General features: G+C 61.9%; 1 protein-coding gene across 6 annotated transcripts; it reads right to left on the bottom strand.

Moving 5' to 3' along the window:
• Positions 1 to 14,307: 14,307 nt before the first annotated feature.
• On the bottom strand, positions 14,308 to 195,668 carry ZMIZ1 (zinc finger MIZ-type containing 1). Of its 6 annotated transcripts, XM_056113421.1 has the most exons (24): positions 119,994 to 120,018; positions 110,585 to 110,661; positions 85,614 to 85,720; positions 81,046 to 81,159; positions 75,512 to 75,617; positions 36,995 to 37,139; positions 31,528 to 31,642; positions 30,821 to 31,038; positions 30,496 to 30,694; positions 29,555 to 29,845; positions 28,101 to 28,283; positions 27,459 to 27,536; positions 27,135 to 27,309; positions 26,908 to 27,049; positions 26,334 to 26,544; positions 25,659 to 25,764; positions 25,053 to 25,213; positions 24,376 to 24,443; positions 24,223 to 24,291; positions 23,623 to 23,867; positions 22,686 to 22,852; positions 21,061 to 21,309; positions 20,381 to 20,491; positions 14,308 to 14,319 (listed from the first exon to the last, which is right to left on the bottom strand). In XM_056113421.1, exons 3-23 carry the CDS (start codon positions 85,671 to 85,673, stop codon positions 20,384 to 20,386), a joined length of 3,210 nt encoding a protein of 1,069 aa, XP_055969396.1. In that variant the 5' UTR covers positions 85,674 to 85,720; positions 110,585 to 110,661; positions 119,994 to 120,018; the 3' UTR covers positions 14,308 to 14,319; positions 20,381 to 20,383. The 6 variants fall into 6 exon arrangements, with proteins under 6 accessions (XP_055969396.1, XP_055969400.1, XP_055969395.1 ...); XM_056113425.1 differs by lacking the exon at positions 21,061 to 21,309; XM_056113420.1 differs by lacking the exons at positions 14,308 to 14,319; positions 119,994 to 120,018 and adding an exon at positions 195,659 to 195,668 and having other exon boundaries at positions 17,674 to 20,491; positions 110,585 to 110,603.
• Between the last annotated feature and the right edge of the window lie 61,056 nt (positions 195,669 to 256,724).

Here is a 256,724-nt window from a genome sequence, read left to right as displayed (position 1 = left end):
CCTGGCTCTGCACTCAGGAGTTACTCCTGGCGGTGCTCAGGGGACCATATGGGATGCTGGGAATCGAACCCAGGTCGGCCGTGTGCAAGGCAAACGCCCTACCCACTGTGTTGTTGCTCCAGCCACCTAGTGTCACTTTTAAGGGCTGAAGGGAAGGGACCTGAGGAGACTCCTGGAGTTCTTGAATTGTGATCTTGATCTCAGTAAAGTTCGTTCAACTCAGTGATGTATGCAGTCATGGTGTGCTCATGGTATATCCAAACAAAACCTTTAAAACAGAGAGCCAGGGCTGGCATAGTAGCACAGCGGGTAGGATGTTTGCCTTGCATGCAGACGACCCGGGTTCGATTCCCAGCATCCCATATGGTCCCCTGAGCACCGCCAGGAGTAACTCCTGAGTGCAGAGTCAGGACTAACCCCTGAGTATCACCGGGTGTGACCCAAAAAGCAAAAACAAAAACAAACAAACAAAAAAAACAGAGAGTCAATGGCTGGGGCGATGGTGAGGGTTGGAGGGCACATGCCTTCCTGGACCAGGCCTGGGTTTGAACTCACTTCACAGGCCCTGAGCACTGTGGACCGTGCCTGGTGCCCCAGCACCACTGGGCCAGTCAGAACCATCAGACCTACAGGGCCAAGCTGGGTACGGCTGGGAGTGGCGGCCAGCTCCCCTGGTCCCACTTCAGAGGCCCCAGGTCCCCCAAGATTCCTTTATTTTGGAGGAATTCAGTGCACCAGCCCGGAAGTGGGCCCTGGGAGAGCTAACAGAGTGTCAGTGCGGCAGGGACACGCAGTGAGGGCCGAGGCAGTGGCAGGAGCATGTGCAGGGATGTTCGTGGGCGGACACGGGGTGACGTCACTGGACAGTCCTGCCGGCCCAGCTCAGGCGCATGCAGGTGCTGGTTCCTGGGTCTCCCAGGCCAAGAGGAGGCATCTCCGCCTCTGAGGCTCTTGTCCCCAGGAGGGAGAGGCCGTGTGGGCCCGGGACAGCCACTGTCCCCACAGAAGAGCTCAGGTGTGGTTAAGGAGCGCGTGAGGTGGGCCCTGCTCGGCCAAGAGGGCGCGGCCCCAACCTGGGCTGCCTTGACTCACGCTGGCCACCGCACAGCACAGAGGCACGTGTGGGAAGATGTACAGCTGGTCACCTGCACTTCCTGACCATGAGTCACATAGGTGCCACCTGGCCTGCAGGCCTTCGTCAGGGCAGGACACTCACACTCCAACCAGAGGTCACCCTGGTCTCCTCCCTCCCTGCGGCTCCCACCTCCTCAGCTGGCCCTCTGTGTTCTTCCTTCCCGCCAGCCCACAGGCCCGTGGTGGGCCTGGCCTCAGGCCTAGCCTGCAGGAGCCCCCCCAGGACTCAGCTCTTAGCCCCACTTTCCCTGTATCTCCACGAGGACCCGGGTCCCCAGGCCAATGGCTTGACCCAAGTCTAAGTTTGTACTCAATTCATTATTTTTTATTCAATCCATTGTTACAAAGTCATTCCTGGTTGTTCCAACACCTGTCCCTTCACCAGTGCATATTTCCTACCACCAATGTTCCCAGTTTTCCTTCCACCAACACCCCCAGCCTGCCTCTATGGCAACTTCCCCCTCACTCCCTGGACACGAGTCTGATTTATGTCCAGCTCAGTGTACGCCCGGGGAGTCGGAGGAGTTTAGGCAGTGCAGTGTGTGCAGCCAAGCCGAGCTGGGATGCTCCCTCCTGGGGGAGGCCTTCGTTCCCGCCCCATCACCCACCCCAAGTCCGGGGTTCTGACTCTGCCCACCCCAAATGGGATCTTCCCAAGTTCACTGTGACCACACAGGGCAAACTTTTTTTTAACCAGTGAAATACCATGAGGTACAGTTACAGACTTACAAATTTTTGTGCTTGGGTTTCTGGACAAACTTGCAGGCTAACGAATATAGCCTGCCCACAGGGCAGAGTCTGGCAAACTCCCCGTGGCGCACCAAATATGCCAAATACCAGTAACAATGATGGGTGTCATTCTCCTAAAAAGCCTTGAATATAATCTCAGGGCTAGGATGAAAGAGACGTTACTGGGGCCTGCTCAAGGCAATCGACGACGATTAACAGGGTTTCAGTTATACAATGATCAAGTACCCATCCCTCCACCAGTGCCCATTTTCCACCACCGCGGGTCCCAGTATCCCTACCCCCCCCCCCCCCCCGTCCCCTCTATCCCACCCTGCCTCTGTGGCAGGGCATTCCCCTTTGTTCTCTCTCTCTCTCCTTTTGAGGGCAAACTTCTTTATGTCTCACTCCTCCCCAAAGACTGTTTCCCACGCTCCTTGAGGCTTCAGGCTAAGCTCTCACTCCATGAACTGAACCAGCACGACTCTTTGTTCTCCCAGGGTGGACAAGCCAGACTGTTGTCCATTTTGTGCTCTTATAAGAAATGCCTGTGGCTGCATGTGCGGCCTCCCAACACCTCCAAAATCCTCAATACTGACATCCCAATAGGGGTAGCAAATTAGAGGGAAAGTAACAAAGAAGCCAACTAAACTCAGCAAACAAAAAAATAACTCAGAAGGCTCAACTAGCAACACAGAAGGCTCAACTAACTCTCAGACTTAACAAGCCTGTGGTGAGATACAACAATTTTCACATAAATATTGATTTTTTAAAACTTGTTAATTTTAATTTTAGAACTTTGTTATCTAATCAGTTTCAACTCTAGAATTATATCAACAGTTGTGACTTATGTCTACATTTAAAAAATGACCTTAGAAAAGAATGCCAGGAGTTTCTGTGTGGACACATAGTTTCATTTCTCTTGAAGAAGTAGCTCTAAGTTGAATTTCAGAGGTGTCTAACAGATACATGTGTAACTTCAGAAGAAACTTCTAATATTTTTTTAAAAAATTTTTACAAACTCCTACAATAAGGGACACTTCTGGGGCTCCACATCCATGACAGACTTGACATTGTCAGTCTTTAAGCTTATTTTTTTTTTACTTGTTTATTGCTTTTTAATGTTTTGCAGTGCTGGGGCTCATTCTTGAATCACCGTGAGATAGTTACAAGCTTTGGTGTTTGGGTTACAGTCACACAATGATCAAATACCCATCCCTCCACCAGTGCACATTCCCCTCCACCAATATCCCTGGTATATCCCCCTTCCCACCCTTCCCCTGCCTCCATGACAGACATGATTCCCCATACTCTCTCTCTACTTTTGGGCATTATGGTTTGCAATACAGACACCTGGAAGTCATCATGTTTGGTCCTTTATCTACTTTCTGCACACATCTCCCATCCCAACCGATTCCTCCAGTCATCATTTTCTTAGTGATCCCTTCTCTATTCCAGCAGCCTTCTTCCCTTTGCCCATGAAGCAGGCTTCCAGCTATGGGGCAATCTACCTGTCCCATGTATCTACTATCCTTAGGTGTCATCCTCATGTTATGTTGTTTTATACTCCACAAATGAGTGCAGTCCTTCTATGTCTGTCCCTCTCTTTCTGACTCGTTTCACTTAGCATGATATTCTCCATGTCTATCCATTCAGGGGCTCATTCTTTCAAGGTAAGTGCTCTCCCAATGAGATTACCCACCCACTCCCCATCTGTTCGTAAGTTTTTCTAGAGGTGGTTTGTTTTATTCTCCCTTCCCTTTGTGGTATTGCTGTGATGGCAGGGCTCACACTCTTGTGTTCCTTGACTCGCAAGAGGGTGCCCTGGACCAGACTTGGGGTCTCACGCTTTCAAGGCAGGAACTCTACCACTGAGTTACACTCCCAGGGCCCAGGGCTCTTCATTTTAACCATTACATGAACCTTCGAAAAAGGACACCGAGGGGCCGGAGTGATTGTAGGATGCTTGCCTTGTGTGCAGCTGACACAGTTTCCATCGCTGTCATCCCATTTGGTCCCCAACTCCACCTGGAGTGATATCTGAGCACAGCTGGGTGTGGTCTGAAACCAAAACCAGAAGAAAACAAAACAAAAGAAACATCTAAAACCCAAGTGTCAACCAAGTGTCAAATGGACATACAGATGTGGTGAATACAAGCCATGGGATATTTTTGGGAAATAGAAGGGAATAAGGTCTGATATAATGGAGTTCAGACACATAAAGCAAAAGTCTCTCACAGTGGCGAATAGTGCATGAATCCATCCACTCAAAGCGTGGAGGGCCAGCAAGTTCTACAGACAGAGAGATGGCGGGGCAGTGCTGACCCCAGGCTCAGGGATGGGTGGTTGAGGGGAACCAGCAAAGGGAGAGATTCCTTCTGGAGTAGGAAAGGTTCTGAAGTTGCTGTGGTGATTCCTAACTCCGGATGGATGCAAAGCCACTGAATCGCATGTTTTAAGCGGGTGAGTTGTGTTGTCTGTGTGTTGTCTCTCACGTTGGTTTAAGCCCCCACGTTTAATCAGGCTGCTGCTTGCCGCGTCCTCCAGGTAAACACCCAGATTCTTTGCTGCTGAGTCCTCAGCAGATTCCTCTCCTCCAGGTGCTGTGGGAACTGCATGTTTTCCACACGGCTCCAACACCATCTGACTTCTGTGGGATTTTTCCTGACTGTCGCTCCTTCTCCTTCTGACTCACTCTGTGGTTAGCTCACCTGACAGCATTCTCATTCCCTCACCTGTCCATGCACCCCCACCAGCCATCTGTTCACCCACTATCTACCCATCTATTCGGCATATACCCGTCCATCCACCGTCCATTTACCCATATTCCCTCTGTCCACTTACTCATCTGTTCATACACCCACCAACTATCTATTTTCCATCCATCTACCCACCCACGGGCTGGAGCGATAGCACAGCGGGTAGGGCGTTCGCCTTACAAGCGGCCACCATGGCCGACCCGAGTTCGATTCCTCCGCCCCTCTCAGAGAGCCCGGCAAGCTACCGAGAGTATTCGATATGCCAGACACAGTAACAACAAAGTCTCCAATGGAGACGTTACTGGGCCCGCTTGAGCAAATCGACGATCAACGGGAGGGCCTTTACCTTTTACCTTTACCCACCCACCATCCATCCATCTAGTCACCATCCACTTATCCATCCATCAATTACCTATTAACTTACCCATCCATTCATCTACCATTCATCCATCCATCTATCCATCTGTCCGTCCATCCGTCCGTCCATCCATCCATCCATCCATTCATCCATGCATCTGTCTATCTATCCATCCATCCACCCCATCCCACCCCCTGCCTCTGTGGCAGGCACATTCCCTCTTACTCTCTCTCTAGTTTGGGACACTATGGTTAGCAATATTGAGTATTGTATAGTACTGAGAGGCCATCCTGTTTGCTCCTTAGTCTTCTTTCAGCTCTCATCTCCCATCCCAAACGATCCCTCCAACCATCATTGACTTAGTGATCCCTTCTCCATCCCAATTGCCTTCTCCCCCAGCTCATGAGGTTGGCTTCCAAACGTGGAGCAGTCTTCTGGGCCCTTGTCTCTGCTGTCTGTAGGAGGTACACACATCTTTCATCACTCTGGTTTTCGCAAGCCAATGGGGAGGCCGCCTCCCCACAGGGTGTGGGGCCGAGAACGATGCCCCTGAAGGCACAGCCCTGCCTCTCGGTCCCGAGCAGCCCACTCTCCCCGCTCCCACCTCACAGAGGGCACGACCTGTGATGGGGAGCAGGAGGCAGGGAGGCCGGGATGGGGGGGGGGAGGGACACGCTCCCTGACGTGGCCCTGGTATCTCCAGGGCTTTCGCCGAGGGTGTCATGCAAGTCCCAGGTGACCTGTCCTGCTCTGGAGGGGAGGCCTGGTGCCGCCCTTCCAGGAAGTGACCCAAGCCCAGAAATGGGAGCAGTGCACATGACGTGGTGGGCAGCAATTGTCCTCTGAGTTCCGTCCCGGCCCTGAGTCTGGCTCAGCCCTGAGAGCAAGCCCTGTCTGGGCTTCCTGTCCCGGGAGGACCCTGTGGCCCTCCTCCCCGCACACATGACCCTTGGGCATCCATCTGATGTGTTCCCTGAGTGCATGACCCCCAGGTGTCCCACATGCTCCTCCGAGGTCCCCAGTCGCGTGGCTGCTGTTCTCTGCTCTGTTGGCGGTGGGTCCCCTGAACCTGCCTCCTTGGGCCTTAGCCGCCTTCGCCTACCGGTGTGGGAGCCCCTGAGAGCAGCAGGGGGCTCACACCCCTGCCTGCTGCTGGAGCAAGCCTCCCCATGTGGGAGGCTGGTGCTTCTGGGCCATGTCCGTCTCCCCTGGCCACCATGCCCGTGTCCCCGTCCAGAGCTTTCCCAGGCCTGAAACAGGGACTTGGGGGGTAAGCTGGTTTCCTCATCACACAGTGAGGTATGGGGTGCCAGGAGCCGGCTGCCCCCACAGGACCTGGAGGGGACCAGCCCTCGGCCTGGGAAGGGGCTGGCGGGTGGGCAGGGGCATCTTGCAGCCTCGTGGGTTCGGCAGGTAGAAGACTCAGAGGATGGGATCTGGAGCAATAGCACAGCGGGTAGGGCGTTTGCCTTGCATGTGGCCGACCCAGGTTCGATTCCCAACATCCCATATGGTCCCCTGAGCACCGCCAGGAGTGACGCCTGAGCATCGCCAGGTGTGACCCAAAAAGGAAAAAAAAAAGACTTATGATATTTTAGGGTTTGTAAGCAAGAAAAAAAAAAAAAACCCTGAGGTTACGAGTGACCCCTTATGTAATAACCCACCCTGTGAAATGGCTGAGGTGGCCTCATGTGTGAGGGTGGAGAGACCCCGGCTCTGGCACATGGGGCCCTCGTGTGGCCCGAGCACTGCTGGATGCTCAGGCCCCTGGCGGGGGGGGGGGGGGGGGCTACAAAAAGGTGATATATATAAAATCACTTAAAATATGACATCTGGGGCCAGGAGAGCCTCAGGCGGCAGAACTTATGCCCAGCGTGGACAAGGCCCAGGGCCTGGCCCTAGCAGTCCCGGTGGCCCCCGAAACATGACTGAGTGTGGTGGCATTTAGGCGAACACATAAAATCCACCCCAGTGGACAGTCCCCGAGGTGCAGGCTGGGCTTGCTCCCAATCCCTGCAGAACCAATGATCTATTCATTTCATTTAGGGGCTGCTCAGGGGTTACTCCTGGCTCATGCACTCAGGAATTACTCCTGGCGGTGCTCAGGGGACCATATGGGATGCTGGGGATCGAACCCGGGTCGGCCGTGTAAGGCCAGCGTCCTCCCTGCTGTGCTGTTGCTCCAGGCCTATTTGCAGACCCTTGCTTTCTTCCTCAGCAGTTGCAGGACTCTAAGGGCAGTTTGCTTGTGGCCTCATCTTCATCAGATGCACTGCAGCAGGGCCAGGCACAGAGAAAAGATGTTTGGAAATTCACTGCTTCTTTCCTGTAGCTGGGCCTAATCTGGACCCTATTTCCTGCATCAGTCAGTCAGGAACAATGCTCCAGTCTCTCAGAGCACCCAGCCTGCCTCTTGACTCAGCCACATCCGGCCCACAAATGCCTCTTCCTTCCTTTGCGCTAATCAGAGTCCATTCTGGGCAGGAGAGAGTGTCCAACGGGTAAGGTACTTACTTCCCTTGCACAGTCAACCAACGTTTCATCCCTGGTGCCCCATAAGGTCCCCCAAACTCTGCCAGGAGTGATCCCTGAGCACAGAACCAGGAGTCAGCCTTGACCCCCAAACAAACAAAATCTGAGTTGGCACCCTCAGCGCCCTGGCCGGTACAGACACAAACCCCGGGCATTTCAAGTCTCCCTGCCAGGAGGGAGCTTTCTAAACCTGTGGCCTGGGGGCAGGAATGCTCCAAATTCCTGATTGTTGCAATGACCCCAGGCTCCCAGACCACCGAGTGCAGTGGGGTGGGGGTTGGGTGTCTCCAGGTCCCCATGAAGAGGAAACAGCCCTCCTCTATTTTTTTTTTAAATTTTTATTAGTGAAACAACATGAGGTACAGTTGTAGACTTACAAATTTTTGTGCTTGGGTTTCAGTTATACAATGATCAAGTACCCATCCCTCCACCAGTGCCCATTTTCCACCACCACGGATCCCAGTATCCCTCTTCTCCCCTAACCCCCCTGCCTCTGTGGCAGGGCATTCCCTTCTGTTCTCTATCTCCTTTTGGGTGCTGTGGTTTGCAAAAGAGGCATTGAGTGGCAATCATGTTGGTCTATAGTCCACTTTCAGCATGCTTCTCCCATTCTGGGAGGATCCTCCCAACATCCTTTACTTGGTGCTCCCTTCTCTATCTGAGCTGCCTTTTCCCCTAGCACATGTGGCTGGCCTCCAAGTCAAGGAGCAAAATTCCTGGTACTAATCTCGGCCACTCCTGGGTGTTAGTCTCCTATTTTGTTACTTTATGTTCCCCAGATGAATGCAATCTTTCTATGTCTATCCCTCTCTTTCTGACTCATTTCGCTTAGCATGATACTTTCCATGTAGCACCACTTGTATGTAATGACGTCATCCTTTCTAACTAACAGACCCTTTCTTGGGGCAGCATGGTGCAGCCGGGGTGGGGTGGGCGCCACTGGCCCACATCCGGGCTCTTCCCCTCAGACCGGCGACCATGCTCAGATTAGCCTGTCATGAAGTCAGGGCCACATCTCGAGGTCACCCCTCGAGGCCTGAGCTGGGCCTGACATAGGCCAGTGCAGAAGAGGGAGGGGCATGGTGGCCCGGCTGCCTGGGGGTCTGCAGCTCACCGCCTCTTTCTCTCTGTCCCTCTCTTCCACTCCCTCTAGATGCCCACCTCCCAGAGGCGGAGCACAGCAGCCAGCCCCTGGCGAACTTGACCCCCCACAGCTTCCGGCAGCTTTCATTTCCCAACCCCTGAAAACTTATACCACATACCACGTCTCCCTGCAAACACACATGCATGCACACACATGCAGGCACACACACATATTGTACACACACATATGCACACACATGCATGCACACACGGATGCACACACGCACACACATGCAGGCACGCATGTATCATACACACATGCACACACATGCATGCCCCCACGGAAGCATACACACATCGTACACACACATGCATGCCCACACGTATGCCCACACGCATACACACGCACACACACAAACACACACGCATGCACACACATGCAGGCACACACGTATTGTATCACACATGCATGCACACACATGCACACGTGTGCACACATGCACACACATGCAGGCACACACACATCATACACACATGCACACACATGCATGCCCACACGTATGCACACACACATACACACGCACACAAGCATACACACGCATGCACACACATGCAGGCATACATATCGTACACACATGCACGCACACATATATGCACATGCAGGCACACACATGCATGCACACACATGCAGGCACACATACGTATTGCACACACATGCACGCACATGCAGGTACACACACGTATCGTATATACACATGCATGCACACACATGCATGCACACACATATGCACACACATGCAGGCACACACATATCGTACACACATGCACACACATGCATGCACACATGCATACGTACGCACGCACAGGCATGGACATACACATGCACGCATACGCACACACTTGCACATGTGCACACACGCACGTATGTATACGCACGCACACACATTCCAGGCACACACACGCACACACATGCATGCCCACATATATGCACACACACGCACGCACACAAGCACGCATGCACATACACATGCACGCGCACGCATGCACACGCGCACGCACACACACGACTCCCTGTAAGCTCTCAACCTTCAATCTCCGCAAGCTCCCACCCACTGTCTCTCTCCCCTAGCTCCCTGCTGGTTTGCTCCCTCGTGCTCACGGCTCTCAGCTCCCTGGCCTGGGGAGGGGGCTTCTCTACCCAGCACCAGAACGGGAAATCCTGGGGAAGGATTTTGAAGGGTGCAGCTGGGCTCGAGGCCCTCTCCAAACCAGACACGAAGGCAGGGCGGGAGGCCTCACGGAACCAGCGGGGGGAAACCTGCCGTGCTGTTTCCACTCCTGCTTCTCCTCCTCGCCACACCTCTTTGCAATCTCAGTGGGTGGGTGGGGTGGGGGTGTCTCCTGCCCCAACCCTGGACAGGCCTGGCAGAAGCCATGTGGCGTCCCTCCTGAGCCTCGGAGGCCATGACCCGCCCGTCTTCCTTTTCTGCTCCCCTGCCTGAGCAAGCCCAGGCCGGCTTGGCGGAGAGGCCTTGTCTGCCCCAGGGCCTAGCCGGGCCCACTGCTGACTGCACAGCTGGCGTGGGCGGAGGTCACAGCACCGCTCACTGCACCCCACGGGCACAGCAGGCTTGCTCCCAGGGGCAGTGCTCGGCTCCGCAGCGAGGGCCTGGGGGGGGGGGGCACAGAGGCGGTAGCGCCGGGTCAAGCCCAGGTCAAGTGTTTCCCTGCAGGTCGCCCCCATCCAGCCCCGCCCCTGCCCGGTGCCCTCCCCACCCGCCAGCAGCGGGCGGGAACTCCCCGGAGCCAGAGGGGACGCTCACGGGTCCCGCCCGAGCTCGGGCTGCTCTGCAGCAGCAGCAGAGCCGGAGTTCAGAGCGCGGAGCCGCCGCGCTGGGGCCTGCAGCCGGGGAAGCCCGCAGGCGGGGAGAGACCGAAGGCGGGGAGAGACCGAAGGCGGGGAGAGACCGAAGGCGGGGAGGGCCCCCAGGCCCCGGCGCTGGTGCGGCTGCGGCGGGAGAGACGGCCGCTAGGGGGCGCGCGAAGCCGCTCCAGGCCGCCCAGGCCCGCTTTGTCTGCTCGGGCGCCTTTGCTGCGGAGGCGAGAGCAGAGGCCTCCGGAGTGGCCGCGAGGGACCCGCGGGCACACCGGGGAGGGGGGGGAGGGGGAGGGGGGGGAGGGGAGGGGAGAGGGAGAGGGAGCGGGGGAAGGAGCGAGCAGGCCACAGTGCCTCCTGGTGCCTGGAGGCGGTCATCCAAAATTGAAACCAAACAAAAACCAAACAAAAATAAAAGCTAGAAAGCTTTCTTTGGCTTTTGTGACTCTTTGAAAAAAATTTTCTTCTTCTTCTTTTTTTATTTTTTCTTTTGCTTTTGTTTTGGTGGATCACACCTGGAGATGCTCAGGGCTTACTCCTGGCTCTGCACTCAGAAATTACTCCTGGCGGTGCTCGGGGGACCATATGGGATGCCGGGGATTGAATCCAGGTCAGTTACATGCAAGGCATATGTCCCCCGCTGTACTATCCTTCCAACCCCAAAGCTAGAAAGCTTCTGATCTAGTTGCAGGAGCCAGAACTCCTCTTCTTCTTCCTCCTCCTCCTCCTCCTCCTCTTCCTCTTCCTTCTTCCCCTCCCTTCCTCCTCCTCCTCCTCCTCCTCCTCCTGCTCCTCCTCCTCCTCTTCCTCTGGCAGTGCTCAGGGCTTACTCCTGGCTCTGCACTCAGGGATCGCTTCTGCCAGAGATTGGGGAACCCTAGGTGGTATCCCAGATAGAACCTGGGTCATCAGCCACATGCACGGCAAGTGCCTTCTCCTGTACTGTTCCTTCGGCCCAGATAGAATTCTGGAGTAAGGGAGGACCCCTTCCAGCTCACTCTTTGGGTCAACTGCCCATCCTGGTCTAACTGGCCATGGCAGGGGGGAATTGGCGTTTGAGTCCAACAGGCTGCAGAAGACAGGAACGACGTCCAGGGAAGGAGGGAAGAGCCGGAGCAGGCACTGGGGGACAGGAAGAGCTGACAGAAGTAGGGAACCAGGAACAGGGTGTCTCTGGGGGGCCTGAAGGGAGAGTGGGTCGGAACTGAGGCGAGGGGCCGGTCCTGCGTGCCTGAGGGGACCCCAGGGGTCAGCGATGAGCTGGGCAGGCTGGCTGCATTGGCCCTCAGGAACCGCCCCATCCCGTGCCGCCTCTGACACTAGCAGGCTTTTGGGTCAGAACCAGGACCCGAGACGGTCCACATCTATACTTTGGGCCACGTGGCATCTGTTCAGAATTTTATCTTAACAACACTGGAAAACCTGAATTTCCAGGTTCTCTTGGGGAATTGTAAGATCTGGCAAGGGGTCTCACAGGTCCCTGGTCACACGGGTAAGAAACGCACCCGTGTGCCACAGCTGTCTCCCACCCCGCCCCCCTCGGGAGTTGCCGCACTCACTATTGTGTTCTCTCGGGAGTGGATTTCCAGCCTCGCCAGCTGTGGCAAAGTTAGCTCCGGTTCTGTGCTTAAGGATCACTCTGGGGGGCTGGAGCGATAGCACAGCGGGTAGGGCGTTTTCCTTGCACGCGGCCAACCCGGGTTCGATTCCCAGCATCCCATATGGTCCCCCGAGCACCGCCAGGAGTAATTCCAGAAGGCATGAGCCAGGAGTAACCCCTGTGCATTGCCGGGTGTGACCCAAAAAGCCAAAAATAAAAAAGAAAAAGGATCACTCTGGCAGGGTCACCCTAGGGGTGCCGGAGATGGACAAGACAAGGCCACTTAACCTATGGACAGTCCTCAGGCCTGCTATTATTTTCTTAGAGCCAAGAAAACACTTTGTCTCCACGTCCATCTCAGGTGAGGTTGACCCCTTGCACAGTCACCTTTGACCCCCGCGACATGTCACAGGCAAGTGGGATGAATCGGCTGACCCAGAGTGGGGAGAGTATTCGGAGGGCCTGCTGGACCTCTGTCAGTCACCAGCACCTGGAAATGTGGAGGAGGTGTGGCCACAGGCTCCTTGCTGAAGTGCTCTCTTGGCTCTGCCACACACACCAGCACGCCCAGGTGCCGGCACTGCTGCTAGGGCAGAGGAGAGCCAGGGCGACAGGCCAGAGGGGATGGTGGCCCTGTACTGTGATGGGACAGATATCGGTGCCATGCTTCCTGCAAGACTGCCTTCTCTGGGGCTGGAGCAATAGCACAGTGGGCAGGGTGTTTGCCTTGCACGCGGCTGACCCGGGTTCGATTCCCAGCATCCCATATGATCCCCTGAGCACCGCCAGCGGTGATTCCTGAGTGCAGAGCCAGGAGTAGCCTCTGTGCATTGCCAAAAAGCAAAAAAAAAAAAAAAAGAAAAAAAAAGAAAAGAAAGAAAAAAGAAAAGACTGCCCCCTCCACGGAAAAAAAAAGCAAAAAAAAAAAAAACAAAAAAAAGAAAAGAAAAAGAAAAGCAAAGCAAAAAGAAAAGAAAAGAAAAGACTGCCCCTTCCAGCGTGGAGGTCCTGGGGGCAGTGGGGACCATAGCGGCACATCAGCACCGCACACTATCGTAACCAAGTTTCTAAGCGCTAATAAAAGATTCAATGACAAACACACGCAACAGTTTCCCAGACTCACCGGGATTATTTGATAAGAGATCAGAGATTCCTAGCTTTTACATTTTTCTTCAATTTCCTTTTTCGCATTTTGGGGGAGGGGGGCAAATACACCCCGCTGTGCTCAGGGTGGACTCCTGGCTCTGTGCTCACTCCTGGCAGGTTCAGGGGACCATCTGGGGTGTCAGGAATAGGATCCAGGTTGGCCTTGCGCCGGGCCAGCACCTCATCCACTGGACTATTGTCCCACCCCGTTTCTTTTTTTTAAGTTGAGGTAGCAGTTGTTTATAAGGAAATAAATAACTATGTTTTAGGGGCACTAAGATGCCCACCCGGGGCTGGAGTGATAGCACAGCAGGTGGGACGTTTGCCTTGCACACAGCCGACCCGGGTTCGATCCCCAGCATCCCATATGGTCCCCTGAGCACCGCCAGGAGTGATTCCTGAGTGCAGAGCCAGGAGGAACCTCTGTGCATTGCCGGGCGTAACCCAAAAAGCAATAAATAAATAAATAAATAAATAAATAAATAAGTGCCTTAAAAATAAAAGATGCCCACCCGTCATCTGTCACCCATGTGTCAGTGCTCGTCACTACACTCCATCAGACACTGCCCCCTGCCAGGTGCACCCCGTGGCATTTGCTCTGAACCAAGTCTAAGGACTTTTGGTGCCACTCTGCGTGCGTCCGCCCGGAGAGGGCAGCGGCTGGCTCTGGTCTCCCTCGGCTGCTCTGCGTGTAGCACACTGCGTGCTGCTGGCTCCCGCTCACCGGGGTCCATCCCATTGCGTGGCACCCGTCTCCCTCACTCATCTGTTGGGACGCTCGGGTTCCGTCCAGCTCACACCGCAGTGCTCGGAGCGCCGCATTGAGCCTTCCTTCATCTGTGTGACAGTCGCCTATCATACCGCACAGTGACACTTAGCCGAGACCCCCTTCCTGAGTCTTCGGAGTTCGGCTTCGTCCCGCCTCTGACATCGCGCTGGCCGCACAGATTGCGTGTTCCGGCCGCCTTGGGGAAGGGCCGAGCTGGGGCACCGACCAACGGCCCAGTGATGAGGCCCCGGGCCCGTCCCTCAGGCTGCCCTGGGCACCTGCAGCTTTCGCTGCCTTCGCTCCGCTCTCCAAGGACTGGGGCCAGGGGGCCCGAGGAGGGTGCTGGGGGCAGGGGGAGAGGCGAGAAGGGAGCCGGGACGGGGCAAGGCTGTGACTTGGCAATTCAACCCTCGCTTTGTTTGCTGAAGACAAGCACTCTCTCGACTGCTGCAAAAAATGCCCCTGAGCCGCTTAGGAGTGAGTGTGTGTGTGTGTGTGTGTGTGTGTGTGTGTCTGTGCGTGTGTGTCTGTGTGTCTCTGTCTGTGTGTGTCTGCGTTTCTGTGTATCTGTGTGTGCCTGTGTCTCTGTGTGTGTATTTCTGCGTGTCTCTCTATGTGTCTCTGGGTGTCTCTGTATTTCTCTGTATGTGTCTGTGTCTCTGTCTCTGTGTGTCTCTGTATCTGTGTGTCTGTGTGTCTCTTTGTGTGTGGGTCTGTGTTTGTGTGTGTCTGTGTGTGTCTCTCTGTGTCTCTGTGTTGTGTCTGTGTGTCTGTATCTCTCTGTGTGCTTGTGTGTGTCTGTGTCTCTCTCTGCCTGTGTGTATGTCTGTGTATCTGTGTTTCTGTGTGTCTGTATCTCTGTGTGTGTGTCTGTGTGGCTCTGTGTGTGTCTGTATGTGTCTCTGTGTTGTGTCTGTGTGTGTTCATGCATGTGACTTCGCAGGCAAGGCGGTCCTGTGTTGGGGAGTCGTGAGCTGCTGGTCTTGCAGAGGCTGTGTGGTGCCTCACTGCTGCAGTAATCCCTGGAGTGGCAGAGAAGGTACAACCAGGGGAGTGGACGAGGCCTCCGGAGGGGTTGTCGCGGGCCCCGAGAGCAGTGTCAGGGGGCAAAGGGCGAGGGCCGAATCGCTTCCAAAGCAGCGGCGAAGTCAGAGCACCCTGGGCCATGGTTGTGCTCGGGTGCCGGGAAACCCCCCACGGCCCGAGCGTAGAGCCAGGAGGAAGTCCGAGTATGTCCCGAGTATGGTGAGATATGACCCCCACATGAATAATTAAACACAGAATAAAATGAAAACTTAATATTGTTAGTATATTTGAGTAAAACCGGAGCTTGATGGCCTTTCACTGAAAGGCGTCCTGGAGGCTATGGTCAGGCTGCCGAGAAACGGGGTATCTGGGGTCTGTCACGAAAGAAACTTCAGGTCTTTTCTATTGGCTTTAGCATCAGGTCTTTCGGAGAGCTGGTCTTGTTTTGAAGAGTCAGTTTTTCTTTGTCTTTGAAAGCTTTGTTACTTTTTGGTTAAGAGGGCAATCATTTTGGGGCTCCAGTGATAGCACAGCCGGTAGGGCGTTTGCCTTGCACGTGGCCGACCTCGGTTCGATTCCCAGCATCCCATATGGTTCCCTGAGCACCGCCAGGGATAATTCCTGAGTGCAGAGTCAGGAGTGACCCCTGTACATCACCGGGTGTGAAAAAAAAAAAAACAATAAAAAAACCCACAACAACGAAAGAAGAGGGTAATCATTTTGTAGCTGTTGTGTGTTTCAACTGTTTCATTTGAATTTTTGACATTTATTTTCTGGGGGCTGGAGTGTTATAGAGGGGTAGGCACTTGCCTTGTTGTGGGCTCATCTGGGTTCAATCCCTGGCACCCTGCGTGGTCTCTTGGGCCCTGCCGGGTCCCTGAGCGGAGCCCGGAGGAAGCCTTGCAGGAACCTCCAGGAAGCAGGATTCCGCGTTGTTGTACTTTGTACCCCCAAGCCCAGGGAAGCCTTCCCCTCCCCACCCCAACATTTTTGTTTGTTCGTGGGCCACATCCGGCCGTGTTCAGGGACTAAACCCTGCACTCAAGGGTCTCCCCTGCAGAAGCCCAGGGGACCATGTGGGTGCTGTGGACCGTACCACGCCCTCCCTGCTGCACTCTGGTCCATCCAATCTGCTGACCCATTAATCCACTCTGGCCCCCAGGGCCATTTTTTGTTTTGTTTTGGGGCCATGGTGGGCAGTGCTCAGGGCTTCCTCCTGGCTCTGCACTCTGGGATCACTCCTGGCAGACTTGGGGGGCCATGTGGGGTGCTGAGGATGGAGCCCGGGCCTGCTGTGTGCTCTCTCTGCCCCCCACACCCAGGACTGCCCTAGGCCAACTGTCATATGTGAGTGCCCGGGGCTCATGCAGAACACGGCAGACTAGTGCTCTGATGCCAAACTTCTCTCCACTCCCGGGTCATCCTAAAATGTGGCTTCTCCCCACAGCCCCGCCTCCACTGGCCACCCGGGAAACCACTCAGAACAGCGGCTCTTCCGGGCCCAGCTCCTCAGGGGTTGGTTGCTTTACTGCCATGCGACCAGACTTGCTCCAGGAGATTTAGTCCTGCACATACAAAAGTGTGTATGCACACATGTACACCCATGACACATATGCACAGCACACACACACACCTATGGAAACACATGCGAACACAGGTCCACACACATGCATGACATATACACACATGCACACCCACGGGCACACCCACGCTTGCCTGTGGACACACATGCATATCCATGAACACATGCATGCTCATGGACGCACACATACAAGCACATGCACAGCCATGGGCACAGCCACAGACACACACACGAGTACATGCACACACAGGCATGTGAACCCACACAAGGCACACATGCATGTAGGCACACATGTATGCAGGCACACATATACACACGTGGACACAACGCACGCACACATCGCATACAGGCACACATGTGCACACACATGCAGGCCGGCTCACACATGATCTTCAGTCTAACATATTCCCACAGATATGCTGCAAGGGGTTATTTTGGGGCGTCATCAGCTCCCCCTTCCCTCTGCGGACAGGCTGTCCCCAGAACCAGCAGAAGGCAGGTGTTGAGTGGCGGAGAGCCCCGCTGCGGGCTAGGGGTCAGGTTCATCTAGACTAGTGCGTGGGCTGCCCGGGGCTCTGGGACCCGGAGAGGCTCTAGTGACAGGACACGTGCCGACCCAGCACGAGGGGACAACAGGGCTCGGGATGCAGTGGCCCAGCTTCTGAGGTCAAAGAGGCCCCAGCCGCCTAATTCCAGAAAACCCACGCTTGGCCAGGAGGGCACTCGAGGGGCAGCCCAGCACTCGGCCCGGCCGTCCACATTTCACCACCAGGCGGCCTTGGTTCTAGAACCTTCTCCCGGGCAGGGGTTCGTCCACTCCAACCCTAGACCGCAGCTCTGCTTCCTTCTCTTTGCGAGGGGATCAGGCAGGGGTGGTCGATGAAAAAGAAAACCAAAGCAAACCACTCCGTTGCACCCACAGAAGAGCGGATTCGCCAAGCCTTCGTTTTTGTCCATTTATTTAGAAAAAAATTAACATGGGCAAATGAGATTCCTCAGTGTTACAACAGAGTATAGAAACGTCTAGCAGTAGTCAAATAATCTGATCTTTAAATACAAAATAACCACATGAACACCTAATATACAGGTTTCATCTGAATACATATTTATTAGATAAATATTAGCGGTGTCACATCATCTAACTACATACAGCTTTGCAAGACTAGAAATCACAATTAGTTTCTGACCAGTTTAAAGTATGAAATGATCGCAATTGTACATGGGTGTACAAAGACGGCGGCTTCGGCGGGGTCACTGCAGGCTGCACAGGGGTGTGGATGTGGGGGCGTGTGTGTGTGTCACCTGCGATCATGATATCAAAAATTATACAAAGTATGAATTTGGTTACAATTTTCTTCTGAAATCCCCGTTTTTTTTTTCATTATTTCCATAGCACCCTAAAAATACACAGGTGGCAGGACCAGTACACTGAAGCTAAGTAGTACATGTAGGTAAAAGAAAAACAAGAACAGAACAGAAAAAAAAAAGGAAAAAAAGAATTCCTTTCCACACGGGGTCAGAGTATATTACACGGAGGGGACGGATGTGGCGAGACCTCACAACGCTAGCAAACAGGGTCTAGGTTTCCCATGTTAAAAGATGAAGTTCCAAGCCTTTTTAGTTATTTTTGTCTGTTTTGTCTGGTAAAATAAAAACAATACACATTCCAGGGGCATGAATGCATCTGTTAACTTGTCTCTATTGCTCATTTACATATATACACGTCCCTTGGGGGTAACTGCTGGGGCCGCTGCTGGGGCCGACTTGTGGCTCATGGGGTGGGCCGGGGGCGTCGGGGGCTCCCGAGAGGGAGACAGTATTAGAAGTTTCTTCAAAACTAAAATGGCTACGGGACATGACGCGTGGGTAAAGCTTCAAACCAAGAGGTGGTGACTGCCCGGCTGGGCCTGCTGTCCACGGTGGCTGGCCTGGCCCGGCCTGGGGCGGCACGCTGAGCCCTCAGGTTGTGTTTTGTTTTTTTTGCTGAGGTGACTTATGGCTCCAAGTGTCGTCAGGCCGGGAGGCAGGTCCCAGAGTTCCGGGCTGCCCTGAGGAAGGGCCGTCTTCACTGGGTGCGTCCCGGCCGCACACGGTGGCCCAGGTGACCGGGAGGAGGCCCCCCCCAAGCCCTTGTCCTGGCTCCGAACTCCCCTGCCCCCAGCGCCGGCTGCAGACTTGGGAAGCTGGGCGGTGGTGGTGGTGACTGAGTGGGGAGCACCCCAGAGCCACGTGGACCCCAGGGCTTTCTCGGAAGGGACAGCCCAGCAGGAAGCAGGTGCCGAGGGCAGCGGGACGGACATCCCAGGTGGCTGACGGGCTGCCAGGGCCCTGGGGACACTGTGCTGCCCAGGGCGGGATGGCTCTGAGTCGCGGCAGCGTGGACGCCGGGCCATGCACTTCCTTCCTCGACGGGACGGACGGACAGGCGGCCCTGGCGACATTTTTGTTTTTGTTTGTTTGTTTTTTTAAAAAAGGACTCGGTCTTTTGTCGCTGAGTCAAGGTCATTTTTTTTTAAAAACACCAGCAAAGGCTAATAACCAGGTCATGAAAACGTTGAATATTATCAAAGACGATACTAAAATATTCACAAAGATATTTACAAAAGCAATTCTTAAAATAATCGATTTGCATACTGAACACCACGCTGTCAGAAAAAACTTCAACAACGGGACAGAGGGGGGGAAAAAGTGGGGAGTGGGGGGAAACGGCTGGCAGCTTTCCCAGGGAGGCCAGTGGGGGACGCGGGAGTGCTGGAGGCCGCCAACCCGGGAGCTGGCGTGAGACGGAGACCCACAGCCCGGGGCAGCGGCAGGGGAGACACCACCAACAGACAGACGGTGCCCCGACCCTACGTGGGGTTGGGGGCACGGGGCGTCTGAAGCAGGACGGATGCAGAAGCGCCCCGGAGACCCCAAGATGGGGGTGGGGGTCGAAGCAGGAAGACTGCTTCTGCAGGAGGGAGCAGGGGTGTGGGGTGGAGGGGCGGGGAGGGAGGTCACGGAAACCTCCCCGGGGGGTGGGGAAGTGGGAGGGAGGAGGCAGGCCGGGCAGGGGCTCGCAGGGACGGGCAGTGGTGGACGCTGGGCAGAGGCTAGACTAGCCGGTGCCTCCCCATGGCCCCCACCCGACCGGATCCGGGGCCGGGGCCTGTGGAGGCGGGCGGGAGAAACGGCTTCTCCCAGGCGAGCGCCACGCTCCGGCCCCAGCCTCCGCCTGGGCCGTGGGGCGTGAAGCAGAACCAGAAGCTGTTTCTCCAGCCCCTCCCTGCCCAGCTCAGAGCACGGTCACTGCAGTGGGTGCCCGGCTGAGTCCCGGGGCCGTGGGGCCGTCTGCCTGCACAGGGCCCCGTCCCTGGCACCCCCCACCCCTGTCCGCCGTCTGCCCGACGGGACACGTGGCGCCTTGGCATCAGAGTCCGGCGGTCGGGGCGCGCCGCAGACCACGGGAGCGTCTGCTCGTCCCGGAGGTTTGTGCTTCTCTGTGGTGGGGGGCTGGCACAGGGCGGGGGTCTCCTGTCCCATGGCACCGCCCCGCCCCGCCCGGCTGGGCTCACCTCGTCCGGGGCACGCTGCGTTCCAGGCTCAGTCATTCGAAGGAGGCTCTGGGCACACGGTCAGGGCCACCGCGCAGACACCAGGGGCCCCCGGGCTGGGGATCGGCACTCGAGGGTGGCTGTCACAGTGCCCCCTCCCGCCCTCCGCGCGGGGAGACCCCACGGCAGGTGTGAGGGGCGGCTCTGGGGCGGGGCCAGTGTGGGCTGTGCTGGGCAGGGGCGGGCGGCCCGAGGGGCCTCAGTTGTTCTCGAAGAGAGAGAGGAGGTCGTCATTGCTATTGCTGGGCAGGTCGGGGGGGTCCAGGTACGAGAGGAGCTCGTCGGGGTTGGTGAGTTCTGGAAGGAGCTGCAAGGGAAGCACGGAAGCCCGGTGAGGCACTGGGTGCCCGCGCCCCCCCCCCCCCCAATCCAGCAGGGTATCAACCTGCCGGGTCCTCCCCCGCTGCGGGGGTGGGGTCCCTGGGGTCCTGCCCTCGGGAGTCTCACACGGCGCCCCCAGACCCCTGCGGCTGGGCCGAGAGGCCCTCAGTTGCCACGCTGACCGTGCTGGACGGGGGGACCTCTCATCGGAATGGACTCCAACCGCGGCCCCGTTTCTGCCTCAGTCCCCGCCCCCACCGTGTGCCCACCCAGGGGCCCTCGGAGTGCGTGACAGAGCGCGGATGACAGAGAGGCAGTTGGGTGGGACGACGACACAGGACAAGAAGCAGAGACAGACAGACACCAGCGAGACAGACGGGTCCTGGCACTGAGCCTGCCCTGCCTCGGGTGGGGTGTGCGGGGGGGGGGGGCAGGGTAGGTCTGCGTGGGGGCCGAGGCCTGGCCTAGGGAATAGGGCGGGAGCCCGGAGCCGGCCCCCCACCCCCGAGGGGCTGCGCCTGATGCCACCCAGGGTCCGGCGACCCCCCGACTTACATCCAGCGAAGGCTCCGGCATGTCGGACGCTCCCTGGGCTCCGGCCTGACCCTCTAAGGCTGAGGAGGGGTTAAAGGTCAGGTCGCCGTGAGGATGGTTGCCGGGAGCGGCCTGAGGCGGTTGCCGGGGCGGCTGGGAAGGTGCCGCGCTGTGGTGCAGTGGGGGCCCTGCCTGGCTGCCGGGGTGAGGGGCGTGCAGGCCTTGCTGCATGGAGGGGTGGGGCTGCTCAGAGCCGCCAGCGTGGGGCATCTGCGGAGGAGGAGAGCAGGAGAGCAAGGTGAGTGCCGAGGACAGCAGCGACACGCCTGGAGGAGGGAGAACCAAACGGAACCAGGGAGGGCGGGCGGGGGACCCCAAACGAGCGGCGGCAAGACCGGACGTTGGTTTGTTCTTCGGTCGAGGAAAAACAAGGGGGAGAAGAAAAAAAATCCCCTCCACGGGCTGCGGACCGGAGGCTGGGGGGAGGCAGGCCAGAGACACCCGCCCGGCCGGACACCCTCGTCCCAGTGAACACGAGGGCCAACGGGGAGCCCAGTCAGTGGGGCGGGGGCAGGGGCAGGGGCAGAGGGCCAGGCCAGGGCGCACACGCGACAGACAGCATGGAGGTGGCGTGCAGCTGGAGGGGACAGCCCAGCCGTGCCTCCCCAGGGTGCCGAGGAGGCGGCCACCGGGGCTGCAGGGACGCTGGGGTGAATCATGACCACGCAGACAGGAGCTGGTGACGCTGGGGGACTGCGGGTGGTGAGAGCCCCTCCCTCACTCCCGACACCCAGTGCCTGCAGCTGGCCAACCGGGGCCTCGGGCCTGGGCCCCACACAGCTCTGGCTCCCCGGCCCCACGAGGGGTGGACAACTTCCTAGAGGCCACTCCCCTGTCCTGTCCTCAGACCTGCTCCCAGGCATCCCTGCCGTGCCATGAGCTCAGCGCCCGGCGTCTCCCACCCGGCTGGGGCCCTGGGGGGCGGCCGATCCCTGAGGCTGGCTGGTGGGTGCCTCTTAGCGCCATGGCCAGCGCAGGCAGCCTGGACGCGCTGTCCCCGGCACCCCGCCAGAGCCTGAGGCCCAGGGGCAGGAGTGCCCGGCCACGGTGGGGACTGATGGGGGTTGATTTCTGGGCTCCGGGGGAGCACCCGGGGGGGGGGGTGTCAACTCAGGGCGGGTCAAGGAGCCCCAGTGGCCGGGGGGAGGATCAGGACACTCTCCCAGGGCTGGGGAGTCGAAGTAGTTCCCACCAACCAGGTCCCTGTCGGGCAGCCCAGGCCTTGGTGCTCCAGGGGGGAGGGATGGTCCTCCTCCAGATGGCCAGGCTAGGCCACAGTGGCTGCCCGCAAACCCAAGCAAAGGCATGGGCTCCCTGGGCTGTGTTTGTCTCTGCACCTGGCCTGACCCTTGGGTCAGGCTAGGGCCGCACCTGCCCAGCCGACTGGCCCGGGCGATGCTCACTGGCCAGGACTCAGGGCAGCAGGCAGGAGGGTGGCCCAAGACCGCAGGGGCCACTCAGCACCCAGCGAGCAGTGTGGAGTGGGCGGGAGCCAATACCCAAGAGGTGCCCCCCGCCCCCCTGCAGGAAGGGCAGGGCGCCCGTGCAGACCCCTCAGTCCCGAGGGAGAGGGAAGAGGCACTCACGGTTTCCTGCATGGAGTGGCTGAGGGGCTTCTCGAGAGCGGCCATGTTGCTCGGCATGTCTGGGGGGTGGGAGAGTTGCGGGGGGCCGTGCATGAAGTCGTTCATGGGCGCTGCGCCGGGGTTCCCGTGGGGGAAGTCGAAGCTGCCGTGGGTCTGGTAGTTGTTGCCTGGGGGGTGGGGGTGGGGGGAGGTCAGACAGTGGCGGTCACCCAAGGGGCTGGGTGATCTGCAGGCAGTGGGCAGGGGTCCCACAGCTGTAAAAAGGGGCTGGACAGGAGAGAGGGGCAGTGGGCCAGGGGGTGGGAGTGAGCTGGGGTCTCCCCAGCCTTGGGGGCCACCAGTATGCCCTGAAGCCACAGGGAGCCCCTCAGCTTCCAAAGGCTCGGGGCAGCCACGCCTGGCAGAGCCCACCCACACGCCCCGCCACGGCCTGTGGACGTCCACTCCGCAGGCTGGGGCCCTGGCAGCCCTGGCTGAAGCCTTTCTCCAGGGGCTGCTCTCCCAGGGGCTGGGGAGGGGAGGCCCTTGCAGAGACAAGGACAGGAGGGGACAAGCAGTGGGGAAGAAGGGAAGCAACGTGACCGCAGCGGCCCCAGGCTGGAGCTCCAGGCCCTGAACCGTTCCCGAGGCGGAAAAGAACTGCAGGGAAGTTAGGGAAGAGGAAGCAAGCGGCCGAGGAGGACATGGCTGCCCGGAGAGTGTCTGGATGCCCAGTGGGTCCTTGCCCGGGAGGAGGTGGCTGGGGCAGCCCCGTGCCCGCTGGCCCCCAAACCAGGCGTGGACGCTCAGACACCAACCCGGCCAGGCAGATGTGGTCTGCTCTGATGTGGACCCCACCGTGACACGAAGTGGCCTCGCCTGTCCCTTCCAGGCGCTGGGGACAGGGTTCACTGAAGCTGGCCCCCCCGCCCCCCACCAGGAGCCAGCAGTCACTTACCCTGGCCGCTGTAGTCGCCAGAGCTGCTGCCCGCGGGCGGGGGCGGGAGCGGGTAGGGGGCGGGCCCGGGACCCAGGGCCGCGATCATCTCCATGACGTTGGGCATGGTCATCTGGCTGGGGCTCATGGTCTTGAAGCGCTTGGAGGGGACGCCGTCAGGGTCGTCCTTGATGTGGAGGTCTGACTTGATGGGGACGGGACGCCAGCTGCACGTGGGGTCGATGGTGACCTCTTCAAACTCGGAGCTGGCAGTGAGGAGGACAGGCTGAGTCGGGGGAGGGGGGGGCGGGGCAGAGGGCAGGGTGCATGTCTGCAGCTGGGGGCCCCCGGGGCTCAGGCCCACTGTCCCCGCGCCACGCTCTGAACAGGACACAGGTGCGGTCAGGGGGACGTGTCTGAAAGCTGGCGATGCTCCCGCCAGGAACCGCAAGTGTCCAGGCTGGAGGGCAGCCGTCCAGGGCATGGCAGCTTCCCGCACTGGCCAGCTGTGGCTCTTTCTGGAAAGTTCTTTGGCCCCAGGCACAAGTGTTGCAGAGGCGAACAACGAGGATGTGGAGGGCGTGCCAGGGATGCCCCCCGCCCCCGCGAGTACCCACTTACTGCTGGATGGCGTTCAGGATGCCCCACATGTACTGGTCCACCTCCAGGCCCTCCAGCAGCGCCGTCTTACTGCGGACAGGAGCGGGCGGCTCAGTCCCCACCCTCCCCGTGCCCGCAGGACCCTGCCCTCAGCCAGATGTGAGGGACACTCACTTGCACACAGGACACCTCCAGGTCCCCCGCTCGCAGTTCAGCTGCAGGTAGGACTCCAGGTCAAAGCACTGTGGGAATCCAAGCATGAAAGTTTGTGAGTCTACAACTGTACCTCATGGTGCTTCACTAATAAAAAAAAAATAAAAGAAACAAAAAAAAACAAAGCACCGTGGGACAGTGACACCCTGAGTCTGGAGCCCAGAGCCCAGCAGAGGCCTGGCCCCACCCTGCCCGCTGCCCCTCGGGCGGGTGTGGGGAGCGGAGGGGGCTGGACGTGCCCCCCTCCAGAGCACCCCCATCCCGCCCCACCTCAGCTGACCCTGACCACCAGCTCAGGGCCAGGCCCAGGAGGGGCTGAGTGAGCTCTGACATAGCCCAGCCTCTCAGGCCCAGGCCAGTGGGGTCTGGAAGACGGCATGGCCTGGGCAGGGACAGGGCAGTGGGGGTCGCTGGTGGACAGTGTGGGGGGAGTCAGTTGGGGTTTCTGGTGGATACTAGGGTGGCAGTTGGGGTCCCTGAGTGACAGTGTGGGGGCAGTTGGGGTCACTGGGTGACGAGGGAGCAATCGGATCCCTGGATGACAGTGTGTGTGTGTGGGGGGTCAGTAAGGGTCCCTGGGTGACGGGGGGAGGGGCAGTCGGGGTCCTTGGTGGACGCGCGGTTTGGCGGGAACAGACCTGGACGTGCTTGCAGTCATGGCCACGTGCGGGGAGCTGGATGCGCCGGAAGGTGATGGGACACTTGAGGGACACCTTGATGGCCGTCTGCTCCACGCCGTCCTCCCCGTTGAGGGTTGTGTTCCCTGACGAGGCCGCCACGCTGCTGAAGTTCCGCTTGACTGTGGGCGTGGGTGGGTGAGCGGGGCGGGGCTCCCGCACAATTCCCCGACCTGGGTCCCTCCTGGGCCCAGCTGCAGCCTGATGCACCGCGCCCCCCCCATGGGCAAGAAAGGCCCCAGCACCCCCCCGGCACCCGATGGGGGACTAGAGGGATGAAATGAAAATCTAAGCTGGGGGAAAGGGTGTGTCTCCAGAGTCGTCACCTAAGTCCTTCTCAGGAGAGGCCCTGGAGAGATCAGGCATGGGGTCCCGGGGGCCCCAGCCCCCAGCTCAGGACCCGTTTCTAGCACTCCCCTTTCTCCCAGGGTCACTTCCTCCAGGAAGCCTGCCTGGCCTGCCTGTGCCACGGCACCCAGTCTGACTTCTCCCACCCCAAGGACCACGGGCAGCCGGCGGTATCTGGCACGGAGCCAGGGGTGGACCGTGATTTGGGCCCACACTCACTCTTGGTGATGCAGTGCTCAGCGGGCAGCAGGCGCTTCTTGAGGAGGCCCTGGAGCACGGAGCGCACGGACGGCCGGTGGACCAGCTGCAGCACGAAGAGGTGGGACTGCGGGGGTGGGGGGTGGGAGGTCAGAGGTCAGGGAGCTTGGAGGCCCAGGGTGCGTCCCTGGGTCACCTGCCGGGCACCTGGCCAAGATGACTGTCGTGAGACCCCGCCCGTGAAAGGCCCTGGGCACGGTGCCGCCAGACCCACCCACAGGCCCTGTTAGCCAGCCCCCCGGCAGGGCTCATCACCCCTGCGCCCCACAGGGGTGGGCAGGGCACGGCCACCCAGCCCTGGGTGGGGGAGGAGCAGGCCCGAGGTGGCTCACGCCCTGCTGACCCTGGACGGTCCCAGGGCATCTCTGCAGAGCCGAGCACGGCCCCCTGTGCGGTGCCTGACCCCGCCTCTGTGAGAGGGCGAGAACAGAGCCCCGTGGGGGGCTTCGAGCAGAGGGGCGCGGGCGCAGCGCAGGAGAACCACGGCCAGGCCACTGGCAGAGCAGGGGGGCCGCCCCGCTGGCCTAGGTCTTCCCAAGGCCCCCGTCGGGGTGGCAGGGGTAAGAGCTGGAAGCTGAAGAGTTGGGGGGGCCCTCCCCACATCCCCCCCGCCTGCGGGCGCGGCCCGGCACTCACGCAGCAGCACGCCGTGACGGTGATCTGGATGGTGTTGCGGCCCGGCTGGCACACGTGCTTCAAGTGCAGGGGCTTGTGGGAGGTCTTGTTGTCGCCGCGCTCGATGGTCAGGGGGGTGGCGTTGACGCTGACCTGCACCGACGCCGGCCAGTTGGTGTTCATCTGCCGGTCCTCGTGGTGGTAGCACTTGAACTGCAGCTCCAGGTCGGACCTGGGGAACGAACGGGCTCATCTGACTCTAACCCCCGAATGGTCACCCCGCTCTCTGCGGGCTCCGCTGGACAGACTCACCCAGCAGGCTATAAGCTGGGGCTGGGCGCGTCCCCACCCCAGGGGCCTGCCGGGGAGGCCCCCAAGGCCAAGGCTGCCACTGACTCGGCTGTGCCACCCCAGCTCCGCACCCATGGACACGAGGCAGGGCCACAGAAGCAGCAGGTCTCTGGGTGGGCCCCCCGGGAAAGTGGGGTCAGCGGGCCTCCACGGCCGGGTGCCCAGGCCTGTCGCTGCCCTCAGGAGAGCCCCGGGTGCAGCGCCAGCCAGCACTGCCCGTGTGCGTGGCTCCTCGGATGCTCACCTCCACATCAGCGTCTGGTGGACCGTGGGCCGCAGGTGGAAGACGTGGTTGCTGACGGCCAGGTTGTGCTCCAGGCGGAAGGGCTCGAGCACCACGCCGTCGCGCACCGGGAAGGTGAGCCGCAGCTCGTCGTTGTGGCCGGCTGCGGGCGGGAAGACATGGTGAGCCGTGGCTCCGGGGGAGGGGGGCGGAGGGGGGCAGCCGGCCACAGCTCCATGGGCACTCACCGGGCGGAGGCGGCAGGGCGTTCATATTTGGCTTGATGTCGGGGGGGAAGGGCGGCTTGACGTCTTGGCTGGGGGACAGGTATGCGGGAATGCTGCTACCAGGGGTCATGGGGGGCGTGGGGTTCCCTGGGACAGGCGAGTGCGGGTAATTTGCCACGGGGACAGGCCTGGGAGGCTGCAGGGAGACAGACCACATAGGTTACGGGGTGCAGGACACGCAGCCCCGGCACTCGGACCCCGCCCGCCTGCCCTCTCTCCGCACCAGCCCACACCCTGAGGACCGCAGAGGGGAGGCTGAGGCCGGGGGGGGCGGGGGGCGCGTACCCTGCTGACGGCCCCCTGGCTGTAGTTGCTGTAGCTGCTTCCCGAGAAGGTGTTATTCTGTCCGTTAAACTGCTCTGGCTGCAAAGACAGGTCAGCAGTGCCGTGAGTGGCCGCGAGGACAAAGTTCCGCAAGCCCACCCTGATGCTGGGGCAGGGGCTGGCATGGCCCAGTGGAGCTTGGGGTCCACGCAACCAGGAGACGTAGTCTCTGAAGGCGGCGCAGACCGAGCGAGCACCGCGGGAGGCCGGGGAGTGGACACAGGGGGCAGCCCCACGAGCATCTCCCAGTGACCACAAAGCCTGGAGACACCCATCCCTGATGGCCTGAGACCCAGAAACCACCCACACGACCACCAGGAAGGGAAGGGTCGGGCGGGGCCTGGTGGCCAGTGGAGAGCAAGGGCTGCACGCAGCCGCCGTCAGACGCCAGGCCCGGAGGACACGGGCTTCCCGCCACAGTGGGCTCGCAGCTCTGAGGGCAAGGGCGTACATGCCTGCCGCAGAGACAAAGTTCAGGGAGAGGGTCTGCCCCCAGGTAGGAGCAGGTTGGCTGGCCTGGCGTGAGCGCCCTAAGCCACAGAGCCTGAGCCCTGGGCACGGCTGGCACAGGGAAGACGAGGGGCAGGCACTGGTGGGACTCACCTTGTAATACTGCCCCATGTTGACTGTAGGGGGTGGGTACTGCCCGGTGCTCGGCTGGCTGGGCATCCTCTGCCCAGGATAGTTGGGGGAGGTGAGGGGCCTTGGGGCGTTGGGGGTGGGGTACTGGCCCGGCTGGGTGGGGAACTGGCTGTTTGGTCCGTATTGCTGGTTTCCGTAATTGGGCTGTGGCAGAGAGGACGGGGAGGGTGGTGGTTAGGGCCATGACGACGGTACTGCCCCGTGCCCCGTGGTCCCCTCCTACCCTGCGCGGCCTGAGTCCCAGAACCCGCCGCCCTCCCAGGACTCAGCCCCTCACGCCACTGGGAGGGGGCGGGACTTGAAAGGTCCTGTGCATCTCCACCAAGGAAGCACAGTGGCCGCCCCCTGGCAGGCGACCCGGGCCAGCACGTGTGCTGAGTGGGGGCCAAGGTCAGGTCGACCAGGGACGGAAATGAGCCCCCTCTGGAGACCACGAAGTCTCCAGGGACGGGCAGAGGCCGATGCACGGTGACCAGGCCACTCCTGCCCACTCTGGCACCTGGTCAACGGATCGGGGAACCTGCAGGGCCATCTGCTGCCCCACAGCCTGTGGCCTGGGGTCAGCGGGCACTCCCGCCCATCTTAAGTCTCTCTGGCACAGGTGCAGAGGTTTCTGAGCCTGGACAGTGTGTCTCAAGGACTCCTTGTCTCTGCTGAGGGCAGTGCAATCTGGACGGTTGCCACCCAGCCAGAGCACGCTTGGCTAGGGTGGCCTTTGGGGTGGCCCAGAGCACAGCAGGGTCACTGGTGCCAGCTCACTGGGACCCTTATCGCCTTCCCTGGAGGGTGGGCCTGAGTGTCCGCAGCCCGGCCAGTGGGGACACCAGGAGAGGTGTGTGGCCAGGCGCCCCGCGGGGGTCTCTGCTCCTGCCCTGGGCCTCATCTGAGCCACGCTCCTGGGGACCCCGACTTCCCCTGGGCTCATCAGGATCGGAGTCACCTGTGGTCGAGCCACGTGGGATGTCGGCAACACCCAGAGGTCTCACTCCCAACCCGTGAGCCCTCCGAGCGGGCAGTGGCAGGAGGCTGCGGGCAGCTCCCCAGGGTTCCACAGTCGAACCAGACACTGAGCCCGGATGGCACTTACTCCGCGAGTGCTCACGAGGTGCCCTGCGCCCCTTCCTTCAGGAAGCCCCCCGGCCTGGCCTCACACGCGCCAGAGGGCGGGAAGCTGCTGCACTTTTCTCACTCGACTCAGCCCTGTCCCGCCCGCCCTGAGCAAGTCCCGGCCCGCTTATCCCGTGCAGAGCTCGGGCCGTCGGCCGCTGGGGGGCGGACGATGTCCCCGAGGGCCCGAGCAGAGGCCTGGTCTGGGGAGGGCAGAGCCGGACTCGAGCTCGGAGGCTCCTCGGGCTCTGCTGCGGCCGCATGGTGCTGTCCACGGCCCCCACTGCCCGGCCCGCACGCGCACTCACCTCGCCCGGGTAGGGCCTCTTTATGCTCTGAATGGGGAGGGACTGGGGCCGGGGCCCCGGGTAGCTCTGCTGGGCCATCCGCTGCCCGTGGGTGCCAAAGGGGCTGATGCCTGGCGGCCGGGGCTGGTTCATGCCCATGGGAGGGCCGCTCATTCCCGAGGGCGTCATGCCTGCCGCCATGTTGGCGGGGTTCAGGCTGCCCCCCATGGACGTGGGGCCCCGTGGCCCGGGCTGGTTCATGAATTGGCTGTTATACGCCTGGGTGGGACCCATCTGGAAAGAGGAACAGACCTTCAACGGGAGGAGAAGAAAAACAAGAATAAAATGCCACATGCATTGAAAGTGCAGGGAGGGGAGGGGGAGAGGGGGGCTTGGGGCTGGGGTGGGGTGGGGGGCATGTTTCCCAGCGGCTGTGGCCTGGCTGTGGCCGGTGACCACTGGCTGCCTGGGCTTGCTGCTGCCCTCTGCAGGTCACACAGGAAAGGTGCAGACTGGGAGAGGGAGGGGTGATGGGGGGGCATTTTCGGGAAGGCAGGCAGGGAGTGGGGAGGGGGTGCAGGGCATGGGGTGGACGCGGGTGCGAGGGGTGGGGGGGCAAGGCTGGGCGCCTCTCCCAGAGCACTGGCCCTGCCCTCGGTGCTGGCCAGTGGAGGGACCTTCACTGCTATCCCAGGAACCTGCAGCGCCCGCCCCTATGCTCGTCTGCCCTCACCCCTGCCCCGTCGTCCTTCTGAAGGGTGGGTGGTTGGGCGGGGCCTGGGCTGAGTCCAGGCGGGCTCAGACTCTCGGGACAGATCCGGGCCGCATTCGGCTAGAGGGTCTCATGGAAACCCCTCCCGCCCCGGACTCCCAGCACTCGTGGGTGGGCTCTGTGTGTGTGTGTGTGTGTGTGTGTGTGTATGTGCGCGCGCGCGCGTGTAGTGTGTGTGTACGTGGCTTACCGGTCCATACTGGTTCATATCTTTATTCTGCGTCTCCTGCAAGGCCGCCACGGTCGCCGTGGCCGTGGCTGTGGCCGTAGCTGCCGCTGCCGCCACCGCTGCCGCCGCGGCTGCCGCTGCCGGCTGCGTGAAGTCCGCGGGCGGCCTGGTGTGCGGGGGGATGCCCATGCCCGCCGGGGCACTAGGGCCCCCGGGGTAGCTGTGAAGGAGAAGGTGCGAGTCAGGGCCGCCACTCACACCGCTCTGGGGTCCGGGGGCCGCTGCAGAGCCTCTGGGAGGCGGGAAGGATGGGTTGGGGGGCAGAGACAGAGGGGGGCCTGTTCACCTGGCTCCGAAGGCGCCGCTGCCGGGGTAGCTGGGCCGCCCGTACATGCCCTGCTGGAGGTAGGGCTGCGCCGGGCCCGCCTTGGCCGAGAACTGCTGCTGCTGCCCTGCAAACTGCGGCGAGCTGAGGCCGGGGTTGCTGGTGCTCATGCCGGACGCCATGGGGTTGCCGCCGGGGTTCATGGGGTTGTTGGCATTGGCCATGGGGTTCCCAAGGACCTGTGGGCACAGTGGGGAGAGAGGGGCAAGGGAAACGGGGTGGGCATGGGGAAGGGAACGAGGAAATGGACAGTCCAGTGTGTGTGTGTGTGTTTGTGTGTGGGGGGTGAGGGGGTCCCTGCCGCCCCAACCAGAGGAGGGAGGCCCTGTGAGGGGAGCAGGGCCCATGCCCAGCAGGCATGCACGACCACCGCGGCCTACTGCCTTGTGAGGGGACGGGGTGGCGGCCAGCTCCGTGGCCTCTGGTCTCCCACAGGGGCCCAGTTGGCGGGCACAGACTTGGGCATGGAAGGGGTCAGCCCTCAGGCCGGGGAGGGAGAGTTTTGAGTTCCAGCCACTGGGAGGCTGAGAAAGCCGGAAGTTCTCCTGGGCCTGGCAGTCCCCGTGGTTTGTCAGGTGACAGCTGGTCACTCTGCCAGGTCCCCACGGGGCTGCGTCTGCAGGGTGAGCTCCAGGCGGGCGGGCGGGGAGGGGGGGGGCGCCTCTTACCTGGCTCTGGGATGTGTTGGTCACTCCCCAGACCGTGGTGACCACGGAGAGGGAGCCGGGAGGCTGGTTGGTGTTCTGCTGCCAAGGGACAGAGTCGTAGGGGAAGGACCCATCACTGCAAGGGGGACGGAGGACAGGCTCAGGGCAGGCACCCGCAGCCCCACCCAGCCCCGTCAGGACGCCCTGGGCTGGCGTCTGCTGCCCCGGTCCAGTGCCGCCAGGCAGGATCTCCCACCACGGCACCTTTCCCTGGGGTCCCGGCCCTTCACCCTTCCCTGCCTCCCACCCAGCCCACCAGGCTCTCCTGCCTCCTGACCCTGGAAACCATGGCCTTCCCTGGGGACCCGCATGACACTCAGTGTCCTCCTTGCCAGGTGATGCCCCTCGAGTCCTGCCTCTCCCAGAGTCCCCATGTTCATGTCCTGAGGCCCCGTGAGGAGGTCGTGGCCTTCGGCCTCCCATGCTCAGGAGCGCGGGTAACGGCTCCCCGTGAGCGGGACATCCTCAGGTGCTCTGTGGCACCCCCCTGAGCCAGGTCTGCTGGGCATTCCAGCAGAGCGCCCCCAAAGGAGAGCCAGGAAGAGAGCGGAAGTGCAGCTGGGTGGGCGGCTGTCCCGCACGCAGCCGACCTGGGCTAGGTCCCCAGCATTCTTGGATCTCGGGAGCTCCTCGGAAGTGATTCCTGAGTATAGAGCCAGGGGCACCCCCTAAGCACCGCGGGCGTGGCCCCAAAACAAAATAAAAAAGCAAAAACAAACAAACAAAAAAGAGACTCCAGAATGGGGTCAGGGCCCGCCAGCAGGGCACAGCAGGTGGAGCCAGGGCCCACCCCACAGCGAGGGGCGTCTGTGAACCAGCCCCATCCCAGGAGCCCGCCCAGGGCCGAGACGCTGGGCCCTCGGAAGGTGACGGCAGGGGTGGACACTCTGCAGAGGGTGGGCAGCGGCACCACACCCTTCTTGCTGCCCCAAGGTCAGCGCCCAGGAAGGCCTGTCCTGACTCCCTGAGCTGGACAGAATGGCCCCACTCCCCCGCCAAGCCCATCTCCCCCTGCCCGGCCTTTCTCTGGTGCCCGGGGACAAGCCCTGACTCCGTGCAGGTGCAGGTCAGGGGGCAGCAAGAGGGACGGCCCGGCCACATCTGAGCTGGACCTCTGCCAGGTCTAGAGGTGTGCGGGGTGCAAGAGGGCACGGCACGTCTGGCCGCATCAGCGCTGTCCTTGGGGACCGGCCTGCGGTCAAGCGCAGGCTGGGCTGCCAGAGACACTTTCCCTGCCCGGCCCTGGGTGCAGGCCCGCCTTTGCTTTCTGGTTTGTTTTGGGGCTGCGCCAGGCGGTGCTCAGGGATGGTCCCTTGTGGGCCGAGTGGAGGGCACGCGCCTTATCCCAGTGCCATGGCTCCGGGCCCCAGGAACAGAGCAGGCTGGGCAGTGGCTGTCCAGAAGGGCGGGACCCCGGGCACCAGCGCAGCACATGCCAAGGCTGAGGCCGGCTTCTCCCGGCCCGGCCCCCTGAGGCTGAGGCCTTGGTAGGAAAGCCCCAGGCACCCATTGCTGAGGGTGGATCCCTGGAGGGCAGAAACAGCTCCTTTCTGGGGGTGCCCCTGGGCTCAGACACTGGGGGGTGTGCCACCCTGGGCCGGCCGGCCGGGGCACCCTGGGATGGGGCCTGCCGTGGTGTTCACGCTGGTCTGGGGACAGCGTGTGGCGGGCTCAGGCAGAGGAATGACCCGGAGTCCAAGCACGAGCCCTCTCACCCGCCCCGAAGCACAGGGGCTGCCCAGAGGGGCTCTGCTGGCCAGAGCATGGCCCGTCCTTGAAGAGACCACACTCAAGACACCTGCAGGCTCCGGACCCCGCACCCTGCCACCGTCCATCGGGTCAGTCTGAGAAGGCCACAGGGCAGCTGGCCTGAAGCCACGGCCCTCCACCTATCTACCACCCACACCCTGAGACGGTCACGCATCTCCCTGGCTCCTCCGGACTCGTCTGCAGGGACCCCCGTCCTCACTGCCCCAAACGAGTGCCCGCCTCTCTCCGCCTGCCTAACACCCTGAATTCTCCGGTTCCCCAGGCCTGGCAGGAGCCCATCACACACCCAGGGAGAGGCTGCTGTGCTGTGCACCCACGCAGACCCCATGCCCCTGGCGCCCCCACCAGGGCGAGGGCCTGAGGAAGCTCAGACTGCCTGGGTCCTTCTGTGAGGTGGCCCCACCCAGAACCTGGTGCAGAAAAGTGGGCGCCTGCCTGCGCCGTGGACACTGCAGAAGCACTGCCGGCCACGGTCACCATCAGGGGTGGGGTGGGCTTTTGCCCAGGATTCTACACGCATGGGGTGATAGGAAGGGGCTTTCTCCAGAGCCCACTGATGACCCCCAAACGGATTCAACTGGCACAACTGTAAGTGGAGGAGGCTGGGGGGGTGGTCCAGAGCCCTCCAGGTGGCCCGTCCACTGCAGGGGGCAGGAGCCAGCATGGCAGAGGCAGCCTAGGAGGCTGAAAGAAACCCCGGGGTCTGGGTCAGCTTCTGGGGCAACCTGGGGGATCCACCATGGGGCTGGCTGGGTCACAGCGGGCTGCAGAGCAAACCCACATGCATCCCCGAGACAAATGGTGCCCACCGGGCTGGAGCAATAGCACAGCGGGTAGGGTGCTACAAGGATGACCTAGGTTCACTTCCCAGCACCCCTGATGTTCCCCCAAGCACCGTCAGGAGTAATTCCTGAGCATGTGAGCCAGGAGTAACCCCTGTGCATTACTGGGTTTTTGTGACCCAAAAAGAAAAAAAAAAGTGCTCACAGAGTGGGCCGGAGGGAGGGCCTGGCCCCACAAAGCCCAGCTCAGACAAAACACTATGGAAGGGGCTGCCCAGAGCCAACCACAGGCGTGGGCCTGGACCAAGCTTTGTGGCCCAAATTCAGTAACATTTCTGAGGCGAATGTTCCAATGACCAGGGCCGGGAGATAGTCTGGTTGCCTGCACAAGGCCAACCACCCAGGCTTGATCCCTGGTCCTGTGAGCCCCGCAGGAGTGATCTCTGAGCACTGGAAATTAGAAGAGAGCCCCGAGCTGGCCCCCCAAACCAACACACAAAAAAATATATAAATAAGGGAGAAAAAAAAAATCTATTGAAAACTCAAACCACAGAGGAAGGCCTTGGGGCCGGGGGTCCGTGCTATGAGTCGCCCTGTAGGTCAGACCCTAGCTCGGCCCCTGATGGGACGTGGCACTTCCATCATCTCAGCGGTCACACTCGTGAAGACGGTCACTGCCCACCTAGGACAAAACGGAAGCTGAGCGCAGCACCAGTCCTCGTCTGAGACGGGGCACGGCAGCGCAGGACGGTTCTGCACGCCCCGCACCCTCTAAGGGCATCACTGCGCTCTTGCCGAATGTCCTCCACGCCTCACGCTTCCCCGAGCAGCCCCGTCTTTCATCTCTAGCCAGCAAACTCCTTCCCAAACGACAAAAGGCCAGGCTGGAGACGCCCCTTTGTGATTCTCCATCTCCTCTGCACTTCTCATATTTTCACAGCGCCGTCACAACGGATGGTGGCCGTGTCTGCATGCCAAACGGGAGAGGAGGGAGGTCCCCAAGTGGAGGGAGGAGTCCTGGCTCCGGGACACCCCTGCAGCAAGCCCACGAAGCCTGCGTGGGGGGGGGGGGCACTTGCCTCCCCCACACTCCACATCTCCGCACCTGGGAGGGACAACAAGTCCTCCAGCCTGCCTGCCCTGAGTGGGCTCGACTGGCCCCTGCAAGGCTCTGAGGTCCCCCGATGGAACATGCACCGGCCTGTCAGATCTGGTGGTGCGGGCGCTCTCTCTGGCCCAGCACGCTCCCTCGTCCGGGTCAGCCCCTCGCCCCCTCCTCCCGAGCACGCTAACTGCATGTTCCCCACAGGAGTGGACTGCAGGGCCCCTCACCCCCATTCGCTTTCCCAACACTGGCAGGAGCAGGAAGAAATTTTATTTTTGCTTTTTGGGTCACACCTGGTGATGCACAGGGGTGACTCCTGGCTCTGCACTCAGGAATTACCATATGGGATGCTGGGAATCGAACCCAGGTTGGAAAACGCCCTACCCGCTGTGCTATTGATCCAGCCCATTTTTTTTTTTTCTTTTAGGGGCAGGAATAAAGGGTCACGGCAGGCTGTGCTGGAGAGGAGCGAAGGGAGCTGGGCCTGAGTGCCCACCAGTCTGGGCAGCAGAGGGGGTGGTCCTGTCTGTTCCAGGCCAGATTGTGGGCACAGGAAGCCGACAGGCCACAAGGCTGCCCCAGCGGCCCAGAGAGAAGGCCACGAGACGGCCCGTGCCCGGCTGACCGTGGGTGCAGTGGGCCCAGCCAGGGGCGCCTCTCAGCGGGGAGGGAGGGCACCCACCCTTCTTCCCCAGCTCTAGCTGACTTTGACTGTAATCAGGTAAGAGGAAACAAGACCACTAGGCTTTCCTTCCTCTCTGGGCTGATGGCTACCAACAATGTGTGAATGGCCAACGGCCCTGCGCTGCTCCCCCCCAGCTCGGGCGTCTGCATGGGTCTGCCAGCGGAGGGTGGTCCCTACTGGCTGCCCCACCCCGTGGGAGGTCGTGGCCTCACTGGCTGCAGCAGGGGCCACAGGAGCGGGGTCACCAGGGTGGCGGGTCCCCTTGCCCTCTCCTGATGCCTGCGGTCAGGGCCAAGTCTTCGGACGGCCGGACACACCCGCACACCCCACCCTCCAATCTCGGTCCCGGGCAGCCGCCACTGACACTTCTTTTGTCTTGAGCAGCTCCGTGGGATGGGGCTGGAGTTCGATGACACCCAGGGTTCACCCACAGGCGCTGGCTAGGTGACGGCAGCGTGGGCGGCAGCACTTGGCTGTGCTCCCTTGGGGCCGTGTCCTGGCTTGTCGCTGCAGCCCACCTGCCCTTCTAGCTCTGCCACAGGGAGGTGGCACCCCGGTCACAGTCCTCCAGACCTCGAACCCCGCAGGACACAGGCACAACAGTTGCCGTGACGCCAAGGGTTCCTGACTGCCTGCGCCGGGCCACCTGCCGGGCAGCTCTGAGGCCCCTCCACTCCAGAACCTTCGTTCACTTGGGGACACGCTGCCAACGCCCGACTTCTGCCCGCGTCTCGACAGGGAGACGCAAGTCTGGCCCGGCCTGGGGTCGGGCCCAAGAATGAGCGCTGAGTTCAGACCCCAGCGGGACAGTGCCCAAGGGGGACGGAGAGCTGGACCAGCTGTGCTGTGCTGGGCCGTCCCAGTGACCACACACTCCACCCTGCCCTGCACTTGGGGCCCTCTGAGGGGACACCACCACCACCTGGTGAGGGGGCCCCCAAGCCCCAAACCGCTGACTCCGGTGGAGAGCAGGAGTCCTCCCTGGGGGATGGAGGGCGATGCCAAGGCCGCAGCCTCTGTGCGGCAGAGCCGGGCACCCCGCCTCCCCCGGCCGCCTTGGTGCGGTGCGGCCTGTGCGGGGCTCACCTGTGTGACAGGGTGGGTTTCATGGAGCTCATGGAGTTGAGGGGGGGCTGCATGGGGAGCTTCCCGGGGGGGTCGCTCTGGCGGCTCTTCTGGTGACGGAGTAGCAGGAGGCGGCCGAGCTCCTCACACCAGGAGGAGAGCAGCGCTGGAAGGAAGGACAGGAGTGAGTGACCAGCCCAAGGCACCTGCCGTCCCGCCTCTGCTCCGACCCCCACTCTGCGGGACCCAGGATGGGCACCGTGGTCTCTTCAGTGGAGCGAGCAAACAGTCGCAGAGGGGTTTGGTGCCGCCCCGGCCATGGAGTGATGGTCAGGGGCGGAGACGCCGGACGCAGCCACCCCCAGCCAAGGTCCAGTCCCGAACCAGCAGGGCCTGGGCAGTCCCTGCCTTCAGGCCCCTGAGCACACTGACTGGGCAGGAGGGGTGTCTCGGTCAGGCTCTGGGCCCTTCCTCACGCTGGCCACAGAGGGCGGGACCCAGGCGGTGCCCCCTCACCACTGTGGGTGAGAACCCACAGATCAGACAGCGGGCGAGGAGGCAAGAAGGCCAAGTCCGGGGGCCGGGAGAGGCCAGTGCTGAGGGCGCTTGTCTCCAGGCGCGACCCCTCTGTGACCCTGGCGTAGTCAGAAGGCACACGAGTCTGAGGACCGAGCCCCCAAAGGTGGCACGTCCTGTGGCCCTGCCCTCCTGGGACGCTGGCAGGAGGGAGGTGGGTGGGTAGTTCTGTCCTGTGTGTGGGCAGAAACCAACAGGGCGCCCCCAGTGGGCACCTGCCCACAAGAGGCTGAGGGAAGCCGCTGCCTCCGAGGGGCTGAAACAAACGCGTCTCCTTGTGGCTCCTTCCACTAGCAGGAGACCCTGGTCTGGAAGGGACCCCCTGGACCGGATGCGGACAGCTGGGCACTGCCCGCTGGGCACGCCCCAGGCTCGGGTGCCTACTAATCCCCAGGGGGGACGGTTCACTCACGCGGGCACCACGCCGCCTTTGCCACGGGGACCAAGCCTGCTGCAGGGACGGAGTGACACGTTTGCTCGCTGCCATAAGTAGGGAGGGGTTTGCATGGGGAAGCCAGGAATCAGGAGGGGTGCGTGGGGCTGGGAGGGGGCTGGCCGCAACTTGTGGTGTCTGTGTGCGTGCGCACGTGAGTGACGGGAGAACTGGGAGGCAGGGGAAGCTGGTACTCCTGAGGCCCAGACCTGGGGCAGGCCTAGAGCAATGTCACAGGGGGTGGGGTTTTGCCTTTGGCATGTCAAACCCAGGTTCGGTCCCCAGCACCTTATATGGTCCCCCAGAGTGATCCCTGAGTAACACCGGGTGTTCCCCAATGCCCCTCCTCGTGTCAAACCACGCCCTGTGGTAGGAGAGGCAGAAAGGGCTCCTGGGAGCATGGACGTGGGTCAGTGTTGCTGCCTCGCCTGAGGCCCTGCCCTCCAGCTGCCCAGGGCCTGGTACTGTCCCAGGACCCAGGCAACACAGAGACTCCACCCCTCCCCAGACGTGTCCAGACTCATGTAGGGGGGCTGGAGCAATAGCACAGCAGGGAGGGCGTTTGCCTTGGACGCGGTCACGCCGGGTTTGATTCCCAGCATCCCACATGGTCCCCCGAGCACCGCCAGGAGTCACCCCTGTGCATCGCCAGGTGTGACCCCCAAAAAGCAAAACAAAAAACAGATTCATCTAGGACCCCGAGTTGGTCTAGAGTGATCCCTGAGCACTACCTGGTGGAGCCAAAAAGACCGAGCAGCGAGAACATACAGACTGAAACCCCAAGTGTGGGGCTCCTGGCAGAGCCCTCCTACCCCAACACGGGCGAAGCCTCTCAGGGCCGTCCTCTGCCCCAGCGTCCCTGCTCTCAACCCCGACGGAGGAGCCCCCTGCAGGCTCTGCACGTGCCATGGCTCTGAGCTCCAACACTACTACCTGCTGGGCGCTCGGGCCCCTCCTGGCCCCTGGGATGCAGGGCTCCTGGAGTGCCCACCCTCAGTCCTGACCACTGTGCTCCCTGCCTCCCAGAGGCCGCCAGGGGAGATTCTACGGGCCGGGCCGGGGCCCTGCGCATGGGGACTGTCCCTGTGACTCGCATTCCTCTGGCAGGACACCCCGGGAGACAGCTCGGCCCCCGCCCACCCTGCTGCTTCCTGGAGGAGAAGACACACACACACACACACACACACACACGGCACCCACCTCTGGGCCTGAGGTGAAGCAGCGCAGGCAGACACTGTGTGTGTGTGCGCGCGTGTAAGAGAGTGCGAGAGAGAGGGACAGAGAGCGAGTGTGTGTGTGTGTGTGTGTATGAGCACATGCCTGCAACTTTGCGTCTGCGTGCATGTGAAGTGTCTATGTGTACATGCAGGCCAGAAGGTGGGTTCTACACGAGAACTTCCCCTCGATGGCAGGAACACACCTGAGAGGCCTCAGTGGCCATGACCTTGGGCACATGAAGCAGCGCCTTCCTGGGGCAGAGGCAGGATGGCAGGGAAAGAGCCTGCCTGGCCCAGGGCTGGCCCAGGCTGATCCCTGACAACCCATATGGGCCACGAGCACAACCAGGAGTAAATCCCCAAGCAGAGCCTAGAGAAAGCCCCGCATACCGCTGGGTGTGGCCCCAAACCCCCAAGTAAGCAGAAACCCCATAAACCAGAGAAAACTTTCTTGGGGAAACACCTGGCTTTCCTGAACAGCATCACGGGCCCGCCCCCTGCCACACTGTCCCGTGTCCCCAACGCTTTAGACTCCCAATGCTTTGGACCACCCACAGCAGCTTGGCCTCGTACGGGCGAAAAGTTAGAAGAGGCCCGTTGAGTGGCTGGTCCCTGTCCCTCTCTGCCCATTCTTGAGCACAGCCCGCCCCACGCTGTGGCTGGCAGAGGTGCCGCCTGCAGGAGCTGGGTGCACCCAGCAGCCCCTCCCCCCGCCCTCCTGGGCTCCCAGCCCCTCCCACACACTCTCCAGGATGTGAACTCCTGGGAAGTGAACTCCGGAGGACCCGAGCCAGAGCCAGTGGGGCTGATTCCCAAACCGGTTTGTCTGTCCCTGCAGGGGCAGAGCCTCGGGGCAGGACGCTGGAACCTGAACTGAGGCCAGGTGGGAAGCTGCCAGAGCTTCAGGAAACTGCAGCCCACCTCACCAACAGGGCTGCGGGGGCTCCTGGTAACTTGGGTTCAAGTGACAGTGCGGACCCTCCCCCCCCCCCCCCCCCCCGGGACGGAGAGACAGCGGAGAGGGTGCCTGCCTTGCACGCAGCTCACCCGGGCTCCATCCCTGGCACCCCATACGGTCCCTGGGCCCTGCGGGGGGGGGGGGGGGAACCCCCTGGGTACAGAGCCAGGAGCAAGTCCTGACCCCCACTGGTTAAGGTCCCCAAGCCCCACCCCAAAACAGAAAAGTGAAAGCAGACGCCCAGCAGGGCGTGGGCGGTCTCCGCAGGTGGGCAGCAGAGCCCACTCTTTCTTACTTTGGTTTCTGGGGCCACACCCGGCTGTGCTCAGGACTCGCTCCGAGTGCTCAGACGACTGTATGCAGTGCCAGGGGGGGAACTGGGGCCGGCTGTTCGAGGTGAGTGCCCGCCCCATCTCCCGGGCCTCGGGGCATTTCCATCTGGAGGAGGCTGTTTGCTCACCCCAGCAGCCTAGGAGGCTGGCCTGCCCTGAGCAGGCTGGCAGGGCCCCAACCCGGAGGGCAGCAAACACACCCTTTGCCCTGCCCTGCCACCAGCCTGGCCCCCGCAGCGAGGAGGAGGGTGAGCACAGGGACCCTGACAGGCTCGGCACTTACCCACGTCTCGGGCCTCGCCTGGTTGGGGGCGGGTGCAAAGGCAGCCAACAGCAGGAGCGCAGTACCCAGAGCAGCAACGGAACAGGGGCGGCCTGGGGCAGGTCAGGAACACCCTCCTCTGCTCCCGCAAGTCCAGAAGGGGAGGACGGGCCAGGAGGGAGACCCCGAGAGGACTCCGGCGGGTGGGGGAGGAGAGCGGGTCTCAGAGCCGCCCGCCTCCCGTGCCCTCTGTCCCCGCGCCCCTCCCGCGCTCTTGGCAGCGCCAGAGGCAGCCAGGGGTGGCCGGGCTGGCGAGAACAGGGCCCTCACCCAGGCCGCCGGCAGCTCCCAGCCCTGATGGGCCCGGAGGCCAGGGGCGGTGCTTGCCAGAACAGTGGGTCGTGTCTGCCCGTTTTGATGCCCCCAAGTGTGGCCCAGAAACAAATGTCGAGAAAGGCCACCTCTCCTGCCCGGCCCCAGCTTCCCCTGGCAGAGCAGCCTGGGTGGCCCCTAAGCAGTCAGGTTCCAGGTACAAGGTGCCCAGGCAGATTCCTTCCTCCCCGCGTGGGCGGTGAGGGCCAGGGGCACCAGGGTTGGGAGGAGGGGGCTGGCTCCCCTGGTCTGGCCCCCTCTTCAACCAGGAGGCTGGCAGCTCGGGCGGGCTCAGACGCTGCCCCCCACCCGCCGGGCACCCAGCTGAGAGATGAGCCACACGATCCAGCCCCACACGCACCCTCGCTGGCAAGGACCCTCCAACTTGCTCTTGCGAGGGGGCCTCGGCCATCCCTGCATCCCGCTGGGCCTTCCGAAACCGCAGGGTTCCCGGGGCTCCGGGCGGGGTGGGGCTACTATGCTACTCTTTCAGCGTGCCCTGTCCTTGTTGTTCTGCATGACAGACCCCCTCTGAGGGAAGCCCAGCAGAGTCAGAAGCTACAGAGAGGCGGGGGCAGCGGGGGTGGGGGGGTTCCCCTCCCAGCAGGCGCCCCTTCACGGCCGGCCAGCAACGATTCTCGGAGGGAATTTTTTTTTACAATCCATCTGCTTGCTGCAATGGGAATCAGCATGTTTCTGAGAATCAGCTGAGGACTGGTGTCTCCTGACGGTGCCTCACACCCGGGAGACAGCTGGGTGACGCTCGAACCCGGGAGGTGAGCTTCCGGGACGGAACGGGCCCACCGGGGACTCCAGGCCACGGGGGCTCAATTCTGCCTGTGCTCCAGGTTCACGAGCGCCGGGCTCGGCCCCAGAGGAGTTCCAGCCTCCTGGTGGGGGGGAGGGGGGGAGGAGGAAGACCCTGCCAAGTGTCAGGGATCTCCACCCGCGCCCAAGCCTGCCCGTGGCTGCTCCCAGTCTGCGAGTGGCAGACTCAGGGACACGCTCCGACAGTTCTGTCGACCAGCTCGGAACCCGGTGGCCAGGCAAGCAGCTGCAAGGCATCTCACGCCCCAGCTCAGCCGAGCTCTCAAGGCGCAGTGGGGCGAACCGGGTGGCAGAGGCGGAAGTGGCCTCTGCCAGACGCTGTTCTGGCAACCTGGGTCCTCCCTCCCCGCCAGGCCAAGCCTGCTGTTCCCTGGACACTGCCCACACGTGCTCAGGGCTAGCTGGGTCCTGGACAGCCGGACAGCCGCTGCGCTGCCAGCACTCAGGAAGAGGCCCAGCCAGGCCAGCTGCAGGGGGCAGCTCCAGGCAGGCAGAAGCTAGGGTGGGGGCACGTGCCTCGTAGGCGGCTCCCTGGTCCTCCCCCAGAACAGCATCTGGCCCCCTCATGGGGGGGGTCTGGGGCCCAGACTCACGACTGACCACCCAGCGTGGACACGGACGGGAGCAGAGCCAGGGCTTTCCTGCGACCGAAGCTGCCAGAGAAGCTGCCCGAGGCCAGGCACAAAGAGCGTCCCCTGGATACTGCCTCTGGAAGGCCAGCTGGCCAGTCTGAAATGCGACACCGTGCACTGTGCTGGCCGTCCTGCAAGGGCCCACCACCACCTAGGGTGGGATCTGGTGCTCAGAGAGGTTAGGCAGCCTACCCGGAGGCCACCAGCAGAATCTGGCAGGCGTCTACTTTCACGAGTGAGTGGCTTTGTGTACACCAGCAGTGCCCAGACCCGTCCTTCTTGCAAAGCCAAGGGCCAGCTCGGCCGGCTGGGCACATGTCTGCATGCCGGAGATCCTGTTCTGGGCCGCAGAGCACCACCGGGAGTGACCATGGGACACTGAACCAGGAGTGGGCCTCCCCGACCACCGGGCGAGGCTCAAGACACTGACCGCTGCGCTGCATGGCCACACAGCACGCTGTCCCTCTGATACTCTCCGAAAGGAGGCACGGGCCGAAAGGCCGCAGGAATCAGGGGACAAGCTAGTCGCAGACACCCATGCACCCAGTTCCCCTCCCCAAGGAAGCAGGCGGGGCGCTGCTGCCCCCCAAGCTGCTCTCTCCTCTCCCTGCCCCTGCCGCACAGCCTGACTCCTCATGCCCCCCCCCCCCCACACTGGAGGAAAAGGGGTCCCGGGGCCAGGAACAAAGCCTGACCCTCGGCAACAGCCCACAGAGGCAGGCGTCCGGGCGCAGACTGTCCGCTGGACAGAGGGCAGTGGGTCACACCTGGAGGATGGCCGCCCCTTCTCTCACCCCTCTTCGGCCCGGACTGCAAAGCACTGACTGGCCCAGGACAGCCTGAGCTGGCTTGCCTGGTCAAGGAGGCACCGAGAACCCTGCGGCCGTGGCCTGGAGAAACCCCAAAGACACAGGCAGCACGGGCAGACGGGTGGTCAGCGGTCAGCTTCTCACCACCCACTGCTGGGCTCCCGGACACCAGAGCACCCAGAGAGAAGCCATCAGCCATCAGCCATGGCAGAGCACTCAGGCACCCCATGCCTGGCCGTGGCTTCTCAGACAGGCGGAAGGGATGCTGTGAACATCCTCCTGCAACAGGGCTTCTTCCCCTGTCTCTCTGGTAAACCAGAGACGTAAGGGAGCCCCGAGGTCCCCTGTCCCTGTCCCACGCAGAGATAACCCAGCAAGGGCGAGGACATCCAACAAGAGACATGAGCGCACCAGGGGCCGGCCGGGCAGGCCCTGGAAGTCCACCTCCGCGGGGCAACGGCACTCACCGAAGCTCACACCATCCATCACGGCCCTGCCAGAGATCCCGGGCATTTGATTAGACCGATACGGGGCCGGGGCGAGGCATGGTTGGGCGCTTCCTCCCCTCGCCTACAAATCAGAGCGTCACACACGATCCGATGACCAACTGCACATTTATCTCGGGAGGGCCCATCCGTCACTCCTCAGCACCTGGCTCTGTGCCTCCTGTGGGCGGGGACTTAAGGGTGCCCCCCAGTCCACGCGGCACCCTCGCTCCAAAGCCCGGCCCTCGGTACCGGGGCGCAGAGCAGACATGCCCTGGAAGGCTCGCCTCGCCCTTGGTGGCACCCATGCAGCGGGGTGGTGTGCTCCGAAGCAGGAGCCACGGGCCACCGAGCCCTGCAGACGTGGTGAGCTGCTCCCAACCGTTTCCCATTTCTCTTCACGGAACCCCGTGCGGACAGCGCGGCACGTGGCAGACAGACTGCTGACTCTCAGGGCCAAGGTGAAGGGCAGAGGAAGCCGTCGGGCCAGGCCCAGCGAGCTGCGCTTGGGAGGCACGGGGCGGGACCCCCGCTTCTCAAGGACGGCCGTTTCCCCAGCACCAGGGTTGCACCCGGCACCGCACAGAGCCCCCAAAGCAGGACAGGAACAGAAACGACCGAGGGTCCAGAGGGGTGGACACTTGGAGCCAGGAAGCAGCAGAGGCAGACCCCGAGCCCAGGCTCTGGGTGTGGACCCCGTCGCCCCCCACAGACCCTGCCAGCCAGGAGATGCAGAGCGGGCCGGCGTGGTGGCTGCAGCGACCCCCCCACCAGCAGGCTCCAATGGCTGCTGGTCAGTGCCAGCGCCGAGACGGGTGCTGGGCACAAGGGCGCGGCCCACTGAGACTAGGTCCCCACCCCGCCGCTGGCTGCAACCCCGCAGACGACGTCCAGGGGGTCACAGAGGCCCCTGCCCCTGCAGGCAGAATAGGGGAAGCTGTGAAAACTTCTGGGTCTAAATACCAGACCTCCTTGAGGGACAAAGATAGCACAGTGGTTAGGGCGCTCGCTTGCCTGGCACACAGCCAACCTGGGCCTGACCCCCAGCACCCCACATGGTTCCCTGAGCCTACCTGGAGTGACGCCTGAGTGCAGAGCTAGACTAAGCCCTGAGCACCACCGGGTATGGCCCCGCAACAATTAAAACCCCTCAAACCTCTTCTAGATGGGGGTCCACAGCAGGTTTCGATGAGGCATCAGGACTGCCAGAGAGACCCCCGGAGACCCCAGAACACGCAGAGACATCAGGCTCCCTACAGCGTTGCGGGATGTCAGTCACTTGAGTTGGGGGGAGGGGGCATATGGCAGCCGACAGTTGAGGGCCTCCCCACAGGAGCCCAGGATGGTGAGCGGAATGTATGTGACCAGCCTCCCCGCAGAGACAGCCAGCCCCATCCTCGGCTGCGTGTCCACAGCGGCTCAGCACCGCGGGCCTGGGGCCACCCCTCTACAGCGCACACGACCGCAGCTCAGAGGCTGGGCCTCTGCACTGGCCACGGCCCCCCCTGGCCTGGCAGCAGCAGAGGAGGGGCAGGGTGAGCGGGTGTCCAGGGCTGCCCTCAGACACCCTCTCTGCTGTCCCGGGCCAAGGCAAGCCGGCTCCTGCCCTGAGTCTGAGTTTGTAACTGTTTCGAGAGGGGCAAGGAGGCAGGTGCCCCCCCGCCAGCACAAGCCCCCCAGGGCCTGGGGACCTGCCTCCAGCACCCCACGCCCCTCCCCCAAATGCCAAAATGTCAACACTCTTTTGTTGCCACTTAAACCAATTTGGGGGTAATTCTGCAGGCAATTGTCTTCCGCTTTACCAGCGAGGCGCAGTGATTGCAGGAGGCTGTGGTTTGGGCCCTAATTGTATGGTAATCGCTTCTGTTTATGATCGATGCGGAAATCACCATTGTTTTCCAGCAGGCTCATTTAATCAAAAAAGTGCAGGGGTGGGCACGGACTGAAATTAGGCAGAGCAACGGGGTGGGGGTGGGACCGGGACCGGGGACTCCAGGAGGAGGGAGGGGGAGACCCGAAGCCCTAGCAGGGAGACAGAGGGGCAGGCAAGACGTTGGGGGGGATGACAGGGGTCAGGCCGGCCATTAGGGGACACGTGAAATCGGAGATGCTGCGATCTCCAGGGCTCCCGCATGCAGACCTCGGGGCTCCTCCTTACAGACACGCCCGGAGGGGTGGGCGCACACTCACGGCCCACCCAATGGCCGAAACCTGAACCTCCCAGAGGCGGCCGGGCACAGGCTGGCTCGTGTTAGCACGGCGGGACGAGCCAACCCAGCTTGTGTAGAGCTGGGCCAGACTCTGAGGAGCCTCTCTGGCCGCCCCCAGCAGGAACGCTGCACGGACCCCACACAGGCCCCTGGGGACCTGGGACCATCGGGCTGTCACAGAAGGCCAGAGGAGACCATGGAGCAGCCCCCAGCCCAGCCTCCGTGCGGGCACAGGGCCACTGTGGCCTGTGGGGGGACTAAGTGGCCCCCTCGCGGCCCCCTAGGGCAGCCAGGCCCCCAGCCCTCCTTGATGACCTCCTTGGCCCGGGGTCGGGCCATGTGCTCGTGCCAAACGTGCCGAACACCCTGTGGCACACTAGGGTCTCTGCTGGGTGGCGGGCAGTGGCCGCACCCCTTGAAGGGACACAGCCCCCCCCCCCCCCAGTGGGCACCTGACCCCAGAACCTGCTGCCCCGGGGACCTGAGGAGACTGCAAGGCAAGGCTGCCCAGTGCGTCGGCTGCAGGGAGGGGCCCAGATGCCCGTGGACACCAGGCTGTGAGGGTGTGGGGGGCCTGGATCCCCCCCAGGCCGCACGGGGCCCTGAATCCAGTGCTGTCAGGATTCAGGGCCCAGCGTCCCAGCGACCCCCCGTGGGCGGGGTCTGCTCTGTGCCTGGGGAAGTTCCAAGTGTCTCTGCAGAGAGGGAGAGGGTGGCTGGGCCCAGACCCTGGGGAGTCATGGGCGTCCTTGAAGGCGGTGTGTGCAATCGTCCTACAATAGCGGGCAGGGTGGGGCCACCTCCTGTGCGCCCCCCCCCCCCCGCCGTGCCCTGCCCACTGGTGTTCGCCACATCTGGGGAGAAGGAAAAGGACCAGGCAGTCTGCACTGGAGGCCGATGTGACACCGGCTGGGGTGGGTGAGGGGCAGGTCTGGCCCAGGGAAGGGCAAGTTCCCACCACTACACAGGGGAGAAGGGGGGCTGGGGTCCTCGCCACCACACAGACATGGGGCGCAGGGTCCCTCATCACACAGAGGTAGGGCTAGGGTCCTCACACACAGATGTGGGGGTGCAGCTCCCCACCCCAGCCGCTGGCACTAATGCCCCCCCCCGTGCCTCATCGGGTGCCCATCTCTGAGGCAGGGTGGAGCCCCCCGACCCACCTGCTCCTCCCCTGCACGCAGCCTAGAGGTGTTTTGGAGGGAAGAAGACGTGCCACATACACCAGACAACCCACTCTCCGTGCGCGAGTCTGCGTGCCCGAGAGCCACGGATGCCACGTGATGCCTGCTCTGAGCGGGGAAGAGAGCAGGCCTCTGAGCTGTCCCCACCCCTGCCCCCCAGGCCAGGCCCCACAGCCACAGCCCTCCAGCTCTGGGTGGCATCTGGGGGCAGGAAGGGCCCAGGCACTCCCTCCGCGCCCCACCCAGGCCGGCCCTCCCCTTCGCTCAAAGACACTTTCGGGGCCAGAGCCACAGAGCCAGTGGAGCGGGCAGGGCACCTGCCTTCCTGGGCGGACACAGTTCGATCCCCAGCCCCCCATATGGCCCTGAGTCCCACCAGAAGTGACTACTGAGCACGCACACCTCAGGTGTGGCGCGCCCAAGATGCCCAAACAGAAGCCTGAATGTGCCAGTCGCAAGGGCGCCACACCGGGGGACAGGAGGACCAGGACGAGCACAGAGCCAGCTCGGCAGAGACAAGGCCCGGCACGGAGTCAGATGCCGTCCGGAGCACAGCGCCTTGGGCGGGGCGCCGGCCTCGCATGCAGAGACCCAGGGTCAATTCCTGGATCCCACAGGGTCCCCCCCCCAGCACCACTGGGTGTGGCTCCGAAAACCAAAGACCAAGACGGAAAGGCGGCCTAAAGGTATCTGACAACGGGAGCCAGGTGGGCGGGCTGGCAGGGCCGGGGCAGTGGCAAGGGGCAGGGGGCAGGAGGGGGCATGCGCAGGGGGTCTGGGCTCAGCATCAGGACGCAGGATGGCAGAGGGTGGTCCCGCTGCCCTGGAAAGAGCAGCACCGTTCGACTTACCTCACGGCTAACTCTGGCCCCCAAGGTCCCGCCTAGCACAACAGCGGCTGCGGGGAGACACCGTGAGCCTCCCACTGGGCAAAACTGAGGCTGGGAGAAGCCCCTGGGCCAGTCCTGAGCCTGGTGGTCCCTGCGTGGAGTCAGCTCTCCGAGTGCCTGGCTCCATCTCCCCGCAAGACCAGCGAGTGGGCTGTTCCGCCCAGGGCTCAAGCCCTCCGGCCCTCGAGGAACCCTCCTCTTGACCATTCGCCTCTCTGAGCCCTCTGGACAGCTGGACTCCAGGCCAGGGCCCGGCCCACGGCTGGAAAACATCCACACACAATCCGGGGACTTAGCCCCCGGAATCCAGGACAAGCCCCTCACAGGACTGGGCGGGTTCCTCCTCGGAGGGGGAATGAAAGTGGGCTTGACCTGGACTACCCAGGCCCCCGGCACTGCTGTGACAGGGCTGGCCGGCCCCAAGACAAGACGTCTTGCGGGTCTGACAGACAAGGAAGCCGAGGCCCCGAGCGGCATTGGGAGGAGAAAGAGCCAGGCACCCGGGCTCAGACTCAGGAGGAACAAAAAGCAGCCGCTGGGTGTGACTCGGGGCGGCAGATGGGAGCGGCCGCTCTTGAGTGGTCACTGTGTGGCCGCCCCTTCAGCCACCAGAGCCCTGCCCGCCCCCTCCAGTTACCAAGGAGGAAAGAGGCGGCGAGGAGGTCAGTGACTTATCCAGAGTCACCCAGCAATGACAGGTGGATTTCGTGATGACCGGACCCTGGCCCGGGGAAAGTGCCGGGTGGGGGCGTCCTGCCCTGAGAAGGGGAGGGCTTCGGGGAGCAGGGCGGGAGGGCGGGGCAGTCCCCAGCAGCTACAACTGTGGCCGCCAGGGAGGAACTGAAACTCTGACCGCCAGCTCAGCCCACTCTCATTCAAACAAGACGCCCCGGGCCTGCGTCCGCCCCTCTCCTCGGGGCCGCCTGGTTTCCTCCCGAGCCTGCCTCTGCCGGAGCCCACTTGGGCCTCAGCTGGTTCTTTAAGGACACGGAAAGAGTCCATCCGAGTGGCCGTGCCATCCCACAGCTCACCACAGAGTGGGCACGCGGCTGAGTGGGAGGCGGTGACTGGGAGGGGACTCCTGAGCGGGCCTGGAGGGCGTCCTCCCCTCCTCTCTGACACATTCTCCCCCCGCACCAGCTGCCGGGGCTGTGGCCGATGAGACACTCAGGCCGGGCCTGGCTGGACCCCCTCTGGACGGGGCACCCCCCTCCCTCCCCAGAGAGCGAGGCAGCATGGGGGAGGTCTGGAAGGGCTCCACCAAGTTCCCGGAGCCCCTCAGAAGGAAGAGCAGCTGCCCTGGCCCCCCACAGCGGGCAACCACAAACAGGAACCCTGCAGAAGACAGGGCTTTCCATTGCGTCAGCAGAGGCAGCGGCATTCCCGTAGCTGGGGGCTCGGTGCCCGCTGCCCCCCACCTCCCGGCAGGGCCCCATCACTTCAGAACCTTCCAAGACTGCTCCATGCCTCTGGGGAAATCCATGGGAGTCCCCACCCCCACAGCACCGAGAGACCTCGCGGGCTTCCCCCTCCCCCCGCCACTCAGAACCCAGTCCTTCCCGTGTCCAAAATCAAGCGTGGGTGGCTGCAGAGAGCACAGTACTAGGGCGCGCCTTGCACACGGCTGACCGGGTTTGACCCCCCGCACCATCTACAGTGCCCGAGCCCACCGGAGCACAGAGCGAGGAGTCAGTCCTGAGCACCGCTGCTTGTGGCCCCCAAACCAAAACCAAATCAAATGCTGGCCAGGGAGGGGGCTCTTTGGTAAGTGCTCAATCCCCGTGCTGGGTCAGAGACTGTGGCTGGGGCCCGAGAGACAGTTCAGGGATTAAGGCGCTGGCTGGGGTTCGATTTCCAGCATCCCCAAGGGCTCCCTGAATTCCGGGAGTGATGCCTGAGCACAGAGCCAGGAGTCGCCGTAGCACTGCCCGCTGTGACCCTTCACCTTCCAGACCCCAGTGTCATGGTCCCCTCTGCCGCCTACAGCCCTGCCCCTGCACACCAGCACCCAGCCCTCCTGACACTGCCTCAGCTTGCAAAGGGCGCCAGGCTTCGTTCTGTGACCCCCACGCGGCCTCTAGCAAGGCCAGCGGCCTTTCAGAGCCCCGGGCAGAGTGGTCCTAAGGCCAGCAGAGGCTCCCGGGGAGGTGGCCGAGCTGAAGCTGCCCTGGGAGCACCAGTTTCCACAAACAGCCCCAAACCGCCCGGAGCCAGGGTGTTCTCTGGCCACCAGCGCGGCCAAGCGCTGGTCTCGCCTCACAGGTGGTTGGGAGCAGAAGTGTCCAGAGGTTGTGGGTGCAGAGGCCCCTAGAGGCCATCCAAGCCAGGAACTGGGGTTCTGAGACAGAAGGGGGGGCTGGAGAGGGGGCCCGGCCACAGGGTGCACGGTGGGTCAGTCTCCTGGGGAAGGACACAGGGAACAGGCCCTGAGCACTGTCCCCAAATGCCTTTCTGTCCTCCCCCTCCCGGCTCCCTCAGGGGACTCTGGGGATCCCCTTCCGTTCCGTCTGCCCAGAGACACTCGAGTCCAAGAGGGCGGTGGGCACTGGGGCACAGGGCCACCAGCCGGGAGTCCACGTGCATGACAGCCACCTGGGCCGTGGGGTCCCCGGGGTGCCCCGACCCCGCTGGCCTGCCTGGGGAGTCTGGCTTGTTTTTCCCAGAGCAGGCTCTCCTGGAGGCGGCTGCGGCTTGGCGGGCCCCGGGAGAGCTCCCTCTGCAGCTGAGGCTCTGGGGAGGCGACGGCCAGTGGGGTGCTGGGTGCCCCTGGCCACAGGGCCGTAAAGGGAAGCAGGTCCCAGCAGGGTGGGGGCAAGGTGGCTATTCAGGACAGCCCCCCCCCGCCACGTCTTCTCCCAGGGGCCGCGGACCCCATCTCTGGGTGCTAACAAAACAAGCCTGGCGTCCAACCCTCCGCCTGGGGCTTCCCCAAGGACAGGCAGCTTCACCTGGGACCCCGCCGAGTCCCCACGCGGCAGGGCTCCAGGTAAACACCTCCCCGTCCAGAACTCAGTTCCTGGGGCCCCAGCTGGAGCGGAGCTGCACACTCCAGTCCGATGAACTGGTGCTGGGTGGCTGCCGGACAGCCGGGCCGTCCAGCACGTGGGGCTACCCTACGACAGAGCCGGGGGCCACAGTCCAGGCCTTGGTTCACACTGCCCCCTCACTGGGTGACCTTAGGACACAGCTGACCCTCAGCTTGGCCCGGTGCTTCCTGGAAGCACCTACGTCGTCTGGACAACCTTGTCCCCTCTTGGGCAACTGCCGGGTACCCAGTGCTCCAAGCCCGAGGGTCCCTGAGGAGAGGCCTCGTGGGCACTTCGCCCCTCTGGGCTGTCCTCACCTCACTACTGCCTGGTCCTTCAGCCGCTGGCCACGTGGGGCCAGGGGCATCTCACAGGGTGCAAAGGAGACACTCAACTTCTCCAGAGCACGTGAAGTTCACGATTGGCCGTGGCTCTAGTCCCAAGTCTGCTTCCTTGCCGCACGGGGCGGGGCCCAGAGAGTGCGGCCAGTGGGCTGCCCGGACCCGCGCCCGAGCGCCGGGCCAGACAGCATCAACGCCAACCAACCCGGAAGCGCTCTGGGTCCCTCCAGTCCCGGCCACTCCTCCGGGGAGAGCGAGTGGCCGCTGGGCACCTACCCACCTACCTACCACGCCAGACGCGGAGAGGCCGGCAGCGGTGGGGCCGGGGGCGGGGGCGGCTGCAGACCCCGCGCCTCCGCTTCCCAGATGCGGTCGGGGTGCAGGTCCCGGCCGGGGCCTCCGGGGCGCAGAGGCCGCTCTGGAACCAGGTCCCGGGCCCCGCAGACCCGCTTCCGGCTCAGCCCGGTCTCACCCGGGCGGCGGGGCTGGGCGGTTCTCGCTGAGGAAGTTCGGGGTAAAAATAGCGCGGGGGGGATCTGAATCCAGCCCGCGGGGGGAGTCGCCGCCCGCCTGACAGCCAGAAAGGGGAACCGCCGCCGCCGCCGCCGGGGCCGGGCCGGACCGGGCTCTCGCACCCTCCCGCCCCGCCCCGCCCCGCCCCTGCGGGGGCCGGGTCCTCCGCCCTGCAGCAGGGGGTGCACCCACCAGGACCCGCGCCCCGCAACTCCCGCACGGACACGCTCGGGCACCAAGTTGCTGCCCCGAGAGAGGCGGCCAGGCGTGGCCCGGAGGGTCTCGGCGGGCGGGCGGGCGGGCGGGGGGCGCGGGGCGGCCGGCCCCTCCGAGGCCCCGCGCCGACGGCGCCTCCCCACGTGCGGCCCGCGCGCCCGGGGCCCCGCGCGCGCCCCCGGCCGGGCCCCCGCGGCCGCGACCCCCGCGGCGCGCCCGCCCCGCGCCCCCCGCCCCCCGCGGCGCGCCCGCCCGCCCGCACTCACCTCGCGGCCGGCGCGGGGCCCGGCTCAGCCGGCGCGGAACAAAGGCGGCGCGCAGGCGGCGGGCGGCGCCCGCATCCCCGAGGCCCGCCGCCCGCCCGCCGCCGCCGCCGCACCGCGCGCATCAATTATTCACCGGCGTCTGCGCGCGCGCGGCCAATCCGCGCCCGCCCCGCCCGCCCGCCCGCCCGCCCGCGCGCGCGCGCGCCCCCCGCGCCCCCCGCGCCGCGCCGCGCCGCGCCGCGCCGCTCGGCCCCGCTCGGCCCCCGCCAGGCTCCGGCCCGGCAGCTGCGCCCGGTCCGGCCCGGCCCGGCCCGGCCTCCGCGCGCGCCCCGCCCCGCCCCGCGCGCAGCCCCTCGCCGGCCGCCCCGCCCACCTGCCCGGCGCCCTCGGGACCGTCCCCGAGTGACCCCCCCCAGTGCAGAGCCGGCGGTAAGCCCTCGGCACTGCCCAGTGTGGGCACCCCCGCACACGAAAGAAAATAGGGATCGGAGGGGCAGGAGTTTGAGCACTGGCCTGCAGGCCGCCCACTTGCGGTGGTCCCTCCCCACCCAGTGCAGAGCCCAGGAATATGCCCCCCTGAGTACCAACCGGGGCGTCCCCAAATGCAAACCAAAAAGCCAACCTCCCGTTAGGGCTGCACAGAGCTCCGGCCCCCAGCCCCACGTCAGTCCACCTGGCCCACCCGGGTCCTCGCCTCTGGTGCAGCTCCAGGCAGTTAGAGCCCCTCCAGAGTGAACCAGCCAGGAGCCCCGGAGAGGCATGACCCTCCACGACTACCACCTGCATCCTCCCTCCCTCCTCCGCAGGCTGGGCCTCGCCTGGCCCCTGGAAGTGGCGGAGACAAATCACTTATCTGGAAATTAATGTTCTTGCTCCTTGTTTGACATAAATCGTTAGCCGGCTCTAATCCCACCCACTGCCACTTGAAAGATCACTTTCCGGATGGCATTTGGAAATGCAGTTGTCACGGGCTTTCCCTCCGAGGAGCTGGTTAAGTGGATTAATTCATACTTCATAACTTGCTGCCTTTTGGACAAGAACTCGCTTCCTGCAAGAGAGATTAATTGACAGCCCCTTCCTGCGGCCGAGGGAAGGGCGTCTGCTCGCAGGAATTCTAGGGAATTCCTCAGTCTGGAGGCCGAAGGGTTTCTCCAGAGCGGACATCACTTCTTTGCTGCCTCACCGCTCAGTAGCCATCTCGGGGGCCGGCCCGCCAACCTGGAGTCCGGGGGTCTGGCCAGGAGGCCCCTCTTTCTTGCCCCGCTGGAGTCGGTCACCTCCCCGCCCGCCCAGGTCCCGGCCCCAGCACTGGGGAGCTCGCAGAGCGGCTCAGACGCGGGGCAGGCCCCTGCGACCCCCTTCCAGAAGAGGCGCGAGAGGGCGCTTCCCCCCCCCCCCCACTAACCCAGCTTCACAGAGCGTCAGGGTGCAAACCTGGATCCCACGAACTCAGACCGCACAGGGCCGGGACCCCCGGAACTCAGCTCCTCCCTGGCCCACGTGCGCCCGGCCGGCTCAGTGCCGGCACCGGATCCCGGCCCTGCTGAACCGCGGGGAACTTACAGGCTCATCCGAAACGCCAGGTCTGTGTCGGTGCCATGTGGGCAGCTCAGGGAGGGGGGCCCTGGGTTCAGGAAAACCTGCAGGTCTAGAGTTGGAACCGAGCCGAGATCTTAAACCCCAGGGCCCCCGGGAGCTGGAGGCACACCCCCTGCCCCTCCCCCACCCCGCTCGGCAGAGAAGCCCCAGGGTAGGGAGAGGCATCTTATTTCCACGCCCGATTTAAGCGCTGCGTCCCCACCACTCTTGCCTGGTCAACTTGAAAAAGAAGAAACCAACAACTACATACTCTTCCTGGGCAGATTTGGCAATGAGAAAAGCAAGCTGCCCGCACGCTTTCGTGGGCCCCTCCACACAGAGGGCCCGCCTGCCGCCAAGGCTTGGGTTTTCACATGCTAATTCAAGGCCGGCCAGGTCCAGTGCAAGCCCCTCTCGGCCCGCCGGGTGGGCCTCTCGGCTGCTACTACCACGCACCGGGCTGCGGAAATGCGCCCGGCGACTCCAGCCCCACCGTAAGCCGAACCGCCGCTACCTACTTGCTCCACATTCCAACTCCACTTCTCCAACTTCCAAAGATTTGCTCTGGCCCTGGGCGGGCTCAAAGCGGCCAGTTCCACCCCACCCCCACCCCCCACCGGCACTCGCCCCCGATAAGGATCTGCAGAGAAAGGGGCCCAGACAAAGGCGCCCGGTGGCTCAGACTCCCGGAACCCGGGGTGGGGGGGTGGGACAGTCCAGGAAAGACGGCGGCGACAGAGCCCAGCGCCCGGGCCGGTTCACGCGGGGGTGTGACTGGAGGGTGCTGGAGCCCTCCTGTCAAGGGCCCTGGCGAGGAGGCACGGCCCCGCCAATAAATCACGGCGCTGCAACGGAAGAAGCGGGAGCTAGCCATGTGGAACCCACCGCCGCGGCTGCAGCCACTGGGCAGGAGGGGACTCTGCAGTGCAGCTTCCTGCAGGGATGGGGGAGGGGAGGATGGGGCAGGGGGAAGTGAGGGGGGGGAGAGAGTGCGGGGAGGGGGAGAGGGAGGGAAAGGAGAGAGGAGAGAGGGAGAGGGAGGAGGGAGGGTTTAGAGAGAAGGAAGAGGAGAGAAAGAGAGGGGAGGAGAGGAGAAGGGGGGCAGGGAGAGGCGGGGCGGGGGGGGGGGGGAGAGAGAGAGAGCTAGCACATGTGAGTACAAAGCCAGGTAGGATGTAGGTTACTCCAGGTGGCAAGTGGCCTGCCTTGGGATTCCCAGGTGGTGGTCACCCGACTGGTGGAGTTAAGCTCCAGCCCAGCAGGGAAGCTCCTCTGGGCACTCTTCCCTGGCTGCCTGCAGCGGCGTGTGCTGAGCCAGCAGATCTGGGCGCCCCGGCACCCAGGCAGACTCCCTCCGGCAGACCGACCAGAGGCAGGACAATGGGAGGCCCGACAGCTGTCCTCAAGGGCGTGATGGGCTGAGCTCAAGGCTCTCTGGGCCACCCATCCATCATCTCCCCACGGGTCCTTCCCGGGGGGCCGTGTGAGGGCTCCGGAGGAAGACACCCAGGTTGCAGGAAGGGGTGAGCGCCGGGAAAGCCTGTGCAGTGTGCCCCCCCGCTGTCCCGGCGGCACCATCCTCCCTTTAGCCCTGTGTCCTCAACCGGGGCAGGCACCGGTCCTATTTGGCTCCCGCCCGGGGACAGAGGGACCCGTGGGCTGGGATCTGCCCTTCCTCCCCGATGGCAGGATCCCCGCCCCCCAGAGGCAGCAAGCAAGCTCGCCTCTACCTGTCAGGCCTCCAGGGTGGCCAGCCCCAGACCAGTGGCCAGTATGAGTTTGTTCCCATTTTGCGGAGGAGCAAACGGGCAGAGAGAGGTTCATGTCCCCTGCAGTGGCCCCGACTCCTAGAAGGGGCTCTGAGTCTGGACTGCAGGGCCTTGGACCCTACATGCCACGGGGCTGGCTGAAAGCTGCATCCCCCAAACTTGCCCCTGTCTCCCAGGCGCTGGGAGCTCATCTCCAGGTCCTCTCTGTGCTGGGATGAGCGACACCCTGGGCAGGGCAGGGACAGTGGCAGGCTGACCGGTCCCCTTTCCAGTCCCTCCTCGTGGCACCCCACCTTTCTGGGACTGGGTCCCCAGAGTCTGCACTTGGTGGGTCACTCCTAGTTCTGTTCAAGGCTCCCTGCTCGGTGCTGGGGAGCAGCTCCCAAATGCTGGGCATGTGGGTGGCCGCTGGGCTTTCTCTCTGGCTTTAAAACACTTTTGTGGGGCCGGAGTGATAGGGCGTTGGCCTTGCATGCGGCCGACCTGCGTTCAATCCCCAGCATTCCATATGGTCTCCCAAGTACCGCCAAGAGGAATTCCTGAGTGCAAAACCAGGAGGTAACCCCTGTGCATTCCTGGATGTGACCTAAAAAGAAAAAGAAAAAACCCAAAAAAACAATTTTTCTTTTTTTGGGAAGGGCTCCCAGGACTGGCCCAGGTAGGGGGCCCGGTAGTGGGAGGGAGCAGGGGTCTGGGAATCTGCTCAGCATCAGATCTGCCCTTCCAGTTACCTCCTGGGGCCAACAGCATTTCCCAAGGGGGGGGGGGGGGCGGTGTCATGGCGTGGATCGCAGGAGGCGACAGGGAGAGGGTATCATGGCTTGGACCACGCTTCTCCCCCAGAGACGCCGAAGTCCTCGCCCCAGGATCTCAAGGACTGAGAATACTTTATCTGGAAATAGGCATCTGCAAAGGATGCGGCTCAGATGAGGCCACCGGGGGCGGGGCAGGTGGGGGCCCCCTGACTGCAGGGGTCCTGAGAAGCCACAGACGCTGGAGAGCCCCTGGGAGGTCTGTGTCTGCTGGCTGCCGGGGCTCAGCCTCTGCCCAAGTGAGAGGAACAGTCCCACACAGGGTGTCATTACTACAGCAAGGACATGTCCCTCCCTCCGGGACCCCCGGCCCAGTGCTGGCTGGCAGTGACAGCTCAGAGGGCTGGAACCTGCCTTCTTGGTTGGTCCTCAGACTCCCCGTCCCCCAAGTTCCATCAGAAGCCACAGAATGCCGAGAAGTACAGCCTCCAAGCCCAAGCTGAAAACGTGAAAAGAAAGAAAAAAAGCACCCCGGTTCCTGGTATGCCGCAGGAGACCCGTGCTCTGCCCCAACCCTCCCCGCGGTCACCTCCTGCTCCCTCAGTTTTCTTGGTTCTGGCCTCACTGCGGCTCAGGGACGCAGAGGTCCAGCTGTGGTCCTGGGTTTGAGGGACCCCAGGAGGGTCTCCCTCAGGTCCCCACAGCCCAGGGCCCCTTCCCTAGGACCCTCGGCCTGACCTGACCAGGGGCAAGTGTCCACAGCTGGCTGTCCTGCACGCGACGGCGCCCTGACATGTCAGCAGGCAGGTGTGTATGTTCTGGTACGTTCTTTGCGCCAGGGCTGGAGTGATCGCACAGCGGGTAGGGCGTGTGTCTTGCACTTGGTTGACCCAGGCTTGATTCCTCTGTCCCTCTCGAGAGCCTGGCAAGCTACCGAGAGTATTCCGCCTGCAAGGCACAGCCTGGCAAGGTCCCTACGGGTTATTCGATATGCCAAAAACAGTAACAAGACTCACAATGGAGAGACGTTACTGGTGCCCGCTCGAGCAAATCAATGACCAACGGGAGGACAGTGCTGCAGTGTGTCAGGGCCAGCTGTTGGGATGCAGGCTCTGGGCTGTGGCATCCATATGCCTCGCTCCCCGCCTGCCCATCCCTTGGTGGCCACGTTCCTGGTCTGCAGCCGCGGTGGGTGGAGGAGGGTGGTGGGATGGGGGTCTGGGCTCCCCGGAGGCTGCTCGCTCCCAGGGGGATGGGGTTTGCCACACAGGCCACAGAAATCTCTTGCCATCAACTGCAGGTGTTGCCTTTGAAGGAGAGGACAGCGTGGAGGCTCGAATGTCTTGGACTGAGCTGTCCTGGGCTGTGTTGCTTCTCCCAGGACACACAGATGACGGGATTCTGGGCAGGCTCCACTCAGCGGAAACAGGCGCCCTGCAGTCGCCAAGATAATTTCCCTCCCGTGGGAACCGTCTGTCTGTCTGTCTGCCTGCCTGTTTGCCTGCCACATGCCTGTCTGTCTGCCTGTCTGTCTGCCCGCCTGCCCGCCTGTCTGCCTGCCTGTCTGCCTGTCTGGGTGTTTCCAGTCTAATTCCACTCCCAGACTAGAGTTCATGGACACTGCAGGACGTATTATCCCCTTTGCCAAGAAAGAGGGGATGCCCGAACAGGGGGAGGATGTATAGGCCCACTGCACAGTGGGGAGGGCACTTGCCTTGCACACAGCCAGCCCAGGTTCCATCCCCGGCATCCCATTCGGTCCCCCGAGCACCGCCGGGAGCAATTCCTGAGTGCAGAGCCAGGAGGAATCTCTGAGCATTGCTGGGTGTGACCAAGCAAACAAAGCCTCGCGAGGACACATATGCGCTGGTCTCCGGCTGGAGGGGTCAGGCAGGACTAGGCACCCACGTCCTAGCAACCATCAGACCCCGTGAACCCCCAAATTGGGAGCGCCTGTCCTGTCTAGTCCTTTGCCCCAAGAGACGCGCCTGAGAATTTGTGACAGGAACTTTCTTAGCCAACGTCTCTGTAGCTACCCCTCCGGCTCTTCAAGGCCCACCTCAGTGTGCTCAGGGCTGACTCCTGGCCTGCACTCAGCATCTTTCCCAGCAGTGCTCAGACGACACTGCTAGGGCCAAACGGGATCACCTGGACACCAGGCCCTGCCCCCTACTCAGCCCCTGGGACCATGGTGCCAGGGAGCGGTCCAGGTTTCAGATGAAAGAAGGGCTCAGAGAGGACCAGGCCCGCCCTTCCTGTCAGCAGAGGGCGAGTGGGGGGCCAGCCAGCCAGTGGCCCCCTGGCCAGGCCATGCAGGGTCCAACCTGCTCGCCCTAATGGCTTCTGCTCGATCGGCGGGCTCCTCCCTACACAGCGTGGGATCTGGAGCAGGCCGGGTGTTCGCGGAAAGCGGAGGCGTCCCACCGGCTTCTTCCACCCTCATCCCAGGAGGCGGGCGGGGCACTTTCCTCACTCACAGCGGCAGCCTCACGCCCCGGCAAGGCAAAGTAGGTGGGGCGCCAGAGAGGGCACAGTCGGGAGGCGCTTGCCTGCACACAGCTAGCCAGGGTTCGATCCCCGGCTTCCCATAGGGTCCCCTGAGCCCACCAAGAGTGATCCCTGAGTGCAGAACCAGGAGGAAGCCCTGAGCACCCCCCCAAGACAGGGTCTAGAGAGCGAGCGGAGGAAGTAGGGTGCTTGCCTTTTACGCGCGGACCCTGGGTCCACCCCTGGCATCCTGTAGCCCCTGGGCCCGGCTAAACAAGTGGTTTCTGCCGCAGGGCTGGCCAGGGCATGGGGATGAGGAACGGACAGACAGACAGACAGACAGACCCTGTTGGCGTGGAGGCAACACACGGGGGCAGAGGCTTTCGAGGCCCCTTCGACCGTGGGGAAAGCGTCTCAGCACCTCTGCTCTGTGAATCCTGCAGGCGACCCCCCGGGGCTCCCCGTCAGGGGCAAACCCACCCGCTCCTGCTGCGCCCAGGTCAGGACTGTCCCCACTGCCCACTCCCTCCCAACCCACAGCAGCCGCCTGCGGGGGAGGGGGCCTGAGTGCCCCCCACCCCAGGGGTCACAAGACGTGAGCAGACAAGCCACACAGGAATGTCTGGGGAAAAATCCAGAGTGGCCGCGAGCCGGCCGGGAGTGGGAGGTCGCTGATGCAATCAGGAGCTGCACAGGCCTGCCCAGGAGCTGGGCCCGGCCGGGACGCATGCCCTGGCCACACAGTGTCCAGGGCAGGCCACCCTCTGCCCCATCCAGAGAAGACACCTGATATGAATACCGGGTCTCTTGCCAGGGCTGAAGATGCTGAAGACCCAGGCCTGACCCCTGGCACCGGTAGCCACCAGCAGGAGCCCCTGAGCACAGAGCCAGGAGTCAGCCTTGGGCACTTCCAGGTGTAGCTCCCGAACCAACCCAAGGAAACCGACAAACCAAAGAAATCTGATTCTTGGGCAAAGGCGGGCGCCCAGCAGCTAGGGTGGCTTGCCCCAAAGAGCCCATGAAGACAGACAGCAGGGTCACAGCAGCTCGGGTCAGTGACTCAGCCTGCCCCCAAAGGAGCCCCCAAAGAAAACAAACTAGTTCCAAGCAGCAGCTGGCTGTGCGGCTCCTGGGAACCCCTGGGAACTGTAAGCTTTGTTGGCAGGAGCTGGCAAGGGGAGGGTGGGGCTCGGGTAGTTCCATCTCAGCAGTTCTGGGCGCTCTGTGTCCGGTACAAAGTAGATGCTCAATAAATGTTAGCTGACGGATGATTATCCACCAAGTCAATGTCCCAGTGGCAGTGGGGTTTCAGCTCTTCTTTCCTTTCTCGATCATTTTCTGTGAGTCTTAACCGTTTTGCAAAGAGGTTTCTTTGTGGTTAGAAAAAACAAAACAAAACAAAACAAAACAGAAAGCTCCTTATGTATTGCTTCTGTTTGTTTGGTTTTGGTTTTTAGGCCATGCCCGGTGGTGCTCAGAGCTTACTGCTGGCTCTGCACTCAGGAATCACTCCTGGTGGCGATCAGGGGACCATATGGGATGCCGGGGATGAAGCCCAGGTCAGCCGTATGCAAGGCCAACGCCCTCCCCGCTCTACTATCTCTCTCGCCCTCAAACTCTTATATTTTTGAATAAAATGAATCCAAAGTTAAAACTTCTCCCTACTGAAAAGGGGCTGAGCACCGTTTTCAGAACCAGTCACTGGGCACTCAGCCGTGAACAGTCAGACACCACCAACCAGCCGGGGTGGCAAGCAGGCCTAGACACAGAAGCTCGGAACTGTCCTGCTCCAAGTCGTCTGACCCCCCCATCAGTGCTCAGAACAGGCTCCGAGTGACTCCACCCCACACGCGGCTTGGCCCTGCTGCTCTGAGGCCGGCCGCCCCGGGAGCTGCGCTGGACGGAGGATAGGACGGCAGGGAGGACACTTGCCTTGCATGCAGACGATCCCGGCTTGGTCCCTGGCACCCCACACTGTCCTCCCGTTGTTCATCGATTTGCTCAAGCAGGCCCAGTAACGTCTCCATTGTGAGACTTCTTGTTACTGTGTTTGGCATATTGAATACTCTCCGTCGCTTGCCAGGCTCTCGGAGAGGGGCGGAGGAATCGAACCCGGCTCAGCTGGGCTGACTGCGCACAAGGCAAACGCCCTACCGCTGTGCTATCACTCCAGCCCACAGTGTCCCCTGAGTCCTGCCAGGAGTGATTGAAGTGCAGAGCCAGGAGAAACCCCTGAACACCGTCAGGTGTGATCCCCAAAACAAAAGAAAAAAAACCAATAATAATCACTCCAGAGAGTGCAGGAAGGTTCCCAGAGAGGCACAGAGCAAAGTGCCATCTTAGGCACTTTGCCGGGGGGTGGGGGGGGCTCCTGCTCCCCAGGGCCTGGATGCCCCCTCTCTCCTGGGGTGCATGCCTGGCTATAGCCCCAGCCAGGTGTTGGGACGGGTGTCAGTCTGTGATCAGAGGGGAGATGGCCTCTGGTTCAGGGTGGTGGGGACCCGCAGCCCAGACGTAGCCCAGCCCGGCGCCTGCTGCGTTTCAGGACACCAGGCAGGGCTCCCTGACTCGGTGTCCCTAGCTGAAGATCACAGCTTGGAGATGTCCCTGGGGGCCACAGCCGGGGCGCACACCTCCGGGGCCCTGACAGACTGCACAGGGCCTGACCTCCCCGGCGCTGAGAAACAAGCAGTGCCAACCACGCCCTGCGGCCTCCAAGGACTGGCCGGGCATGGTGTTCCCTCACCACTAGCTTGCTGGATCACGTGGGCAGGAAACGGAGGTTGAGCGCGACACCCCTTGCACAGGGACCCCCGAGTCAGAGCAAGGGGAGACTCGAATCCACACAGTGCCTCCCACAGCTGGGACTCGCACATGCTGTTCCCTCTCTCTGCAACACTTTTCCTTGCAGGCCCTGCTCCGTGAGGCCTGACAGCCCTCGGGAGGGATGTTCATTCCATCAAGCTGAGCGAGATCGAGCTGCAGTGGGCAAGGCCCCGCCTGCTGCCTCCCAGCATGGGCGCCCATGAGCGGGCCAGACCAACGATGGAACCCCCCGTTCTGTTTCGCTCTCCTCTACTGCCGGTACCAGGGATGAAGCCCAGAGCCTCACATGTGCAAAGCGCAGAGCTTGTTGCAGCAGCGTGCTACAGCCCTGCCCTGGCTTGACGGTTTTAAATCCGAGACGGGACGGGGCATGAAAGGCCCAAGAGTGCTCGCGGTGAGTGCTCCTGGAGGCTCAGGCTCAGCCCACTCTGCCTCTAGCTGGGAGGCCTCCGCTTCAGGTCACCTCCAGGGCACACAGGGCCCTTTGCACACCAGGTGCAGACCCAGATGTGGTAGCACGGAGGGCAGCGTGCCTGCCTGCCGCCTGGCCTCCTCCCGGGCTCTCTCCTCAGCTCCTGCTCCGTCGGGAGGAAGGGCAGAAGGGCTGGACATGGATTCCAGGTGGTGGGTCACCCTGGTGCCCTGGACACCAGCCCGCGCTGCAATCCATGGCCCAGCTCGTGGGCCTCCAGGAGCCTGCAGGCAGTGAATCCCGACTACTGAACCCTGAGCACGGATTCCAGAGCACCAGTTCCCGAGCACTGATTCCTGAGCACCGACTGCCATTTCTAGCCATGGCGCCTGGGCAAGAGCCCCTCTCCCCTCCCACCTGCACGGATACTTGCTGCCCCCTGGCCTCACAGGCACCACTGAGGGACGTGATCCTGACCATCTGGGACACATAGAAGTCTTTCACCATGAGCAGCGCCAGGAAAGGGTCTGAGCAGTGTACTTGGGGTGGGTCGGGCTGGCAGCACACTGGGGGGGGGGGGGGGGCAGGTCCCTGGGGCCTAGAGCCAGAGGCGGGGCAGAGCTGGGTCCCTGGGCCGGGCTGCAGCCTGTCCGCCTGTCTGTCCTTTCCGTCCATCGTCACTATGCTGCTGTGTGCCTGCTGGCAGGAAGCAGCCCGGGGAGGGGACAAAGGAGATGAAGGAGGGACGGGAGAGGTGACAGGGCCGGACAGAAGCTGGCTTAGAGTCACAGGCTGGCAGAGCCCTTGCCCCAGCACACCGAAGAGGCTGCCAGCAGCAGGGCCACGGACACACAGGACATGTCTCCGCCTCAGTTTCCCCACCTGCGTTAAGAGACAGGAGCTCTCCCACCTTTTGCTTTGGGCCACACCCAGTGTTGTTCAGTAATCACTTCTGGGGGTTTGGGGGCCCCTATGCAGTGCCAGGGACCCCGGGTCGGCAGCATGCAGGGCGAGCCCTTCCCTGGTCACTCTCGGGCCATTGTCAGTGGGATCCTTACGGCTCTGCACCCCCACCCCCGCCCCGCCACCACCTGGCTGAGGCACCCAAGTGACAATCTTCCAGTCCACTCATGGGAGCGAGTCGGGTGAGTATTTATTAAAGGGGCGAACTGAGTTTCTCCTTGGCACGGTTTCTGTTGTCACTGTAATTACGTGCCGTGTGACAGGCAGACGCCCAGCTCCCCCTAGGAGTTCCTGTTTCCTGCCGGAGACAATAGCAGCTCTTCAGCCCTGGCAGGTGAGGCTGGGCCCTCTGGAATTCCCTGCAGGAGTCACCCCACGGGCAGCCTGGGCCAGGAGGAAAGCTGGGAGGAAGATAATGGGGGCGTCTGTGAAGGCTCTGTTGAGGCCTGAGCGGGGCCCCGGGGTGGGCTCCTCTCGGCCGGGAAGGGCAAGGGCCATCTGCCCAGCCAACATGGTCCCCAGAGGGGGGAATTACCCCCGTAGAGATCCTGCTGCAAAACATAAACAAAGGTTGCCCAGGCGCCACCTTGCCAGGGTGACGCCATCCACATGGTCCCTTAAGACACCAGAGGGTTGCCATGGAAACAGAAGTGTGGCTGTTCCAGCAGAGGACATGGGTCCAGATTCACTGGGCGCCAAGCTCAGGGAAGGTGGGGGGGGGGGGGGGGGGAACAAGGCAGCACAGCCTGCAGTGCAAGATCAATAGAGCAGAACCTTTATGGTCCGAGGATCCTGTCCCCATGTCCTGACCAGAGGCGGCAGAGCTCGGGGGACGCGCCCGCTTGTATCCAAACACCAGCTCTGGCCCTGCCTGAGACTCCAGGCTCGTGGCGAGCGGGAAGACAAGCGGGGCTGGGGCCTGTGGCCTGGTCACTGCAGCCTCAGTGACCCGGACAGCTGACCTCTGCGCCCTGCGCGCCAGAGGGGACTCCCTCGGAGCCCCACTGTGGGGAGGGGGGCGTGGCGTGAGCAGGACTGCGGACGGGATCCAACTTCTCCCAATTCTCGGATTTCCCTACTCAGCCTCTCGTGGCGGGGCTGGCCCGGCTCGAGCCCGCCAGAGACTTTCTCTGGGCAATCATGAGCCGTGGTGGCGGGTCGCGAGGGCTCAGCTACTCAAGACGCCCTTTGGGCCCGCGCGCGAGGCATGAGGTCACGTGTCACGTGCGCTGAGCATGGTACCACCACAGAGTGCGTGACCTCCAGGAGCGTCAGGCCCCTGCCCAGCACAACATGAACCGCCTGCCAGCCTGGGAGTTCAGGAAGCGGCTCCTGGCACAGACGTTCTCTACTGGAAGGGAGCTGGGAGGACTCTGGGGGATGCACTTGGGAAGAAGAAATTCTGTGTGGTCGTTTTCTGGGTTGGGGTGGTGGCAGGGGGAGGGTCCCTGGGGTGGCGGGGAGGGATCCCAGAGCTTTACACTTGCAGGACGTGTGCTGCTGCTTGAGTCACGTTTCTGGCTGGGGGAATGCTCCCTGGTTCCCACGGCACCCTGCAGTCTCGGACACCGCTGCGGACAGTGGCCCGGAGCCCAGGAATATGGGGGTCTTCCGCCTGCCTTCCCAGATACGGTCGTACTCCCCACATCTCATCCTCCATCCTCCGTATCCATACAGGTTTCTTACATATATGCATGTACGATACAGGATTCTGGGCTGTAGCGATGGTGCTCAGACTAACTCCTGGCTTCTGCAACCGGGTGTCACTGCTGGTGGGTTTGGGGAACCCTCTAGGGTGCTGGGGATTGAAGCGGTCAGCTGGGGGTAGGGCAGCATCGACCCTGTCCTGTCTCCTCACCCCACCACTCAGATGTTGCTTGATTTTTAAAAAATTTTTAAGATAGCACAGCGGTAGGGCATATCTGCCTTGCAGGCAGCCGGCCCGGCCAAGCCGGGTTCAATTCCTCCGCCCCTCTCGGAGAGCCCGGCAAGCTACTGAGAGTATCTCGCCCGCATGGCAAAGCCTGGCAAGCTCCCCGTGACGTATTCAATATGCGAAACACAGTAACAAGTCTCATGATGGAGACGTTACTGGGCCCGCTCGAGCAAATCGATGAACAACGGGAGGACCGTGACCGTGAACCAAACGGTTTGGCCAAATTCCTCCTGGCACCGTTTCCTCATCTGCAAAATGGGGCCCGTAGACATCAGTTTGGGACCCTGGCAGGGGAGCCGTGGTCAGGGGTGTCCCATGAAGGCTGCCAAGGCGGCCCAGGGTCCAGTCACCGCTGAGGGGCCAGGGGACTGCTCCTAGTCAGGAGTGCAGCTCGGTTGCACAGTGCCTGCTTTGTGTGTGGGAGGCCCTGGTTTGATCTTACGCCACCAAGTAAACAGAAGAAAGCTCTGCCCTGGCCCTGTGAATCTGGAGAGGCGAGAGCGGGTACCCGCGCCCTCACCAACCCGCAGGCACTGGCAAGGCCCCGGTCTGCCCACTCACTCACGAAGCTGCCACCCGCCGGTCTGCTGCCAAGCCCTGATCCACTCCTCTCATTCCCGCGCGTCCCTGGGAGCCCCGGCTCCGGGCTGGGGGTGCAAAAGCTCATCCTAAAAGCAAGCTCTGGCTGCCTTAATCCTCTTCCCGGGTCTTTGCTTTGCGGAATTAATTGCTGCCGATGGCTTTATTAACGTCTCAGGCAGCCGCGCCATCCTTGGGGTGATGGGGAGGAGGAGGACACTTCCTCCGGGTAGTGGCGGGGTTTCTGGGGCAGGCGAGTAGCCCTGGAGCCCCCCCAAGGCAGGGTCAGCTCTGGGAATGACCTGGCCAGACAGGCTTCGCCTCTCTCCACAGCCGTTTCCCTTTCACGGCGGGAGTAAGGTCACCTTGGGGCCACTTATGGGGTTGGAGCGGAAGGTCGCGGGAGGGCTGTGTCTGCTGACAGAGGCTGTCATCTGTCCCCCACGGGCGGTTGCATGATCTCATCCAAGCTTCCAAGCCTTGGAGCGGGCCTGTGTGTCGCCAGAGAGGTGCCCGGGTTTGGCGGGAGATGCTATCAGGAGCCATTCCTGCCCTTAGAATTCTTGGTCCTTAGTCCCCGGCGCTGTGAAACCCCAAGCCCGACCTGCTGGGGAGGTGGGTGGGAGAGGCCACACCCGCAGGTGCTCAGGCTGACTCCTCCTGCCTGAATTCCCCAGCCCACCTGTCCATCCTGTGGAACATGTTTGCTGCTGGCCTGGCCTTCGCCTGGGCGCAGAGGAGACGAGCTGTCAGGGCGCTGGCCTGGGGGCGACCGGGAGCCTGGGGGACAGAGGTGGGGACGGCCCCAGGTCCTGTGCCCTGGGCAGGCTCCCCGCTCAGGTGCAGATGTGGGGATGTGAGGGGCCAGAGCACTAACACATCGGGTAGGGCATTTGCCTTGCACACGGCCGACCCGGGTTTGATTCCCAGCATCCCATATGGTCCCCTGAGCACCGCCAGGAGTAATTCCTGACTGCAGAGCCAGGAGTAACCCCTGTGCATCGCCGGGTGTGACCCAAAAAGTAGATGTGGGAATCAGTTCCCTTCCCCATCTGGGATGTTCTTTCAAGAGTTGGGCCAGAGAGACAGTGGCCCCGGGAGGGTGTTGGCCTTGCACATAGCTGACCCAGCGCCCATACAGTCTCTGAGCCGCACTGAGCACAGTCAGGAGCGATCCCTGGGCACTGCCAGGTATGGCAAGAAAACAAAACAGCAAAAAGCAGCAACAGCCTTGGGCTGGAGGCAGAGCAGGGGTGAGGCGCTGACCCCGGCTTGACCCCTGAACCCTGCCAGGAGTGACCTCTGAGCACTGGGTTAGGAGTAGCTCCGGAATATCTCCAAGTGTAGTTCAAACGGGGGTCTCCAGTGCTGATCCCGTGGGGTCAGCGCCACGTTCCTTCCGGACGGGCAGGCGCTGGCGACTCCAGACCAGAGGTGAGGGGTCCGAGAGCCACTCCCAGGCCCGGGTCTGCTCTGCTGCTCACCCAGACAATCCCTGACTGTGTCCAGGGGCTGGAAGAGGACACAGGGTCCAGCTTCCCTTTAACACACCCATCTTAAAGTCTGAGTGACACTGTGACCAACACTGTGATGTATTGCATGGAACAACGGCCGGGGGCTGACAAGGCTGTAAGGTCCATGCATGAAACTGCTGTGGCCGTGGGCTGCCCTCACTGGGGTCGTAATGTCCCCCAGCTCCAAACCACACCCCCAGCCAGCCCCGGGCACTGAGGGACACGCCTGCCCCAGCAGCCCAGTCTAGCCTGGGTCCCAGATGCCAGAGAAAGGCCTCCTGGGCCCTGTCTGACGGCGGTGAGTCATTCTGCTGCCCCGTGTTTCCCATATGTACCTCCAACTTCCTTCCTGATGCCCCCCAGCCCCTTGCTCCCTTGTGCCCCAACATCCTCCTGAGTAAGTGACTTGCTCTGGGCACCCCACGCAGAGTCCGTCCCCGGGACCCCAAACTCCAGCACAGCTTCGGATTTCGTTCCCTCACCTTCCGACCCCACCCTGCCCACCTACCCCTCTCTTCCCAGACCCCCCATCCCAAATCCTGCTCCCCGAGTGCAGGGCATGGCGGGGTCCTCCAATGGAGAGGGGTGAGTCCTATAGAGTGCCCCCCCAGCCTGCTAGGGCCGCTGTCCCCATGCTCCTGCCCCTTTCTTGCTGGGACCAGATGTGGAACATAGCAGGCCCCCAGTTGGGCCTCTGGCAGCCGCAGGCCTGGCCTCCCTCACCCCAGCTCTGCGGGGACACCAAGGACACCGGTGACGAGCTGATCCTGTGGGAGCGCAAGAGAGGGGCAACCTTCCCCCCCGCCCCCCCGCAGCCCGACAGCACAGAGCCCAGCCAACCCCCCCTCCCCCCCGGATGGAGCCATCACGACTGTGTTCCCGTTCGTACCTTCCCTCTGCTTCAGTTTCCTGTCCCAGGGAAAATGTAGGTTTTGCTTATGCACTTGGCAGAGGTCACTGTGCCCCTCTCCAGCCAAGACCACGCTGCCCGGGCACCAGCTGCATCAGTGCAGGGCACGGGGAGGCGATCGCCACTCTTGGCTTTCCTTTTTCCTCCGAGGCCACGCCCAGCAGTGCTGGGGGATCACTCACTCCTGGTGGGCGCAGGGGGCCCTTTTTGTGCCAGGGATCAAACCGGGTTGGCCACGTGCACGGCAAGTGCCCTTTGTGCCCGACTCCCGGGCCTAGAGGCTTTCATCCTCCTGCCATATCCCACACCTCTCTGTTCACAGGGGCACCCCCGGGACCGTCACAGATGCCCAGCAGTCCTGCCTAGGACCATGGGGACCCCCCAAGCCCTCTCCTTGCTCTTTCGAGTATCACCTGCTGACGGTCACTCAGAGGGGGGCAGCTCCCCGGGGTCCCATCTGACCACCTTGGAGGGTCCTGGAAGTGATGGGGGGCTGAGCTGCTGGTCCTTAGAGCCTGCTGTCTCCTCTAGAATGTTCTCCTGATAAGGTTCCAGGGCATACCCATGGGAGAGCAGTTCCGATCCAAGTTGAGCCTTTGAATGGGGGTTGAGTGACCTTCTGCATGTGTGTGTGTGTATATATGTGTGCATGTGTGTATGTGCACGTGTGCACACTTGTGTATATGTGCACAAGTGTATATGTGTGCACATGTGTATACGTGTGCATGTGTGTGTGCGTGTGTGCGGTGTGTGCCTAAATCAGAGCTGACCCAGGGCTGTTCCTAGGCCCCCTCCCCACAGGCAGGAAGTGAGTCCCTGGGTGGAGCAGGGCTGGGGGTGGGGCTGTTGTGTGTGTGTGTGTGTGTGTGTGTGTGTGTGCGCGTGCGTGCGCACGCGTGCGGGTCTGCCCTTGAGGGGAGCTGGCGTCTCGGCCTGGCATCTCAAGGGCGCGGGCCCGCCTGCCGTGCACGGCACAGCCCCTGCGCTCCGCACCCACCAATCCCGCCGCCCGCTGCGCAGCGCGAGCCATTTTTCACGCAGAGCTGCGCAGAGCTTTGTCCTGGAGCGAGCTCTGGAAGGGAGCCCCTGAATGAGGCCATTTGTCCTCCCTGGGACGAGGGGAAGGAGGGAGCCTGCTCAGAGTGGACAGAAGTGGGGCTGGGGGGGGGCATGGGGGAGTGTGAAACAGCCCAGAATCTTCAAAGCAGCCAGGAAATGTCACCACCACTACGGGGGCCAGATGCCCCTACCGAGCCAGGCAGGAGCCAGAAAAATTGCCTCCGGAGACAGTCGGGGATGGTTCAGGACCTGCCGTGCTTGAGGGGCCGTGGGGGGACGTGGCAGGAAGAATCACGGTCCCCTGCCTGTCTTGTCCCAGGTGCAGACAGCAAGCAACACTCACCTGAGCTCTGGGGCTGCGGACTAGAGACCCCAAAGCCAAGGTCTGGCCTCTCTGAGCTTCTACAGGCCAAGCCCACAGCCTGGGGGCCACTCCCAGCCTTGACCTGACCCCTCAGCCCAGCACAGTCCAGCTCCTTCAGCCACATCTGCAGGAGGCAGCCCTGCAGCAAATGTTGGTCCCAGGGGCATTTAGGAAGGGGGTCCTTGGGCTGGAGCACTAGCACAGCGGGTTGGGCATTTGCCTTGCACGCGGCTAACCTGGGTTCGATTCCCAGCATCCCATACGGTCCCTCAAGCACCGCCGGGAGTGATTCCTGAGTACAGAGCCACGAGTAACCCCTGAGCATCGGCTGGGTGTGACCTCCTCCTCCCCCCCAAAAAAAAACAAAAAAAAAAGGGGGTCCTACATGTCCCGGGCAGGGGTCTGACAAGAGCCGTCAATCACCTGATGGATGCAGCAAGGCACGCCCAGGCTGCCCCCACAAAAGCTTGACTTGTTCCGCCTGTCCCCCAGAAATGACCTCCTGTCCTTCCCCACCCCCACCCCCTGGGGCCTGGCCGGCCTCCACTCATTCCTTCCTGGCTCTAAGGGCCTCCCCGGGGCCCTGCGCCTGCTCCCCACACCTGCCTGGTGCCGGGCACCTCCGTCCACCTTGGCTCCGTCCACATGTCTCCCAGCACAGCCCAGAGGCCCCCTGGCCCCGAGAGAGGGGCTGCCCTGCACGCCCGGGCACTGGCCCTGCCTCCCTGCCTCAGGGCTGGACCCCCCTTTCTGGGTCCCCATCCTCCAACTCTTGGTTCTTTCCCCGACCTCTTCCCTAATGCTTGCACTCACTGTGTGCGGGGGGTCTGTGGCGATTTTAAGTAAGGGGCCACCACTGAGGCATCCAGAGGCCACGGCAATGGTCCAGAGCCTGGCGCCCCCGACGCTGGCCGGCAGACGGGTGTGCGGTGCCGAGGAGGCTGACATTTCAGCGTCGTCTGCCAAGTGTGAGGGCTGCTGGCAGGCGAGGGCGGGGTGGGGCCCGCGGGCTGGGGGGCTCGGGGAAGGCAGAGGCAGGCGACCTTCTGTGCAGGGAAGAGGAGGGAGGATGGCCCAAGGCCCTCCTGCCAGCAGCTCCCGGAGTGGCCGCCCCGCCCGCCTGCCCTGCGCACCCAGAAGAAGGCAGCTCAGAACAAAGAGCTGGGGGCTGGGCATCTGGGGGCCGTGACGCCTGACTTGGCGGTTTGCTGCAATGTCTGCTCTGCGCTCACGTACCCTCCCTCGCTCCCTCTCTCTCCCTCCCTCTCTCTCATACACACAGAGACACACACACACACACACACACACACACACACACACACACACACGCACACACACACGCCCCCGGCCGAGTTCCGACGCCACAGCCCACCAATGGCAGAGTGCAGGGCCAGGCCCAGCCCGCCCGGCTGCATGATCTCAGCCCAGCGTCTGGCCCCAGCCCCGGCCTCCTCCTGATGAGAAAGAGAGAGAGGAAGCCGAGCAGGAGAGGCGGGGCAGGCAGACACAACACAAGCGCCACACACAGTCTGCAGCCCTCACAGACAGCCCCGGAGAGTCGGGGGTGGGGGTGGCGGGAAGCATACACGGCCCCTCCCCACAGGCCCCCCTCACCCCACCACAGCCCCACACATGCATGCACCACATACCACCTTCAACACGTACACACACCGTCTCCGACACCCGGGAGACCCCACACACATCGACAGCTCCTAACGCACAAGACCCCTACAGAGACACAAAGGCAGACACTCTCGGCAACCCCACAGACATGCATACAGATGCCCCACACAGACATGCCGGTGTGCAGACAGCGCCCCCACAGGCGCAGCACCCACCCACCGACACGGCCAGCCCCCACACACCAACACCCCCCGCCCCGCCCCCCCCACCCCACGCGCGCAGGGAGAAATCCTGAGGTGTTCGAGGGAGGGCAGACAGGGACAGAATCAGAGGTGCGGAGAGACAGCAGGGGGAATGGAGAGGCACCCGGCACCCTGGGGTGGGGACCCAGCCGAGTCTCAGGGCATCAGGGAGGGAGCACGGAGAAGATTCTAGAACTGTAGGCGCCTGGCCCAGCCAATGTGCAGCTCCAGGGCCACTGTGCGTGTGCGCCCGAGGTCTCTGGGTCGAGAGGGTCACCCCAGGCACATGGTGCTGCGGCCTCAGGGTCAGGGAAACTGCGGACAGACGGATGGACACGGGAGCAACCCCACCAGGGCCCTCCCCGTGAGGGACGGGCAGGTGACCCCGCCTCACCTGAGCTCATAGCTCTGGAGGGGGGCTCATGGCTGACCAGGGCCGGCTGCAGGACTTGCCTCCGAGTTCTGCTTCCCACCTCTCAGCCCAGCCTGCCCGGCAGGCCCTCACTCTACCACCAGCAGCCGCAGCCTCCCCCATCAGACTGGGGCCCTTCCAAACTTCTTAGGGGAGGGGATGGGGCTCCGGAAGGCCTTCGTCAGCCACATGGTAGCGGCTGTCACTGCCGAGGAGGGCTTGACTCTGAGTCCCAGTGTTTGAGTAGGTGACAGCAAAGCCCCCGACTGTGGGGCCCTGGGGTCTGGATCTGCAGAATGGGGCGCCTGAGGCATCCCCTGAGCTGAACAGACCCAGGGGCCGGAGGGGAGAGGCCACCAGCAGACCGGGAGGAGGGGGCAGGACCAGGCGATGGCTGGCAAGGCACTGGCTGTGCACACAGCTGACCTGGGTCATTCCCTGGCGCCCCGTCTGGTCCCCGAGCAAGGTCAGGAGTGGTCCCTGAGCCAAGCCAAAGTCAGGATGAGCCCCAAGACCAAAGAGCAGAAGGGATGGTGGGGACAGGCGGTTACTTGGCCGCCAGCCTCGGCTGCCTGGGACGAGGGCAGGGCCAGAGGCCTTGAGCTGGAGTCATGGGTCAAGGCTCTGCTGGGTTCACGGCTGTGGACCTCGGTGAGCCCCAGCGCCCCAGCCCTGGAAGAGAGCTGGGAAGGCCCTGCAGGACGGAGGCCTGGCTCCACCCCAGACCACCCTGCACCCTGGCTCATTTCTCGTTAAAATTTGTACTTTAATTAATTAATTTGCTTTTTGGGTCACACCCGGCAATGCACAGGGGGTTACTCCTGGCTCTGCACTCCGGAATTATTCCTGGCAGTGCTTGGGGGGACCATATGGGATGCTGGGAATCGAACCCGGCATGGCCGCGTGTAAGGCAAACGTCCTCCCAGCTGTGCTATCACTCCAGCCTCGAAATCTGTGCTTTATTTTAAATGGGTTTTGGTTTGAGGCTACAGCTGCAATGCCCAGGGCTGCACAGAGTCCAGTGGGGACCGGTCCCTTCTCCGCCCTCCCTCTCAGCCCGCTGACCACACATCCTGGCCTGGTTTATGCCTCTTGCACGTCACTTGGATTCATTCAGATTCATTTTTCTTTTTGTGGTTGGCTTTAGGACCACACCTGGTGGTGTTCAGGGCTCACTCCTGGCCCTGCCTCACTGGTGGGGCTCGGGGGACCCTGTGGGATGCTGGGATTGAACCTTGGTCAGCCACATGCCAGGAGAACGTCCTACACCCTGGACCATCTCTCTGGCCCCTGCACCTTGGTTTCTCCACCCCCCGCCCAGGAATGAGTTTTACTGGTTCCCTGCACAACCTGCTTCTCTCTTTCTTCCTGGGTCATACCCGGCAAGGCTCAGGGAGGTGCACAGGGGACCATGTGGGTGTTGGGGATCGAACCTGGGCCGGCCGCTTGCAAGGCCAATGTCCTCCCTGCTGTGTTGTCGCGGCTTGACGAGAGAACAACCCGGCTCCTTCCTGCCCAGCCTTCAGGCTTCTCCCCACCCATCGCCCTGCGCCCCACTCAGGCTGTCCCGATCCGGGCATCAGGAGCCTTTCCTCAGCCCAGGAGGCCTCGGGCAACCCTGTGCCCCTCCCGGCTGAGTATCGCTGCGTTCCTGCATGTGCACTCTGTAGGGCTGCTCCGGTTTTCTCCCCGGACCCAGAGGGGGGAGCTGGAGCCTTAGCGCCTGCTTTCACAAATAAACGTATGGCTGGGACCGACCACGCTGTTACCTGGTGCTGCCTCTGGGTTAGAACTTCATTCTACCCAGCCCTTCCAGGATCAAGTTTGTTGATCCCTGCCCTAGAATATTTCCTGAGAAGCCTCAGAGGATGCCAATCTCGGGAGGGGCTTTGGAGATCAGCGACGGCAGAGGGGGGTACAACATTTCTTGGACCAACAGCAACTTTCACTTTGTCAAAACGGTATTGGCTTGAGGTGTTGTTGTTATTATTATTGTTATTATTATTTTTGCTTTTGTGGGTCACACCCGGCAATGCACAGGGGTTACTCCTGGCTCTTCACTCAGGAATTACACTTGGCGGTGCTTGGGGGACCATATGGGATGCTTGGAATCAAACCCGGGTTCGCCGCGTGCAAGGCAAACGCCCTACCTGCTGTGCTATCGCTCCAGCCCCAGGTTATTATTAAAACTGCATATTCTGTTTTGACGTATTCAATATGCCAAACACAGTAACAAGTCTCACGATGGAGATGTTACTGGGCCCGCTCGAGCAAATCAATGAACAACGGGAGGACAGTCCTACAGTGCATATTCCGTTAGGAGTAGAAGCCATGAGACCATTTTCTGGCAAGCGGTTCAATACCAGCGCGAGATTCCAACCCAGGCAGTGCCTCAGAGGCCTCTGAGACCTCATCCGCCCTATACAAGAGACCCCCGGCCCACGAGCAGACGCGCAAACCCGTGATCACGACATTTGAGCAGATTTCTGAGAACTCAGTGTGAAAAGTCACTGAAATACATTCATTCATTGAGGCTAGTTCTGGATCTACTCAAATTCACTGCTGGATGGATTCACAGAACACATCTGTATTACAATCACCCTGAAAATAGGCGCTAAGTATGTATGTCTGTGCTGAGGCTACACCTGGTGGTGCTCCCCGCGCAGTGCTCAGGTAGTCATGTGATGCAGAGACCAAACCCGGGGCTTCCACATGCAGAGCACGGGCTCTGGCCCCTGATTCTCTCTTTCCTCCTGAATTATTCTGACTCAATAAAACGTGCGAGCAATACACAGACACTGCAATTTTTCTCTTTTTTTTTGTTGAATTGTTCTGACCTGACACAGTAAGGGCAGTGTCGTCCACATGTCTAGAATGCTGCTGGCCCACGCAAAGGAGATTCTCATTCTTTCTGCCTTCCCGAGGGGTAAACTGAGGCTCAGAACTCTGACCGGTCAGAGTTCACACAGCACTAGCAGCTGGAGTGCGGCTCTGAGAACGGCAGAGGCTGCTGCTGGCAGAGATTTGTGCCTTATTTTAAACATGGGCTTAGGGTTTGGGGCCAGGTCAGCAGTGCTCAGGGCTGACTCCTAGTCCTGGAAGTGCTCGGGGCACCACATGGGGGGTTGTGGATGGAACCCAAGCTGGCCGCGTGCAAGGCAGGTGTCCACCTTGCTGCACTCTCGCTCCAGCTACTTTAAACACAGTTTTTGAATGAGAAAAGAAAAGAAGTATCAGGGTTAAAAGAGATGGCCGGCCACACAGCCAGCTCGGCCGGTCCGGCTGCATGACCTGGGAATGTCCCTTCAAATCTTGAACCACAGTTTCCTCACAGTGCTGGTGACCCTCATGCCAGCCTCTCAGTGCCCGCGTGGTGGTCTGTGGGTTCTACACTGCCCCCACAGTGAGGACACATGAGGTGGGCGCACGAGACGTGGGCTCCAGGTGGGGAAGAGACCCCACTCAGAGGCCCAAACCAGCCGGCACGCCAGGGGATGGAAGTGCCAAGGTTCTCATCTGGGTCCCGCTGCCACCCGCATGGCCGCACCTCACAGGCACCTACCGGCAGACTTGGGCGTGAACTTGTCCCGGTTGGCAGCGCACACGGCCAGCAGCCTGTAGCCGAGGTCCAGGTCGAAACCTTGCTGAGCTGCCACTCGGCTGACCACCTGCCGGAGGGGAGAGGCCAGGGTCAGCCAAGGCAGCCCCCCGGGCCCGAAGCTCCGGGGCTCCTTCTGGCCTCGTGGCTTGCGGGACCTCAGGCTTGGACACACTGCAGAGGGATGCTTGCGGCCAATTCTGGGGGGCTTGCGGCCTCTTCCGCTTTGGATGGCCCAGGTGGGCTCTCCACTACTCCCCAAGCCCCAGCCCCCCAGAATTCCCCAGCCACCCCAGCCCTCACAAAGCTCTATCGCTGTCTCTTTTGGTTGGTTTCTTCTGGGCCAGACCCAGGGGCGCTCAGGGCACCGTATGGGATGCCAGGGGTCTGACTCAGGTTAACCGCGTGCAAGGCAAATGCTGGCCTGCTGTGCTCTCGCTCCAACCCACTACCATCACCTTTGTTTGTTTGGTTTTTGGTTTGGGGGCCACACCCGGCGATGCTCAGGGCTTCCTCCCGGCTCTGCACGGAGGAATCACTCCTGGCGGTGCTCAGGGGAACCGTACTTGGTACTGGAGATCGAACCTGGGTCTGCAAGTGCTAGATAAATGCCCCACCTGCTGAACGAGGGCTCCGGCCCGCCCTCACCATCTGGCCCGAGGCTGACTGTCTCGGCCTGGGGTGGGGGTGGGGGGAAGGAGGACAGAGTGGGGACCAACAGCGCCCTGCCCAGTGGATGTGCACGGGGCGCTCAGCATTCAGTCCTGGGAGTCAGCGGCGTCCAGGGCTCCAGGGCCAGGCTCCTGAGCCCCACACCGTGTTGAGTGCCCGCTGACCCTGGTGTCCATTCACTTCCCGCGGCCGTCAGATGGGCCAAAGTGGGCGCTCGGTCCCCTGCGGCACGTGTGATGGGGGCCTCCCACCTGCTCCCAGTCTCCACCCCGGGTCCCGCTGTTGCCAGAGCTGCGCCCGCGCCCGCCGCCTTCCTCATTAGCCGCAGCCAAATTAGGTTTCCTGATTAGGAAGGAAGGACCTGGGAGACGGAGTCGTCGCGGGGAGCAGCTGGGGAGGCCACGGCTGACTGCAGAAGGCGCCTTCCCAGCTGTGGGCTCGCTCGGCAGCTCCTCAGAGGGGGCAGACTCGCGCCTCCAGCTCAGGGCTGCGGGACCCGAGGCCCGGCCGACACCGCTGCTACTTGGCAGTTCCCCGCTCCCTCTGGGCTCATGCAAAGACACTTGAAGCCCAGAGAGAGCCAGTCCACGGGCCTCTGGGAAGGGGACCCACCTCCCAGCCGGCTCTGCGGGAAGGAGCCTCTCAGGGTTGACCGCTGGCTCCGTTCCTGCTGCCAACAGCTGCCCTGCACTGTGCTCTGTTCTCGCCCGCTCCACTAGGGCCCCGTGCTGTGGTCTTAGTGCTCCATGTCCCCCCACAATGGTGTCTGCGAGTCCCTGAGCTCCCCAGGGCGGCCTCCCTGCCTCCCCAAGAGCCTTCTTGTCCCAGGGGATAGATAGTTCATCCCCAGGAGACATTTCCCCAGAGCTGGGGTAAGTCTGAGCTGGAAAAGCTGGTTTGGCTGAGATGTGGACAATGTGTCTCTTCAGGAGGGCCTTGGGGACAGGAGAGAAGCTGCAGACAGGAGTGTGTGGAATGGTGCAGGTGGGGCAGCTATGGGAGGAAAACGTGAACTCCGTGAAGGAAACGTGGACGTTGTGAGGAAAATACAGAGGCCGTGAGGGAAACGCGGACACTGAGAAGGAAACGTGGATGGTGTGTGATGGAGACGGGAATGCTGTGAGGGAAACGCGGGCGCTGTGAGGAAATGTGGACACCGTGAGAGGAAAACACGGATGCTGTGCGAGGGCAACATTCACGCTGGGAGGTTTAAAATGTTCACGCTGTGTGAAGGAAACATGGATGTTGCATGAGGGAAATATGTGTGGTGTGAGGAAAACAATGCTGTGTGAGGGAAAGGTGGACATGGTGTGAGGGAACCGTGGACGCTGTGTGTGGGGGACATGGATGCTCTGAGGAAAAGGTAGAAGATGTGTGTGGGAAATTTGGGAAACATGGATGCTGTGAGGGAAACATGGACACTGCGGGGGGGAACGTGGACACTGTGGGGGGAAACGTGGACACGGGGGGGAATGTGGACACTGAGGGGGGAAACGTGGACGCTGTGAGGGAAATGTGGAAACTGTGGGGGGGAAATGTGGATGCTGTGAGGGAAACATGGGCACTGTGGGGGGGAGGAAACGTGGATGCTGTGAGGGAAACATGAACACTGGGGGGGGGGAACATGGACGCTGTGAGGGAAATGTGGACACTGTGGGGGGGAAATGTGGATACTATGAGGGAAACGTGGACAATGGGGGGAGGAAACGTGAACACTGAGGGAAATGTGGATGTTGTGTGAGGGAAATGAGAATGCTGTTGGGGGAAATACAGGCGCTATGTGAAGAAAATATGGACACTGAGCAGTCTGGGAGGAGAAGACAGGCTCTCAGGGTGGCGGGCTGTGGGAAATGCTCCCTAAATAGGGAAGCACCTCATTTTCCCAGGAGCTCCTTGACAGGTGGTGCTGTACTGGCTTCACAGATCAGGAAACCCAAGATACAAACTGTCCAGAGAGTTAGCCTGGGTGCTTTCTAGCCAAGGCCTCTTCATCAGCCCACAAAGGGTTAAGGCTGTAATTCCCACCTTCCGGGCACCCTCGGGCCCTGGGTGAGGGCAAGGAGACAAAGGTCCCAGCTTTGGCCAATACAGGCTAATCCTGTTGCTCTGGTTTTGAAACACCAAAATCTAACTAGGAAAATTGAGCAAGAGGAGACTGGGGCAGACTGCTGAGAGCCTGCAGGAGGGCGGTTCTGGGGTGCGGGGAGGCCTCTGGGTGCAGGGGGAAGCTGTGGGGTACAGGGAGGGCAGCTGTGTGGTGCAGGGGGAGGTTCTGGGGTGCAGGGGGCAACTCTGGGGTGCAGGCGCTCCTGAGAGCAGAGCCCAGTGTCCATGGGTTCCGGCCGCCTCCTCTCAGGCCTACTGAAGGGCGCTTGGCACCTGTGAGGCAGAGTGGTGCTGGGCCCTGGGACCCTCGGGCCCCCAAGAGCCGTGGGAGGGTGTGACTGAGAGCAGAGGGAAGGGTCACCCCAGGCAGCTCTGGAAGGCCCTTCATGGAGGCTGTGCCCTGCCTCTGCCAGGGACAGGGAAGGGGCGTGTGTGGCGGGTCCCAGGGGTTCCCTGGCTCTCATCCCGCCCACCCCAAGGCAAGTAAGTCACTGGTCTTCTGGAGTCCTGGGAATGTGGGCATCACCCCTAGGACCCAGGTCTGTCTCCATGGCAACACCCTCCAGCGGAGCCCTCAATGCCCACTCCGCTGCCCACTCAGTGCAGGCCATACGGGATACACAACCCTAATCTGTGGTGACTGTCGCTGCGGTTCCCGCCCTTCCTCAGCTGCCCTGGAGCCGAGTGCAGGCAGGTCCGGTCCCAGGGCAGCTTCTACCAGGCCCACGGGCTCTCTGGAGTCAGGTAGGGGAGAGCCTGGCTCTGCGCAGAGCAGCTGTCTGTGAAATCCACCTCTCTGGGCCTCAGTTCCCTCAGAGGGAGAGAAAGAGAAGAGGGAGGGAGGGAGAGAGGGAGGGAGGGAGGGAGGGAGAGAGAGGAGAAAGAAGAGAGGGAAAGAGGGAGGGAGGAAAGGGGAGAGGAGAAAAGGAAGAGAGGGAGAGGGGGAATGAGTGGGGGGGAGAGGGAGTTCGCCTCCTGTGACTGCCCTGGGGTAGGGTGTGCGCGTGCCTAGGCTCGATGTCCGGCTCCTGGGCTGTGGCCAGCAGGTTTTGTTCTGGCGGAGAGCAGGATGGAGGCATGAGGCCAGCTAAGCCTCTGTACAGCCTGCAGCCCCTGACTCCGGATGCTGAGGGCTCTGTCCAGCACACTGGTCTGAAGGCCCCCAGCCCCCATACAGCGAGCGTCTTCCTGGCTTCCTCCTGGGGAAGCTCACCGTGATCCCTCCCTCCTGTCCACCCTGGGGCTCCCTTTCATAGCCCCCCGCCTCCCTCCTCACAGACATCCCAGCCCCAGCTCAGGCCTTTCCAGGCCCCTGGCCCCAGAGCACAAACTCTCCTTGCTCAGCCCATGGCGTGTCCATGCGTTCCTGCTGCCCCCTCACCTCTGCTGGCGACCCCAGCCCGCTGGGGTTCCCGAGCCCACGGAGCCCCTACCTGGCCACCGTCCTCAATGGCCCCTGGGACTGCGTAGCACTCGCGGGGCGGGTGGGGGGGTGGTGCAGAGTCCTCACGCCCTGCCCAGAGCAGGGACCAGAGTGTGTGAGGGTGCCCGGGGCCGTGCCACCGTCCACCTCGGCTCTGATCCCGAGGGCACTGGGGGCCGCTCTCGCTTGTCCCCAGCCTCAGGCTTAGACTGAACCAGGATCTTCACAAAGAGGATTAGAGGAGCTGGCAGGGGTGCGGGGTGGATGCATGGCACAGGCCCTCGGGAACCTGGGGGGGGCGGGTGTGACCTGTGGGGAAGGCTGGTGGGGGGGGCGGTCATCCCAGTGGGTCTGCCCGGGGGCCGGGCAGGCAGAGGGCTGCTGACTGGCTTGGGGTCCTACGAAGGGATTCACCAAGGCACTCAGTTCCTCCCTTATAAAATGAGAGAGGCCAGATAGGATAGCAGGTGGGGCATTTTCTTTGCACGCGGCAGACGTGGGTTCGATCCCCGGCATCCCATATAGTCCCCCGAGCACCACCAGGAGTAACCCCGGAGCACCCCTGAGGGTGGCCCAAGCCAAGCAAACACGAACAGAGAGGGGGTATGAGACGGGCTCCTGCGGCCCTCTTGGCTCTGTGCCTGCCAGCCGGGCTCCCAGCAAACTGCTCACGCGACGCTGGTGGCCAGCGTGCCCACAGACCCTCTGGATGTGGGTGGGTGCTCCCCCCAGGGTCAGCAGTCTGCAAGGTCCAGGGCTTGAAAAGCCTGAGTCACCCAGGGCCTGGCCTGGCCTGGCGTCCACTGTGCCTTGGCTGCAGGAGCTCGGTCAGCTCCTGAGGGCCATGGGTTTGCCCTGCTGCCCGCCCCACGGTTCCCCAAGGACGCTGGGCACTCGGCTCAAGACCTGCACGTCCATCCAGAGACTTGGACTCAGCCAGGCATCCTGCCTCAGCTTTCTGGGCCAGAGTAGGGGCCAGAGAGATAGCGCAGTGGGTAGGGCACTTGCTTTGCACACAGCTGACCTGGGTTCAATCCCCAGCATCCCACAGGGTCCCCTGAGCACCGCCAGGAGTAAGCCCCAAGCATCACCAGGTGTGGCCCCTGAACAGAAACCAACCAAACGGTCCGCCCAGCTGAGTGTGTGACGGTTGGGTCTGGGTGGAGGAGATGTTGCCCGTGGCCCTCGGCTTTGCTTCCTGACAGTGACACTGCCCATCACACTGGCCCTCCTGAAAGCGGGATCCACCCCCTCCCGAAGTGACCCTTGCCCGGGAGGGCGGGAGGCGCAGACTCACCGTCAAACAGCCCATCAGGCTCTGCTCGAAGGGTCGCTGGAAGGCTCGGGGGTCTCCGCACCAGTCCAGCAGCTCCGTGGCGGCATTGTGGAAGTTGGCGGGGTTCTGGAGGTGCTGTGGGCGGGGAGAGGCAGCGTGAGGCGCCACGGGGCCCAGGGGTGGGGCAAAGCCCAGGAGGGCTGGAGGACACAGCGGGCCAGCGACCCACTCAGCCCGATGACCAAGGCCTCCGCGTGAGCAGCCAGAGAACTGCCAGGGTGGACTCCGGTGCTGTGGGGCGCGGGGACCCTGAGAGCGGCCAGGACCAAACCAGGCTGGCTGAATGCAGGGCACACGCCTTCCCCGCTGTCCTCTGGCTCCGGCCCTGCCAGGGCTCTCTGGACCCACAGGCTCTGGGCTCTGCAGCCAAGGCAGCTTCCCCGGCCAGAGGCACGGGGCAGGGACAGATGGGACCCAGAGCAAGGGACCCCCAGCGGGCTGAGCCCAGGTGGCCACAGTGCGGCAAGTGCGGCCTTCAGAGGTGTCATGCGGCCCTGATGGAGGCGGGCGCACTCTGCCTGGCATGCATATGGGATGCCGGGGACGACCCGCCTGACACGTAGCAGCCTCACTGCCCCGAGCCCAGGCCCTTCCCATCTGTAAAATGGGGATGCAGCCCGCTTTGGGGGGGGGGGGGGGCACGGAGAGCAAACATTTCTGGTGCTCTGGCTTAGTTTTATTTTGTTGGGGGCCTCGCCTGGAGGTGGCCTTGGCTCACTGCCGACCTCACTCAGGGGTCCCTCCCGGCGGGCTTAGGGGGACATCCAGGGGCCGGGACCTGGGCCAGCCCCTGTGAGACAGCTGCGACCACAGCACAGCGACACAAAAGGAGGCTGGAGCGGGGAGGAGGGTGGGCACCGCCTCTGCCCGCTCTGCGGCGGAGGAGGACGAGGCCAGGGCAGAGAGGGCGGAGGCCACAGACCAGGCTGGGGCGTCTGGCATCTGCAGAGGCCGCTGGACCCCTCGCCTCTGCCCCTGCTCTGTTGGAAGCCCAGGAGACACCGGGCCCCCGGGGGGAGTCGTGTAAACCGGCTACCTCGCGGCCTGCGCGCGCTCTGGTTAACCGGGTCGTTCCATTTATTCACGTGCTTCACACCCGACTGCCAGGCCGCAGCCTCCTCCAAGCGCCGTCTCCTGGGCACCACGGGGGCCTCGGGCCTGGTTCAGGGTCCAGAACCAGGGGCTGGAGCGACAGCACAGCGGGGAGGGCGCTGGGCTTCATGCAGCCGGCCCAGGTTCGACCCCAGTACCCCACAGGGCCCCCGAGCCCACCAGGAGTGATCCCTGAGCAGAGCCAGGAGTCAGCTTGGAGCACCGCTCGGTGTGGCCCAGAACAGAAAAACACACAAAAAACCTGCTCATGTCCAGCCTCCCACACCCTGCGGCCACGCCTGGCTCTCAGGGTGGGCTCTGGCCGGTCACTGTGGGTGCTGCCCGTGGGTGGACAAAACAACAGGAATCATGCTGGACGGCTGCTGGCCATGTCCACTGTCACTGAGGGATGCTAAGACTGGGTAGGCGCACAGACAGACTTGGACAAACCCGCTGACCCCTGCTCCTGGGGCCTTCTCAGCGACATGGGCGTGGGACACAGTCAGGTGCTCCCTGCGCGTGGGCTTCTCCCGGGACCCCTGAGAGCAGCCTGAGCCCCCTCGCCCACCTGTGTGTGCCTGACACCAGCTGTTCATCGGTCTTTGGTGACCTGCCAAGGGGAGGAGGGATTTATTTTGGTTCGAGGGCTCATCCGGCAGTGCTCAGAGCTGACTCCTGACTCTGTGCTCGGGGCTGGCTCCTGGCAGGGCTTGGAGAGACCCTATGGGGTGTCGGTTCAGGGGCTCATCTGGCAGTGCTCAGGGCTGACTCCTGACTCTGCTCAGGGCTCGCTCCTGGCAGGGCTTGGAGGGACCCTATGGGGTGTTGGTTCGGGGGCTCATCTGTCAGTGCTCAGGGCTGACTACTGACTTGGAGGGACCCAATGGGGTATTGGCCACTCACAAGGTTAAATGTCTAAACCCTGAACTAGTTCTACGGCCAGAGAAGACAGACTCGAGAATGGATTTTCTCCGCACACTGACGACCAACTCTGCCATCTCGACAATCCCTCGAGAGATCCAAAGCACGGCAGGGGTTGTGGGCACCAGAGCAGGGACTGGCTCCCTGGACCCAGTGAGGGATGTGGTTCATCAGTCTGTGAGTCGAATGACCCATCCATCCATCCACCCCCAGCTCCGTTCATCCACCCACTGCTCACCCACTCACGACTGTGCTCCTCACTCCCCGCCACCTCCCCGTCCACCCACTCATACCAGCTGGACCCTCAGCCACCGCTCACCCACTTGCCCACCATCAACCACAGCTGCCCCAGCCAGCCCTGGCCACGCCCTCCAGCTGCCCACTCACCCGTCTGCTCAGCCTCCTACCACTTCCTTCCCTTGTTTATGAGCCCACCCAGAAGATGGTGGGCCCACTCTGCGCCATGGGCTCTTCTAGACTCTGCTGGGTCTGCAGCTGGGTTCAGCACGGTCTCTGCCCACAAGGAGACCGGTGGGAGATTTCCTTTATGGCCTTCGGGGGCATCAGGAGAAAGGGCAGGACGAGCGAGTGGGAGGGGCTGGGATGCACACACCGGGTGGACATTCAGGAGGGGGGTTACGGGCAGGAAATAGCAAGTGGAGCCAGGAGGGTCCCTGGGCAGGGGGCTCCTCCGGCCCCAAGGCTGAGAAGGGGGAATGAAATGGAGGGGAGGCCCGGGGGGAGGCTGGGCAGCGGGTATTGTGGAGACCCGGGCAGGCCGGTCGGAGCCCAGCAGACAGCAAGGCCCGGCACCACGTCCACTGCATCCCCGAGCACGCAGACCTGCGCCTTTCCCTTCGGATTAGGGCGCAGCACCCTGAGAGGCCACAGTCCCCGCCAGCTGCAGCCGCCCTCTGGGCAGGACATCTCCGCTGCCGGGCCCAGGGGGGGAGGGGCGTGAAGGAGCAGCAGCAGCTCCGAGGGGGCCGGCTCTCGTCCCAGGTGTGCGACACAGCTGCACACGTGTGAATGCGTGTGTGTGTGTGTGTGGGCGCACATGTGCAAAGTGCTCCCTCCATGCGTGTGAAGCTCTCGGCGTGCGCTGCCTGCACCTGTGTGTCAGCCTCACTGTATGTGCACAGGCCCCCTGGTGCACCCTGGGTAGACCGAGCTCCGCCCTGTCGTGGGGGCTGCTCTCTGGCCCCCAGGAAGGCCGAGAAACAGCAGGGACCCAGATTCCCAGCACGTCGGAGGCTGGTGCCAGGGCAGAAAGTCAGGCTGTGAGCCGCCGCACACCTGGGGCTGAGCAGGCTCGGGTTTGGGGCAGGATGTGCGTGCGCGTGCACGCATGACGACACATGTGTGAACACACATGTCTGCATGCATGCATGTGATTGTGCACGTGTACCTGTATGTGCACATGCGGGTGCAAATGCATGTTGCGTGAATGGACGTGCGTACGTGATATGTGCCTGTGGGTGCGTGTGTGAACGCATACATGTGTGATTGTACATGGTGTGAGGCTGCATGTGCCTGAGTGCCTGCATGTGATCGTGCATGTGTGTGTTTCGTGTGTGTGTGTGTGTGTGTGTGTGAGAGAGAGAGCGAGCGCATGCAGGGTGGGGGTGCCGACAGACATCCCTCCCGGGCGGGAGAATCTGGGTCACGGGCAGAGCGGGAGGAGGCGGCTCGTCTGGTTTCTATTCTATGACCGTGGCAGAGGCGTGACTGGCATTTGGGGGAGCGGCTCGGCTGAGTTCAATCTGTCGCGAGTCTCCTTCAATTTCCTCTGGCGGCCCTGAGCGGCCTCCCAGATCGCTCTGCTCGATGCTAACGAGAGGGCACGGCCGCGGACAGGCACCGGCGTCCAGGCTGCTGACCTGAGCTTGCGGCCAGGCTGGGGTCCCGCATTCCCTGCCCTCCGTCTCCAGTCGCTGGCAGGACCCCCCCCTTGCCTCCTACTCAGAGCACTCCAGGGGGCCGAGCCGTGGCCCTGTTCCCGGCGGGAAGCTGAAGCCACAGCGTGTCCCAGAAGAACGAGGCCCCAGACCCCCCCCTCCCCAGGAGGGCTGCCCGGTCTGGGCACTGTCCCTGAGCCGTGGCGGGGGTGTAGCCGCTCATCACTCAGCGGAGTGAGTGCGGGTGTCGGGGGCGGCTGTCTGACCCCTGACCCTGCCCTCTCGCCCTTGGGGGGTTGGAGGGGGTCTCTGGGACCATACGGGATGCTGGGGATGGAGCCTGGTTGTGCGAGGCCTTCGCCGCCGTGCACTGCCCCCGCCCGCTTTGGTTTCTGTGTCTGACAGCGCAAGCAGAGGAGGCCAAGGCCGGGCGGGGCAGCGAGCGGGGAGCGAAGGCTGTGCGGGCGCTTCTCACTGCAGACTGGAGGGCACTGCGGGGCCACAGCCACAGCGCCGAAGGCAGGAGAGGGATGGGGCAGAGGCCCAGTGGAATCCCGGCTGGGCTGGTCCTCCAGGGAGGGGGTCCTTCTCCCCCAGCCCGGAGCGGCATGCACGCACCTGCTTGATGCACTGCAGTCGGTCATTCGTCTGCTGGATGTGTCTGTCCATAGAATTCATCCTGGCCGTGGGGCTGGCTTCTACCCGAGAGCCATGAACGTGTCCAGCTGTGGAGAGAGGAGGGTGGGGGGGAGTCACTCACGGGGCCCTCCCGGCCGCAGCCTCCTCTGAGTGCCGCCTCTGCCGGGAGGGAGATGGAGATGCAGAAATCCCGCCAGCCCCAGCTCCCCCACCCCCATCTCTGGCTTGGGCCGCTCCCTCACTCCTCTGCCTGTCCCCGGACCCGGATCTGTGTGTCACAGGAGGCTGCAGGAGCTGGCCAACGATACTGTGATGCTTTGCACTTCCCGGGCTCCAAGGTGCCTCCACCCCCAAAAAGATCCAGATGCCTCGTGGGTGACGCTCTGCCCCACATCCACCTCCTCAAAGTCCGCCGGGACCCCCGCTTCCCTCTAGTCTCTTCTTTTTTTTTGCTTTTTGGGTCACACCCGGCAATGCACAGGGGTTACTCCTGGCTCATGCACTCAGGAATTACCCCTGGCGGTGCTCAGGGGACCCTATGGGATGCTGGGAGTCAAACCCGGGTCGGCTGCGTGCAAGGCAAACGCCCGACCCGCTGTGCTATTGCTCCAGCCCCTCCAGGCCCCTTCTCCCAACACACGCCGAATACCGCCGGCCTCACTGAGGCAGGAGAGCCTCCAGCGTCAACGGAAACCCAGAGGAAATGGCGACTTCTCTTCCTCCTGGATTCGCGGCCCCAGAGGGTGGTGCTCGGGGCAACCCTCTGCCTGGTGCTCAGGGGACCGTGCGGTGCCAGGGGGAGCACCTGGGCTTCCCACATGCAAAGCACGTGCCCAGCCTTGGGAACTATCTCTACCCACCCCAGCCTTCTCACTGCCGAGTGGCTGCCCCACACGTCCACTGCCCAGGGGTCACTTCCTCACGGACTTTTCCGTGTGTCTCCCCTTCCTGCCCAGGGGCTTCTCACACCTCTGCCAGAGGAATGGCAGGGATGATCCTGGGCTCTTCCCAGCTCTGATCATTGAGCACTGTTGCGTGAGTCCATTTTCCCACCCCTTGGGTTACTGGGCCACACTCAGTGGTGCTTAGGGTTTACTCCTGACTTTGTGCTCAAGGGTCATCCCTGGAAGTTCTTGGGCTCTGTCAGGGCCGCCGCTGTCCCTTCTGGGTCCTGGGGCCATCTTTCACACAAGTCGCTTCACTCCGGTGGGACCTTATCTGGGACACACTCTGCCCTGCAGCCTTCCCCCCCCCCCCCCCACCAGCCTGCCAGCAAAAAGGTAAACGTGGGAACGTGCAGGTGGTATTCCATAGTTATTTAGTTTTGGACTTGGTCGTCTGGGCCCAGTATATGCAAGGCAAGTGCCCGAACCTACGGGACCCTCCCCGGCTCCCATATTTATTCCCTCGCTGCCCCTCCCCCACGCCCACTCTCTAACTGCTACACATTTGGGGCCAGAGAGATGGCACAGCGGGTAGGGCGTTTGCCTTGCACATGGCCAACCCGGGTTTGATCCCCGACATCCCACGTGGTCCCCCAAGCACCACCAAGGGTAATTCCTGAGTGCAGAGCCAGGAGTGACCCCCGAGCATCACTGGGTGTGATCCAAAAGGCAAAAGAAAAAAACAAAATAAAACAAAAACCTACTACACGTTTATGTACCCGAGAGTTTACTCTCCTTCTCTGGAGGCCGAGGGAATGAATCAAGGGGCGTATACTTTGCATGGGGAAGTCTGGGTTCACTCTCCAGCATGGCATGGGCCCCGAGTAGCCCCTGAGCACTGCAGGGTGTGACCTCAAAACAAAACTAAACCAGAACCAAAAAATACCAACACCTAACTGCCCTCCCCACAATCAATTCACTGAAGCACTTGTCCAGGGGCTGGAGTGGTAGGCTGATGTTAGTTCGATCCTTGGCATCCCATATGGTCCCCCGAGCACTGCCAGGAGTGAGTCCTGAGTGCAGAGCTGGGAGTAACCCCTGAGCATCACTGGGTGTGGTCCCAAAAGCCAAAAAAAAAAAAAAGAAAAAAAGAAAAAGAGAAACACTTGTCATCAATTCATCCACCCTCCGTCCATCTGCCCATCCATCACTCGTCTGTCGGTCTGTCTGCCCGTCTTCCCAGCCTCTGTCCGCTGGTTCCCACTGAGAAGCCCTTGAAGCAGCCGTCCTGACCGGGTCTCGGTTAGACCTGGGGCAGAGGCCCGTGGGAATGTCCACCTCCCCGGGGTCCTGTGCTCCCAGGCCGCCTCATGTGGTGGATGGTAGGCAGTGGACGCTGATGCCCTCGCAGGAGCCAGCACCAGGCCGGAAACACGGGCACAGGGAGACCGCGTCACGGGCCCTTGGGAGGGCCCCCAGCAGTAGCCGCTGCGTGTTGTGGGGTGCGTGAGGAAGGCCACCAGTGAGGGGCACCAACTTCCCCCGCAAGCAGAATCTCAGCAGCCTTAAGGCACCGGAGTGTTGGGGGCCCAGAACGGGTGTGCCCGGCCACCATCTTTGCTGAGGCTACCCGGGGGCCCTGGGGTTCTGCCCGGACCCATGGGGTCCCAGCTCCACCTGGGCATGGGCAAACACTGGCTGCCAGGGTCCACAGTCAGCCAGGCGGCAATATCCAGCCCCAGGCACCACTAAACAGAATCTGTGCGGGAGGCAGACAGGAAGTACAAAGAAGCTGACAAAGGGCCTGCGGTGGGCCGATGCGGCAGCAGGGGTCGCTGTTGGTCAGCCTAAGTGCCTGGAGCGCTGGTCAGGGCTCAGCAGGGAGGCCTGTGAGCTGCCGGTCAGTCACTGCAGCCGGGGTTACCCACGGCACCGGGACGTGCTCCCTGATGAACTGGCCCCAGGAGCCAGACTCAGGGGCCGCTGGCAGAGGGGGCTTTGGTCTGTGTCTGCTTTGCTTGGGGCCAAGTGGACAGTGCTCAGGGCCACTCCCAGCTCTGCAGTGCCAGGACTCGCACCCGGTCCGACGCGCACGCTCAGACACAGACACACACACAGACATACACAGGCACACACAGACACACAGACACATACACACACAGACACAGAGACACACACATAGACACAGACACAGACACACAGGCACACACAGGCACACAGACACAGGCACAGACACATGCACAGACACAGACACACACAGGCACATAGACACACAGACACACACACACAGGCACACATAGCCAAACACACAGACACAGACACACACATACATACACACACATAGACACATAGATACAGACACACACAGGCACACACAGACACAAACACAGACACACAACACAGACACACACACAGACACAGACACACACATAGACACATAGACACAGACACACACATACACACAGGCACAAACACAGACACACAAAACACAGACACACACACAGACACATGCACAGACACAGACACACACAGGCACATAGACACACAGCCACACACAGCCACAGACACACACATAGACACAGACGCACACAGACACATAGACACAGACACACAAAGGCACACACATACACACACAGGCACACACACACACACACACAGTTCACAAGCTCTCCAAGCCCTGGCCAGAGGTGGTGGGAGGTTCCTCGTGCCCCTCCGAGTATCCCCGAGGGTGCAGAGGGCCTCGGCCAGGGCTCCCAGGGCCGGTGGCCGCAGCAGCGAGAGGGCAGGTCACAGCAGGGTCACCACGAGGGGACGGAGCAGCGTCCCTCAAAAGGCAGCTGAAAGGAGCCCCGAGGCTCATGAACGTGAGGGGGCCGCGGGGGCGACAGGCAGCTCGGGGGGGCCTGGACCTGCTCGTGCTCATCCTGCAGGGCGCAGAAGGACGACAGCACCTGCCCGGGGTCCACAGCCCGGCAGCCTGGAGCAAGCGCCACACCCCTTCCTGGCCCCCCTCCGGACCAGGAGGCCATAGGTCTGCAAGTCTGCGTCAAGGGCTGTGAGAGAGCCCAAAGACACGTCCCTCTGGTCGTCTCCAGTCTGTCCACCCACTCACTGCCCGCCTGCGCAGGCCCTGCACACCCCTCGCCAGCACCTGAAGCAGTGAGTGCTCGCGGCCAGCAGGGGTCGCTCTCCGCCACAGGAGCAGCGGCTGATCCCTTTAAGCCTTTACAAGTCTCGACAAATCCTCTGGGAAAGGCTTCTGCGCCCTCCCAGCCGTAGCGGTGTGGGGGCCCCATGGTCTCGGCCCTTCCCACGACCTGTCCACCCAGAACAGGGAGTGGCTTGAGCAGACCTGCCCCCGTTCCCTGCCCCCCCCCCCCCGGCCTAACAGGTGCTGGAGAGCCAGTCCACTGGGAGGCTTCCCCAAGGGTGCCCTCCGCCACCCTCCTGCCGTGCGGACAGAGCCTGGAACTTGACCTCTCCTGCCTTAGTTTCCCCATATGTCCATCAGGTCAGGGCTGCTGTGTGTGGCAGCAACTGAACGGAAAGCTCCATCTGGACAAATGGACACGCCCGCGGCCGGCCAGCGAGGACAGGAGCCTGGGGGACGGGCCCAGACACTGCCCCTGCCGGAGCCTCACTCTCCCCTGCCCTGTGGTCAGCTGGGCGGGGCACAGGAGCGCCTGAAGGTGATGGCTGGCTTGGTCTGGGGTTGAGTCTGCCCAGGACACCCCTCTCCTTAGTGTGGCCCAGAGGTGGCTCCTATTCACACCCCAGCGTGGCGGGAGGGGGCTGGGTACCAGGGGCGTATGTGACCCTACAGGAAGAGGTGCCGCAAGGGGCCTGGGTAAGTGGGCCCCACACTCTCACTGGACGCGAGGGGACACGCAGCTGGGTGAGGCAGGACCCTCAGTCACAGTTTTAAAAGTCAAATTTTTAATTTATTTGGCCTTGGGCCATGCCCGGCTGTGCCCAGGGCTGACTTCCAGTACACGCCCAGGAATCCCTCCTGGTGGCGCCCTTGGGGGACCCCCTGGGGCGGGGGCGGGAATAGCCACGCCTGGGCACGCCACAGGCAGAGCAAATGCCTCCCCACTGTGCTGTCTCCTTGGCCCTCGGGTCATTCTAGGCTGGACGTGAGGCCTCTCCTGGTCCTCTAGGTCCCTGGTCCTCTCCTCCCTGGTCGTGTGGGGTGGGGTGCTGGGAGCTGGGCCACAGAGACGTGGAGCCGACGGCTTCCTGGGTGCTGGGTCCTCCCGCCGTGTGCCCTGGGGGCCGGGCGTGCTGGCCGGGCACATGCAGCGGCCACAGCGTGCGCAGGCGCCGTGACGACAGGCGGGAGTCCCCCTGCGGCCCGTGGTCACCAGCTCTCAGGCCGGGGAGGGGGAAAGGCCGGCCCTGGCAGGTCCCACCCCAGCCTGGCACCCAGAAAAAGCCTGACCATGTTCTGCAGGTGGGCGGGGACATGAGGGTCTTCGTGGCGCAGACTGGCATGAGCCAAAGGCCCGTGTGAGCCAGCCCTGACCAGAGGCGCTCAGGAAATGGGAGGGACCCCAGTGACCCGCTCGAGTCCCCAAGAGTGACACACGGAGCCCGAGTGGGACAGGAAGGGCCCCAGGTGACGAGAGGGGCATGCTTACACTTGAAGGGTCTGAGCCAGGTCACTCAGGACTGGGCTGTGGGGTCCACAGGACTTAGGGTTAGGGTGAGGCTGAATCACGGGACGCCAAGAAAAAAGGGCTAGCACAGTGGGCAGGACACTTCCCACACACAGCTGACCCAGGCCGGGGCCCCCAGCACCACTAAGGTCCCCTGAGCATGGCCAGGAGTGATCTCTGGTTCCTGGTCCCCACCTGGCCGTCGTCAGGACTGACTCTGGGTGCTAGGGGGCAATACACAGTTCCAAGGGACCAAATATGGTGCTGGGGTCCGACTGGGGTCTGCCACGTGCAAGACAATCACCTAGACCCCCATCTCTCCTGCCCAACCCTCATTGTTAAAGGTGAAAGAGCAGAAGCTCAGAGACTGAGCAGCTGACCACCGCACAGAGCGCGGACCTGCACTTGCTGCTTGTTTTCTGGGTCACACCTGGTGGGGCTCAGGGTTCACTCCCGGCTCTGTGCTCAGGGCTCACTCCTCACTCTGTGCTCAGGGCTCACTCCTGGTTCTGTCCTCAGGGCTCACCCCCGGCTCTGTCCTCAGGGCTCACTCCCAGTTCTGTCCTCAGGGCTCACTCCTGGCTGTGCTCAAAGGTTACTCCTGGCTCTGTGCTCAGTACTCCTGGCAGGCTTGGAGTACTGGAGCGGGGTCAGCCACATGCCAGGCTAGTGCCCCGTCTCTGCTATCCCCCAGGCCCCCTGACTTTGGACTTGCTGCCTGGGGTGAAGTAGGGAAGGTGGCGGGAGGACTCAGCCCCAGGGCGTGTCAGGGAAGGGGCAGAGGGAGGGGAGGTCCCTGGTGCCGCGGAGGGACCCTGTCCTCCACGCAGTGGCCATGTCCAGGACCCTCGCTTGGGGGGTGCCTGGCCATGAGGCTGCAGGACACTGTCTCCCAGTCCTGTCCCCGCGGGCACAGCTGAGTGTGAGGAGGACCCGCTCAGGACGGCGCTCTGCAAAGGGAACCCTGACTCGGACCACAGTGCTCCCACGGCCCCAGCCACTTCAGGGTGAGCGCCTGGCTCCTGGAGGGACCCGATTCTCCCCTGGCCCTCAGCCCCAGCATCCTCCGTCTGGAGTGGCGTTTCTCAGCGGGGCCCACAAGGGGATAGGGCCAGCCCGACCACCTTACACCACGCCGGGTACTGTAGCCGTGCCGACCTCCCCAGACAGCTGAGGTGCTTGCTGGCACCTTCCCTGCAAGTGCCAGGCGAAGAATGCAGACCTGGCCCTGCCAGAGCTGCCCGGGGCCAGGCCAGGCCTCCAGCGTCCCCAAACGGCGCTGACCCCCGCTTGCGTCTCAAGACCCCGGGCCCCTCAGGAAGGGCCAGCAGGAGGGAGGGCGAGCGGGGACCGGTCCCAGGCTGGGCATCTGTCCTGGGTCCCTAGAGGCTCCCCCCCTTGGAGCCCTTGGTCCCTGCTGCCGCCCGACCCCCATCCCCACACCGAGAGAATGCACCGGGCAGGCCAGGGATGGCCACCTGGAAGGATGCCCACCCACCCCCAGTCCCGGTGTAACACACAGCCAGCGAGCTGGCAGACGCACCCTGGCACCCCCCCCGCCCCCCCGGCCCAAGGGTGCCATTCCTCCCACCCTCTCACCACATGGGGAGGCCTCCTTTGTAATTTCTCCAATTAAAATAAAAAAGCACCAAAGGGACCCACAAGCGGAGACTTACTTGAGCCTACAGTGGTGGGGAGGGAGGGAGGGAGGGAGGGAGGGAGGGAGGGAGGGAGGAAACTTCTCGCGGCCCTGAGGGTCACGGGTGGCCAGGGGCCACACTGGTCACTCCCTAACGGGGAGCAGGCGGGTGCGCCTGCATGTGGCCATCCACCAGCTGCCAAGAACGTGGGCATGTGAGAGCGTGGTGGCGGGTGTGGGCCATGCCCCAAGGGGGGCCAAGCACGGAGTGGGCAGCGGTGCCCAGCTCTGTGCCTGGGGGGCTTCTAGGTGCCATCACGGGCCAGAAAGCACAGAACGGGGGGTGGGCTTTGACGTTACTCAAGAAACATTCAACCTTTTGAAGCCAGTGACTTTGGGTGGGGCGTGGGCGGGGCTGGGGCCACACTCAGCAGTGCTAAGAGCTCACTCCTGGCTCTGTGCTCTCTCGAGTGCTCGGTGGAGCACATGGGGCGAAGGGGATCGAACTAGGGTCAGCTGCATGCAAGGCAGGTGCTCTCCCTGCCGTGTCAACCTTCCAGCCCCTAAAGGAGAAGCATGCTGAAACTAGACTATAAACCGAACATGATTGCCACTCAATGCCTCTTTCGTAGACCACAACACCCAAAAGGAGAGAGATAACAAAAGGGAATGCCCTGCCACAGAGGCAGGGGGGGATGGGGGGATGGGGGTGGGAGGGATACTGGGATCCGTGGTGATGGAAAATGGGCACTGGTGGAGGGATGGGTATTTGATCATTGTATAATCGAAACCCAAGCACAAAAACTTGTAAGTCTACAACTGTACCTCATGGTGTTTCACTAATCACTGTCACTATCCTCCCGTTGTTCATCGATCTTGCTCAAGCGGGCCCAGTAATGTCTCCATTGTGAGACTTGTTACTGGGTTTGGGATATCAAATACTTCACGGGGAGCTTGCCAGGCTCTGCCGTGAGGGCGAGATACTCTCGGTAGCTTGCCGGGCTCTCCGAGAGGGGCGGAGGAATCGAACTCGGGTTGGCCATGTTGGCCGCTTGCAAGGCAAATGTCCTACCTGCTGTGCTATTGCTCCAGCCCGTTTCACTAATAATTTTTTTTAAAAAAAGTACATTTATGCTTTTTTTGGGTTTGGGGCTTCACTCAGCAGTGCTTAGGGACCATCCTGGTGGGGCTCAGGGGACCCTATGGTGTGCTGGGAACCAAAACAGGGGCCGACCTGCTGTCCTCTCTCCCCGCTGCTAAACATGTCTTAACTCTGTGACACCTCCTGGGGGAGCCTTGCAGGGGTGGGGGTGGGGTTGCTCAGTCCTGTGTGCTCAGTCCTGCCCACCAACCAGCCCGCCTGGCCGCAGAGATCCGCCCAGGGCAAAGGGCCATTGTGGGAGCTTCAGAAGGAAGGAGGAAGACTGGGATGTGGGCGCTGAGCCCCGCATCGCCAGGGCACCCCTGGGTGCAGGAAGGGTGTGGACACCAGCCCGGGGCTGCTCCTCAGAACAAGGCCACAGGGCCCCTGGCCAGCGCAGCCGGGAAGGGCTGCCTGCCCCATGGCCAGCGGGTCTGCACAGATGGCCACTCCGCGGTCTCAGACCGAGCACATTTTAAAAGTCCTTGGAAGGGCAGGAGCAGTGTCACAGCAGGGAGGCACCTGCCCGGCATGCAGCCTTCACTGGACTCCGGCACCCCACAGGGTCCCGGAACACAGAGCCAGGAGTCAGCCCTGAGCACCACGGGGTGTGCCTCTCCCCCTACAAAGCCCCTGGAACTAATCCCCCAGAGCTGCTGTGGGTGCAGGGCCTGAGAGAGACAGGGGAGGTGGGTGCAGGGACACCCGAGGACGAGAAGCCCAGGGCGGACCCTGACTCCTGCAGAGCTCCGGCCTGGACATGTGGCCCCTGCCGGGCCAGCCCCGCCGCCGCATTCCCGTGCCTGACTCTGGGTGCCCGACCGCCAGGCCTTCCAGACCCAGTGGCTGGACCCGTGGGGCTGGGCAGAGGGGGAGGCCGGAGGTTCAGCTCTGGGCAGCGGGCCACAGTGTGGGGGTGGCCGGCCGGGAAAGGCCGGTTGATTTTGGGAACGGACACCACATGCCCGGTGCCCTCCGGGCCAGGCCTGGCCAGGCTGCGTGGCAGGTGGGACCGGGGTCTTCTTAAGGGGGAAGGACGGGCCGAAACGGAGCCGCACGCTCGCGATTCATCGGCTTTTTAATTAACTCGCCCTGCTGCCTTAAGTGATTCCCTGCTTACGCTCATTCTTTTGAAAATTCCAAAGTGCTATTTCTGACCTGTGATTTACTATTGCCGGCGTCTCTATAAGCAGTGTTTTAGCTTAAGTGGCAGTTGCATATTAATTACAAAGTTAATTATGTGCTGTGTAATCATGCTGTAATTCATTAGTTTACTCTGCACTCTGAGAGTCTCATACTAATAGCAAGATCTGACAGAGAGAGACCCTCTGGAAATGCAAAGTGGGCCCCAGAAGAGCTGGAGACCCCCTCGACCCTCGGGGCGCCTCATGACCCTCCCGGCTGCCCCCTGTGTGGAGACACGGGCCTGGCCTGGGCTGGCACAGTGCCCCCACCCTCCCCCCACCGCCGAGGACAGTGGAAAGGCAGCAGTTCTGGCTCCCCGCCCCCCTCCCCAACGGAAGTGCAAGAACAGGAACCAAATTTGTTTAGAATTACTTACGGAACAGAGAGTCACTGCTTGGTGAAAAATTAACGGCTCAGACCATAAAACAAAGGGGCCCTGGGGCACTCGGGGAGAGCTGGAAGTGCTGGACAAGGGGGGTGCCGGCCACGGGTGCCGGCCGGCTGTTCCCCGGGGGAGGTAGGACTCTCTTGCCCAGGGCTCTGCTCTGGCCTCTGCTGCCGTTTGTGGCTGTGGGTCCCTGACAAACAACCCGCCAGGTCTGTCCCTAGCTGTGAGCGCTGATCACACACCCCGACAGAGCCCTGCCGACACGGGCACCTCTGAACTGGGAACGTGCCCGCTGCTCCCCCCCCCCCCCCCCCCGCAGCGAGCAGAAAGCAGGAGGTGGGGGGACTGGGTGCCTCTCCAGAGCCCGAGGGTCCGAAGCCCGGAGCCTTTTCTGGAACCACCTTCCCCGGCTAGTGTGTGATCAGGGGCACCCAAGTCACACGGCTGAGGAAGTCACAAGACCCTCCCGCCCCCGCCAGCCCCGATTCCCAGCCTTTGCTGCATGAGGGGTACGCAGGCCGTGGCGTCAGGACACACGGGTCTGACGGCGGAGACCCCGAGAGTCTCCCAACTCTAACCGTGCTTGCTTTATTTCTGCTGACTCGTGAGCAAGCAGGGAAGACGTGCGACTCGGTCCCTCCGTCTCCAGCAACAAGGGGAGAAGCAGCTCGAATGAGCCCCAGCTGCACGGAGGAAGATAAAGGAGAGAAAAACAAAACGTGTCCTTGTACTCCAGGGCAAGGCTCGGAATGGAGGAGAAACCCAAGGCCGGGCAGATCTGCGTGTGCCGTCATTTCCCAGGCTGCAAATGGACAGTTTCGGGGGGAGGGGGTATACTCAGTTTTGGAGGAAACTCTTTGGGGTGGGGGGGCGGTGCCTTAACAGCCAAAGTGTGTGGCTTCCTTCCCAGGCACTCACTGGGTTCCCTGACAGCTGTCAGCCTGTCCTCCTGCTGCGAGACCCAGGACTTGGCCTGGGATGTTCCCGACTGACCGCAGCAAGGGCTGGCCCAGGCCCTGACCCCTGCCGTCGCGCGCAAGTCTCGACTCATCCCTGTCGTCACTTCTCCAAGTTCCTCAGGCCGTGCAGGTACAAAGGCCAGGACGGGTTTGGAAACGAGTCCACGTCTACCAGTGCCCAGAGCCCCGGGGGCGGGGAGGTCTCTGGGTCAGGGCTCCCATCCAGCACACACCAGAGCTGGACAGACCTCAGCAACCAACCCTGCCACTGGCTCAGCAGGGAGACCCCAGCCCCCAACAGGACCGGGAAGAGGCGAGCTCCTACCTGCGTCAGCTGGGCCGCAACGGCCCTGCCCCGCACGCATGCACGGGCTGGAACGCACCGTGGCATCCTACGCATCCTCACCCATCCAGCCCGCCCCGCGCCGCGCTCCACTGCCGCGGACCCTCACGGAGACAGCGGGGCAGGAGGACCCCTGAACGCCAGACAGGGAAGGGCCAGAGACACCGAGTATCCCCCACCCCCCGCCCCGAGCCACGAAGAACAAGAAGTGGTGCTGGGGACAGTCCATCTCAAAGTGCGATGAGGACCCGCAGCTTCTCCCCAAGGGGTGACTGGGGGTGGAAGGGCCTGACCGGGGAAACGGAAACTCCAGCCCAGACGGCAGCGGCCAGCGGGAAAGCAGGAGCCGCCCGAAGCCTCTCCTGGCTAACCACCTGCAGAACCTCAGAGGACTTCGCGAGAAACGGTGAAGGCGCCACGGAGCGCAGCGTGCCCGGGACGTCCTGGACCCTTCCCTTCCCCCGCCCCCCCCGACATGCAGCATCCTCCTGGGGGGCAGGGGGACCTGTGACTTCCAAGATCCAACTCGGGGCTTCACACGTGCAGAGCAAGTTATGCTAACTGCCAGCACAGTCCCGAGCCCGGGAGGAAGCCCCGAGAGCATCAGGCATAGTGTGTGCCTGTGTCATAGGTATGTGTGTGCGTGTGTGCGTGTGTGTAGGGAGGAGGTGTGGGGGGGGCGGGGCAGCGGGTGGAGCTGACTCTAGCGTCACCCCTTGTCGAGCCTGCCAGGGCCACCAGCAGCGAGTGGCCGCATCTCTGAGCCCTGCCCTCAGGACAGGGGCTGGGGAGGCGCTCGCTCCCCAGCGGGCAGAAAGCAGGCTCCCCGACTCTCCCTTCCTGGTGCCCCGCCTTTTCCCAAGGTTCCAGGAAGGCTGCTCCCTGCCAGCACAGCCCCCTGCTCCTGCAGCAACAGCCCCCTATGGGCACAGTGACCTACAGCAGAGGCAAAGCCGTAGCACTTCTGAGGGCCGCACGCCCCTCTCCCTGGGTCACCCCTGTCTGACGGGATCCGAGCTGGCGCGAGGTGGCCGGGGGGCCGAGAGCCCAGAGTGAGGCCCAAACCCGGGCACTCTCTGGGCAATGGTCCTGCAGACGCGGTGCCAACCCCAACTGGCAGGCCTTTCTGAGAGCGATGCTGTCCTAAACACTGCACACTCGTCTGTCAGGGGAGAGGGCCACACCCGCACTGCGCAGGGGCTGGGCTTAACTCTGGCTCTTGACTCGGGGATCACGTCTGGTGGCCTTGGGGGCCCATATGGGATGCCGGGGACCAAACCCAGCTGGCCGCGTGCAAGGCCAGTGCCCTCCCCGCTATGACATCGCCGCAGCCTCTATGCGCCGCCTTCCCCTCCCACAGGAAGCGGCAGCCCACCCCCACCAGCAGCCCCTGCCGTGAGCCCTTGATTCTGGAAGGGTCTGGGATGGTGTGAGCGCAGGAGCAGGCCTGCGTGTGCGTGGGAAGGTGAGTCTGCGTGCGTGCCTGCGTCTGTGCGAACGTGTGACTGGGAGCAAGTCTGTGTGTGCGTGTGTCCGTGACTGCGTCTGTGTGCGTGCGTGTGGCTGTGTGCGTATGCGTCCATGTGAGTGCCTGTGTGTCCACGTGAGTGCGCGTCGAACGTGTGCATATGTGCGCAGTGTGTGTTTATGTGTGGAGGAGCTTGCCAGTGTGAGAGTGTGTGTGAGGATGCGTGTGCCTCCGACCCAGGCTGCAGCCGGGCAGTGTGGGGCTGATTTATGACCCTCGAGGAAACAGCCCTAAAGATCTCGCCCACAGATCTTCCCTGTGCAGGTGCGGGTGGCAGGCGGAACGCCGTGCGCCCCCCCGCCCACGGCCCAGCTCTGCTCAGGCGCCCTGTCGGCAGCAGGCCACCCACAGACCAGGGGAAGGGGCTCCGCTGGCCGTGTCCAGGCCCCGTGCTCAGGGAGCGCGTACTCAGGTGCCCCCCAGGGTCCCACCCCCTGGGGCCCCCAGGCCCGTCGCAGCACACTGGCTCCATTCTCAAGGGAGGAGGACGTGGCGGGGGGGCGGGTTTGGGGTCCCGGGGGTGCACCTGGGAGACGCTGAAGCTCACACAGCCACAGCGCCCGACCCTCCACACCCAGCCCCTGCACTGCGAGGCTCCGCAGAGACACACGCCCCCACTCCCCCCAAGATCCTGCCTGCGAGAGAGGGGCACGGGGGAGTATCACAGGAAGTTAGGCTTCAAGCTCTTAGCCCAAGCGAGAGGCCAACCTATGGGCACGTCCACCCACACATGCACGGACCCACACCCAGACACACACGCACACGTGTGCACACAGTCACGCAGTGCAAGCACACACGCACATCTTAGATACGTGTGCAGACACACCCAAACGATATCCACACACACTTTCACACAGGCGTACACAACGCACACAACATGGGACCACACATGTACGTTCACTCGCGTGTGTGCATACACACGCTCTCACCACACGCCACACACATCCACATAAACACACCCACACACGTGCACATACCCACACACACATGGACGCACCACCTATCCGCAACACACATGGACACACACAAGGACACATGCACACACGTGTTCATGCCCACCCCCCTTGCCCCCCCCCCCCCCCACGTCCCTGGAGCTGGGGTGAGCTCAGGCTGCGGCACCTTGTCTGGCCCTGCCCTTCCCTGAGGTGTCTCTCGGCAGGATCCCCCACCCGCCTCAGACTCTCTCAGCCCAAACCTATAATCCGCACAGAGAAAATGACAGCCTTGGCCGCAGCTGCCCTGCCGGGCCGGGCGGGCGGTGACTGCGGTGGTGACGGGGAGGCGGGCCCGGGACTCTGGACTTGGAGCCGCCGTCAGGGGGAGGTCTAGTGACCTGGGGACTGTGGGCTCAGGAGCGCAGGAGTGGGCAGGGGGTGCGAGCACCGGTCCCGGGGCTGGGCTCAGGCTTCTTAGGACAAGGACCGGGCAGGGTCAGCGAGGGGCCATGCCCCGGACACGGAAGGCGCAGGGCAGGCCCTCGGCAAGGCAGGTGCTGGCACGATGGACCACTGGGCTCGGGCGCGCGGAGGGCTCCGATTCCAGGCAGCTCCAGGGGAGAATCTCAGACTCTACTGGGCTCATTTCCATTTTTTTTTTTATTTCGGGGTCACATCCGGCTGTGCTCAGGGTTGACTCCTGGCACTGTGCTCAGGGGCCACTTCTGGTGAGGCTTAAGGGGCCACGCATAGGTGGGGATCAGGGGTGGAGCCTCTGGCCCTCACCTCCAGCCCCTCGGTCCTTTCGCCGTCTCTCTGGCCCCGGGGGAATGTCATTTTGTTTTCTGGTTTTGTCTTGGGGCCACACCTGGTGGTGCTCAGGGCTGACTCCTGGCTGTGTTCAGGGGTCACGCCTGGTGGGGCTCAGGGGACCACAGGGGGTGCCGAGGACCAAACCCAGGCTGGCTGCATGCTAGGCAAATGCCCTCCCCACTGTCCTGTCACCCTGGCCCTGGACATCTGTCCTTTGGAACAAGGCCCTGAGCTGTGTACAGGGGCTGGGAGGGACCGCCCAGTCAGCACCCCTGCAGGACGCAGCTGGCCACACCCCAGGTCCCACTGCTCACGGCCTCTCAGGGATGCTCAGTCTGCCCTGGCCCGCGGGGGCTTCCTCTCACCCGCTAACGGGGAAACCGTTCCAGCATCAGGCTGACCGGCCCTCAGCCCGGGGTCAGGGGGCAGCAGGGAGCCAGGAAGCAGTTACGGAGAGGACAGCCTGTCGCCCCACGGCCCTGGGCAGCTCCCCTCCCATCGGCCTGGCCAAGGGCAGGAAATGGGCCCGGGTGGGGCTGGAGGTGGGGTCAGAGCTGGGGTCCACCCTGTGTGGGACAGAGACAGGCCCAGATATCCATCTTGGCCACATCAGAGGTCCCTTCGCAGTCTCACTCATGGGTGTCCAGGAGGAAGGGGGGGGTCACAGTCTCCGTGGCCTGACGGGGGCGCCCTGGGGGCAGATGGGACTCAGGTGGGGGTGGGGATGGGGGCGTCAGGCTCTGGTCAGGCCCGGTCTTCCCCTACGAGGCGCTGAGCCCAGTCACACGGAGGTCGGCACATGGCCAGCCCCGCCCGGCCACTTGGCTGCCAGCACCCTTCAGGAAGGGCCAGGCGGCCAGGCAGGGGTCAGGGGCATGTGGGCCCATCGCTGGCGTGGCCTATGCTGCCCAGCCCTCCCCTGCACACCTGCCCTGTCCCCCTTGGCCACGGGCTCCTAGCCCCTCCCCAGAGCCGTGTGGGCCCGAGATGGCTGTCGCCATGGAAACTGCTCATTCGGTCCAGGATAATGAAGCCAATGTGTTTCCCATTTCCAGGAGCGGGATCACGGAGCAGGGCCCGCGGGGGTGCAGACTCTCGGAGGAGTGTGAGCCCGGCCCCGTGTCCTGCCCCGGCTGGACCGCATGGCGCTGCCGCCTCGCTGTCTCCTGCGGGGCCATCAGTTGTGGAATCCCGGGTGCTCCAGAGCCCAGGCTGTGGCTCTCCCACACGCAGCCCGCTCTGCAGTGAACAGCACACACAGAACGACCTGGGCTGAGGCCACCCCCGTCCCATGGTTCACTCAGCGGGAGCCCCACGAGCCGGGGCCACAGGGCTGGGGCGGGGAGGCGCAGGGGGCTGGGTTGGGGTCGGCGGGGGACGCCGCGAAGAAACACCGGAGCGGCAGTTTGAAAGCGACAGACGTGGCCTTTGCTCCATCAGACTGGCCAGGCCACCAAGGACGCCCGGGCTGCCGATGCCAGCCTGACCCCAGGAGGGTGCCCAGCCGGGCAGCGCCAGCACAGGGCAGGGGGTCCTGTGTGCAGCAGTGGCGACTAGGTCAGGCTTGGGGACTCAGCGGGGCCCATCTGCCCATCAGCCGCGGACACGGGCACTGGGACTGTCCAGGCTGCGGCCCAGCTCAGGCCCAGGGAGCACCTGCATGGGAGCACTGCCCAACCCCTCCGGGTAGCCACGGTGCCCCCACACCTGCACGTGACACCAGCCCAAAGGAGGACATCTCACTGGGCAGAGAGACACGTGCCAGGCCACGGCGGGGGCACTGGGCAGAGGCTCCTGCCAGCCAGGGGGCACAGAAAGGGCACACGCAGGAGGGGCCACACACCAGGGCCAGGCCCTGCTGGCACCCCGGGGCCCGTCCATACTGTTGAGGCCCCTTGGCCACTCCCTGCCTGCAGCGGGGACTCGAGAGGCCAGGCCCAGGCGCAGGCAGCTGAGGACAGGGCAGGCCCGCCTGTTTACAGTGGACCCGAGCTGGGAAAGGACGCGCCCGTGTGCTCCATAGTGGCTTCCTGTGAGCTTCCCAAGGCCACACCAGGTCCGGCCCGCGCTGACCACAGGAAACACAATGTTTTCAGCTTACGGGTCCAGCCAGGACTGAGCAGCAGCTTCATGGGACACAGCACCAGCGCAGCTAACGGGGTTTATTCAGTCACCACCCTCCCCCCCGCCCAACCACCACCACAGCGGGGCCCGGACTATCTGGACAGAAGGAGAAACTGAGTCCAGAGAGACGAGGCTTCCGACTGCCTGGCCAGAACAGAGAATGGCCTCAGCTCAGACAGGCAGATGCTTGGCCCTGCTGGTCCCGAGAGTGGTGTCCCAGGTGGGCTGCAGGCCTCGCTGGGCCACCACCACACCATTCTCTGGCCCTGGGGAGGAGCAGGTGCACAGAGACGGGGAGGCGAGGGCAGAGAGGCGGGCAGGCCGCTCAGCTGCACGCACGCACGGTCTGGTTACCGACGTTAACATCCAGGGACATAGGCCGGTTACCGACGTGCTTCCCTGCCACTCTGAGCCGCGAGCTGCCGCCTGGCCCTAGGGGCCTCCAGCTCCACAGCAGCTGGATCGCACGCTGGCCCCGTGATTCCTGAGTGTGAGCCCCCACTCCTCGCTCATGGCCACTTCTGCTGTGTGTCTGTGTGTGTTTGTGTGTGCATGTGTATCTGTGTACGTGTATGTCTGTATATGTGTCTGCATGTGTACACGTGTATGGTATGTGTCTGTACGTATGTGTTACGTGTCTGAGTATGTGTATGTATGTGTCTGTGTCTCTATGTGTGTCTGCATGTGTACATGTGTATGTATGTGTATATGTATGTATATCTCTGATACCTGTGTACATATGTATGTGTCTGTGTATCTGCATGTGTGTATATGTCTGCATGTGTACGAGTGTATTATGTGTGTGTGTATGTGCATGTGTGTGTGTGTGTGTGTGTGTGGTGCCAGGGATCAAGCCTGAGACCTCTTACGTGAAAGGCAAGTGCACAGAGCCATTGGGCCTCATCCCGTTTCCACTGCAGAGTGAACTCATTCAGGGGCCAGAGAGGTAGCATAGCAGGTAGGGCACCTGCCTTGCACGTGGCCAACCTGGGTTCAAGCACCAGCCGGCTCGGAGTTATGGCTGAGTGCAGCCAGCAACACCCCCGAGCACAGCTGAGCAGGGTCCCCCAAATACACACAAAAACCAGTGAGTTCATTCCACCGCAATCCCCCTGGGTTTGGACACAGACAGACAGAAGGACATCAACGGAGCCTCTGGGCACGTGGGGGCCTCCTGGGCCCTGCTCAGACCTGTGCTTCTCAGTGACAGTTCACTGCGAGGAGCCCCCCTATACTCCAGGTCACCCTCCACAGCCCCCAGGGCCTTGGCAGAGCCCCGCTGGGGCCACACTCTTGGCCTGTTCCCGTCCCCAGCCCTGCAGGCCACGAGCCCAGCTGGTCTGCAGCATCACCCCCTGGAGGCTGGGCACAGCCCACTCTGAACCATCCCTGCAGAACGTGGGTGCAGCCCCCGGGTCCCCAGGCCTCACTCCCAGGGGCCCCAGACTATGACCCAGAAGCAGGGACTCTGGGACCGCGGAGGTGACAGTGGGCGTTAGGAGACAGCCTCTGCCTGGCTGCTGCTGCGGGGGTGGGGTCTAGGTGGTCCAGAGCCAAGCCCAGCCCTGGCTCCCACTGGCTGGGGAAGGTGAGCACATGCCTTAATTCTCTCTTCCCTGGTTTCTCATTTGCAAAAGAGGCTCTGTGCAAATTTCATGACAAATATAAAATGCAGGCAAATGCTAATCAATATAGCTATTATAATGCTCTTCTGGCGCGAGTGTGCTCTTCACACACACACACACACACACACACACACACACACACACACCTGCAGTGAGTAACACAGACTGGGTACTACGTCCAGTTGGGTGACCTTGGGTTAGTCACTGGCCCTGTTTACTGATGAAGGTCTATTCCAGGTCTCTCGGGAGACGACTCCCCGCCCCAGAGTAGCAGCGGGTCATCCTCCCCGGCCTCGGGGATGCAGGGTGCCCAATGCCCAGCCTCGATGCCCCTGCATCCTCTGAGCAGGCCCACACAGGCCTGGGCGGCCCCTTCTCGGAGCAGAGGAGGAAAAAGCCAACTGACCTGAGACCGTAATTCCTGTTGAATCTCCCATCTGACTCACTGCTTCCTCCCCTGCTGGGCCCACAGTCATTACCATTTGAACACCTAAATTATCTGAGGCCCAGCAGCACCAGAGACAGACAGATCGTTTACTTCCACGGGAAAGATGGGTTCCGGAGCAGGCGGCTCTGGCGGGGGAGGCGGCAAGTTCGGCTAAGAGCCATGGGGCAGCTAGAAGTGTTCGCTCTGCCTCTGGACAACAGACCCCAGGGCTGCCGGCCATGAGCCGGCATGTGGAGGCCCGGGGAGGTGCTGGGGGTTCTCCAGAGGCCTGCGCCCCACCACGCAGGAGCCCCCCATGGGGCTCCTCCCAGGGTCCCCCGGAGGCAGACTGTCTGCCGCCCTGCTCTGAGCGGTGACCGGGGTATAGGCACGCAGGCACAGGCTCTCTGCGGCTGCCGCCTCCTGCCACCGAGAGCCCACCTCAGCACCCTGCAACTCTCAAGGGCGTCTCCACACCCGCGCAGTGGGCAGGCCCAGCAGACCCAGCCCCGAGCCGCCTGGCCCAAGATGCGGGCACTGTCTGCGGTGGACAGTGCTGGGTCTGGACTCCCGTCTCCAGACCACCGCCCACACAGTCCTGCACACGCCACAGTCTGCCAGCAGGCCGGGCGGGGCAGAGCTGGGCACGGCCCAGGGGCTCCAGATGCCCTCAGCTTGCAGGAAGCCTTCAGACTGGGCTAGGTTCGAGACGGTCCCAGCTCCACCCTGGAACTGCAGAACTCATGGGCAGGGAGGTGTGGCCGTGAGGGCCTGTGCTGGGACAGAGATGGAGGAATGGGACGGGCCCCCGAGCAGCTGGCGTGAGTCTGCGTTGGGGCAGGGCTAGATAGAACTGACCAGGGCCGCCCAGTGGGCCGGCTGGTCGCCAACAGAGGGTCAGCCAGGGCACGTGGTGTCCACAGAGCTAGAGGCTCACAGGCTGGACAGGGCGCGGGGACCGGGCGCGTGGGTGGAGAGAGGCTCTGGACCAGCCCACTCTCCACGGCCTAGGGCTGGGGGGTGGCAGCACCCGGGGGCACCATCGGGAGTCACCTCCCGCTCTGCCCAGCTGGCCACAGCCCTGGGACACCAGGGTGCTCTGCCCAGCAGTGAGCTGCGAGTGTCAGACGCCACCCATAACACCCACATTCCTCACCCCAAGCAACCTCCAGCCTCCTTTGCCGTGCAAGCCATTGAAATGTTCCGGAGAAGGTCTGTGTCCATCCCCGGACTATGGGCTGTTCTGTTCCCCTGGGACCGGCACATGGGGACGAAGCCAGTCGAAGCTGGCCTGGCCTTATCCAGTGTCCAGTAGAACAGGCAGCCGGCAGGGAGGGCAGGGACACACGGGGAAGGGGGGGTCTCGTGGGCTGAGGGTGGGAAGAGGGGAGAAGAGGAGCTCTGGGCTCGGGGCACCCACACTAGCCTGGCAGGGGCTCCTCGGTGGGTGGGGGTCTGCCCGGCTCTTTTCTGCAGGGGCTTGAGCCCAGTGTCCTCCCCCCCCCCCCCCAACAGGTACATGCGGTCCGGGCACAATGCATGCTGGGTAATGCAGGGCAGGGCTGGGCCCCTAGACCAAGCCCTGGGCTGCAGGCGGGTGCCAGCTGGCCAGGAGGACGGGGAGGCACTGGGGACAGCTGCCAGCTCAGTGAACTTGGGGACGAGGCCGCGACACTCCTGGGGGGACTGTCCTTTACAACCTCTGGCTTCTTTGTCCTGAGGTTCTGTCGCCAGGACAAGCCTCAGCCCTGCCCCGTCCCTCAGGAACAGGCGGGGTCCCTGGTCTCGTGTCTATTGCGGAAGCAGCACTGGGCCTACGGGCCCACAGCTGCTCTGTAAAAGCCTCACCCTGGGCCTCAGTTTCCCACCCCCCTGCAAGGTGGCGCTGTCAGAACAGCAACCAGGAGCCCCCCACCCCCACCCTGACGGGCACTGACAGGTCAAATCTCCATCAGGCCCCTGTGGCTCCTGAGGTGAGTGGGAACAGACAGCTCGATCACCGTCCCACGTGTCACCTGCCAATACTGGTGACAGAAATCGAGGCTGTGAGGCTGGAGTGACAGTACAGCGGGAAGGGGGGTGTGCCCTGCGAGGGGCTGACTCGGCTCCATCCCCTACACCCTAGAGGGTCCCCCAAGCCCCGCCAAGAGTGACCCCTGAGCACAGAGCCAGGAGTAAACCCTGAGCACCACCGGGTGTCACCGCCACCCAACAAAATAAAAACCTGCAGAGGTGGTGGGTGGGGGAGGGGCACGCGGAAGCACAGGGGGAGGGGCCATCGTGTGTGTGGGGGGGGGAGGCGGGGCTCAAACGGCTGCCTGCAGGTTCCAGATGGTTCCAGCCACCCGCCGACGGGCACCGTCTGGGGACGCCTAGAAACCAAACCAACATGGGTATGCAGTCAGGACGCCAAGGGGCTGCCCACACAAAGCTGAGCCCGGCAGGGCCAAGAGGCTGGCGCAGGGGCTGGATTCCGGATGCAAGGCTGGCAGCTGGGCACATGGGGGTCCCACCAAGCACGGCCAGGTGGGGGCAAGGCCGGGAGCCCCTCCCAGCTCAAATGCCCGACCCAAGGCGGCTCTGCCTGCCCTCGGAACGGACAGTTTATTTATTCATGAGCACACACAGCGCCCGACAGCAGTCAGCCCAACACCTAATTATAGCAGGAATTTCATTAGAGCGGAGGAAATACCCGCTTTCCAATCCTGCCTGTGGACACAGGCCTCCACTGACCCTCCTGTGTCCGGACACACTGGCAGTCAGGACCGGCCCCGAGCTGGCAGCTGCCCCTCCCGAGTGCAGGCTCTGGGGTGTGCCCCCTGGGCCACACGGTGGCTGGTGCATGGGCACTGCCCGACCCCCCACAGGCAGCAGGGAGGAGCCTCGCCTCGGCCCGGATGGAATGCACACGGCCCCAGGCTGAGGCAGGGAGGCGGGGGCTACGGGCTCCCAGGGAAGCTCCAGAGGGGCTCGTGGGGGCGGTGGACGTGCCAACGGGGACAGTGGTCGGGCTGAGTCAGAGTACAAGGACCAGAGCCACACAGAGCCACACGGACACACGTGTGCACACACAACATATGAACATGTGCGTGCAAATACACACACGTACACAATTCCATGCCTACCTGTAATGTATACACATGTACTCACACATACATGCACACCCACACATGCACACACCCACACATGCATGCACATACCTACATCCCCACACACCTACGGGCACATGCTGCACTCACATTCACACATGCACACACCTGCAGATGTACACGCATGTACCCTCATGCCTACAGGCATGTGCCTACTCGTACACAATGCAAATACCTGTACATGTACGCCCACAGACCCAGGCACCTACAGGCACGTGTCCACCCTCACACACACTCATGCACATGCCTGCACACATACACATATGTACCCACACACCTATCGGCACACACAGGAACCCACATGCCTACAGGCGTGTGCCCACACTCATACGCATGAACACATATGTACCCTAAAGGCACGTGCCCATACTCACACACACGCACGTGTCCACACATGTACCCAGACTCCTACAGGCACATGCCCAGACACACACACACACACACACACACACACACACACACACACACACCTACACACATGTACCCGAATGGAGGTAAGGAAATGATACGCCGTGTGGGGCGGGTGCCCCGACCCCCCAGGGCCCAGCAGACCCTTCACACCTCAGCCTCGTGGGTCTGAGTCACACTCGTGGCCTCCGTGATGGGGTCAGTCAGTGCAGACGGCCTGGGTGGGCCTATCCTCTGCCACACGGCCTCCTTCTGAGCCCTGCTGTGGCCGTGACAGGAAGGGCCCATCTGGGGGGCCTGAGGAGAGGCAGCACTGGGCCCGGAGTGCAGGGGTGGCTCAGGGGCCAGGAAGTGAGGGGCCGGCTCAGCATGGGTCCCCACCCATGGGCGGAGCACCCTCTTGCCCTTGCCTGCTCATCCTATCCACACACCTCCCAGCGTCACCAACTGGCTTGGAGCATCACACACACCTGCTCGGGGACACACACGTGCACACATCTATGCACACACTTATGCAAACACAAGCGTGCACACCCAGCATACTCCTTCCCTTCAAGGCAAGCACAGAAGTGTTGGCACCCAGCACACCCCTTCCTCGGCCTCTCCCCAGTGCCGCTGGAGCACCTCATGCTCCCCCAGACCCCAGAGCCCCCCTCCGCCAGGCCCCATCTGCTGCTCAGGGCAGCCCCAGCACAGGACGCTGTGAGGACACAGTTCTGCTCTGAGGAGCTCGGGCCCTGCCAGAGCGGCATTACAAGCAGCATGACAGGCCATCCCCAGGGCCAGAGCAGAAGCACAGCGGGGAGGGTGCTGGCTTGCACGCTGACCCGGGTTCGACCCCCGGCATCCCATCTGGTCTCTGAGCCCTGCCCACAGTGATTCCTGGAAACAGATGCAGGAGTGAGCCCTGAGCACTGCCAGGGGTGGCCCCCAGACAAAATCTCCAGGCAGCTCAAGTATCTGCAGAGTGGGACTGGGCTGCCGGTGGAGAGCCAGCAGGGCAAGACTCACTCAATCTGGACGATGGCAGCTGGCCCGTCCCCCTGGCCGCTCCCTACAGGCTGGGGAAGGGTGTGACCCGTCCCCTACACGGGGTGTGAGACCAAGCCGACTCCTCACTCACTCAGTGCCCACAGAGGATGACTGCGAGTGGGCCCTGGGCCCTGGGAGTGGACAGGGACACTCCTGCACCGTCCCTGGATGCTGACGTGCCCTCTGTCCATTCCACAGGTGGCAGTACTGAGTCCAGGGTGCTGGGCAAGGGCAGAGTCTTATGCTTGCCAGTCTGCCCCTGGGCCAGGCTGGGAAGACTGGGAGAAGCTTCCTCCAGTCCCTCCCCCCGACCCCAGCCAGTTTCTAGGACCCCAAGTATCCATCACCACCCTCATGTCTTTCCAGCAGGGCATTCAGTTCTGCCTTTATTTTTATTTATTTATTTTTAACTAAACTTCCAGCCGCTCCTATGATTAATTACCAGCTGCCTAATGCTCCGTCACTAGCAATTTCTGGAAAGGGAATGAATTACCTTGAAAAACATCCGACAAGGGAAGCCACCGTGAAGGATAATCTCAGAGGTTGCTCTGTGAGTGGCGGGCTCCCTGTGCCTTGCCGGCTGGACCCCTGGCCTCTCTGCTCTCTCCCACCCTGCCCCTGCTCCCGGGCGGCCCGGCCGGCTGGCAGAGGTTGCTCGCCCCATCCTGTGCTCCAGCCGTGCCCTCTGAGGCTTCATGAGCTGCCGCTTCACTCCAAGGGACCGTGTGCAAACCCCGACTCCACCACGGAGAGCCCTGTGGGTTTCCTAACCACTCCACGCCCCTAGAGAACACAGCACTAAGCACCTCGTCCCTGGGGCTTCTGTGGGGAGAAAGACGCATTTACGGAGAGAGTGAAGCTGAGAGGCTGAGAGGCACTGGAGGCCCAAGCGAGCCTGGCCGCACGCCCACGACACGTCTTGCAATCTGGCCCGTCCCAGGAGTGGCACTGGACCCGGGTGACCAGCTGAGGGCAGGTTTCCTACAGCAGGCGGGAGGTTCAACCCCTGTCAGGGTAGCCTGGGGACAAGGGACTGGGCCACTAGGGAGGTCTCTGGAGCCTGGGCTGCCAGCTGCACAGCTCAGAGAACTGCAGGACACAACTGGTGGCCCAGGACCCCACACCCCACTCGACAGACGGTGGGGGGGGGCAGCCCCACCACAGGCCCCTGCGACTCCGGCCTCCCTCAAATTTCACCCAAGCCGAGGGTCGAGGAGGCGCAGAAAGTGTCACCCGAGCATCAGGGAGGCGGTGGGGACAGAGGCAGCTGGAAGATGGAAGTGTCCAGCCACTGGGGGGCGCTAACACACTCGGGGTGCTCCCGTCCTTCCTCTTATTGATGGGGAATTGAGGCACACAGAGCAGAGGGGGGGGGGACGCAGGTGGGGGCGACCCAGAGCGGGGGGACACAGCCACAGCACGTCCAAAGGTGTCCCAGGGCAGGGTCAGCAGAGCACCCCATGGGTGGCCATCAGTGATCAGGCCCCTGTCCCCCCGGTCTCGGGCAGGAGACCACCATCCAAGGGGCTCAGACAGGCAGTGAAGAGACCAAGGCCAGGTTTAGGGGCCCTTGCAGACAGGCCCAGCCCTGTCAGGGGTGACCTGGTATTGGCCAGGTGCCCACGCCCACCGCAAGCACCGAACCAAGGGCAGTCTGCAGGGCTGTCTGGGGGTGCTCATCCCGGACCCCGCCAGGACCCATGCACACCTACCTCAGACCTGCAAATCACCGGTGTCCCTCGTGTCAGCCAGCAGCTCCTGCCTCCGCCTCGCTCAGTCCAGCTTCATCCTGAGAGAAGAAGAACGGTCAGACACCCCTGGACACGCCCCAGCCCTGCTGCCCGCAGCCAGACCCCAGCTCTGACCAAGGGAGGAGTGCCACGCGGGGGAGTGGGGTAAGGGGGTCACAGATATGCTCCTGGCCAAGGAGACATCTCAAAGCACACAGGGCAGCAGAAACCCTCGGCATCCACCCATCCATCCAACACCGAGTGAGGGTGTGGTCCAGCTGCCCTGCCCTTTCAGGCATGGGGGCCGAGAGCACAGAACCAGACGGTACTCAATACAAGTGGGCTAACAGAGGCGGTGTAGAGAAGCCTCGGGAAGACCCCCAAGCAAAGCCGAGCTGAAGAGCCGGAGAGGCAGCACTACAGGCCTGGATCAGCGTGTTGGACAGGGGAACAGTACGTGGAAGACTCCAAACCAGACTGGGTGTGAGGCGTGGAGGGGGGGGGGGGCTGCTGGGCGGGGCCAGGAGGCTGTTGGTGGGCGGGGACGTGGGCGGGGCCAGGAGGCTGTTTGTGGGCGGGGGCAGGAGGTCAGCTGGTGCGAATCACGTTTCGTTTTGGTTTGGTTTTGGTGACAGTGAATTACAAAGTCGTTCATGATTGGGTTTCAGGGATACAAGGTTTCACACCACTTGCCTCTACCAATGTCCCCATTCCTCACCCACCTGCCTTCTGCCTTGGAGGGGAGCCCCCAGGGGAGTCCTCTCACTAGGGGCCTCCTGTGAGTCTCCTCTGGGCTTTGCTGCCACCCCGCCATGCCTGCACAGGACTCAGGGAGAGCGGAGAGTGAGTGCCCACGCTGCAGGGGGCGGGGGACACCGCGCTGTGTGCTAGGCAGCCTGGCACTGGTGATAGGGCTGAGGCAGAGTGGTGTCCCCTGTCGAGGGTGCACTGTTGAGAGCCACTCACTGCACGTGACAGGGCCACCGGGGCCAGGCAGGCTGGGGGCTCTCATGGGACCCCTTAGCTCTGGACTTGGGGGTACAGGGGGCAGATCCAAGGCAGGGATATCCTGAGGATCAGAGAGAAGGAAGAGGAGAGAAGCTGTCCGTTAGCCTTGCAGTTCCAGAGTACCACGAGCCTCTTGGCAGGGGAGAACGGAGCTGGAAGGACAGCCCGAGAGGACCCGCGGTGGGGTCTGACGTAGGCACAGGAGCTTCTCCCCACCTCCTGCTCCTGCCCCAGTGAGGGTGTTACAAGGGCCCCACCTCTCCGCCGGGAGTGAGATGCCGGCGAGCCAGTGGAGGGAGCTGCCTCCTTCCTGGGTTCGGGGCCACCCCAAGTTTCTGCGCCGGGCTGTGCGCTGTAGGACGAGGACGCTGGTGCCTCTAGCAGCCCAGGGTGGGGCTGGCTCTGTCCTCGGCGGGCAGGGAGGATGGGTAGGCAGAGCTGGGCTTGGACCCTGCTTGGTCCTTTTTATTTTGCGGGTGGAAGGGCTTTTGGGGTCACACCCGGCGATGCTCAGGCACTGCTCTGCACTCGGGAATCACTCCTGGCGGTGCTGGGGGGACCCTGTGGGAAGCTGGGGGTTGAGGGCATGCCAGGCAAACGCCCTGCCCCCTGTGCTGCCTCTCTGGCCCCTGCTCTGTCCTCTAACACCGGCTGACCTTGAGTGACTCACCCAGTCACTGCATCCCATCCTCTCCCAGTAGGACCTGGCTGCCCTTGTGCTACCGCAGCAGAGGTGCATGGTGACCCGCAGGTCACGCTGGGGTCAGGATGGGACAGGAGGTCGCACAGTGGCACCCTCCAGCTGGGCTCAGGGTGCTGTGGGGCTCACCGGGGCACAGTACGGAGGCGCAGAAGCCGGGGCATGGCTAAGTGGGAGCCCACCCGGCTGCCTGCCCTCCCCCGGCTGACCCAAGCTGCCTGGCCCAGCCAGGACCCCAGACCCCGCTCCCCGGTTACCACAGGGCTGCCCCCACCCCCCAAAACCCGCCCAGGGACTCATCCCCTGACTTGACCCCCATCCTCCCTGGCAGCCAGGACTGGCTCCGGGAGTGAGGCAAATATTTACCCCGATGGTTATCCAGAGCAGGCTGGCGGCCGCCTCCCGCATTCCTGAAATACGCGTTCCCTGACCTCACTGGCCAGGCAGGAGGGGCTGCGGGAGGAATGCAGACGGGGGGGCCGCGCCAGCTCAGGGGCCCCGTGCACCCGCTAGGGGCGGCCCAGAGGCCACGAGAGGTGCGAGATCACCCTAGCGTCTGCCGTGGGGCAACAGACACTACACACGACCAGACAGCACATGTGCCCCAGACTCCTACAGCCTCCATGCCTGCCTCTATCCCCACTGCCACCCACACACGGTATGCACCCCACACACACACACACACACACACACACACACGCGCGCGCGCGCCCCGCACACCACGTGCAACATGCACACCATACGTATACCATGGACATAAACCACACCCCCGTTCTACATACCCAACTGTCCCACCACGTCCCACTCACACACCACATCCACAATGTACACACCATAGCCCCTAGGCTCCATGCACACACTCCCATCACCCTGCACACACTGCACCTGGCACCCGCAGACTCGGGGCCGACTCAGCCCCTTCCGGACCTGCGTGGCACACAGTGCCCATGGCCACCTGCAGGGCTTGGCCCGGACCTGCCTCTAGGAGCCCAGAGTCTGGACCCAGCAGTGGAACATGGATGCAGGGTTCCTGGGCAGCGCTTGTGGCCAACCCCTCCTGCGCAGACACAGGGTCACAGCCAGTGGGAGAACAAGCACAGCGGCCCCAAGTCAGGCCTCCCAGTCCAGCAGAGGACCATAGGGTCCCTCCCTGTCAGCCCGTCAGCTGTCCCTTCTGAATGCCAGACGTGTTCTCCCAGGCCCGTGTGCTCGGCCCAGAGCTGCAGGCGAGGGTCAGCGCTTGCCCAGCGCCAAGTGAAACTCAGGGTCACACACGGGCCCCAGCTCTTAAGCTCCCCCCAGCCCTGAGTGCTCAGGGAGGCGGAAATCCGAGTCTGAGCAGCCTAACTGGGCCTCCAGGCACATCGCAGGGGCGGGGCCTCCCGAGCTGGCTGTGCCTGTGGGTTTCACTTCCTCAGAGTATCTCGAGCTGTGCCGCCAGCGGCCCATGCAGCCCCCAGGAGGCCCCATGTGCCCACTGCCAGCCTGATGTGTGCACACGTGCCCCTTGCTGGCCCCTCGCTCTCCTGCAAGAATTGTCCTGAGAGACCGGGAGAGCAGGCAGGAGTCAGCTGCGCCGCCAGGACAGGGGTGGCCGAGGGTGGTGATGGCTGCAGACAGGGAAGGCTCTCTGCTTCCCGGCTGGGCAGCCAAGTGGAGAGCGAGAAGTGCCCGAGGCCTCAGGGGATGGTCTCTGGGGTAGACGTGGCCTCTGGGGCTCATGCAGACCCGTGCTGGGGCCCTCCAGGCTCTGGCCAGGCCCAGCCCTGCTCACTCAGGGGCCATCGCAGGGCCCCAGGGAATGGCACCCACCCGCCCGCCTGCGGGGTATCCCATGTCCCCTCTGCCACGCCTGGCCTGGCCCTCACCAAGCCCCCAGACCTCACGGTGCTGCACTACTGTCCAGGGGCAGCGACGGGCAGGGGCCTCCAGATACCACGAGGGGAACGGACGGGCTCCCATGGTGGCTGGGACCTGGCACGCAGGGTCCCACAGCTCCCACACAGGGCTCCGCTTTCTGCCCAGCACGAAGCCCCCTGCCCGCGATGTTGGAAGGTTCCAGAGCAGGCGTCCCGGGGCAGAGGGCCTGGGGGCCAGGCCAGGAGTCCCACAGCTCTGCCTTCACACGGACAGACAGACGGACAGACACAGGGCCAGGCTCGGCCCCGCCTCACTCTTCAATCAGGGAAGGCGACTCAGGGAGGACGTGCCGAGCCCTGGCCAGCGCATGTGTGTGTGTGTGTGTGTGTGTGTGTGTGTGTGTGTGCATGCCTGAGTGCGTGTGCGCCTGTCTGAGGCCTGCAGTCATGCCCGGGCAGTGTCAGGCACAGCTGTGGGCAGGGGAGGAGGCGGTCAGAGCTCGGGGAAGCCCGTGACGTCAGTACACGCCCTGTGATTCCTGACTCACGGACACCTCGTGCGTGTCCCCACCCTGCGGCAGCTCCGAGTCCCAGGGGAGCAGAAAGCCACTGAGAGAGGAAGGCACAGGGACCCGCCCAGGGCGCAGAGTCAGGTCAACCCAAGGACGCGGCGGTCACTGTTCCCTCCCTGCAGCGACCCAGACCCTGTCTGTGGGCGATGGGCGGGTGACAGGAGGAAAAGAGGCAGCGAGGCGGAACTGGGACCCCCCCCCCCCCCCGTCCCCTCCCCTGCGTTCGGCCTCTCCCTGGGAACGCGGTCCCTCTGACCCGTGGCACGTCGGGCCAGTCTGCCTGGGACCCCGAGCTCTCCCTTAGGAGGCTGGAGTCCCTCCACCACCCACTGCCCACTCACTCCTCCGTCACCGCACCCGCTGTGCACTCCACGGGCCCACCCACACCTGCTGGGTCCAACTGCCATCCACTGCCCACACACACACCAGTCACGGCGCCCCACACGCACCATCCACTGCCCACACGCCTGCCTGTGTCGCCCCCATGGGAGTTCTGCCCGCTGGGGTCCCAGGGGCTGGCGCTGACCTGGCGTTGTCTGCACCCCTGGAGACTGGCCACGGCCACGACCTCTACGTGTGTGGGACCTCGGGAACTGAAACACAGAAGTATGTGGTGCAGGGGGTGTCCCCACACCCAGCCAGCCTCCGAGGGCGGGCGGGCGGGTCCCCAAATCCCTGGCTGGTCTCCTCCCACACACAAGGGCCCAGGCGAGGGTCTCCTGCTGGGGCCTGAGGGCCTGGATGTGTGTGTGTGTGTGTGCGCACCCGCGCACGGGCCTGGACCTTCGCCACAGGGGACTGCGGAGGTCAGGGCAGGCTGGAGGCCCAAGGCCCAGCTCCCTTCTGGCCGCCAGATCCCAGGGCAGCTGCAGCAAGGCCGGGACGCTGGGCAGGGTTTCCGGCTGGGCGCGCAGCCCATCCTCACCAAGGCTCGTGACCTGTCACTGCGGGCTCTGGGCCAGGCCGGGTGGGGCCCAGGACCCCCTCCGCCCGTCCTCCAGTCCCGTCTGGTTTCCTGTCCTGGCAGCCACGCCCGGCCCAGAGGGAGGAGAAGCAGCTGGCGATTTCTGGGGGCAGGAGTCGCTGCTGACCATGAGGTGGCCGTGAGGCTTTTCCCAGCAGGGGCTTTTTGGGGCAGTGGCTCGGGGCGCCGCGGGAGCTGGGCAGGGGGCTGCCATGACCACCGGGGAACGAAGCCTTTCCTGAACTGCGGGAGGGATGCGCGGGTGGACAGGCCAGGGCCTGGTGCAACGGGGAGGAGAGGTCAGAGTTACTGTCTCCCCCGACCGCCCCTCCCAAGGGCCAGGGGCAGGGCTGAGACTCGCTTCTGAAGACAGAGGGTCCAGCCACGGTGCAGGCCCACCACCGCCGATAAGCTGCCCACAGCCAGCACTGGCGGTGCATGCAGGTAGGAGATGGCGAGACCCGAGCGGGGCATGGGCCCAAGGTCAGTCCAGAGCTGGGACCTGGGGTACCCGGGGCCCCTGCTGGAAAGGTGGGTCTGCTCCTGGACAGGGGCGTTCTGGGACTCAGGACGGCGAGAGCCCCGGATCCACACTCAGCCATGGGTGCCCCCTTTCTGCGCGGGTCTCTGATTCCACATGGGTGGCCTCACCATTCCTGCAGAGCTCCCCGGAGGGCGGCCACACAGGCACCGAGCTCCTGGGCATGTGGAACTCCTATCTATTCCAGCTACCACACCCACCAGGCCTGGCAACATGGGGTGCAGCTCCCCCTGCGTCTGGGCCACCCTGCCCACAGGGACACATTCGACCGAGCCCCCTCAGACCCAGGCAGCAAGCCAACACTGCACCCGCCGACCGTAAGCACCAGGCCGGATAGCAGAAGGCGCAGGGCCCCAGCTCCAGGGACCGTGTTCTTGGCAGCCGGGTGGCCCTGCAGGAGTGGCCGAGGTGGGCCCCAGGGAGGGGCTCAGGTTCTGCACGCTACCCAGTCCCCCGTTCTGGGGTCCTACTCCAGCTCCATGCCTCCCGGTACTTGTTCCCTGACCGCCCCTTCTGTGCCTGGTCAGTGCTGGGTTCATCCTCCTGGGCTGTACCACGAGGGCAGATGTCACGGGGTGCACGCCCCACAGAAGGTCATAGAAGGTCCGTGCTCTGAGAATTGGCTCCCTGGCCAGCTCAGGCCCTGAACAGCGGGCACTTCCCGTGTGGGAGTCATGCATGGCCTCCCATGGGGCAAGCTCGGGGGACAGGACAGTGGCATCTGTGTCCCTCCCAGCCCGTCCCCAGCTGATTTCTGCCTTCAGAGCTCTTCCTGGGTAGACAGGGGCACCTGCCCCCCACTTCAGGACTGGGGGGACGGCACGACCCACAGCCCTTCCTTGCTAGGGGGAGGAGACAGGGCAGTCACTCCCCAGCCACACGTTCCACGATGCATGAAGCAGCACCCCAAGGGCTAGGAGTCCAGTCGGGGCTGTTGCCCACCCACCCACCACCGACTTCCTCCAGGCAGCGTGCAGGGCTCAGTCAGACTGCAGGGAGCTGCCCGGTGACTGACACAGTCTCCTGGATCTCGCTTCCTCTCATACACACACACGCATGCACATACACATGCACACACACACACACACACACACACACATGTACAGGGTCAGGGTTAGAGACACACGTGCACACATACAAACACACATATACATCTATATGCACACATACACATATGCAAATGTACATTCGCACACATGTACAAACACACCTATATATCTAGACACATGCACACACATTCACACCTACACGGACATACATGCACACGCCCACATACACATGCACACACACGCACAAATGCAAATACACACCTATGTACACGTGCACATACACACACATACACTCCCACACGCACACACTCATAGAGGGTCAGGGTCGCAGACACATGCACACACATGCACAGGGACAGGGCCGGGCAGACACCTCCAGACCACCTGCACCTCGAGGGTTTCTCTTCCATCCTCCCACCCAGCAGCCCCCAGCTTCCCGAGACAGCACCCCAGAGCTGGGCTGGGCTGTGGGGTGCAGGGTGGGCTGTGTTGGGCAGAGGCAGAGCTGTCCGGCTGGAATCCAGTCGGGGCGTCCAGGCACCAGAACGGGGCAGAAGAGGGAGCCGGCCTTGCCGGCAGCACCAGCCACAAGGTCAGGCTGGAGGACCTCTCAGAGAGGACAGGCTAGCGGGACTGAGTCCCGGCTGGCACTTGTGAGGCAGGAGGGGCCAAAGGCCCCAGCAGAGTCATTTGTGAACATGTCCCAGAGTTCACCAGGGCCCAGAGGTGGCTGACGCTATGGTCCCCAATACAGACCTGGGTCCCACTCCTAAGCCTCGGGCTCTGCCCTGAGGCCAGACAGCACCTCTTAAGCAGAGACCCCCTGTGGAGACGGCACCATCCTCCAGTGCTCCGGGCAGGGCCAGGCCTTTGCTCCCCACATACCCACCAGCCCGCCTCAACGCCTCTGCTGGCCTGGGCACTCGGAACAGACACGCAGAGGGATGGGGAGGGGGTGTGGGAGCGGGAGAGATGGGGGCGCAGCAGGTGTGAGGAAGGGGAGCTGGCAGAGGGAAAGAGGGCAGCAGGGGGGTGAGGCGGGCGGAGACACGCAGGCAGGGAGGGGTCCCAGAGGGGAAAGGGAGGGAGAAGCGGGAGGGGATGGGGGGGAGGGGGACACAGAGCCTGGGTGGGGGGCCAGGGAGGGGAGCGCACACCCTCCCACCCAACATTAAATACCTAACAGGAGATGACAAATCAAATGGGAATTACTGCAGGAAAAACATAATTAGAAACTTGATTGAAGTTAAACAGAATTTACATAACACTGCAAATTAACTTTACGCGGAAACTATTCACTGGGAAGGCAATGAAAGGCATTTCATTAGTAATCTATATTTAAACAATACACACAATGGGGCCTTCTGCAGAGGCGCTGGCACCTCCAGCCAGAGGGGACTCCAGGAGGAAGTGGGCAGCGGGCAGCGGGCAGGGTCCAGGACTGGGGTGGGGGTGGGGTGGGTGAGCTGAGCCCACACCCAGAGCTTTTTTTCTGCTCCCACTTCTGCCCTGAATCGCCCCTGGGCCTGGGCCCATCGTCTCCCTTACCCGAGTCTCAGGGAGTAGGTGGGTCGCCCCGCACCCAGGAGGGGACAGCCATGCCTGCCGGGGCCCATGAGGCTGGGAGAAGACAGTCACTGACTCCAGTCTGGGACGCAGAACCAGCAGAGTCAGGCCAGCTGCCACTATCCCCAGCACCCAGCAAGCCCGTCCTGCTCGGCCAGGTGGAGGGGCCATCCATGGAGGCAGTCCCCGGCCGACTGCTGTCACCAGGAGGCTTGGGGGAGAGGGACTGGGCCGAGTCCCAAGAGCAGTGGACCTGGGGCCGGAGAGCACAGACCCAAACACAGGCAGGTGTGGACGGACACCAAAACAAGAGGGGGAAGGATTCCAGGGGGGCCTGGGGCTTCTCGTCCCTCTGCGGGCAAGAGGTCACACAGCTTTCTGCACCGACCTGCCCCGGGCCGGGCGACACAGCCATCCCGTGCCAAGGGGGCACGTGTCAGGGACTGGAGGGGGCCACCAAGCCCCTACCCTGTGCATCTCATCTCTGTGGGGAAGTCTCCGAGCTCACACAGACCAGAAGGACTGTGCCCCCGGGGGCCACAGCAGCACCATCCTCGAGGCCCACCCTGGCTGGAACCTGTCCACGGGCCGCCCCGACCCACTCTGAGCCCAGGGCCCCACAGACATTCACGACTCCCCCAGGCCACAGTGCCTTGGCTCCGGCTGGTTGGGAGGATGCAGAAGCTTCTGTCCCTCCCTGGGGCTGGGTGGGGCTCCACAGGTGACAGGAAGCTGGGCTGTGTGGGCAGGGCCAGGGGCTGTCAAGAACAAGTGGCCAGTGTGAAGACACCAGGACAAGAGGCTGAGCTGAGGCTGGGCTGACCGGCCAGCCCAGACTTCACTGGTCTTGTCCCTACGGGAGGCTGCATTGGGCAAGAGTGGACAGCAGAGCTGCTTGGAAACCCTCCCTCCAACACCCCCGCAGCCTCTGAGCCCGAGCAGTGCTGTTCCTTCTGCTCATCCCAGCCTCCCCAGCAGGCGTCCATCAGCGGCATGGCCTGCGTCCAGTCCTGCTGGCACCCCACCCTGCGCTGTTCCCTGCTTCCCGCGTGCCCAGTCAGCACGCCCGACTCGCAATCAGGCTCCGCCCTTCCCCTCCAGAGGGCCCCGTGGCCCCCGGGGACTGGGTTACCTTCTGGGTGTGGCAGCCAAGAGACAGGCGGGGGCTCTCCTCACACCTCGGGCAGCATCAGTCTGGCACCTCGGGCCACCTTCTCGTGCTGCAGACACAGGAAGAGCGGACACCATGTGAGGCTCTGTCCAGCGGCCCACCCACCACCACTCCAACGGAGAATGCCCACCTCTGGACACCTAGTCACAGGCTCGGGCCAGTGAATGGCCTTTCGCGGGGCCATTCCTTCATCCACGGGGCAATGAATGGCTTTTTGCGGGGCTGGAGAACTAGGACAGTTGGGATGGTACACGACCAATCCAGGCTCCATCCCCAGCGCCCCACATGGTCCCCCAGCTCCCAGGAGTGATCCCTGAGAGCAGAGCCAGGAGTCGGCCCCCAGAAACAAAACGGAGAAACAAAACATGGACGTTTTGTTCCTGCTGGTGCTCTGGGTGCTGGGCGGTGCCTCCTGGCGGGGGCGCCAAGGCTGCCCCGTGTGGCGGGGGAGGGGCAGGGGGGTTAGCAGCCTCGGCCGTGCTCTCTCCACTGTTAGCTCTTGCCTGTAGGAAGGCTGGTGCTTAGGGCGCGTGGCAGGCCCTGGCATGCACTGACCGGGTTCAACCCATCACTCCCACAGCATCCCTGAGCACCGACAGGAGTGGTACCTGAGCACCGCCCTGAAGGCAGCAAAGACTCCGGTCAACGACTGAGCCTGAGCCCCCCGAATCCCAGAGGCTGGGGGAGCCCCGAGCTATTAGCCGCGCCTGCTCTATCCCCAGACCTGATACTGGTCTGCTGGACCCACACTCTTCTGGCCTGGTTTGGGGGCTACAGCCAGTAGTGCTCAGCGCGTGCTCTTGGCTGTGCTCAGGGAGGACTCCTGGCGGTCAGGGAACCTACGGGACGGCAGGGACTAAATCTTGTTTGGCCGCGTGCAAAGCAAGCACCCTCCCTGCTGTTCTATCTGGGCCCCATCACACACTTATTTTCTGAAGCTCCAATACACCTGGCCCAGAGCTATCATCTCTCTGAAATAGTTGATTTACTATGCTGGTTATATACTTTTAACAGACAGACAGAAACAAACCTACGTCTATTCTTCCTGCTACTGATTCAAGAACCTCGTCACAGGTCACTGGAGTTACCTGGGCAAAGCTCTGGCAAAGTCAGTATTGTTTACAGGCCCTTTCCTGGACAAAGGTCAGGGGAAGGCTGGTTCGAGGAATTGGGCCAAGAATCTGTTAGCAAATACGGCCAAGGATGGTGAGGGGAGCAGGGGTGAAGGGAGCAGGGGTGAGGGGAACAGGGCCAGTAAGGGAAGCAGGGGTGAGGGGAACAGGGCCAGTGAGGGGAGCAGGGGTGAGGGGAGCAGGGCAAGTGAGGGGAGCAGGGGTGAGGGGAGCAGGGGAGAGGGGAACAGGGCCAGTAATGGGAGCAGGGGTGAGGGGAGCAGGGCCAGTGAGGAGAGCAGGGCCAGTAATGGGAGCAGGGGTGAGGGGAGCAGGGCCAGTGAGGAGAGCAGGGCCAGTGAGGGGAGCAGGGCCAGTGAGGAGAGCGGGGCCAGTGAGGGGAGCAGGGGTGAGGGGAGCAGGGCTGAGGGGAACACGGCCAGTAAGGGGAGCAGGGGTGAGGGGAACAGGGCCAGTGAGGGGTGCTGGGAGGGTGAGGGACATTCACGTTGGAGGTGTTCAGTGCTGGCCCTTCTCGTCAGCCCGAGAACATCCTTCAGACACACTCTGCTCTGAGATCCCTGGGGCCTGAGGAGCAAACATTCTAGTTTGCTCCTCAGATGGGGGTCCCGGGAAAAGGCCGGGCCCCCGGAAGTCTTTTCCTGGATCTGGGGGGGGGGGGGTTCAGGTGGGCCAGTCAGCAGAGCTACAGCACGGCCACTCTGGGCTGCCCCTCCATGCACAGCTCCCTGTGTGGGATGGCCAGGCCTGCCCAGCACCACCCCCCCAGGATGTGGTGTGGAGGTGGGGGGCTGTGGGGTCACAGGGAGGGGCCGGGGCGGGATTTCCTGAAGCCAGATCGGTTTACCGCGGCAGTTGGGCCGCACAGCTGTGAGTTATAAATGTCCCCGCCGAGCTTGGACAGGGCGGCTGGCTGCAGGCAAGGGGCGAGGCCCTGGGCCTCCTCAGCCCCCCACCATGCGACTCTGAAGGGGTCTCACGCCACATCCCCGCATCCCCTGCGCCTTACACTCCGGGGTGCAAACTGCGCCCCCCCATCCCGGGCTTGGCGTGTGGTCAGCCACCCCAATCACAGTGGCACCTCTGCAAACCTGCCCAGGGGGCACGCCGGGGGTCTCCAGCCCAGGTCTTTCCTCCTGGTCTTCAGCCCTCCTACCCTCCTCCTCGGTCCCCGGGGCTCGGGTGGGTAGGACAGCACCCGGGCGGCCGGTCTGCAGTCCCCGCGCAGAGCCAACAGGCCAGAGGCCCCAACCGCTGGACCCGCAGGACCCGCAGCACTTAGAAGGAGAATCACGAGGCGAGATTCTAGACCTCAGAAATCCAGTGCCCTTCCCACGCCGCCCCCTTCGACAGCCGCCAACACTCACATCCCTGCCACCCCTGCCCCACCTAGAGCCCTGGAACATTCTAGAACTGTGAGAACACCTGCCTCCACGGAGCGAGTGCGGGAGTGGGCGTTTCCTGCGTTTGCCTGTCTGCACCTCTGCAGGAGGAGACGCGAAGCTGACAGGTGCAGCGCCAGCCCCAGGTAATGCCGGGGAAGTTCTACGGACCCGTGCACACGAACTCATGGGGGCTAGGGACCCAGGGAAGCCCAGAAACAGGGGGGCAGGGCCATGGCACACAGCGCCACAGGGCTCCCCCGCGGCACCCCTGAGCCCTGCCAGGAATGTCCTTGAGCACCATTGAGGACCGCTCCAGGGGCAGGGCCCTTCCAGCCCTGAGGCCCCGTGCACAGGGCCCTTCCTACTGCCTGTGTGAGGACAGCAGGCAATTCTCCGCCACTCGGAGCCCACGAGCTGCCCTCAGTGGCACCCAAGCCCAGCGGGCAGGCCCTGCTGACACTGTCCACTGTCCTACCCAGCCAGATCTCTCCTGCTTCACGGGTCAGCACCTACTGAGCAGCGTCTGCACTTTGGAGACGGGCAAGGCGGAGCCCCTGCTGCGGACAGGGAGCCCACGGGAGGTGTCCAGCCAGGCAGGTGACCACGGCGTTAAGTGGCCAATGGCGTGGTGTGTCGGCCGCCCTGCGTCAGGCCCTGGCCACTTCTCCTGCCCCTGTGCAGGCCACCAAGGGGCCGGAGCAAGGGGGGGGGGTCCAGGGTGTCGGTCACCGCTAGGCACGCCCTCAGGCGCTCTGCAAAGCTCTGAGGGGAGGAAAGGGAACTCCGGGAGAGCCAGCTCACACCTTAGCCTGGCCTGGAGACGCTGTCGGTGCTGGACCCCCATGGCGAGACCCCCCGGGGCCAGTCCCAGCCTCATGGAGGCCATACGCCTGGAACACAGGGGTTAGGTCCGGACGCAGAGGGACAGATCCCACAGCCGTGACCAGGTGTGACTGAAGGACCCGAGGGCTAGTAGTCCTGGGGCAGGTGAACCCTACCTGGGGGAAGGCCAGCTGGGAGCCTGGCCAGGCCACACGCCCAAGACTGTTCTCAGGCCCTCCCCCCTGTGCCCACTTCAGCCCCGTCCGCGTCCAAACGCTGCCAAGCCACTGGCCTTCCTCCCGCCCCCTCCCCCCACACCGTCCTGTCCTGGAACTGCAGCTTCGAGGTGTGATTCTGTTTGCTCAGACTGGCCTGAGGCTGCACGGCCGACCCTGGCACCGTGCCAGGCCGGTGGCAGGCCTGGGCCATAGGACCAAGTCCAGGGTTGCATCAAGGGCAAGTGGGAGGAGATGGAAGCTTCCAGAAATACAGATTGCATTTGGTTTGGGCCTGGCTCAGCCTCGACTCAGCTCCAGAGAGGTGCAGCCGGCCCCAGGAAGTCCAGGGGGGGCTTCCGGATAGTCCTGTCTCTGGTGGCCATTCACCACCAGCCGGACGAGCACTATAGGGGAAGCCCAGGGCCCTGGGTCAGCCCAGCTGCCCATTGCCTGGCTGGGAACCCCTGCCTGTCACCGCCCGCCTGCCCAGACCCAGGGCTGCTCCTAGCTCTGTCGGTCAGGTGAGATAGTTCAGCGGCTGCATTTGCCTCGCACGCTGCCCACCTGGGTGTGATCGCTGCCACCCATCCGCCCCCCAAACACCACCAGGAGTGACCGAGTGCAGGGCCAGGAGTCAGCCTGAGCGTCGCCGGGTGTGACCTGAACAACAACCAAAAAATGAAGCCCGTGGACAAGCGCCGGACAGGTGAGCCCTGGACAGCAGACAGCCTCTGGCCACCTCTGCTGACCTCCCTGACCCTTCCCTCCCACGCCCGACCCGGGGCTGCCCTGGAGTCTGTGTGTGGAGGGAAGGCAGGGTCACCCTGCGTGACAACTATAAAATTAGATAATGAGCTAATCACCAGCAAATTAGCATCCCATCTTTAACATAGAACAAATATAGTATTTACGTAAAAGTTGTTAGGAGTTCCTCTCATTTTAATTAGCAGAAATAAATGCAAAATGAATGGTAATTAGGTAGCTGATGGATTCCATAGTACAATTACCCCGCGGCTGTGCCCCAGTCCTCAGTGCGGTGTCTGTGCCCCAGGAACTGGGCGCCTATTTATATATAAAACAAAGTTAGCAGAAAGAGAGGCGGGTCTGGGCTCGGGAGTGGACGGAGTGGCAGTGTCCAAGGACCGAGGAGGTGCCTGGCGCTGGGCTGGTCCCCAGCAGGAAGCAGTGTGGAGGCCTGTCTGCCTCCTTCCCTGGTCTCCAATGCTGGCCTTACCCTCACTGAGCACCTTCAGGGCTAAATCCAGAGGCTTCTTCTTCTTCTAGAAAATCCTGTTTCCTCTAGGGATTCAAAAGGAACCGGGTCCAGGTTCTGGGCTAGTGGGGTGCACTGGGATGGTCCAGGGGCAGCAAGGAGGAGGAGGCGAGAGGCGGGTTTTGAAGGATGCACAGGAGTTTTCTTAGTGGGAAGTGGCCATAGGCGTCGCGTGTACCTGGGGGTGGGGAAGCGTGGATGGAGACACCAGCTGGGTGAACTCAGGTCCTGATTCCAGAGAAGGTTGCAGAAGCTTCCAGCCCCTCTGGCCTGCCCTCCCCCCATCTCCAGACAGGGACAGGGTCGAGGAAAGGCCATTAGGGCAGCTGGCCCGGCTCAAGGCAGGCACCTGCTGTCCACTCAGGGTCTCCTGACTACGGGGCAGGGGGGCTGCGCCCAGAGCCACATGCCCACTCTGGATTCTGGCCCCACACCCCCCGAGGGTCCTCCCAGTCCAACACACAGGCTCCTGCTTCAGGAGACAGCAGAGTGGCCATTGTCCACTGCCCTGCCCACAGTCCCAGGGGAGGCTGCGCTCCCTGCGTCCCGCACAGTCATGACCACAGAACTGGGCCATGACCTGGGCTGGCCAGCCCAGGGCGGGGAGGGAGGAGAGAGCAGGCAGGGGCTCGGGCAGTGACCGGAAGCCCTGAGCTTGGCTCACTCTGACACTGGGCACTTCTAAGCATTTTTAGGAACACGGAATCTGCACGCCACAGGGAGGGCAGCACCAGAGCTGGTACTGCCCTGACGGGGTCTGGAGAAGGTGCCGGGTGCGCCCCAGGCCAGACAGAGGCTGCGCACCACCTTCGACCAAAACTAGTAAGAACCTCCCCCGGGGCCCTCTGCCCTGACACCTCCCGGGTAAGGCCTGTCCTACGCCTTTGCAGGTGCTGGGGGGGGGGGGGGGGCCGGGGGCATCAGAGCTGGAGGGCCTCGGCCCTCCCGAGCCCGGCCCGCGCTGCTCATCAGCTTCAGGGCTGTGAGAAATCAATGCCATTTGTGCTGCAAACTCATCATTAGGACAGGAAAACTCTGCAATGGAATTGATTTGTTTAAATATAATAACAGCTGAGTGGAGCATGCGGGGGGCGGGGGAGCTGGAACCCGGACAGATCACACACAGCGGCCAGGGCCCGCCCTGCCCCGCCCATCCCCGACGGCTGCAGCACAGGGGCGTGACCTGGGCTCAGCAAGCAGTGCTCCCCTGCTCTGAACCCTCAGACCAGACTCCTGAAGGACCGCGGTGCGGGGGAGCCTGTACCAGTCCCCAGAGCCCTGGCCTGGGCTGGTAGACAAGGCACACAGCACACAGGGAAGGCCCCAGGCCAGCAGCTGGGACAGGACAGGACACTCAGAAGTGCTGCATCCTTTCGAATGTCCACGGGGAGCTGCTGGACACTGCGTCCTTCTTCTGGTGGAGGAGGGCAGCCGACTGCCCCAGTGATGTCCATGGCCTGCCTGACCTCCAGGTGTCCAGGGTCCAGAGAACACCCATCACACACCGTCCATCACTTCCCCATCCTGAATGGGGGGCGCAGACACTCCATCCACCATTGATGCCATGGAGGTTCAGAGAGGGTAAGCGTCTGCCTCAAGGCACACAGCAGTCAGCATCAGGCTGGCCTTGCAGCCTGGGCACCAGTCACCACATTTCTCAGGAGGATGACGTGGCTGGGCTGGGAGGGGCAAATTCAGAGCCAAGAGGCCATCAAGGCAGGGAGCCCGCAGGGGGGCCAGTTAGGGGGACACAGGCCAGACTGAGTGGGGTGACGGGGTGCCAAGGGGGCATGAGTACCCCTCAGCTCCCGGGGCTCAGGCAGCTGGGGTGCACAGGGGTGTCATGACCCTCCCAGGAGGGCCCACAGGCCAGCTCCCAGCTCTGTCCCTGCCCACATACAGGCCAGGGCTGAGAGGCCCACGCTCCGCCCCTTTACTGGGAGTCGCGTCTGGCGGTGCTCAGGGGGTCACTCTTGGCGGAGCTCGGGGGACCTGCTCAGTGCCAGGGATCAAACCAGGCTGGCAGCCTCCCTTCTGTGCTCTCTCCAGCCCCCCCCTTTAGTAGGGGTCCCCGATGCCTCCAGAAAGCCAAGCAGAGGGGCTGAGCGATAAGGCAGCGGGGAGGGCACTTGTCCATGCAGCTGACCCGGGTTCAATCCTGGCAACCCCACATGATTCCCCAAGCCCTGCCAGGAGCAACTGCTGAGTGCAGAGCCAGGAGTCAGCACAGAGTACTACCAGGGTGGCCCCAAAACAAAACCGAAAACCCAAACCTGGGAGAGGGGTCCAATGCCTCTGTCCCGGCAGGGAGCCAGAGGCCCGGGAAGGGAGCCACGGGGCCAGGGGGACTTCAGACATAGCGCTGGGGACAGGCAGGGGGACGCGGGCACGGGCCACGAAGGGCCGGGGGCCAGGGCAGAGGGTTCCTGGGATGTGGGACTTTCGGAACGAAAACAGATGGACGCAGCAGATCCAAAGGCCCCCCGACCCCGTCCCTCCTGCGCGGGGGAATCCCAGAATTCCGGTTCCGGTTCCAGCTCTGGTCCCGCCCTCTCAGGCTGCATGTGGCCCGGCTGCTGGGACAGTTGTCACCACTGGTGAGCGGCAGGCCAAGAGCCCAGCACACACCCGAGCCTACCCGTGGCCGTACCAGCCTCAGGCTCCCGCGAGCTGGGCGAGACACTCTGGTCCCCACTCCACCTGCGCCCACGCTGCCATCTTCTGGGGGTGCCGCTTGCGCCTGTCCAGAGACCCTGAGACCCCAGCCTCATCCGCACAGTGGACAAGGACAGCCCAGACACCCACCTGCAACTTCCAGAGGGTCCCCCTGCCAGGGACGCGGACGCCAATGTCACAGTCCATGGTCATGTCATTCCCTCCCGACCTCCCCACGGGCAGGTCTGGCCTGTCCCTCCAGCATCCTGATTCAGGAGAGGGTCCCCCCAACCCCGTAAATGTCACACCACCAGCCGCCCAGCGCTGAGAATAGCTGGGCCAGGAGGAGACGTGCCCAAGACCCCCAGTACCCGCCCACCTGCCCCTGCGCCCGCCCCCTCACCCTCACAAGCAGGAAGCTCTGGCAGGAGCCAGGGCAAGCAAGACCGGGTCCAGTGTCCAGGGCCTGAGGCCCACGGGGCCGGACATGGCCACTCTCTCCAGGCCATACGGTGGACGTTAGGCCTCTTGACCAGCTGAGGGTGTCACCAGGTCAAACAGCGACTCTGCCCTTCCTGTGGCCTGGCTGGCCGATTCTTCCAGAGAATTCTGGGCTTCCGAGCAGGTTGCGGCCAACCGAGGGCGGGGGCTGCAGGGCCCAGGAACCCCTGCGGTGGCCCCTCTGCCAAGCGTCTGCAGCCCCCAAAGGGCCCCTGAGGCGGTCTCTCCAGCACCCCCAGACCCAGCCGGGGCCCCGAGAGCGTGTATGTGGGCAGGGGGTGCCGAAGCCAACAGCCGCGCTCGGGCCAGCTGCCCGCCACCTTGCTCGGGAAGCTGCACTTGGCCCTCCCCCGACCACAGGGGCCCTGGGAAGAAGCTGGGAACCCGAGGCACAGGAGCACGTGACCACCTGCCAGGCAATCTGGCAACTCGGAGCGGAACTTCCTCCTCACGCCCTCCGGCCTCCAGGGCTCTCCCACCGCAGCCCTGCACTGTGCACCCCAGGACCCGCCTTCAGTGTCTGCCTCGGCCAAGACCAGCGACTCCCAGGGCTGGAACCCGGAGGGCACAGCTGCCAGGAGCGCCAGCTCCTCCAGGAAGCTCTCTGGAAATCCCAGGTCCCTGGGGGTTCCCAGACCCAGCGTCCTCGGGATGGCAGGTTCCTGCTTGCCCCCGCCTGGTCGTGGACTGTGGCCTTTGGGGCCGGAGAGGCAAGACACGGGTGAAGGCACTCGCTACACACGGCAACCCCAGCTTGGTCCCCAACACCCCCCAGAGCTCCCCGAGCAGAGCAGGAGGAAGCCCAGGCACGCCAGGGGTGGCTCCAAGGCCCCAGGCCCCGGCCCCAACATCCTGAACCCACTCTCTCCTCTTCTCCGTGTTCTGTTAGCGTTGGGGTGCCAGGGCAGACCGGCCTTCCAGCCTCTCACCAGGGCTGGTGTCGCTGGCGGGAGAAGAGGCTGTTGGCTCTGAGGATGCCGGGGCACCGCGAGGGGCTCGGAGACCGAGGGCCCCGCCTCAGTTTCCCTGCTTGTACGCATCATGACGCTGTGCTTTGGCCTCTCTTGTTTTGGGGGCCGCACCTGGCAGTGCCCACAGCTTCTTCCCAGCTGTGCTCAGGGCTCCCTCCTGGAGAGCTCAGGGAACCCTGTGAGGTGCGGGGGATGGAATGGTCACCTGCGCACAAGGTCAGCGCCCTGCCCACTGCACTATGCCTCGGTGAGGTCAGGCTCCCTGAGGGCCAGTCCTTCCCAAGCAGGCTGAGGCGGGCCAAATCATGTTGCCCCTTTTCCCCTTTGGTTTTCTGGGCCATTCGTGAGTGGGGCTTACTTTTGACTCTGTGATCAGTGCTCAGGGGACTTCTGCGGTGCCAGAGCTCAAGTTCAAGCAGGCGCCCACCTCCCTGGCCCAAACCACGACCTTTCCAGACTCAGGGCCGCAGCCTCTGGGCATCATCGCCCGGGTGTGGGCGAGGATCCCCAGCGAGAGCCGGGGACAGTTGTCGGAGGAGGGGGCCCACACAAGGGGCAGCAGGACACAGTTGGTGGCGGACGCCAGGGTTTGCACGTGGCCGCGCACACACCTTCGGGAGCTCACGTGTGACCAGCGAGGCACATGCCTGGCCGTGCGCGCAGCCGCCAGCTCCCGGGCTGTTCCCGGCACAGTCAGCACCGCACCAGGCAGAGTCGGCTCCCGAGCCAGAAGCATCACTCAGAGCATTCTGTAAGACTGGCATTTTCCGGGTGCAGAGCCCAGGAGCGGTGCCAAGGGAGCTTCGGATCCCAGTCCAGTGTCCGCCTGATGGCCAGGGAGCCAGAGGTCCCACGGGGGGGGGGGGGGGACCGAGGGGCCATAGGGAAGAGCACCTGGGCCCCCACAGTGCAGACTCACGCCTCGTCAGGCCCGTTTCCAGCAGGGTGGAACAAAGTGCCCACTCTAGCTGGACATCCCGCCCAGCACTGGTCACATCAAGAGAGCAGGAAGTCCACTTCTCGGTCCTGTGTATGGCAAGCCAGCCCCCTCCTCCAGGCAGTCTCCCTGGCCTGCCCCCTGCAGCACCAGGGAAGAGGCAGACCTCCCAGCCCCCGGGGCTGAGAACGGGCATGCAGCACACTGAGCACTGCAGATGCCAGACCAGGGAGAGCCACGGCAGTGACCAGTGACCCGTCTGCTGCTGGGCCTCCCCTGACGGCGAGCACTGGACTGGGGATAGGCACACAGCTGAGCACTGAGGGCCCTGCACAGGGGTCTTTGCTTATGTGGGGGAGGGGCCCTGGGCCACACTGGCCGGGCCGGAGGGGCATCTCTGGTGCCAGGGTGGAACCCGGGTCAGCTGCGTGCAGGGCAGGTGCCCTCCCTGCTGCAGCTCAGCGGTGACTCCCCGCCCTGGGCCTTGTGTTCCCTTCCCGCCACTGTGACCTCTGACCCACGGCCAAGTGGGCAGCGGCTGTTCCTCCAGGGTACCCCATCGCAGGCGGGCAGGGGTGGGGCGCAGGGACGAGGCAGGGGAGGGGGGAGGCATGCCCAGCTGGTGCTGAGGACCGACAGCCACGCCGCACGGGGCCCTGGAATGCGGCTCGCCAGGGTCCAGCTGCCCCCCCCCGCCCCCCGCAGGACTTGGCACTCGAGGTTCTTACAGCCTGTGCCAAGGCTGCCCGGAAACATGTCCCCTGACAGCTGAGGCGGGGGCCACACTCGGGGACAGGGCGGCCTCGCCCCTGGGAGCGCGGCTCACAGCTGCCCGAGTGTCTCGTAGGAAGCCCAGGGCCGCCCGGCCGCCAGCGCCACCGTCCACTCTGAGAGCTAAGCATGGCCCATGCAGGAGCTCACGACGCCCTGGCAGAACGCTCCTGCCCGGCCATGGGGCTGTGACTGCCCGCTGCATTGACGCATGGAGCAGGCACAACCGTCGCTCGCCTGGAGTCCGTGGGCGGCACCAAAGCCCAGGCCCAGAGACTCTGCCCTTATGGTGGTGTGGGCGGTGCTGGGGCCACTCCTGGCAGGGCTCCGGAGACCTTAGGGGGTGTCGCGGACGCAGCCCAGCTCAGCCTCATGGAGGGCATGTGCCCTCCCCCAGGGCCATCCCCTTGCCCTCCGAGCTGTCCCCAACACCTGTGTCCACTCTGTGCCCACTGCTAGTCCACCGAAGGGGGTTGAGTCTTGCTGGAACGCAGCCCTGGGAAGGCCTGACCCCAGCGGAGAGACCCCTGGTGATCAGCCTCCCAACGGCCTGTCGAGAGCCCCAGCCGGGGGAACTGGCCCCACTCCCTGGGAGCGGCTTGTCCCTCCAGCTGCCCAGCCCTTCCTCAGACCCAACGGCGCTCAACCAGAGAAGCCCCACTTGCCCAAACTGCTGACGTCTGAAACTGCCCCTCTGTGACCCGGCCTCTGTGCCCACCTGACCGTGGATTCATCTCACAGGAACTGACCCCTGACCTTCGGAGCCTCGGTTTCCACATCTGGCAAATGGGAACAGCCTTTCAAAGGCTTGTCTGATGGGTGGGGCCCCGGGCAGTTCATGGAAGGTTCACAGGGCAAAGGTCCCTGACCTCTGAGCAGCCGCTGGGAGGGTGCCAAGGTTGAAGGCTGCAGATAAACCCGAGCAGGCTGCCCACCTGCCCTGCCCAGAGTCCGGGAAAAGACACAGCGTGAGGGGTCGCGAGGGGCTGTGGCATCTCGCCCTCTCTCTCCCGGCTCTCCCTCTCCCTCTTCCTCTCTCTCCCCATCTCTTCCTCTCTCTCTCCCTGTCTCTCTGTCTCTCTCCCACCCCCACCCCCACCGTCTCTGTCTCTCTCCTCTCTTTTTCAATCAAAACTCAGAATTTATTTCACAGCCAGACTATGTATTTTTTGTTCAATAAGGGCTTTACACGTGAGCCAACACAGACCGAAGCCAGTGAGACGCGTGAGACGATTCCACGACCCCGTCTCCTGCGAGGCAGCCCTCCTTGGGGCCCCGGCCCCGGCCCCGGGGCCAGTTGGGGCAGCATGAGGGGTGGCTGCAGGCCAAGGCCAGGGTCTGGCCGGGCTCATATGAGGAGCACGGGAGGGTCTGCGCCTGGCCCCTCCGGGCAGCGGGGGCTTCAGAGCAGTGCCCAGGCCTGGGAGCCCCGGGGCTGGGTTCATACTCTGCTCCCAGTGATCTGTGCACAACACCCAGATTTCTACCCACCCCTGGGCCCCACAGAGCCTTGGCGGGGCGGCAGACTGCAGCGTCTGGGATTCTGCTCGGCTCATCTCCCCCCTTGCTCTTCAGCTCTCCTCACCCTCCAGTGCCCAGCTGGGCTGCCGCCTCCAGGATGCCTTCAAGGATTCCTTCCCCACACCTGAGCCCCCGCGCAGACGGACCTCACAGCCCCCTCTGCCCGTCCTGCCCCACACCCTCCCTGACATTCTGCAGACAAGGAGTCTCCTCCGGGAACCACGGCACCCCAGAACTTGCTACTGGCCAGGAACGCCAAGGGCCAAGCTCAGGACATTTTGCAAAGGGGTCTCAGAGAGGAAGCTAGGTCATTCCCCCCCAACGGCGGCCGCTGCCCTTCCCCACTCATTCTTCCTCTGCGAACGTCGGGAGAGCACCCTGCACACACTGGCCACCCCTCCTGAGCCCCCCGCTACTGCAAGACGGCCTCTCTCCAGCACCTTCTCAGGGCCGGCAGGGAAGACCATGAGGGGTCTCCTGCACCAGCCTCTCCCACGCCAGTGCCACGATCAGCCAGGGCCCCACCTACCGCACACCCACTGCCCACAGCCTCAGCCCCCCCCACCCCCCCGCCCGGCACTCCACCCAGCCCGGCCCTCGGGGCGGCCTCCATGTCCCCTGCCTCTCCCCGTCCAGGGCTGCTCCTCCCTGCCTGGCGCCTCTCACCTTCCTGCTGGCCCCTCGCTGCCTACCCCATGCCGCCCGACTCTGCCCGTTCCCCACACAGCTTGGGGTCCCTCCCTCCGCGGCTGCCTTCACCGCTGTGGGATGTCCAAGCTGCTCTGACCCCTGCTTCTGCACCAGAGCACCACCAGCCCCGGACCCACCCCCTAGGCTTAACTTAGAAACAGCATGGGGCCCAGCAGGGGAGCGGGGAGCCAACACGCCCCTCCTCCCAGGGGCCCCGGAGCCCTGCCTGCTCCTGGCAAGTCCTGGCTGGGCATACACAGCCCCCAGGCTCACCCTCAGGAGGGGGCGTGTGGGGGAGGACTCCCGGCCTCAGGCACGTTCCCCTCTGCTCTGAATCTCCAAGCCAAGCTACCCACAGGTGAGCCAGAGGGAAGGGGCCAGAAGGTTCTGGATGGCCACTGCGGTGAGAGTGGGTGCAGAGCACAGAAATTCCCGGGCGGCACCGGGAGAGGCAGGGAGCTGGCCGGCAAGTTAGACCCGGGCGGACGGAAACAGAACGCAAAGCCCCGTTGGCTTACCTGCTGTGGACACTGCCGGCGGGCGGCTTGCCCAAGGGAGGACGGCGTATGGGCGGGCGGCCACAGTCCGTGGACAGAGAGCGTCGTGTCCTGCAGGGGAGGGGAAGACAGTGAGCACTGGCCCGAGCACGGTCCGAGCACGCGCCACCGCCGCGTTCTCCTGCTGACATGACATAGTCCAGGAGCTTGGGCATCCCCCCACCCGGTCCCAGGAGTCTCCTGGACCCTCAAGACTCTGGAACCAGCCTCAGAACGGATGTCAGCCCCTCGCTCGCCCGTGGTCCAGCCTGCCCAGCACTGGACAGGCCATCTCCACACCTCCCCTGACTCCCGAGACTCGCCTCTCCCTGCCTGGCCAGGCCCTCGTGGCTGGAGGTCCTGCTGAGACGACCTCCCGCGAGCCTCCAGAGGGACATTCCCGGCAGTCGCCTCCGGACAACAGAAACCAGACCTAGTTAATTCCTGTCCTCTGAGACTGCCGTGGCCACAGATGTGGATGGATGGTCAGATGGATGAAAGGACAGACGGATGATGGATGGTCAGACGGACGAACAGGTGGGTGGGTGAATGGACAGATGGATAGGCAGATAGAGAGATGGATGGATGGACGGATGGGTGGCCGATGGACAGGTGGATGGATCGATTGATGGACAGATGTCTGAGCCGCTCATGCCACTGTGGACTTATCACTGCACTCCCGAGTTTGTGCTGAGCACTGTCTTAGGGGTTAAGGCAGGTTGGCAGGTCTTTGTGGGGGGGGGGCTTTAGCCCAGCGTGGCTTACAGAGGCCGAGATTGGGCGGGGGGGGCGGTTGCGGGTTGCTGGAGCCACAGCCCAGCAGAGGCACCTGCCCTGCAGTGGCCGGCTCAGGTCTGAGCCTGGCACCATTCAGAAGGGCACCCGGGCAGGAGTGAGTCCCGAGCACCACCTGGGAGGCTCAAAACACCCACCAGAAGTTTCAGGGGTGCTGCCCTCTCTGTGGGGAGCCCCCCGCCGCGACCCCCAGCCACAGGGCCTGCCCGACGCCCACCATGTGCACAGATGGCCCTGGAAGCAGCACTGCCCAGCCGAGTCAGGGCTGAGAAGGGCGGGCCTGCAGTGCCGCCCGTGCTCCTGGCCAGTCTGCCCCCGGGCTGTTGCCCACAGCCTGGCCCAGGGCGCCACGGAGTTCAGGGAGACCAAGGCCAGCGGCCAGCAGGCAGACACGGGCCAGTTCTGGAGGCCCAGGCTGCCCATGGGCTGGAGACAAGCTGCGACAGCGTCTGCCACTAGGTATGGGCCTGGCCACGCAGCCATGGCCCAGGGATGGGGTTCGGCCGGAAGTGAGGGCTCTGCCCCGGTGGGTGCCGGGAAGCCTGAACGTTCTCTCGACCGTGTGTCTGCTCAGAGATGACCAAACGACGCCGTGAGAAAGCCTCCTCCCTGCAGGGGCCAGAGACAACCCGCCTGCTGGGCCCTGTGTGTCAGCCCCACCTCGATACACACCAGAGGGCAGGTGCCACCTCCTCCCAAAAGCCCTCCCTGACCTCTCCAGGGCTTGTGGGCGGGGGAGGGTCCCTTATCCACAAGGTGTCTCTGCGTGGAGCCAAGCGTCCCTCTGTCTTCTCCTGGCTAGGGTCACGCTGAGGCAGGCACCCATTCTCCCCGGTCCCCTGGGATTAAGAGCACCCGCGGGAAGGCTGTGATGACCAGAGCAGGCTTTGGGGTAAAGGCGTCCAAGTGGGCACTGACGCCACAAGACGGACTCGGACACCAGCCCCCGGGATGGACAAAGCCAGGCCACTGCCATGGTCCAAGGGCGGGTGGGGCTGACTTAAGGGGTTCAGAAAACAGCCAAAGAAAGGGGCACCGTGACAGTACTGTAGAGAGGCGCTTGCCTGGCTGGTGGCTGACCCAGGTTTGACTCATAACAAACCAAAACGGTCCCCCCAAGCCCTGCCAGAAAGTGATCCCTGAGTGCAGAGCCAGGAGGAAGCCCTGAGCACTGCCCGGGGTGACCCAAAATCTTAAAAAAAAAAAAGAAAAAAAAAAAGGTAAGGGAGGCAGAATCAGGGATGCTGTCTCGTTTGCCAAGGCATGGAAAATCAGGTGGGCTGGACACGTAATGAGATTTAGAGACAACCGCTGGACTAGAGCCGTTACTGACTGGATTCCATGGGACGTCAAAAGACTGCGTGGCCGCCCACCTATGAGATGGTCAAGCTTCTTCGTCAAGACCCTGAACGATCGGTTTGAGGCTCTTCGTGTTCCTAGAACGAACAGACGCCATTGGGCCACACTAGCATGCAACAGGGACAAATGGAGACATTACTGGCGCCCGCTCGAGCAACTCGATGAGTAATGGGAAGTCAAGTGATCAAGTCAAGGGAGACAGAAGAGCCCATAAAATGGGACCTCCTCACGTCCCTCCTGCTGGCTGTGACAAACAGCGGGGCTGGCCGTCTGGCAGCTCTGCAGACCGAGGACAGCACAGGGGACGCCGGAGCCTATGACAGCCCAGCTCCGCCGAAACCCTCCGTGCCCTGCCTTGGCCCTCAGCCCTCGGGTGGGGTCTCAGCAGCCCCTCGGCTGGGGCCCTCTGTCATCTGGGTGGAGGCAACAGGTCAGGCAGGTCACGTCGGCTTCCCGTGGGGGGGACTGGTCTCTTCAGGCCGGGGTGGGACACAGCTGGGGGGTGGTACCCACTGGAGGCCGGTGAGGACAGCTGCAGTCCCCATAAGGGACACAGGCCTGGGTGCAGAATGAACCTCCCCTTCCGCCCAGCCCGGGTTCCTGGTGTTCTGTCTGGCACTCGGACCCTTGGCCAAGAAAGGAAGCTCACTGCCCAACAGACATAGATGGAGACAAGTCAGCAGGGAGCCCGGAAGAGAGAGGGGCAGCGGCCACCCACGCACAGACCACTCAGGACCCTGTGGACTCCAGGGCCAACAGAGGGCCACAGTCCTGGCCACAGAACGGGGCTGGCCTCGGTTTCCCCAGATCCTCGGGCCGCAGGAATGGCCTCTGCTCAGGGTGCTGCACTGGGAGGGAAGCGTGCGGAACACAAACAAGTCCTTGCCGGTGATGGGGCGCGTCTGGGAACTTGGGGGGCGCCCCCCCACACACACGACCCGCCGGGTACCTCTCCGCCCCACCCGAGTAATTCTGCGCTCCCACTCATGGCCCAGGTCCCGGGGAGAGCGGGCTTGCAGCGCCGGGGAGTATCAGGAAACTAAAAAGGAAGGAAAAGCCTGCCAGGATGTCGGGGCTCCGGGGAGCTCCCCAGCCCGTGGTGGAACCAGCAGCTTCAGCTAAGCCCTCCTGATTCCCCCAGGGCCATCCAGGAAGGATTGGAACGGAGGGTGGGGGGTCCCCCGCAGCTGCTCAGCGAGACCGACGGGGAAAGCAATTATCCTGCTCTCAGCAGAAAACGCTGGCTTTGCCCCGCCCCGCCCCTCCCCTCCCCTGCTCCCTCCCTCACGCATGCACACGCGTGTGCGCGCACGCGCGCTCACACACACACACACACACACACACACACACACACACACACACACGCTGGCAGTTGGCTGGCTCCGTGCCTGCCTCCCCCCGCCCTGATGAGCACATTCCCAACACTTAAATCATTTAGCCCGCTAAACCGGAGATGGCAAAATGGGTGCTATTTTTTAAAAACATACAGAGAGCGTATTAAATTATTGATAGCCATTAAACAGGGGGAAAAATTAAACAGCTCTCAGCGCTTATCAATCATTCATGCAGTTTCCACTGGGTGTTTCGGGAGCGCGTGGGGGGACGGGGCTGGGGCTCTGCATGGAAGGCGGCGGCGGCGGCGGCGGCGTGGGCTGCCCTGCGAGGTGGGAAGCGGGGGAGGAGCGGGCTGAGAGGCAGGAGGGGTCAGCCTGTCTGTGGCCAGCCCCGCCTCCGCGCGTCACCCCATCACTAACAAAGGACGGTCCAGCACCAGCGCCGCCTCGAACCCCCGTGGACACGCCAGCCTGCGCTCACCAGGGCCACTCCATGGCCCGCACACGGATAACGGGTCTGGACACTCCCAGGGGGGCCTGTGTGAGAGAACGAGACCCCCGGCTGGTGAGAGCAGAAGCGGAGGTGGGAGGAGGGCGGACGGGGGCCAAGTCCTGGGCCCGCGGCCACAGCACAGCGCAGGACCCCTCGGGTGTGGGCCTCGGATTGCCCGATGCCAGCGGCGCCGTCAGCAGCAGCCTCAGCGAGGCAGAGGGAGACTATGTCACCAGCCACCAGCCCGACACCCGCATCAGAGGGGAGGAACAGGCCAGGGCCCCAGAGTGGACGGGCGGGAGGGGGTCACGTGCAGCCCGGCTGTCTGGGACACCTAAGCCAGTGTGATTCAGACCACAGCAGTGACGGCGCCAGGACATCTCCAGCCACGTGGATGCCAGGCGGAAGAGCCCCGGGGAGACCAGCCCCTTCTGCACTGAGCCAGGCCCGGGACCGGGGTGCCAGGGCCGCGGGGGCCAGTGGACACCCTCCTCTGGGACGGGGGAGAGTGAGCAGAGCCAGGCCCCCGCCTGCCCAGGCTGCAGGCTTCGGCCCCGCCCCCGCGAGCCCCACATCCTGGAAGCTGCCCCCAGGAGCAGGAGGAGGCCCTGCCAAGTGTTGATAGCACGATCCCCGGAGAAGCTGCTGCCACAGGGAAACATTCTGGGGAGAGCGGTTGTTTACCACCAACGCCTGCTACTGTCAAGAAACCATCCGGAGGAATGAAATCTGCAAAGCCGGAGAGATAGGAGGGACGGCCCCAGCCCCAGCCCCAGCCCAGACGGCCAATCTCATGCAGGACGCAGGACGCAGGACGGAGGCAGCCTGGCCCGCCCTGCTCTGGCCTGCTCTGGCCCACGGCCACACAGTGGCAGACGCCTTGGGGCCCAGGGAGGTGCGGAGACCGACAGGTCAGAGTGAGCCTAGGCCACGGGAACGGCCCCGCAGCACCGGGCCGACCTCGGGCCCCAGAGGCCGACACTGGGCCTGGCGGGTTACCATCCCCAGGACTGCAACACGCTTCTCCCTCTGGGCCATCTACACAGGGATGTGTGTGTGTGGGGGGGAGGGGCGGCATGAACCGGCGCAGAGCAGGTCATGGCAAGCAGCAGAACCCAGACACGGGAGCACTGGAGAGAGAGCACAGCACTCTCGCCCTGTCCATAGCCAACCCAGGTTTCATCTCTGGCACCCCAAAAGGTCCCCCTGAGCACCGAGCCAGGAGTCAGCCCTGGGCACCGCCAAGTGTGGCCCTCAAACCATCCAATCAAGAAAAGACATAAGAGATGGTGACCCCAACACCCAAACCCCATGGCCCTGTCCCAGCAGGAGGCACCCCCAGTCCCCATACTGCCAAAGCCTACAGCCGACAGCCAGTCCCCGGGTCCTCTCAAGCCTTCCCCCAGGTATGGATTCTCTCACACCTGCCTACTCCAGCCACAAAACTACTCAACTCCCCAAGTTACCTCCTGGTTTGGTGCCCCAGGGCCTTTGCAAGTGCCATGGCAGCCGTCCTCTGTCCGGCCAAGTCGCCCAAGATCCCCGTCTGAAACCATGGAGGCATCTGCCCGTCCCCCCCAGACTGTGCCCCATCGCCATGGCACTCAGAACTAAGTCAGCCTGGGGAGAAGTCATGGGTACAAAAAGGATCTTCTATTCGCAGTTGGCACACGGGGGCAGAGAAGGCTTCGGCCTCGGCCGCACACAAGCCAGCGCCCGGCCCCTGGCCTGCCTCCCAGGAGCAGCTCTTCAGAAGAGCTCGCGCGTGGCCCTGCCGTCGGGAAGCCATTCATTCCCTGGACGGCGGCGGGGCCGTTCACAGCCAAGGGTAAACGAGACGGTGCTCTCGGCGCTCCCGGGGCTGAGGGCCGGGGCCGGCTTGGGAATTTCCAGGGAAAGGCCAGCAGAAATTGGCCACAAATGAATCACTGACTCTCGAGTCGAGAGCCCGGGGTGGCGGGTGCCAAGGTCTCCGGCTACGCCAGCTTGTGCGGGCCACTTGGCCTCACTGGCTCAGGCCGGAGGCTGGCCGCACCCGCCCCCCCCCCAGCCATCTGCTTCACACCACGGCCACCGAGCAAGGCTTTGCATGCCAGGTGGCCACGCGGCCACGGGAACAGCGGCCCTTTGCCACGTGCCTGCTCCGGAATGCTCTCCCTGTGTTCCGACCCTTCCAGGTCCGCTTCCTGCCCGCTTCTCCTCCTCCTTGGCCCTCGGGACCTGCTCTAGCCCCACAATCTGTGAGCACGCCTGGTGCCCCCCAGACTTGATCTGCTAAGCCCTGGGCTGGGCCCAGAAACGCGCCTCTCTTCAGCAGTGTCCCAGGCACGAATGGGGTCTCACGTCTCTTCGCCGCTGGCAGCTGGCATGCACAGGGCAGCGAGGAGCGGAGCAGGAGCTGGGGCTGCCCTGCTTGGCGACTGAGGGAGACTCCTATGCCCCAGGGGCTCGCCTCGGAGTCTCAGGCTGGCGGGGTGCAACAGAGGCAAGGGCAGAAGCAACCACTGACTTGCCCGGGATAAGCCAGGAATGGTGGGGAATTGAACTCACAAGCTCCCCAGAGCCAGCAGAGTCAGCTCTGACCTCCTCCTCCCCAGGTGCCAGCTTGCCGTAGGGGCGGGGGGAGCGGGGTTTCTCTGCAGCCCCTACGGCTGCCTTGAAGATAGGTCTGGAAACTTCGTGGCCAGAAACTGCGGTCTTTGCTTTTGGGGGGATTCTTTGGGCCACACCTAGCGATACTCAGGGGTGACTCCTGGCTCTTCACTCAGGGATCACCCAAAGTCCCCTATGGGCTGCCAGAGACTAAACTCGGTTTGGCCGCATGCAAGGCAAACACCTTACTATTGCTCCAGCCCTGGAAACTGACGGCTCAGAAGTGAAAATTGTGAGGCGATGCCAACATCCTTCCCTGTGCAGTCTCCAAATGCCATCCCCTGCGGGGCGCTAAGGCAGGCAGAAATGCAGGAACCATTCGGGCAAACACTGTCACCACCCAGCCCACCAACATGCTTGTTCGAACAACCAGAAATGCAAGCTCCCTCAGACAGAACCAGAGTCGGGAGTAAGACGCCCAAGTCCCAGGCCCCAGGGAGGTGACAGGGGCTGAGTCCTGCACAGCCACCAGGTGAGACGCTCACTTTCTCCCTTTCCTCTGGCTTCAGAACAGTCCCAAGACATAGATGGGGAAACAGCCGGTGACTCCCCGAGTTAGGGCTGTCCCCAAGACCCATCAGCCTGGGTGCCCGTGTGTGTGGGAGGCTCAGGACGCTGGTGGTCTGCTCTGTCCCTGCCTCGAAGCACAAGTTCCGCCCCACCTCCCCAGCCACACCCAGCCCCCTATGTCCCTGGAGGGCACTGTGCATGCATGAACGTGATCTGGGCCTCAGAAGGGAGCTGAGTGAGCAGGCGGGAATGTGCAGCCTCGGGGCAGGACGGGGGGCACAGGGTTTCCATCTGCGGACCACTGGAGGTGGCTGCTGCATGTCCACAGGCATTATCTCGGCCACAGCCAGAGAATGCGGGTCCACGTGCTCAGCTCTGGGACAGAAAACCTGCACCTGGGGGGGGGGGGGGTGGGGGGGTGGCCGTGGCAACAGAGCTCGGAGGGCCGCAAGGGCACTGGTGGACAATGACCAGGAGATTCTAACCCAGGCCCGCCAATCAGGGAGCTGCCGCTCAGGCCCATCAATTAGGGAACTGCTACTCAGGCCCGCCAATCAAGGAGCTGCTGCTACAGGCCCGCCAATCAAGGAGCTGCTGCTACAGGCCCGCCAATCAGGGAGCTGCTGCTCAGGCCCACCAATCAGGGAACTGCTGCTCAGGCCCGCCAATCAGGGAGCCGCTGTTAAGGCCCACCAATCAGGGAACTGCTGCTCAGGCCCGCCAACCAGGGAACTGCTGCTGCAGGCCCGCCACCAGGGAGCTATTGTTCAGGCCCGCCAATCAAGGAGCTGCTGCTACAGGCCCGCCAATCAGGGAGCTGCTGCTCAGGCCCGCCAATCAGGGAGCTGCTGCTCAGGCCCACCAATCAGGGAACTGCTGCTCAGGCCCGCCAATCAAGGAGCTGCTGCTACAGGCCCGCCAATCAGGGAGCTGCTGCTCAGGCCCACCAATCAAGGAGCTGCTGTTCAGGCCCACCAACCAGGGAACTGCTGCTCAGGCCCGCCAATCAGGGAGCCGCTGTTCAGGCCCACCAATCAAGGAGCTGCTGTTCAGGCCCACCAACCAGGGAACTGCTGCTGCAGGCCCGCCACCAGGGAGCTATTGTTCAGGCCCGCCAATCAGGGAGCTGCTGCTGCTCAGGCCCGCCAATCAGGGAGTTGCTGCTCAGGCCCACCAATCAGGGAGCTGCGGCTTCCAGTGCTCACGCAGGCTCACGCAGATGAATGACTTAAGTGCGGCTGCAGGACAGTCATTGGAATCATCTTTCTGAGTAGAAGGGAAGGGACAGCCTGGAGCTGGGAAAGCTCCTATCACCTGCTGCTGTGCCCTCCAACTGACTGCGCGAGCACGTGTGTGTTTGTGTGTGTGTGTGATGGGCCAGCACGCAGGAAGGGGCAGCCTGGAGCTGTCACTGCTGCTGCGCCCTCCAACCGTGCCCTTCCCTCTCGCATCTGGACTATTTGTTTAGTGTTTTCTTCAAATCTGGTCACTGTTTTCTAAAATACATTCATTTAAGGCTGGGGCGACAGTACAGCAGGTAGAGTGCCTACCTTGCATGTGGCTAACCTGGGTTCGATCCCAGGCACCCCATCTGGGCCCCCAGGCCTGCCAGGAGTGATCCCTGAATGCAGAGTCAGGAATAAGTCCTGAGCACTGCTGGGTGTGACACACACACACACACACACACACACACACACACACACACCAAAATAAAACACATTCGTTTAGAATGCTTATGGTGGCCCAGAGGGGTATACAGAAGGCTCTTGTCTTCCCCACAGCTGGCCTGAGTCCCATCACTGGCACCACATACGGCTCTCTGAACCCTGGCAGGAGCGATCCCTGACCACAAAATCAGGAGTAAGCCCTGAGCACCACCAAGTGTGGCCCTCCCAAAACAACAATAATAAAAAAAATTAGAGTGTAGAAGCACCTTAAGTCACTGTCACTGTCCTCCTGTTGTTCATCGATTTGCTCGAGCGGGCCCGGTAACGTTTCCATCATGAGACTTTGTTGTTACTGTGTTTGGCATATCGAATACATCACGGTTAAGTATTCAGTGGAAAAAACAAGTGGCAGGGTAATAACGGTGGCAATGTTTGTGGTCCCGAACAGTGACACTGCACGTGGCCCAAAACTGTGGCATGTCGTGTGGTCTGGAACAGTGGCCCTGTGTGTGGCCTGGAGCAGTGCCCCTCCGCGCCCCCCCAGGGTCTGTAGAGGAGCAAGGCCACCCGGAGTCCTGGCTAGGGGGAGGCTGTCCTTGGCGCTGTCAGAGACTGTAAGTGACAGGGGCCTGCAGTGATCACCAGGAGCCTCTGGTCCCTCAAAATGCGTTGGGGAACAAGAGCAGCCTGGGACTCTGCAGGGGGCAGGAAAACCCTGGTCCACGGCGGGAATAGGAAGCTCGGGTGAGCCCGGCTCAGGCGCCCTGCACTGGGCAAGCCCAACCCGGCGCCCACACAGGCTCTTCGCTCTGCCACCACCAGTTTCCTGGTGCCACGAGGACTCACTTCTCAGAACAGAGTCGCTCTGACCTGCCCGCGGCGCCGCCACCTGAGGTTAACAGCTGAGTTACGAGCTGATTTGTCTTAATTTTCGGGAATCAGTTTCTCGTGGCGGAGATAACTAACACATCGGGCTGGGGATGCTCGGCTTTTAGAAAATATTTATAGCGTTTCAAGACAGTTGGGTGGCAAATGGATACAGCATCTGCTATTTTCCTCACTTTCCACCACAGCTCGAAAGCCCAGAGCGGTTCACACACACAGACATGCAAGTACACACATCCACGCACACGGACACACACATACTCACATGTACACACGCACAAACACAAACACACGTGCACGCACAAGCACACACAAACATTCACACACACATAGGCATTCACACATGTGCACACACAGGCACACACGTGCACACAAGCACACACACACACACACACGCAGGTGCACACACATGCCAGCAGCGCCAGTCACATCAGTGCTCAGGAAACCAGAGTCCTCTCTTTGGAAAACAAAAACCGACACTGGCCTGATTCAGGATGCTCGTCCCCGCCCTGGATTAACCCCCCGAGCCTAACTCCCTCCCAGGGCAAAGGCTCGGGAATCCAAGGTCAGGGCTGGCCTCCAAAGCCGGGCGGGCGGGGGCTCCCTGTCACTGGAACTCTGTCCCACAGAGCTCCTGGGCTGGGGACTGTGGCTTTCCCAGAAGTCCCAACTGCCAGACGCTGACAGACACGTGGGACCAGCTGCCCTGCAGTGGCCAGGAGGAAGAGGAAGAGGGTGTGAGGAGAAGGGTGCTGTCCCCTACAAGACTTCCGTGAGGCCAGGACCCAGGTCACCCTCACTTCACAGAGGGCTGAAGCCTCAATTCCTGTGGGCACAGCAGGGAGCCTCACCCCGACTCATCCTACATGAGCCTTCGAGAAGCTTCTTCCTGATCACCTGCTGCCCAGGTGGTGGCAGGCGCCGCCGTGGCCGCCCTCCAGCCTCCCTTGGGGGTGACCCAGAGCACAGCCGTGGGAGAGGCAGGCCCACTGTCATGCTCCAGTTTGGGGGTCCTGGGAACGGGGTCCGAGAGAGGACACGGCCAGGGCCACATGCCTCTGCCCCAAAGGAAGAGCCAAGTCCAGCTGGATTCCAGACACACGCAGCTGCCGCCAGGTGTGGGGGTCCCACCAACGCTCTGCTGTGCCCCCGGGGTGCCCGCTGGTGCCGTCACCCACTATGTAGCCACCCTTGAGCCAGGGCTGCGGGTTTCTGGTTCAGGAGCCCTACAGCGAAGAGCGGGCCAGACCCGAGGGCATTCCCCGCTGCGGGGCTCGGGGCAGGCGGAGAGCCCCCCACTCCTCTTCACGAGCAGACACGGCGGGAAGAGTTTCCAGAACAGTCTTGCCCAGACCCTTTCTTCCTTCTGGCCCCCGGAGGCCACTGCTCTTGGCCATCAGTCCAAAAGAATCATCTTTGATTCTGGCTCCTCCTAGCCGGGCCAAATGCCATCCCAAGGTCCCCCTGCCGAGGTTCTAGTCCACTCACTCCCAGCTCACTCCAGCCAGGCCCCACAAGCCTCCTTCCCTCCCCCAGTTTCCTGGGCCACAGAGCAACCCCTTCGCCCCCAACCCCCATGCATCTTGCCTTGCCCACATCAGCTTCCTCCAGTCCTGCCCCAGGGTCTTTGCACCTGCTGTGTCCTCCCCCTTCCTCCCCACACCCCGGCTGGCTTCTCAGGAGTCTTTCTCTACTGTTCCTCTTTACCTCTCCACTTCTCCGAAATCACTCCCTGTGATTTCTCCACTGGCCAAAAGCGGGCTGTTGTGATTCATGTACTGAGTTAGGACGCAGTCTCCTCCGCCCTGAGGAGGTCACCCTGGGAGGACCAGCAGCCTGCCGGCTTTCCATCGGGCTTTCCATCGGGGGCAACCAGAGTCTCCGGCACAGAACGATGCTCTGCCGTGTTCGCTGGACAACAACCGAGCGCACGGTCCTGATGGTGCCGCCTGGTGGAGAATCCTCCTCCGAGAGGGGCGCAGGGCACCAGGCGCTTGCAGGGGTGGGGGCTGCCCATGTGCTGTGGCCCACCCTCCCCCCTCGCCCGGGCACGGCCCACAGCCTGCCCCGAGGACAGAGTCTCGGCCTCCTCCCACCACCAAACAGTCCCGCCGGATGGGCTGCCCGGCAGGGGCCTCTTCTGGGTGGGGCCGGAGGGGACTGAGCCCAGGGCGGCACTGCCTGCAGCCCTCCCGGGGCTAAAAATAACTGTGTTGACACTCGTCCAGAGCTGGGCTCAGGCTGCCCTGGGCCCGCCTTCCCCAGCACCATTCCAGCCAGGGCGGCCGGGAGGCCACTGTCCCTCTCTGCTCCTCAGTGTCCTCTGCGCACTGGACAGCTCAGCCCACAGACTGTCCCGGAGTCTGTACCTCACACTGTGTCCCCAAGGGCTGGTGGCACATTCTCAGAGTGTGCGTGACTGAGTCTGTAGCATATGAGAGATGTGTGTGTGTGTGATGTGTGATGTGTGTGTGTGTGTGTGTGCGCGTGTGAGAGAGAGAGATGGAGAGAGAGAGAGGAGATTCCAGGTGTGATTGGGTGTGACTGTGTGTCTTGTTTGTGACTGTGAGTCCGCGTGTGACTGTGTGGCCGTGTGTGACTCCAGCATCTCTGTGTCCCTGTGCATGACTGTGAGTGTGTCTGTGTGTCTGTAGGAGGACGGGACAAGGACACATGCCCGGGGGCCCGGCTGCTGGGGCATGGAGCCAAGTCCCTGTCACCTGCCTGGCTGTCTCCTGCCCCACTGCGTCACCCAGATGGACTTTAACACGTCCCCTCCCCCAGGGCTCAGAGCCCCCAGCACCGGGGCTGTGGCCAGACACGTCCCTGGACCATCTGTGCCCAAGTGGGGGCCCGGTGACAGTGCCTCCGCCCTGTCTGTTCCCAGCCTTGGCCCTCAGCTTTCTGAGCTCCCTGTCAGGGACCCCTGGGAAGAGACCCCCAGCCTGCAGAGCTGACCCCGCCCAGCTCCTCCTGGCCAGTCGGCCACTCTCCTGCTCCCTTCACGGTGCCCTCAGTCTGGGACGTCCAGTGCACCTGCCCGGCAACTCCTGAGCGGGGAACCCCTGACAACACCCCCACGGCTCAGCCTCCCTATCCCCCCCCCCGCACCAGCCTCAGACCTGCATCAGGAGGGTCACCCCAGCCCTGCAGGGGCTCCGGGGGGCAGCTCCGGCCACTGCAGTCAGGCCTGGCCTGTTCCTGCCAGGTGGGGGACGTGGCGGCCCCCACGGACCCCCTGAGTCTCCTCCCAGGTGGGTGGAGCAGGGCTCCTGGGGGGCCTGGCCCGCAACTGGTTCCTGTCCCCAGGCTGGGCAGATGGATCCCGCAGTGGACACACACAGAGTAGGGCCGGAAGCTCAGATCCGCCTGCCGCACCCGAGAACCAACGATCTGGGGATGAGGACAGTGGCCCTGAGGGTGGCAGTGGCATGAGGTGGGGCACACCGGGACGGCAGCAGCCCACGCCTCTCCATGTGCGCCCCGCTCCCAGGGCGCCTAGGGCAGCTGCAGTCAGCTCGGGCCCCGCGGCCTGGGAGGCCAGGAGGCTGCAGAGGCACTGACGTGCCCCCTGGCCAGTCTGGCCTCCGCCCACCCACACCCGCGATCAGACAGCCACCGTCCCAGCCCCGTGCTTCCCTAATGCTCAGGGGGCCACAGCAAGGACGCCCACCCGGACATGCCTCTCCCCAGGAGCCAAGGATGGATCTGACACCCCCAGTTCTCCCCACAGTCCAGGGTCTTGGGGCTCTAGGGTGGGTATCACAGGAATGCAGGCCATGCTGAAGGGTCAGCTGGAGGCAAGGGGTCACCGTGGGCCCTACCCGCCCCGAGACTCGCTAAAAGAACCATCCCCAAACGCCCCAGCAAGGAGAGGCCTCGCGGCCAGGCTGGCTCCCAGGAAGACAGACCACGCGGTTGGCTGCCAGCAGCTCCACACACACTGGACCCAAAGGGCAGCAGGCCTGCCCCTGCGGGGCTCACCCCGCCTCTGGAGGCGGCTCGGCTTCCTGCTCTGCCCCCACATCAGCAGCATAGGGTCCGGGCACCCCGGGGGGGTCTGTGGGGTCCGGACGGTCTGCGGAATCTATGGGGTCTGGGCACCCTGGGGGGTCTGTTGGGGGGAGGTCCAGGAGCCACGGGGGGGTCTGTGGGATCTGGGCACCCCGGGAGGATCTATGGGGTCCGGGCGCCCCAGGGATCTGTGGGGCCTGCTGCCCTGTGTGGCCGGGCCTCTCCTGGGTCTGAGTGTTTCCTGGGGTCCCGGCACCTCCCCCCCGCGGGCTCTCAGAACGGCAGAGCCATCTGCTCCACACGGGCACGGCAACAGGCCCCTCCAGGGGTGAACCTGCTGCGCCCCAGGCCCAGAGCTCAGGGGCCCTGGACTCGGCAAATGCTTGCAGAGGGTCAAGGGGCCCACGGGGTCAGGGCCTCTTGCTTCAGCCCCTCGGTCCAGCCACTCAGCCTGTAAAGCTGCTGGGGTCTGGGAGGGCATGGAAGGTTCCAGGCCAACGTGGGGGGTCCCAGCGCTTGGCTCCCTCACACTGCCAGGGGCGGGGGGGCTGGGGGGGGGGACAGTTAACGCCCACGCAGCCGGCAGAGGTGCCCGAAGACCACATGTGTCGTGAGCACAAAAGCCCAAAGTGACAGAAATTGATAAAAACTTCACCGCACCGCTGACACCCCATATATCAAAGGCCCCAAATCTCATTCTCTGCTTGCCTCCAATTTCTATCAGAGCTTGCCAGCCGCACATTTATTGAGAAGTTTGTGATCTGACAGGCACTGTATTACCAACATTAATGATGCATCAGTCCCTAGAATTACTGGGGAAACAGTCCAATTGATTTTATTATTATCTCGAGTTCTTCACATTTCACTCCGGGCGGCTTGAAACCAGGCTTTGGGATCAAGGACCAAAGTCAATCAAGCCAGGCTGCGGCCGGCAGTGGCCGTAAGCCCCGTCTGGTCTGGACCCTGGGGGCAGCCCTTGCACCCCTCCGCCTCCTCCCCCAGACTCAGGTGCAGGGGAGAAGCCAGCATGGAGAGCGGAGTTGGGGGATGCTCAGGTCGGACCCCCTCCCCCGTTCATGGGGCAAAGACGGAGGCGAATGGACTGTGTTCCTATGGGGCAGATGCCAGAGGGACCCAGAGCAGAGGGGACCGTGGTCACCCCTGGGCCCAGAGCAGCCCTGTCGAGAAGAGGTCATCCAGGCTGCTGTCTCTGCTGCTCCAAACTCCTTTCTAGAACATTCCAAGCTCAGTACTGCTCACTGCCTGCTTGCAGTGCCTCCACGTCCCTTCAGGTCCCCTGTAGCCAGCGTCCCACCGCTCACCCTCGCTGGATCTGCCCTTGCTCCTGGCAGATGGTGGCACTGGGCAGAGATTTGTCCTTAATGCGGGGGTGGTGAGGGGGACGAGGGCCGAGCCAGATCCCCAGCCCGGCCTCAGGCCACAGCCGGAGCCAGCCCTGTCATGCCAGAGGCTCTAGGCTAGACACCGCACACTGCCAACCTAGAAAAACAGGGTCCCCCAAGAGAACGGTTCTGGGGGTGACGGGGGAACCTGCTTGGGGACTGGCTCTAGGCTAAGCAGTGACCCAGCCCCTTAGCAGTCTCCAGTCTCACACTTCACACCTGGGGAAACTGAGGCACCGGGAGCAATGCTTGATGCTTGAGGTGCGCCGCTAGAAGGGGCAGGGCCGCTGGTCCACAAACCAGTGTTCCTGGGTCCCCGCGGCGGGAGAGGCCCCACAGGCCAAGGGTGGGGGCCACTGACCAGCCTCCGGCCCCAGTGCTTCCTGTGGGGCGAGGGGAGGCCGTGGGCCGGTCCCAAATCAAGCAGCTACCCCGGGACACCCAGGACCAAACAATAAGCGCCCCTCGAGTGCACCAAGCTCCGGCCCAGAATAACCCAGAAGGAAGCATGCTCCACTCTGCAGTCGTGCGTGCGTGGGTCCCTGTGTGCACGCACGTGTGCATCCCTGTATGCGTGGGTCCGTGTGTGTGTGGGTCCCTGTGTGCATGTGTGGGTCCGTGTGTGTGTGCATGGGTCCCTGTGTGCGTGTGTAGGTCCCTGTATGGGTGCGTGCATGTGTGCGTGGGTCCCTGTGTGCATGTGTGCGTGGGTCCCTGTGTGCATGCGTATGTGTACGTGTGGGTCCCTGTGTGCATATGTGGGTCCCTGTGTGCATGTGTAGGTCCCCATGTGCGTGCGTGCTGGTGGTGCCAGATTGGGCCCAGCACGGGAGTCGGCCTGGGAAGCGCCTGGAGGCCCCGTGACACCACTCTCCCTCTGGAGGTGCCCGCTGGGCACGCACTACTGCAGCCCAGCCCCTGGTGCCAGGCCAGCGGCCAGAACCAGGCCAGCCCGGGCTGCCGACAGCGGGGGCAGGCGCCGTGGCGTTTGTGGCCGCGCTTACTCAATCAGAGCCTGTCTGTGCAAAGGGCAGCGCTGACGTGCGCGGGCTGCAGTGTCAGTGTGAACCCGGCACTGTACACTGGGGACACACAATGCCCCGGTCGACTTTATTTATAAATGTACCCGGCGTTCACAGGGCCTCTCCACCCGGCGCTTTCCCCAAATGCAAATCGGCTCCTTCCGGTAGTCAAACGGGCTTGCTCAGGCTGATACAAATCACCCCAAACGGGCCCTTTATCTGCCTCTGCTGGCCACCCGGCTCCTAGAAAGCGCCCAGATGGCAGGGGCTGAGCGGCGGGGTGGGCCGGTCCTGCCCACCGCCCGCCCAGTGCTGCGGTGACAAGGCCCTTCCACGGGTCCCATGGGCAGCAAAGGCAGTGTACAAGCGACTGTCAGATGGCTCGGCAAGGCCACACCAGTGACCCCAGAGCACTTTCCACCCTGCAGCCACCCGCGGGGCGCTGGCCACATGCTCTCCTTCCGGCCTGCCTGCTCCCTGCCCCAATCACGCCCGAGACTCTCCCTCTGGGGTCCCTCGGCCTGGCCACCTGAGCACGCGGAGACAGGTAAGGCACCCTCCCCCTCCCTCTCCCCACTCTCCCCTCCCCACCGCTCTCATTTTCATTTTGGAGCGATGCCCAGCAGTGCTCAGGGCTCACTCCTGGCTCTAGGCTCAGGGACCACTCCTGGGAGTCTTGAGGGCCTTGACCGGGTGCTGGGGATCAAACCCAGACAGCTGGACGCGGGGGCTCCCTCCCCACTCTGGCCCCACACCTGCCTCTTCACTCTCTCAAGGTCTTCATCAGCCCAGCCCGGCTCAGACAGATGCCAACTCCTGACTGTTCTCGGCCCCGTCCGGCTTTATACCCAGCCAGCGGGTCACTTCAAGGCTGGTTTGGAGGCCCGCGGGAGCTGATCTGCTGGTCACCCCCCACCTCCTAAGGACCCCCCCAGGAGCGGTGACAGAAGGATGGCAATGGCCGTGGGCTGGCACTCGCTCCTCCCACCAGAAGGCCAGCTCACTGTTACGATGGGCAGGACTGGGGCCCTGTCCACAGGGGGACCCCAAGGAGCACCCTTCCCCCGGGAGGGAGGGACGGCCCCCTGCAGCCCCATTTCCAGAGGAGGGAAAGGACGGGGTTGATGGAACACGGGGCCAGGCCAGTTTGGAGACCCCCGCACCCCGGCACTGAGGGCCGGGCACCCAGGGCCCTGTGTTCAGGGCCAGGAATGGGTTCGTGCCCCACACAGCCCTGGCACAGAGCTGGGGCAGCCCGAGTCCCTGGCTGAGGAGAGCACACCCTTCCCTTTCTTTGTCCACACCTTTCCATCTTCAGGAACCTGACGCTTCTCCTCTTCCGCCTCTTGCCAGCCTCGGTCCAGCTCAAACCTCCCCATCTGCGGCCCTGCAGAGGCCCCTCTTCCAGGGGCCCTCCCTGACTGCCCCGGCCCGTTCTCATCTCTGGCCACTTGAATCAACCCTGTGACCGTCTCTCGGACCCTTCCGCTCGCTGCAGGGTTCCTGCCGCCAATCGCCAACAGCTTCCTTTCTGATCCACTGGAAACTTGGAAGAAATTTAGAGGAAACTCTTTAAGAGTCAGGGCATCAGATTTGAGCTTGGGTCCAATCCCCAGCACTGAACGCTGCCAGGAGGAGCCCCATGTGCCTGCGCCCGCCCCCCACCACCCCAAAAGGGGTGAACCCTCAACTGTGCCCCGCCCCCTCCCCTCACGCTGGGCCTCCACCACCACGGGAGGCTGAGCGCTGGCCTCCGGTTCCAGGCTGGATAAGGGGGCAGGGCAGCCACGGCTCGGGGAACAGTGCTCGGCGCAGGTCTGGGTCTCCACTGGAAGCACCTGGCACACGCAGCACAGGGCCCCGGCCAGCTCTGAGGACCCAGAATGCAGGAGTGACTGATCCTCAGCCACGGAGAGGAAAGGACCGGGCGGGCCTGCAGAAAGCCCGGGGGTGGGGGTGGGGGGCGCAGGGCGAGCCGGGTCCCACCTCCGCACTGGCAGGAGGAAGGGCTGAGTCACGAGAAGAAGGAGCCAAAGGCAGCGAAGACAGACACCAGAGCCAGCCGGCCAGTGGGGCCCTCAGACCCGCACCCTAGGCCCAGCTCCCGGAGTGTGGGGGCTGCCAGGGGCCGGGCCCCTCTCCCTCTCTCCCCCCCCATCTGCCTTTCTCTTCCTCCCTCTCTCCCTCTCATTCTCTCTTCCTCCTCTCTTTTTCCTCCTCCCTCTCTCCCTCCCTCCCTTCCCTTCCTCCCTCCCTCTCTGCAACCCTCTCCAGATGGGCCGGCCCTGGCAAGGCCGCACACAGGCTGGCGCAGGTCCCGGCAGGGCCCGGCCACTGTCTGCGGCCCGGAACCCCTCTCCATGGCTCCATTGTTCCCGCAGCCTGTGCTGGAGAGAAAGGCCAGCATGGGGGGCCTTCAGCCGCGCCCAGCTCCAGCTCCGTCACCCCGACTCACACTGGGTCCCCTGTGACCCTAGGGTGGGGCAGAGGGACCTTCCACAGTCACCCTGGCCCTTCCCAGCCAGGGCCCACAGGGGCCTTGCACAATCCTGCCGCCGCCTGGAGGAGGTGCCCCGGGCTCTCCTGGGGGAAAGGGGAGAAGCATCTGGGCTTCAGAACCTGCTCAGGGACCGTCCCCAGTGCTCCCTCCAGTTGCTTTACGGGGGTCCTGGACGTGGGTGGAGCCCCCCCGCCCGCATGCCTCGCTCTTGTTTTCCCACCTGTGAAATGGGCCCTCACCCAGCCCCACGTGACTCCGACTGACCACACTCAGGAGAAGTGAGCCGGAAGTCGGCAGGCAGGGGGGAGGACGGCGGGACGGGGAAGCTGGGCTCGTCCGGCTGCCGGAGCCATACAAGCTGGTAAAAGGCTTAATCCTGCATAATGATTTACAAAGTGACAAGCGAAATAGATTCACCGTGACAGCTTGAAAGGAGAAGCACAGAAATAAAATCACACTCGGGCCCCTCGGCGGGGGACACGCGGGGGCAGGGCCTGGAGGGGCGCAGAGGGGGAGGGGACAGTCTTGGACAGACAGCTGGTGCGCGGGGGGGGGGGGGGGGGCGGCTGCTGGGGTCCCACTTCTGGTGGAGAGGGCGAAGCTCACTGCGCCCCTCCAACATTGGGGTTCTCTCGCCTACCAGTGAAGACACGCGACCGATAGGGCCCACAAGGGGACCCCCATTTCGGGGCACAGCAGTGGCTCCCGCATTTCCACTTGATTCCTGCATGACCCACAGCACGGCTGTCAGGGCCCGGGGGTGGGTTTGCTGCTGCCCAGGAGTGGACAGGCAGGGAGGGCCTGGGCCAGCCGGAGGCCACAGGAAAGAAGAAGCTGCTCGTCCACACTCTCGGACCCGGGTCTGAAGGTGCACCCGCCGCCCCCCCCCCCCCGCCCATCAGGAGCCCTGCAGCTGAGGACTCAGGGCCAAGCGTCCACACCCACAGCTTTGGTTTCAGAACCCCCTCCTGGGAGCGCCCACCTGGGAAGGCCGAGGACCGACGGGCACAGTCACACAGGAACCCGAGGACTGGGGCTGGTGCAGACAGGAGCCCTGAGCACTGCCCCCCTGGGCGCAGACGACCCCCCCACCCGGCAGTGCCAACAGCACCTCTGGCGGCTTGAGTACTCGAGTCCGAGTCCGAGTCCGGGGCGGAAGAGGGACCTTCCCGCCCCCCCACACAGCAGGTGGCAAGGAATGCACTGTGTCCTGGGCATGCGACTGCCCCAGGCTCCAGTTGGCCCTCCCAAGGAGTCTGGCCCGCGCGGCCCCCTGTGTGCGGGCCAGGCCGCCACCACGCCAACCCTTCGAGAGCTGTGCCGTGGCCACGGGACTCCGGGCAGCCACAGGCAAGACCGGACAACAGCCCAGCCAGCCCGGGGCCACCCGAGGGGCTCAGGAAGGCCGGGGGCGGGGGGGGCTCGAGAGGGGCGCAGGGTCAGATCCCAGGGCCGCGATGCCACAGCCCGTAACAACTGACTCTTCCCCTCTGTTTCGCCCTGGGGTGGTCAGGGCTCTAGGGGAGCAGGGGCAGAACTGGGGCCCACAGGGGGCAGGGCGAGTGTCCTCCCCGCTGTGCTGTCCTCGCTCCAGACCCAGCACATTCGCTGTTCTTCAGCAAAGTGTGTCTTCACGATACAATGCGAGCACAGAGTGTGTGCTAGGTATACCACAGGCCACACGGTACAAGTGTTATTTATTTAATTTATTTATTTTTTGCTTTTTGGGTCACACTGGCAATGCACAGGGGTTATTATTCCTGGTGGTGCTGGGGGGGGGGGACCACAGGGGATGCTGGGAATCGAACCCGGGTGGGCCGCGTGCAAGGCAAACAAACGCCCTCCCCGCTGGGCTATCGCTCCAGCCCCACACTGCACAAGCGAGAGTGTGTTCCTGTAGTAATTTCTCTGGTCCCAGACCTCCCTCCAACCAGCGCACCGGGCTGGGTTGTCAGGAGTTTGGGTGGCCCCAGGAGTTGGGAGGGAGGACCCCCAGGTGGGTGGAGGGAGGAGCCTGCGATCCTGCCTCCTCCAGGCTGCAGATTGTGGGGCCGGAAAGCTCAGCAGGCAGGCAGAGAGCACTGTGTGCAGAGCACTTGGAGGAAAGTTCGAGAAAGCAGGCAGGGGCAGGAGTGGCTGGGGGAGGGAAGGACGCACGGGGCAGGTTCGGCGGGGCAAAGGCAGGGACAGGACCAGAGGCACCTTTCCCCCAGAAGACGCTGGTGACCGAGGGCAGCAGGAAAAGTGGTGTCCGGGCGAGGATGGGGGCAGATTCTGGCACCTTCTGAAGACGGAGCTGGGGCCGTGCACTGCCACGGGCCTGCGTCCTGGCGGAGACGTCCCCCCAGCTGCAGAACCTCCCCGACAGTCTCGGGCCCCTCGTCTCAGTGCCCAGAGGTGGTGATGTGCGACAAAGCGCCACCAAACAGGTACACCAGCTCGCAGACACGGCACCCAGGCAGGCCCGGGGCAGGTCGGGCCGTGGGCAGGGACAAGGGGCATTTACAGTCTGGTCCACGAGTGCTCCGGGAGACAGCACAGCCGGGAAGGGGCTGGCCTTGCACACAGCCCAGCGGGAGTGAGCCCTGAGCACAGAGCCGAGAGCAAGCCCCGCGTGCTGCCGGGTGGGGCCCTTCAAACGACTCAAATCGAGTCCTCGAAAGTGAAGCGCACAAGCAAGCAGAGAAGGCCCCGGCTTCAGTGTTGACTCACACGCCCCATCTGTCTGGGCGTGAGAAGCTGGACAAAGTGGAGAGGTGGAGTGATTTACTCTACGGCGTCCAGAAGGAAGAGGAGCTTCTTCAAGAAGGCAAATACAAGATATGCCAAAAGCAAGCCAGCCTCTCCAGTTCTGAGGGACGGGCACTGCCAAGGCCGAAAAAACCCAGCCTGGTCTCCGAGCCTGCTGAGAACAATCCAGAGAGGGTGTCGCGGGCCAGAGGAATGAATGCAGAGGCAAGGAGGGGCTCGGGGGGCCTCCAGAGCGCGCTCCCCACCGCGCCTGTGCGGGACTTGAGGGGGCTTCCTGGGTCAGAAGGTGAAGGGAAGGTCTTGATGCATGGGCGCTTCCCCTGCACACGTCTGACCTGGGTTCAAGCCCCAGCACCCGCCTCGGAGGGCCCCTGAGCCAGCAGGAGAGATCCCTGAGCGGAGTCGGGAGCAACTCCCGAGCCGACCGGGTGCCCCCCCACACCAACAGAAAAAGGCGTGTGTGTGTGTGGGGGGGGAATCTTGTCACTGAGCGGAAAAACTTCAACAAGCAAACGGCCAGGTGAAGCCACTTGTGGAGAAAACAGGCTTCCAGAGTGGGTGTCACCGTGACAAGCACCAGGACCTTAGCGAGCACCTGAACAGCAGGGTCGCAGCCGGGGCCAGCACGGAGCAGCCCGTGGGAGGAGCAGAGGCACCGGGCAGAGCCCTGGCAAGAAGCTCCCCGTGGGAGCAGAGGGGCGGAGTGGAGGCAGGGCCAACTGCAGGCGGACAGTGCCGAGGGGACACTGAGGACATGAGGCCAGTCCAGCCCCAGTGGGAAGGGCCCACGGAGCCACGTCAGGCAGGGACAGGCCCAGGGCCTGGGAACGGGGGTGGAGATTCTACCACAGCTCCAGGTTCTCAAGCACAGAAAGTCCGGGCTCTCGTTTCCTGAGAAAGATGTTTCCAGGGCATCCCTTGGGCTGAGCCTGAGCGGTGCCTGCTGGCAGTGCGGTTCCAGGACAGCCGGACGGGCCACAAGCCGCCTTGCTCAGCTGTTCCCTCGGCCACTCATATGTCCATGGGAGGGCAGGCCAGAGCCCGGCGCGACCCCCGATGGGCGCCCACACCCAAGGCCGGGAGGGGAGCAGCCTGCCCGCTGCGCTCAGGACAGCCGGGGACTTGGGGCAGGGACTAGATCTCCTTGTTTTGTTTCCATTGGGGGCCACGCTCAGCAGTGCTCAGGGTGGACTCCTGACTCTGTGCTCAGGGATCGCTCCTGGCTATCTGGGGTAGATGCCCCAGACACTGCTCTTAACCCGAGCCCACTTTCCTGAGCTCCAGAAATCCAGGTCCTGAGGACCATGCCGGGGTGCTCCCCCGAGAAGAGCAGCACCGGACACCAAGGGCCCCCTGAGAGCGAGGCACAGCCTTCCTGGGGACGCGGGCCCAGGGAGGCAGGAAGGCAGGTGGGCCAGAGAGGCCCAGAGGGGGAGCCCACGGGAGGACGCGGCCACCTGCCACCTCTGTCCCTGCCGGGCCCCACGGTCCAGGCAGGCCCACCCCAGCCCCGCCCTGCTCCAGGCCACCCACAGAGGGCATGAAGTGGGCTCAGAGCGCACAGCGGCCCCGAGCAGAGCCCACCCCGGGGCCCCCAAACGGGACCACGAGGCGGCACAGGGCCCGGCCAGCAGCAGGCCCTTCCTGCAGCCACTGGGCTGTCTCTTTCCTCTCTGTTCTGGTTTGGGGCCACACCTGGCGGTGCCCCGGGCTCCCTCCTGGTCAGGGTCGTTCCTGACCATGTCGGGGATCAAACCTGGATCAGCCACATACCAGGCAAAAGCCTCCCCCTCCCCCCGTCCTGGCTCTCAGGCCCCAAACACTCTTGGAGGCCCCTCTCTAGGGACACGGCAGATGCCCCCCCTCGGCCAAGCCAGCATCTGCCCAGCCACAGACAGATTTGTGGTCTGGTGACAAGGAAGAAAAGGCAAGAGGACAGTGAGGGGCAGGCTGCTGGTGCCCAGGGCGTGGGCGGGGCGGCTGCGGGGAGGGTCCTCCAAACGGAGCCTGGGGTCCTGCAACCCTGGGAGGGACCAGGGCTGGGAGTGCTCCTGCCCTTCCTGCTCACGGCTCTCAGAAGCCGAAGTTACATCCATCAGTTACAGGCCCCTGCCGGATGCTTCCCTGGGAAGCCTCGACTTAGGTAGGTGGAAAGGCGGAACCCCAGGCCCCTTTCCAGGAGGGAAAACAGCAGCCTGGGGTCTCCCGGGGCGTCTCTGCCCAGCAGCCAAGCGGCAGCGGAAAGGCCGCAGGTAACGCAGAGGCTTTGTACCACCTCGCCCGGACCCCAGGCCAGGCCCGGCGGGATGGGCTGGTGTTTGTGGCACTGCGGATAGAACCTGGCCAGGACCCCAGACAGACACGGCCAGTCTCCCGCGGGCCTGTGGGGACTTGAGGCCACCTGGACGCCACTCAGCTGGGGTCTGAGACTGCACCAGGCTCAGAGCACGCTCTGCCCTGGGGCAGGGTCTCTGCTGCGGAGCCCCAGGGGGTGGGGGCGACCGCTCTAGGCAGCTGTGGCGGTTTGCCTGGAGGCCACACCCAGCTGTGCTCAGGGCTTTCTCTGGGCTCCGTATGCCAGGGACCAAACCAGGTTCGACTCTATGCAAGGCAAGTGCCTTATTCTCCACCTCACCTCCGCGTGAGCGATTTTCAGAGTTAAACAGTAGGAGCACTGAAACATGAATCCGTAAAACACCCTCCCCTCCTTCCCGCCCCCCGCCTCCCATGAGACCCTGGGTACAAGGGCGTGGGATCAACCCTACCACAGACAAGCGGGCGCCTGGGGGTGGGCCCTCTAGAACCATTCTCTTGGTAAATGCCACAGACGCCTGCCGCCCCCGAACGGGGGTCCATCTCCCCGACTGGCCTTGGCAGGGCTGCTGGCTACTCAGTCTCACACCAGGTGTCCAGGTCCCGCCAAGATCTGCCAGGGAGTGTGGAAGAGGGTCCAGAGCTGGGGTGGTCAAGGCTCAAGTTCTCCCCCCTGGGATCGGAGAAGGCTTCTCTCTGCCCCACCCCGGGGTGAGTGACAGGAGGACTGGGCAGGGGGCCAGTCGCCCAAGGAGGACAAAAGTCAGCAGTGGAGGGCGAGGTGGCAGGAGGGCCAGGTGGAGAAGACCCCCACGCTCACACAGAAGGTCCGGGGCCGTGGGAAAGCGAGCGCCCCCCACAGCTTCCTGCGGGACCTCTGTGGGTCCTGACCAGGCAGCCCCGCGTACCCCGGAAAGACCGAGTGTGCTTCTCCTCCAGCCTGTCCCCGGCTGGGCCCACCCTCTCAGGCCAGACAGGAGAGCATGTCTCTGCCTGGGGCAGAGCCTGCAGTGCTCAGCGCGTCCTCCAGGAGGTGCCTGGGGGACCAAGGGGTGCTGGGAATCGAACCCAGGTCAGCTGCGAGCAGGACAGGCGCCCTAAGCCCTGGACTAGCTCTCTGACATCTTTGCCTTTTTGTTCATTTTGGGGCCACACCCAGCTGTGCTCAGGGGCTGGACCGGGTCCGAGTGCAGGAGTGACCCCCGGCAGTGCTCAGGGGACCACACCCGGTGCTGGGAACGGGACTCCGGTCAGGCCCCAGCGACCACACGCGAGGCCAGCGCCTTCCTGCCGTGGTACCATCTCTCGCGCCAGTCTCTGCAATTCTTTATGTGCCTGACGGAGGCTTATGGAGCCGTGTCGGCCAGGAGAACATGCTCGATAAATGTTTAATGAGCCGGAGGGCTGTGAGAGGGACTTTCCTGCCCTGCTGGCCACGGTTCCCCGCTGCCCTCTGAGACGGCGACTGCTCTTCCACAGCTGGGCTTCCTGGGCTGGAGAGGACTGGTCAGGCCAGGTAATCCCAGGGCCCAGGAACCGTGGTGGGAGCAAGCAGGAGATGCTGACCATCTCTCAGGGCCCTCCAGGATGGACCCCCGCTGTGCGTTGGGGGGAGGGGGGTAATCTCCTGCGGGGGGAGAGGTCCCTGAACAGGCAGCCCAGGTTTTGGAAGAAGCCAGCGAGGGGCGGGCTGGCTTTCCATGGACCCTGGACCTTCTGTGTCAGGGGGCGGGTGGGGGGGCCCTTCTCCACCTGCGCCCCCACCTCTTGTCTTCACCTGTGGGTGAAGGCCGGCACTGGTGGGAAGTGAGGACGGAGACGAGGCTCTGATGAGAGAAATGCTAGGGAACCAATGTGCCAGCCACGGGGAAACCATTCCAGAAGAGCCCTTCAAAGTACAAAGCAGCTGGATTTTCACGCTATCCCACCCCCCACAGAAGTGCTTTGCCTTTTCCCGTAAAACCATCATGCAAACTGAGTCGGAGTCTTGAGGAGGAGGGGGGGGGGGGGTGGCAACTGGGGGTGCCGGCCCTCCCAGCAGGCCTGCCACTGGTGCCCAGGCAAGTGGCCATCTGCGTTTCTGGGAGAAACCAGGTCATGCCCACTGTGGCCTCGGGCCAGACGAAGCCCCCAGTCTCACTCTGGACGGTTCGCTGACCCAAGGCAGCTGCGAGCCTGCCCTGAGGTCTCCGGTGCCAGACGTGAGAGGCGGACCCCAAGTCCCAAAGACACCTTTCCCCGCGACCCGCGACTGACCCTCCAGGGTCTGGTCCCCGGGGCTCAGCAGGCCCGCTCCCCAGTGTCTACAGAGGGTGTGAGCTGGGGGACCTCAGCGCCACAGAGAAGTGCCACCCGCCATCTCGGCCACGCCAGGAGGAAGTCCCCGGCCCCCTGCCACTGTGAGGCGAGCGCTGTCCCCACACGGGCTGTCCGCGACAGCCCGCGGTGGCGGCCCCAAACCTTCGAGTGGTTACAATTACAGGCGGGCTAACAGGATTAGGGAGCATTGAAATCTAAGAAATCTAATTAGCTCAGACACCCCGGGCCTCCGAGCGCGATCCTGCGGTGACCCCGGCAGCTGGGCCACCAGGACACGCACTGTACCTGGGCAGGTGTGCCAGGCCACGCCCAGCTCGCGCCCGGCCAGCTGCTCCCCAGTGCCGCCCTGCCCCAGGGTGTCCCTCTGCTGGGCTGCTGGGGTTGGTGTCAGGGACAGGGCGGGGCCTCCCCAGCCTGGGACTGACTCAGCGGGGGAGGGGCAGGGCTGAGTCAAGGCCTGTATCTGGAGGACCATCAGGCCTGGAAACGGCTCCGCTTCCTGCTCAGCTGGGGGAGGGGGGCGGGCTCTGGGGCAGGACGGAGGCATCAGACCCTGGACTTCTCGGCTGGGCTGGGGCACAGTGGCCCCTCCCTCCTCTCTCTCCCCCCACTCCCTCGCTAGGGTGCACCACAACTTCTGATTCTGTTTTTCGCTGGGGATCAAACCTCGGACCTCTCACAGGCCCCCGTGGCCTGCAGCTGCCCGTGGGGCTGAGAGGCGGGACGGGGCCGTGGCCTCATCATCTCGGGAACCTCGGTGCTCTCTGAAACGGGGGCAATTCGGAAGAGTCACTAAGCGTCCCCTGAGTGACGGGGGCGGAGGCGGGAGTGTGCGTCCACGGCCACTGAGCGCCGTACAAAGGCCGTGTGCGTGGTGGCAGGCGGCCAGCTGGGGGTGGTTAATTATTTATTTGGACTGCCCTCGCCGGCCTGCGGGCTCCCCCGGCTCTCCTGGCCTGGCTCGGCTCGCCGTGCCCCAGCGTGGGGCTGCACTCCTGAGGCTGGCCCAGACCACCTTCTCTGCACGCCCCAGCCCCCACCAGTGCCACAGCCAACGCCACACCAAGGCCAAGGACGCAATCCCTGCCAGCCCCCTCCCCTTCCTTTTGGAAGATGTCAGAGATCACACCCGGGGCCTCGCACGCACGTGGAAGTGGGTGACCGCTGAGCCTCGGGAAGGGCTGCCCCCACCAGCCCCTGCGGTATTTTTGTTGAATCTTTATTTACTGTTGCTGGGGACCTTCTTCCCCTGCCCCCCACCCCCATCCCATTTGTCTGCGACTCGGTTCCATTTCGACGCCACGAGGTGGGTGAGGGGAGTCGCAAAGATTTCTTTCTTCTTGGGGCTGGAGAGACAGTACAGTGGACAGGGCGGATGCCTTGCACGCGGCCAGCCTGGGTTCGATCCCAGGCATCCCATCTGGTCCCCGAGCACCACCGGAGTAACCCTGAGCATCGTGGGGTGTGACCCAAAAAAGCCCAAACCAAAAAGCTTCTCTCTCCCTGATCCTAGGGACATGTTCTATGACCACAATGTCCTGCGTGTGCTGGCGATGTGCTTGGCTTTTGAGGGCCCGCGGGTCCCGCATGGTTTCTCTCTGCGAGGCTAGTTCTGGCCTGGCTGGTCTGCCCGCCCTGGCGCCGCCTGCGTCTGTGAACGCACAGGAGAGAAGAGGCTGGGCAGAGCAAGGTTCGCAAACGCTGGGCCTGGGACGGCTGCGGCTCTAAAGGGCTCAAAGGCAGTCACCTGATGTTGGTGGCACTGGCACAGAGATAGACCCCGGTCCTGGTACTTCAAGCCCACAGGAGTGTCCGGGGTCGGTAAGCTCACATGTCCACACCGGATGGTGATTTGCCAGGGATGGAACTTTCTACTTTTTTGGTTTTGTTTTGGGGCCACACCCAGTGGTGCTCTGGGCTGACTGCTGGCTCTGCACTCAGGGATCACTCCTGGCAGGGCTCAGGGGACCCGGGATGGTGCCAGGAATTCAACCCAGATCAGCTGCATGCAAGCCTTACCCACTGTCCTACCTCAGGATGCCAAGCAGCTTCTAAGTCCTCCAGTCCACCTGGTGGCCCATCCACTCTGCACCCAGAGTCTGCAGGGCACCTGTGTCCTTTTCAGCCTCAGCAGGATTTCCTGGACCCATTTTACAGACCAGGAGACTGAGGCCCTGCAGCATGGAGCTAGGAGCTAGCAGCCGGCAGCCCCAGCCCCCCACCCCCTCCTACAACTGCAGTTCCCTGAGCTTCCGGCCACTATCCCTGCACAGCCTATGCCGGGGCAGGTTTGAGGGAAGGGTCCCACCCTGGATCACTGAGAGCAGACCTGGGCTCCCCATTCTCGGGGACCGAAGAGACAAAGAGCCCCCTCGGAGGGTGTGGGCAGCGGCCACCATGTCCTACGAGGTGAGAGGTCACAGCAGTGACCAGCCATTGGTAGTGGGTCTGGGACAATTCCGCCAGCCAGCCTTTGTTGCCCACACAAAACCCAAGGAACCTCATAAAGGCCCAGCAGTGATGGGCCAGGCAGGGGTGGGCAGCGGAGACTTGTGAATGAGAACCGGGGAACCACTCACAACCTGAGCCCGTGACACCGTGTCCAGAGAAGCTTCCGGAAATTGACTTGTTGGTGCCCGTGTTTCTAGCAGCCACCTCAGCCTACGGCTGGGGTCCTGGCTGCCTGCTGGCCCCCTGCCAAGGCCGCAGAGCAGCCTCTGGCTCCCCGCAGGCAGGCCGGGGTCTGGGGTTGCCAGTCTCACCCACCCACCCATCTCTGCAGCCAGGAAACAGCAGCGCTCCTCTCCTGGGGGCGCTTCCCTCGCCAGTGTCCAGGAAAGGGCCCCCCTGCCCCCACACAGCAGGGCACCAGCTTTCAAAGTGTCCCTGCCGCTGGGGGAGTCTGTATGCATGTGTGTATTTCCGTACTGTGTGTGGATGTGGATGTCTAGTCAAACCCCTCACCTCGCCCCTCTGGACCTTCCTCCTTTGCTCCTGGCTGTAAACAGAACGAAGACACCCACCCCCTTCCTTAGGCAGAACAGGGGGCCAGGGCGACAGTACAGTAGGGAGGGCATGTGCCTTGCGCATAGCCAGCCTGGGTTCGATCCCCGGAACCCCATGTGGTCCCCAGAGCACCACCAGGAGTGATCCCTGAACTTAAGTCAGGAGTGAGCCATGAGCACATCTAGTTGTGGCCCCCTATACAAAAAACAAACAAAAAGAAGCCAGAAACCGAAGTTTTCCCTCAGCTTATTTCCCACTTTCTGCGGGAGCACCCTGGACACCTCCAAACCAGACCCCCACACCATCTCAAAATCTTGAAAATTCCCTCGGGCGCCTCGGCCCTGGGGAGGCCGAGAAGGGTGAGGCTGGCCCCGCCCTCCCCACAGTCCTGGACACCAGCCAGCCAAGTCTCAAGTTTTGAGATTTGCATGTGAAAAGTGCATTTCATAACCTCTTGACTGGAGACCAGGGGACACTTTCAGTCGGTCCTTTGGGGGGAGGGAGGGGAGAAAACAAAAACCCAACCCGAATCATAAAACCTCAGAAGAAAACAGCATCTCCTGACAAATGCGTCCTGTCCGGTCGCAGAGGCCCAAAGTCTGCGTCCTCAGTGGCAGATACAGCTTTCAATGCGCCTTTTGTTTGACGCTGCGGTTTCAACATCCTCAACTTGAAGACAGAAAAGGTCAGCATAAGGCTCGGGCCGTTCAGTATCCCCTACCAGCGGGGCCAAGGTACTGGGCAGGCCAGGGGCCAGGAATGTCCCCCTCCCTCCCTCCCTCCCTCTGGGCCAGCGGAGAGCACCAGGCAGAGAAAGTTGGAGGCCGGTTCCTCCCCTAAACTCCCCTGACCCCTCTCCCCCCAGGCAACTTTGGAACTCCTAAGCTGCCTAAGGAGGCAGGCAGGTCAGGGCGAGGTGTGGGCAGCCAGGGGGTGGCCAGCTCTGAATTCTCCAGGCCAGCCCTCCTGATCGCTACCTTCAAAACAAAAACAAACAATAAAGCAAACCCAGGCACCTCTGGGAACAGCCTCTGGCCTCCAGCCCTGCCCAGGGCCACCACAAGGGGAGGGGACAGCCACACTGGTCCCCCCCCCGCCCCCGCCCCCTCCCAGTCCACCAGGCCGCGTTCCCAGGTTGCAGCAGGAGACAAACTGTTGCTTAAGAAAAACGCTCCAGAAAACCCTGGGCTCGGGGGCGGCTCAGGCCAAGCCAGGGGCGCTGGAGGCAGCAGCGACTTGGCCCCTGCGAGCCGCGGGGCCCGGGCCGGGCGTCCAGCCGCGGCCCGGGGTGCGTGCAGGGGGCTCCGGCGGCGGCGGCGGCGCGGAGAGGGGCGCGCTGGCCGCGGGGGCCCTGCCCTGCCAGCCCGGCCGCGCGGCTGCTCGGGGCCGCGAGAACATTTGTTTGGGCTGCCAAGTTCAATCTTCCTCCCTCATGTCAGGGCGCTGGAGGAGCCGCGAGGGGCGGAGCAGGGGCGCGGGGGGCAGGCGCGCGGGGCGGCGGCGGCGGCGGCGGCGGGCGCGGGGCCCGGCTCGGGCGCTGCTGGCGCAGGAAGCGGCGGCCAGCGCCGCCCGGCGCGCACCGGACACCGGCCTCGGGGGGCAGCCGCGCTGGCCGCGGAGCGCGCAGCCGGCCGGGCGCCGCAGGGCCGAGCCAGGGCTGGGGCGGGGAGGGAGGAAAAGTTTGCGGCCGGGCAGGTAGCGAGGAGGCCGGGAGGGCCGCGGGCGCAGCGGCGGTCCCCGGGGGCGCGGGCCCGGCCGGGCTGTTTACATTCCTGGAGTGTCTCACCCGGGCCCGCCGGCCTCCCGCGAACGCCCCGCCGCGCACAAAGGCCGCCCCGCGCCCGCGCCCCGGCCCCGGCCCCGCGCCCTCTCCCCGCCCGCGGCTTCCTGGACAGGCGTCCCCGGCCGGCCGGAGGGCGACGCGCGCCCCGCAGCCCGCCAGACGCCCGGCCGCGCTCCCCACTGGTTTTCCACCCGGCCCCGACGCCAGGAACGCGAAACGAGCTTCCAGGGCGCGCCCCCGCCCCGGCCCCCGAGTCCCCGCCCGGGTCGGCCCCCAGCTCCCCCGGGGCCGGCCGCCGCGGCCGAGACGGAGGAAGAAAGAGCCCCGGGAAAATTTACTTTCGCCTTTGCACCGCGCGCGCGCGCACGCACGTCGCCTGCCCGGGGCGGCCGGTCCGGGCGCGGGGCTGCACGTCCCGGAGCCCCCCAGCATCGACGCTCACGGCCACACACCACACACACACACCCCTCGGCGCTCCCCGGCAGAACCCCGCGCGCCGCGTCTCCCGCGGGCAGTCCGCGCACACAAACAACTTCACCGCGCCCCCCGCCTCCCCTTTCACCGAAGTGCTTCCCCTGGAAATTCACAAGGCGCAACTTCTCCCCGAGCCCGGCGCCTCCCGGGCAGGCTGCTGCCCAGCGCCGGGGCGCACAACTTCGCCTCCCGCAAGGCGGCCCCGGGCCCGCCCGCCGGCCCTCGCCGAAGCCGGACCCCGGCGGGTCCCGGGGCCGCGGCGAACGGGCGCCCGAGGCGCGCGGGCAGGAGGCGGACCCCGGGTCCGCGCGCGCACCCCCGGCGCCCGCCCGGGCCTCGGCCGAGCCCGCCCGGGAAGCGCCACGCAGCCGCCGGGCGGACAGCCGGACGGCCGCCCGCCCGCCCGCCGCCCGGCCCGGCTCGCCCCGCCGCCCCGCGGGCGCCCCCGCGGCTCCCCCGCGCGCACCCGGGCCCGGCCGGCAGAGGCCCCGGGCGGCCGGCGCGCGGATCGGCCCCAAACTTACCGGCGCTGCGCGCGCTGCCGCCGCCGCCGCTGGAGGACGCGCCGCCGCCGCCGCCGCCGCCGCCCGGGCCGGGAGCGGCGCGGCGAGCGAGGGCTCGGCTCGGCTCCGCTCGGCTCTCGGCGCCCGCCGCCCGCGCCCGCGGCTCCCAGCGCCGCCGCCGGCCTCGGAGCGTCCGCGGACAGTGAAAAGGGACTCGGCGCCGGGGTGAGTAAGTGAATCAACTCGCCGAGCCCAGCAAGTTGGAGTGTCGGATTACATTGGCTATTCTATTTCCAAAGGGCCCCGCGCCGCCGGCCGCACGCAAAAGCCGGCGCGGAGCCCGCGGAGCGGAGCCGCGCGCCCCGCGCCCCGGCCCCGGCCCCGGCCCCGCTCGGCACGCCGCCCCCCGCGCCCCCGCCCCCGGCCCCGCGGCGCCCCGCCCGCCCGCGCCCGCGCCCGCGCCCGCTCGCCCGCCGGCCCGGCGCCCCCGCCCCCGCGCCCGGCACACGCCCCCGGCTCGCCGGCCGCGCGCGCCACGGCGAGCCCGAGCCCCCCGGCGGCGGCGGCGGCGGCGGCGGCGGCGGCGGGGTCCCGGTGGGGGCGGGGCGCGGCCGGAGCCCGGGGCCGCCACCCACGCGGCGCGCGCGCGCGGGGCGGCCCATCGGCGCCCACTCGGGCGGCGTGCACGGACTCCCCGCGCCCCGCGGCCGCCGCACGCGCCCCGGGCGCCCCGCCGCCTCCCGCCGCCGGCGCGCAGGGGCCTCCCCGCCGCGGCCCCGCGCCGGACCCTCGCGGCCGCGCGCACCCGCTCCCCGCCCGCGCGCTCCGCGCTCCGCGTTTTGCGGCCGGCCGCCGCGTCGGGCCGAGCGAGCCCGGGAGCTGGAATAACAAAGGCAAGTCGCGGAGAGCGCCAGGGGGCGCAGCCCGGCCGGCCGGGGGTCGCGGGCGCCGCGCGGGGGGCGGGGCGGGGCGTGACGTCAGAGAACAATGACACCGCCGGGGGCGGGCGCGGAGGCCGCCGCCGCCGCCGCCGCCGCGGGGGTCTCCCCGGGGCCCGGACGCGGCCCGCTCGGGAGCGCGGACGTGCCGCGCGCGCACGCGGCGCGGGGGCCGCCGCCGCCGACCGACCGAGCGACCGACCCCGCCGCGCGCGGGCTCCCGGGGGGCGCCGACCTCGGCCTGAACTCCCCGCCGCGGCCGGCCCGAACCCCCGCGCGGACGGACGGCGGGACGCGGGGATGCGGCCCCCGGGACGCCCACCCGCCTGCCCCCGCCCCGAGGCTGCGCCCGGGGGCGGCTGGAAGGCACGGCCGATGCCTACCAGACCGGCGAGACCCCCGCCCGCGCATTCCGGGAGGAGGGGCCCCGGCCTGCAGCCTCCGGGGTGGTCCCGGCTCCTACGGAGGGTCCAGGCCACCGAGAGCCCCTGGAAGCAGGAAGGTGGGAGGACCCGGCTTGCTGAATGATGCCGGGAGCCCCAGCCGTCCCCCCCGGCCCAGGTCCCCTCCTCTGGACAGAGCTTCTGGGTTCCACGAGCCAGACCGCTTCCTCTCGCCTGCCTGCGGGAACCACCGGACGGGACTGCTCCCAGCTCTTCCATGCCCGCCCCTCTGCCTCAGCCTGGGAGTCCCCCTCCAGGACCTCCCTGGGCAGAGGAATGCAGGTCGTGACCTTGGGGTGCCCACGGTGTCCCAGAACTCCTGTCCTGAGGACACGTGCCCCGGTGACTGCTGGCAGGCAGGTTCCTGGAGCCGCCCCTGAGTCCAGTCCTTGCTTCCCCTTAGCAGAGCAGGCCTATCACCAGGGAAGGTCTTGGGGGAGGGCTCCGCACCTGGGCAGTAGCTGGAACATGGGTTGATGGAATTCTCACCCTGCCTCTGGCTCTGAGACAGGATGGGGGGGGTGGGGGGGATTTTCCAAGTCAGGCCCATGTGGCCCCCAAACCAGCCAAACCGATCACAGCTCAGGCCTCATGCGCAGTTTCCTGGGGACCCTCTCAGCCCAGAGTCCCTGTGTGGCCTCAGGAAATCTGGCTTCCCTCTCTGAGCCTCTAACTCCCGGGCAAGGTCTCTTTGAGGGCGTGAGTATCTCACCTTGACCTCTTGGCCTGGATTGGGGGGGGGGGGGGTATGCTGTCCAGAAGAAAGAGGTTTCAGGAGGATGGGGCACTCGCTGGGCCTTGGGGCCCTGGATACAAAGGTGCCCACCTTAGACAAGAGCTGCCCCTTCCCAGAGCCCCGGTGGATAGGCCATAGCTCAGACGTAGACCAGAGAGCCGGAGGACCATAGTGGGAGGGTCTGGGTCCAGAGCCAAGGAGAGGACCTGCGTGGCCCGTTCTGGTCACGGCCTGGCAGGCCTGGGGCCCGCAGTGGTCTGGGTGAAGCACTGTGTTTCTAATTTTTTTTTTTAACTCACTATGAGATTACAAAGTTAACTCATGACTGGGTTTCAACACCCAACGCCGATGCCTTCACCAGTGTCCACTTCTCACTGTCCACCAATGCATCACCCCCACTGCTTCCTGACCACCATTCTGCTTCTAGAGAGTGTGCACACACCCTGTATGTTGTATACATATTGTCTGTACACCATACCGGTAGAATAAGAATAACTTTGCCACAAGGAGCTCAGTTTTATCGGGTTACACCCATCACAGTGCTCTGGAGTCACTCCTATTCCTCTGTTTATCTGTAAACTCTTCTCTGTGCTCTCCTCCCCAGCCAGTTAATCACCTTTTCTCCCTAATCAGATTCTGTTAGCTTGTAAGATCAGATCCTTCTAAGGACACTGAACTTGTAAGTTATGTCCTTTGCATAGTTTACCTTAAAGCAATGTCCTTTCTGTATGGACACAGGAAGACAGTTAATATTATGCTTTGTAACTTGGAAGTTGATTGACTCCGGATAGTATTTACTCCTGGGCATCTACTTTCTTGACTCAGTTGCCCTTAGTTCCTAGCACCCCAAAAGCAGGGTCCCAACGAGGGACTAAATGGACCCAGGGCAAGCTGTGAGCTACCCTGGCATCAAAATGGGTCAGGCCAAAGCGCTACAATACTCAACTATAAGTTGAGGGCATGATCATGGATACATGCCGTCATGATCCAAAAGTAAGTAATGACGAGACTAGGACCCTGCTGGGCTAGGAAGACTAACCTGGCCTGAGGACTGTTATATATATATATATATATATATATATATATGTATGTATATATATATATATATATATAAATTTCCTCAGGAAGAACCAGACTGTAAGTTTATCCCTTACTGTGCTCATACAGAATGACATTGCTGGAAATATTAGAAGTAGACTTACTACAACTAAGTAGATTACTAGCTGAGGAAAGAACACACCCTTGTTGGGATCCCACCCTTGAGCAGATCTCCTAGTAATCTGGAATAAATCTCTTCAGATGAGATTTAATCCTTGAGCTAATCTCCTCGAGGAGTGGTCTTACCTCTCTTTGCTGACTTGTTAATGTTCAACTCACCTTTGTGTCACCACCCTACGTGATTGCTATATAAACTAAGACTGTAAGCTCGGAGGGGGCTGAGGCTCCAGAGAGCAGAGACTGAGGCTCAGGCTGAGGCGCGGGCAGTGGCTCAAGATTGGAATAAACTACAGTTGATACCGACCAGCCTGGCCCTCATTCGTTCCTTCGTTCCTTCACCTGCCCATCGCCATCGACCTCCCTGGGGTGGGGGAAACGGCCCGAGACTACTGCGGGCAGCGGGAGAGATAGAGCGCCGCCGGGCCCTTCAGAAAACACACACATATGTGTATGCATTATTCCCCCATTATGTTTATGTATCCCGCATATGCGTCATTCTGTGTCGGGCTCTCTCCCTCTCCCTCACTTCCCGCACCCTGATCCTCTCCAGTGCCCACCACATAGCAGACAATTGCATGACTTTATCCTTTCTTACAGGTGAGTAATACTCCAGCGTATGGATGTACCGTAGCTTCTTTATCCACCGTTCTTGCACACTTGGGTTGTTCCAGTCTCACTTTTGTGAATCGTGCTGCAAGGTGCTTTTCTCTGCTTTGTTTTGGGGTCCTTGGTGTGTATTCTGGAGTTGCTGGGTCAAAAGAAAGCTCAATTCCTAGATTTTTTTAGGAATGTCCCTCTTGGTCTCCGGAAAGGCTGGACCTGTCAGCGGTGCTGTGAGCTCTGCCTTTCCATTATTGCTCTCCATGCCTCACTCCCTCTACGGGAGCCAGGGCTGAGGGGCCGGAGGAAAGCCACATGTATTGAGCGCCTATTGTATACCAAAGGAAACACCATTTTGTACTGACAGTTATTCCCACAGGGAAGAAGCTCAGAAGTGGGGGTATGCTCAGCGTCTCCCCAGCCCCCTGCAGGCCGATGGCAGGGGCTCCAGTGTGGGTCCAGCTGGGTGGGCAGGCGCACCTTTATCTCCTCCCTGGGCCAGTAGAGTCGGCCTTGGCAGCCTCGGGCAGGAAGCACCTGCCAGGAGCCAATGGCCTGCGCCCCCAGCATGCAGGAGTCAGGAGCCTCTGGCGCCATGCCCTAGTGTCCCCAGGAGACGCTTGGCACCTGCCAGCACGAGACTCTGCTGGGGACGGGTGCTCGGTGCCAGAGAGAGAAGCCGCACCCGGGTGTGTTGGTGGGCCTGACCTGCCACCGCCTCTGCCACAGGCCTTGCAGTGATCTGTCCCCTGCCACCCCGTGGGCTGCCCCCACTGTCCGCCCCGTGGTCTGTCCCCTGCCGCCCCGTGGTCTGCCCCCTGCCGCCCCGTGGTCTGTCCCCTGCCGCCCCGTGGTCTGCCCCCTGCCGCCCCGTGGTCTGTCCCCTGCTGCCCTGTGGTCTGTCCCCCTTGCCCCAGGTCTGTCCCCCTGCCTGACCGTGGTCCCCTCTGGCCACCCTGTGGTCTGCCCGTGCTGCCCCGTCCCTTGCTGACTCTTCCTCCTCTCACAGGCTTGCTGCGTTTATTCTCTTTCCAGGATGGAGCCCCAGATCTTCACCCAGCTCAGCGGCCTCGGCCTTCTCCCTCCAGTGGGCGGCCCTGGGGGCTGAGACCTTTCCAGGCCCATTTCTGGGTCACAAGCAGCTCTCGTCTGTCCAAGCTCCTGGTTTCCCACCCGCCAAGGGAGACAGTGAGGGAGAGACCCACAGGTGCCACCAGCACGTGTCTGGGCCCGGACTGCCCTGTGCTCCTGGCTGGGCGTGATGTCAGCGGGCCCTTCGCTCCGGGAGGAGGGGCTGGGGGGGTGCATGCAGGCCTGGGGGCAGCCCTTCTCCCCTCCACCCGCCTCGGGCCTTTCTGAGTGACCACACTAAGGACCCTACTTCTCTCCCTGGGCCTCCCCGCCAGAAGTGTCGGGAGAAATGAGAACGAGATCTAAGCCAGCGTCACTCACCTGCCCCCGGGCTGCCCAGTGTGAGGGTCTGGGACAGCCTGACGCCTGCTCCCTGAAGCCCCTTGACCCAGGCTGCCCTTCTGCTCTGGAGGGAGGAGCCCCCTGTCACATGGGCATGCCAGCGCTGCCCGTCCCCCCGCCCTGGCCTCATGCACACGATTCCCTCCTGCTCTCCCTGCCTCCAGCCTGCATGGCTGTGTCTGCCGGCAGCTGGCTGGGGCTGGTCGCTCCGGCACCAGCAGCAGAGCAGAGGTGTTGGGTTTGGGTTTGGGGTTTTGGTTGGTGTTTTTAGCCACACCCAGGGGTGCTCAGGGCTTACTCTCAGGGACCACTCCTGGCAGGCTCAGGGGACTTTTACAGGGTGCCAGGAGTGGAACCCAGGCCGGGCTGCACAGGCAAGTGCCCACCAGCTCTGCTATGGCCCTGGCCCCACAAGGAAGTTCTTGCTCTGTGCCAGGTTGGGGCACCTAGCCCATGAAATGCTCTCTTCTTCAGGCTGGTTACTAACAGTATTAGTGCCATGCGGGGGAACCAGGTGGTACAGGGCTCCCACATAAAAGATAACTGCTCCAGCTACCAGAACCATCATCACCCAACTACCGACTGATGCCTCCCGTTTTATAGATGCGGAGATCGAGGTGCCGAGTATTTCATTTGCCCAGTGTGACATGTCACTGGTCAGAGAGGTCCCTGGGCATCACTCCTGCAGGCTGGCTCACTGCTTGTTCTTCTCACCCAGCAACACACCTGAATGACAGGGCGGGGGGCACCCAAGCGTGAACCCCAGCCAGTAGCTCTCAGGCCCCTGGCGAGGGGGCCAAGCCCTAAAGGTTTGGGGGAAGAAGACTCGGCAGCAGCAGCACTGGAGGATGGGCACTGGGTGTTGTGGTCGCGGCTAGCCCAGGCTCCCTGTGCCCTGTTGTATTCGGCAGACAGTCGCAGGGACACGAGTCGGTGCCCCTTTTCAAGGACAGACAGGCCCAGGCGCCTCTGTGGTGCTGAGCTGTTCAGTGAGCCGCACCCCCCATCCCCTCTCTTCTCTAATAAAATTTTTTTTAAGAAGAAAGAAAATCCAGGCCTGCATTGTTCCTGACCGCAGCTGGCGAGAACCCACCCGGCCTTGTGGAGCCCCGCTGCTGAGACCTTCCTCCTTCCTTCCTGCGGGCCCACAGGCAGAAGGGACAACCGTCGCGCTCCCGTCCCAGCCCTGAGCTGCCCGAGGCCCTCAGCCTCTGGGCAGCATCAGATGCCACTTGGGAAGGAGGGTGTGTGTGTGAAGGTTTCCCCTGTCCCGGGGGTCCATGATGCCCAGCTAGGAGAGTAGCCTCAGCCCTTCTGCTGGGGCATCATTGGAACACGGGTTTTGATTTCGGGTCATCTAACTGAAAGATTTCCCACCCCATGTAAGAGCCCTCAGCTCACCCATTTTAGGGCAGTTTGCTGTGGTGAAGTCTTGGGGGGCTGTGGAGGAGGAGAGAGGCCAACACGTCCGTGTAGAGCCACACAGATGCTCTTAAAACTCTGCTGCTAGCCTGTGCCTGGGTCCAAGGCACGTGGTCTCCAGGAAGACGCTCCCTAAGCCCTCCCTGGCCGTCTTTCCTCCTTTCCTACCTGCCCCTTTGGGTCTCTCTCCTCAGGGGACGGGGCACTGGGCCACACCTGGCTCTGCTCAGGGCTTGCTCCTGGTGGTTTTCAGGGGACCGTCTGCAGCGCCAGCTCCAAACCAGGGTTGGCTGCGTTCGAGGAGAACGGCCCGGCCCTGTGCTGTCTCCAGCTTGCCTGTGGGTGCCTTGAGCTCCATTTTTTTTGCAGCTTCACCCCTACGAGCTGGTCTGACCCACATTAATCTACATAGCAGCCCTAAGGGAACAGTAGCATGGCCACCGGGCATTGTCCACAGAGAACTCTCTCGGCCTTGGCCTGAGCACCAAGACTGACTTCCAGACCTGCTCTCCTCCAGTGGGCACTGTATTTATAATGAGCACTTCCCGCCTTGGAGGCCTCAAGCAGGAGTCAGGGCTTGTACGGTCGGCACACGGAGGAATAAGGCTCCAAGACATCTCGGTTTGGCCGAAGTCGTCCAAGACGCTGGTCTTGCTGCCACCAAGGGGTGGGGAGGTGAGTAGTTGGCACTCCCTGACCACAGGTGCCACGGAAGACGGGCTCAGGTATGCCGAGTCACTCAACAAGTGGGCACGGGAGCCTGCACAGGACCAAGCAGAGACGGACACTGGGACGGGCCGTGTCCCTGCGGGGAGAAGGCAGCGCCTGCCCACAGGAGGTCTGGCCCCACCAGCCCAGCGCCAGGCCCAGCCAGGGGGAGGCTTACCATGGGCACGTGGGCACGGCCCCTGGGGACACCCTCCCCTTCCCGGGTGCTGTCCCCAGAGTTAGCGCACTGGTGGCATCTGCGAAAATGTGTCTCCTGCCTCACTCTCCACCAGAGTCAAGTGGCAAACAATATCCTGGCATGAGTAGTCACCCTGGTTGATTCTTCATAAGCATGACTTTCATAGTCTCCCAGCACCAACAAGGTGGGAGTTCCAGGGCTGTCTTAGCACCCCTAGGAGTGACAGTCCCCACATGACTCTGGAATGGGTGTCTGCAGATGGACTCTGCCCACTGGTATGCTGGTAAGTGTGTGTCAGGCTTCCTATCCTGGATGCAGCCTGGCTGGGGTGCGTTCCTTTCTGGCGTCCCTGTGGCCCGATTCGGGGTTCTGCTTCTGCAGGGCATTCTTTCTTCTCTCAGTCTCTAAATAAAGCCACTTCCTTGGCCAACCAAACACCAAGGATCTGACTCGTGGTGTCTGTGTCTGTGCCCATCTCTATGGTGCAGATGTGCCCAGCGGGGTCAGCTGCGGGCTGCGGCACTGACCAGCTCACCCGGTTCTTGATACATGCAGCCAGCCCTGAGCCGGCCAGACTACCTCTCACCTCCAGCCTGGCTCCAGGGGACCTTGGCGCCGGCTTGCCATGCTGGGAAGTCCTTCCTGATATTGAGCAAATCGTTTCAGGGCCAGGAAGTCCTCAGCAATTTTTTTTCTGGGCAGCATAGCATAAGGAACCCCTGGGGTCAGAGCGACGAACCTGACCCCCATGGTGGGGGACGCTCAGGCCCAGCAACCCACCCTCCGCTCTCCCAGGCTCCCCTGGCACCCTGGTCAGTGCGGGGCTGTGGTGGAGGCAGCCCTGTCCCCACCAGGCTCAGCGGCTGCGCTCACCTCCACCCCTTCTGCTTCTGGCCAGTGGGCACCGCCCACCAGCGCCGTTATCACCCCTGCTGGGCGTTTATCACCTTGGATCCTGCTGTTTGTGTACGTGGCTTATCTGGCAGCCAGACTGCAGGGCAACTCTGCCGGCCATGGCTGCCTGGACTTTGGAGCCTCCAGACCTGGCCCTGCGCAGGAGCCCACGCCACCTGGCCGCCCTGTTCCTCGCGGTGTCAGGCCGACTGACCACTGCAGATGCAGGGCAGGGGGCCCTGCCCTGGCCGGTCCCCTGTCATGTGGGGGCTGAGAGTGTGCGCGGGACCTCCTGGTATTATCCTGGTTATAGAGAAGCAAGAACAAGCAGCTGAGGGGCCAGAGCAGCCGGACACGGCGAGGGCGTCTTGCTGGGTGGCCGGCCCAGGTTCTGGTCACAGCACCTCAGAGGGCCCCCGGCTCCCAGCGGGAGGCAGGAGTAAGTCCTGAGCACTGCCAGGTGTGGCCCAAAACAAACACAAAGTCTGAAAAATGACAATGATAAGCACATCTGGCAACTGCTGGCTGCAATCTGGTTCCGCCTCATGCCTCTGTCCATTGTAGGCTAAAACCTTTTTCCCCCGTTGGTTTTGGAGCGTGCCTGGCAGTGCTCAGGGCGTTTCCTTGCCTCTGTGGTCGGGCGTCCCTCCTGGCTGGGCTCCGGGGACCATGTGGGGCACCAGAAACCAAACCTGGACTGGCGACATGCAAGGCCAGCTCCTTGGCTGCCAATACTCACCTTTCATTGTATTTCATTGTTTTTATTAGTAGTTATTATTAGGGCTGGAGCAATAGAACAGCGGTAGGGCATTTGCCTTGCATGCGGCCGGGCCGGCTGACCCGGGTTCGATTCCTCTGCCCCTCTGGGAGAACCCGGCAAGCTACCGAGAGTATCTCACCAGCTCAGCTCAAACTACCCTGAGACGTCTTGGATGTGCCAAACACAGTAACAACAAGTCTCACGATGGAGACTTACTGGGCTCTCTGGAGCAAATGGATGAACAACGGGAGGACAGTGTTACTATTAGCAGTTATTGTTGCTGTTTTTTGTTGTTGGGGGAGGGGATGCCACACCCAGCAGTTCTCAGGTCAGACTCCTGCTCTGCACTCAGAATCCCTCCTGGTCGGCTCAGGGACCCATCAGGGGCAGGGGGCCTGGTGTGCAAGGCAAACGCACCAGCTGCCTGTGCTGTCGCCCCAGCCCTGCCATTACTCTCACTGGTTCACGTTAAAATTCAGCACGGGCAGAGATGAAGAGGAATAGCATGGTCCGTGCGAGGCAAGGTGGGGTGTCTTAGAACAGAGGCTCCAGAGGTGGAGGGACCACTGGGCAGGGTGGTCGAAGAAACTCAACACGTGACTACTTGCACGCCTCGTGGTCCCGAGTGACTCCCCGCTCGGAGGTGAGTGTCAGACTCAGACGTGAGGGGACAGCTGAGACCTGTGGGCAGGGAGCCGGCCTGAGTCAGAGCCCACCCCCACCCCCAGCCTCCGCTCCTCAGCTGTGGTCTGTGCTTGCACGGGCCCCTGCAGTGCTCAGGCATGGCTAGCCCCTGCCGTGGGCACCCTTACCTTGACCTGTGGGCAATCGGAGAGGGCTTCGTGGAGGAGTCGGCCTTTGCAGTGGTTCTTGGCAGAGGAGGATTTGGATCAGGGTGAAGGACCAGGGTGGGCGAGGCAGAGCAGCAGGAGCCAAGGGGTCGGGTCTGTGAGGGCTGAAGCTCTGGTGGCCGAGTGGAGCAGAGACACTGCAGGAAGGGGTGTCTGGTGCCCAGCTGGCTCAGGGCCTGGTGTCAGTCAGGCTGCCTGAGAGGGGAGACTAGCATTTGGCTATTCTACAAGCTGAGCCCAGAATGCAGCTCTGTCTCTTGGTCACTTCCCGCCCTGCTTTCCCCGAGACTCAGTCTCCCCATCTGAAGAATGGGCATGGCAAGGAGGCGTTTGTCAGCCAGCTGAAGGAGGAGCAGGGACTGGGGCAAGGGCCAGGCCTGGCCTCCTGGGCGGCTCTCGGAGTTGGACAGGGTGGGAGCAGCCAGTATGTGGCTGCAGAGACCCAGTGCCAAGTTGGCGGGGGCTGTGCCTTGTGATTCTTCCTGTGCCACATGCTCCTTTCCTGGCATGGCCAAGGCTGCCCAGCGCTGCTGGCTTTCTTCCTTCCAGGGTCCTGCAGCGACAGCACCCACAGGCCGGCTGAGCCCAGCCATACCCCTCCAGGGAGCCCAACTGCACTCAGCAGCCTTTGAGAGCGTCACGTGATTCTCACCACCACAGGACATTTGCACGGCTTTCAAATGAGGAAGCTGAGGCACAGAGAGTTCCATCTGTGGCCAGAGGGTGAAGGCTGACAGATGAAGATGGGGTGGTGGTGGGGGGGGGGGTGAGCGGGCACTGTGGTGAGTCAGAGCCCCCTTCACCCTTTCCCCCTGGCTCATCTCCAAGTGCTCAGCCAGTTCTGTCCAAGCACTGGGACTAACACAACCCCACAGGAGGCTGACAGTCTCTCTCTCTCTCTCTCTCTCTCTCTCTCTCTCTCTCTCTCTCTCTCTCTCTCTCTCTCTCTCTCACTCACAAAGTTGTGCTGCCACTCTAGCCAACCTGCAGACCTGCGGAGAACACAGGTGGGCTTGGGGCCTCTGGGGCAGCCCTCAACACTCGCAACCCCTCACCCCCACCCCGCAGGCTGGGTGCAGCTCCGGGTGGCCCTGGGGCCCAGCACTCAGCTCTGCCCACCCGGCGGCTCCAGAGAGCGTCCTTGCGGCCCCCACTCGTGCTGCAGGTCACTGGCCCCCACACCCTGCCGCTTCCCCAGAAGCGGGGCCGGAGAGCTGGGGGCTCGGGCGGGGTGGGGTGCAGCCCCTCCCCCGGGCCAGGGCTGCGGAAGGAACGCAGGAAGGGGAGAGAGAATTAATCCCGGCCTCCTCCGGCTCTCTGTGATGCTAATTCCGCTGCCTTTGATCCAGCCTCCCGCCTCCCAGCCCAGGCCTCTAACTCGGGCAGGAGCAGGCGCCAGGCTGGGCCTAAGATTAGGGCAGCTGCGAGTGCCCGGGGCGTACCCCCCAGGTGGCAGATCAGGGTTTCTCCCCCAGAGACAGTCTTGAGGATTACAGTCCGGGTTACTGACCCAGTGCCCTCAGCCAGCGCTCGCCCCTCCCTCCCTCCTGGTCTCTCTTCCTCTCCCTCCCTCCTTTCCTTCCCTCTCTCCCTCTCCTCCCTCTCTCCCTCCCTCCTGGTCTCTCTCCCCCCTCTTTCCTTCCTTCCCTCTCTCCCTCCCTCTCTCTCCCCGTCTGCCTCCCCCCCTTTCTCGCCCTCTCTGTCTCTCTCCCTCTTTCTTTCTCTGGGGCAGGCACACACTCTCCCTCTCTCTCTTTTTACCTTTCTCTCCCCTCCCTCCCCCTCTCCCTCTCTCTGTGCTTTGGGGTCACCCTCGCGTGTGCGCCCCAAGAATGTTCTCCCTCTCTCTCTCCTTTGGGTAGTGGGAGATGTTTACCATTTTTGCTCAGGAGCAGAGCAAAGCCCAAGAGTGAAGGACTCCAGTGGCTTCCTGGAGGAGGTGTTGGGTGGGGGGGGGAAGCAGGCCAGAACCAAGGCTTCTGAGTCTGCCCCTCCCGGCCCCACTGAGGGTCTTCAGGAGTGATGGATGTGGTGTGAGTGGGTGCTGGGCAGGGTCTGTGAGTGGGGAGACAGCCCCCGAGGGGCTGCCTGGTGGCGCCCAGACCAATCTGGGTTCAGCAAGAAGGGGGCATTGTGTCCAGGGGTTGCGTCTGCGCTGGGCTGACCGACCTGGGGGTGCTGGGCCAGTCCAGGCCCTGCACTGCCTCGGGACAGCCCGGCCTGCCAGAACGTCCCCGTCACTGGGCCACGAGCCCAGGAGAGCTTTCCACATGCTTCGTCTCGGCCCAGTCGTGGCCGCCCAGGCTTCCGGTGTCCAAGTGTGCGTGGCGACAGGCTGTCCCAGAGGCCAGGGAGGCCTAGAGGTCCCCCGGCTGCGCCCTTTGTGCCGGGAAAGTGGCTTTCAAGATCACATGGATACCATGCTCATGGCACCATTAGACCTGACCCCGAGGCTGCACCCAGGGGAACGTCATCTCTGGAGGCAGAGGGCCGCGGGGCTGGTGTCCGGCCCTCTGCTTGCAGGGTGAGCTCTGCTTCCCCTCCTGCTGCGAACCTGTTGTGGAGTGAGTGGGCGCTGGGGAGGAGCAGGCCCGGGGCGAGGCCCACGCGGGGTCTGGGCACAGGCCTGGCCTCCTCTGGCTCCTCTCCCATCCCGAGCGCCCAGGAAACCGGTGCCTTCTACCTACCTCCAGGCTGGGGTCTGGGTCCTGCCCCACCCTTGCTCCCAGCCTCTGCCCTGCTGGAGACGGGCAGACGCTGCTGGCTCGAGCCAAGGGAACTGAGGGAACCGGGGAAGGAAGCGGGTGAGGCTCCCATGAGCACGTGGTGAGCGTGTGCCACAGCGCTGTCTGGGTGCTGGCTGAGGTGCTGGGGTGCTGGCTGGCTGTCTGTCTGTCCCAGACAGCCTGCTGTTCAGTGTCTGCAGGGTGCTGGGTAGGGGGGATGGGTGCGGGTACAGCGAAGCATACAGAGCTTCCACATATGTGCACACACATGGGCCCCGTGTCCACGGCCCCAGGGAGCCTCCACAACCCCCAGAAAAGCGTCTTCTGAGTGACAGAACACACATTTATGGAGTGCCTGCTGTATGCAAGAGCTGGGGACTGGTGGAGCACTGTGGCAGGCTGCTGGCCTCTGAGCGGACAGAGCAGTCACACACACCAGCTTCCTGGAATGTTTTAGGCCCCTCAGCCTCTCCGCCCAGGGGGGTTCCTCAGGCCAGGGAGAGGCTCAGTGAATTCCCAGGGGAAGGGGGATATGATGTCAGAGACCCAGGCCTGGGTCCTGTCTTGGCACCCGGCAAGCCTTACTTCCAAGGGAAACTGATGGGATGAGGCCGCTGCCCGGAACCGTGCATCTGAACCTTGTATGTGGGGCCTCACATTTTCCCCTGGAGGCAACTTTGGGGCGGCGCCTTTCCCCGGGCGCCCCATAGGAGGCGCCATGGCTGTGGGCAGCTGCTGGGAATCGGGGCAGCACGAGGTCTGAGCTGGGGGCTGGGTGCGCGTGTGGGGGCGGCCAGCGTGAACATGGGGTGAAATGGGTGCGGCCGAAGGAGTCCCGGTCTTCCTCCTGGAGGCCGTGAGCAAACACCTCTTACGGTGGGAGACAGTCCACCTCTCTAGCCTCCAGCTCCCTGAACAAAGCCCAGGGTTTCTGGTATCACAAGGTAGGACCCAGCAGAGAGGGGCCTGCCTCGCACACGGACAACCCGGGTTCCGTGGCCCCCTGAGCCCTGCCAGGAATGATCCTTGAGCCCAGAGCCAGGAGGAGCCCCTGAGCATTGCCAGGTGTGTGCCCCCTGGCCCCCATCCCTACCCTGCCCCGCAGAGTTCAGGGGCCAGGCTCAAGGTCCTGCCCTGGGAAAGAGTCCTGCCCTTGGGAGCGTGGGCTGAGTTGAGGGGGTCTCTGGCTCCCTCAGCCCCGAATGAGATGCCTGCTCAGTAAGTAGGATGTAAATTGGGTGGAAAGGGTCTTGCAAGCCATCAGATGTGCCAAGCTGGGAGGTCCTGGGGAACAGACCCTCTGCCCGTTGGTGGCAGCTGTATCCGGGCCTGCAAGCGTGTCCCCAGCAGGCTGCAGGCCAAGGTGTGGCGTCCCAGACAGGAAACCGCGTTCCTCTGGGAATCTCTGTGCATCACCCGAAGCTCAGAGCCGAGAGCTCTCAGGAGGCCCCTTTGAAGCCGGGAGCTCCGCAGGGGGGCAGAGGCAGCTGGCAGCAAAGCGGCAGTCCTGGCCTTAATTACCCTCCTCACCCATAGGTGGGTCCCCCCACCCTGAGTGCCACGCAGGGCCGCACGGGGGTCCCGGGCCGCCTTTGTGTGGGAACCGCTGCTCCTGGCTCGGGTTTCTGATTTTAATGATTTCCTGAATTCATTTCATTTCCTACCTCAGGGAAAGGAGGAGAGGTGATCCTCTTGAAAATTCACATAATTGCTTTTATTTGATTTTTATTAAAATGCATTCAGGAATAATGTGATTGCCCCCTTTATTACGTTGTTCATCAATCTGCTGGGACTAGGGTGGGAGAACGCAGTGGGTGCACGAGCCCCGGCAGTGTGCTGGGCTGGGGGCTTGCCTGCCCCGGGGAGCTGTGACCCTCGTGCCTGTGAAAGGAAGGGCAGTGGGGGGATGAGAGATGGGGGTCCCCGGACCCCACCTGCACTTTCTCTCTGCCACCCACTCTTCTCTATAAAAGCATGGGTGCAGGTCCAGTGGGACCTTCCTTTCTTCCTCCTCCTTCTTCCTTCTTTCCTTCTTCCCTCCTTCCTTTCCTCCCTCCCTTCCTTCTTTCCTCCTCCCTCCTCCCTCCCTTTCCCTTCCCTCCCCCTTTCCCTTCCTCCCACATTCCTCCTGCACAGGGGTCACCCGAGGGCCAGGCACATGCAGGGCAATCCCCGTGCCACCGTGCCCGTGCCCGGGCCTTCCCAGCTCTCGCTAGCTTCTCTGCTCCAGCTCAGGGGCCCCGTGCTCAGGAAGCCCCTTTCCTGCCAGGCCTTGGGCCTCGGGGGTCTTTGCACACAGAGGAAAGAGCCAGAGCTCTCCCTGGGCTGGCTTCAGGCCTTGCTCTGCTCCGCAGAGACCGGAGGGCTCAGTCTGTGGGTCACAGCCCTGGGGAGACCCCCACCTGCCTGCCCGGTGCCCGAAGAAGGGTGAGAAGCAAGGAGGTTGGCGTGCGTGCGTGGGACCACGCGACTTGCCTGGGTTGAGGCGATGCCAACGCCCGAGGGCTCCCTGCAGGCTACGGGCAGAGCTGGACCACGTTCTCCTCTTCTCCCAGCCTGGCCCTCGCCCGCCTCTCCTGTTTGCCAGAAACTTCCTGGAGTGGCGGAGGCATGGTGCAGTGGGTAGGGCCTGGCCTTGCATGCACAGATCTGGGCTCCATCTCCTGCACCCTGTATGGTCCCCCACTCCCGCCAGGAATGAGCCCTGAGCACCGTCGGGTGAGACTCCCAAATAAAACCAAAAACAAATAAAATGATGCTTCCCTCGGACCCCCTCCTACTCAGCTTGCCCTTACCCTAGACTGCGCCCAGTCAGAGCTTCCTTCAGCAGATGGGGAAACTGAGGCTCAGAGAAGGCAGAGACGGGTGCACCCCAGCTAGGAAGGGCATCAGCAAGCAGGGGGCTGTTGCCCATCCTGCCCCCTGGCACCAGACCACACCTCCCGCATCTGTGACCTACTGGGTCTGCCGTCCACTCCCACAGCCCTGGTGATGGCCAGCTGGCCTCTAGCGCAGCTGCCAACCCCAGAGTCCGACTGTCAGCAGAGCAGTTCCAGCCCCGTGGACCCTAGGACCCGGGCTTTCCTGGAGGGCCCCTGCCTGGGCAGTCTGGTCACTCTTGCTCAAGGCACTTGTCCAGAGAGGTTTGTGCCGCCGGTGGCCCCAAGCCCCTGATTCCCAGGCTGGCACCCGGACATGTCGCACACGTTGACCTAGCAACACCTCCTCTGGAGGTCCTGGAGTGGGAGATCCAGCCGGGCAGGCCTGGGGCCAGACTGTCTGGGTCACCAGAGGGGACAACCCCAAGCAGACACACACCCTGGGGAGCCGTGTTGCCTGAGCAGTGATGGCTGGGCTCCTGGTGCAGTGCTCCCTTTTCATGGGACCACACAGTGCAGAGAGGTGGGATTCTGTTGCTCTGGCAAGGGTGTGGGGAGGGTCAGGGACCTGCCAAATCTGCACCCCCAACTCCGCACCTCCAGGGTCCCGGCAATGCCAGTGATGGAATGGTGATCTTGGGGGGGGCTGGGCCGCACCCCATCCCCTCACACTGGTGGTGGGAGCCTCTGAGATTCACTGTCATCCTCACACACAGCACTCCGGGTTCCTGACCTGGGCCCGCCCACCGGAAGGGCCGGGCCCACCCATAGGCTGGTGCTGCCCTTGGACCTGTCACTCAATCTTCCCCCATTCGAGGGAAGCGACGCCCTGGAGCTCTCTGGAGTTCCCGGCCCCTCCGAGCATGGTTCTGCTCCATCCTGGGGGGTTGAGGGGGCTCCGAAGGCCAGGCTGGCATGGGTGTCCTCCCCCAGGCCCAGGGGCCCTGCCAGGCAGGAGGTCCAGCCATTCTGAAAACTGTTTCTCCCAACGCTGCCCACTCCCTCTGCCTAGCGGGATGAAGACCCACCCTTGATTGCGGCCAGCATGTCTGCATGCTCCCAGCCAGAACTGACTCCCTCCCCCAGCCGGCCCCCACCCCCCACTGGGCAGGGTGCTGGCGGAGAGCCTCGGGGGCAGGTCCTCACACACTTCCTTCATCCAGCACAGGAAAAGGGACCTCTCAGCCCTCGGAGGCTGTGCTCCTTCCACAGACAGACAAACTGAGGGAACTGACTCCCAGGACTTTGGGTCAGCAGGAAAGTTTCTCTCTGAAGCAACCAGTGCGACCCTCCCCTGCACTCCCCGGGGCCGGCGAGCTCAGAGGGTCTGGCACAGAGAAGCCACTCTGCAGGCCAGCCCTGAACTGCCCGGGCAGTGCCAGCCCACCTGCTTGGCCCTGAACAAAAGCACCACTCCAGTGGGGAGGACACTGCCTGGCACACGGCCAGCCCAGGTTCAATCCCCCATGTTCCCTAGGGTCTCCTGAGCACCACCGGGAGTGACTCCTAAGTGCAGAGCCGGGAAGGAGTAAGCCCTGAGCAACACCGGGTGTGACCCCAAACAAAACAAAACAAAACAAAAGCACACAGCTGTAGTTAGTTCTAACTCTGACCAAACGCCCAAGGCTGGCAGCCAGGCACTCCAGAAGTTCCGCCCCAGCTGGTACGGCCTCTCTGGGTTTCAGTTTACTCTCCTGAAACTCATGACCACAGCAAACAGCAAGCGACAGCTTCTCTCGTCTCCTCTCCTCAGTGCTCAGGGTTGACTCCTGTCTCTGCACTCAGGATTCACTCCTGGCAGTGCTCAGGGAACTTTATGGGGGGCCAGGGATAGAACCTGGGTTGGCCACAGGAGACATCAGTGCCCTACCCACTGTGTTATCTTTCGGCCCCTATACAGTTCTTGTCTTTTCTTCCATGTTTTCAACTTTTTCCATTAGCACCCTTAACATGTTAATCATAGTTGTTTTAAATTCCTGTTCTGGGGGCTGGAGCGATAGCACAGCGGGTAGGGTGTTTGCCTTGCACGCGGCCGACCCGGGTTCGATTCCCAGCATCCCATATGGTCCCCTGAGCACTTCCAGGAGTAATTTCTGAGTGCAGAGCCAGGAGTAACCCCTGTGCAACGCCGGGTGTGACCCAAAAAGAAAAAAAAAGCTTAAGTTCCTGTTCTGGTAGTTCTAATATTCCCGTCAGTTTCTCATGCTTACTCTGTCTTTACAAATCTGTTCCACCTCTATCCCTGTCCCATCTCTTACTGTTTAAGTGCATTTTTGGTTGTTCTTGTTTTCTTTTCATTTTGTGGGGCCACACCCGGCTGTGCCCAGGTTTACTCCGTATGTGGTGGTAGGGATGGAACCCTGTTGGCTGTGTAGCAAGGCAAGTGCCCTATTTGCTGCACTCTCTCCGGCCCCTTTTGCTGAAAGTCAGACTCACTATTTCCTGCAAAGGTTTCTGCTAACAAATTGCCGTGATTCCGTTTATCTGCTTATCTGATACTCCAATTTCTGAGGCAGAAGTTTGCCCCCCACTTTTCTTTATTTTGTTCTTATTTGTGGGCCACATCTGATGATGCTCAGGACTTACTCCTGGCTCTGAACTCAGGAAACAGTCCTGGTGAGGCCCGAGGGACCGTGTGCCCAGGTGCCAGGATCGAACCTGGGTCAGCCACTTGCAAGGCAAATACCTTCCCTACTGCACTGTCCCTCCTGGCCAGGAGTCTGTCCCCAATGGATGTAAAACAAGGGGCTGATTTTCAGTCATTGTGCTTTTTTCCTGGTGGAAAAGAGGGTCATGCTGATTTCTCGGTCAGATTGGAAACTGAGAAGGCAGGCATTTGTTTGAATACTTTGCGTGAATAGAATCTTGTTTGTGGAATACTCTTGTCATTTTGGGAAAATTCACTGAATCATAGGTGTTGGGGTCTATTTTGAGTATTTACTGAATCACAGTGTAAGTCTACTGTATTCTGTCAATTAATCCATGCTTTTTCTTATACCAATACTCTATTAATCATTGTAACTATACAGGAAGTTTTGAAGTCAAACAGTATAAGCCTTTCAAATTTGTTTAAGTCTTTCATATTTGTTTTGAGTATTATTGGTCTTTACCACTAACTTTAGAACCAGTCTGTCAATTTTCAGTTTTCTTTTCTTTTTTTTTAGTCCAGGCTGGAGCGATAGCACAGCGGGTAGGGCATTTGCCTTGCACGCGGCCAACATGGCCGACCCGAGTTCGATTCCTCCGCCCCTCTCAGAGAGCCCGGCAAGCTACCGAGAGTATTCGATATGCCAGACACAGTAACAACAAAGTCTCCAATGGAGACGTTACTGGGCCCGCTCGAGCAAATCGATGATCAACGGGAGGGCCTTTACCTTTACCTTAGTCCAGGCTAACTTTTCATTGAAGTTTTCTTGTAACTTTTTTCCTAACCAGTGTTGGTGCCAGGGAAATCTGATTTTATGGAAAAAGTAGTAAAGTATTTCCCTTCTCTACATTTTAAACAGTTTGTGCTGGATTTTTAATGTTTTTGGTTTTGGGGCCATACCTGGCGGTGCTCGGGGCTTCCTCCTGGCCCTGCATCAGGGGTCCCTCCTGCCTGGCGGGGCTCTGTGGACAGTATGGGGTGCTGGGGATGCACTGAGTTGGCTCTGTGCAGGGCAAGTGCCCTGCTCGCGGTGCATTCGCTCAGACCTGTGTGCTTGGCTTTTATTTCTTCTTATTTAAATAAAAAGGCCCTCCCGTTGATCATCTATTTGCTCAAGCGGGCCCAGTAACGTCTCCATTGGAGACTTTGTTGTTACTGTGTCTGGCATATCGAATACGTCACGGGGAGCTTGCCAGGCTCTGCCGTGCGGGCGAGATACTCTCGGTAGCTTGCCGGGCTCTCCGAGAGGGGCGGAGGAATCGAACTTGGGTCGGCCATGTTGGCTGCGTGCAAGGCAAACGCCCTACCGCTGTGCTCTATGAAACTATATAGATTTGGAATATTCGTATATAGGGCAGTGTTATGGAATAAGTTTTCTGTAATAAATATGGAGCTATCTATGTTTTCTGTTTCTTTTCTGTCAACTTTTGTAATTTGTGTCTTTCAAGGAATTTTATGGCTTTATTTAAGTTGCCCACATTATCCTAAGGTAGCTCATAATAGTGTTTTGTTTTCTTTTTTGACACATATAAAACTTGTAGTGATGAGGCCACTTTGGTTCCTGATATTGTTTCTTTTATTTATTTTTTTCTTGATCAATCTAACTAGAGACTCATTGATTTTTACTTATCTTTTCAAAAGCACAAGATATTGGTTTCATTTTGTTTCTTCAGTGTGTATTAACTTTCTAGTTCAGTCATTTTCGTTCTTTGTTTTTTCCTTTCTTCTGTTTACTTTGGTTTTAATGGAGTTTTTTTTTCCTTTTCAAACTTTCTTAGGTGAATCAATGTGTATCAGGGGTCCCAGGATTGCCTCTGGATCAGTAGTTTTGTAGGAATACTTCTGACTCAGCGTGTTGTCAGAATCACCGTTAATGTTTATCACAGCAAAAGATACAAGCAAAAGTGCGAGGGAAGATGCCGGGTGGTCTTCTGAGAGAACTGGCTGTTTACAAGAATGCACTTGAATTTTCCAAGCAGGAGCTGTGATGACTTGTGAAACACTGTCCTTCAGGAAAGCCGTCAGAGACTCTCAATGCAGGGATTTTACTGGGGGCTCATGATATAAGCGCCTTAGATGGGAAACAATCTGGCATTCCAGACAGACAGAAGGAAAGCTTATTAAACAGAAGCCATGGTGCTCACATAAACCATGAAACAGCAGTTCGCTATTTTTATTTTATTATTATTATTTTTTTAATCAAAAAAGGATGAGAGGCTGGAGCGATAGCACAGCAGGTAGGGCGTTTGCCTTGCATGTGGTCAACCCAGGTTTGATTCCCAGCATCCCATGTGGTCCCCCGAGCACCACCAGGAGTAATTCCTGAGTGCAGAGCCAGGAGTAACCCCTCTGCAACGCCAGGTATGACCCAAAAAGCCAAAAAAAAAAAATGATGGACACCCTCTTGTGATATAAGAAAGATCTCAGATGCCAGTGGCCAACCTATGTCTCAGGCTGATTCTGTGAATTTCTTTCTGCACAATATTTCAAAACTTTTCTTTAGTCTAGACAAGCACTTCATGATGTATTTCCCTCCAGTCACTCTTTACTGTAGCCCCCAGTAGTCATTTTTTCCATTCACTTTGACAGATTTTCTAATTCCCTTTGTGATGTCTTCAACATTGTGGATTTGCTATCTGTCAGATCTCGTCTGCCATTAATTTATTCCTATAAAATTCTCATTTAGTATGTCATATGTTTCAGCTTGAGAAGTTAAATTTGTTTTATTTTTATGAATTCCATTTATCTGTCTTTTGTTTGTTTTGTTTTGGGGTCACACCCCGCGGTGCTCAGGACTTACTCCTGGCTCTGCACTCAGGAATCCTCCTGGAGGGCTCGGGGCCCCGTGGGATGCCGGGAATCTAACCTGGTCAGCGGCATGGATGGCAAATGCCCTGCCCGCTGTGCTATCTCTCTGGCCCCCCCTTTGTCTTTCTCTGTTGATTTGAGCCACATCCAGCAGTGCTAGGTGCTATTCCTGGTTCTGTGCTCAGGAGCGACCCCCCCCTCCAATGGTGCAGAGGGGACCAAGTGTGGTACCAAGGACTGAAATGGGTCATGGCTAAAAATTGCAGCACTCTTTACAATAGCCAGAATCTGGAAAAAACCTGAGTGCCCGAGAACAGATGACTGGTTAAAAAAACTTTGGTACATTTACACAATGGAGTACTATGTAGCTCTTAGAAAAGAGGAAGTCATGAAATTCACATACAAGTGGTACTACATGGAAAGTATCATTTTAAGCAACATGAGTCAGAAAGAGAGGGATAGACATAGAAAGATTGCATTCATCTGGGGAACATAAAGCAACAAAATGGGAGACTAACACCCAGGAGTTGCCAAGATTAGTACCAGGAATTTTGCTCAATGACTTGCGGAGGCCAGCCACAGGTGCTAGGGGAAAAGGAAGCTCAGATAGAGAAGGGAGCACCAAATAAAGGTGTTGGGAGGATCCTCCCAGGATGGGAGAAGCATGCGGAAAGTAGACTATAGACCAAACATGATTGCCACTCAGTGCCTCTCTTGCAAACCACAGGACCCAAAAGAGAGAGAGAGAACAAAAGGGAATGCCCTGCCACAGAGGCAGGGTGGGACGGGGGAATGGGGGGTGGGAAGGATACTGGGACCCGTGGTGGTGGAGGATGGACGCTGGTGGAGGGATGGGTATTTGATCATTGTATAACTGAAACCCAAGCACAAAAATTTGTAAGTCTACAACTGTACCTCGTGGTGTTTCACGCACTAATAAAAAAAATTGAAAAAAAAAAATAAACCTCCACATGCAAAGCGAGCGTCTGTCTCCGTGCTGTCTCCCCGGAACCTACTCATTTTGGGTTAGTTCTTGAGTATTTGACGAAAACTCTTTAATGTCTGTGTACTTCCATGACTTCTATTTCTTCCAGGTTGTTTTCTCGGTGGGTCGCATTGCCTTGCTTTTCGGCATGTCCAGTGGGTGCTGCACGCTGGCCATTGTGGTCCTGCCGTCTCTCATGATGAGCACTGAAGACAGCGCTTGGCCAGCTGCTAGTTTCCTCATGGATCAGAGTTGTTCCTTTCGAGGCTCATTTTCTTTTTTTTTCCTTCTTTTTTTTCCCTAATTTTATTGGAGTGATAGCACAGTGGTAGGGTGTTTGTCTTGCACGCAGCCAACATGGCCGACCCGAGTTCGATTCCTCCACCCATCTCTGAGAGCCTGGCAAGCTACCGAGAGTATCTCGCCCACACGGCAAAGCCTGGCAAGCTGCCTGTGATATATTCGATATGCCAAACACGGTAACAACAAAGTCTCCCAATGGAAACGTTACTGGGCCCCGCTCAATTGAATCACTGTGAGATAGTTACAAGCTTTTATGTTTGGGTTACAATCACACAATGATCAAACACCCATCCCTCCACCAGTGCACGTTCCCCTCCACCAATATCCCTGGTATACCCCCCTTTTCCCACCCTCCCCCTGCCTCCATGGCAGACATGATTCCCCATAATCTCTCTCTACTTTTGGGCATTATGGCTTGCAATACAGACCCTGAGAGGTCATTATGTTTGGTCCTTCATCTACTTTCTGCACGCATCTCCCATCCCGACCGATTCCTCCAGGCATCTTTTTCTTAGCAATCCCTTCTCTCTTCCAGCTGTCTTCTCCACTTTGCTCTTGGGGCAGGCTTCCAGCTATGGAGCAATCTACCTGCCCCATGTATCTACTCTCCTTAGGTGTCAGCCTCATGTTATGTTGTTTTATATTCCACAAATGAGTGCTGTCCTTCTATGTCTGCCCCTCTCTTTCTGACTCGTTTCACTTAGCATGATTTTCTTCATGTCATCCATTTATAAGTGAAGTTCATGACTTCATCTCTCCTGACAGCTGCATAGTATTCCATTGAGTAGATGTACTTGAGGCTTATTTTCAAGCTCACTAAGCTTGGTCAGTGAGGGCCCTGTTCTGAGTGAGGGACTGCGACCCCCTGTCCACGTGGGCCTGGTTTCACATCCACATCAGGGATTCCTAGTCATAACTTTTCCTCTACTCGTTGGTGTTTGTTTAGTTCCCTTGAACTTGACAGGCACAGCTCCCAGGGGCTGAATGCTCATTCCAAGGCTGAGGAGGACTCAGAGATTTCGGCAACTTCCTCTGCCCACTTCCTTATCTCTGCGGTGCTGTCCACAACTTCAGAAGCCTCGACCTCCCTGTGCCCCAGCCTCCGTCTCAGCAGCTGCTTCACTCGGATTCTCTTTCCTAGTTCCATGACGTGGAACTTGTGTGTCTGAGCCCCCAAGAATCCTAGTGCTTACGTCCCCTCGTCTGCTCCTACTGAATTCACCGAGCGTGAAGGGGCATTTCTCTGCTCAGCTGTTTTTTTGTTTTGTTTTGTTTTGTTTTTCTTTTTGGGTCACACTCAGCGATGCACAGCGGTTATTCCTGGCTTATACCCTCAGGAATTACTCCTGGCAGTGCTTGGGGGATCATATAGGATGCTGGGAATCGAACCCGGGCCGGCCGCGTGCAAGGCAAACGCCCTACCCACCATGCTATCGCTCCAGCCCCTGTATTTTTCTGTTTTCTGATGGTGAAAGAGCCAGTGTCACGGCCCATTCTGTCATTGCTGGCGGTGGGCATGGGACTCTCTGCCTAAGGTTCTTGCCGAGTAGGGGGTGTGGCTGCAGGATGACCTCTGGGACAGCTGTGGACCTTGAGGCACACTCAGGGACAGTGTGTGTGTGTTGTGTGTGTGCATCGCGTGTGTGTGTTGTGTGTTTAGCGTCAGGTAGGAATGGATTTGCAAGGCCTGTGACTGGTGGTCTACACGCCCAGAGCCCTGAGGCGCCTGGCCTGGTAGTGGAGCAGGGGCCTGATTAATTGGCCTGCACCACACACAAGCTGCTCAGCATTCTCCAGGTATCAGCTCACTCGCATGAAAGGTCAGAGAGATTTCTGGAACTTCCTCCTGCCATGTGTTTTCCTCAGCACGGTGTTAAGATCTCCTGTTGGCCACAGCAAGCTTATCTAGTTGGTCCTGTAGTTCTATTTCACAGATGAGCCAACTGAGGCAGGAGGATAAACTTAACACAGAAGAAAAGTAGCAATTTGAGTTGATTTTCTTTTCTTCAAAAGGATGGGCCATACCTATCAGTACTCAGGCCTCATTCCTGGGTCTGCACTCAAGGGCTCTTTCTGGCAGTGCTCGGAGGATCACACGGGGTGCCGGGGATCAGACCCAGGTTGGTCATGTGCAAGGCAAATGAGCTACCCTCTAGACTGTTGCTCCAGCTTCCTCAGGATTTTTTAAAACTTGACTAAAATGTTTTCCAAAGGCCATGAGCTGCCTTTGAGGCTTGCAACTGGCTCCGTTGCCCACAGAGCTATGGATGTCAGCGTGTGTGGGCCCAGGCCTGGTGGGTGTGGCCCTGCCTGGCAGACGGTGTACCTGAGATGGTCTAAGTCAGGTCATCAGTTTTTGGACTCTTTTTCCCACCACGGAGTGAGCTAGAGTTTTCCTCTTCTTTCACGTGGGCCCTTGGGTGAATCAGAGAGGGGGGGTTCTGGAGAAGGGATGCTGGCTGCACTTGGAGCTGGTTTCAGAAAACAGCACCATTTCTCCTTCTCCTGCAACATGGGCTAGGGGGTCCCAGTCTCTTTCTCTGTTCCTGCAAGTTTTGTCTCTTTCTAGAATGTTCTATGAATGGAGTCACTCAGAGTATGATTTGCTGTGAGGTTTTTTCCCACCCTCTTAGCATGTTGCTTCAAGAGCCAGCCAAATGGCTGTGGATACCTCGAATTTGGTCCAATGTTTCTGACGTGTTTATTGAACCTATCCCTTTGATATTCATTTGTCCATCGCTGGACTGGCTCATGTTAAGTGCTAAAAAGTGGCATTGAGGGGCCGTAGCAATAGCACAGCAGTTGGGGCGTTTGCCTTGCATGCGGCCGACCTGGGTTCGATCCCTGGCATCCCGTATGGTCCCCCAAGCACCACCAGGAGTAATTCCTGAGATCAGAGCCAGGAGGAACCCCTGAGCATCACTAGGTGTGACCCAACATACAAAATAATTGAAAAAAAAAAAGTGGCGTTGAGTAACTGAGTAGAGTAGGTGGAGAGTGAGGTGGAGGCCCTTCCGCAGGCCAAGGGCTGGGGCTGGAGTGATAGAATAGCTGCAGGGCATTTGCCTTGTGTGCGGCTGACCCGGGTTCAATCCCACCACTGAACCCTGAACCAGGAGTGATTCCTGAGTGCAGAGCCAGGAGTAACCCCTGAGCACAGCCACGCCCCAAAGCCCAAAATACATACGTAAATAAAGTATTTTTTAAAAGCCAAGGTCTGATGGAGATCAAAGGAAACATGAATACTGAATATCCGCTTTGTGTCCCCTGCCTCGACAGGCTGTGATCGGTGGCTCCACCTCGTTCCCCTGGAGCTGACCGTTGAACTGGGAAGACAAGTAGCTGCCCAAACTGGACACCATGGAAGTTGTGGGCTGGAGTCAGTAGAGTCAGGGCCGGGGAGAGGGAAGACGCAGTTGGGCAGGACAAGTTGCATTGTGAGAGTGTCATGTCCAGACAAAACGTAGAGGCCTGACATTAAAGAGACTGCAGAGGAGATAGTGGGTCCACTTACCGGAAGTGATGCCAAAGGCCAGGGCCTGAGAGAGACCCGAGTTAGTCACATGAGCTCCAGGACTCAAGGGCACAGTCCCAGAGATGACCTTGGAGAAAGGCCGATGGAGGCAGAGCCCAGAGCCCCGGCTGACAAGGACTGGCCAGGGGGGAGGCCGTTGCCAAGAAAGCATTTCTTGGTCATTTTTGTTTTAGTTTTGGGGCCACAGCCAAAACAGATCCTGGCTCTCTGCTCAGGGATCACTCCTGGTGGCCTTGGGGGACCATATGGGCGGCTGGGGACCCGGCCGTGGTTTGGCGTGGGCAAGGCCAGCTCTACCCACTGTCCTATTTCCCTGGTCCTCTGACTTTCGTCAGCAGATTTGGGCAGGTTGGCGTATCTAAAGGGTTGACGCTGGCCTCCCTTTGTTCTGAGAGTCTCAGGAATGGTCCACCAGGGCATGGTGCTGCTCGGTGGTGGAGCGCAGCCTTGGCACAGGTGAGGCAAGACCCTGGAAAGAAGCCCTGCCCTGCATGGTCCCCACGTGTGTGAGCTGAGGCTTTTGAGGTCTCCACAATAATAGAGATTTGTTCTGTTTTTCTTGGGGCCACACTCAGCGGTGCTTAGGACTTACCCCTGTCTCTGTGCCAAGGGATCACTCCTGGTGGTGTCCAGGGGACCATATGGGGTGCTGGGGATTGAACCCACGTTAGCTGAGCACAAGACAAGCACCCTACCTGCCGTGCTATCTCTCCACCTTACCCCAGAGATTTTTTTTTTTTTAAGTAAAAGAATAGCACATACTGTTGAGTGCTAGTATGTGGTCTGAATTAATGTTCCCAACAGCATATGAAGTCACTGAGGTCAAATTTGATTGCACATTTTATAGTAACTGAAGCTTAACTGGTCTCTGCCCCCCACCCCCGCCCCCTTCAGAGGAGCATGCGGATGGAGGGAGGAGCCACAGCAGAGCACAGCAGGGAGGGGCTTGCCTCGCACACAACAGCCCAGGTTGGATCCCCGGCACCCCATGTGGTCCCTGAGCCCTGCCAGGAGTGATCCCTGAGCACAGCCAGGAGTAAGTCCTGAGCACTGCTGAGTGTGGCCCCCAGACAAACAGGACAGATTGTTGATTATTGTGGAGACCTCAACAGCCTCAGTTCTCACACGTAGGGACTGTGCAAGGTAGGGCTTCTCTCCAGGGTCTCGCCTCACCTGTGCCACACACACACACACACACACACACACACACACACACACACACACACACACCAAGAAAATCCAGAGAGGGAGCCCTCAGCGGAGAAGGAATAAAGCTCATCCCAGGAGTGGGGGGGGGGGGGGGGGGGCTGGAGCAATAGCACAGCGGGTAGGGCGTCTGCCTTGCACGCAGCCAACCCGGGTTCGATTCCCAGCTTCCCATATGGTCCCCTGAGCACCCCCAGGAGTGATTCCTGAGTGCAGAGCCAGGAGTGACCCCTGTGCATCGCCAGGTATGACCAGAAAGACAAACAAACAAAACCAGGAGTGGAGACAGAGTCTGGCTTGGCTGGAGCAGCCTGAGGCTCCCAGGGCGCTGGGGCTGTGAAGCCAAGTTGGCAGGGCCGTGAGCTGGAGGCCTTGGGATGGGAGGGTGGAGGTGGAGGACCGCTGCTTCTGTCTGGGAACCGTGGACACTTAATTTTTTTTTAAAAGAATTTAAGACAGTGATCAGATTTATTTATTTATTTATTATTTTGCTTTTTGGGTCACACCTGGCAATGCACAGGGATTACTCCCGGTTCCACACTCAGGAATTACCCCTGGCGGTGCTCAGGGAACCATATGGGATGCTGGGAACCGAACCCGGGCTGGCCGCGTGCAAGGCAAACGCCCGACCCGCTGTGCTATTGCTCCAGCCCGAACCATGGACACTTGACCCCCACTCGCACCACCCCAACCAGGCACTCATGATATGAATAAAGCTAATTCATGTCATCTGACTGCTTTTTAACTAGCCACGCTGAGGACTCCAAACCGGGCTTATAAAAGGCAAGCATTTATGAATTATTAGCCCTGTGCTCGTAAGCATGTATACTTTGGGGAGCACTTTGGTAGCACTTTAAATTAATTTATTGTCATTCATTCCAGCTGCCTGTGATGCAAACCTTGAGCGATAAATTGGTCCCATCATCTGACACCCCATTAACTAAGGTGCTGACCGAGCCAGCACACACAATAAAGCATTTGAATACAATTTCTGCAGGGTGCTCACTCCCCTCTCCCCTTGGCCGCCTGTTCATGACAAGCAAGCAGCGAGCGGTGTGGACGGAAGCAGGAGGCGGGTGCTCGGGAAATTGTGTTGGCAAAGGAATCGTGGCAGGTAAGGGCCACTTGGCTCTGTGCCCCCCCCCACCCCGTCCCCAAACTCTCTGAATTTCATGGCTCTCTATAAAGGACATCTGAGGTCCAGAGAGAGCCCAGGCGTGCCTATGGCTGCACTGGCAGCAGGCCCCTCACCTGGCTGCCCTGAGATGGTCCCTGGGCTTTAGTGGCCTCAGAAGGAAACTGGGAGGGCCGGGATAGGCTCTGCCCAGAGAACTGGCTTCAGTCCTCGCCCTGCCCCCTCCCCCATGTAGTTTCTGAAGCCCTGAGCACTGCCGGTGTGACCCCCACACAAGGCAACGGCACTGCACTGCCTTGTCCTCCCGTTGCTCATCAATTTGCTCGATTGGGCCCAGTAACGTCTCCATCGTGAGACTTTGTTGTTACTGTGTTTGGCATATCGAATACGTCACGGGGAGCTTGCCAGCTTTGCCGTGCGGGCGAGATACTCTCGGTAGCTTGCCGGGCTCTCAACGGCAACGAAAGAAAACTGGGGAGAGGGAATATGGTTTATCCGAGGGCCTGGGGAATAGCACAGCAGGTAGGGGGCTTGCCTAACATACAGCCCACCCTGGGTTGTTTCCGACATCCCACATGGTCCCCTGAGCCCCCTGAGCACAGACCTAAGAGTAACCCTGAGCACTCCCAGGTGTCTCCCCGTCAATAGAAAGGGGGGAGTGAGCCCATCCGTCACAGAGTGGCGCTGAAGAGTGGCCCCCGCAGCTGGGGAGTGGGATTGTCAGTGGGGAGAGCTGGGAAGCCGGCAGGGGCTTCGTTTCCTGGGGTCCCTGCCGCTGCAGGGGTGCGTCCAGAGGGCTCCAGGGGTGCGGAGAGGTCAAAGGTCATGGCTACACAATGCACGTTTGTCATTTTATCATTTTGCCTTCCTCAGTGCGACCAAGGCCTCCGGGTTCTCCTCAGGGACACCCTTGAAAGGGAACCAGGTGACACCGGTGTGGTTAGCAAGAACCGCACGAGGAGGAGCAGGTGACAGAAGCAGAGGGGTGTTGGGAGGCCGTGGGGCGGAGGAAGGATGGTTGTGCCACAGCCCTGTGGCACGGCGCGGCCCATGCTCTGTGAGAGGGCCGGTGAGGGGCCGAGATGCCCGCGCCGAGCGGGCCAGTAGGCGCTGCCTGGGAAGTCTCTCCCCGGCCCCACTGCCTCTGGCGCTCTCCGACTGGCACAGGGGAGGCTGCAGTGAGGGAGGCGGCCAGACTGCGGTGGGCGCCGTCCAGGCCCAGCCTCCTGTGTTGTGTGCATGTATGTGGGTGTCTGCGGGTGTGTGTGTGGGGGGGTGCATGTGTGTTGTGTGCATGTATGTGGTGTCTGTGGGTGTGTGTGTGGGATGTGTGTTGTGTGCATGCATGTGGGTGCCTGCGGATGTGTGTGTGGGATGTGTGTTGTGTGCATGTATGTGTGTGTGTGTGTGCGGGATGTGTGCTGTGTGCATGTATGGATATCTGTGGGTGTGTGTGCGAGCGTCTGTATAGTGCGGAGCGTGTGCTGACCGTGCCTGCCATGTGTGTGGTGCCATGGCTGTCATGTGTGTTGTGTGTCTGTGCTCTGCTGTGGGTGTACGCTGGGCCCCTCCTTCGGAGTAAGGGTCCTTTGTGGGCCGTGAGGCCTCTGGGCAGGTGGGGACATGGCGGGCGGCCAGGGCACTCCCTGCCCCCTGCGCAGAGACGGCTGACAGCAGGCGGGGAGGGAAAGTGGGCGTCAGGGAAATCAGTCAGAGACAAATCGATTCCTGTTAGAGGCGAGAAAAAGCAGCTGCCGCCGCTGCTGGTGGCCTGTGGCCCTGCGCCGCCCAGCCCCTTCCTCCACCCACCCCCACCGCCCTCCTCCTCCACGCTGCCCTCCAGGCCCGGCCCCCCCCCCCCGCCCCCACTCCTCCTCCACGCTGCCCTCCAGGCCCTGCTCCCCCCCCCCACTCCTCCTTGCTGCCCTCCAGGCCCCAACCCACCTGCTCCTCCTTGACGCTGCAGTGTCCCCCTGTGCTGTGCTCCCCCTGCTGCCGGCCTTCCTCCATTCTTCGCAGGAAGGCAGAGGGCTCTGGCCTTCGTCAAACCCGGGCTGGCATACGTGTGCTTGTGGGTTTGCCTGTGTACGTATGAGCCTGTGGGCCAAGTATGCGTGTCTGTCTGTGTGTGTGCACGTATGACCACATGAGCACTCCTGTGTATGCCTGCCTGTGTGCATGCTTGCTTATGTAGGTGTTCATGTATCCCTGCGTGCCCCTGTACGTGTGCCTGTGTGTGCATGTCTGTGCATGTGTGTGTTCGTGTGTGTATATGTGCCCATGTAGGTGTTTGCTTGTGTGCACATGTCTGTGTGTCGTATGTTCATGTGTGTATGTCTGTGTGTAAATGTGCCCAGGTAGGTGTGTGCCTGTGTAAGCATGTCTGTGTGTGTGTGTTCGTGTGTATGTATATGTGCCCATGTATGTATGTGCCTGTGTGCACATGTCTGTGTGTCTGTGTGTGTTCGTGTGTATGTCCGCGTGTATATGTGCCCATGTCGGTGTGTGCCTGTGTGGATGCGTCAAGCGTGTGCCTGAGCGGTACACGAGTGCACCTCTGCGTGTGTGTTCATCTCTATCTCTGTGCATCTCAGAGTCTGTGTCCTCCTGTATCTGTGTATGTGTCTGTGTGTCTCAGCAGGTGTGCACATGCCAGTGCATGTGTGTGCTTATATGCACATGCCTGTGTATGTGCATACCTACGTGTGCTCTGTCTGTGTATTGTGGGCTTCTCTGTGCGTGTCTGCATGTGTCTGCATGTGCTTCTCTGCACATGTCTGTTTGTGTTTATAGGTGTGTGTCTGGTGTATGTGTGCCTGTGTGTCCATGTGTGTGCACCTATGTTTGTGTGTGCATGCTGCATGTGCACATGTGTCAATGACACTCGGGGCACAGACCTGTGTGCCCCCCCAGAGCCTTCCCAGAAGGGGTCCCGGCGTGGTGCCTCGATTCCGGAGCAGGAGGCAGAGGAGGTCGGGACCCACGCCTTGGCCCTCCCGCCTCCCAGAGCCTGGCGCCCCTTTCTTCTCTGGTGTGCAGCCGCACCCTCTGTGGGCCTGGCCCAGAGCGCGACCCCCTCCCAGGCCAGTGAGAGGGCCGGCCCCCAGCCATGCGGGGGCTACAGTCAAGTCCCTGGGGCCTCTTGGGTCTCCTGAGGGAGCCCTGGGGAAGGACAGAGGCGCCTTGTGGTGGGGGCCCCGACTCCAGGCCCCGCTCTCTGCCGTCCCCTCGCCGTGTTGGCAGACAGCCCACTCGTGTCAGGCAGGGGCTAGTGGAGGACAGAACATCCTAGGCAGCAGGGCCCAGCTGCTGGAGACTCCGAGCCCCCGCACACAGAGAGCCTCTGAGCGTGAGCTTGGGCCCTGCAGCGGGTGGGAAGAACCTGAGCTCTCGCAGGAGCTGAGGACGGCGCAGGAGCAGCAGAGGTCCCTCCCACAGTGCCCAGGATGTGCCACTTTCCACCCTTCTCCCTGCTCCGTGACCCGGCCTCCTGCGTCTCCTCCCATGTCCCTTGAGCTACCGCCTCTCCCGTTCTGTCTGGCCGCCGCACGCCCCATCTCCTCTCCTCGGGAAGTCAGTGGGGTCCCGTCTGGTTGCTGGCTCCCTCCGCTTAGTCCCCGGCACCCTCGGAGACAGGTGGGCTTGGTTCTAGGCCTCCCCAGACAAGTGTGACTTTGCTTTCCCTGAGCCTCCAAAGACAGGTTCATTAGGAAGTGTGCCTGGCATGTCTGGGAAGCAAGAACCATGCCTTGATTACACGTGGCAGAGAGAAAGTACGTGCTTGGCATGTGTGAAGTCCTGGGTTTGATGTCTGGCATGGAAATTAAATAATCAAGCCAGACCCCCCCCCAAATAAAGTGTGACCTAGAGATTCAGATTAAGCACCTGCTGCTGAGGAGATGCTGTGGATAGGCGTGTTTGGGGCTGCCCGGAACTGATTTGTCAAATGTTGCGGTGAAGCCCAAGAGAAGGGGAAATGCCTCGAGGGGAGGCTGGTGTGTGGGCAGCAGAGACCCCCCCCCCCCCCAGGCTCTGTCGGAAAGGCCTGACCTGTGCCATGTGCCCAAGCCCCTGAGCTCTGCACTCTGAAGCCATGCATGAGCCCATGCTCCAGCCCAGGACCGCCAACATCCGGCTGTGCACCCCGAGTCAGATGCTAAACTTCTCTGGGCCCTGCTGAACGGGTGAGGATCCCCTAGTTCATCCTGGAGGTACCCACAGTCGTGGCAGCGGGGAGTGACAACAGAATGCATGTGTTGCATGTGGGTGTTTAATGTCTGTCTGCATTTCCTGTTTGTCTGTGCGTTTATTTATCTACGATCAATCTCCCCCTATGCCCGGGCATTTCTTAATGTTTATTTACCTGCGCATTTTCCGTTACCTATCAATAAGTTTGTCCATGATCTTTCTATGCATTCATCTCTTTTGCATCTTTTTGTTTGTTTTTGGGCCACACCTGGTGGTACTCAGGGATCACTCCTGGGGCTCGGGGAACCCTATGTGGTGCCGGGGATCGAGCCCGGGTCAGCTGCGTCCAAGGCAAGCGCCCTCCCTGTTGTGAGCTCGCTCCGGCCTCTGCATCTGTCCCTGCATTTATCTGGGCACCTAGTATTCACGTCTGCCTGTCTGTCTGCCTGTCTGTCATCCTCTCTCTTTGCCATTGTCATCTTTAGGCTCCTGTGTACCAGCCCCGCCCCCTGCAGGGCCAGAACAGCTGAGCCGAGGCCGAGAGTGTGGCCCGGGCCCCATGCCTCCCTGGCCCGGATGGGCCCTGCTGGCATCAGTGCGTTGCGTATAGCCCAGTGGGCTTGGGGGTTCCAGACAGAGAGCAGCGAGGTGGTCAGTGCATGGTGAAGGTGGACTCGGCTCCACTCACAGGCTCTCCACGACCGGGTGGTGCTCCTGCCACCGAGCCCCTGGTGCCCACCACTGGGCTTTTATTGCAGGGGGCCAGGGCGTGTTCATGGAGCCTCTGCAAGTTCCATTCGACCTGGAGTGGGGCAGGACAGGTCAAGGCTGACCTGCAGGCCTTGATCGGACCCGTTTGGCGAGTGCCCGCTGCAGGCACTCAGCACTGGCAGGCACTTGGCGGTAAGGTGTCCCAAGGAATGCCTCCGGGGCACTTGCTCTCGCCCTGGAGTGGGCCAGGAGGGGGGTCTCTGATTACAGCGGGCCTTCCCGTCTGTCCTATGGCCCCGTGTGGGCGCAGCCACCTGGTGGCGCTTCCAGGAGGGGTTAGTAGCCCACTGACAGCCCCCGTGGCTGTGAGGCAGGGCCCTGGCGCCCGCCCACCCCCCTCTACGGTTCTGTGCCTCCCCCAGCCTCCTCTTCATGCTGTTGGGAGGGGCGGCTGAGCCCACCGGGGCTGAGAGCGGGGCACTGCACTGGTCTCGAGGAAGGCAAGCACCAGAACCTGCTGCAGACTGGGTGACCGGGTGTGACTGGGGCCGGGCCACGGTGAGGCAGGGCAGGGCCTGGCGCCTCAGGGACCACCCCCAGCTCCCTGCTCTCCATTCCCCGTGCATGTCTCCCCTTGCCCCACCACTGTCCGGGACCCTAATAGAGGCACTTGTGGCCCCTGGGCAGCAACTGCAAGCCCAGCTGCCCCAGCCTGTTGGGCCTCCGGTTTCCTCAGCTGCCTGCCCAGCTCATGGCTTGAGTCCGGCCTCACGGGATACCAGAGAGCAGGTTCTGGTGCCCCAAGGCTTGGCACCGGCTGTCTGCCAGCTGCCCCTGCCCTCTCCCCTCCTCTGAGTCGTGGTGGGTGGGCTGTGACTCCCTCAGTCGGCCATGGTGGGTGGGCTGTGGCCCCCTCAGTCCGCCGTGGTGGATGGGCTGTGTCCCCCCCTCAGTCGGCCGTGGTGGGTGGGCTGTGTCCCCCACTCAGTCGGTCGTGGTGGGTGGGCTGTGACCCCCTCAGCCGGCCGTGGTGGGTGGGCCGTGACCTCCTCAGTCAGCCGTGGTGGGTGGGCTGTGTCCCCCCCTCAGTCGGTCGTGGTGGGTGGGCTGTGACCCCCTCAGTCGGTCGTGGTGGGTGGGCTGTGACCCCCTCAGTCGACCGTGGTGGGTGGGCCGTGACCCCCTCAGTCAGCCGTGGTGGGTGGGCTGTGTCCCCCACTCAGTCGGTCGTGGTGGGTGGGCTGTGACCCCCTCAGTCGGCCGTGGTGGGTGGGCTGTGACTCCCTCAGTCGGCCATGGTGGGTGGGCTGTGGCCCCCTCAGTCCGCCGTGGTGGATGGGCTGTGTCCCCCGCTCAGTCGGCCGTGGTGGGTGGGCTGTGTCCCCCCCTCAGCCGGCCGTGGTGGGTGGGCTGTGACTCCCTCAGTCGGCCATGGTGGGTGGGCTGTGGCCCCCTCAGTCCGCCGTGGTGGATGGGCTGTGTCCCCCGCTCAGTCGGCCGTGGTGGGTGGGCTGTGTCCCCCCCTCAGCCGGCCGTGGTGGGTGGGCTGTGACTCCCTCAGTCGGCCATGGTGGGTGGGCTGTGGCCCCCCCTCAGCCGGCCGTGGTGGGTGGCCGTGACCCCCTCAGTCAGCCGTGGTGGGTGGGCTGTGTCCCCCCCCTCAGTCCGCCGTGGTGGATGGGCTGTGTCCCCCGCTCAGTCGGCCGTGGTGGGTGGGCTGTGTCCCCCCCTCAGCCGGCCGTGGTGGGTGGGCTGTGACCCCCTCAGTCGGCCGTGGTGGGTGGGCTGTGACCCCCCCTCAGTCGGCCGTGGTGGGTGGGCTGTGTCTCCCCTCAGTCGCTCATGGTGGGTGGGCTATGGCCCCCTCAGCCAGCCGTGGTGGGTGGGCTGTGTCCCCCACTCAGTCGGTTGTGGTGGGTGGGCTGTGACCCCCTCAGCCGGCCGTGGTGGGTGGCCGTGACCCCCTCAGTCAGCCGTGGTGGGTGGGCTGTGTCCCCCCCTCAGTAGGTCGTGGTGGGTGGGCTGTGACCCCCTCAGTCGACCGTGGTGGGTGGGCTGTGACCCCCCCTCAGTCAGCCATGGTGGGTGGGTTGTGTCCCCCCTCAGTTGGCCGTGGTGGGTGGGCTGTGACCCCCTCAGTCAGCCATGGTGGATGGGCTGTGTCCCCCCTCAGTTGGCCGTGGTGGGTGGGCTGTGACCCCCTCAGTCGGCCGTGGTGGGTGGGCTGTGACCCCCCCTCAGTCGGCCGTGGTGGGTGGGCTGTGTCTCCCCTCAGTCGCTCATGGTGGGTGGGCTGTGGCCCCCTCAGCCGGCCGTGGTGGGTGGGCTGTGCTGTCTTCAGGCTTGTCCAGCGTGGTCTCTGTGGAAAACGAGGCAGGGCTGTGGGGAGAACGCGCAGCCTCACCTGGGAAGTCAGAGGTCTCTAGCTCACAGGAATCTCTCAGCACAGAGTCACGGTTCACCGTCGCTGCACAAAGCTCTTCCTCACCCCACCCCGCCTTTATTTCTTTCAGGTTTTGGGCCATGCTCGACAGGGATCACTCAGGCTCTGCACCCAGGGAGCACTTCCGGTGGGGACCACCCAGGATGCTGGGGACCAACTGAGCTGGCAGCATGCAGGCCGTAGCCCTCACTGCTGTCTTGCTCCGGGCAGGACATTTCCCTGAATGGAGGAATCCTTGGGTCACCTCTCCCTCCCGCAGTCCCTTCCGGACTCACTGAGAGATTCTGAGTCTCTGGGACTCATGAGAGCGAGTGTGGATGGCCAAGTCAGGCATCTGACCTTTGAATGCTCACTGGGCCTCAATGACCATTATCAACGGGGCTGTATCCCTCGGTCACCGTCTGCGACTCTGGGGCTCCCTAGAGCACTGTGTGGTGAGCACCACCAAGGGTCTGGGATTCCATCTGGCAATGCCCTCCACCCCTCTGCTCACAAGGAACCTGTCAGCCTGAGAGGGCCCAGCTCAGGTTTCTGCCTGTGGCTGCCCCAGCAGTGCTGGTCATGCCTTTGTGCGCCCCGAGGGCTCCTGGAGGAGGAGGCTGGAGGGGCCTGGAGACGGGGGGGGGGGGGGGGGGGGGGCAACTCCCCACTTGGCCCACCTTACAGTTCTCCTGTGGTCCTGATCATGTGACCCACCTCTAGACTGAGTCCAGGGGCCGCTGTGGACAGTGATGGGACTTAAGCATCCCGATTCCTGACACTGAAGGGTCTTGGATCCCTGCCAACTTGACCCACCTCAGGTCTCACTCCTCCAGGCAGCCTTCCCTGATAAACAGTGTAAGACCTAGACTTGATCGTTCCCTTAGAGCTCTGGAGTCCTTCAGGCCCCTTGCTGCTTGGTGGCCTGAAACTTCCCCTTGCAGGTGGTGAAGCCCGGGTTCCCACATCTGCCCATCCGTATCAGAGTCCCATAAATGCTAATTGCACGAATGAGTTTCAAGAAAACACAAATAAATAACAGTGATATCAGAGGTGGCCGCCATGCCTCTGGCTCCAGCACCCAACATCCTCGTCTGCCTGTGGGTGACACTCCCCAAGAAACATTTCCGGCCTATCTTGCTCTTTTAGAATTTTTTCACAAAAACTATCAGAGAAAGTTCCTGCATTCCGAGCGGAGACAGTTACGGTTTCCTCCAGACCCGCCTTTATCGGATTTCACGGTATCCTGTCACTGACCAGATTTTATTCCTTCCGCCCGAGTAACCAAAGCTCATCTCTAAAATTTCCATCTTGGGGCTGGAGCGATAGCACAGCGGGTAGGGCGTTTGCCTTCCACCCGACCGACCCGAGTTCAATCCCCAGCATCCCGTATGGTCCCCCGAGCACCGCCAGGAATAATTCCTGAGTGCAGAGCCAGGAGTGACTCCTGTGCATTGCTGGGTGTAACCCAAAAAGAAACAAAAAAGTAAAGCTTCAATCCTTTTAGGACTCTGTCCTTCTTGGAAGTAGCCGGGTTTCTGGCTTACTTCTGAGCCCTTCCCTAGTTTGTTCCCCGCTTCTTCTCCATGTCTGATTTACGTCCGATCGCATCGCGTGACGTACGGCGGTGAGCGTGCAGGTCTGTGCTGCATCCGCCTTCCTTGGGAGAAAGTGGGTCTGAAGATCCTCCCAGGATGGGAGATGCGTGCTGAGAGTAGATTTTAGACCAAACATGATTGCCACTCAAAGACTCTCTTGTAAACCACAGCACCCAAAAGAAGAGAGAGAGAGAGAGAACAAGGGGGAATGCCCTGCCACAGAGGCAGGGTGGGATGGGGGGCATAGGGGGTGGGAGGGATACTGGGATCCGTGGTGGTGGAGAATGGGCACTGGTGGAGGGATGGGTACCTGATCATTGTATAATCGAAACCCAAGCACAAAAATTTGTAAGTCTACAACTGTACCTCATGGTGTTTCACTAATAAAATCTAAATAAATAATAAAAAAAAATGAAAGTGGGTCTGAGGGCGTCGGGCCAGGGCTGTGGGCGTCAGGCGCACCTCCCTCAGAGCCGCACTGCCGGTCACCTTCTGAGCTCGGGGACCCCCAGTGGGAGCATGTCCCACTCACGGTCTGCCCCACCCAGCCCTGCCCTGTCTCTCTCCGTGCCCCCCCCCCCACCTGGTTGTGCTCGGGACTTACTCCTGGCTCTGTGCTCAAAGCTCACCGATGGGGCCTCAGGCTGGACATGGAAGTCAGGCCAATCTCGACGCCTGGATGCTTCTCTGCTTATCAACTCCACCCGAGGTCCAGCCTCCCTCCCGTTCTTTTCTCGCCGGCCACACCCGGGCTCAGTGCTTCCGTGCGGGGCTGGGGGTGACCACATGCAGTCTCCCAGCAGTGGGACTTTACGGGCAACGTGACAAGGGACTCCTGGGGAGGGCGAGAAGGGTCATGTGAGCTCGAGGTGCTGTGTATGCCGGGGCTGGGGGGGGCAGAGGGGGCCCTTCCTTCCCCCATCAGGGCCTCCCTGGGAAGGGCTGGGAACCACAGGCTCAGGGCATCTGGGTCTGGGGCCAGGGCCAGCCAGAGGCCAGGGGGGAGAGGTTGCCTGCCGGTTCTCTGGGGGTTGGCACGGCTGGCCTAGGAGGAATGAACCCCAAGGCTCGGGAGGCACCTGGAGGACAGCACAGCCTCAAGGAACTGAGCTTCTGTGTGGTTCTGCCGGGTGGGCACCCGAGTCCTGGACTGGTGCCCCCTCGCCATATCTGGAGGGCCGACTTTCTCCACGACGGCAGGTCCAGCGAGCCACACGGACCCCTGGGGCCCACTCTGGTGGCCATCACGCAGGGCACGGCAGGGCCGGGCCCAGACAGCACGGCGGGGGCAGCGGGACTCTGACCTGGGTCGGGGGCCACAGCCCGCTGAGAGGTCAGGACGTGCCGGCGCCTCCGAGGCCTCCCCGGGTTATGCTGCTGCGGCGGCTCGGCTGGCTCCTGCCGAGGGCGCGGGTGCAAGAGCTTCCTGTGGCCCCTCTCCCTGGTTTAATCACAAACATCCCTCTTGCGAGACCACGGTCGGCCACAATCCTCTCCCTGCCGCATGACCGCAGCTCCTCCAGTGCATTTGGGGCCCACCGCCCTCCCCCTTCCCTCCTTCCTCACCTTCCCCCTTTCCCCCTCCCCCTCCCCTCCTCCTCCCCCACTTCCTCCCCCTTCCCCTTTCCCCCTTTCCCCTTCCCCTCCCCAACTTCCTCCCCTTGTCCCTTTCCCCCTCCCCTTTCCCCTCCCTCTTCCCCCTTCCTCACCTTCGCCCTCATCTTCCTCACCCTTTCCCCTCCCCCTCCCACTTTCCCCTCCCTCACTTCCCCCCTTCCCCCTTCCCCTCCCCCCTTCGCCCTTCCTCCCACCCTCCCCTCTGTCTCTCCCTGGGCTGGTGGAGTTCCCGCTGCTGCTCCCCCAGCCCCCGGTGCTCCCCGGTGCTCCCCTGCCGCAGTGGCCGCTTCCCTCAACCCTTCGGTCCCTGGCGGGGCTGCCCAGCCCTGATGGAGGGCGGGCGGCTCTGGGCCTGCTCCTTCCTTCCCCCAGGACAGGTGTTTTGTTGGTTTTGGGGCCAGACCCGGTGATGCTCATGGGTCGGTTGTACTCTTGGCTCTGTTCTCGGGGCCCATTCCCGGAGGTGCTCAGGGGAACACGAGGTGCCGGGGATCAAGCAAGGCAAGTGTCCTCCCTGCTGCACTCTCCTGGTCTTTCTCCTGGTGCATCTCAGCCCAGTCTGGTCCTGGGAGCGAGAGGCCCACCAGGTGGGAAATGCTTATAGATGACATTAGTGGAGCAGTGAATGACAGACGGGCACGAGGGGCCCCCAAGTGGCGATCAGGGGCCCAGAGCCGTCCTCTGACTCAAGCCCTGCCATGTGGGGGCCATCTGCCCCTCCCGGTGTGCCTTGGGACTCCAAGGCTAAGAGGTGATGCTGGGGTTGGGGTCTCTGGGACGGGGCTGGCCTCTGTGCCGTACCCCTGCCCAGAGAAAGGATTCTGGGGAAAAAATGAACGCGGGGAGGGGCCACACCCGGGGTGCTCAGGGTTTCCTCCTGGTGGGCGCAGGGCCCTGTGGGGTGCTGGGGACTGAGCCGGGGCTGGCCATGTGCAAGGCTGGCCCTTCCCTCTGGCTGTCTCTCCGGCTGCCCCTGAGTGTCTCTGGGGCTGCGGAGTGAGCGGGTCTCAGGAGTCGAGGCTGCACCGCCTCCCTGCCCCCCCCCCCCCCGCCCCGCCGGATGGAGGCCCCTGCTTGTTCATCCTAGAGGAGACCACTGAGACGCGGCCTCACAGCAGAGCCCTGAGGTTTGATTCCCAGATCAAACCAGTCCTGCCAGGCGAGCACCTCGAGGCCCGGGACTGGGGGCTCTGCTGAAAGGGATGGCCTCGCTGGATGGGTGCATCTAGACCATCTAGACGCGGTCTTAACAGCACCAGTGTCACAGGTGAACATGCCTCCCCGGTGTCCAGGAGCACGCGCGTCCATGAGGCCACAGGAACGTCAGGGCAGCACCGGGCAGGGCATCGTCCTGGCTCCTGCGGCTGACCCCCCGTGGTGCCTCTGTCCAGGGCCGCAGGGACCTTCCCCCACGCTCCGGCAGAGGGGCAGTGGGCTCGGTGGGAGGGAATTCTACACTGAACCCGTCTCTCCCAGCCCCGCCCCCTCCCCCAGGCGAGGACCGGCTCAGCTCTACACCCAGGAAGGTGTGCTGGGTGCGAGTCTCACCCCGCGAGCGACCTTGGCTGGCGTTGCTCTGCAGTTCCATCTGTAGAATGGGTGGGTTTGCTCTCGAGCACTGGACTTCTCCGGCCGGGCCACCTGCCCTCTATTCGCCTCTGCCCCGCCCTGCCCCAGGTGTCCCGGCAAGAGATTCGGGGCTGCCGGGAGCCGTCTGTGGTGGGAACAGGGCATGCTGGAAGACCCCAGCCCATCCATGCCGCACAGCCAAGACCTCCTGGAGGCTGGGGGGAGGGAAACTGAGTCTCAGATGGGATCCTCGGAGGGTGAAAAAATGGATGCATTCCTGCACGTTGGCCCCGGCCCTGGGAGAGCCTGGAGTGTTCCCGACACCCTGTGCCCTGCGTTCGGCCATGCGTCCCCACTTTCTCCTGGCCACGGGCGGTTTGTGGGGTGGAGGTGACAACAGTCCTTACCTCCTGGTCCTCAGCCGCACTGTGGGTGTGGGTGCGAGTTCTCCCCCAGACCTGTCCCCAGGGCTCCCACTGCAGTCAGGAAGGGGAGCTGGTCCTCACCCCCAGGAGGCCTGGCCCTGGGCCACACACCAGGCTTGTTCTGCAGGCCCTGGGCCCACCTGCCCTGTCTGCAGCATGACCCTGTGACGCGGGCACAGTGGAGGTGACTCATGCTCAGGACGTGCCTTCTGGGCTGGAAGGGTCCAGGTGGCCTTCCTGGTGGCTGCGTTTCTTAACCAGAGGGGCTTGCAGCTGGTCAAACATGGTCTCTCCTGCTCTCCTTCCCGGGGCCCCTTGCTCCCTCGCTCCCCGCACCCAGTGCTGCTGCATTCTGAAGTGGCTGCGTCCTGCGTCTACCCAGCAGGACACAATCCAGGGCCCAGGAGCTCCAGGTCTGTGCCTCATGGACGGGATTCTGTGCCTCCCCCCACACACGCTGGCGCTAGGGTCGAGGGTCATGGTTCTGTCTCAGGGACCCGACAGCGTGGCCTTGTCAGACTCTCCCGGTCACAGAGCAGCCGCAAACCAGTTCGAGAGGCCCATCAGGCAGGGCAGGCTGCCTTCTCTGGACGCTTCTTTCTTCCTCTAGTTTCCAAGGAGATGGCACCCCCTCTGACCAGCTCAGCGCACGGAGCTGCATGGAGCCCGCCCACCCTAAAGGCCAGCTATGCCAGGACCCGGGATGGGCCTTCACACAGTTCTCTCCACACTTGTGACACATGTGCACACACACACACACACACACACAAACACACACATGCACACAGGCACATGCCTACAAACTCGTGCACACATTCAGAGGCACACATATGCCCACTCACATATGCACGCACACGTAACACACAAATGCACAGGTATGCATGCACAAACATGCACACACTTTCCCATGTGTGCACATGCATTTATGCACACAGTGTACACGTTCGTTCACATGTGCACATGCAACATGTTTTTGAATCTCCAATTATTTTCTCTGGCATATTGACTGGGTTTCATCTCCAAACCCACTGTTTTGCACAACCTGGCCGATTACTGGGGCTGGGTTGAGAGTACAGTGGGCAGGGCACTCCGCTAACCTGGGTTCAATCCCTGGCATCCCACAGGGTCCCCTGAGCCCATCAGGAGTGATTTCTGCGCATGGAGACAGGAGTCACCACCAGGTGTGGCCCCCAAGCCAAAAATAACTTGCCCAAATACCGAGACGTTTCCAGCCTCCTGGAGCGAGTGGGGTGGTGTGCCCCAACCCCAGGCAGGGCCTGGACAGTCTGTCTCTGACTGTGCCCCAGGACAGGCCACCAGGAGCCAGCCCAGCTGAGCCCTGGGCATGGCCTGACTCAGTGACCTTCCCCAGCAGGACGGGGCAGCCTGCAGTGGGCAGGGGTTGAGACTGACCCCAGGAGGAGGGGGTGTGGACAGGCTCTGCTCCACTCCCTGACTGCTGGGCTCCTGGGAGGGCGGGTGCTCAGGCCGCCTCACGTGACACCTACCACAGGCTGGCCTCTGGGTCTTGTCCCGGAAGCAGCTGGCCTACCTCATCTCCCAGGGAGCCAGACCGGAGCCCCTGCAGCCCATAGTCCAGGTCCTGGCCTTGCCAAACCCAGTTCTCAGATGCCGGGAGAAACCCCAGCTCCTGAGCTGATGGCTGGGGGCCTCGCGGGCTGCCTGGCCTCAGCCGTGCCCACTCTCACACATGAACTCAGCTGTGCCCACTCTTGTGCGTAGCCTCAGTCATGCCCACTCTCGTGTGTGGTGTCAGACGTGCCCACTGTTCATGCTGGCTTGGGGTCACATCTGTGTGTAGGTCTCACCCCTGGCTTTGTGCTGAGGGATCACTCCTGGCAGTTCTCAGGAGGGCTTGAACCCGGTTCGGCCACGTGTAAGACAAATGCCCTCCGTGCAGTGCTCTCACTTCTGCCCTTTTCTGCCTTGGCAGGGCCAGAGGCAGCGGTGGTGCTGCACTCCCAGGGCTCAGTAGGGGCCGCTGGGAGTAATTCGGGTGCTCAGGGCCCAAGGGCCAGTCCCCCCCGGGGTGCAGGAGCTCAGCCGTGAGCAAGGCAGGCACCGCCGGAGCCCAGGGCTGGCTGGGAGTGTGTTGGCTCTCTGGCAGGATCCGCACGTTTCCCTGAATTATTTTTTTTCTTTCATTTTTTATAATTTTATTATTGAATCACCATGAGAACAGTTACAAAGCTTTCGGGTTTAAGTCTCGGTCATACAATGAAACACCCGTACCTTCACCAGTGCCCATTCTCCACCACCAAAAACCCCAGTATGCCCCCACCCCACACTCTCCCCCTACCTGTGGGGCAGATGATTTCCACGTTACTCTCTCTCTCTACCTTGATTACATTCAATATTTTGACACCAGACCCACCATTATTATTTGGGATTTTACCCCAACACTCAGATCTGCTGAAAAGGCAACAGTAGACAATTTGTTTTCTATTGCTGGTTATGAATAACATATGATGTGGCATGGCTGCAGTAGTGGCCACGCGATTTTGAAGCTTCGAAATTTTAGCACTTAAATCTGGAGGGATTTCTGCCAAAAGTGCTGGGTACCAAGATTTGCTTCTGAGTCTCTGGCATCATGGCCGCTAAGCAGCTTGATCAGGAGTGAGAGAGGCTTTTCGTGGACCGCAACTCAGGGTCTTGCTGGGGTGGGGAGGAAGGGGCCGACTCCACCTCCATCCCGTGAGGCCCTGTGCGTCTTGTCACTGAGGGCCCAAACCCCCATCCCACATCCTCCCCCTACCTCTGGTGCAGATGATTTCCACATTACTCTCTCTCTCTCTACCTTGATTACATTCAATATTTTGACACCAGACCCACCATATTATGTGGGATTTTACCCCAACACTCAGATCTGCTGAAAAGGCAACACTAGACAATTTGTTTTCTGTTGCTGGTTATGAATAACATATGGTGTCGCGTGGTTATGCGATTTTGGAATTCTGAAGTTTTAACACTTAAATCTGGAGGGATTTCTGCCAAAACCTGCTGGGTTCCGAGATTTGTTCCTGCGTCTCTGGGATCATGGCTGTTAAGCAGCTTGATCAGGAGCCAGAGAGGCCGTTTGTGGGTGGTGACTTGGCGTCTCATTGGGACGGGGAGGAAAGGGCTGACTCCACCCACTCCCTGAATTCTGAGACACTCTGGGTGACCACGTGTCTGCGGTGGCAAGAGGCAGACACGTGCTGGAGCCTACTGGCTCCCAGGGGTGACTCCCAGGCGCAGCTGGGAAGGTGGCTTCCTTCTCCCGGGGGTTCCGTCCCCCGCCGGGTCTGCAGGCATGAGGGTAGCAGGCACGAAGTGGGTACCCACTGGACTGTGTGTCCCTCCTGCTTGCAGGGTCCGAGGGCACCGGGACTCAGCTCTGTCAGGGTGCAAGTCCCCTGCACCCCCCTCTTGCCGTGAACCAGGGCCCGGTGTGGGCCTTGCCACACCTGGAGCCTTCTATGTGAGGCCTTGGTCTAGGGAGGAGTCGGGGCACTGAACCCCCTGACCCGCAGCCCCTGTGGGGCCCACTGCCACTGCCCCTGGGGCCCAGCCCTGCTCTGGCTAAGGGAGCTGGGCCCCCTCCCTTCAGACCGGGAGGTGGCTGGGTGCTCCTTCGCTGGGGTCGCCCTCCCCTCCACAGCAAGCTGAGAGCGGCGAGCCAGCCTGAGCGGGGGCCCGACAGCCCTGGCCGAGGCGGACCGGGTGGGCATGGGACCCCCCACTAGGCTGAGCTCACGCTCAAAGCAGGCTGTCAGGGCTGGGGTGCCCGGACTGGGGAGCTTCCTGCTCCCCCTGCAGAGGGGCCAGCACCCAACCCCGGGGGCCTGGGGTGCTTCCTGCCATGGTCTCCTGGGCCCTTGCTTCCTGCCTACACCACCATCCCTGCCCTCCTGCCCCACACCACTGACCTGTGGGGACACCGCCAGCTCCTTGTGCTACTTCTCCTCCCCACAGTGCTCCTCTCTCTGACCACCATCCCAGGTATCCTTCCTGGCTTACAGAAGCTTCCTTGGACCTTAAAGTCAAGTCCGCATCCCTGAGCATGTCTCATGGAGTCTTGTGTGTCTGCCCACTGTGAACACACATGCTGAGGCAGCTGGTTAAAAACAAAACAAAACAAACAAAACCCTGTTTGGGGGCTGTGGTGCAATCAGGAAAGGCTTCCTGGAGGAGGTGACAACGTAGCTGCCAACTCAAGAGGGTCCTCACCATAGACCCTTGTCACCTTTCTGAAGAAGTAGAGATGGGGGGAGGGAGGGACTGATATACCAGTCCTGTGGTGTGGACTTTATGTCCACTCAGGCAGGTGGCCCTGGGACGGCGGGAGTGGGAGCCAGTGCCCTGGGGCTGCGCATGCGGGCGGCAGGCATGGAGGAGGGTGGGCGGACCTCGAGGTGGTGAGTGGCTGGCAGGACACCCGGCCCTCCGGGGGTCGCAGTGTGAGGCAGCCTGCTAGAGCCGCCGCCCCCCCCCACCCCCCCCCACCCCCCCCCCCGTGATGGCGGGGCAGGCTGTGTTGACGGCTTCTCAGGAGCTGGGCTTGGCTGGCGTGGGTGGAGGGCCCGGTGTCCGCAGGAACGCTGAGGGTGGGAGTCTCGGGCTCCTCTGCAATGGGGCTTTCTGCCGCCCTGAGAGTCAGCCAGTAAGCGGCTGGGGGGTGACCCCTGTGACTGGCAGGCTGAGCACGGCCATGTGGTGGCACTGGACAGTGAGCCTGGCGCTGGCCTCATACACTCACAGCCTCGTCGACGCAGAAAAGCAGGTGGACTAGAAACCTCCCATGGCATTCTGATGGGGGCGGTTGGGGGCTGAAGGGGTCAGGCGGGGCGGGGGGCTCTCAATCGGTGGAGACTTCCTGGAGGAGGCGATGTCCAGCTTATACCCAAGGAGGAGGAAGAGCAGGCAGGGCCCCCTGCTTGGGGTCAAAGAAGTCACTGAGCGCTCTCGCTCTGTGGGCAGTACCGTCGGTGGCTTGTGGCAAGGAACTGGGAAGAGGAGACGAACCCTGTGTACCGGGACAGGAGAGGTTGGCCTGGAAGCTGCCCACGGCCAGAGGAAGCACAAGGCCGGGGTGCAGTGACTGCTCCCGAGAAATGCACACCCCGCGCCCACGGCATGGCTCAGCACCATGGCCACGTGAACATGGGACCCTCACAATGCCGATCTCCTGAGGAAAACTGTCGCGTCCTCCCACCGGCGGGGATTGGAGCTCCCGGGAACCCCAGCCCCCAACACTGGCCCCCATGAAAGCGCCTGTGCCGCCTCGCAGGAGCAGGTCACCGGGGCGATGGTCTGGGCGCGCCTGCCATGTGCCATCATGGGGCAGGGCTGGGATCCTGAGCGGCTGCTGGGCAGCAGATCATGCAAGATGACGACAGGTTCCAGCACCTTCTAGCACTTTCCAGAACCTTCAGGCACTTTCCAGAACCTTCAGGCACCTTCCAGCCCACTCCCTGCCAGCAGGATCCCGAGATGGCATGTTCAGAACTAGCAGCCTCTCCGGGAAAATGAGAACTTGTGCATGGAGAAATGAGCTCCTGATCGCCCCTGTTCCTTGCCCTAGCCTTCACGCAGGAGCGAGTCCTTGTACACGGGAGGGGCTCTCCCAGCGTCCCAGAGGCTGGACTTTCCATTAGCCGTTGGAGGTTGGGGGAATGAGGTGCGGGAGGAGAGCCAGTCTCACACCTCACCTCGAGGCTGGTGTTTCCGCCCCGTCTCACTGTGTCAGCTCATCCGTTAGGCGCTGCTCACCTGGGGCCTTCCTGAAGAGGAGTTGGGGCGGGCAAGAGCCTGAGTGGACACGCACACGTGCAGGAGGTGGGGGGGGGGGCTGGGGGGCACATCTGTCGCGTGCCCACGTGTGTCTGGGAGTGATGGGTGTGTGTGTGGGGGGGCAGCTACTCCCAGGCCCACGCCCACATGTGACATCTTCTCTGTGGAGTGTGGGCAGCCGGCTTCCCTGGAGGGGCCATGGTGGGAGAGAACATTTCAGAGATGCCCAGAGCTGGGAGACGGAGCTGCAGGTGGGTGTCCTGGGTTTGATTCCAGGCACTGGTGGGTCCCCTGAGTATTGTGGGATGCAGGCCCGGACCTGGGGTCCCTGACACTCAGGGCCCAAGCAGCCCTACAGCCATCCGCCTGTGTGGTTGAGAGTTGCTGGAGGGGCCTCAGACCTCCTGAGCGCCTCTCAGGAGCCCTTACGTCGTAGTGGGCGAGGGGCTTCTTGTGGCCCGCACATGGCCCCTGCTGCAGGCTGGCTCACCCCCAAGCCCCAGAGAACAGCCCCTCTAGGCTGTGGGCGTGTCACCTTCCACCTCTGCACCCGCCCGCCACTCTGCCTTCCCGGGCTTGGGGGAGGTTGGGGCGGGGACCAGACCACCAGTCTCCGGATAGTTGGCTGAAAGTCCTGGGAGGCCAGGGAGCCCCTCGAAAGGCCTTCTCTTCCAAATGGGGTGGTCTCCTGGGGGCAAGAGTTGTCCCGGGCTGCTCCTGGAGTGCCTGCAGGGTGCCCCACGTCTTGGCACTTCACAGTTAACAGGGAATTTTCTCCTCCCTTTGCCCAGGAGCCCTCGGGCAGGTGAAGAAGATCCAACCCAGCTTCACCCCTGGCACTGCGGAAGGTTCCCTGAGTCCCACTAGGAGCGACCCTGAGCCCAGAGCCAGGAGTGACCCCGAGCACAGAGCCAGGAGTGACCCTGACCCCAGACCCAGGAGTGACCCTGAGTGCAGATCCAGGAGTGACCCTGAGTGCAGATCCAGGAGTGACCCTGAGTGCAGATCCAGGAGTGACCCTGAGAATCTCTGGGTGTGGCTCCAAACCAACTTCAGAATAGAACAGGGCATTGGTGGGCTGCTACTGAGTCCCACTGTGTGTGTGTGGGGGGGGGGGGGCTGCACTCTCCTTCCTCCCCCTGCTTCTCTGTGTCCAGCAGTGGCTTTGCGGAGCAGATATTCAGTGGGTCAGTGGGAGGCGGACAGGGGCAGAGGTCACCCACAGGCCTGGTGGTTGCCCAGGGGGCCCAGAGTGGAGCTCTGTCTCGGCTGCACTCGGGGCGTCCCCAGGGCTCTAGAGGCTGTCCCCACCTGCTTCCCAATCTCCCTCCCAGATAGCACCTCAGGGCCTTTGCCGGGGGCCAGGCTGGGGTCAGTTGGTTCGTGAGATTCTTGGTCTATCTCCAGCCTCAGTTTCTCTCCTCCTGGGCCTGGAAGTGACGGAGGATTCTGAACTGGAGAGGAGTTGAGGGGAGCTGGGACCTGGCAGGGAAGGTGCCTCCCAGCCCCCTCCAGGCCCCAGACCGCTTCTGGCATCTTGCCGTGACCAGGGCGTGCAGCGCCCAGTGTGGGAAACAGGTGGATGCAGCGGGGGTGAGTAAGAGGGGGTCCGAGTTGGGATGGGCCCTGGGGTAGTGGGACCTGAGTGGACAGCAAGGGGAGAACCCTACGTCCCTGTCAGTGTCAGAGGGGCTGGGCCGTGCGAAGCCTGCCTCAGGGTACCCGCCCTGGACAGCGGGGGAGGACACAGGACGCCAGGGTGACTGGGGGTGCTCATGGCCGGCCCTGGACGAGTCCCCAGCTTCCACAACACACCGCACCTGTGGTTTTGCTTCCCACGGCCGTGCTGATGAGGGGCAGCCGTACCTGGGGCTGGCCAGGCTGGCCCGTCAGTCTGTACCACCGTCCTGCCCAGTCCATCGGGTCACTGCAGCTGGGCAGGGAGTCAGGGGCCAGGAGGCCGCTCTTCAGCATTTTAAGTTTGCAGATAATTGGAGGAAAATAACCCCCGTAATGAAATCGCTGCCGGATTACATCCTGATATGTGACAAATCAATTCATTTATGATCCCTTCTTCGTCACACCGAGCCATTCTGGCGCTCAGTGGAAGCCTCTTAAATTAATAAAACTGTTAAATCCATAAAGCCCCCGTTCTGAGGAGCACATCACAGCACAGGTTTGAATCATTAAAGGAATAAAACTGACAGATGTGAGCGGGAGCGGCTCTTTGGCAGAGGCTGCTTTCAAGGTGGTCCCCTGACCTGCTGGTCAGCCACCCTGCAGCCGCCCTGGGGAGGGGCCACGTTCCAGCCAGGATGGTGGGTGCTGGCCACCGGCCTGGCCACTATGTGTAGGGGGTGGTCTGTAGCCTTTTTTCCTTCTTTTTTTGGGTCACACCCAGCGATGCACAGGGGTTACTCCTGGCTCTGCACTCAGGAATAACCCCTGGCGGCGCTCGGGGGACCATATGGGATGCTGGGAATCGAACCCGGGTTGGCCGTGTGCAAGGCAAATGCCCTACCTGCTGTGCTATTGCTCCAGCCCCTGGTCTGTAGCCTTTTGCCTTAAAAAAAAAATCCACTTTAATGCAGAGAGAAACCAGCCTTTATCAGACCCTGTGGCCCTTGGCTTAGTCCAGAGGATTTTCCAAACGAGCTTGTCCGGGGGGCATGGGGGGCTGGGCACCATCACAGGCTGGCTGTGCTGTGCTGGGGACAAAGTAGCCCCCCGCACTGGGCCCTGGATGGCCTTGTGACCTGGGCAGGCCACTGCACATCCCTGAGCTTCTGTTGCCTGGTTCTGAACTAGGGATGGGTTCTGGCTCTGATGGACCCGGCATGTGCTGGCATGGGTGGAAGGACCGAGACCACAGTGAAATGCGTTATGGGTCATGCTTGAACCTGGACCCCAGTGAGAAACCTCCTGGCCTCCTCTGCGTGGAACCAGCATGCTCCTGTAATGTTCCTGGGCCACGCGTGACCCTGACAGACGCGGGGGCATGCTCTGGGCCATGCATGATGCTGACAGAGATGTGGGATGAGCTCTGTGCCCACCGCAGCTGCACTGCACCCTGAGATGGCATGTGGACATGGGCCACGGGCCTCGGTCACCGACTCAGGGGCGCCGACCCCAGCCCTGCGAGGGCCTGTGGGAAGCGGGAGACCAGGGCTCCCGGCCTCTGGACTGGCCCTGGGAAGCACGGGCAGGGGCGACCTGGAGCAGGAGGGCCCCTTGGTTCCTCCTGCCCCTCTCCCAGACTGTGCCTTTTTGTGCAGCCATGGCCTGGCCTCCCGCCTTGTCCCAGGTCTCGTGCCCGCGGACGCCCAGGCAGGCAGGGCTCGCCCAGTTGGGAAGCGAGCTGGGGCCACTTTTGTACGAGTTTTCTTTTTCTTTTTGTTTTTTTTGGGTCACACCCAGCTATGTTCAGGGGTTCCTCCTGGCTCTGCACTCAGGACTCACGCCTGGCGGTGCCAGGGAACCACATGGGACCAAACTCCGGCCAGCCGCATGCAGCATGCAGACACGGGCGCTCCCACCATGCTGTCTCTCCGCCCAGTCTGTTCCGCCCTGACCTGCTCTGTTCCAGCTCCTGGGTCGGCTCTGCTTAGCTGAGGCGCCGGGGCTGTGGGCGGTGTTCCGATCCTTCTCATCTGGCCCCATCTACTCAGTTTCCCGGCAAGGACCTCAGAGAAGCCTCTGGTAAGCCCACCCTGGGCCTTGGGCCAGGAGCCCCCAGCCCACCCTCTTCTAGCCACAGGCCCCCTCAGCTGTGCCTGTCCCTCCCATCATCATCGTGTTGATGGGGGAGGACAGCGAGGTTGGGAATTTTTTTTTTTTTTTTTTTTTTTTTTTGCTTTTTGGGTCACACCCAACGATGCACAGGGGTTACTCCTGGTTCATGCACTCAGGAATTACTCCTGGCTGTGCTTGGGGGACCATATGGGATTCTGGGAATCGAATCCAGGTCGGGCCGTGTGCAAAGCAACGCCCTAAACCACTGTGCTATCACTCCAGCCCCTGGACAGTGAGGTTGAACCAAGGTGTCGGCCCCTCAGGGAGGAAGTGAGGGGCGGGGCTGCCAGCTCTGGCCTCTCTGTGGGGTCAGAGGGGCTTGGGCAGGGTAGGCTGTGCCCCGCAGAGAGAGCCCGTGGGCCCACAGCCTGGCAGGCCTGCCCAGCGGGCGAGCTTGGCTGTGCTAATTGCCATCCGGGCTGAGAGTAGCCACAGTCCACACCAATGGGCACTGGCCAGTTGGGGGAGCAAAAAGGTGCCCGGGAGACAGGTCTGGTGTCTGCAGGACGCCGGCAGGGATGGTGGCTGCCCCTCCTTGGCCTTGGTGGCTGGGCCCTGGGCAGTGCCTGACGTTTCGGGGCCCATGCAGCCTGGCCTGCCCTGATAGTGCCACGTCCTCACTCCTCACACGACAAAGTGGCAGACTGTTTCAGTGGGTGCTGGTTGGTTTAATCAAAAGTGATCTTGTGGGGAAAGCCCCAGGGCCTGTAACAGGTGACAGGGACATTCCACGTGAGGAGCTGCTGAGGGGACACAGGGAGCCCTCCAGAAGGTCTGCATAAGGGACCCCCAGGAGGATTCCCTGCATCACAAGCCCCCAGATGCCCCAACCTCCTGCAAATCCGTGTTCTCAATCAGGCTTTCTCTGAAGAGCCTCCTCACATTCGCCCAAGGGCTGACAGAGCCGGAGCTGGGCTGGAGCCTCTTTCCCTTGAGTGGGTTCGGCTACAACCCCACTGGCTGGCCCTCCTCACACCCTCCCTTCCCACCCCTCCCTCCGTGCCTGTCCCTCCTCTCTCTCTCCTTCCCTTTCTTTCTTTCTTTCTTTCTTTCTTTCTCTCTCTTTCTCTTTCTTCCTTTCTTTTTCTTTCTCTTTTTCTCTTTCTCTTTCTTCCTCTTCTCTCTTTCTTCCTCTCTCTTTCTTTCTCTTTCTCTCTTTCTTTCTTTCTTTCTTTCTTTCTTTCTCTCTTCCTCTTTCTTTTCCTTCCTTCCTTCCTTCCTTCCTTCCTTCCTTCCTTCCTTCCTTCCTTCCTTCCTTCCTTTCCTTCTCTCTTTCTTTCTTTCTTTCTTTCTTTCTTTCTTTCTTTCTTTCTTTCTTTCCCTCTTCCCCTCTTTCTTCCCCTCTTCTTTCTCCTGACTCCAGGCTCTGCTCTCAGAAATCACTCCTGGCCATGCTTGGGGGTCCATCTGTGGGACTGGGGCTGGCCCCTGGGTTGGCCACATGCCGGCAGGCGCCCTACCCACTCTGCTTTCCCTGGGTCCACGTGCTGCGTTTCTAAACTCCCAGTTGCTGTGGGTCCCGGTGCAGTCTGAGGCCCACTTGCCCCTGGCACCCACGCAGGGACGCGACTGTGAGCCCCAACCCAGAATCAGCAAGTCCAGGCCCTGGGTCTTGGGACCAGCTGCCCCTCGGGGCTGCAGCTGCCCCTGGACCAGTCCCACCTCTCTCCACAGGGGGCGCTGTTCTGAGCACGTGCAGCTGTTGAGAGAGGCCCAGGGCTGCCCAGCCAGGGAACGGGGGGCAGCTGCCCGCTGGGGTGCTGGTGGGGTCTGGGATCAGGTGGGGCCTCAGGAGCTCTCTCTGTGGAACTTCCTGGAGCTAGAGCTTCGATTGCGCATGGACCTGGAGCACTGCTGCCTGGGTCTGTTCCCGCCCCGCCCCCCGGCCGACCCTCAGCCCCCGCTGCGGGGAGATGGGGCCATGAGGAGGCTGAGGCGGGGGGCCGCTTTCCTGGGGGCGCCTGGGTGTGGAGTGACAGCTCCCCACGCAGCCTCCAGAGCAAGCCCCAGTGGGACCCCGAGCCCTGAGAACTCCAAGGAGCCGTCCTAGTCTCCTTCGAGTGCAGCCTGACCTTGGGTGACCTTGGGGATCCTGTCTGACTACGGGACTTCGTGGGGGCCCCGGGGGCCTGTTCTGGGGTTCCCACTGCTCCCAGGACTTGAGCTCAGGGGACGCTGCCCGTGCCCAGGCCCACCTCTCTGGGCACCTTCCGGCCGCCCGCCCCCACCCAGCACACAGACTCAGCGGGCCGAGTTCTGGTGGGTTCATGCCTGCACTGCAGGCTCACCGGGTCCCCTCCCTGCCCAGCACCCTCCTGCCTGTGGCTGCCTGCCCCGCCCAGAGGGCTGCTGTGGCCACTGTCCTGACTCCCTCCTGCTTCTGCAGACCCTGCAAGAGGCTAGTCGGGGCTGGAGGGGCCTCCCAGGACCCAGGACCCAGGACCTCGTGTCTCCCGGTTCCCCAGGGCCCGGCCTGCACAAAGGGCTTCTTGCAATTCATTTCTCCGGCTAGACACCAAGCGGGGCCATAGGCCCTTAGCTGTTGGGAAGTGGCTGCTCTGTCCTCTGGAGTGGCCGTGCGCTTCTCCCACCCCCCCCCCCCCCCCCCCCAGGCAAAGTAGTCTCGTCCTCCCCACAGCCTGTGGGTCACTGTCTCTCTTCCCAATGCTGCTCTCAGCTGGTCTGGAGAGAGTCTCTCTGACTTGTACTTCTCCAGTGACTGATGGGGCTGTTCATGGCCTCCTCCCGAGTCTCCTAGGAAGTGTTTCTTCAAACTTTTCCCTCTTAATCGGGTTGTTTGTTTCATCGTTGGGTTGTAAGGGTTTCCTCCTACATTCTCCATTGAGTGAACTCTTTGATCACATTTCTCCCTGTCTGCGGCTTCTCTGTTAGTTTCCTCCTCTATCCCTTGAAGAGTGGAACTTCAAGAGTGAACTTGGAGGAAGTTCAGCCCGTCACATACTTTTTTCCTGTTATGCATCATATTCTGGTGCCATATCTAAGTTTTGTGGTCGCAAGGAGATGTCCAATTGCCACAACATTATTTGTGGAATAGACTCTCTTTTCCTAATTGAATTGTCTTGGCACTTGGTCACAAATCAATTGATCATACACATGTGGGTTATTTCTGGAGTTTTCTATTCTGTTGCCGTGATTTAAAGTCTCTCTTTGTGCTAATAAGGGGCTCTGTTGATTACCATAGCTTTAGAGTAAAACTTGAAACCTAGCACTGTATGTTCTCCAAACTTATTCTTTCTTCCCAACTGTTTTGGCTGTTCTGGGTTATTTTCATTCCTACATACATTTTAGGACCCATTTGTAAATTTCTCCAGAGAGCCCGCTGAGATTTGGACAGAGGCCTGAGAGGGGTTTGATGGCATTTTGGGGGAAACTTGCCATCTTAACAATTTTGAAGCTTCCAATTCATGAGCGTTTGCGTTTGCAAAGCAGCTCTTTATCCGGAGCTGCTTTGATTGATTTGCAGAGTATTTTATAGTTTTTAGCGTATAATTATTTTGTCTATTTTGTTAAATTTATTCTAAATCCTTTAAACCATTTTTTTGGGATGCTCTTGCACGTACGGATTGTTTTCTTCATTTTATTTTTGGCACGCTTGTTGGTGGCAGACGGGGTTTTAGGTCTTGTTGACGTCATCTGTGATGGCCTCACAGCCAAGCTACCACTTGTCCTCCGATTGCGAGGGAGGGCTGTGTCAGGCTCTTCAGCCTTTGGACATCTATGGCCAGTGTAGTAGATGGCACCAATGCCAGGCCCATTTCTAGGCTGTAAGAAACGAACACCCTCCACGTCCTGCCTTCAGGGCACCAGGCTAAGAGAGCCAGAGATGCGCCCAAGACCCGATGGAGGACTGTGAGACGCAACAGCACCCGCCTGCCCCCCAGTGACACATCATCCGTCGACCTAGACGCCCCTGGGGTTTGTTTGTTTGGGGTCACGTCTGGCTGTGCTCAGGACTGACTCCTTGCCCGGGGATCACTCCTGGTAATGCTCAGGAGATCATATGGGACTCCAGGAATCGAACCCGGGTCAGCTGTGTACAAGGCAAGTCTGTGCTGTAGCTCTGGCTCCCCTGGAAGCTCTCAGGAGCTGCCTTATCTGTCGTCCAAGCCTCAGCACCTGGCCTCAGCCGAGTGACTGACCTTTGTCTGTGGAGGGGCTAAGCCCGGGGGTTTCCTTCCCCACCCTGGAGTCCCACGGTGGGTTCAGGCCAGCAGGGAGTGGGAAGGGAGAGGCTCCGGGGGCCAGACTTCCTGCCACTCTGCACACACAAGTCTCGGGCATTGGACGAACACATGGCCCCTCGCGGGCTGGGCCTCCGCTCGGCCGGGCACCCCTCTCTGGGCCTGAGTCTCTTCATTGAGACATTGATTCCCCCTGCCAGGGCCTGAGAAAGGCTTTGCCAGGGGTTGTCTGGGCCGAAGGGGACGAAGGTGGAGCTGCCGAGTGTCGAACTGTCCTATGGGTCTTGGTGGCTGGACCCGGAGTCACTTAGGTCCAGGGTCCCCGGTGGGGAGGAGGAGGAGGGCGGGGAGAGCCCCAGCAATCGTAGCAAAGCTCTCTCTGTCTCATGCCTCTCTCGGATAGAAGCTTGTCAACGAGACCTTTCCATTTGAGGGACTGGCACAGTTCCATGCAGTTCGAAGAAATGCAAACTTCATTTCTTGTTTGTTAAACAAGGGTGTTAAAGCACTTGTCCCTGGGCAAGGAGTCAGTCCTGAGCACAGCCGGGGGCCGGAGAGAAAGGGGGTGTTGGGGAGGGTGTTAGAGCACTTGTCTTGCATGCAGACAGCCTTGGTTTAGATCCTGAGCACTGCGTGGGGTCTCCGAGCACTGTAGGAAAGACCCCTAAGCATAGAAGACCACTAAGTCCTAGTGTGGCCCAAATACCTTGTCCTCTCCCCGCCTCCCCCTCCGCACACACACAAAGGACTTCAACAGGCCTTGTAAGTCCTCTTTCGTCCACTTTCCTCGATGGTGACATCTGGCAAAGGTCCAGTTCAGTGTCCAGGCCAGGAGTGGACTTGGCATGGCTGAGAGGAGGACACTCCAGCCACAGCTTATTTTTCTCAGGGCCGGTGGCAGCCTGGACGCAGCAGGGGTTGCGGCCCCTGGCCTCAGGGCTGGCCGTGCCCGGGGGTGGGGCTCAGCCCAGGGGATCCTGGTCCCCCAGGACGGAGGAAGCCTCTGGTTACCCTGTCCGCAGCGAGGGACAGAGGGGCCATAGCAGGGAGCTGGGCCCACAGCAGAGCCAGAGGGGCCTCGGGCAGGCGTGGGGCGGACCCTCCAGGTTGCCCGGCTACCCCAGGGGCCTCCATGGTGCCCACTCCCGGCTGGACCAGTCCAGCCTTGAAGCCCCTCCCAGCCCCGGGAGGCGCCATGGGGGTTGTGGCCAGCTCAGAAGGCCCAGCTCTGCCCCGAGGTCGTGCTGGCCTGGCTGCCCACCTCCCGTCTGCTAGCCCCCTGAGCCCAGGGTTCCTGGGTATCCCATCTCATGATGAGGGTCCTGTTGGTTCTGCCTCCTGACAGCAAAGCCAGGGTGGCAGGGGGCTGGGTGGGGACAGGGGAGAGGCAGCAGTGGGCTCTCTGGTACTGTGGGCGCCCTCCAGGGCCCTCTGGACATTCTGATTGTTCTCATGCCTGGCTTCTGAGCTCTTGAGCGCTCAGCCAAAAGCACACCTCTTCCAGGAAGTCCTCCCAGACTGCCATGGAAACCGTCCTCTTCCTCAGTCCTGAGTGTTCTGTCTTGGCACGAGCACTCTCTGCTGGTCTAGGGTGTCTGTCCGTCTGGCCTGACCACATGGTTGTGTGTGTGTGTGTGTGTGTGTGTGGTGGTGGTGGTGGTGGTGAGGTCCTTTCAGCCTGGTTCTCAGTCTTGCCCATGGCCTTGGGCACCTGCTGAGGCTCCACAGTCCAGGCCATGGGGCGGGCAGCACACAGGAGTCAGCTCTGCGGGAATGTGGGGAGGAGCCGGCTGGCAGTCAGCACCGTCGACCTCTGCAGGGAGGAGGCACGGCTGGGATTGGGACCGGGGCCTGGGGACCTGTTGCCCCCTAGGCCCACTGGGAGAGCGACTCTCCCTGCTCTGTCCTGGCCGCTCCCCAGGACGCCGTGAGCCGAGTTCCAGCATGGGCTGCACCTCTCTTGGCCACCCAGCTCCTGAGTAGCCCCAGCCTGAGATCTCCCCTCGCAGAGTCCCCGAGAGGGCTCACCTCCCTTGGGACCCCGGGGCCTGCAGGAGAGCGAGGATTGTGGGTTTCTGGCCTGGGCCCCACAGATGGGGAGGATTCGGGGTGAGGGGCGGTGGCTTCCAAGGGGGCCAACTTCTGGCTTCCCACCTGGACGGGAACCCAGGCACGATTCAGCTGACGGAGGAGCCCAGGCTCAGGGCTTGAAGTCAGGTGTATCCTGTCATAATACCTCAGAATCTTGTTCTCAGGTGGCCCAGCCTGAAGGCAGAGGACCGGAGATGAGCTGGATGAATTCACTAGGAATTTAGAGAAAAGGAAGTGAAGAAGTACTATGTAGCTGTTAGAAAGGATAAAGTCATGAAATTGACATTCAAGTGGTACTACTGGAAAGTATCATGCTAAGTGAAATGAGTCAGAGAGGGACAGACATAGAAAGATTGTATTCATCTGGGGAATACAAAGTAACAAAATAGAAGACTAACATCCAAGAAGAGTCGAGATAAGTACCAGGAGGTTTATTCCATGGCTTGGAGGAGAGCTGCACATTCTAGGAGAAAAGGCAGCTCAGATAGAGAAGGGAGCACCAAATAAAGGGTGTTGGGAGGATCCTCCCAGAATGGGAGATGCATGCTGAAAGTAGACTGTAGACCGAAAGTGATTGCCACTCAATGCCTCTTTTGCAAACCACAGCACCCAAAAGGAGAGAGAGAACAAAAGGGAATGCCCTGCCACAGAGGCAGGGTGGGATGCGGGGGTGGGGGGGGGGGTGGGGGAGGGGTGATGGAGGGGGGGAGGGATACTGGGACCCGTGGTGGTGGAAAATGGGCACTGCTGGAGGGATGGGTACTCGATCATTGTATAACTGAAACCCAAGCACAAAAACTTGGAAGTCCACAACTGTACCTCATGGTGTTTCACTAATAAAAATTTTTTACAAAAAGGAAGTGAAGGGTGAGAGAACGGAGCGGAGCAAGCGGACCTTTCAGCAGCAGCAAGGGGAGGTAGGGCAACGTCTTCTCTTTGGGAGGGGGGAGAAACCAGCATTGGCCCCGCTGGGCGGGAGGGGGCCTGCTGGAGCTGACACTTGTCCTGGCTCCACCCGGGCCCCTCCTCGGGAGTTTCTCTCTGATCCACCCTTTTCCATCCACTCCCTGTGTCCATCCGTCACTGCATCACTCCGGCCGTCGATACCCAGACTGCTTGGCTGTGCCTGAGGATGACAGGTGGCCGGGGAGGTGGTAGCTGACACACCAGGTGCCAACCCAAGACCACCCTCCCCCGCCACCCCTGGGTGCAGACGCTGAGACCCAGGCCCAGGCGAGGTGAAGGGATGCAGGTGTGGACAAAGGCCTTCCTGGTGGATGCCCATAGCAGCCAGTGGTCAGTGGCCAGCATCCCCTACACTCTCACGCCACATGTGTCCCACATGATGGGTAAACAACCCTCTGTAAAGGGAGCAAATCTGGGGGGCTGGGCCCCCTGGGAAAGGGGCCCACGGGGAGGCCGCTGAGACGAGGGAGAATCTTTCCAGAGCTCCAGGGCCCTGATTGGCCAGGATGGAGGGGGTGGGAGGAGGCCCACAGTGCCAGGGGGTGCATGTGGGGGTCATCTGGCCGATCTTTGTTTGAGGTTTGGGGTCGCCGGGTCGAGGTAGAAGGGCCCTCAGTTTCAGAGACCCCCAGAATGAACCTGTCGCCCCCACCACCCCTCTGAAGCTCCTCGCCTCCTGGCAGTAAAGCCCCAGGCCCGGTGGAGGCCGGGTCATGGGCCCTCTCTGCCTCCGAGGGACCAGGCCTCGGAACCCAGTTCCTCAGGGAGGGGAAGTTGACCTGGGACCCTCCCAAGCAGCGAAGCTTTACACAGCCCCTGTCTTCTTTCAGGGCCACCCGGAAGGTACCGTTATTGCCACCGTCGTCGCTGTTCTCCCTTCAGCAGCTCTCTGGCCCGGCCACCCTTCGGGACGGGCAGCTCAGCGGCTGGGCTGCACAAGCATCGCTGTGTCTGATCTGGGGGCTTTCCCTTCCCCCTCTGAGGTGGTGCTTGTGAGCAGACCAGCACAGACCTCCGACCCCCCCCCACCCCCATCTAGCTACCGCCCTGCCCCCATCAGCCTCCTCTGCGGCTGGGACTCCGGACCCTGGGTGCATGCAAGTGGACCGTGGTCAGCGGTACACAGTCACCTGGACACTGCGAGGACCCCAGGCTCGCGTTGCTGGCTGCAGACAAGTCAGAAGCCCAGGCGGGTGTCTGGGGCAGCCAGGGAAGAGGACGGAGCAGAGGCCCCAGGAGTTGGCGGGCTTTATCCTGGCACCAGAGCCCTCCTGCTGTGGGTGGGTAAACTGAGGCAGCACAGAACAGAGTTGGGGCTTCTCAACGCTGCTTTGTCTTGAGAGAATACCACATGTGCTGACTTAGGGCCCAGCCCCTCACTGCGATCTCTTGGGGAGTCACGGCAGCAGGCAGGTGAGCTGGGGGCCAGGTAGCCTGGCAGGTGTGCAGCCTCAGGTGACAATCTGCCTCACAGTAGGGGCACCACAGCGTCTCCTCGAAGCTCAGGAGGCCGGGGCAGCAGCGGCACCTCAGGAGGCTCGGGGGTCTGCCAGCAAGCCGAGCCGCTGCTGCCGGCACGGGTGGTGGTCAGCATGGTCAGCACGGGAACGGGTGCTGCATGCCTGAGGCCTGAGTACCGCACAGCACGCCTGGCCCCACCCTGGCATGTTCTATTTTGGGGATTGCTCTTCTTGGATTTTATTGATATAATTTCAACTTAAGTGTAAACCGTAATTTCCTCCCCTCCCCCCATTTGAAAAGGCCCTCCCGTTGATCGTCGATTTGCTCGAGCGGGCCCAGTAACGTCTCCATTGGAGACTTTGTTGTTACTGTGTCTGGCATATCGAATACTCTCAGTAGCTTGCCGGGCTCTCCGAGAGGGGCGGAGGAATCGAACTCGGGTCGGCCATGTTGGCCACTTGTAAGGCGAACGCCCTACCGCTGTGCTATCGCTCCAGCCCCCCCCCCCCCCCCCCATTTGAAACTGTATTTAAACTTCGTGATTTACAAAGTTCATAATACAGTCATTCAGGTACTTAACAGTCCAACATCAGTCCCACCACCAGTGTGACCTTTCTCTACCAATGTCCCAAGCTGCCCACCCACCTTACAGCCTGTCCCCTCAGCAGGCACAAATAATTCTTTATATTGCTTTATATAACTTTATATTGCTCTTCGTGGGCTGGAGCGATAGCACAGCGGGTAGAGCGTTCCCCTTGCACGCAGCCAACATGGCCGACCCGAGTTCGATTCCTCCGCCCCTCTCAGAGAGCCCGGCAAGCTACCGAGAGTATCTCGCCCTTACGGCAGAGCCTGGCAAGCTCCCCGTGACGTATTCGATATGCCAAACACAGTAACAAGTCTCACAATGTTACTGGGCCGCTGGAGCAAATCGATGAACAATGGGAGGACAGTGACAGTGATTGCTCGTTGCAACATGTATCTCATAATGGGGCCCCTGACGTCAGTGTCCAAGGATTGCTGAGCGGTTAGGTGCTGGCTGAGCGTTCTGTGCTGGTGTGTTTGCTCGTCCGACTGAGTGGCCTCCTATGTAGCATTCCTGTTCCGTGTTCAGTGCTCCTACTAGGCTCTCAGTATTGTGGACTCTGGAGAAATCTGTGGCCACATGTGTGGCCACACGCTCCAGGACAGGTTGACTCAGCATCAGGTGTCTCATGCCTCCCAGGGGTGGCACGGTGGCTTTCGAGAAGCCCGTGGTGCTGGAGTGGAGGCAGGTGTGGGTGGGCAGGGGCTGGTCCGATGCCCGGCCCAGGAGGGCTCTGGTGATGGTGCCCAGAGGGGGGGGCCAACGGGGGTAGCAAGGCAGCCAAGTGTCACCGTGACCAAAACCTGCAGGTCACTGTCATTCATCACGTGTGTCATCACATCTTCTTTGGGTGCGGACAGCCCTCCAGGGTCTGAGCTGGCGTCTTGGTCTGTGGTGACCGTCACACTCTCCGCTTCCGTCCAGCCCAGGCAGACCTGCAGACATTCCTAAGAGTGTCTCACCCCCAGACATTTGCCCAGACTGTTCCCTCCACCTGCTGCTGTTACACTCTCTCTGACCCCAACATTGTCCCGAGCCTGGGAGTGGTTTGTCACAGGAGGGTGAATAAACGGGGTGGAGGGAAGACAGAGGCTTCAGGAGACAAAGGCCTGCGGCTGGCCTGAGCCTGGGCTCCTGTCGTGACATGGGTTCGGGACTAGGGCTCCTGTTGGGGTCAGCAGTTTGGCAGGTGGGTAACAGGCCCTGCTAGTTTCTGATGCTCAGTGACGTTGAGGGTGAGGCCATGCCAGCGGGCTTAGCTACAGGGCGCATTGGCACGAGACACCACTCTCCCGCCACCCTACCCGTGTGGAGAGGCTGTGCAAGCTTCTGGGGAAGGGGGTCAAGAGGCAGCGGGAGGGATCCCTCACGACCTCCAGGGAGTGGGGTCGGGGGCCGGCTGTGCTGCTGGTGCTGGAGCACTGAGGAATCAGGTGTGTGGTCGGGGTCCCGACGCAGCAGGGTCTGGTCCTGGGGAGCCGCGGCGTGTGTGGTGCTGTGCTGCGGGCAGGGCAGGGCCATCGTCCTGCCATGGTGTGCAGAGTCCAGCACCAAGTCCCTCCCGCCCACCCTTGAGCCTTGAGGTGCCTCCTCGCCACAGGCCTTCCGGTGCTTTCCCAGCAAATCCAGGCTTCTCCACCTCAGAGACGCTAACCACCGCCAGAGCAGTAGCACAGCGGGAGGGCGTTCACCTTGCATGCAGCCAACCCGGATTCGATCCCCAGCAGCCCATATAGTCCCCTGAGCACCACCAGGAGTGATCCCAGAGCACAAAGCCAGAAATAACCCCTCAGCATTGCTGGGTGTGTCCCCAAACAAAAACAAATAAATAAACAAAAAATAGTTTAAAACATAGAAAAAGAAATGTGGATGCACCAGCTGCATCTGGGGACTCATGTGGAGGGCACCTGTGTACATGCATGTGTGTTCATGTGTGTGGTGTCTGTGTCCGTGTCTGAGTCTGTGTGTTGTCAGTGTGTGTGGCATCTCTGTGTGTGTGGTATCTGCGTCTGTGTCTGTGTGTGTGGTGTTGATGTGTGTGCAGTGTCTGTGTCTGTGTGTGGTCTCTGTGGGGTGCGTGAGTGTGTGTGGTGTGTGTGTCTGTGTGGGTTAATATGTGTGGTGTCTGTGTATGGTGTCTGTATGTGGTGTCTGTGTGTGATGTCTGTATGCATTGTCTGTGTGTGGTGTCTGTGTGATATCTGTGGGTTAATAGGTGTGGTGTCTGTGTGTGATATCTGTGTGTGGTGTGTGTGTATGTGGGTTAATATGTGTGGTGTCTGTGTGTGGTGTCTGTATGTGGTGTCTGTGTGTGATACATGTGTGGTGTGTGTGTCTGTATGTATCTGTGTGTGGTGTCTGTATGTGGGGGGGTGTGTCCTGTGTGGTGTCTGTGTGTGGTGTCTGTGTGGGGTGAATGACCATGTGTGGTGTGTGTATCTGTGTTTGGTTTCTATGCGTGGTGTCTGTGTGTGGTTTGTGTCTGTGTGTGTGTCCGCGTGTGGCTTCTACGTGTGATGTCTGTGTGTGGTGTCTCTGTGTGGTGTGTGTGTCTGTGTGGTGTCTGTGTGTGTCTGTGTGGTGCCTGTGTGTGTCTCTGTGTGTCTGTGTGGTGTCTCTATGTGTCTGTGTGTGTTTGTGTGGGGTGTGCATCTGTGTGTATGTGTGAGGTGTGTGCAGGGACTGTTCCTTGCAGCCAGAGGAACGAGACAGGTGGGGATGGTGAGCTGAGGGGGCCCGAGGGGGTTGGGTTCGGGAGGGTGAAACTGACCAGCCCGGGGCCTGACGCAGGGCCACAGGAGGGCCAGCTGGGGTCAGTGTGGATGGGCAAGAGGCCGCTGGGAGTCTGGACGGGGTCTGCCCCCTGCCGTGGGGCTGCCGGCAGGGTGACCCCGAGTGTGCCCCAGCTCTGCACCCACTCAGCCCGGGCAGGCCCCCACAGCCTCCCCCTCTGGCTGCCTGTAGCTCCCGTCCTCCCCCCATGCCCCCGCCTGAGCCCGTGGGATGGCAGCCTCGCCCCTCTAGGGGAGGCTGGCGGGAAGCCGCTGCCACCGCCGCCAACCTCTGTGCCCGGGTCAGACGGCTCCGACGGGCCAAGTCATGTCTCTGCGACTCCCAGATTACACTCTGCTTAGTGATGGCACGAAGTCGGCCACCCCTCCGGCCCTTGGGTGCAGGAGCAGCTGACAACTGTGCTTGGCTCTGCCCTAATCACCACTACCCCTCCCCATGGTACATTCCTGGGTGTGGGGGGTGGTCACAATGCTCGCCTTCACCTCAGCCTGGCACGGGGTGTAGAGGAGGTGGACACGCCCTCTGGGTACCCACCCGATGAAGGTGAGGGAAGTCTCAGGACTGGCTGCCTAGTGTCTCCCCTGGGGTATAAGCTTCCCCCCTGGGTGGGAGAACGGGCAGGCATGCAGGCTTCCTGGAGGAGGAGTCACAGCAGCTTGGGGAGAAGACGGTGCCCACAAGGGGCCTGGGAGCAAGAGAAACGGCAGCACGGACTAAACCAGAGGCGTGAAGCCCTGCCAAGTGATGGTAGCTCTCTCTCGGTCTCTGTCCTCTTCTCTCTGTCTCTGTCTCTCTGTCTCTGTCTCTGTCTCTGTGTCTCTCTCCTTCTCTCTGCTGGGGGACCCGCACCCAGCTCCAAGGGTCGGGAGGGGACATCCAGGCGGAGTTGGAAGGGCTGGGGCACCCTCAGGACTGGCTTGTTTGAATTCGCTCTGTGGCGCAGTGCTGGCAGGGGCCGGCGATGACTCAGAGCAGAGGTGAATGTGGCAGGAGAGGCTGTTGCAATCTGCCACCGTGGGAGGAGGGCCTGACCTCGCCTGCCCAGGGGGTCGGGCTGGCCTTGGCAGGGCCGGCAGCAGGGCCAGCCTGTGTAGGAACTCCCAGGCGGGGCCCAGGGAGACTGGGCTGAGACAGGGTGAGCCGGGTGAGCCCCAGGTTCCAGGGGGACTCAGATGGCCACAGGACCCCAACGCACAGCTCAGGGCCTGGGGGTCAGCAGGGGATGAGAGAGGGCCAGGACAGAGGCGGGAGGCTGCCCAGGGCCACCCTGCAGGCAGAGTGGACAGAGTCTCCAGGAAGGGACGGGGGGGGGGGGGAGGGCGGGGGATTCTTCGGCCTGGAAAAGACGGTCACAGGGGACACTGGTGATGGTGGACCCAGAGCCTTCCTCCCTGCGGGGCAGCGGGGTCACAGCTCGCTCTGGCCGGCCGGCATGCTTGGATGAAGCCAGGTGAAGAAGGCCAGGGTGGAGGTGGACAGAGGGCTGGAGGACACAGGTGCAGGGAACTGGGGCCCAGCTGGCAGGGGGTGGCTGGCCTGCCCCCCCACCGCCCTGCTTGGGATCTCCTGAGTCCGCAGACTTCGGTAAAGAGGGTGGGTGCGACTCAGTGGGGAAAGAGGTGCAAACAGAGCTTCTGCACCCCAGATGGGTGAGGCCACAGACGGGTGAAGCCCCAGATGTGGTGATGCCCCGTACTTGGTGATGCCCTGTGCATGGTGATGCCCCAGACATGGTGATGCCCTGTACTTAGTGATGCCCCAGATGTGGTGATGCCCCCGTACTTGGTGAAGCCCCTCCAGTCGGATGATGCCCTGGGCTTGGGTGAGTCTCCCCCCAGACTGGGTGATGTCCCCCCTCCCCAGCTGGAAGTGGGTCCAAGGGGGAAAGTCAGGGTGGGGGAGATGAGGAGGAAGAAGAGGAGCGACCGGGAGGTGCGGGTGGGTGGAGGGGCAGAGCGCAGGGAAGGTGCTGGAACTGGAGGGGCAGGGTGGGGCACCCACGGGAGCCTGGAAGGTGAGGCGGCCGTGAGACCACGACGGACAGCGGCAACTGCAGCTCGGCGGGGAACAGGAATGGGGAGAGGCACGAAGGCTGTGCAGCAGGGGAGAGCCCCAGCTCTCTCTCTCTCTCTCTCTCTCTCTCTCTCTCTCTCTCTCTCTCTCACACACACACACACACACACGGTGGACACACTCCTGGTCCGAGACAGCCTGGAAGTGAAGGGGGCTGACACTGGCAGCTGGGGAAAGCATGAGGGGGTGCCAGTGCCCGCCCTCATGGGGCTCTGGGGGAAGGTTCTGGAAGAAGGCCGCGGGGGTGCAGAGCATGCTCCTGGGTGAATGAAGACAGTGGCTGAGGGCTGGAGGGCAGCTGCTCACTGGGCGCCCAGCCTGGCTTCACTCCACAAGCCTCTGCCCACCTTCCTAGGAGACTGACGCCCACCGTCCTGACCTGATGGCGGCCGCAGCCACTGTCCCTGCTGTCCCGGAACTTAGAGCCCAGCTGCCGGACAGGGATTATTGCAGCCTGCTGGGAGCCGGTCAGGGTGCCCACAGCATTCAGCCTGACCCTCGAAGCTCTGTCCACGGTGCATCTTACACAGGTGCCTGTGGCGTGGACCCACAAACACCCGGGACCCATATACACCCGGCACACATGCACCAGGCGCACACACACACACACACACACACACACACACACCAGGCATACATATTCCAGCCACACATACAGCAGGCACACGTAACCAGGCACATACACACCAGCCACACACTCACCAGGCACACACGCACCAGGCATACACACACCAGGTACACACATACCAGCCACACACTCACCAGGCACATACACACCAGGCACACACACACCAGCCACACGCTCACCAGGCACACATGCACCAGGCACACACACACACCAGGCACACACGCACCAGGCACACATACTCTGGGAACACACGCACCAGGGACACACACACCAGGCACACATATACCAGGCACACACACACACCAGGCAAACATGCACCAGGCACACACACACTGCATACCAAGTGCCACACGTGGCGTACACAGGTACAGACGCACCATGCACCAGGTATCCGTGCACCTAGTACTCGTGCATGGGGACAGGAGGGACTGAGTGCCTGTGGGCTTCGCTCAGTGAATGTGGGGTGTGTGATGTATGTGCAGTGGTGCTGTGCACGCTGGGTGGTGTGCTGTATGGTGTGCGGTGTATGTGAGTGGTAATCTGTGTGGCATATATGTGTGTTCTGGTGTTCTGGGTGGTGTGCATGTGTGTGTGGGTATGTGGTGTGTGTGCTGCCTTGGTGTGAATGTCTGTGATGTGTGTGGGGTGTCTGCTGGGTGTGTGTAGGGTGTGTCTGTAATGTCTGTGGGGTGGATATGTGTGATGTAAAGGGGGTGTGTGGAGTGTTTGTGTGATGTGTGGGGTGATGTATGTGATATGGATGTGGGGTGTCTGTGGTGTGGATGTGGGGTGTGTGGAGTATGTGGGGTGTTTGTAGAGTGTCTGTGTGTGAAGTCTGTGATGAGTGGGGTTTGGATGTGTGTGATGATCAGTGTTTCCATGTGGTGTGTGTGTGGGGTTTCTATGTGTCTTTGATGTGTGGTGTGTCTGTGAGGTGTGTGTGGGGTGCATGTCTTTGGTATGTGGTATCTGTGGGGTGTGTGAGGTGTGTCTCTGAGGTGTCTGTGAAGTATCTGTGGGGTATCTGTAGTGTGTCTGTGTGGAGAATCTGTATAGTATATATGTGGTTTGTGTATGGTGTCCGTGGGGTGTGTAGGGTTTGTGGTGTGTGCGTGTGTGTGGTTGGTGTCTGTGGGGTGTCTGTGGGTGTCTGTGTGGAGTGTCTGTGGTGTGTATGTGGGGAATCTGTAATGTGTCTGTGTGGTGTCTATGATGTGTCTGTGATGTGTCTGTGGGGTGTGTGTGGGGTGTGTGTGGGGTGTGTGTGATGTCTTTGAAGTGTCTGTGGGGTGCCTGTGATGTATCTGTGGGGTGTGTGTGGGATGTGTGTGGGGTGTGTGTGGTGTCTTTGAAGTGTCTGTGGGGTGTCTGTGATGTGTCTGTGGGGTGTGTGTGGGGTGTGTGTGGTGTCTTTGAAGTGTCTGTGGGGTGTTGTGACATGTCTGTTGGGGTGTGTGTGGGTTTTGTGTGCGGTGGGGTGTCCGTGGGGTGTCTGTGGGCTGTGTGTATCTGCAGCCTTGCTGGTGCTCCTCCCACTCGTACCTAGTGTGTATCGTAGCTGCAGGCATTGCTGAGGCTGGTGTGCACAGGTTGTGTGTGTAGAGGCCGTGTGTTTGGGAGGTAGAAACACAGAGTGTGTGTGTGTGCGTGCGTGTATGCGTGTGTGTGTGTGTGTGTGTGTGTCCATTTTCTGTCTGAGTCTGCTTCTGCCTCTTTAAGCTGGAAGAGGACTGCTCTGTGCTCAGCTCTCGGCTTGGTCCTTTTTCCTTTCCCTGTGTGAGCCCGTGGGTCATTTGGGGCCATCTTCCCCATGAGTGAGGCCCCAGCGCCCCAGCAGACCTCCAGGGCCTGGCCCGGCTGGCCTCAGCCTCCAGCCAGCTGTGGCCACACACAGCTCCACGCTGACTCATGCCTCGTGCAGCAGAGTTGACCGGAACCCACTGAGGGCTCTGCCTGGGGAAGCCCGGCTCTCGGGACGGCGTGTGGAGAACAGTCATGAGCCCGGAGCTCGGGGCTCGGGCTGGGCAGGCCCTGGAACTATGGCGGCTTCGGGGCATCAATGAGCGGCATCTTTTGGCTTCCCTGGCACCCACGTGGCCTTTCAGGGAGCCCCAGGGCCAGGCTGACAGAGGCGGCTGACAGGGCCCTGAGCGCTGCAGCACAGCCCTGTTCGCCCACGTGGGTTCCTGCCTCTGAGGCTCGGGAGTTTTAACCTGGTGGATTAGCACCCAAAAACACGTCCTTCTCACAGAAACAGTTCCTCTCCTCAGCCCAGGTAGGGTTTGACTGTGGGTGACCGTTGAGGGTGGCACCAGGCAGGGAGCAGACGCCGGGGGCCAGAGGACATGTCTCTGGGTCCATTGCGTCTCCTCCTCCTTCTCCCACAGGCAGGCACTGTGGAGACTGGTTAGGAGACTGGAGTGTGGCTTCATGGGCTCCTAAACTTCCTTGCTGTGTGACCTACAGCAACTCAATTAGCCTCTCTGAACCCATCTTCCCCGTTAAAATGGGCAGACTGGCTCCTATCTGGCTGAGGTGATAATGTCTCTAAGCACTGGACACTGGGCGTGGCATGAAGGTAAGCCTTCAAACACAGGAGAATTTACCCTCTGTCCACCCAGCCCTACTCCAAACCTAGACTAAACCAGGGCCCAGGGTGTCTCCTGCCCAATTTTGTTCATCTGATCCAGGAAGGTGCCAGGCCCAGAATCACTTGTGTGGAATTTGAAGACTCAGAAGCTGTCCCACCCAGGAGTCCCACCTGGGCGGTCCCTGGGGCCCAGGACAGTGTAGGATCAGGTCCAGGCTGACCTGGACAGGACACTGGGGCCCTAGAGCATTGCTCCAAGGCTGTGCCTGAGCTCCTGAAGATAAGTTGTTTGGTCTACAAGGGGTTTAAAAAAAAACAAAACCCAGTCCTTAGAAATAAACGCATCTCAGGGGAAGTGTGGACGTTCAACTTCTCTGAATGATTGGGGATTTGGTCTCTCTGGCCTCTTCCTGGGTGACCGTTGTGGGCGGGCCAGGAGGCTGTGCTGGGCACACTCCAACTTACAGCACTCCCCACCGCCTGTTGCTCTGGTGCTCACAGGGAGTGTCCACCTGCTTGTCCAAGCACAGGCCTCTGGGCCTCACTCTAGACTGTCTGAGTGGATCTGGGTGGTTCTAAGGATTCTTTACTTGTAGCTGCTGTTGTGGGCCATGCTTGGTGGTGAGGTGCTGGGGCTCAAACCCAGGGCCTCACACACGTGAGACACGGTTGCCAAAGCCGCACTCAGGCCGAGAGCTGTCCTCTCCCCTGTTCCCAGGCACTGCTGCTCTCCAGAACAGATTTGAAGTAATCTCCCAGCCGGGGCTGCCCACCATAGGCCACCATTGTCTCTTTGTGGGGCGGGCCCTCTGAACTCGAGCCCAAGTCGGACAACGAAAAACAGGACCAGGAAAATGGAGAAGGGAGCGTGTATTTTTCTGGGAACTTAAGGGGTACTTCCAGGCAAACGATTCGCACTGATGCCCCGAATGCCACTTTAGGGGGCTTCAGTGGTGCGGACCTGGCATAGATGCAGGCGTCTGAGGGTCCTTATGTGACGCAGCCCACTCACTCGGGCTGCCTGTGTCGGTCTGCGGGTATCGGTCTGCGTGGCCCTGGTGCCGAGCTGGAGTCCTTACACACCTCTGATTTGAACTGGTCTGAGGCTGCCTGTTAGATACGAAGACAGGTGGGCAACACAGACGCTGTCTCGGCTGCCAGGGGGCACACAGGACCCCCAACCGTCAAGTCAGACCAAGAGAGATGGAGAAAGGTGGGAGCTGAGCTGGTGCCGGTGAGTGGGTGCAGGGGAACCTTTAACCTGAGCAGACACGAAGGCCCCCTCCCGGAAGAGGGAGGTGGAGTGAGTGTCCCTGTGGAGTCGCCTGGCTGTCGGCTCTCAATGTCCAGGCTGCAAGTCCAGAAGCTGAGCTGGTCTGGGAGCACTCTCTGTGGAGCCCGAGGCCTGCTCCTTCCCTACCATGCACGGACAGATGGGGAGGGCCGAGGCAGGAAGTCGGGCTTTCCTCTGCAGGAGCCCTGGCTCTGGGCATGTGATGGGGGGCGGGGGGGTTGTGCTGGCTGGGCCTGTGCCGGCCGTGGGGCTCTGCCTCGGCATTCCCGGAGACCACTGGGTCGTTTCTAAGATGGGGGTTGTCAAGTGCCTCCCGACTGCCTCGGTTCCTCGGTCCTCCTCATGGAAGTGGATTCCGCTCTCGGGGTCTCGAACTCCAGCCAACCTTTCGAGGTTCCCATTTCATGTGTCTGTTTCTTTTTTTTTCTTTTTGCTTTTTGGGTCACACCCGGTGATGCACAGGGGTTACTCCTGGCTCTGCACTCAGGAGTTATTCCTGGCGGTGCTCAGAGGACCCTATGGGATGCTGGGAATCGAACCTGGGTCGGCCGCGTGCAAGGCAAACGCCCTCCCCGCTGTGCTATCTCTCCAGGCCCCTAAGTGTCTGCTTCTGACCACACCCCAGGGCGCACGTTGCCTCTGCAGGACCCCACGCACCTCCACCTTCAAATGCATTCTCAGTGCCTCTTTCTCGTCATTTGTTTGGTTTGGGCCACAGCTGGCAGTATCAGGGCTCACTCCTGGCCCTGTGCTCGAGATTGTATCTGGTGGGGTTCAGGAGGCCCTATAGGAAACGGGGTGGGACCCGGGTCAGTGGCGTGCAAGGCCAGCTCCCTCCCCATTGTGCCATGGCTCCAGCCCTTCATCTTCCTGTACACAGAACGTGTGGAGACGGTTCTCAGGATTGGTGCCGGGACAAGGACCCTCTGTGACTCAGCCTCCCTCCCACAGTGCAGGGCACAAGGCACAGAGGGCAGGGGACAGGGGGCGAGGGTCTGCACAGCGGGACCCGGAGCGGCCCTGTGAGCCCAGGATGTCCTTCCCAGGGCCGGGCCACTCACGTGCTCTCCAGGGAGTAGGTGGTCAGCACCCTGCTTGGCCGCTGTTGCCCAGGTCACAGTTGAGCAGGCAGCATCCATGGACGCTGCCGTCCAGCCCTGGACAGCGGCCTGGTCTGTGGGTCACCCCAGGCGCTGCCACTGCCAGGAAACCCCGGGTCTGTGGCGGCCTGGAGGGCAAACCTCAGGGCGGCCGTGTCTTGCAACTAAAGGCAGGGACTTGATGGACAGAGTGTTGGGCAGAGACCTGGCCCAGGGTGGGGGTCAGCCTCTTCCCGCGACTGTAGGAGGGACTGGTCACCTCCTGCAACCCCACCCAAGCAGACTGGGGCATTTGGGCCTCAGCCTGCTGCTCCTGCCTGGGACTCTGCCTGGCCCTCCCTTCTGGCAGCCTGGCTGACAAGGTGTCCCTTGTGTGCCCTGGGGGGGGTCCTGGAGGCACTGGGTGGAGCCACAGCTCCCTGCGGGCCTTGGGGACAGAAAGCTGCAGGGACAAGGTGACACAAAGTGACCAGGGTCAAGCCACACAGGGCCCACAGCCTTGGAGCTGACCTCAGGCAACACTTCACCTGGAGAGGAAACTGAGGCACAGGCGGTGGGGGGGATGCCTCCTGCTGTCCCGGGGGCCAGTGTCCAGGTGAGTTTCCTGCCCCCATGCAGACGTGCCCTACGGTCATCACGATATTGGTCCCCACAGCTGGGCGGTGCCCACGTGCTCGTGTGCACTTGAGGGTCTTGCCTCCCGCTGGGCGCCTTTCTCCCAGACGCCCAAGGCCTGCCTCTCCACCTACCTTTGGGGGTGCCCAGCTCACCTGGCGCCCTGCAGGAGAGTCTCCTAGGACAACCCAGCAGCTGAGATGAGGGGCAGCAGGGCTGGACACAGTCTGGCCTGGAGGCCCCTGGGAGCTGTCCAAGAAGTACCCTGAGCTGGTGGCGCCTGTATTAGAAATAAGGGGACGCTACACGTATAAATTTAAATTTTTTGAAGACAAGTTTCTAAATGTCAAATTGCTTTCTTTTTTGGATCAATCTATTATTATAATTATTAGTCATTATAATTATCAGGTGTTCTCAGTAGATTTAAAAGATGAATTCACAAAGTTTTATAGTTATCAATCATATAACGTAAATTTCAATTGAAAAACTCATGTCTTAATAAAATGGACGAAACTGAAAAGAAACAAAGATGAGGGCGTGGGGATGAGAGTTCCCCTGACCCACCGCTCCCCGCTCTCCTGGGCTAAGGGGGTCGCCCTGCACTGTGAGGTCTGAAGAGCATCAACTCCCACCTTGCAGGGCCGCGTTGCCTTCCAAGCGGGCGACTCCGTGGCTTCTGGCTGTACTTTTGTTTTCCCATCTGTGGAATGGGATGATGGCGCCATCTGGCCTGCACACAGCCAGAAACGTGCCGCATGCTCAGAACAGCAGGAACTTTGGCAAGTTGTTCTGACACCGCCACCCCTCAAGCCCCTAGAGCAGCACCAGGCAGCTGGGGATAGGAGTCCACTCCGGGCTGGCCCTCCCTGGGGGCGGGACGCAGGGCTGGGACCCTAAGTGAGGCCGGCCCTGGGAGCAGGTGGGTGCCCTATGCCTGAGGGGTGCTGTGCCCCCAGGGGCTGCAGGCAGTATTGGGGGGCAGTGGGATTTCTGCCCCTGCTGTTGCATCCCACCAGAACCTGGGCAGCTGTGTGGGCCAAAGCAGTGGGTCGGGAGCACCTGCCACCTGCCTGCAGAAGGCGGTGCAGTGTCAGAGGGAGCTGCTGCCAAGAGGCGCCCGGGAGGAGCAGTTGTCCTGGGGAGGTCATCGTCCGACCTGCCTCCCCTCGCCCAGGCCCAGGAGTCGGGAAAGCAGCCTGTGCCACAGGCTTGGGGGTCCCCGGCGCTCAGGTCTTGGCCCATAGAGCAGGGAGGCGGGTGGACGCTGGTGTGCCAGACCTCTGCCCAGTCATGGTGTGCCTGAGGTAACCAAGGTCAGGTGGGCACATGTTTGGGACTAGGGAGGGTTTTCCGAGCAGTGACCTTTGCTCCCGGTCCAGACCCTGGAGGCTGGCTTCCTGGAATCACATGGAATCCAGGGCATGGGGTGGGTCAGGTCGGCTGATGCAGCCCCAGCTCTGTCTGGGCCTTGCAGGGAAGGTGAGAGAAATCAGAACACCAAAATCAGAACTCCAGAGAGCGGGATACTCAGCAGTCCTGCACAGGCAGTTTCTCTCTGACTCATCCATTCATCCATCTTTCCTTCCATCTGCCCATCCAATCTACCCACCCAACCAGCTCTCTGCCTATCCACACACCCACCCATCAATCAGTCATTATTCCATCCATCCAACCATTCACCATCCATCCGTCCACCCATTCGTTCGTCCATCCATTTGTCCATTCAATCATCCAACCATCAATTTATCCATCCATCATTATTCCATCCACCCATCCATCCATCCATTTATCCAACCATAAACCATTCATCCATTCATCCATCCATCCAATCATCCATCCATGCATCCATCTGTCCATCCGTCCATCCATCCATTCATCCATTCATCCATCCATCCTTTTATCCAGCCATCAATCCATTCATCCATTCATCCATTCATCCATTCATCCAACCATCCATCCATCCATCCAATCATCCATCTGTCAATCATTAATTCCATCCATCCATAATTAATTCCATCCATTCATCCAACCATTCCTCCATCATCCATCCATCCATCCATCCATCCATCCATCTATCCATCCATCCACTAAGTGTCACCTGCCACCTGCCTTCTCGGGAAGGTGGTGCTGTGTCAGAGGGAGCCGCTATCTCGCAGAGCCTGGGAGGTGGTCCCCTGGCTGGGCAGGCTGTCCTGGGAAGGCCCCACTGGAAGCACGGTGGTGATAGCATACGTCAGAGCAGGAGTGACCCATCAGTGACCACACGGTGTGCTTGGCTCTAGAGGGCAGCCACCTAGCGGTGAGCTCACTCTGGGAGTGTGCAGTGTCGGGGGTGGCAGTCACCATCCCACTTGCTGGTGGGAGAGAGTCGCGCTCCAGCAGACAAGCAAGCACAGACTCTCCGACATCAAACCAGGAAGAGGCAGAGCAGGTTTTGAGTCCCTCTGTGTCTAACAGTGGCCACTGTATCCACACTTTCTAGGTTCCTGTGGCCATGTGCTGGCCATGTGCTTCCGACCCTTTCTGTCAAGGTGGGTGGGGGTGGGACTCCCCTCCCCTGAGCTCCTGCTACTCTGACATGCTTCTCCCTTCCCTCTGCTAGTCTGTTGTCGTGATGGTGGTGTAGAGGGGGTACACGCCTGCGTGGCCTGAAACAGAGGCACTCTCAGTGCTCACGCTCCCCTGGCTGTGTGCCAGAGACAGCTCGGTCTGTTGGAGTGCCGGTGTTCCAGCCGGCACCCTAGTTATGGGTGCTCAGATGCACATGGGCGGCCCCTGGGGGCCAAAGTCAGGGGATTAGAGCAATACAGGGACTAGAGGGAAACAGGCAGTGGGGCTGGGAAGGAGGACACGGAGGTGCTGAGGCGGCCCAGGACACGCGGAGCAGAGCCTCACTCACCCCCTGTCCTGCCTCTTCATCTCAGTGCACAGTGCCTGCCAGGCCCCTGGTGAAGAGAATAGGAGACAGGGCTTGCCACCTTCCTGGCCCCGCCTCTGCCCCTCAGTGCCTGGGCAATGCTGCCCTTCTCTGCTCTCTGCATCCTTGTGGCTCTCAGCACCTCCCTTCTTTCTTGTGTTCTTCCCTGGCCTGGAATTCTCTTCCCTAGGTTGGGGAGACCTTTGATTTTCTTCAAGATTCAGGTGACTCTCTTAGCAGCCTCGCCTCCGCCCCCCTAGGCCTAATCCACACTGACTGCCAGAAGCTCTGTCTTGTCACTTAGCACCCTGACTGGCCTTTTGTCCTCCCGCTCCAATCCTCCCTGGAAAGACATTGGCTGCCAGACCCCAGGCCACTTCCTGACTCCAGCTCCTGTGTCCTCCTCCCTGGAGAATCAGAGGGCACTCAAGGAGCACTGTTCCGTGAGAGTGTGCTGGTGGGGAGGGGCTTTGCCAACTGCCGGGCCCAAGCTTGCGTTCCCCCGGCTTCATCAGGGGGCTTGTTCTCCCCGGGGTACATTTGTCACACCTGTCGCTGGGCTGTTGTGGCTTGCTGGATGGGGCAGTGATCCGGAGGTCAGCCATGGTGCCAGGCAGGGGCTGTGCCCCCAGAGTGCCTCAGATCTGGGTAAGGTCTAGGGCATCCTGCCTGGGGGGGTCTCCACATCAGAGAACCAAGAGGCCAGGGGAGGCGGCTCTGAGCCCTGCGCTGTGGTTTACAGCATTTTGCCTTTTGAATGACCTTGCGGGGCCAGGGGCTCAAGGTCACAGCCTGCTCGGCAGTTATTTTTGGAGTGGGAGGAGAGTGGGAGACATTTGCAGTGTTGGAAGGTGCTGGCTGCGCTCCAGGGGACGGTGTGTGACGGCCGCATCCGGAAGGGACTGGAAGCCGAGGAAGGAAGCAGACGCTCCCTGGGAACACGCGAGAGCTGGGCCTGCGAGGAGCGGCGTCCAAGGGACGGCAACCGGCAGCGGTGCTGGGGCCAGCCAGGCTGTGTTCTATGCCTCTCGGGGGCCGACTGGTTTGCTGCGAACCATCCCCACGCTCCTGGTAAGGAAAGGCACCTGCCTGCAAAGGCCCTGTCTGGGAGGTGCCCCCGTTCAAGGTCCACACCCAGCCAGGGTAGGGTGTTATTTGCCCCGTCTTTGGACATGAGGAAGAGGCTCGTCAGGACCGTGTGGCTTTGGGGCTGGAAGCGCCAGGCCTGCGCAGAGCCAGGCTTGGTGCTTCCAGCCTGGGGCTGCCACAGGGCCTCGTCGAGGGCACCGGCATCTGCTCACGGCCCCTCTTCATCTGCCCCTGCAGATGGTGGGCTGGACCCAGAGGGGTTGGGGCGCAAAGCAGCCTCCGAGCTTCCTGGGCCCCGCGCAAGGCTGCCAAGGCTGCCGTGGGCTGTTGTTGAAGGCTGTTTCCAACACAGACCCAGAGGAAGAAGCTGAAATCCCCGGTAAATCTTCTGCTCCCGGTTAGTCTGTTGTCTTTGTTAAGCCCCTGTTCCCAGACAGGCATAGGACAGAGCAGGAGGGGGAGGGGACGAGCTTCTGGGCTGCAGCCGGGCCACCAGGGGCCAGGTGTGAGGTGGCCTGTGGCCCCCAGCCCTCTCGGTACCTTCCTGGGACGGGGGGAGGGGTGACTCCCAGAACCGTCCATGACTCTTCAGGAGCGTCTCCAAGTGTGCCCGTGCGGTGCTATCAGGAGATAGGGTGGCACTTGCCAGCCTCCACACGGGGTGTACAGGTACAGACTTGGCCGGCTGCCACCCTCACCACCCGTCTTCCTGTGCACCCCGAGTCGGCTCTTGTTGGGGCCACCTGGGCCTCCCGAGGGGTGCCGGCTGCTCCCCTGGCTGGAGTGGGCTATGGGATGAGTCCTGGGGGCCACCGAGGAGCTCTGCCGGCCCTTCCCTCTGGGACGCTGAAGGGGGCAAGGCCTCGGAGCCCAACTTTCCTCCAGGCCTGCTTTTGTTTATTTTGCTTCTTTCTGAAATAGGCCTTCCTGATCTTTCCAATCAGGGTGTTTCTGGAGCCCACAAGTTGCCTAACACAGACTTTGTTATTATTGGGCCACACCCGGCCCTGCCAGGACAGAACGGAGCAACCCCAGGCCCCGCAGGCACGGGACGGCCGTGGGGGGCTCTTGGAAGGGGCCAGGCAGGGCGCGACTGAGTCTTCCTGCCTGCTCGGGGCTCACCGCTTGCTCCCCACCTAGGGGTCCCAGCGCCTCTCAGACCCCCAACTTGCCCCCCCGCCCCTCCCCCCCGCACAGCTGAGCCTGAGGCAGGTGGGGCCCCGCGCGAGAAGCCTGGGCACAGGCATTGGGGCCACACTGGGCCTGGGGTGCTGCCCGCATGCGCCAGCCTCCCAGTGCCCCCCAAGGCAGAGGGCAAAGGTCACAGAGGCTTCCTCGCCAGGTGGTGGAGTTCCCCAAGCCAGGCGGCCAGGCCGGCTCTGTTCTCATTTTCTGCACTCTCGGAGTGAGGGGGACATCTGCAGAAGAGGGACGGGACGTCAGGTGCTGGGTCAGGGTGTGTGAGGGCCTGGGGGTGACTGAAGGATCTTGTGCTCAAGGGGGGCTTTCAGGCAAGGACACCATCAGACGGGTGGGCAGCCAGGCCCGGGCTGCTCCTCCCAGGACCCACTTGGCCCCATCTGTGAGAGGGAAGGACTGTCAGGAGGGTTCCCAGGGCACCGGCCCTCCTTCTCCCTCCGTGTCCCTCCACGTCCCTTCCCTTCACGCACCTACCAGGCTCCTGGGAGCCGCCCCCGGCAGAGGTGAGTCAGTTCATGCTGGCTGGGCTGGGTGGAGTCAGCACCTAGGCTGATAAGGCCAGTCGGCTGGGGGGACAGGAGGAGGGAGGCGGCCCTGAGCCAGCCCCCATGGGGCGGGGCCAGGGAGTCTTCCCCGGCTGGGGCTGGGCTGTGCCCCCAGATGAAGTGTCAGCCAGGGACTTTTGTTTGTTTGTTTGGGGCCACACCCAGTGCGACTCTGGACTGACTGAGGCTCTGTGCTCAGGCCGACCGGGAGATGCTGGGGAGTGCCGAAAGAGCCCCCCAGCCCTTTCTGCAGGGGTTTGTGAGCACGGAGGGAGCTGCCCATGGTGGACGGTGCTGGTCAGTCTCCCCACTGCCCGGCTGCCCTGCCTGATTCAGGGTGCAGTCTGGGAAACCCAGCCGGGTGCTGTCAATCCCACCAGCCCTGGAAGGAGGGGCGCCGTCATTTGCATTTCAAAACCTGTATCTCCCCGCATCTCCCCTTAATAAGAGCCAATTACACCTCTGCCCCAAGCCCCAGGTCGTCTGCCTGTCACAGGACTTTTATCCTGTTTGGGGTAGGGAGGAACTGCTCCCTTAAATGTCACATTTAGCATATGCAAATGAGGAGATAATTGTCCTTAATGGAAAATGAACTCACCTGCTCGCTGAGCGCCCCAGACAAAAGCAGGCATTGATGAACCGGCACCGGGTGGGCCCTTCATTTCTGGTCTCACCAGGGGCCCAGCTGGCCTGGCCCGCCCCCCCCCTCCACCCACCGTGCCGCTTGGCAGGTTGGGAGATACCAGTTAAAAGGGGGCCGTGTCGCCTTGGAGGGACACAGGACGCAGGCCTGGCGGTGGGAGGGACTGCCCGGGTCCTGGGCTGAGTCAGGGAGGACACTGGGTTCAGCTGCTGGAGGCTGAATGGAGTGTCCCAGTGATGCCAGGGCCGGTTCTCCAGCTCACAGGAATGCAGCCCGGCCAGGCTCAAGGCAGTTGGGGACGGGGATATTCCAACCCGGGGACCGAGGGTGACCTGAGGAAGGAAGCTCTGGGTTGCCTGGCTCCTGCCCCTCCTGGGCTGTCCTTGGGAACCAGGGTCTCAGGGAAAGGGCTGGACAGTGACTGACGCCTGGACGGCAGAAGGGCCCTGGCCCCCTGACTTTGAGGACCTCAGACTTAGCCCACGAGGATGCTGAAGACCACCAAGGCTCTTCAGGAACCGAAGTCCGACTTTGTGCACTAGTGCTCAGTCAGGAGTTGGGGCCATCCCTCAGGCCAGGTCCATCCTGGCTCTTCCCTGGCCATAGGGGCCCATTGCTGCCCCTAAGGGAAGTGGTGACCGTCACGGGACCCTGGATTCAGAGCCGGCAGACAGATGGGGCGAGGGGCCAGGGAGGAGGCCCGGGGAGCCATAAAACCAAGACTGGATTCAACGAAGTTACTCTGTCACCAGCCCTAACGAGCCCCCCAAGCATGTAGGCTGGACACACTCTGTGGACACAGGAACTAGGTTGATAAGATTCTGGCGCCAGAGGCTGGACCCCCTCCGGAGAGAAGTTCCAGTAGGAAAAATGTCTGTGATAAGAACCTGAAGGTGGTCACCAGAAGCTCAGGCTCTTCTCCTTGACAACGCCCTAGCAACAGACGCTTATCTGCAGAGAAAGCCCCTCAGACCCAGACCAGGAGGAAACCTGTAAACCCAACTTCGCCAGGGCAGCCGGTGGCTCCCACCCCTGCACCTCCCGGGGGCGATCTGACTCCTCCCCTCTCCTCCGTGGGACCCTCCGCCCTCCCGCTGAGGAAGCCAGTGCAGGGATCTCCTCTCTCTCCTGCCTCACAGCCTCTGATTAAAATAAAATCTTTGTCCTTCACTCGCTGTCTCCTCCGGAAGTTTTCTTTGTTTTCTTTTGAGGCAGCACCAGTATGTGGTGATGCTCAGGGCTCTGTGCTCAGGGGTCACGGTGGGCACCGGGACCACACCTCCTCCCCCGGCGGGGCTCAGGGATGGTATGGGATGTCGGGGAAAGAAGGGGGCCCAGAAATCTCAGGGTCACCCGACTCCCTGAGTGTGGGACTGTGCAGGCTGGCCCGGGGCCTGCTCGAGGCTGTGTCCCGGGAGCCGGGGAGCCCTGAGCTGCTGTGGACTGAGGCCGCACTCCAGCCCCGCCCCTCCCTGCACCTGCTCCCCGGCCCCGCCCCTCCCTGCACCTGCTCCCCGCCCCGCCCCTCCCCGGCCCCGCCCCTCCCTGGACCTGCTCCCCGGCCCCGCCCTTCCCTGGACCTGCTCCCCGGCCTCGCCCCTTCCTGCACCTGCTCCCCGGGCCCCGCCCCTCCCTAGACCTGCTCCCCGCCCCGCCCCTCCCCGGCCCCGCCCCTCCCTGAACTTGCTCCCCGCCCCGCCCCTCCCCGGCCCCTCCCCGGCCCTGCCCCTCCCTGGACCAGCTCCCCGCCCCCTCACTCCTGCCTGCTCCTCTGCTCCTGGGGCCCCTCGGGTTCTTTCTCCCTTCAAGGCTAACCATCTCAGCTTCCTCTGGGGCAGGTGACTGGCGTTGCCCCTGGGACGGGAGCCGAGCAGAGGGGTGAGACTTCAGCTACGGTGGTGGCTGCCGGACCGGGAGTGGCCGAGTCCTGGTTGGTGCAGGATGCAGGGACCTGCGCAAGGCATCGGAGCTCGCCTGGGGTGGTCAGGAGGCTGGAGGCACGCTTGCATGGAAGGGCCCTCCCGCGTGGACTCACGGGACGGAGGAAGGAGAGTGTGATGGTGCAGGACGCACCCCCTTCACAGCCCTCAGGGCCCCGGGACTCTGCTGGGACTTGCGGGTCTGAGCAGGCGCTGGCCCTCCGGCCTCCCGGGCCTCCTGGGAGCTCCTCGCGCTTCAGCCTGTCTTCGGGGCTGCCCAGAAGCCGTCTCCCCGTGATTAACGAGCACTTCCCTCCCTCGGGCCTCATTCTGGGGCCGGGCTGGGGCCAGCGCTGGGCTTCAGGCTGCAGATGTTGACTTGGCAGGGCCCGATCCCAGATGTGAGGCTGGGGAGGGTGTGGCCCCCGAGGGTGGTGCGGCTGGTCCCCGGACAGCCGGATCCTGGGTGCCCAGCGGCCTCATACCCACTCCTCTTGGTGGGCACCTCTGCCCTCAGCTGGCTCTGAGGGGCCCAGCTGCCCCAGGCGTGCCCAGGCTGGGGTCTACTTTCTTCTCGGTGCTGGCCCTCCCAGATGCTGTCCCGAAGGCCCCTCTTACTCACGCCAGTGTGGTTTTTGGTTTTGGGGTGAGGCAACGCTGGGTGCGGCCCAGCTCCAATTACCCGGGGCGGTGGGATTTGGAGCAGGAGGCCAGGCGTGGACGGTTCCAAGCTAATGAGAGGACTGGGCAACTCCCTGCTTGGCTCACCTCAGCTGGGCAGGCCCCTCCAGAGTGTGGCTGGAGGCCTGCTGGGTGTGAGCTCAGCCCCAGGCGAGGGTCCTTCCCGCCCTGAGGCCCCTGCAGCCCAGAGGCGCCTGCAGGGCTTCTGCAGCCTGACAGGAAGCTGACAGGGAGGACTTGCACTCGATGGGCAAGAGGAGTGGTGAGGCCAGAGCAGGCTGTGCTCATGAGTGCATGTCCGGGGGGGTGGGGGCAGTGCTCACAAGTGTGAGCCTTGGGAGGGACAGTGCTCACGAGAATGTGTGTACGGGGGAGAGACAGTGCTCACGAGTGTGTGTCCGTGGGAGGGACAGTGCTCATGAGAGTGAGTCTGGGGGAGGGACAGTGCTCACGAGTGCGTGTCTGTGCTTGTCCTGAGCAGTGCTCTCCTCCATCCTTCTGAGGTCGGTTCTCCCCTCTGTCTGCCCACTTCCTTCCGGGTCATCCAGCTAGGTGCTGTTATTCTTCTGCCTGTTCTTCAAGTATCCATGCACCCATATCCACCTACGTCTGCCCACACTCACGTCCATCTGCTCATCCGTCTATCTGTCCACCCCATCCATCTGTCCATCTGTCCGTCTACCTCCATCCATCCGTCCATCCATCCATTTGTCCATTTCACCCACATCTAACCCTCTGCCCATCCATTGCCTCCTTCCCACGCCCCAGGCAAGCCCCTGTGAGGGGTCGATCCTGAACCGGCTGCTCAGAGGCAGAGAGAAATGCTCGTCCTCTGCCCCAAACCCCTCCTAATTCGTGAGGGGAGTCCAGGTGGGACCCAGCGCCCCCTCAGCAGCACCCTGCCCATGGGGAGGTGGGTGTTCCCGACACCCAGAGTCGCCGCAGCCTCAGCTCCAACCTCGCGCGCTTGAGATGGTCTCTGGCTGCCCATGGTCTGGAGGGGGAAGGGCGCTTCTCACCCAGACCAGGCCCGAGCTCTGCACATGGACGGGTCTCAGGGCCCAGTGCAGGGCCATGCTGGGGAAGGGGAGGGTCAGGGCGCCGGCACCTGCGAGAGAAGCGCTGGGCGCAGCGTCTCTGCCTTTCCCTGTGGCCCAGAGAGAGGCAAGGCACTCATGTCTGCAGAGAGAGCCCTGGGTTTGACCCGGTTCGGCTCTTCTCATCAGTGAGCTGGGCAAGAAAACAACCTCTGGGCTGGAGCGATAGCACAGCAGGTAGGGCGTTTGCCTTGCATGCGGCCGACCTGGGTTCGATTCCCAGCATTCCATAGGGTCCCCTGAGCACTGCCAGGGGTGATTCCTGGGTGCAGAGCCAGGAGTGACCCCTGTGCATTGCCAGGGGTGACCCCCCCAAAAAAAGATAACAAGCTCCTTGGTGTCTGCTTACTCCTTGTCATCCTGAGCCTGAGTCTTCCCTGGGAGGCTTCGCCCACTGTCCACTCACCAACACCCACAGACGCTGCTGGAACAGAGCCCAGGGCCTGGGCTCCAGGCTGCCGTGTCATCTCCACGGGCCTCGGTCTTCTTAGCCGCAGGCAAGGTGGTGAGGACACCTGCTAGTGTCAGGGCCACAGGCGGTTTGGGGGCCTGAGGCTCAGAGAGCAGCCGTGCCGGTGACTGCGGGGCACCCCCATTTCTCCCCACCCTGCTGCTCTGAGCTGGCTCCCTGCCCCGAGGACCGCAGCTGCTCATCCGAGAGCAGTCAGCCAACACCCGGCCTGTGTCGGCTCAGGCCTGCTGAGCCCACACCCCTTGCTGAGGCCAGCACGGCTGCCCAGCACTTGGTTGTGACCCTCGCCCTTGCCTGACTCTCGGCGCTGTCAGACATGGAAAGATGGAAGAGGGAGACTCGGCCAAGGGGACTCACACACCTGCCCTTGTGCCCAGGCCTGTCCTCTCCCTGAGCTCTCGGCCCCGGAGGAACCTCAGTGAGCCCATCTGCAGAATGGGCCTGAGTGTCTCAGGTCAGCAGGCAGGGACGGGGAAGGAGCACGCCTGCACTCAGCACCACACAGCAAGTCTGGTCCTGCCTTCCCTGCGGGCCATGGCTGGCCAGGCTGATGGCTGGAGCCAGATCCCCTTCCGGAAGGAAGGACCTGGGGCAGTGCAGAAACAGGCAGGACCCACGAATGCCCGTCTTCCCGCCTTGCTGCAGGCATTGGTGTGCCCTGCCACCTCTACACCCACCCAGCCCCAGGCGATCCCAGGCAGATGCATGGATTTGCACCCGGGCATCCCCTGACTCCCAGGGGCCCCGGCTCTCCCGCACGCGCACGACCTTCCACCTCACGTCTGAGGAGAACTGTCAGGGTCAGGCTCCCATGCTCTCGGGCATCAGGCTGTGAGGAGGACACGCCGTGGAGCTGGACAGGAGCCAGAAGGCGCCCATGCCTTCCACTCTGGGTGCTTGCAGGAGGGGAAATGGAGGCTGGAGAGGGCTGACTTCGTGACCTTGGCCCAAGTGTCATTTCCCCTTATAGTTGGAGACTCCCCTCTTCGAGTTCTGGCCTCAGGTCTGAACCCTGACCCGAGGCCATCAGCAGATGTTCACTTCTCTGGGGCAGGACAGCAGGAGAAGGCTGTGCTGGTGGTGCTGACCCTCAGGTTCTAGGGACAGAGGAGTCCTTGACACTGGGAAGTGGGTGTCCGGTGCCAGGGACTCCCCAGGGACAACCCACAGTTACTCCCTCTAAGAATATCCACTACTGCCAAATATACCAACCTCAGAAACTGACGGCAAAATCAAAATTAATTGATGTTTAATTGAATATGTGCATAATGTAACATCATGTCAACTTGTTAAATCCGACTCATTTCGCGTGTATGTGAATGACAGTGTAAGTGGGATGTAGACGCATTCTAATGTGTTTGTGATGGTCTGGTAGGCCACGCCTGAGCGGATGTATGTGTCTGTGTGTGTGTGTACTTGTGTGCATGTGCATGTGTGCGCGCATGTGTGTGCATGTGTGTGTGTGTGTGTGTGTGTGTGTGTGTGTGTGCTTGTGTATGCATGTGTTCTGCTTATTTGAAAGCATCTCTGTTGGCCACCGTGGCTTTTGGGCCATTCTGCCAAGATCTGCTCCAGGTCCCATGAAGCAATGAGTACAGAGGGTTGAACTAACCTCTGGAGAGGTATTTGATCTCCAAGATTCTGGAATCTCCCCCCACCAAAGCACTCAGTCTAGGCTGAGTCTGAGAAGATTCAATCTCCCTGGCACTTGGGGCTCCATGAAGGCAGAAGGAGAGGGGGCGTGTGACCTTGGCCTTAGCAGCCCAGTGCCGTGGCAGGGCGAGGCAGGGGGCTACCGGGGCTTTGCAGAGTGGCCTGCTGGGGGGTGGAGGGGTCAGTATGGGTCCCTGGGGGGGCAGTGTGGGTCCCTCTCGAGCACTGGCCTGTGCCCACTTTCTCAGCACCGCTTGTTGACTCTGTGTGTGTGCGGGTGGAGTGGGCAGCTGGTCAGGTTCATTTGCTCCCTAGGCAGGGGTCAGCATGGCTGGGGCAGGGTGCGCAGACATCAGCTCCTCACTGCCGGAAGAGGCAGCAGCTCCCGGGCCTGCCTTTCTGCTCAGGTGAGAGCCGGCCCCACCCTCCCCCAGCGTCCGGGGGAAGCATGTTGGCCGAAGCGTGGGAATTCTCTGGATCTCGGCACCTGTTTAGGGCATCCCCCTTCCACCCTTTGTCATGAGCACATGCCCCTGCCCTGGGCACAGGACACAAGCGCTGATGGTCGCACCCAACGAGCCAAGGGCTCCCAACTCTCCCTGGGGGCGTACCCAGGCTCTGACTCCGGCCAGCTGAGAGTGACCAGGAAGGAGGCGTCGCTTCCAGGCCCAGCTGAAGAATGCTCCCACTGCCCGTGCCCTCTCCCGGACAGGGTGCTGGGTGGCAAGCCTGAGTGTGTCTTTGTCCTCATGTTCCACCTCGGTGGGCTCAGGCCAGCCGCGGGCACTGACCTGGGTAATCGTGTGGAGTTGGTGCTCTGCTGTGTGCAGAGGGAACCCACTGGCAGCACTGGGGAGGCTCGAGCTGTCCCGTGACGTGTCTGGGTGGGGGGCTGTCCTAGTCTAGAGGTGGACCTGCCCGCCCCTGGGGCCTCACTGGGAACTAGCCCTGTGGAGAGGGCAGGCGCTCCCAGAGCTGGGGCAGGGCAGGGACACGGAGATCAGATGGTGGTCCTGGGCTGTGGACTGAGTTCTGGGATTGGGGGAAGGTGGGTGTTCTGTTGGGGGCCTGAAGGTATGCAGAGCCCTCTAGGAGAGTGGGCCCACAGGCCTGCTTCCTCCATGTTGACCCCGGAGAGGGAGGTCGGGGTCGCTGCAGCTGTGCGCTGGTTGCAGAGCCAGCGTGTCCTTGGACACAGATGGGAGGCCCTGAGACTGCGAGCGCACTCAGCAGGCCCCGCGCCCTCTAGGAACTGGAGGCCACAGGCAGGAGGCGGCTGGTGCTGGAACTGGCTCTGCTCACGTGGGGAGCCCGGGAGCAGGGCGGCAACTGTGCAGGGCAGCACAGGGAGGGCAAGGGCCAGGGTTTAGGCTCCAGCAGCTGTGGAGAAGCAAGCTGGGCTGCTGGTGGGGCTTACTGGTGGAATGCTGTGGGGGTGTTGGCGGGGGTGTTGGTGAGGGTGTTTGGTAGAGGTGTTGGTGGGAGTGTTGGTGGGGGTGTGGTGGGGGTGTTGGTAGAGGTATTGGTGGGGGTGTCAGCGGGGGTGTTGGTGGGGGTGTCGTGGGGGTGTTGGTATAGGTGTTGGTGGGAGTGTTGGTGGGGGTGTGGTGGGGGTGTTGGTAGAGGTATTGGTGGGGGTGTCAGTGGGGGTGTCGGTGGGGGTGTCGTGGGGGTGTTGGTAGGGGCGTTGGTATAGGTGTTGGTGGGGGTGTTGGTATAGGCGTTGGTGGGGTGTTGGTATAGGTGTTGGTGGGGGTGTTGGGAGTGTTGGTAGAGGTGCTGGTAGAGGTGTTGGTGGGGGTGTTGGTAGAGGTGTTGGTGCGGGTGTTGGTAGGGGTGCTGGTGGGGGTGTTCTGGGGTGTTGGTAGAGGTGTTGTGGGGGTGTTGGTGGGGGTGTAGGTGGGGTTGTAGGTGGGGGTGTTGGCAGAGGTGTTGGTGGGGGTGTTGTGGGGTGTTGTGGGGGTGTTGTGGGGGTGTTGATGGGATGTTGGTAGAGGTGTTGGTGCGGTGGTTGTTGTGCACTGTGTGTTCCTGATGACACGTGCCATGCAAGTGGGCATGTCTGCCATGTTCTCCGAGAGATGAGAAGCCCTACCTATCGAGCAGTCGCGCTCCACACAGGAGTCTGCGGGCAGAGCAGCGCATGATTCAGCCGTTGTGTGGTCAGTCTGGCCTTTGCTGTGATCATTGTCCAGTATGGGACTCTGCTGCCCCCAATTAAGGGTGTTGGTATGTCAATGTCGCCTTTGACGGGCCGGGCTTGGGGTCTGCCTTTGGTCTGTGATGCACCAGCCTGGGAAGCCTGCAGGCCTTTCTCTGGTCTCGGCTGACCAGGCCTTGCTGGACACTGCGTGGGCCCTAGTCTCTTCAGCCTGGGGTGCTCTGGGCTGTGCTCGGGCTCTCTCTGCTACCCATGCTATCCTCCTGGATATGCAGACACGGAAGGGGGCTGGAACCTGTCCCCTCGCTCTCCCTCTCCCCCCTCCCTCCTCAATCCCTCCCTCTCTCTTTCCCCCTCCCCCTCTGCCTCCCTCTATCCCTCTCTTTCCCTCTCTCCTTTCCTCTCTCCCTCCCTCTCTCTCCCCCCTCCCTCTCTCCCTCTTTCCATGCCCCACTGCAGGAAATAGGCTGGCTGGGCAAGGCTGCCCTTGTCTGGGGTTAGTGCCGACATCTCCCCGTGCTGAGGACCGGGCCTGCTAGAAACGAAGGCAAAGCAGAGGCTTTTGCCGCGGGTCTGTGTTGAGGGGTTCCCAGGAGCACAGGGCAGGTGGGGAATCAGGGAGGGAAAGGGCAGGGCCAAGAGGTGGCCTACACTTGCCAGACCCCGCAAAGTTCTTCAACAGGAGCTGACCCGAGTTTCATGCTGACATGAAGAAAGAGCTCTGGGTGGAAACCCCAGTGCCCCATGGCCCTGGGAGGGGTGGCTGGCCCCAAGCTCCTGAAGAGACCCCTGCACCCGTGAGGTCTGAGAGAAGGGCATGCTCTGCACTGCTAGGGGTCCCCCTGCCCCCAGACTGGGGGATGCGGCCTTAGGGGCCGGCCTAGGGCCTCAGAGGCCATTCATTAATCATTCCCACCACTTCCTCTCCTTTGCAGATTCCAATTTTATATATATATATATATATATATATATATTTTATTAGTGAAACACCATGAGGTACAGTTATAGACTTACAAATTTTTGTGCTTGGGTTTCAGTTATACAATGATCGAGTACCCATCCCTCCATCAGTGCCCATTCTCCACCACCACGGATCCCAGTATCCCTCCCACCCCCCATCCCCCCCAATCCCACCCTGCCTCTGTGGCAGGGCATTCCCTTCTGTTCTCTCTTGCCTGGCTCGAGTACCAGTTGGCCGGGCCCATTGCACAGCCTGTGTGTGTGTGTGTGTGTGTGTGTGTGTGTGTGTGTGTGTGTGTGTGAGACAGCAGAGCCCCTACCCTCTCCCACCCCACAGGCTTGCTCCGAAGGCCTGCTGGAAGCTTCCACATACTCTCACCCTGCCCATTGCTGTGTCGCCGGGATCTGCCAGAAGCTGAGGGCAGGAGGGCTCGGTGGTAGGACACCTCAGAGCCTGGCAGGCAGTGGGGGCTGGTGCCCCTGTCAGCACGGGAGCTAGAGCCCCTCGGGGGTGGTGGGGAGGGGGTGTGGGGGCCAGCCAGGATGTGCTTCTCCGGCTTCTCTGGCTTCTCTGTCATGCCAAGGCTCCCAACCCCACCGCGCAGAGGAGTCCACATGGAGAGAGCCCCCAGGACTGCTCCCCACCCGCTCCTCCTCTGCAGCAACTGGAGAACACAAAACCGCAGCTATGCACCCCAAAAAGGCCTGCACCATATCCATGCAGTGACGGGGCCTGGCCCCCTTCAGCCGCAATGTAGGCAGGCCGGGCCTGGGTGGGCACGGCCTCCTCACTGCCTTTCCTCAGTGGACCCTGGCAGGGACTGTACTGTGGTCAGGGGCTCCGAGTTTTTGTTTGGGAGCCTCGGGCTCCCGGAGTGGGCAGAGTGGGGACTGCCACATGCAGCTGCTCTCAGCATCACCCCTCCCCTTCAGATTTGCCTGGTGGGGGCTCTCCTATCTGGGGTCCCTGCCACTGGCCCAACTGGGCAGTGGCACAGTCTGTTTGTTTTTTTGCTTTTTTGAGTCACACCTGGTGGTGCTCAGGGATTCCTCCTGGCTTTGCACTCAGGAATTACTCCTGGCGGTGCTCAGGGGACAATATGGGATGTTGGGATTCGAACCCAGGTCAGCTGCATGCAAAGCAAACGCCCTAGCCGCTGTGCTATCACTCCAGCCCTGTGGGCACAGTGTGAGAGCCGAGAGAAGACCTGGTGCCTGGGCGCGTGTGGGGTCTGTGCGGGCTCACCCCGCGGCTTCCCAGACCTCCGGCCCTTCCCGGCCTGGCCCGTTCTCAGCGATGGTCTCATCTCCCAGGGAGACACGCGTCTTCCCCTTCTTGGGCCCCTGCGCCCCTTCTCCCTCCCTCCTCACGTGCGGGCCAGCCTCCATCCTGTGCATCTGGCCACCGGCCCGGGCCCTGGCCTGCCAGCGCTGGACACCTCAGCCCCTGCCACCCCTCAGCTCTGCTCCGGACCCTGCGGCCACTTCCCGAGGGACGCATCCAAGCCCTGCTCCAGCGTCTGGGCGTCACTGGTGAGTTGTCTTGGTCCTGCTTGATCCGTCCCTGTCTGATACTGTGGCCCCTTCCTGCTCCCTGGAGAGACCGTCAGATCCCCCCAAGGTCTCCATCACTGTGCCTCCTACTGCCTCCTGCCTCAGTTCACCCTTTTCATTCCCTTGCCCCTGTTTGAAGCAGACCGTCTGCTCTCGGGACGCTGAGTGTACTCGACTCTGCGAAGACTCGAGCGAGTGGCTTCACTCCCTGGCCCTGTCCACACAGACCATGGCCTGCAGGGTGCCCTGGGGTGGCCCCCGCTGCTGAGTAGAACAGCGCCTCCTCCCGCCAGCCCGCCCCACGCATGCTCAGAGGCTCTGCTGGCCCCTGCCGGAATCTGGGTTCCCTCCCTGTGATGGGCAGGGCTCCACCCCAAGACCTCGCGTCCTGCTCCCTGGGGCCACATGACTAGGTGTGGTCTTTGAAGACTGGTCCCTCAAAGGAGAAACCAGTGCAGCCACACGGACCTCCCAGGAGGGCAGCAGGAAGGAGAGAGGTGGACATGTAACATGCTGTGGTCACGTGTCAAGGCTGGCCACCAGGCTGGATGCTGGGAGAGCTGTGGCCTGCAGAAGTGACCGGCGCTGGCTCCCGGGGGTCAGCCCTGTTACCCTGACCTGGGGCTCCTGGCCGCTGCTGCTAGGAGTTAGTGTGGCCGGTGACTCTGGCTGCCCTGGGAGCTGGAGAGAGTCCCGGCGTGCTTTCTCCTTGTGGTCAGCCTCTTTGCTTTTGGTCTGTCCATGTAGGCGCCCAGCGAGCATTCAGGCTTGCTCCCTTCTTCCTGACGTCCTTTCTCCCACCACGGGCTCTGCGACTGTCACTGAGCGTCTCACCCCCTCTTCCCAGTCTGCCCCGCTTATGGCTTCACGAGACGGCTGTGAACTGTGTTTTCCGGAGCAGACAGTCTCTTCACTGCGACCTCACTGAGAAACTCGGGCTCTCGGGAGCCCAGGGGTGCCCTGGGCCCTTTCTCACCTCAAGCCATGCTGGGTGGGAGCGACAATTGTCAAGGCAAGCCCTGGGGTCCTCAGAACCTCTCAAGTCAGCCAGACCCTTAGCCTTCTATGGGGCCCCACTTGGAGTCACTTGTTCAGATAAACCGCAAATTGCTCTGGAACTTTCCATACTGAGTCACTGGGCTGGGTCGGTGCCACTGATCACTAGCCTCCCAGAGGCCCTCAGAGCCCCCCAGCCAGTGCTAGGCCATGTGAGAGCTGCTCAGTGGGCCGTGCTTCCCCATGACACCCCCTCAGAGTTAGCGGGGTGTGTGCACACGTGCCCCTCATGTGCACACGTGCTCGCATGTTTTCAGGGGAACAACAGATTTTGAAACAGTTTATTAAAGAGCCACTAAAGGCGCCTTGGCTAGGAAATTTATCCAAGGGGGAAAGAAAAAAAACCCACAAAACTATTTTGACGATTTAAGTGTTAATGATTCAAAACCATATGGATCACATTTCCTTCCCATCCGTATGGTTTTTTAAAAGTATCAGAGAGACGGCTCAGGGCAAAATGCGCGCTGATTCTATGGGGAGGAGGAGGAGGAGGACGATGACGATCACGGCGACATTCTCCCCTCTGCGGGGAGAGGAGGAGGAAGAGGAGGAGGAAGAGGAGGAGGAGGAGGAGGAGGAGGAGGAGGAGGAGGAGGAGGAGGACGTTCCCCCCTCTGCGGGGGGGGGGGTAGGAGGAGGAGGAGGAGGAGGAGGAGGAGAAGGAGGAGGAGGAGGAGAAAGGAGGACTACGACCACACGACAACGTTCCCCCCTCTGTGGGAAGAGGAGGAGGAGGAGGAGGACGTTCCCCCCTCTGTGGGAGGGGAGGCTCCCCCCTCTGCAGGAGGGGCCCCTGGCGTCCAGGAAGTGGGTCCCCTCTGCCGCTTTCCACACGGTCTCCAAGGAAAATCACTGCTGGCGTCTGGAGAGACTTTTCAACACACAACTTGGTGGGAAAGGAACACCGCATCCCGGTGGGGTTTTTGCAAAACCTCCAGAACTAATTTTAAAATGACTTAGGTCTTGGCAACCCGAAGACGTGCTAACTCAAACCCGGGTGTATTTCAAGGGAAATGTAATTAAAAAAATACTCTCCCGGTTAGCGGGAGGCTGTGTGAGCTGAGAGTCCGCCTGGACAACGGTTTGGCGATGAAAACGTGCTGCGTGGGTCAAACTGCAGACACGCTCAGTGCTCAGCCTGGCCCAGTGCAGGCGGCCTGAGCTCTGGCGGGGCCTGGTAGATCCTCATATCCCTGCAGCCTCCGCTGAGCTGTGCCGTGGACCAGAGAGAGATGGCGTGGGCCACCTGGCTGGCACGGAGGGGAGCCTCGGGTCTACACGGAGACACGGCTTGGCCTCGCCCACCTGCAGGGTGTAGACAGATGGTGTAGACAGGTGACCGGGTCCCAGCAGGCCTGCTGTGCTACCCCTCGCTCTGACCGTTCCGCTGTCCGGCAGCAGTCCACCCTCAAACCGGACACGGCTGCACCCCTACACCGAGTCTGGCCGTCTGGCCCTGCGTGGCCACTCCACCTCTGCTCCGGGAGGACCGAGAGCCCACGAGCTCGCAGAGAAGCCCTCTGGGGGCTTGTCCCCTTCCCAGGCTGGCCCTGGAGCACAGCACACTCCCAGCTGCTTCCACACTGCTTGGACCACCCACTCGAAATGCCTCCCTTGGGGTCTGCGCCTTGGCACAGCTCTGAGCTGTCCCCTGGTCCGGCCCTCTTGTACTGTTCCTGGGACCCAGGGGAACTCGACATCAGGTAAAGTCTATCAGTGCAGAGGGAGTCAGGTCGTCTCTGAGGGTCTCTAGTCTTATGCTGCCCTACCCGCCCTTGCTTTCCTGTCCAGCCGCCCGTGGTCCCCATCTCCCCTTCTCTCCTTCCTTCTCCTTGTTGCCAGTCTCCAAGCACTGTCCACCACTCGTCCACTCACCCGCTACCCACTCAGTCAACGTATATCAGAAAGCTTTCAAAAATCACCTTGCTTTGAAAAGAAACTGACCTTAGAGTATTTTAGGCCCTTGGACCACTGGGGGAGAGCCTGGCAAGCTACTGAGAGTATCCAGCCCGCACGGCAGAGCCTGGCAAGCTCCCCATTGCGTATCCGAGATGCCAAACACAGTAACAACAAGTCTCACAGTGGAGACGTTACTGATGCTGGATTATTGCCACAAACAACCCTGGATCCACTCACCCAACTTGATGTTTTTAATCGGTGGGGTGGGGTTCTTGGGCCACACCTGGCAATGCTTGGGGGTTACTCCTGGCTCTGCACTCAGGAATTACTCCTGACAGGGCTTAGGGGACCGAGGGGATGCCGGGATTGAACCCAGATAGGCCGCATGCAAGGCCCTACTCACTGTACTGTGGTTCCGGCCCCAGCTTGATTTTATTGAAGTATTCTGGCATATGTATGTCCCATTTCTCTTCCTTTCCCTTCCTTTCTTTTTCCCCTCCTCCCTCCCTTCCACCTCTCCCCTCTCCCTTCCCTTCCCTCTTCCCCTTCACCCTCTCAATCTCTCTGCCTCACCCCACATTCTTCTTTTGAACAACCAAAATATGGTAGATGTGGCAGAAGCCCTGAGAAACCCCAAATTCTGTCCCTCTTATCAGCCCTGCTGGTGTTT

The sequence above is a fragment of the Sorex fumeus genome, unplaced genomic scaffold (genome assembly GCF_029834395.1).
Source record: "Sorex fumeus unplaced genomic scaffold, SorFum_2.1 ptg000020l, whole genome shotgun sequence".
NCBI lineage: Eukaryota > Metazoa > Chordata > Mammalia > Eulipotyphla > Soricidae > Sorex > Sorex fumeus.
The sequence above is the reverse complement of the archived record's forward strand: the minus strand, read 5'-3'. Positions and strand labels throughout refer to the sequence as shown.

Excerpts from the sequence above, each read along its gene's own strand:
- ZMIZ1 (XM_056113420.1), bottom strand. The coding sequence starts at position 85,673 with ATGAATTCTATGGACAGACACATCCAGCAGACGAATGACCGACTGCAG. Across the intron at positions 30,695-30,820 it reads AGCGGCGCCTTCGGAGCCAG|CTACCCCGGGGGCCCTAGTG; the intron begins GTGAACAGGCCC and ends TCTCCTTCACAG. Across the intron at positions 26,545-26,907 it reads CACCAGACGCTGATGTGGAG|GTCCGACCTGGAGCTGCAGT; the intron begins GTGAGCATCCGA and ends TTCGTTCCCCAG.